The sequence below is a fragment of the Mytilus californianus genome, unplaced genomic scaffold, assembly GCF_021869535.1.
Source record: "Mytilus californianus isolate M0D057914Y unplaced genomic scaffold, xbMytCali1.0.p SCAF_15, whole genome shotgun sequence".
Classification (NCBI taxonomy): domain Eukaryota; kingdom Metazoa; phylum Mollusca; class Bivalvia; order Mytilida; family Mytilidae; genus Mytilus; species Mytilus californianus.
In genome coordinates, this window is record NW_026262637.1 from 3,647,073 (window position 1) to 3,904,916 (window position 257,844).

Here is a 257,844-nt window from a genome sequence, read left to right on the forward strand (position 1 = left end):
AAAGTTGATACCGATGGGATATAAGGATTTAAGCTGAGTACGATTCTATCTAATAAATTAATGACAATGTCATCCTTGTGGGCTTGATTGTCATTTCCTTAAAATAATGACTCGTCCAAGTCTCAAAGTCTTCAAAAATAAACTCCGATTTATGACAAGGCGTTTTACATTAGATTAATTTTACATTACGGACATTGGTTGCAATGGTAGTCTTAACTTGTTGTATTTAGTAATTCGGGGCCAGTTCAGATCCAGCAGTTGTCACCTTGAACAATGTTATATAATTTGGAATCACATGTTACCTATTTTTATAAACATTCATTATATGAAAATTCACGAATTCCGTTATTGCTTTATTTGAAACAATTACAAAAAGTGAAAACTGTATATTACGAACTGATTTAAGAATGAGCCACAAGAGACCAAATAACATAGATGTTAGCAACTATATGTTTCCGTATGGCCTTCAAAAGTGAGCAGAACCCCTACTGCATAGAAACTTACAAAATGCCCGAAAACGACAAAGTTAAAACAATTAAAACGAGAAACTAACGGCCTTATTTATGTACAAAACAATAACAATTATGAAAAAACGGCACCAAACGACAACCACTCAATTGCATTTTAATCTTTATGAACATGATTTTCTAAAGTTATTTAAATGTAGGAATATCGATTCTTTGTAAGTTTATAGAGGTTAATCATTCACTGTTCCGTTGACATTGCGCGGGAAACGTTACGATTTACTACGGGATAAGGACTGAATACATTATTGGCTATCTTTTATGCAAGTAATGTAGAACGGAAAAGATGATCATCTCTTTTATTTGTTTTTCATCAAATACTTCATTTACTATTCTGATATAACTATCGCAAACTTCAATATTATACACAATAACTGTCAATTAGTACAAATTCTAAATTATCCGATTTAAAATCTATAAATGCGTTGGAGGCAATTTGACCTGATAGAATCTCTGTTTGTTTATTGTGTTACAATATATTACATATAATAAATCGACATTCCCGCTCCAACGAATTATAACATGTTTAATTGATTTGCCATATGAAACATTTCAATACAATCATATTTGATAAATTATAATGGTGTTCCAGATAAAATTTTATGTCTTTCTCCGTGGTGTGGTTTAAAAATTGATAGGCTTGAAATCTGTTGATATGAGATGAGGTACAAAGACAAGGATATAAAAAATTATAAAATCTGTTCGTATTTTTCTATGGTCCAGATGTTGTCAATCTTTTTCCCACTTAACGGGTTTTGATAGTCACCTTGGTATCTTATCCCCATTTTAAAGAGTACTGATATCGTAAACCAGCCAAGGTGTAAACAGAACAGGGAAAAACATGATATCGTGTCTGGAAATAATATTCTCTCTGTGAACATTCTGGTCCGTATCCCCATTTTAAAGAGTACTGATGTCGTAACCAGCCAAGGTGTAAACAGAACAGGGAAAAAATGATATCGTGTCTGGAAATAATATTCTCTCTATGAACATTCTGTTCCGTATCCCCATTTTAAAGAGTACTGATATCGTAAACCAGCCAAGGTGTAAACAGAACAGGGAAAAAATTATATCGTGTCCGTGAATAATATTCTCTCTATGAACATTCTGTTCTGTATCCCCTTTTTAAAGAGTATTGATATCGTAAACCAGCCAAGGTGTAAACAGAACAGGGAAAAAATTATATCATGTCCGTGAATAATATTCTCTCTATGAACATTCTGTTCTGTATCCCCTTTTTAAAGAGTACTGATATCGTAAACCAGCCAAGGTGTAAACAGAACAGGGAAAAAATTATATCGTGTCCGTGAATAATATTCTGTCTATGAACATTCTGTTCTGTATCCCCTTTTTAAAGAGTACTGATATCGTAAACCAGCCAAGGTGTAAACAGAACAGGGAAAAACATGATATCGTGTCTGGAAATAATATTCTCTCTATGAACATTCTGTTCTGTATCCCCATTTTAAAGAGTACTGATATCGTAAATCAGCCAAGGTGTAAACAGAACAGGGAAAAAAATGATATCGTGTCTGGAAATAATATTCTCTCTATGAACATTCTGTTCCGTATCCCCTTTTTAAAGAGTACTGATATCGTAAACCAGCCAAAGTGTAAACAGAACAGGGAAAAAATTCTATCGTATCTGGAAATGATATTCTCTCTATGAACATTCTGTTCCGTATCCCCATTTTAAAGAGTACTGATATCGTAAACCAGCCAAGGTGTAAACAGAACAGGGAAAAAATGATATCGTGTCTGTGAATAATATTCTCTCTATGAACATTCTGTTCCGTATCCCCTTTTTAAAGAGTATTGATATCGTAAACCAGCCAAGGTGTAAACAGAACAGGGAAAAAATTCTATCGTGTCTGTGAATAATATTCTCTCTATGAACATTCTGTTCCGTATCCCCTTTTTAAAGAGTATTGATATCGTAAACCAGCCAAGGTGTAAACAGAACAGGGAAACAATTCTATAGTGTCTGTGAATAATATTCTCTCTATGAACATTCTGTTCCGTATCCCCTTTTTAAAGAGTATTGATATCGTAAACCAGCCAAGGTGTAAACAGAACAGGGAAAAAATTCTATCGTGTCTGTGAATAATATTCTCTCTATGAACATTCTGTTCCGTATCCCCTTTTTAAAGAGTATTGATATCGTAAACCAGCCAAGGTGTAAACAGAACAGGGAAAATATTTTATCGTGTCTGTGAATAATATTCTCTCTATGAACATTCTGGTCCGTATCCCCTTTTTAATGAGTATTGATATCGTAAACCAGCCAAGGTGTAATCAGAACAGGGAAAAAATTCTATCGTGTCTGTGAATAATATTCTCTCTATGAACATTCTGTTCCGGTACAAGCATTGGAGATCATTTGTCATCATTATACTGTACTCGTGATACACGCCATTATAGACCGTCTGATCCAATTAAGTTACTTTTTCACTGACACTATAGTAAAGTACATCGACTGGGAAGGGTTGCCCTGGGAATTGGACTATGTATGCTGTGTTAAGTGATCACAGAAAGCCCTATTATATAACGAAATACTGTATACTCTGTGGTACAGGCACGAAACCTCTAATAGTTCTCTGAATAAATTTTGAATATTCCGTGCATGGAAAACCTAATCTTCATTGTTTTTTTTCTCATACTTGTGTAATACATAACAAGGAAATCATCATGCTATAATAGACCATAAAACCTTACCTAGGACCAGAACAGTATAAGTACAAGGGAAAATTCTTGTTTCAAACTATTTATGTGCAACTTAACGGTAAACTGCATGTGCATAGGAACATTGTGTTAAACTATTCATTTCAATTTGCATGCAAGAGCAGAGTTGCTTTTTATTTTGTATGCTTAGACTATTGTGTAAGACATGTTCAGTGGTGCACATATAAAAAAATAATTCACAGCATTGTAGAACACAATATAAAAATAAGAAGATGTGGCATACATGTCAATGAGACAACTCTACACCAGAGACCAAATGACACAGAAGTTAACAACTATAATAGGTCAACGTACGGCCTTCAACAATGAGCAAAACCAATGCACGGTTATCTCTATGGCAGTTATGTGGTAATCAATACATATAGATGCAATTGTAATCTATGCAGGCAAAATAATTTTTCTGCAAAGTGCATAATATATATATACATAAACACAAATTTGGTAAAATAATCATTTGAACTACCATGTAAAACTACTCATTTGAACCTTTGTGGTAAACTATTCATTTGACAGAAATAAGAAGATGTGGTATGAGTGCCAATGAGACAACACTCCATCAAAGTTACAATGTGTAAAAAGTTAACAATATTATTATAGATCAAAGTACGGCTTTCAACACGGAGCCTTGGCTCACACCGAACAGCAAGCTATAAAGGGCCCCAAAATGACTAGACAAAAAAAGTGTAAAACAATTCAAACAAGAAAACCAACGGTCTAATCTATATAAAAAACGAGAAACGAGAAACACTTTTGAACCACATCAACAAACGACAACCACTGAACAACAGGTTCCTGACTTAGGACAGGTGCAAACAAATGCATTTGAACAATTTTTGGTAAACTATTCCTTTGACCCATTGTGGTAAATTATTAATTTGTAACTTTGTAGTAAACTTTTTATTTGAAACTTTGTGGTAAACTTTTCATTTCAACCATTGTGGTAAACTTTTTATTTCAACCATTGTGGTAAACTTTTCATTTCAACCATTGTGGTAAACTTTTTATTTCAACCATTATGGTGAATTTTTCAATTCAAACATTGTGGTAATCTATGCATCGAACCTTAGAGGTAACCGATTCATTTAAAAAAATCAGTAGATTTCTCTTTTTTTTCGTTTAACAGCTTATTATACGTGTAGATACACCATTATTTTTATACTTCATTTTACATAAGCACACTGTATTTGTTTACCTTCAACTTTATTGTATTTCTTTATTGATATTGTATGTTTCTCTGTAAACTTGTACTTTATTTTAGATAATAGAGTATCTATCTATCTATCTATCTATCTATCTATCTATCTATCTATCTATCTATCTATCTATCTATCTATCTATCTATCTATCTATCTATCTATCTATCTATCTATCTATCTATCTATCTATCTATCTATCTATCTATCTATCTATCTATCTATCTATCTATCTATCTATCTATCTATCTATCTATCTATCTATCTATCTATCTATCTATCTATCTATCTATCTATCTATCTATCTATCTATCTATCTATCTATCTATCTATCTTACTTACTTACTGTAGTATCATTGTGACAAACTATTCATGTAACCCTTAGTGGTACACTATTCTTTTAAATCATTGTAGGAAACTATTTAGTTGAACATTTGTGGTAATCTCTGTATTGGCATCTTTGTGGTAAACTGTGTATTGGAAACTTTGTGGTAATCTCTGTATTGGTACGTTTGTGGTAAACTGTGTATTGGAAACTTTGTGGTAAACTGTGTATTGAAGACTTTGTGGTAATCTCTGTATTGGAAACTTTGTGGTAATCTCTGTATTGGAAACTTTGTGGTAAACTACGGTAGATATTGGAACCTTTGTGGTAATCTCTGTATTGGAAACTTTGTGGTAGTCTCTGTATTGGAAACTTTGTGGTAATCTCTGTATTGGAAACATTGTGGTAAACTAGATATTGGAACCTTTGTGGTGATCTCTGTATTGGAAACTTTATGGTAATCTCTGTATTGGAAACTTTGTGGTAAACTAGATATTGAAACCTTTGTGGTAATCTCTGTATTGGAAACTTTGTGGTAATCTCTGTATTGGAAACTTTGTGGTAATCTCTGTATTGGAAACATTGTGGTAAACTAGATATTGGAACCTTTGTGGTAATCTCTGTATTGGAAACTTTGTGGTAAACTAGATATTGGAACCTTTGTGGTAAACTAGATATTGCAACCTTTGTGGTAAACTATGTACTGGAACCTTTGTGGTAATCTCTGTATTGCAACCTTTGTGGTAAACTATGTATTGCAACCTTTGTGGTAAACTATGTATTGCAACCTTTGTGGTAAACTATGTATTGCAACTTTGCTATAAAGTTTGCATTGGAGACTTACCTTTAAATACCTTTTTATTTGGAGAATTACCAGTGTTCTCCTCCTTATGTGGGTACATGAAGTATTTGTCATTTGACTTAATTCAAACAATAACAAATAAACAAATACAGGTACATATGAGAACTGTAATGTGTGTTTATCCATAATGGCTTTACATGAAGAATAGTCGAAGTGACAGATAAACCATTATTGCAAGAATTGTTGAAACATTTCAGACATATTACTTTCTATTAAGTGAAGAAGCACTTTAGATTGCTTAATATTTCCCCATCTCAACGATCATATTTCCATTAACTTTATAAATCATTAGGATTCAATGTTCTTAAAACTAAAACTAAAACGTAAATAATTATTTTTTACGTGTTAACAACATTTGGTACAAACATTTCACTTGCAGTAAAGTGTTAAATACAGATTCTATTCTAGTGCTAAGAGCAAAAAATATAGCATATCATATTCACCGACCGTGCAAGACCCGCATGGGTAGTCAAGGTCGTTAACAAAAAAACTCGTCGTAAAGCATATCGCTAAAATGTACGCATTTTGTTTCCACATTTGTCGCCCCCCAGTAAGAGGTGTCAGATCACCAATTCAAAATCCCAATCTATTCTACCAAATTATGCAATTTTCACAGCTTTCTTAATATTTTACCTTAATAGATATAAGAAGATGTGGTATGAGTGCCAATGAGACAACTCTCCATCCAAGTCAAAATTTATAAAAGTAAACCATTATTGGTCAATGTACGGTCTTCAACACGGAGCCTTGGCCCACACCGAACAGCAAGCTATAAAGGGCCCCAAAAATTACTAGTGTAAAACTATTCAAACGGGAAAACCAACGGTCTAATCTATATAAAAACGAGATACAAGAAACACTTATGAACCACATCAACAAACGACAACTACTGAACATCAGATTCCTGACTTAGGACAGGTGCAAACATTTGCTGCGGGTTTGAACGTTTTAATGGTACCAAACCTTCACCCTTAAGTTTAACTTCATGGAAACCTGGTATATCCTTTATTGTATTACATTTCTACATACTTATTTTCACAACCAATGTTTAAAGTCTTGTAGTGAACTACTACGGTTCGGAAGTCAAGTACTACTAAAAATAACCCCTGGTTTTCTGGAAATCTTAAATAAGTGTACTATAGACGGCATTAATCCTCAATGTTTAATGCAAACTCATGGACAATAAAATTGAGAATGGAAATGGGGAATGTGTCAAAGAGACAACAACCCGACCATAGAGCAGACAACAGCCGAAGGCCACCAATGGGTCTTCAATGCAGCGGGAAACTCCCGCACCCGGAGGCGTCCTTCAGCTGGTCCCTAAACAAATATGTATACTAGTTCAGTGATAATGGACGTCATACTAAACTCCAAATTATACACAAGAAACTAAAATTAAAAATGATACAAGACTAACAAAGGTCAGACGCTCCTGACTTGGCTCAAAATTGGTCTACATATATTTTTCTTTTACCAAAAATTTCATTCCTGCAAATTTGTTTGTTAGTTTAAGTAAACAGTGACATCAAAAGCACTATATTTGTCAGGGGAGGGCTACTTTTACATATGTTCTAAAGTGGTCGAATTGGTGGTCTGACACCTAAAATGGACTTTCAAATTCTAAACCGTTCATATATCATGTATTTAAAAATATTTATAACGAACAACCAGATGTATGATATGGATTTCCCGCTCAATTTATGATTGATTGATTGTTGGTTGCTTAACGTCCAGTGGCAAATATTTCATGCATGTTTGGTCAGGACGACTCAATTAATGGGATAAATATTTAATGATCTGTATTCATGTTACGTTTTTTATTTCACGAATATTAAAAATAATGATGTTTCACTTATGAAGACATCCAACAATTTTCTTTATATTAGGCAACCAGACTGCGATTTGTGTTTAGTTTTTTCCCGTCTTGCTGCATGTATTAATAGTGCGCATGTTAACGCTACAATCTGTGTCAGGTTATTTTTAGCGTCAGACTTTGTTCGTGGTCTAAAATGGTAGTTGAATTCTTGTTTGAGTGTCAATATCGGGTAAAATGCAAGACTTTTGCGATATGATGCCTATCGTTCATACAGTTCAAATTAGAAAAATGCAGCATTTTCAGATTTATGGTATCAAAACAATTCATGACACCAAATCGGTTTGCGTGCATTAAAAAAAACCAAAAGCAAAATAGATTACCAACCATCTGCCGTCAATAGTTTATTCGCTAAAAAACAGACAAAACACTTAAGCCAAAACTAAAGACAACAGCTTACATTGTTTCTGACTTGGATCAGGTACATTATCGAGTGATGGATTAAAAACACAAAGACAAAACTAAAGACCAGCACTTAACTTGTTCATGACTAAGTGGAGTTCGTTGGCGTTGTTAGTTTTTCTACGACTTATATGGGTTTTCTATGTAGTATTTTGTAGACTTTTGTCGATTTGTAATTTTTCGGGTGTTTTGTGTTTGCCATGGCGTTGTAAGTTTTTCTACGGCTTATATGAGTTTTCTATATAGTATTTTGTACATTTTTGTCCTTTTGTATTTTTTTTTCGGGTTTTTAGCCATGGCGTTGTAAGTTTTTCTACGACTTGTATTAGTTTTCTATGTAGTATTTTGCAGACGTTTGTCTATTCGTAATCTTTTGTTTTTTTTAGACATGGCGTTGTTAGTTTTTCTACGACCTATATGAGTTTTCTATGTTGTATTTTGTACATTTTTGTCCCTTTGGAATTTTTCGGGTTTTTAGTCATGGCGTTGTAAGTTTTTGTACGACTTATATGAGGTTTTGTACGACTTATATGAATTTTTGTACGACTTATATGAGTTGTTGTACCACTTATATGAGTTTTTGTACCACTTATATGAGTTTTTGTACGACTTATATGAGTTTTAGTACGACTTATATGAGTTTTTGTACGACTTATATGAGTTGTTGTACGACTTATATGAGTTTTTGTATCACTTATATGAGTTTTTGTACGACTTATATGAGTTTTTGTACGACTTATATGAGTTGTTGTTCGACTTATATGAGTTGTTGTACCACTTATATGAGTTTTTCTACGACTTATATGAGTTTTTGTACGACTTATATGAGTTTTTGTACCAATTATATGAGTTTTTGTACGACTTATATGAGTTTTCTACGTTCCTTGGTACCCTCCGCTTCTTTTTTATGTTTAAGAATTTATTTTATTGTACATACATGTCTTATCTATAGCTATGCATAGTTCATTTAGAATAAAGATATATAAGTAATCTAACAGAATGTGTTTCAAATCTGTTGTTCCACATATAACCCAAGCTCATACTTGAAAACAGAACTAACGAAGAAAAGTGTTTCGAAAATATAACTAAAAATCATCAATAGTCTATTCTAAATTAAGAAACAAAAAGTCGAGTGTCTTAATCGTTTATACAACTACAAACACACACACAAATCACCCGTATGAACATGATCAATAAATATCTTAAACGTTGTCAAACAAATTTATCTTTCTTAACATTGATTTTCATTTTACGCTTGATGTGTAAGACCTTTAAAAAATTTCAGTGAAACGTAAAATACTGTCTGATATCTTGAATGATTTTCAGCTTTATTGGGAAAGTTTTATTGGGAAATTGTTCGGAAATATCATAACGATTTTATAAGTTGTAGATTTAAATTATTCAACACTGTCCTAAATGTCAGTGAAATCTAAGTATAATCAGGTTTACAGTAAATTATTATATTCTATGTCACAACACTTCCTGATCTGTTGCTAGTAGAAACCAGAAAAAGTTCTTGCTAAATCCTGAGATAATTTAAATACTTCAGAAAATCTTGAGCCATCATTTGACAGTATTATAAGATTCTGTAGAAATAAATTGTTTAATTTCATCAAACACTTTTATGTAACAACTGAATTTACAAGCACTTCAATTTTATTAATGAAAAAGTACATTTGACGGTTTCAATTCAATCAATGGTATTTTAACAAATAGTTGTCATGAAAATCAACCGACATTAGATAATTGTGTTCCGCATCATCTATACCCGACAACTGAATGATTTGTTTTTCGTTGTTTTAATGTTAACATTCGATAAATTTAATTTGTGTACTGGCCTATATCGACGTTACTCCATTTCCAAAATCAACAAATGGGATTAAAATGTCTCGCATGACATATGATACAGAAAACTCAATTTTTAAACATTTTTTCTATTTTCTGGATATAATTCATTTACTGTTTGAATTCAAGTATCGTGAATGATTTTAATTCTGTTAATTGATATTTGCACATGAATAGATAAATTAGCTTAAAATAACATACACAATCTCCTTCGATTGGCTCTTACTTGTAGTAATAGTTATGTTATAGTTATGTTGTAGTAAATATATGAACCAGTAGAGATTTTAGAATGGTATGTGGTGCATTTCAGTTATTTTTGTTTTTTAAATTTCGAAATTTGCAAAATAAAAAGGTTCAGAAAAATTACCACGCCAACGATCATTATCATAAAATGATATGATGTTAGTTATATATGAATATATTATAAGAAAAAGATTTGAGATTCAAATCAGCTTTCCGGTTAAAGGTTTGGAGATATGTTAGTATTTAAAAAAAAATCCTTATCGAAATATTTTATGAACAAGATAGGACATTAAAGATTTGTAGTATACTAGCCATGTAATCAACATGTCTGTCAACACGGACTTTGTGAGTTCGAACCCCGCACATGGCAGGTCCGTTCGACTCCAATCTTAATGACTAGGATTGTCAGTTTTCTTACCGAAGGTTGTTTGTTCTATATGGGTACTCCAACTTCCTCCACCAATAAAAACTGACCGCCACGATATAGCCAATAGTGCTTAAAGTGGCGTTAAACACCAACAGTCAATCAATCAATAATCAACACATTATTACAGGCAGATATGGAAAACCAAAACCTGTGTGTAAAATAGGAAGAAACTATTTGTCTGTTTTAAGGTAAATTTGTGCGAATCTTCAAAACGCAATCGTTTTTGTATTAATGAGATAAAAATCATACGAACCGTAAAATGATTTATTGAATATGTTAACTCAGACTGTTTATTTTTGTAACTTCTAACAATTTTGTAAGCATTAAAATTCCCTGCCAAATTGTAAGCGGTGTTTATCAGTGTATTTATTCATTATGTTATTTTTGTTTCTGGGTTACGGCTGTATGGATAGCATTTAGTTTTTCATGAATGGAAAGTATCTTTGATTCTAAGTTGTCCATTTTGTCGTCTAAAATTCCTTGTCTTACTTTTACATTTTCGACTGACCTTGCCATTTCGGAGTGAGATTTATAAAGTTCCACTAGTGTCGTAGAAGAATCGACTAATCGTCTTTGTGCGGCTTTTATTTCCCGAATGTTGTATATCGCCTCTAGTAACTTTCTTTGGTAATTTAAACTATTGGATGAGTTTTGTTTGATTCGTCTATATTTATAAATGAACCATCCAGACCTCATTACATTCGCTGCTTCGTTTTTTAGACGTTTATCCAAATCGACATCAATAACAAAATCATGTACATATTTTTCGGACCTTGACAGTTCAAGTTTTCTTGCAAGAACCGCCACAACAAGTGCGGTAACTCCAGCTCCGAATATTCCTGTAGTTACTGCTATTCCTCTTCCGCAGTAGGTGCTTGGGACAATATCCCCGTATCCAACAGACAGGAATGTTATAGCTACTAGCCACATCGAATTTAGGTAGTTCGCGTGAACTGCTTCATCGGGAGAACTATCATACATCTCACATAAACGTAAACACCAACTAGCTACAAAGAACATACATACAATGATCAAAGTCAAAAGATAGGTTGGATGTACGGCCATGAAAGACTTAAATATAAACCTGAAATTAAAATGAATCCGATTTAAAGCTCCTAAACTTTGAGATGACGCATCTTGATAAAGACGACTATGTAACATCACTGTCCGACATACCAAGTATAAACGTAAAAACATTGGTAGAGACAAAACAACGTCTAGTGGTACGTCGTCTGTACGACTTATCTCCCCTTGAGAAACAGTACGTTCCCACCATATCGTAAAATCACCAGGTATTGGATGTATAATACATGTACAGAATTCTACAACGATTTTTACAACTCGTCTTGGACTCATTGCAATTTTCCAGTCATCGACGCTGTTATCTACGATGAAAAGTTTGATATCAAGTCTATGATAAATTCCGAGAAATATCAAAAGCGCAACTGTCGAGGCAGTTACCATCATTTTGATTAGATAAGATGGAAGTTCTCTCCTTGTAAATACTTCAGCATGCGTTAATTCAGTTTCTATAATCATTAAAAATATCCCAGCTATTGCAAAACCCAGAGCAGCATCATTTGCGCGTTTGCGACGATAATATAATTCTTTCCTCTTCGCAAGACGGCTACCCACCGTTTCAAATCGACCTGGAACTTTTGGAGTCACACTATCTGTAGACTCGTTTAATGTCTTATAATGAACGTGATTCCCGTTCATTCCAACGAGAGGAATTCCAGGATCTTCAACCACTGAACTCATAACACTCATCAAACAACTCCCAATAAATTTAATCAACTAACTCATCATAGTTCAACTGCTTTATCCTTGAAATAAAATGCAACGTTTGAATCTACTGTAGTTTTTACAGGTCTGTGTTCTGGTGAAATTTTCCCTTTAATATTCCATTATTCCATTATATTAAATCTTTATTCCGTGTTGTATACTACAGATGTTATAGCAGTGTGTCATTTCAAATATAATATCTTTTACGTATCTCATCAATTATTTCTTATCCTTCAAACAAAATATCAAATAGAAATTGTATCTGTATCCAACCAATAACACGTTACGAGCCTGTCCATTTCTTCTCTCACTACATTACTTCTGCGCATGTGTTTTCAATACAAAGGTTAATTCCTAAAAATTAGAGACAATTGTTTTCAAATATATACATAACTAACTAACGGATTCCTATCACTAGAGGGGAGTATATTGGCAACACTAAGATCAATACTTGACAATAAATGCTTGATAAAGTCTTGTATTCTCATTATATCCAATTGAACCGTTGATATTTATGATTTTATTGATATTTTTTTTTTCTCAAAGAATATAATTTATTGTCGTATCATCTTCATCTTTGATTGGCTTTTATAAAACTCCATTATTCTGTGTTAACAAACTCTAATGTAACGTAAAAACAATTAATACTTTCGTTCTACAAGAAATTCTGTTAAAATTTTATTGTGTCAGCACAGTGTAATTGGATTATGAAAGTAGATATTGATTTTGTGTTTTGTATTGAGATTAATAATTAACTGTTATCGTGGGTTTGATTGATATTTTCGAATGTTTGTAAACACTAGAATAATGCGTTTTAATGTCAAGTATAGAGAATATAAGCTTTTTTAATTCAGCATCATTATTTGCAGTTCAGTCAATATATTTTTTATAACATATCAGAAGCAAAATATTATAAAATAGAAAAGAAAGGATATAATATATCAATTATTGACCAGAAATCACTGTACGCACATGGAAAATTCAAAAACAAAGCAACAGCAGTTTAATTGCTGTTCTTCATCTTAAAGTCACATTGATCGAGACCGTCAACATGACTTAAATCCCCTCACCTCACTGCAAGCTTAAGACGTACGGCTCCTATAGCATCGGTTTGAGTGGAGTTATTCGCAAGATATTGATCACGCTGCATCTATGCATTATATATTGAAGACATTCCGCAATGTTTTCGCCTGGAACCACTTACATTCAATTTTGATTCGCTTCCTAAGTGAAAGGCGAAAAAGAACACACCTGCGAGGTAATTTACAAAACAATATGAATTATATCGGACAAGAAAGGGACATTTTACCAATAATGTCAAAAGTTGTCCGACAACTCACTGTAAAATACAGAAACAGTACAAAAATCTAGACAACCATGGGCTGTTAGATAATGGGTGAACTGTCGTATTAGTAGGACAACATACAGACACAGTACAAAAATCTAGACAACCACGGGCTGTTAGATAATGGGTGAACTGTCGTATTAGTAGGACAACAATAAACATAAACTTGCAAATAGCGAGAAAAAGGTAGTATATATAAGAGAAGTCATTTCAAAAATTGTAAAAATCTAAGAGCACGCTGGAAACTGTACACAGCACGAGAGACGAATTATCTATATATAACAGAAAAGAAATCGTGTGCATTCTACCGGAATCAAACTTTCAAATTGGCAAAACATTGTTTTCAAAAAAACATTTTGTAATTTTAATGCAAAAAAAAAGGAGATCTCTGGTCTCATAAAAGACGTATAAAGCTAAGTCTATTCGTTGCTTTATATAACTGATGTCAATCTTCTGAAATGTTTATACATTATGAGTTTTAATCCAATTCATGTCGTTGATTGCATGATGTAGGCTTTTATAAATCAACAGTCTAAAGATGTAATTTTCCATGACAAACTTTGACCGAACAATGCTATTAACAAATAAATGGCAGTACATGTCTTGGTCATGGTAGATTTGCTCTGGGAAATTCATATAGGAAAGCATTATTGGCCCAGACCAGAAATATTAAACATAAATGACTTGACCGGTCTTTAAAAAGAAGTCGTAATTCCTCCTTTGAAGCCATGACCAGCTTATACTTTTCTGTCTTATGCTTCCGAAAATGAACTGGTTCGGAAAAATGAATTTATAATGTATCGCTTTATGACGTTCCTTACAAGTAATGGTTGGAATTTTGCTATTGAGTCTAGGTTTGGGCAAATGGATGTCAGAATGATTCGCCCAAGGTAATTGCATACTATTTAAACTGCCGGATTATATAACTGTTCAGAAATTATGATTTTAGGTAAGAGTGTGATACTATTAAGTACCTTTATATAACATTTAACATGTATCACTGCCAAAATATAACATGTTACAGGTCACACTGACAAAATATAACATGTAACATGTATCACTGCCAAAATATAACATGTAACAGGTCACACTGGCAATATATAACATGTTACAGGTCACTATGGCAAAATATAACATGTAACAGATCACACTGCCAAAATATCACATGCAACAAGTCACACTGGCAAAATATAACATGTAACATGTATCACTGCCAAAATATCATATGTAACAGATCACACTGCCAAAATATAACATGTAACAGGTCACACTGGCAATATATAACATGTTACAGGTCACACTGCCAAAATATCACATGCAACAGGTCACAATGGCAAAATATAACATGTAACATGTATCACTGCCAAAATATAACAAGTAACAGGTCACACTGGCAAAATATATCATGTAACAGGTCACAATGGCAAAATATAACATGTTACTGATCATAACGGCAAAGTAAAACATGTAATATGTAACAGGTTACACTGACAAAGTATGACATGTAACATGTCTCACTGGCAAAATATAGCATGTTACAGGTCTGACTGACAAAATATTACATGTTCCAGGTCACACTGGCAAAATATAACATGTTACATGTCACACTGGCAAAGTATAACATGTAATAGGTTACTCTGGCAAAATATAACATGTTATAGATCACAACGACAAATTATAACATGTAACAGGTTATACTGGCAAAATATTACATGTTACAGGTCACACTGGAAAAATATAACATGTTACAGATCACAACGGCTAAGTATTACATTTAACCGGTCACACTGGCAAAATATAACATGTCTTAACGGGTCACACTGGCAAAATATATACTATACATACTATACAGAATTGCCGGAAAATATTAATTTCCACAAAATCAAGCTTTGAATGCTTACTTTGAGGTAAGGTTAGAGTGAGATAGTAATACTATAACGTACCATTACATAACATGTAACAGGTCACACTGGCAAAATATAATTTGTTACAGGTCACACTGACAAAATATAACATGTTACAGGTCACACTGACAAAATATAACATGTTACAGGTCACACTGGCAAAATATAACATGTTACAGGTCACACTTACAAAATATAACATGTAACAGGTCACACTGACATAATATAACATGTTACAAGTCACACTGACAAAATATAACATGCTACAGGTCACAGTGGGCACACTGTCAAAATATAACATGTTACAGGTCACACTTGCAAGTTATATAACATGTTACAGGTCACACTTGCAAAATATAACATGTTACAGGTCACAGTTGCAAAATATAACATGTTACAGGTCACACTTGCAAAATATAACATGTTACAGGTCACACTGATAAAACATAACATGTTACAGGTCACACTGGCAAAATATAACAAGTTACAGATCACACTGTTAAAATATAACATGTTACAGGTCACACTGTCAAAATATAACATGTTACAGGTCACACTTGCTTGCAAAATATAACATGTTACAGGTCACACTTGCAAAATATAACATGTTACAGGTTACACTGGTAAAATATAACATGTTACAGGTTACACTGGTAAAATATAACATGTTACAGGTCACACTGGCAAAATATAACATGTTACAGGTTACACTGGCAAAATATAACATGTTACAGGTCACACTTGCAAAATATAACATATGATAGGTCATAATGGCATAATGAAACAAATTCCAAGCCACACTGTCAAAATATAATATGTTTAAGGTCATAATGGCATAATTTGACATGTTTCAATGCACACTGTCAAAATATAACCTGTTACATATCAGACTTGCATAATATGACAATTTATATAGTATATAGTCTTCGTATTTCATGTTACATGTCACGCTGACAAAATATAACAAGTTACAGGTCATTCTGGAAAAATGTAACAATTTTCAGATGACAATAGCAAAATAACTAAAAGTACATAGTATAGCCTTCGAATTCATGTTACAGGTCACTGGCAAAATATAGCATTATATATAGTATAGAGATCTGTTTTTTTTTACATAAAAACGTTATGGATTGCTTTTTACAGTCATGGATAATTCATGAAGTCTCTTTATTTTTTTCATCTATTTATTTTGAACTTGAGCATACACTCTATGAATATCAATAGAATGTTTCACTATAATCTTTATACTTAGCTTCAGTGTTAAAAGATTTAAGCATAATGTTATTAGAATGTTAGATATATGTATGAATATTAATGGTAAATTAAAGTGATGTTAACATGTAGTCTCTATAGAACAATACGGTACTAAATTATTTTCTGAAAAGTCAATGAACTGTATTTTATAATTATGGCTATTACACTCGTGAGAATAGATATCAAATAGTAAAATCATTGACCTTGAAACTTTATTTTTCATGTTAATATTTGAAGAGGAAGTGATCTACATTTCTTATTAGCAAACTTACTTTTAATACAAACACCATTCACTTTCTTGGCATACTTATTAGGGTGTTTCCCAGGTCCGTCTTCCATCCATCCGAAATTCAAGAGTTGTTCGGATTTTTTCGCAGACATCAAAGGGGGTTTGAACACAAAAATTTTATGGAGACGGTTTTGCTGGTTTTTGAAAAACGCTGACGTCATACTTCGTTATATCTTCTAGTATGTGTAGTTCAATAATGAAACTCAGCCTCATACCATGATGTTCAACATAAAAGTTTAGAACTCTGTAACTAGCTGGAGGTTTTGTTTTCGTGCCACTTATCATTTCTGCCATTTCGTGTAATTCAGTATTGAAACTCAGTCTTTTATCATGATGTAAAACATGTACAACATAAAGGTTTAGAACTCTGTAACTAGCTGGAAGTTTTTTCGGTCATATTTGGCATATATCATCGCTGCTATTTTGGTGTTTGGCAATATCAATCTTTTCGACATGTTGATACAAATAAGTTAATTGAAAGGTCAACCTAATTATACTTACCGTACCATTCATATACAGTCATCAAACTGAGACCATCTCATTGTTAATATAATATTCCACCAGACGACTTTGATTAAAACGTCATTTCCACTTGCCAAAATTATCGATCTATATACCTCAAGTTGGAATTATAATGTCAAATTCTGACTTTTTTATTGTATGCTTGATATAAAGTAATTTACAAGAACAACGTTATCATATAGGTTTTTAAGTAGATCTCCATCCCAAATCTCAATAACAAATCGTATGACAATATCTTAACCAAACATCAAGGACAGGAACCAGACTAGCATGAAAGACTGTCTTGAAAGTGTTTTTTTTTCTTTTTTTTTAACCAACTTCAATTATTTTTTGCACTTATTGTTGTGAACAATATCCCTTAGCGCTACAACAATGACGCTAAGGTTCAGCCCTGTGTTGGTAATTGCTAATGAAACCAGGGTTCCTCCCTGTGTTGTTAATTGATAATGAAACCAGGGTTCCTCCCTGTGTTGTTAATTGCTAATGAAACCAGGTACCAGGGGATTTAATTATCAAAAATATCATACATTTATATTATGTATTAGTTGCATTTTACAAAGTATTTCTACGAGCACACATACATATACATATTTGGTGACACTTAAATGACCAAAAGAGAAAAGAAAAAACAAACACAAAAACCGGATTTTTTGTCCGTCATTCGTTTTGATAATAAATTGTTTATTGTAGTTCTAAATGTTTCATACATTGTCTTTTTAAACCTTACAGTGGTTACTGCGTTGACTCCAAATGTTTTTTCTTGTATCTACTTTACATTGGGGCCGAATCCTTGTGTTGATGATGATTCATTTTTAACTACTATTATATTTGATATTGATATGTGTCGAATGTAGAAATCTTGTGACTTTTTTCATAAATATGTTTAAGTTTAAGTAAGGAATTTTCCGTATCCGAATCTAGGTCTTCATCTTTTCTTAAGTAAATTTGGCGTATCCAAATCTAGGTCTTCATCTTTTCAACTTGTTAAGTTATAGAATTATTTATATTACTAAATAATTTAATTTTGGATGTAACACGTATTCTGATTGGCTGAAAGTTTTTGTCTATCAGCTCATAGACATAATTTTGTCATGTGACCGTGACGTTTTCATGATTTACTCCTTAAAAATTGAATTTAGAATTAAATTACAAGGAATGATACGCGGGTTAGTCAGTGTGCACTACATGTTTTATGTTATTTCTTCATAGACAGAAAAAAAATATTATAGTCATTCCTTAAATAAATAAAGTCGACCTTAGTTATAATTTGGCTATTCTGTTTAGGTCCTTTTTGGTCATTTAGCTTCTAATGTATTTACGCATCCCAGGCTGTCAAATGTTTTAAGTTTTGTGCGTTCCTGATGAAGGTAACTCCATTAAAGAGCGTCGGACGCATGAAACATATAAAGTGTTTATTTCGTTTAGTCTTTGTGAATCATTAGTTCGTCTTTCTTATTTCTCGAACATTTGACATTATATAAATAACACATAGCTGAGATGGTGATAGAGCAGATTGTTACCCCGAAAAAAACATTGTCAACTGAGGTGAAGCAAAGGTTGACAATGTCTTTTCGAGGGGTAACAATCTGCTCTATCACCCTCTCAGATATGTGTTATTTAATTTATTATACTGAATGTTCTGTTATTACTGTGAATTAAATTTCAAATTCAAAGTAATAAACTATGACGTCTTGTACATAACAACCATCCGTATTTAATAAAGCGCACACTTGATCAAGCGTCTCCGTGAAGGGTAATAGAGTATTTGCCATAGGATAGAGTAAATTAACACCCTCGTATAAGCCAATCAATATATTGCATTTTTACGTGAAGTATAATAATATGAGTTATTATACTTCATGTCAAAATGCCGGATTTTGATTGGTTAATACGAGGTAGATAATTTACATTATTACACTTCACGTAAAAATGCAATATTTTGATTGGCTTATACGAGGGTGTTAATTTACTCTATTCTATGGTAAATATTCTACTACCCTTCACGGAGACGCTTGATCAAGTGTGCGCTGTATTAAATGCGACTCTATCCTAGTATGGCAAATACTCTATTATCCTTCACGGAGACGCTTGATCAAGTGAGCGCTTTATTAAATACGGATGGTTGTTATTGTCAAGACGTCATAGTTTATTACTTTGAATTTGAAATTTAATCGACAGTAATAACAGAACATTCAGTATAATAAATTAAATAACACATATCTGAGAGGGTGATAGAGCAGATTGTTACCCCTCGAAAAGACATTATCAACCTTGGCTTCGCCTCAGTTGACAATATTTTCTCGGGGTAACAATCTGCTCTATCACCATCTCAGCTATGTGTTATTTTTATACTATCCCATGACAAAATACTCTATTACCCTTCATATAGACGCTTGATCAATTGTGCGCTTTTTTAAATACGGATAGTTGTTATGTACAAGACTTCATAGCTTATTACTTTGAATTTGAAATTTAATAGACACTTATGAAAGAACATCCAGTATAATAAATTAAAACAATAAATAGCTGAGAGGGGGATAGAGCAGATTGTTATCCCTCGAAAAGACATTGACATTGTCAAACTTGGCTTCGCCGAGTTGACAAGACGATGAAACCGGAACAAATGCATGCAATGCTTAACTAAACTACGATTTTCAATAATTAATATACATTTTGAATATCCTAATCTAAGTTTTCATCTTTTGTGACTTGGATGGAGAGTTGTCTAATTGGCACTCATATAACATCTTCTTATTTATATTAAGTACTTATCAAGTTATTGAATGATTAATGTGATAATTCTATATTGATAAATAAAATATATACCATAGTTTCAATCATAACATATATCTCTAGGTATCTTAAAAACGAAACTAAGTATACTAGTTTAAATCCTGCCGTGTGACCTTTCTCTAACGTTGTTATATTTCAGACAAATTCCATCAAACTACAACAATCCTCTCGCTTTTAAAGTGCCTAATAAAATTCTTTATAGATTACAGAAAATTGTGAAATTGAATAAAAACGCTTCTTAGCTAATACGCCATGATCGACGTTTGGTATAAGTGCTTATGAGACGTGTAATTTGGCTTTCTTTATTATAGAAGTCTTGTAAAGTCCATTACTTCAAGGCATGTTTCCGGAGTCAAGTTGTTTGCTTTTAACATCATTGGTTTATATACGTAGAGTTAATGTAAACTGTTGACGATGTTATTTTGACTTGTTTTTCTATTTGTAATCTAATGACCTTGATTCAACATATAAATACATTTGATGTGTATAAACTGAAAAATAAAACACTGATCAAGTCTTTTTACTTTTTAGGTTTTATATTTTATATTCTGTTTTAATACTACTGTTTTTCTAACAGGTTAGATAACATATTCTATAAAGTAACTTCAAAGTTATTTCTAGCGCTTTGGAATAACAGAGTTGACTTGTTTGGCTGTGCACACTTTCATTTACGTTCATACCTCATACCTGATAGATGTTATCACAAAAACACATTTTACACGCATGGAGGTCATATCATACCTTTATAGAAATAAAGAGATGTGGTATGATTGCCAATGTATCAACTATTCACCAAAGTTCAAATGAAGTGGGTGTAAGCAATTATATCAAGATTTAGCCTTCAACAATGACAAAAACCCATACCGTTTAGTCGGCTGTAAAAGGCATGAAAAATATGCAACAATTCAGTTGATAAAACTAACTGCCTTATTTATGACAAAGCAATTTACGAAAAACAAATATGACAGACATGAAACAACGACAACCACTGAACCTCAGACTCCTGACTTGGGACAGGCGCATAAAGAATGTGGCGTGGTTTAACATGTTTGATGGCGACAAACGCTTCCCCTAACATGTGACAGAGGTGTAACAATACAACATAAAAACTAACTATAAAAATCAGTTGAAAAGGGCTTAACTCATCAGATCGATACACATTTTGTTTAGTTTATAGGGTAGTCAGCCGGAGGTCATATCGTATCCTTGTTTTGTTTTGTTTTTTTGTTTTTTTTAGCTTATAGTGTAGCCAGCCACATATCCGCCCTCTCTTCTTTGTTCACGAATTTTCTCTGAAAACGACTCAACATCATTTTTTTCTATTTGCCATGACAACACGACGTGTACCATTTGTAGCGGAGGACCTGCTTACCCTTCTGACCTCACGCTTATTTTAAGCAGATTTCATGTTGATCAAACATTTTCTATGTCATTCTAAGCAAACTTAATAATAAATGTTTGTCTCTATTTTTGCCATTGTGTTGCAATTGTAGTGTAGTTTGTCTTTATTCGACTTTTAAAATAATTTTCATTGGTCAATGCTATCTATTTTGTCTCTGATTGATATATGTATATATAGACTCAACCACTGCATATGATAATATACTGTAAATATAAATGAGTTTGTATTTTTTTCCATGTTTTATTGAATATTATTGAGCGCATTGTCAAACCATTCGGAAAGCTTACGAAGGAAAAATGTCAAGAGATAAAATGCTACTTACAAGATAAATCAAAGTACTGAAGTACTGAACATCGGATGACCGCAAGTTCTGGTGGATGGTCACAAGCACTTGTCTCAGAAAAAAATCACATCTCTATACCTGAAAGATAGGTTAAGGAACATAGATATATTTTTTCTGAGACTAGTTCCTGTGTGGATGATGAATAAATGACAAGGAATTCAACCTCACCGTTATAACTATTATATTGTAGTGATATAATCATTTGTTATCAGTATAAAATAAAATTGAGAATGGAAATGGGGAATACTCTGGTTTGTAGTTATATATTATATTAATATTTGTATTACTAGTAGTTACAGTTATATATAATTTTTATCCATTTGTATATCATTCTATTCTACTATTCTAATGATAGTGCAGTGCAAGTGCATGGTAGACACTCTTCTGTAATTCGTTTTTCTAATAGATTGGATTTGAGTAGGCATTTATTTTACCGCGTTTGTTACAAAACGTTCTTGAGATATTCTTCCGCATGCGTTAACACAAATTTACGGTATTCTTGATTTGTTATTGATATATATATTTCTCACTACAAAAAATGTTCATATCATTTATCTATGTTCTTAAAAATTATTTTCATGAATATTTATTGATGAAATTAATATATAACAAGCGATAAGGAATGTTATATTGCACTCGATAATATCCGCATAATTGTACGAAATACGTTTGGTTATCAGTCAAAAAACGCAAGTCACGTGGGTATAAATGTCTGCGGCAACATAACACCGGAATGCCCTCACGGTCATCCGCTGTAAAAATCTAACAGCCAAAACGTAAATCAAAATCAATGTTGACTAAGACGGTCGATGCATTCACAAACTGAAAAGCCTCGACAAAAATGAGTCTAATTCTGATAAGCATCAACACAAACATTTCATATCTTTTTTCTTTAATTCGTGAGACCCCAGAATACCGTGTATGTGTTTTTGCTTTAATATATCACAGAGAAATCAACACAGTGTTTACATAAGTAACGTAAGTAGTTTCGGTAACGTAATATAAGGAAAAAAATTATAACGGACCAATCACATTCAAGTTTGCGAAATCATATAAGAATTAACAACCAACGACCTCCAAGTACAGAAGGTATTCAGCAAACAGTCTATGGTGACAATGATAGACATGCATTACCAATTAATATGTTACATATGGTATTGCAGCGGAGAAAGGTCGTTTTACAGTAAAGATTACGTACTGACAGGCAGAATAACATGGCACCATGCTTATACGTCTAAACAACAACAGGAAAAAAGATAATCAGATTTTTTATACCTGGGGAATACATCTGGGAAATTATATCTTCCAATCAACAAAATTTGTTATTAAATAAAATATAAAGAAAGACGTCCAAAAATTAATAAGTAAAAATACGAGTCGATTCCGGAGTATAATCAAAAGTTACCTAATTAGGAGATTTATCTGGGGAGATGTGTTTTATCTAGCGGAAGTGAAATAGCAGCAGTGTGTCTGTCGTCATATATATATACACACACACGTCTGTACACCATTAATGAAAAGAAATATTGAATTACAAAATGTGAATAATTCAGCGATTTACGCTTGATTATCTTTAATAAGACGCTGATTAAGTTTTTTGTAATTTTGTTTTCCTGATATAGTCTTTATTATTTCATCATGTACAAAAATGTATAGACATATACATATGCGTGCTATAAACAGTAAATATTATATATAACTCCAAATACTATATGGTTAAATATTTTACAGTGATGAAAACAGAAAGTATTGTGCATTCAAATGTTTTATTTCTCTATTTTCAGGCCTTTTTTTTTTTGGCAGTTTACAATTGTTTTAAGATGAGTTAATACAAGTTGACATGAACTTGATTCTGGTAAACCTAAAACTATCTCCAGTGTAAGCCATTTGTTGTAGACAGTGACCTGATATTTAGCTACTAATTGTACACTAGTTGGTTAATATTTAAACATTATTACTCTCAGAGTTATATAGCAAAACAAAAATTAATGTAGAAACATCATATATATATATACGCGTACATTTTTATATATTTAACAAGCATTCTCATATAGCATTTTGGTAGTGATGGCACAAGATGACCTAACACCCAACTACATGTATGGTATTTTGTATAATGATGATTTGCATAAAGTTGATAATTAGAAAATAATTGGAAGCAAAGTGGTTTAGTAATCTTTTTGTCCATGGGTGTTATTATATTTAACAAAGGTGAATGTATATGTATTTGAATTACCATTGAAAGACACTGAGGTTAAATGTTCTAATTAGGATATTCTACACTTCTGCTTTGATCCTTCGGGTTACATTAATTATTTCTCTAGACTGTTTGTCAGTCAGTCCTTATAATTTAATTCTAAATTCCATTTTCAAGAAGCAATCATGATAAAAACGTTGATGACGTCACGGTCACATGACAAAATAATGTCTATGAGCTGATAGACAAAAAAACTTTAAGCCAATCAGAAGACGTGTTACATCCAAAATTAAATTATATATATACATAACTACAAGTCTATTTTTCGGTATAGTACTTCCATAACTTATGGTAGACCAACTGACACTAAGCGTTATTTTGAACTTCAAAAGTTTGTCTCAAATAATTACTTATTTGTTTGGCATTAGCCGAACTATTTGGATTAAGTAAATGATATAACTGATTTGATATCAACATCTTTAATCAAATGTTTGAAATTCTAAACTTCTCTCGAAGATTTTTATATAGGAGACAATATAAAAGAAAGTGCACTTCATCTTCTACTTTGTTTATTAAAAATTTACAGAATCTTTCAGTTACTAATGAATTTCCTCGTTTCAAAAGCAAGTGAATGTGTATCTATTCTATTTTTTGAGAAAAGAAATCTCTCATTGTTTTGTATATCAAAGCTTAGGTAAGCTTTTTAGTCAAATGATGAGCAAATTTTACTATAAATTCTGAATTTACCTGTGTTATTAGATTTAATGTGCTCTAGTTGATTTAATATTTGCATTTATAAAATTTTTATTAGTGAATCCTAATACCTCAGTATAAGTTACTTGAAGTCAACCCAAATTAAGTACCTTTTTTCGGTTTATCTAATTATTGCAGCCACAAGAGCTTTTCTGCGAATACAATTTTCTATCTCCTGTTAATGAATGCAGATTTTAAATTAAGATCAAATTTTTGGTCGTTACCAACTTAAATGTCAATTAATCTAGCATTTTTATTTTAAACATTGATTTATATGATATAAAACTGCATAAAGGATAAAGTTCCAGTTCTGTACGTAAAGCTAGATTGGAAGGGGCTTACATGTACCATGGACACCAAGAATGTTTCTCATATTCATATTCTGAACCGTTTCAAGTGGAAGTTTTAGTGCAGAATCTAGATGTATAATAAAATCTGTCATCCAAATTTTAGATCCATAAGTCATTATAGGTGAAGTTAATGAGTTGAAAAGTCTCACCCATTTTTCCACTGCAATACAGTTAGAATATCGTAATTTTGTTTAACGGCCAAATATGCCTTGCGTGCTTTATCAGCAAAATTTGAAGCTGCTATATTTAGTTTACCCTTATTGTTTAAGACAATATCTAGGTATTTATATTCTGTAGCAGATTCTAATGGTTGTGGACCAAAATAAAAACAATTTCTGTCTATTACAGATCTACTTTTGCTTTTAGAGAAAATCATAATCTTAGTTTTCTTGGTGTTCACACTAAGACCCAAATTACTACAGAAGGACTGTAAGGCATTCACACAGTGCTGCAAGCCAGTAGGTGTCTCTGAAATTAAGACCAAATCATCTGCATAAATTTAAAGATGATTAAAATTTACTTCATTTAGATTAACTGGATCAGTTAAAATGGGGATTAAAATAGGAATCCAGGTCATCAACAAAAATATTAAATAAGGTTAAGGCTATCATCCCCCTGTTTGATCAATAAATTAGCCTGATATGATTCACTGATGGAACCATCTGTTTTACAACAATATAATGTATTACTAAACATATGTTTTATTAAGTCATAAAATTTGCCGCTTTTCCTCTTTTGAGCAATTTATGCAGTAATGCCTTCCATACAACACTGTTGAATGCCTTTTTGAAGTTCACCAAACAGATGCAATTTTTTTTTTTTTTTTTTTTTTACATTTATTCAAATATTTATTCATTAGAGTTTTAAGAATGGGGTCACTTGTTCTATATCCTTCTCGAAAACCATCCTGATAAATAATGATACAATACAATATCGTGTGACCAGATAATGAAATTTTACAAGCAATCCTACAAGTTAATAAAATTAAAAAAAGTATTGTGCATCAAAATTTACAAGTCTGCTTTAATTTGCACGAAAAATCAATGCATTCCTTAAAATGTGACATGTCTGTTCTCTGAAAGATATTTAAACCATGTATAATTTAGATGTGTCATATTATCCTGTTTCTCTGTAGACGTAACAACAATATACAACATTAGTTGCTGATTACTGAAGATTGTACGCATAGTAATTAAACACTTATTGGTGCCTCGGGGCATTAAACTGGCTTTTATTACGTAAGCCTGTATTCCATCCGTCAATATGTTTTAAGATACAACCGCATGTACCTTTGTTATATTATGTAGACAATTTAAGGATAGCTGCCAAATCAAAAGTCAGAGTATTGAAAACGTTCAATAACAAATATGAGACGTTGCATATATGTTAATGATGCAGTCACCAAATAAAATACAGTCAAACCAAAAATAATTGTAGAGTGATGCCATCACATAACAACAAAGACAAACCAAAACACATCTAAAGTGATGCAGTTACCCAACGACATAAACAAACAAAAAAACTTCAAGAGTAATACAGTCACCCATCGACACAGACACACAAATGGATATCTAGAATGATGCAGTCACCCAACGACACATACAAACAAACAGAAATCTAGAGAGATACAGTCACCCAACGACATAAACAAACAACAAGACTTCAAGAGTGATACAGTCACCCAACGACACAGAAACACAAATGGATATCTAGAATGATTCAGTCACCCAACGACACATACAAACAAACAGAAATCTAGAGAGATACAGTCACCCAACGACATAAACAAAAAACAAGACTTCAAGAGTGATACAGTCACCCAACGACACAGACACACAAATGGATATCTAGAATGATGCAGTCACCCAACGACACATACAAACAAACAGAAATCTAGAGAGATGCAGTCACCTAACGACATAAACAAACAAAAAGACTTCTAGAGTGATGCAGTCATCAAACGACACCGACAAAAAAAAGACTTCTAGAGTGATACAGGCATCCACTACACAGACAAAAAAAAAAAGACTTCTAGAGTGACGCAGTCCCCCAACGACACAATCAAACAAAATAACTTCTAGAGTGACGTAGTCATCCCACGACACAATCAAACAAAATTACTTCTAGAGTGACGTAGTCATCCCACGACACAATCAAACAAAATAACTTTTAGAGTGACGTAGTTATCCAACGACACAGACAAACCAAAAGACTTCTGGAGTAATATAATCCCCAATCGACACTGTATCACAGATACACAAAAAGACATCTAGAGTCACACAGTCACCCAACGACACAATCAAACAAAATGCTTCTAGAGTGATGCAGTCATCCAACGACACAGAGAAACCAAAAGACATATAGATCGATGCAGTCATCCAACGACTCAGATAAAAAAAGACATCTTGAATGATGAAGTCACCCAACGACAAAAACAAATCAAAAGACATTTAGAGGGATGCAGTCACCCAACGACACAAACAAACAAAAAGACTTCTAGAGTGATGCAGTCATCAAACGACACCGACAAAAAAAAAGACTTCTAGAGTGATGCAGTCATCAAACGACACCGACAAAAAAAAAGACTTCTAGAGTCACACAGTCACCCAACGACACAATCAAACAAAATGCTTCTAGAGTGATGCAGTCATCCAACGACACAGAGAAACCAAAAGACATATAGATCGATGCAGTCATCCAATGACACAGATAAAAAAGACATCTTGAATGATGAAGTCACCCAACGACAAAAACAAATCAAAAGACATTTAGAGGGATGCAGTCACCCAACGACACATACAAACAAAAAGCCTTCTAGAGTGATGCAGTCACCAATCGACACATACAAACAAACAGAAATGTAGAGAGATGCAGTCACCCAACGACATAGACAAACAAAAAGACTTCATGAGTGATGCAGTCTTCAAACTACACAGACAAGAAAAAAGACTTCTAGAGGGATGCAGGCACCCACTACACAGACAAAGAAAAAGACTTCTAGAGTGATGCAGTCACTCAACGACAGAATCAAACAAAATTCTTTTAGAGTCATGCAATCTCCCAACGACACAATCAGAAATTAATAACACTAAATTCAAGATAATACACAATAACAGAAACCGAGACAATACACTGCAAAAAAATCAGTCACACAGAAAACAAGACAATACAAAACAGCAGAATACAAGACAATACAATACAGCAGACAACAAGACAATACAATACTGTAAAAAAAAAGACAATACGATTCAGCAGGCACCCACTACACATCCAAAAAAAAGACGTCTAGGGTGATGCAGTCACCCAACGACACAGACAAACCAGGAGACATCTAGAGTGACATAGTCCCCCAACGACACAATCAAACAAACAGACATCTAGAGAGATGCAGTCACCCAACGACACAGACAAACAAACAGAAATCTAGAGTGATGCAGTCACCAATCGACACCTACAAACAAACAGACATCTAGAGAGATACAGTCACCCAACGACATAAACAAACAAAAAGTCTTCTAGAGCGATGCAGTCATCAAACGACACCATACCTGTCAACTGACCCGGATCCTGCGGGTGTGACCCGAGATTTTCACAATTCTGAGGGGTCATCCGGAACACCCGCCGGGTGACCAAATAATTCGGGAATTCGGAAAATAACCCGTTTTCACCCGGATTCCTAAGCCTTCAGACTGATTAGATATAAACTGATTTCTTTAAAATACCGGCAAATTCTTAATTGATCGTAATTCTTCCTGGACAAGAAGTTCAGCTAGCTTTGTAAACTCAGCTCAAGTGACCCATTTCAGTGCATGGCTTCACTTGACAGCTTTGGTGTCAAACACACTGTTAATTTACACCAATTACCTTAGCTTTAGGTCGTAAATAATTTGTGTATTTCAAAGTTGTTTTAAAAACAATTTGAGTTACTTCCCCTTTTTTGTCAATTCACAATATACTCCTTAAACTTATGTTTTTTTTGTAAAAAGATTAAATCTAAAATGAATTGAATGCAAAAACATATCAGAATAATACTTTTACTATTGTTCTACCTTAGAACAATTAAAAAATAAAAATTTTGAAAATTACTTTTTTCATCTATACCTCCTTTAATTGTTTAACTTTATTTTATTATACTCTAATATCAACCTCTGATATGTTATACAGTCACGTCTCAGTCATTACAACTGAACGGACGTGCTGGGTCAGCTCTCCTTTACCCGCTATCTTCGATGAGGGTTTACTGTTAGATGGATTAACGACTTACTACTTTCGATGACAGAAACCAATCCAACGCTGTACAGACTACGTTAGGCTATAATCCGCGTAGGGCTAATTCCCGCGTCAACATACACTCCAAAACCCACTATGGATGGGGGAGTGGTATGCCGAGTGACGTCCGAGGGCTGTATCCTAGGTGTTAGATGATGGACCACCATTTCACTGTCTCACGACTTTGGTCCTGATAATGCTTCCTGTCATCGTTAATACTACGTCCGAGACTCATCTACCAGTACTCCATCATCGAGGTTAGCGGGCTGCCAAGCTGACCAATCTGGCCCTGAAAGCAGCCGTTGTGAAGACATAACATCAAAATAGTCACCAAAAGAAAACCAAAACAACTCACAAAACCAAGATGGCGGCCTACCAAAATGGCGTCCTCCACCTGTTCCTGACCGATGGCACAAAATTATTTAAACGCTCACCAAACGCCTTCGGGCACCGAGCCGACCGTGCGAGGGATGTATATCCAGTCAAGGTCGTAAAACACTTCCAGTAGTAGATATGTTGTATTGTTTAAAAGCTGCACAAATGTATGCAAAGAATACACATATTGGCACATTGTATGTCATGGACTGAATATGAACAGGAATAAAGGCAATGTAACACAATCTATCAATGGTTTCCAAGTGCAATGAAATAATAAAATGTACAATTTTAAATTACTTAAACATGTGGACATGTTTTGGAAGCTTTGATATAAATTATACGAAAAATGTCCCCTAAATACTGAAATTCAGCTTGAAAAAGTTTGTACGCGTTATGACCTGAGATTTCATTCTTCTATGCAGGTCATCACCTGCATTTTTATTGTCATTGGTTGACAGGTATGAACGACACAGACAAAAAAAGACTTAAAGAGCGATGCAGTCACCCAACGACATAAACAAACAAACAGACATCAAGAGAGATACAGTCACCCAACGACATAAACAAACAAAAAGTCTTCTAGAGTGATGCAGGCCCACTACACAGGCAAAAAAAGACTACTAGAGTGATGCAGTCACCCAACGACTCAGACTAACCAAAAATATCTAGAGTGACGTAGTCCCCCAACGACACAATCAAACAAAAAGACTTCTAGAAAGATGCAGTCATCCAACGACACAGACAAACAAAAAGACATCTAGAGTGACGCTGTCACCCAACAACACAGACAAACCAAAACACTTCTAGAGTGACGCAGTCCCCACCCGATACAATCAAACAAAATTCTTCAAGAGTGATGCAGTCACCTAACGACGCAGAGAAACCAAAAGACATCTGGAGTAATGAAGTTACCCAACGGCACAGACAAACATAAAGCCTTCTAGAGTGACGCAGTCCCCGAAAGATTCAATCAAACAAAAAGACATCTAGAGTGACACAGTCACCCAACGACACAATCAAACAAAAAGACATCTAGAGAAATGAAGTCACCCAACGACACAGACAAATAAAAAGCATTCTAGAGTGATACAGTCATCAAACGACACAGACAACAAAAGACTTCAAGAGTGATGCAGTCACCCACTACACAGGTAAATAAAAAGCCTTCTAGAGTGACGTAGTCCCCCAACGACACAATCAAACAAAAAGACATCTAGAGTGACGCAGTCACCCAACGACACAATCAAACAAAATGATTCTAGAGTGATGCAGTCAACCAAAGACACAGAAAAACCAAAAGACATATAGATTGATGCAGTCACCAAACGACACAATCAAACAAAAAAACATATAGAGTGATTGAGTCACCCAACGACTCAAAAAAACAAAAAGACTTCTAGAGGAATACAGCCATCCAAAGCCACAGACAAACCAAAAATATCTAGAGTGACGCAGTCCCCCAACGACACAATCAAATAAAAAGACTTCTAGAAAGATACAATCACCCAACGACATAAACAAACAAAAAGTCTTCTAGAGTAATGCAGGCCCACTACACAGGCCAAAAAAGACTACTAGAGTGATGCAGTCACCTAACGACTCAGACTAACCAAAATTATCTAGAGTGACGCAGTCCCCCAACGACACAATCAAACAAAAATACTTCTAGAAAGATGCAGTCATCCAACGACACAGACAAACAAAAAGACATCTAGAGTGACGCTGTCACCCAACAACACAGACAAACCAAAACACTTCTAGAGTGACGCAGTCCCCAAACGATACAATCAAACAAAATTCTTTAAGAGTGATGCAGTCATCTAACGACACAGAGAAACCAAAAGACATATAGATCGATGCAGTCATCCAACAAAGCAGACAAAAAAGACATCTAGAGTAATGAAGTTACCCAACGGCACAGACAAACATAAAGCCCAATAGAGTGACGCAGTCCCCGAAAGACTCAATCAAACAAAAAGACATCTAGAGTGACACAGCCACCCAACGACACAATCAAACAAAAAGACATCTAGAGAAATGAAGTCACCCAACGACACAGACAAATAAAAAGCATTCTAGAGTGATACAGTCATCAAACGACACCGACAACAAAAGACTTCAAGAGTGATGTAGTCACCCACTACACAGGTAAATAAAAAGCCTTCTAGAGTGACGCAGTCCCCCAACGACACAATCAAACAAAAAGACATCTAGAGTGACGCAGTCACACAACGACACAATCAAACAAAATGATTCTAGAGTGATGCAGTCAACCAAAGAAACAGAAAAACCAAAAGACATATAGATTGATGCAGTCACCCAACGACACAATCAAACAAAAAGACATATAGAGTGATGGAGTCACTCAACGACTCAAAAAAAAAACAAAAAAGACTTCTAGAGGAATACAGCCATCCAAAGACACAGACAAATCAAAAGACATTTAGAGTGACGCTGACACCCAACGACACAATCAAACCAAAAGACTTCTAGAGTGATGCAGTCTCTTAACGACACTGACAAAGAAACAGTCTTCTAGAGTGATGAAGTCTCCCAACGACACAGACAAACATAAAGACTTCTAGAGTAATGCAATCACCCAAAAACACAGACAGACAAACCAAAGTACATTTACAGTGACGCAAAAAACAAGACAATACAATACAACAGACAACATGACACTACAATTCAACAGTTAAACACGACAATACAATACAATACATTAGAAAACAAGACAAAACACTACAGTAAAAAAAAGACAATACAATACAACAGAAAACAAGACAATGCAATGCAATAAAATAGAAAAAAAAATACAGATAGAAACCAAACAATACAATACAACAGAAAACAAGATAACACAGTTCAACAGAAAACAAGACAATGCAATATAGAAGAAAATAAGAAGATACAATAGAACAGAACAGAGTACATGACAAAACAATACAATAAAATAAAAAAAACAAAACAATGCAATACAAAACATGACAATAAAATAGAAAACAAAACAAACCAATATAATACAACAGAAACAAAACATACAATACAACCAAAAACAAGAAAACACAATACAACAAAAAACAAGACAATACAATTTAACAGAAAATAATACATATTACAATACAACAGAAAACAAGACAATACAATACAACAGAAAACATGACAATACAATACAACAGAAAACAATACAATACAATACAACAGAAAACAATACAATACAAACAACAAAAAACATGACAATACAATACAACAGAAACTGTTGCTGTAACCCAATAATACAGTAACCAAAATTAATTTAGAATGGTGGCATCATATGACGACAAAGTCAAACCAAAAGACATCTATCTTGAAGCAGTCACCTAACGACACAGACAAACAAAACGACTTCTAGAGTGATACAGTCACCCAACGACACAGATAAACCAAAAGATTTCTAGAGTGAAGCAGACACCCAACGGCACAGACAAACAAAAGGACATCTACAGTGATGCAGTCACTCAACGACACATTCAAACAAAATTCTTTTAGAGTCATGCAATCTCCCAACGACACAAACAGAAATCAATAACACTAAATTCAAGATAATACACAATAACAGAAACCGAGACAATGCATTGCAAAAAAATCAGTAACACAGAAAACAAGACAAAATAATACAGCAAAAAACAAGACAATACAATACAGTAAAAACAAGACAATACATTACAGCAGAAAACAAGACAATACAATACAGCAAAAAACAAGACAATACACTACAGCAGACAAAAAAAACCAATACAATACAGTAAAAAACAAGACAATACAATTTAACAGAAAACAAGACAATACAAAACAGCAGCTAACATGACAATACAATACAACAGAAAACAAGACAAAACAATACAGTAAAAAACAATACAATACAATACAACAGACAACATGACAATACAATACAACAGAAATCAAGACAAAACAAGACTTCAACAAACAAGAAAATACAATTCAACAAAAAACATGACAATACAATACAACAGAAATCAAGACAAAACAAGACTACAAAAAACAAGACAATACAATATAACAGAAGATAAGACAATACAATACAGCAGAAAATAAGACAATACAATACAACAGAAAACATGACAATGCAATGCAATAAAATTAAAAAAAAACCAAATACAATACAATACAATATAATGCAATAAGATAGAAACCAAACAATACAATACAATAGAAACAATACAATACGATACAACAGAAAACAAGATAACACAGTTCAACAGAAAACAAGACAATGCAATATAGAAGAAAATAAGAAGATACAATAGAACAGAACAGAGAATATGAAAAAATACAATAAAATAGAAAACAAAACAAACCAATATAATACATAAATATGAAACCGAGACAATGCATTGCAAAAAAATCAGTAACACAGAAAATACAGCAGACAACAAGATAATACAATACAGTAAAAAACAAGACAATACGATTCAACAGAAAACAAGACAATACAATACAACAGAAAACAAGACAAAACAATACAGCAGAAAACATGACAATACGATTCAACAGAAAACAAGACAAAACAATACAGTAAAAAACAAGACAATACGATACAACAGAAAACAAGACAAAACAATACAGTAAAAAACAAGACAATACGATACAACAGAAAACAAGACAAAACAATACAGTAAAAAACAAGACAATACGATACAACAGAAAACAAGACAAAACAATACAGTAAAAAAACAAGACAATACAATTCAACAGAAAACAATACAAAACAGCAGAAAACAGCAGAAAACATGACAATACGATTCAACAGAAAACAAGACAATACAATTCAACAGAAAACAATACAAAACAGCAGAAAACAGCAGAAAACATGACAATACGATTCAACAGAAAACAAGACAATACGATTCAACAGAAAACAAGACAATACGATTCAACAGAAAACAAGACAAAACAAAACAGCAGAAAACATGACAATACAATACAACAGAAAACAAGACAAAACAATACAATACAATACAATACAATACAATACAACATGACAATACAATACAACAGAAATCAAGACAAAACAAGACTACAACAAACAAGACAATACAATACAATACAATACAATACAACATACAACATGACAATACAATAAACAAGAAAACATGACAATACAATACAACAGAAATCAAGACAAAACAAGACTACAACAAACAAGACAATACAATTCAACAGAAAACAAGACAATACAATACAACAGAAATCAAGACAAAACAAGACTACAACAAACAAGACAATACAATTCAACAGAAAACAATACAATACAATACAGCAGAAAGCAAGACAATACAATACAACAGAAAACAAGAATTACAATGCAGCAGAAGACAAGATAATATAATGCAACAGAAAACATGACGATACAATACACAATACAATACAACAGAAAACAAGAAATACAATACAGCAGAAGACAATACAATTCAATACAACAGAAAATAATACCATACAAGACAACAGAAAACAAGACAATACAATGCAGCAGAAAACAAGAAATACAATACAGCAGAAGACAATACAATACAATACAACAGAAAACATGATAATAGAATACAAAACAGCAGAAAACAAAACAAAGCAGTACAATATAGAAGAAAATAAGACAATTCAATACAGCAGAAAATAAGACAATTCAGTACAACAGAAAACAAGATAATTCAATACAACAGAAAACAAAACAAAACAATAAAATACAGAAGAAAACAATACAATTCAATACAGTAGAAAACAAGACAATACAATATAATAGTAAGCAAGACAATACAATACAACAGAACACAACAGAACAAAACAGAACGCAATAGAAAACAAGAAAATGTAATACAACAGAAAACAAGACAAAACTATACTGCAGAAAACAATTACACAGAAAGTAAGACAATACAAGAGGGTGTCTTTTTTACTTTAATGTTTGACTTATTTATTGTTGGAAGTAATACAACAAAACAAGATAATACCAAAATCAACAACAAACAACATATATGATTTAGGAAGGTTCCTAGAGCTGGTAATGTATTCCTTTATATGGGGGTGTGGATGGGGGTTTACAGAATAGAGAATTATGGGCAAAAGATATACAGAATAGAGAAAAATGGGGAAAAAAATAGAGAATAATGCGGTGTTATATAAAGAATAGAGAATAATGGGCAAAAAGAATAAAGAATAGAGAAAAATAGCCTAAAAAAATAAGAATACAGAAATGAAGGACCCCCCATCCATACCCTCTTATATATGACACAGTAAAGAATTGACGAACCAAAAGATAAAGTGATAATCGTATTAAAACACCCGTTTTCAACAAAATGCATCTTTATAATTGCTGGAATAATTATTGGCTTGCTAAGACGTCATAAAATGCGTTAGAAGATTAATATTGGTTTATTGCAATATAACTGATTGTTGTTTGTTTTTTCGCGGAGACAGAAAACAACTTACGAATCTAATAAATGTTTAGTATAGAATGAAATCTATCTAGTAAAATCAAGCTTCAGTATGATTAAGAATCGTTTGCTTAGACGGATCGCGTGTCATGTTGTGCTTCTGTTATTGTTTCAAAGAGGACATTGACAGTAAGAACAATGCCATAGTAAAAAGAATATTATTGAATTTATAATCGCGTGAGGATACCACAGCAGCTATAGTTTCCTTACAGTATCAAGAGAGGGATCGTTACAATCAAATCATAGTCAACAATTAATGGACTGACGATTGTATACATATTTATATATAGAGCTGATGTAAGCATGTTCCTGGTATTGACCGTATTAATAAGGCTCTGCGGGCGGAAACTTAAATCCACGCATAGTCGTTTATAGACAGTAACAGTGCAATTTCGAGGGAAAAAAGGGTAACAAATTTTAAGTGTGGCAATGTGTATAACACATAGTATGTCCGATTGACATGTCAAATATTTGTCTATCAGTTTTGATACCATGACGATTAGTTGAATGTGAATGCTTATGATCGTTTGTACATACATGTGTTAAAAGGAAACCCGTGCTGGTGTAATTTCTTTCAAATATCTATTGAACACAATGTCGTATCTATTGAACACAATGTAGTATATATTTAACGCAATGTCGTATCTATTGAAAACAATGTCGTATCTATTTGTTTTATTGGTTTTTTAAGAATTAAGTGTTTCTGACAGATCTTTTATTATAGTCTTTTCAACATTTATTCACAACGTTTCAAACTGGGGACGATTTAACGCTTGTCATATTGTATAGACACCTATAATTTATAATTGTCGAAGATAATTTGTTTTTATTTGTCGCTGGGTTGCTCTCTCGTTTATGTATTACCCCCTTGTACTTCCTTATTCATTCGTGTCTGTGTATGACTCTGTATATAGTCAGTATACCAGTCTACAAGGAACTTGTACTTCCTTATTCATTCGTGGCTGTGTACGACTCTGTATATAGTCATTATACCAGTCTACAAGGAACAATATCGCGTGTATTAACTTGATCACTACTTATAGAAGATTTATAATGTCTTCAAAGATTAGAAAATCCATATTTCAAATGATAGCCAGTGTAAACCTATAATAATAGTGAATAATCACGTCGTAGGTTTAAATTAATGTCTTTTTTTATAAAATATGAAACTGAACTTCAGATGAACCTAGATTGATAAGAAAAAAGTCTAATGTTAAGTTTTACTCTGGAGAATGTAATCAATATGCAAAGGTCTGGAAAAGAAACAAGACAAAACAATAAAGTTCTTATATTAACGGAAATGAAATTCCTGTGTCTAACAAAGTCACTTTATAATGATAATTGTTTTCTCTGAGATGCTATTGAATTTGAATTGTATAATTGTACTGGCTCCTGGAACATTTGAAAAAAGATATCGTAGCTATAAACACTTTATAAAATAAAGTAGTTTGTATTTTAATTAAGAATAAATGAAAATTGCATACGTCTTTGGTCAAAGTTTTTAATTTAAACTACATATATAAAATATTGATTGATCGATGTTTGTTTTACACCGAAAAATGCTATAAAGTGGCACTTTACAAATTGTAGTCATCTTTGAAAAAGAAATAAACAAGATTGTAAAATTTAATTGAGATTGGTATTCGTTTAATGGTTTTAAGATTAGTGTTTGTGTGAAGCAATTGAGATTGGTGTTCGTATCAGGCAATGGAGAATGGTGTTCGTATCAGGCAATGGAGAATGGTGTTCGTATCAGGCAATGGAGAATGGTGTTCGTATCAGGCAATGGAGAATTGGTGTTCGTATCAGGCAATGGAGAATGGTGTTCGTATCAGGCTATGGAGAATGGTGTTCTTATCAGGCAATGGAGAATGGTGTTCGTATCAGGCTATGGAGAATGGTGCTCGTATCAGGCTATGGAGAATGGTGTTCGTATCAGGCTATGGAGAATGGTGTTCGTATCAGGCTATGGAGAATAGTGTTCGTATCAGGCAATGGAGAATGTGTTCGTATCAGGCAATGGAGAATGGTGATCGTATCAGGCTATGGAGAATGGTGTTCGTATCAGGCAATGGAGAATGGTGTTCGTATCAGGCAATGGAGAATTGGTGTTCGTATCAGGCAATGGAGAATGGTGTTCGTATCAGGCTATGGAGAATGGTGTTCTTATCAGGCAATGGAGAATGGTGTTCGTATCAGGCTATGGAGAATGGTGCTCGTATCAGGCAATGGAGAATGGTGTTCGTATCAGGCTATGGAGAATGGTGTTCGTATCAGGCAATGGAGAATGTGTTCGTATCAGGCAATGGAGAATGGTGATCGTATCAGGCTATGGAGAATGGTGTTCGTATCAGGCTATGGAGAATGGTGTTCGTATCAGGCAATGGAGAATGGTGTTCGTATCAGGCAATGGAGAATGGTGTTCGTATCAGGCAATGGAGAATGGTATTCGTATCAGGCAATGGAGAATGGTGTTCGTATCAAGCTATGGAGAATGGTGTTTTTATCAGGCAATGGAAAATGGTGTTCTTATCAGGCAATGGAGAATAGTGTTCGTATCAGGCTATGGAGAATGGTGTTCGTATCAGGCAATAGAGAATGGTGTTCGTATCAGGCAATGGAGAATGGTGTTCGTATCAGGCAATGGAGAATGGTGTTCGTATCAGGCAATGGAGAATGGTATTCGTATCAGGCAATGGAGAATGGTGTTCGTATCAGGCTATGGAGAATGGTGTTTTTATCAGGCAATGGAAAATGGTGTTCTTATCAGGCAATGGTGAATAGTGTTCGTATCAGGCTATGGAGAATGGTGTTCGTATCAGGCAATGAAGAATGGTGTTCGTATCAGGCAATGGAGAATGGTGTTCGTATCAGGCAATGGAGAATGGTGTTCGTATCAGGCAATGGAGAATGGTGTTCGTATCAGGAAATAGAAAATGGTGTTCGTATCAGGCAATGAAGAATGGTGTTCGTATCAGGCTATGGAGAATGGTGGTCTTATCAGGCAATGGAGAATAGTGTTCGTATCAGGCTATGGAGAATGGTGTTCGTATCAGGCAATGGAGAATGGTGTTCGTATCAGGCAATGAAGAATGGTGTTCGTATCAGGCAATGGAGAATGGTGTTCGTATCAGGCTATGGAGAATGGTGTTCGTATCAGGCTATGGAGAATGGTGTTCGTATCAGGCAATGGAGAATGTGTTCGTATCAGGCAATGGAGAATGGTGATCGTATCAGGCTATGGAGAATGGTGTTCGTATCAGGCAATGGAGAATGGTGTTCGTATCAGGCAATGGAGAATGGTGTTCGTATCAGGCAATGGAGAATGGTATTCGTATCAGGCTATGAAGAATGGTGTTCGTATCAGGCAATGGAGAATGGTGTTCGTGTCAGGCAATGGAGAATGGTGTTCGTATCAGGCAATGGAGAATGGTGTTCATATCAGGCAATGGAGAATGGTGTTCGTATCAGGCAATGAAGAATGGTGTTCGTATCAGACAATGGAGAATGGTATTCGTATCAGGCAATGGAGAATGGTGTTCGTATCAAGCTATGGAGAATGGTGTTTTTATCAGGCAATGGAAAATGGTGTTCTTATCAGGCAATGGAGAATGGTGTTCGTATCAGGCTATGGAGAATGGTGTTCGTATCAGGCAATAGAGAATGGTGTTCGTATCAGGCAATGGAGAATGGTGTTCGTATCAGGCAATGGAGAATGGTGTTCGTATCAGGCAATGGAGAATGGTATTCGTATCAGGCAATGGAGAATGGTGTTCGTATCAGGCAATGAAGAATGGTGTTCGTATCAGGCAATGGAGAATGGTGTTCGTATCAGGCAATGGAGAATGGTGTTCGTATCAGGCAATGGAGAATGGTGTTCGTATCAGGAAATAGAAAATGGTGTTCGTATCAGGCAATGAAGAATGGTGTTCGTATCAGGCTATGGAGAATGGTGGTCTTATCAGGCAATGGAGAATAGTGTTCGTATCAGGCTATGGAGAATGGTGTTCGTATCAGGCAATGGAGAATGGTGTTCGTATCAGGCAATGAAGAATGGTGTTCGTATCAGGCAATGGAGAATGGTGTTCGTATCAGGCTATGGAGAATGGTGTTCGTATCAGGCTATGGAGAATGGTGTTCGTATCAGGCAATGGAGAATGTGTTCGTATCAGGCAATGGAGAATGGTGATCGTATCAGGCTATGGAGAATGGTGTTCGTATCAGGCAATGGAGAATGGTGTTCGTATCAGGCAATGGAGAATGGTGTTCGTATCAGGCAATGGAGAATGGTATTCGTATCAGGCTATGAAGAATGGTGTTCGTATCAGGCAATGGAGAATGGTGTTCGTGTCAGGCAATGGAGAATGGTGTTCGTATCAGGCAATGGAGAATGGTGTTCATATCAGGCAATGGAGAATGGTGTTCGTATCAGGCAATGAAGAATGGTGTTCGTATCAGACAATGGAGAATTGTGTTCGTATCAGGCAATGGAGAATGGTGTTCGTATCAGGCAATGGAGAATAGTGTTCGTATCATATCAATATGATTGGTGTTCTAGCTTGTATTTGAGATTGGTATTCGTATTATGTTATTTAGATTGGTGATTGTACAATGCAATTGAGATCGGCGTTCTTACGTGCGATTGATAATGATGTTTGTATTATATCATTAATATTGGTGTTCGTATCATATGCTTGAGATTGGGGTTTGAATCATGTCATTGAGATTGGGGCTCGTATAATGCAATTAGATTGGTGTCTGTAACATGCGATTGAGATTGGTGTTCTTGTAACTGAGATTGGTGTTCTTGTAACTGAGATAGGTATTATTGTAATTGAGATTGGTGTTCTTGTAACTGAGATTGGTGTTCTTGTAACTCTGATAGGTGTTCTTGTAATTGAGATTGGGGTCCTAACATGCAATTGAGATCGGTTTTCGTATTATGTAATTGAGATTAGTGTAAGTATCATTTAATTGAGATTGGTGTCCGTATCCTGCGATTGAGATTGGTGTCCTAACATGCAATTGAGATCGGTTTTCGTATTATGTAGTTGAGATTGGTGTAGGTATCATTTAATTGAGATTAATGTTCGTATCATGTAATTGAGATTGTTTATCTAGAAATGAATCCAAATGGTTTAAACGTCTGTAAAAAATAAGTACAAATAAAATCAGTAGACGAAAGAATAGTGTTAAAGTTGTCTCCTCATTCATATCTAAATCATGTCTGGAACGGATAAAAACATTCTCGAGAGGAAATGTTATTAGAATACAAATGGAAAGAGCAGGGCTGGATCAAAATTGTAAATTGATTGATAGTTTTAAGTGTACAATACATGCATGCAAATCATGTCAAACTTGTCGTGGAGAAATTTGATGCAACCCGAAGACAGACCTATTGTGCAAGGTGTATCTTATTGTGTTGGCAAGAAACAAGAAGTATATGGCTTAGCCGCTGTATATGACTCAGCCGCTGTATATGGCTCAGCCGCTGTATATGCACATTGTTATCAATTCTTTTTTCTTCTTCAAAGTCTTCACAGCTTAAACTAGTTTAAAGTCGTATATAAGTCTTCTTTCACGTTAATCTCATTGTCCGGCATAATCTTCGACAAATTTTGTCAGAATTTTAAAGTTGTATTTAGATATATTTGAGTTAGATTCACTGCATTTAAATTCGGTCCTTTTGACTTACACATTTATAAAGGTTGTTGAAAATGTTAAAGTTTTCCGTTTTACTTAAACCAGTCGGATTTATAAGTAAACTTGAAGAACTGACAGATGCCATCAGGAGTTTTAAACTTCAAGCCATCAATGTTGAGATTCTGCTACTCTTTTCACAAAACAATTTACGATTAAAATTGATCGTTAGTTATACGGAAGTGTATGACTTACGAGTATTTTTACTTTAAGATTTTTTGTGAAAAGAGCCGTTGTAATACATGTTTGAAATTGAGACAGGTGCATGCTTAGACAGCTTTTAGATATGTAATTGTTCTTTATAGGGAGAGAGAAAATCCTTTGTCATGTTTATCCTGGTTGTCATTTCTTTTCCTTAGATGATACAATTTTAATTTAAGATCGAACGAATAAATCGTCCGTTCGTGACAACACTTTTAAGTGGTTCTGTGTATATGAGACCAAACGTGAATGGCGAATACAGAAAACATTCTTAAATATTCACTTAAAAATTTCAAAGAATTAGATCAGATTGCAATATAACTACCAAATACAGAAGACGTCTTAAGAAATATCTCTGTGATAAAGAAGAAAGAATAGAAACGTTATTAGTATTCTAAAACCTTTAATTCTACATGGCTATAATGTGAAGGAGGTATTATATATAGTTTGTTTGACAATTTTACAAAACGTTCTGCTAAATTTAGCAATGTATTAAAACAATTCTTCACAAACCTACAACTTTTACACAGAGATTCTAAAACAATGATTTTATCAAAGTGTGTGATTAACAATGTTGTCAGCCAGGCCAGAAAATAATTATCTCGATGTATAGATGAAAAACAAGATAATCAGTCACAGTCATCTAAGTCCTGTAATTTCAGGTGTAAATATTGTGTTCTGGAAAACCATAATTGTAGGTGTGAGTGCTTTACTGAGTAAATGACAAATCGAGTCTGTTGATGTGGTATCAATAAAACAGAGGTACTCAGAAGGGTAATTTTATGTTTATTTTCAATTATCTTATTATAAAGATGGTTCACCATGTTTAAAGTCTTATTTATAACGTAATTTTGCAAATTGACTGTTGAAAAGACATTGTAACACTTGCAATTAAGTTGTCTGTCACAATTCCGTAGGTAAAATTACATACTCACGTCCTTCAGAGGCCTAAAAGAAATTTGCTGTTATAATGATAGTCGGGAGAATCGCTCTTACATCATCGTACCACGTTAATTATTGGTCGTTTGGGTAATACAATAGAAATTAATTCTGAATCACAATGGAAAATTAGTAATTTAGGTGTCTTATTCTACCAATACAAATTCCCAAAACATTTGGATCAGAATGGTATCGTGTTGGATTGTTTTTATAAAAATCGATATTATAAAGTATCATGAGACCTGGTAAAATGTTAATATACAGACTATTTTATGATTATAATATAATATATATTTAATTTGTAGACTTTACTTCTACCGTTGAATAAGACACAACAACTGTGTATGTTTGTCGTGATTATATTTCCTGCGAAAATTTATACACCATTACCTTGTAAAGAAACTTGTATTGTCGAATTACTGTGACGTTATGAGCTAGTGTGTAGAGATGCCATTCTAATGCAATTATTTTGTATCAATGGCTCTGATTGGATGACGACAAGCGTAAAATTCTCTATCTCCCTGTCTGAAACTAAGGAAGCCGACATTTTGAATTCCGGAATATATTGACATGTAATTTCTCCAATAATAAGCAAATAAACTCACATTTGGACCTACAAATCTTCTTTTCGTCAAACTTTATTACATTTTGAAGCGGACAAGAAGCCAGAAAACGCCCGGTGTTTACGTTTGATGCCGGAAGCACACCTATGACGTCACCTAGTTTAGGCGCAAAAGAAGATAACATCATTTCGCGGAATTTTCGTTTAATGAAAATTTTACACTGAAATAATGACTAAAATTGAATGATTTGTTTATTTTGCATTAGAATAGAGATAACTGTATTGTATTTGACGCTTTGCGGACGTCCATCGGTAGTTTTACTGTCGCAAATACCCGTTTACCTGTCTCCGCTACGCGTCGCCAGGTAGACTAAATTTGCGACGGTAAAACTACCGATGGACGTCCGCAAAGCGTCAAATACAATACAGTTATCTCTAAATTGTTATAGTCACTGCAATGTTACAATACAAAAATAAGGAGATGTGGTATGATTGCCAACGAGACAACTATCCACCCATGGTCAAATGAAGTGGACGTATGCAGTTATAATCAACCGTCCGGTCTTCAACAATGAGAGAAACCCATACTGTATAGTCGGCTTCTGACTTGGGACCGTGAGGCACATAAAGAATGTAGCGGGGTTAAACATGTTTGTGAGCGCTCAACACTTCCTTAACCTAGGATAGTGGTGTAACAGCATAACATAAGAACAAACTATAGAAATCAGTTGTAAAGGGCTTAACTCATCAAATCGATACAAATAGAAAAACATCCAACAAACACAGAGACTTGACAGGTTATTTATACATCCTTAACAACAAACAAGACACTAAGTACAGATCTGAGAGTACTCGCAGTTACTGACAGCTAGTTCAAAGCCAATAACAACTAATAAAGGAAATCATGTATTAATCAGTACACATCCAACATCCAATGGATTCAGTGTAAAAACATCATTAACAGTCTGAGAAAAACATGACCTTGTGCAATGCCAAAATATGGGTATCGACAGACTGTAGTGCCGTGAAAGTGCATATTTGTATAACAATACTATTTAGTATGGTTTTGATTTACTGATAACCAAATCAATATTTATACCAATAAAAACAATATTCAAAGATCTAATTACAGTGTTGAATTGATAACCTTTTAGAATAATATAAATAAGAAGATGTGGTATGAGTGCCAATGAGACAACTATACATCCAAGTCACATTGTATAAAAAGTAAACAATTATAGGTCAAAGTACGGCCTTCAACACGGAGCCTTGGCTCACATCGAACAGCAAGCTATAAAGGACCCCAAAATGACTAGTGTAAAACAAGTCAAACAGGAAAACCAACGGTCTAATCTATATAAAAAACGAGAAACACTCATGAACCATACCAACAAACGACAATTATTTAAGGATTGATAAGTTTACCCGGATCGTTTATAAATTTCCTGGCTCGGTAAACAACATCACCGTAAAATTAAGGATGTGCTATTTCGTCTGAAATAAGTTTTTTTACAGGTACAGCCAAACTTGCAAACCAAATCTTTGAATCTATGGACGAATTTAGTAAAGGTTTTAAGTAATTTGTGGTAACGAAATCCCTGATTTAATAATTTACAAGAAATGCATAGATTACGCTCATTGAAATCCAAAACGTCAATAGAGACACGGGCATAGCGAACGAGTTGGGATATATAAACATCGTAAGACGGTGCCAAAGGAACATCACTGTCAAAAAAAGAAATTAACAATAGGGAAAGGAAAACCATCCCTTTGTCGTAAATTTTTGTGTAGAGTTTCTGGTGTAAAACTGAAATGTCTAAATCTAGGAAAGGACACTTATTGCTGTTAATATTTGATTTATTTAAGGTAAGTTCTTTGGGTACAATTCGGCAGTATATTTAGTAAATTATTGATTATTTGACGAAAAAATGTCATCAAGATAACGGTAAGTGTTGTTGCATTTATCTATTACTTTACTGATTTTGACCATAAACAGTGATTCATTACAGTACACGAACAAGTCTGCTATTAAAGGGGCACAATTGGTGCCCATAGAAATACCTATAACCTCTTGATACACTATATTGCCGAAACGTACATAAATGTCAAGGAGAAAATTTATGGCTTTAATCATCTCATCACACCTCCTGTATGTATATCTAGCATATTTACCTTTCTCATTTGAGAAAAAGGATTTATTTGAGAAACAGTAAATAAATTTGAAATCTGATTTATCAAACGACCATTTAATTGAATAGGAAAACTTTTGTTTGATAAGATTGTGTGGTAGTGTAGTATAAAGAGTGGAAAAGTCAAAACTATCTACCGCATCAAAAGACCATCAAAAGCACGTAATTTATCGAAAACTTCTAAAGAATTTCTTACACTCCAAAAATGGTTAATTCCACTATTTACATATGTTTTATTACAAAAATTAATGATAAGTTCTTTGATAGTACAAACATGTTAACATGGACAAATTTAAAGTGAAACTGTCAGTTTAACATGTTTTTGGTAAAATTCAATATTAGCAACAACAACATCCGAAAACATATTAGACTCATATAAACATATATGGATACGGCATCGTGCAATACTAAATCTTTTTAGGTTAAGGTGGATTACTCAAAATTAAGACAATAATTACAAAATATCAAGATTTTCTAATTAAAAAAAACCCAAAAAGTATCCTTACCACACGAGCTACTTGTGAATAAAGAAATTTTGAGCGGTAAACGTCAATGGCAAAGTAATCAACACAAAATAAGTTGACCTCAACAGAAATAACTCACCTCAACCCTATTTTACAAATTTCAAATCCAAATCATATTGCGATAATTTTATAATCTATTTCCAGTGACATCTAAATCGTCCACCCTCAATCCCTGTCGACTTATCTGTCATTATTTCAAGTTCGATGGGATAGATGCAGGGGCGGATCCAGCCATTTATTAAAAGGGGGTGGTTTTTTTTTAACCCAGGATTAAGGGGAGAGGGGGGTGTTCCAACTATATGTCCCAATTCAAATGCATTGATCGTAAAAAAAGGGGGTCCAACCCCCGGAACCCCCACCCCTGGATCCGCCACTGAGATGCGTTCAACATAGTCACCAAACTTTGTAATATTTAGTGAGGGGACATTATCTACTAGTATATAGCGGAACAGGAAGTTAAATGATATGACTAGCTTCTTTTCATTCTTTCTATGAAACTTCTGTATGAAGTCTGCCTTATATGAATAAAGGAACAAGTCGACACGAGATGAGAATAGAAAGGAGAATGGAAACTGGAAATGTGCCAAAGAGAAAACAACCTGACCAAAGAACAGAAAGCAGGCCAAGGCCACCATTGGGTTTTCAACGAAGCGAGAAAATCCCGCACCCGGAGGCGGGCTTCAGTTGGCCCCTGAACAATAACGTATACTAGTTCAGCGAAATGGACGCTACACTTAACTCGGCAACATATAAATAAACCAAAATTTAAAACAAACACACAAGACTAACAAAGACTAGAGGTTCCGGACTTGGGACAGGCGCAAAAATGCGGCGGGGTTAAACATGTTTTGTGAGATCCCAACCCTCTCCCTATACAGCTAGCCGAAGATCTAGAACAGACAAACATGCAGCAATACGCACAGTAAAACTCATTTTAACTGAAAAAGTCAGAGTCAGATGTTAGAATAGGTAACAGAAGAAACTGAGCAAAATGACAATGATAGACACAAATTAAGAAAGTACAATGTACTACTATGAGTTACTGGCATGTCAGCTCCAGATCTCAATTAAACTTATCGAAATATTACGTCTTCATCATATGAAAATCAACTACAATCCCTCCCGTTAGGGGTTAAGTATCATGCCATCATTAATCATAAAGTATACGAGAAGAACATAACTCGTATCATTCCAACAACTGGTTTTGGAATAAATATGTTTATTTCCGATGCAAAGACCCTATGAGTGAATCATTTAAATCCCTCCAAAAAATCATCTTTATGACTTGACAACAGTATCGTAACTATATCCCTTGTGAATACGTCTGTTTAAATATTTGGTTAGCTTTTGAGGTGAATGGCCACATTTTTGTGCTTAGTATAAAATAATACAAAGAAAAACAGCACAGTTTGTTGCCATATTAGTTGTTATTGACTTTGAACTAGCTCTCAGTAACTGTGAGTGCTCTTAGATCGTTACTTTGTGTCGTTTTGTCATTACATTAGTTATTTTTTACTTGAACTAGCTTTCAGTAACTGTGAGTACTCTTAGATCGTTACTTTGTGTCGTTTTTCTTTATATTACCGGTAGTTGTTATTGACTTTGAACTGGCTCTCAGTAACTGTGAATGCTCTTAGATCGTTACTTTGTGTCGTTTTGTCATTACATTAGTTATTTTTTACTTGAACTAGCTTTCAGTAACTGTGAGTACTCTTAGATCGTTACTTTGTGTCGTTTTTCTTTATATTACCGGTAGTTGTTATTGACTTTGAACTAGCTTTCAGTAACTGCGAGTTCTCTTAGATCGTTACTTTGTGTCGTTTTTCTTTATATTACCGGTAGTTGTTATTGACTTTGAACTGGCTCTCAGTAACTGTGAGTGCTCTTAGATCGTTACTTTGTGTCGTTTTGTCATTACATTAGTTATTTTTTACTTGAACTAGCTTTCAGTAACTGTGAGTACTCTTAGATCGTTACTTTGTGTCGTTTTTCTTTATATTACCGGTAGTTGTTATTGACTTTGAACTGGCTCTCAGTAACTGTGAGTGCTCTTAGATCGTTACTTTGTGTCGTTTTGTCATTACATTAGTTATTTTTTACTTGAACTAGCTTTCAGTAACTGTGAGTACTCTTAGATCGTTACTTTGTGTCGTTTTTCTTTATATTACCGGTAGTTTTTATTGACTTTGAACTGGCTCTCAGTAACTGTGAGTGCTCTTAGATCGTTACTTTGTGTCGTTTTGTCATTACATTAGTTATTTTTTACTTGAACTAGCTTTCAGTAACTGTGAGTACTCTTAGATCGTTACTTTGTGTCGTTTTTCTTTATATTACCGGTAGTTGTTATTGACTTTGAACTGGCTCTCAGTAACTGTGAGTGCTCTTAGATCGTTACTTTGTGTCGTTTTGTCATTACATTAGTTATTTTTTACTTGAACTAGCTTTCAGTAACTGTGAGTACTCTTAGATCGTTACTTTGTGTCGTTTTTCTTTATATTACCGGTAGTTGTTATTGACTTTGAACTAGCTTTCAGTAACTGCGAGTTCTCTTAGATCGTTACTTTGTGTCGTTTTTCTTTATATTACCGGTAGTTGTTATTGACTTTGAACTAGCTCTCAGTAACTGTGAGTACTCTTAGATCGTTATTTTGTGTCGTTTTGTCTTTATAGTAGCTGTTCTTTGTGCCGCGTTATGATTCAAGGTATTTCTAACTGATTTTTACAATGTGTTCTTATGTTGTGCTGTTACACCTCTATCCTAGATCAGAGGGAAGGTTGAGCGCTCACAAATTGGCATGTTTAAATCCGCCACTCTATATATGCTTGTCCCAAGTCGGGAGCGTGTTATTCAGTGGTAGTAGTTGGTTGCTGTCTGTCATATTTGTTTTTCGATTTTTCTTAGTTGCATCGCTTCAAATTTGCACTCTGCAGCAAGTATTTAAAGTTATCATGGCGAGACAGTTCACATCAAAATGGCAAAGTTGGACTTAGTTGGTCTTAATGAAACAAAACCAATACCGGGTCTGGACCTGCGTTGCTACATGCAAGTGATTGATGTCACATGTATACTGGAGCATAACTATCATTCACTTTCACCGAAGCCAAGAAATCTTTCGCGAAAATTTTCTTTGTACAATGAGTGTTGTAAAATTTCAAACTATCGGCAAAAAGGAAAAAGCTACACGACAGATTTAAAAATTGCTTACTCGCTACAACTCAACATTATCAAGCTGTATGCAGATAGATCAAATGTATAATCAGTCCCTTCAATAAGAGCCGAGAAAAACTTTGACGAAAATGTTCTTTGTACAAGAAGAGTTGTAAAATTTTAGATTATCGACAAACAGGAAGTAGATATATAGATACACAAAAGATGTAAACATTGCTAACTCGCTACAACTAAGCATTGTAAAGAAGCAGACTAAATATTAAATCATTCCCGTTCATAGAAGCCAAGAAAACTTCAATTTGACGAAAGATTTCTCTCGGACGGACGGAGTCAAGTGGTCACTAGACTAGCTTCCGCCTTCGGCGACGCAGGTAAAAATTTTGGACACCTGGTCTTACAGCCATAAAAATATTGAATACGATTATTGTACTCATACTCAGAATTCAACTAATCAAAATGCTGGATTTGGTGTTTTGTGTACTCCGAGTACCGAGTACAGTTTTTGGACGGTAAGGCCAGGTGCTCTATATTGGTAAATCATCTTGAAAATTCGCTAGTGTTGAATCAGGAACATATATATTGTTAGATATACTGTCCCCAGGTTGAATAAACTGCCTGTATTAATCTGATCATCTGCGAATGAGATGTCAATATTAATTCCGTGCTAAGTAACACCAGTAAGAGTATTTTGTTTAGATTAATGTTCTTAAACACGTGTATTATAGTTTGAGACGATGATAATGAAGTCCAGTTCGTGTTCTTAAACACGTGTATTATAGTTTGAGATGATGATAATGAAGTCCAGTTCGTGTACACAGTATTCTCTCCGTTAATTAAAATTATCAGATAAATCAAAATGATATAATATAGATGGTCTTTGGGGTCCAAGCTTTGCACGCTATCCTGATTAAGTTTTATAATGTAAATAAAACTGTGTTTACTTGAGGTTAATGATTCTGTTGAAATTGACATCTTTCTCATAAAGCATTCAAGTGAAATGTGTCTTTCTCTGTATATAAACTAAGCTATCATAAATACTATAATTATACATAGCTTAAATTAATTATTATTTTTCTAATTTGAAATATCTCACTATATAAAAAATTGAAAATAATCAAAGTCGATAAGTGCGTCTAAATAACGAATTACTTATTTTCACATCCACTAGCTTTTTAAATATTGTAGTTTTATGGAACGTTTGTTTTGTACTAAGATGCATCAATGTCTATGTGTGTTTTTGACCAAAAACCGATAAAAAATACATTTGCACGTCTAAAGATTTATATGGTCTCATTAAACAAATCCTTGTTGGTTATAAAAGCACTTATTAAAGAGCTTAATTTGTATATTAAAATGTACCAACTCTAAATAAAGCTTAGTGTATTGTATAAAATGGGGAAATTTGGGTCATCTTTTTCGATATGAACCATTTTTGATAACCCCACGCTAACCACAGAAAGAGGATACATAATATATAATCTAGCAGTATGTGTATAGTTCACAAATCTTAAATATTTCAATGACGGGGAATTTACCATGTAATCATATTATTCCATCTTCATCTTTATCACCTACAAAGACTGGAACTATCTGCCTCATTATATCGACATGACAAAGTCACTTGTGATGTTAGAGGGACCAACACCACTAACTACCAGTACCCATATCAATAGCATTAGTTTAGACCAATTTTTACTCATGTGTCTTTTGTCACAATGGTCAATATGTTGAATGTGGTAAGTATATATTTAAAAAGATCTCATTTCTTTCCAAACGAACTATACAGAGTTTTTTTATATGTACATTCATATAGAATTTATAAGGAGATTATTTCAAAGAAATCTTATATATATGTCACGAACTCGGTGTAGTGACTTATGGGTATCGTACCAGAGTTTACCCCTGTATATTGGAAGATGCACCGTTTCTTATATATCTATCTTTAACTTGTTAATTTGGCCTCTGTCATCCACTAGCAATGTGTTGGACGTATTGTTGTCTTTGCACAGTCCTTACGTGTCCAGCAACAACAAGTTCTAACCTTTGCACTATTACAACTTTGATGTATTCTACCTATGCACTGCTATCCTGTGCACTTTCTGGTCTGTTCCGCCTGTGCACTGCTTAACCAGTGCACTCTCTGGTTTATGCTTTACTTGTGCACTTGTTTACCTGTGCACCATAACCGCACAGTCGCCTATGCACCTATTACCCGGTGCGTATGTTTCACTTATAATTTCCTCCTGCAACCTTATTCAGGTACGCAGATAGATTCTTATTCAGAATCTATTTAATCTTTTATAAAGAAATAATTACCTTCTTGCTTCTTCTAGACGCCTTGACTATTCATTAAGCGACCCTTTTTCTGACAGCGCATCAGGTTTTATACTAAGTTTTGGACCATACCATTTACTTTGGACGATACCAAATATCTTATTCCTATGAGTGTTTGTAGAATACCTAACCCTTATTGCTAAAACGTTTGAATGACGGCCCTTATTTTTACAACTACCGATCGAAATATTTCCGGCTTTGCTAACCACAACCTGTTCGTTCCTGATTCTAAATGTTATAAATTTCCATAGCAATGTAAACAAAACAAAAAGTAGACAACCATTCAATTTTCAAACTAAACGAGTTCGTATAACAATGTTTCAGCTTGATAAAAGTAATAATAAGTTGAACCCTAGTAAAAAAAAAAACAGGTGAACTATATTCATCACATTAACCATGCCTCCAGGAAATGCGTCCCCGCATTTACCGAAATCAATTGAGCACAACCGGCCACTTATGGACCACTCAAAGAGCTTGTTGAGAGGGATCTTTAACGTGCACAAAGCGTGGTACTCCCTGAACATGGGACCTCGGATTTAACGTCCCCATCCGACGGACATACATATTAAAATATACAACAAAATAACATTTTTAGTAGTGATTCCCTCACTTTTGATTACAAATTAAACTGTCTTTCCATCAAGACCACTAAACACTTCTATAAGCGTCCATATAACTTTCTTTTTATATATTTATATACATGATAAGAATATATATACAACAATGAGATCCACATTTTCTTACAAAATCATGCAGCCATGCCGGCTGCTTGGTAATCCTGCGTGGACGCGCTGTGTAGTCTGACTCATCTCTTGAATCACTTTGATCAACAATGTTGTCCGCATTATCAGGCTCATCATTGGAAATTGCGGGCACCACACTTTCCGGCACAAAAGTATCATCTTGATTTTCGTTTTCATACATTTCTGTTTCTCCTCTCAGATTTAGTTGGCCCTTGCACAACCTCATTCTATCTACATGTATAACCTGTGATCGACCACGCCTACCACAATTAATGAGATAATTAACATCCGAGTATTCTTTCAGTACCCGAAAAGGACCACGCCAGTAGGATGTAAATTTAGGAGAATGACCAGCTTTTCGAATTGGAAAGAATACATACACCTGGTCGCCTTTCTTAAATTTGCTCCAGTTTAATTGTTTGTCATAATACTTTTTCTGACGCAACATTTCCTGTCCTACATGTTTTCTAACAAAGTGGTGAGCTTCTTCCATTCGTTCTTGAAGTTCCTACGCCCATTTGTTTTGTGGAATTTTCTTTAAATAAATAATCAGGTACCTCGTATATAAGATCCACAGGTGTAGCAACTTCGCGACCTAACATCATGCGATTAGGCGTACATCCTGTGGTCTCATGTTGAGCTGATCTATATGCCATCATAACGTAGGGCAGTAAGCAATCCCAATTTGAATAGTGTTCATCATCATAAGCAGTCAATATTTTTGCCAATGTGCCATTAAATCTCTCTACCATTCCGTCACACTGCGGATGATAGGGCTTGGTTATAGTCTTGCCTTTCTGTAATAACTGACACATTTCTTGAAATAATTCGCTCTCAAACTGCGCGCCTTGGTCAGAGTTAACTACAGTAGGCACGACGAAACGCGTTATAACCTCTGTTACTAATATATTGGCTCAGTTGACGCAAGCATGTTAGGCATTGGAAAGATTTCAGTCAATTTGCTGTAATAATCGCTTATGACTAGGATATACTTTTGTCCTCTCTCGGTTTCGGGTAGTTCTCCCAATATATCCATTGCAATCTTTTCCATTGGGTAACCCGATTTCTGCAGCTGCATAGGAGCCCTTTGTCGTTTATTTGGACCTTTTCTTTTAGCACAGATTTCACATCCGGCTATATATGCTACTACGTCCTGTCGTAAACCAGGCCAATAGAATATGATTCTAGATAGTGTTTTCTTGATGCCAAGGTGGCCTGACGTCTTGTTATCATGACACTGCTGAAGTATTCGACGTCTTTCTGTGAGGGGTACTATCACTCTACATTTGTTGCTGTCTTTGTGCAATTTGCAAAGTACTCCATCCTGAATCGTCAGGTCATCAAACTGCGACCATAAGCTTTTAAGAACAAAATTGTACTCGCCTAGGTTTTTGAGGTAAGGCTTGTGTACATCTTGTACCCACTGTCTTACAATTTGCAAATTTTTGTCATTGTCTTGAAGATGTTTGAGTGATATTTCTGTGTCGTCCTTCGTGTCTCCTTCACATTCATCGGGCTTTGATGACACTGTATGTACAAGTTGTTGTGCCTTCCAATCCGAGCTATATCCACACTGTCTACAATGTATCCTACTTAACGCATCTGCGTTTCGGTGCTGACTTCCAGGTCTGTGTTTTATTTTCATGTCATACGTACTCAACACCTCAAGCCATCTTGCTAATTGTCCCTCTGCGTTTTTGAAGTTTAACAACCATTGCAATGAGTTGTTGTCGGTTCGAACGATGAATGTTCGGCCATACAGAAAATGACGAAAACTTTTGATAAAGTGTACCACTGATAAAAGTTCTTTTCTGGTGACACAATATTTCCGTTCTGTTTTTGATAGGGTTCTGCTTCCACAAGCAATGACTCTCTCTTTACCATCAATTTCCTGTGATAGCACAGCTCCGATAGCGTTATTACTCGCGTCAGTATCTGGGATAAAGGGTCTAGATAGGTCTGGATGAGCGAGAATTGGTGCTTTAGTTCGCTTTCCTTTCAAGGCTTCGAAAGCTTCCTGACATTCTTCTGTCCATAAAACTTCCGTCCTTTTTCGGTTAGTTGATGGAGACATTTAGCGATTTTCGCAATATTTTCTATGTACCTCGGGTCATAACCACAAAGACCCAAGAATGAACGTAATTCGCTCGCATCAACTGGAATGGGCCAATCTTTCATGCTCTTTATCTTTTTTGGATCCGTGGCTACCCTTTCTGCGGTGACGACATGTCCAAGAAAGTTAACTTTCTTTGCAAATAGTGTGCACTTTTTGGGCTTAAGCTTTAGGCCAGCCCCTTCAGCCGATCAAAAACCGATCAAAGATTCTTGAGCATCTCCTCAAAAGACTTTCCAACTAAAATTATATCGTCCAGATAGACTAGACATATACTCCACTGTAGTCCCGCCAATACCCTTTCCATCAATCTTTCGAAGGTTGCTGGTGCGCAGGCCAGACCGAATGGCATCTGTCGAAATTGAAACAGTCCCCGTCGGGTGGCAAATGCAGTTTTTGGGCGATCTTTCTCTTCGATTTCCACCTGCCAGTATCCCGAACACAGGTCTAAAGAAGAGAACCATTTATTTCCGAACAGTTGCTCCAATGAGTCGTCGATGCGGGGTAATGGATATGCGTATTTTACTGTTAAATCGTTAACCTTGCGATAATCAACGCAAAAGCGTGTAGTACCATCCTTTTTCTTTACCAGTTCTATCCCAGATGACCATGGACCGTCGGCTGGCTCAATTACTCCGCGTTCCAGCATGTCATCGATATGCCTTTTGACTTTCTCTCGCATATAAATAGGTGTGTATTTATGTGTTTATGGTGTGGCGCACCAAGTTAGTTCTACCTAAGTCCCTGTCGGATGCTGCAAAAAAGATCTTTGTATTCATTAAGAAGATTTTCAACTCCTCGTTTTTGCTCCTGGCTAAGATTTCCGCTGCAGTTACTCAGTAATTTTTGTAACACAATTCTTAGGTCCTGATCCTTTTGTATAACAGTAATATTTTTGTCGTCGCTTATCACGTCCTTGACAGGGCTTATATTTCCTACAATTGTCCCAGCTCTAGTTATCCTCACTACATTTGATACATTCATAAAGCGCAGTGGTACGGTTTCTGAGGCTTTCACTAAAGTTCTTGCCATTAAGGCGCTGTCCTTTGCTATGAATTTGTCACAGGGTTCAATGATTCCTAAGCCTACTTCATTCTTTGTTGACGGATATTCGTTAATGAGACCTCGGACCAAAGCTTCTGTACCTGGCTGTATGCATGTATCTTCAACTACTGACACTCTATAACAACCAGGCTGTCCAGTGAAGTTCAGTGGTATCACCTGATTATAGCAAACCATATGTTCTTCTTGTAAATTAATCAGACATCTATTTTTCTTGAGAAAATCTAAACCAATTATACCCTCTATAGCAAGATCCGCTACTACTGCCTCTGATAAGAATACATTTTGATCAATCCAGATGTAAAAATTCTCCTTTTCCCGCAACGTTTAATTCAGTTCCGTTTGCTGACATAATAGGTTGAACCACTTGATTGAGCTTTGGCATCTCTTCCTTTCTCAAACTATTGAATAGTTTTTTTGATATAAGAGTGACAGTGGCTCCTGTGTCTACGAGAAAACTTGACTTTATATTTTCTATAACTACGTCTATATATGCCCCCGCTTCTTTCGTAGAGTTATTTTGGACATATCTTTCAATTTGATTTGTTTTCTCCGCTGTCTTCTTGTTTGAGAATGTACTGGCCTTGCAGGGCCATTCTTGTGGTTCCTGTATTGACCGTTGCCATTGCCGCCTTGCTTTCGTAGCCTACATTCTCGCTTAAAATGTCCATATTTACCACAGTTGTAACATTGCTGATTCCTTTCCCATTCCGAATCGACAGTGTTCCTTCGTCCACTCTTTTTGAATTCATTTAACTCCATTCGAAGTGATTCTAATTGCTTAGTAAACGAATCCATCATTTCTGTAAACTTATCGTCCTTAGATAATTATTGTGTACTAGTATCTGTATACGTGGCCCGCATCTGAGGTTTTACAAAATCTTGTCTTTTCTCTGCTTTGTAGAACGTCTCAAGTTCGACAGCTAAACAGATTGTTTGATTTTTATCCTCATCTCACTATCGTGCAATGCATCAAAGAAATACTCCTTTGATAATGTTTCTTTGACTTCAGTGGGTGCTAGTGGGTATGCTCTGTTTACTAGTCTCCGTAAAGATTGTCCTAATTCTGGCAAGGTTTCACTTGCGCGCTGACGTCTTTCCTTCAACTGAACTCTGTATAGTTTGTTCTGATTTGGAGGAGCAAAACGCTCTTCTTATGATTTCACTAAGGTCTCATAATCCATTTTCTTGTCAGTTGGTAAATCGCTGAATACACTCTGTGCGTGCCCTCGAAGGGAACTGAACCTCCGCTACTGGTACAGGGTGCGGCACTAGTTGTGTTGTATTGCACTTGATTAGAACGGATTCCCGGTCTTGCTCACTTATGTAAGGTCCAAACAATGTTGGAGCACCATCAGCTCGTTGAAGCTGTGTTTGGACTGTGCGCTCTGTGACATCGCCGAATTCCGTGCGCCTCGTCTGAACAATACCAGAATCCGTCAGGTTTCTAGGTTGCTCTATTGGGGTAGAGTGTTGTGGTGTCAAAAGCCAAGGGTTTTGAGTTTGTCTCAACTTCTCCCTACTTTGCTTAACCTCTTCCTCTACCGTACTTATATGCTGTTGTAAATCATCCATATTAATTCAATTATCAGTGCACTTACCAATATCCCACCGTTGCCACCAAAATTATGTCACGTACTCGGTGTAGTGACTTATGGGTATCGTACCAGAGTTTACCCCTGGATATTGGAAGATGCACCGTTTCTTATATATCTATCTTTAACTTATTAATTTGGCCTCTGTCATCCACTAGCAATGTATTGGACGTATTGTTGTCTTTGCATAGTCCTTATGTGTCTAGCAACAACCAGTGCTAACCTGTGCACTATTACAACTTTGATGTATTCTATCTATGCACTGCTATCCTGTGCACTTTCTGGTCTGTTCCGCCTGTGCACTGCTTAACCAGTGAACTCTCTGGTTTATGCTTTACTTGTGCACTTGTTTACCTGTGCACCATAACCGCACAGTCGCCTATATATGTTCCTATCACCCGGTGCGTATGTTTCACTTATAATATCCTCCTGCAACCTTATTCAGGTACGCAGATAGATTCTTATTCAGAATCTATTTAATCTTTTATAAATGAAATAATTACCTTCTTGCTTCTTCTAGACGTCTTGATTATTCATTAAGCAACCCTTTATTACTGGAAGTGTTTTACGACCATGACTGGATATACATCCCTCGCACGGTCGGTCTTTATCTGACAGCACATCGGGTTTTATACTAAGTTTTGGACCATACCATTTACTTTGGACGATACCAAATATCTTATTCCTATGAGTGTTTGTAGAATACCTAACCCTTATTGCTAAAACGTTTGAATGACGGCCCTTATTTTTACAACTACCGATCGGAATATTTCCGGCTTTGCTAACCACAACTTGTCCGTTCCTGATTCTAAATGTTATAAATTTCCATAGCAATGTAAACAAAACAAAATCAAAAGTAGACAACCATTCAATTTTCAAACTAAACGAGTTCGTATAACAATGTTTCAGCTTGATAAAAGTAATAGTAAGTTGAACCCTAGTAAAATAAAACAAGTGAACTATATTCATCACATATAACATGTATAAGCCACTGAATCTTATTTCATATAAATCGACATTTAGAGTAACGAATCATGGTATGATATGTCTATATAGTATAAGATATTACATACTGGGATGACTATCTGTGTGTTCAATACTTACCACTTGTAAAAATGTACTCAAAGGATGAGAGCCATTGTGGGCTATACATCAAAGAGACATCATACCAACAAATTATATAACCAAAAGAGATCTAAAGAGCAACAGTCTTCAACAAATTATGTACTTTGAATATTTTGCAATTTCATACTAACTCATAAATTCTTTTTATAATATATATCCTTGCAAAAATCATCACTGAACAAATATTTTCATCACACTTTTCATAGGAACTAATGAACAGAATCATATTTGGTAAGCAGCTTAACTTGAATGATTCAGCGCCCTCTATCGGTCAGTGTCTTTAATGTAGCGATCGATAGTGAGTCGGAATATAACGACTGGATTAGTCGGGTTATCGGCAGCTTAGCAGTGATGAGTTACAACCTGTCAGACACCTACTTTCTGAATTACAAGTAGAGGTGATAACTATGCTTAGCAGAACAGTGTGTGCAACTTCTGGTTTTTGATTTTTAAAATAAGACACATGGGATTCACTCTAATAAGACATTCTTAAATCGGTAAATACATTTTTGTGTACCTCACCAAAGAAATATAACCGATAGAGAAAGCTAACTGCCTAAAATCATTGACTCAGAAAAAGTGATATCTTTACCTAGATATTTTTAGTGTTGGTAGCTTTTACTGACTTTAAGTCTGATTTTATCAAGAACAAGCATTCTGAGAGTATTGCATAGCAATACATATAGTCCCCTACCGGTTAAAAATTCATTGTACTGGAACAAAATGCTAACTTGATCTATAACTTGTCATGGTGTAAACTATATAACAAATATAAAGTCAATATCTTCAAGCATGACGAAAAGAGGTGTGGAAAACTGATTATTTAAGTGAATTTCCTAAGTCCAAGGACCATAACTCTGCTTAAAAATCATCAGACCAGAACAAAAATTATAATTTGATCTGTAACTTGTCATGATAAAACAATACACCAAAAATCAAATCAATATCTTCAAGCATGAAGAAAAAAGTGCGGAAAACTGATTTGCCAGACTGACAGATGGACAGACAGACAGACAGACAAACAGACGGATGGAGTGCCAACCTAAAGTCCCCTTTGACTTCGTGGGTAGGGGACTAATAATATGATGTAAATATTGTACAGTCATATTGGTGGAAGAGAGATTTTATTCATATTGTTTGTGAATCCAAAACTACTCAGAAGAGGTGTGCCTACATTGGCTGAGAACTTATATTACAGATTACAGATTGAACAACTCAGATGCATTATAAGATTTTATTCATACAACAAAGACCACAGACTATTATATACTGTAAATTCAGAAATTATTGCGTGCATTTATTATTGCGATTTTGTCATTTTAGACTTAAATGCGATTTTAATTTTTACGATTTTGAGAAAAATCCTGTTTAGTTCATATAAAATATTTCAAAATGCGAGTTTAAATTATTGCGTTTACAACTCTGTCGCATTTGTCGCAATAATAATAACCTCGCAATAATTTCTGAATTTACAGTATATAAACATGTGTACTAACAATTATTATCATATGATGTTATACACAGATCCATACTAAACATTAATAAATACTGTCATAGCTTTAATATGGCTAGAAACAACAAATATGGAAATTTAACAGAACAGCAATATCAAATATTGAATATCAAAGATTCCACAAAACTTAAAGTTACCATGGTTTTTTTGCAAAAATATCTTCAAAACCTGAAAAGAATTTGGCTATTTAAGTACGATTATCTTGTGGTATTAGCTTTTGCACATCCTAGGAAGACTGTGACCATAGATTTGGCTTTTCTCCATCATCCCCACTGATTTGTTGTGACTGACTGCGTCAGAACTAATTAATCTTATATTTATGGTAACCAAACAGGTGATTTCTTTTCGCTTTTAAAAAAAAAATTTATTTCATGCCAAATAAGAGGGTACCGGTATTTACTTTATTCCAACAAGGAAGCAAAAAGTGACTACATGGAAGGCAAATAAACTCATGTGCTGTACCTTTTCCATGGCTTTAATTTTGTTTCAAATAGTGTATAATATTAAACCTTACAAATATCAATTGTTTGATGCTGGTATATCTAAATAAACAATATACTGTCAATATACGGATTATTTTTAAATATCTCAATATATGAACTAATAAACTTTATTAACATCACATTTATACCCAAGGGGTTGATGGCATTACCACAACTATTGGAAAATTGGCATAGTTTCAATAAAAATTGATTTAAAAAGGTAAATAACTTGTTTATTGCTTGTCTTCTACAAAAGCTTAATTTCAAAAATTTTCTTTCCATCTATTTCTTTAAGTTACCCATAAACAGCTGTTGAAATATTGCAACGTGACAAAAAAAAAATATTAAGCATACTTATTCACCAAATTTGAGTTTAGATATTAGAAGATTTGTGGTTAAAGTAATTACTATGTTCCAGTTCATAACCATCATGTCTGTTACATACCACAATCAATTATAAATAATAACAATTACATATCCAACACTGGCCCAGCAGATTGTCAATATAAACAAAATAAAGACATAGTCATAATTTATAAGACAATGACAACATTGTTAACAATTACCATATCAGCTGATTTTAACAAGAATTATATGACTTTTTACTTTGCATCATGGGACAAGCTCACAATTAATTATAATCAAATACAATAGGGAAACTAAAATTTTGCAAAGAAAAGGGAAGTCTATGAATAATTAATCTGTTTGAGAAATGTGTATTGTGTTTTGATGTTTGACAATTTAAAGTTAAATTATGTATAAATGTCATATGGTTCATGGTGTGAGAGCAATGAACAGTAATAAAAAGCCTATTGTTAGCAGATATTCCAACAGTGTATTCATTAGGAACAATGAAGCTATAAATATCAAATAAAACACTTGTGGAGAAAAATCATAAATATTTATAAGTTTTATTGCCCTGTGGGAGGAACTTATTAGAATGCATATGACAGTCAAATTAAATAATTATAACATCATTCAAAAATAATAGTGGAGAAGAAATAATATAAAATAAGGAGATACGGTTTGATTGCCAATGAGACAACTATCTACCAGACTTCAAATGATGTGGATGTCAGTAATTACAGGTCACTGCATGATTAGTTTGTAATTGTAAAAGTTATCTTTTTGTCTGAGGGACTTTTGTACACTTTATTTTAATGGCAATCATAGTTATTTCATAGTCTAATAAACTCATTTATGAAGTCGTAATGAAGAGAACTGATCTAATGCAAGGAAATAAAGCATGAAAGATTTTCACAGGCCTTAAAATGATATCTTCTAAGAAAAAGTGGTAAGGTAATTTGACCACATGCAGAAGTTAAGAGTGAACTAATTGGTACTGAACTACCAAATGTCATATGACATAATTTATCCAGTAAACTGACATAGCTACTGAACTACCAAATGTCATATGACATACTTTATCATGTAAACTGACATAGCTACTGAACTACCAAATGTCATATGACATACTTTATCATGTAAACTGACATAGCTAATGAACTATGAAATGACATATGACATACTTTATCATGTAAGCTGACATAACAACGACATAAAGTACTTGTGACTTTCAATCCAGTGTGTGTAGGCAGTTCAACAATGTAACATACTGAATATACATTACATAGACCTACATTAATATCACTTTTCAATTATAAATATTTCATTCAATTCCAGTTGTTTTCTCTTGAAAAAAAACCCCATATATAAACACATTTTTAAAATCATGCTTTTATGCTATAATAACAAATTAATTCCAGGTAGGTTCCTATTCCTATATTTTAGAGGATCAAATGAGACTAAAATAAAAAATATATATCACAGTCATATATAAATGTGTTTAGAACATGTGGTGTATGTCTGTCCCCCTTTCAAAAATCCTAAATCTGCCCCTGTTACAGTTAGTTATAGTGCAACTTTAAATCATTGTAATGGTCATGCTGTTACTTTCCCACGATTCATAAAACAACACAAATAAGTCATGTGACACAGTATTAAATTAATATGAATAAAAGAATAAAAAATTAACCACTTAAACAAAAATACAAGAACAAATTTAGTCTGAGCATTTTAGGAGCAGTAATTCTAAGTATTTATAAATAAATAATAACTCGCCACGAGGTAGCAAAATATCATCCTAAAATATCACCTTTGACCTTAAAGAAGTCACCATCAAATGGAAATAACATAAAAATAAAATTAATTAAAGTCTGAAGATAGTTAAATAAAATCCATTCACAGGTTTAATGAAAACATTGCTATGGTATGATTTCCAAATAGACAGCTATCCATCAAAGACACAAAACAAAGATATGAGCATCTAAAACGTTACAAAACAAAGAAACAAAGTAAAAGAAAAGTAATAAACACAGTATGGTTAACAGACTAGAATATTAAATATATATACATGTATAACATAACAAAATTAATCATGTTTAGAATATAAAAGTATTAAATAGTAGAATGAAATAAAAATAAATCATGTATATAAAAAATAAAAGTGATATAAATAATGACTAAAATGAAAATGGACAACCCTCAGAAACCTCCCATTAAATAATCTAAACCTCTGAATGGCACCTTTATAGCTTGACTAGCTTGCAATAGATTTAATAGGTGAACATTGTATTCAATGTGAAAATGTGTTTGTTGGCACTTCAAACATATTCAAACTATTAAGAAAACTAGATTTTAACTTGAACCTACAGGTATGACAAATGAATGTAGAAGAGAAATGAAGATCCAAATATCCACCATGAAATAGATGTTTCAACACAATTTAAAGTTTCTTAATCTTCTATAGAATTCTATTAAAATGTCCATGACAACATATGACAATGAAGGAATATTAACAGTTTAACATGGAATGTTAAAAGTACTGGTCATGGCTATATATATGTGTATAATATTACTGGCTTTTTTAAATATATAATATAACTGACTATATAAGAAAGCACATTGCTAGCACTGTGGCTGTAAAATTTGATTAATAGCATTTAAAATACATGGCACTTCTATACAACATAAATGGCTTTATGGTATCCATGGCAACAAGTAATGAACAATTTTAAATAAACCCAGATTTCTATAAACATGATATACTTTTGATATAAATAAAATATTTTAAATCTTTAATATATTTATTCTGTTTTTTTTGCGCAAATTGTTTAATATTTCTCGCTTTAATATGTTAAGAAATGTTATTTAAACATGAGCTAAGATTAAATCAGGAAAATATTATAAATTCAGCTGAGCTGAATTATTTTGAGATTTGACCATGGAGTGATTATTACAGAATTTTCTTCTTTTTGAACAACACTTAAATGATTTGGGGAAATAACTTATTTGACTATTAAGTAACTAATTTTAAGCCATGTATAAGTAAGTTGAAATAGATGAAAATTATCCCCCTTGATTAAAGAAAGTCACAGATTATAACCTTACACAAGTGGAACAATTATAGACCCGTTATTAGAAAGCAAAAGTTACAATAAAAATGGTAACATTCTACATAGACAAATTGTTTCTTCTTATGGTATGGATTTTATTAAAGATATATCATAACTGTCAACAATACATGATACAAAAAATAACAATAATATTGCACATGATTCCTGACTTCCAGAAGAAAGCCTTTCTAAAGTAAATATTGTTCTATTTACATGACAACAAAACATAGCATCTTAACATAGTGACCCAATACTTGTCACTTCAACAATTTCATCAGATCTGTACTCAGTAATTAATACACCAGATCCCGTTATTTCTATTTTATAGAGTGTGTACATGGCAAACATACCATCATTATACATCATAAGGTATTCAGTGAATCAAAAATTCTGTTTCAATGTTAAATTTGAAAATGAGACAATTTTATCATGATTTCAGAACTTTTTCGGAAAATCAGAAAATCGTTTTTTCACTTCCATGTTTACCTAATCCTTTTTTCCAAATACTATTTTCAAGAAGAATACATTAGCAAATATATTTGAAATGTCTAAAAACAAATATATGTGGCATAGAAATTTTCATCTTTTTTAATAGATTTTTCACATGTCCATGTGTATTTTGAACTATTAAATTATTAACATTATATTTTTATCATTTATAAAAACTAACTAACAATATCACTAGTAACAATATTCTTAACAATTCATCATTAATTTTTCCAATCTTGAACATCATAACATTTGTTCAGCAGATAAAAATATTTTTGACATTCCCTCTATTAAACAACAGTGTATATTCTAACAACAATGACACTTGTAAAACATACCTTTCTAAATTTTTGAATGATACATTTGAAGCAAAAATATATATCTTTTAACAATACTTATTTTATACCAATGATTATAATTTTCTTTACTTAAAATTTCACAACAAATATTTAAAAAAAACTCAAACATCTAAATTAAGTTGCTTTACAACCAATTTTAAAATGTAAATTGCTATGGTAAAATAACATTTAAAATATTATACATACAATTTTGACCTTGTACATATATATATAAAGTTGTTAAGCACATATCCCAGTTAAAACAGGTCCCATATTATGATTTATCTGTATATTTGTTGTTTGAGGACATTTTCTATCTTCTGATGTAACCACTTTATAATTCCAGAATCTTGACTAGATACCTCTACATGGTTCCCAGAGAAAACAGTTCCAGTATTGTCCTGAAAAAAAAGACAATTTTTACAAGGTTAAATAAATAAAAATAATGCACAGCATGAACAAATTCTTATTTTCACTTTTATTAAACATCTTGTCTTCTTTCCATGTAGGCGCTCTAAATATGACTTTAAAACGAAAAACATGGCCCAAAAAGTTTTACAACAAAGGATAAAATAACAATACTTGGTCAGCACCTCATAAGGAACATTCATGCCATGTTTGGTTTCATTTCATTCAGTGATTCTCAAGAAGAAGTTCAAAATGTAATAAAATGCTCCGCTGGGGCGCAGCTTGATACGACCGCAGAGGTCGAACCCTGAACAGTTGGGGCAAGTATGGACACAACATTCAAGCTTGATACAGCACAGAATTTGGATTGTAATTAAATATTTGACACAGCATAGGTTTCTGACACAGAATGAATGTGGTCTAAGAACTTAAAAATGTTTAATTTACCTATTCAAACCATATCATTATTATTTGCTTTTATATATAAATCAGAAATAACCAATTTAAAATGGAAAATTTTAAAGAAAAAAAAGGAATAAAAAAATCCCCCCCCCTCCCAATTTTTTGAACCCCCTTATGATTCATCACCCCCAAACTCAATCCCAGCCTTCCCTTTGTGGTATGGTACCTTGTAGTACAATCTCAGAGAGATCCATACACTTGAACACAAGTTATTGTCTGGAAACTAGAAAAATGCTTGTTTTTTGGCCCCTTTTTGGCCCCTTATTCCTAAACGTTTTGGGCAATTACCCCCAAACTCAATTCCAGCTTTCCCTTTGTGATATGGAACCTTGCAGTACAATTTCATAAAGATCCATACACTTACACACAAGTTATTGTCATGAAACTAGAAAAATGCTTGTTTTTTGCCCCTTTTTGGCCCCTAATTCCTAAAATTTGGAGGCAATTACCCCCAAAATCAATCCCAGCATTCCCTTTGTGATATGGAACCTTGTGGTACAATGTCAGAGAGATACATACACTTTCACACAAGTTATTGTCATGAAACTAGAAAAATGTGTATTTTTTACCCCTTTTCGGCCCCTTATTCATAAAATTTGGAGGCAATTACCCCCAAAATCAATCCCAGCATTCCCTTTGTGATATGGAACCTTGTGGTGCAATGTCAGAGAGATCCATACACTAACACACAAGTTATGTCTGGAAGTTACAAAAATGCTTATTTTTGGCCCCTAATTCCTTAACTGTTGGTACCATAACCCCCAAAATCAATCCCCACCTTCCTTTTGTGGTATTGAACCTTATGGTAAAATTTCATAGAGATCCATTCACTTAAACTAAAGTTAGAGTGCGAAAACTAATGTGTCTTCGGACGACGACGACGACAACAACAACGTCGTCATACCAATATACGACCGCAAAATTTTTTTGCGGTCGTATAAAAAGTTAACGACGACAACGGACTAAGACGACGGACGCCAAGTGATGAGAAAAGCTCACTTGGCCCTTCTGGCCAGGTGAGATAAAAAGACAGGAGGGATAAAAACCTTAAATATGTGTAATTATTACTTTACCTTTAATGTAATCACTATTTTCTTGTCTTCATCCAGTAAGGCAGGTACTCCAATTATACTCCTTAACTCAATCTCCCATTCCACATCATATCCACTGGAAAATCTATTTCTATCTAGGTACAGAATATGTCTGTTTAAATAGAAATAATAAATATTTACAACTCAATCTCTCATTTAATATCATATCCACCCAAAATATTGCAGTGAAATATATATTGGGGATTCTGGAATTGTACATTTGAAGAAAAAATTCAAAATATTTTAAAATTCGTGAAGAAATAAGTCGGTGGTACGGTTTCCAATGGAAACTGAAAGGAATGGACCCCAAGGAATTAAGGAATTCACTTCCTATTACAGTATGTGATCTCAGTTGGATATGGGCTCCAATTCTAATTTTAACTTTGAGTATTAAACACATATACTTTTTGTCATGATTATATTGGTAGTTAAAAACATTAAAATAACCTTTGTTAAAAGTTGAAATGATGATTTTGTGAGAAAATTATCTGACCGCTGAAAAGAGTTAAATTGTATAGAAAAAACTTTGGGTGGGTCTGAAAGTGACCATTATAGACAAGTGACCGCTGAATTGAGGTGACCTTTAATGCAGGTTTGACACATCGTATCCAAGGTGTTAGTCTGTTAAAAATCTGACCAAATGGTAAGAAATATGTTAACAGTAAGACTAGAAGAATAACACATTGTCTTTTCAGGAAGATACAAATTAATATATACTGATGATAATAGAAATCCTTCAAAACTTCAAACTGACACAAAATATCCCTTTCACAATGAAAGCTGTTTCTGTTTATCATAAGAATGAATTACATACTATGGACTTATCAGTTAATACTTTTTCACTTTTTGTAACTATTGGAGAAGACCTATTATGATTGATTGATTGATGTTTCCTTAACATCAACACATATATCTCTAACATATTCAGTACAAGATCAAATTTACTATTGTTGGGCATGCAGTGTCTTAATGAAAATAAGTATTAAAGTAGCCCCTGTTTTCACTGAGTAAAAACACTGACCTGTTAGTTATAACAACCAAATCTGCTCTGTCGTTATAACTCAGAGGAGCAAAATCTATAAATACATCAGTCTTAAAGTACATTCCTCCTTTCAATGTGTTAAGTAGATGACAGCCTCTGGCCATATACTGTGAAAATGGCTGTAAACCCTAAAATCATAAATGACAATTATTAATATTTAGCATAGTATATTTTGGTTGGAGGTCAAGTTGTATTCACTTATCAGATTATAACAAAATTATTAAACTTCCAACTGATTTTCTTATGGTTGACATTTTCTTACCCTTTATGGATTGACATATCTTAGCAGTCTCATTCTAACTTTACTTACCCTGTATGGATTGACATATCTTGGCAGTCTCATTCTGACTTTACTTACCCTGTATGGATTGACATATCTTGGCAGTCTCATTCTAATTTTTCTTATGATAGACTTTATTAACCCTTTATGGATTGACATATCTTAGCAGTCTCATTCTAACTTTTCTTATGATAGACTTTATTTACCCTTTATGGATTGACATATCTTGGCAGCCTTATTCTGACTTTACTTACCCTGTATGGATTGACATATCTTGGCAGCTTCATTCTGACTTTACTTACCCTGTATGGAATGACCTATCTTGGCAGCCTCATTCTGACTTTACCTACCCTGTATGGATTGACATATCTTGGCAGCCTCATTCTGACAATAAATCCACCATCCATTTCTGCTGTTCTATAATTTAAAATAGATTACATCAATGAAGTAACAATATAAAGTGCATCATTACCTCATAACCCCTTATACCCACAATCAAGTTCCTGATAGCTATGCTCATGACTTTGTTTTTAACAAAAGAACAGAATATTGACTTTTGACTGCAAATTACTGATGAAAGTGGTTATGAAGTTTTCATATAAACAATTATTCTTTAAAAGGAAATACAACAGAACAAAATGCAAAGTTTAACTCATCAATATGCAACTATAAACACCACAAATTAGTCTAAAATCGGTGAGTATCTCAAAGAGTTGACATATTTTGGAATGGGAGAAGGAAGAATTGAAAGACAAGGGCTAATCTATATGCACCTGCTACTTAGTGACATGGGCCAAAAAGTACTAAATTTTAATCTGACCTTCGAACTCCATCAAATGCCATGCTGACTAGATCCAGGACTCCTCCTATAGGCTGTGTTATCAAGCCTAATAATCCTTTACCAATTCCTTTAAAGAATCCTTCAACCCCATCCTCTGTAGCACCTATAAACAGACAAAAATATACAATCATATTTCTACATATAAAGTAAAATTCATGTAAATAAAGTTATAGATCAAATGAAACTATATACGATTCATTCATTTTCGTGGATCGAGGGAAATTTTTGTTTTCGTGAATATTTGATTTCATGGTTTGGCTAAAGTCTGCATATAATCCTATCAAAAATTTATGCTTCTTTGAACATTTAAATTCATGGTTCAAGCTTACCGACGAATTTCACGAAAATTGATATCCCACAAATATAATGAATCCACAGTATGTCTTGACTAACCAACTCATCATGAAAGAGTCTGAATACCCAGGTAAACTATGAAGACCGCTGACATATTCTCTGTGGCTTTATTTAGACATGCACAGTATGATAATCTTAAACCAGCTACAGTGAGGCTGATTGGTAAATCTTTGGTTTCTTCATCAAATTTTACATAGCATCTGGATATGTGTTTAGTCTTATTTGTATTGGACCCAGACTTATAGATTATTAATGTTTACATTTACCATGTCATGTTTGCCCTTAGTTTCTGACGATAATTTTCAATCTCAAGCAAGTAGCATTTAATGATATGAAAAATTATCACAATAAAAGATTAAGAGAAAAATAAACAAAATAGCCATAATATTTATTATCATTCCATATTATATATTTGAGAGTCCCATCCAAAGTTGAAATATGAAGTCTGGGTGCCTGTTCAGACTTACCATGTATGGGGTCCAGAACAATTCCTGTTAGTCCATATTTAATACCAGATAGGAATCCCTGTCCAGCAAGAGCTAAGCTGTGGGGTAAATCTCTTGGTGGCTGGTGTTGTCTTCTCTGTCTTTTCTGTAAGAAGATTTAAAACCAGTTATTTATTCATAAACTATGATACCATATTTTCAGTTTAAATAATAGTGTTATTGATCAATAGAAAATTAACGTCTTTATTTTCTGAATTTGTGTTTTCTCTATTTTGAACAATTACACCAAAAAGAAAGCTTCGTCACAATGTCACAACTTGTAATACTTATAAACAATGATTAATGCCTTAGAATCATAAAAAATTGTGAGAAAAGGAACTCTGTTTTATAAGACAATGTTCTTGGCTGACAGCATGTTACAGCAGAATTTGAGGCTTTCCTTTGAAGAAATCTGAAAGTTAATAAAATCTATACTGGAAAATATACATACTCTCTGGAATTCTTCATCAAATGACATGTATGCAAAGGCATTCCCTAGTGATCCAGTTACTCTGGCGACTGAATTTGATGTTCCTCCTATAAAAGATTAATAAGTACAAAGAAACTAGTAATATCACAACATTTTAAATTTTTCTTTCAAAGGAAATCAAACATTAATTTATTGAAAAATTCATTCACAAAATGCATTGCATCTATCTTTTTTTAAAAAGATGCCGTTATCAACTGCAAAAACAGTTGAAATACAAATACTATTATAACCAAATAGTCTTATTTCAATGCTATGGAATAAGGAAGTTTATACGAACCTACAATATGGCTGATGGCACTCTGGAATCCTCGAGCCATGTTTTCTGAAAAGTTTTCATCACCTCTCAACGTATCCTGTAAAATATTATACAGGATTTTCTTTTCAATTTACTATTTTTTTGTGACCTGGAGTTCTTTTATAACATAAATTATATCCTATGAATACTATACCGGTACTCGGATGAACAACATTGCCAAATTAAGAATTATTATATTAATGTGTAATTTTGAAATTTTTTTTGACATAAAAAAATTTACTACATATATTCTTCAACAGTTAAAACAATCTAATACCATTGTATTACCCCACATCTGTTTTCTTGAATAAATGTAGCCTGATCAACATATAGCAAAGAATCTAATTCAATCATTGCTAGGGGCCATTTTGAACATACAGTGAAATGAGAGATTTTCACCTGCGAAAGTATGTCTTTTTATATTGGTTTTGTTGAGTGTTTGTATCCTAAATTAATAAAATCAAAATCAAAACTTTATAACAATATAAAAATCAAAAGAGAACACATAAAGGATCTGTATAAGTAATACCAAAACTGAAGATCCCTACCTACATCTACAGAAATATAAACTTAGAAAACAAGAACTTTTATTACTTGTTTGTATTTCTTTCTTAGCATCACTAATTACTAAAATGAGCAGAAAATGAATTACCATAACAGGTTCATAAAACAGTTCACTGACACCTGTTGTCAGATCTTTAAACAGTCCGTATGGATTACCCAGGACATCTAAACCAAGTATGATAACATATAGCTGCATCATCAGCTGTTGTCTGTAATGAGCTACAGCCAATGACCACATCTGACCTCTAGTGATGTGTAATCCCTTCTGTTCAAAATGTACCATTCTGTCGAAAAACAGACAGAAATCAATAAAACAACACATATAACATACCATTCTGGGCTTTTTATAACCAACTATATGGTATGTGATTTTTTTATTTTTGTCGACAGGGTTCATTGCTCATGCTGTGTGAATGTGTCCTGTGCTTGCAGTGTATGCCCTTATATTTAACTGGTAAGGATTTTTTCCTTGTAAGAGAGTTGTCTTCATCTTTTATAATATTAATGTTCTATTTCTTTATATTTATGACCATGTATCATCCTTGCCCCCTAAGTGGTCCTTGGTGATGTCATTTGGTCCGTGGTGGAGAGTTGTCTCATTAACAATCATACCACATCTACTCATTTTATATTCTACTTTCATTTGTCGAAAATATTTCTTTTCTTCTGTGTGGTTAGATGTGGATATCCTTTTATGTTCTTATTCGGTATTTTATATAAAAACAATTTATACAAGATATTTTAAATTTAAGACAAACAAAAAAAGAAATAAATATATTTCTCATATTAAAGTCTTTACTTTGTTAATTCTCTGTTTTTCCTGTGTGATTAACAATGATCATATCTTGTCATTTCTATGGAAACCAATAATCATGCAGACAGGTATTTTGACAGTACAATACATAAAACTAGATGTATTCTAATCATTACATTGGAGACTCCCAGAGAGTTATTAATAATACTTCCCTTACATTTATTCAATGTTAATATCTCTTTTAAGGTTTAATCACTTACTTAAGTTCATTGTCTTTGATTTCAGTCAGTGTAGCTCCTACTGAATTCCGTAGAAACTCCTTTATATCTGAGGCTAAAGAAGGCTGGTCTTCTCCACAGGTATGAGGTGTTCCAGACAAGGAAAAACTCACATTCAACTAGAAATATATAAAACAGATAAGACAAGTAAAAAAAGAAACAGATCCTGAAACTCTTGATACAATTTGGGAATCTGTCAGTTCCATCTTTATCCACAATATAATATTTTGTTATTTTTACATAGATAAATATTTTTAACGAAGATTCACTGAATTACACTATATATTGCATTTAAAGTTATAGTATATTTAATGTTATTTTTAAGGTCTGTATTTACAACAAATTTCAATCTACAATCACTCCATTTTGATGATGCTTGAAATGTAAAATTACCTTGACTGGGGAAATCTTGAAAAATTCAAAAAATATACGATTTGGTAGACTGGAAGCCTGTAATGACAAAACAAAACATTTATAATTATAATGACAGTCTTTTATTGTTTATACAAATAATTTTTCTACAACAATTAAAACTCATATGAAACATAATCACACATTAGAAATACAGCAGTTCCATTTTGTACTTTAGCTGCATGGATAACAACTTAAATAAAATTTAATTATGGCATTTGTTTTACCATTCATATATCATGTATATGCTTGCTTAAATGATACATTGAAGCCTTTATTGACTTGAATCATGTTTATAATCTTAGACTGCTTAAATTAACATTTACCATAACATCAGCTATTTCATGGAGGGGTCTCTGAGCTAGCAACAGGTCTGATCGTAATCTTTCACTCTGAAATTATATCACAAATCAAGAAATATAAAAATATGAATTTATCTTTGAAATATAATAAACATATTTGCTTTTTTTCCACTGTGGAATTTTTTAGGAGCCAAGATTTATTGTAAGTAAAATAAAAGCTGGACTTTTTCTGATATTTTAAATACATTAATATTGTAATCCATTAATTAGCTTTTCAGATATTATAAGTTTTAAATTTGAAATCTCTTCAAGGACATGCATTTTTCCTAAAACTGCACACTAAATAAATACTTCAGTATCAATATACAATATAATGATAGAGCTCAAATCTGCTGTGTCCATAGATAAAAAAAAAATGTATTCATCACAAAAGCATATTGAAGAGAAACATTTATTTCCACTACATTGACAACAATCGAGAAGGCTGTTGAAAGTTTCCACGTCTTCAAGGGACATAACTCAGCATCATATTGTAAATCTAACTGTACTGATCTTACCATTTTTTTATATTTTAGACATGGGAGCCATGCTTTAAACTGGTTTGCTTGATGGAAAAAATAACTCATGAATAATTGACAGACCCTTCTAATGATAATTCTGATTAATCTGAACCAAATCAACTCATTAGTTTCAAAAATGAAGATTTAAAAAAAAAATGTTCAACTAAAAAAGCTAGCAGTAAAGCAGAGTTCATAGAACAATTTATTGCTAGTGCATAAGTTATAATATTATAAAAGAAGTTCATACTCTAATTGAATTTTTTTATTGGCCAGTTCAAAATATATACACACTTGAAATACTGTAAAGAATTGTTCTTCTTCTATCTGCCTAATGCTAAAATCTATAGAGGGATACTAGAAGAAATTAACTTATTCTATTTTGTATATTCAATATTGATTCATTGTTTAAATGAAATGCTACCATTACCAAGTCAGTGAATCCATTTCTGTCAGATTTTGTAAGGTGCTTTTAAGAAAATTGAAAATTGTGTTGATTTTGTGCTAATGTGAATTACGTAACAAGAAAAAATGCTTCAATTTGAAAAAAAAAGCAGCAGTTGGTATTCAAAAAAAGTATGAAAGAATGAATTAAGAATAAATATTCACAGGAAAAGATAGAAAAAATAATGATATGGAACAATTCAACTTGAAATTGAGACTGTTGCTTTCGTTACTGTTCTTCATCTTAAAGGTCACAGTATTTGTTTTATTATTATGCCAAGAAATCCTACTCTGAACATTGTTGAAGTTGACAGGTCTAGTTCACCTGTCAACAAACAAATCTGAATTTGACATGTATCGTCTGTGATAAATAACTAACATTTCATAAAACATACATCAAACCAGAGTTAATAAATTCACAAAAATCAACAGTACAAGAATTGTAGTTAATGTATCACAGCAGAATTGTGTAGCATATCTATAGAATTGTCTTACTCTAGTTAACATGTCCTGAAAATAATGTGTTAAACATCATCACTTCACAATATATGTATCTGTAACATTGATATGTTAAGCAAAAAACTATAAGACCTGAAGTCGTTTTAAAAAGTGAATAAAAAAAAGTTTGGTAACAATGTTAATTACATCATGTCAACTTGGTTTATCCTGCAATCAGCCAACTATTGTACAAATAACAGGTACACAAATAAATTTTTGCTTTATTTGTACTTGTACAAATAAAGTCTTCTGTTACCCCTCTTCCATGTTGAGCAAGCGGTAATTGGGATATTTCTTTTTGCTTACCAGTTCATTTTGGGGTCCTCTTCGCGGTCCGCGTTTAAACTATGTCGATTTCTTTGAAAAATTAGAGACAATGATTTAGATTTTAACAACTAAAGTTTCAAGTGTTGGGTGTAAATTTCAGGATAAAAACAATATATGTACATTGTCAGAAAATATAAAATTTATTTGTACTCGCTGCGAAACAGGAGAAAAGCTCGGCAAGCCTCGCTTTTTGTCCTGTTTCTAAAGCTCATACAAATAAATTTTATATTTTCCGACAATGTACATATATTGTATATATATATCACATGTTGTGGAAGTTTCTTATCTTGTCTTTATCCTAGAAGTTGACATAGACAATGGGGTTAACTTCTACATCATTTGGTCTTTGGTGGACAGTTGTCTCATTGGTTATTATACCACACCTTCTTATTTTTATATTTAGAACTAAAATACAACAGACAAGAGACAACTTCAGTTTTCCCACTGTGAACTTTCCAATCTAGAAAAAAAATCCAGAGGTGATACTGAACACTGATTCTTGACATCAACCATACGACTTTCTAAAGAGATGGCCTAATCATTGCCAATAGGAAATGTTGGTTTTGTCTCTTTTGCTAGTGGTATATGCAGGTGCTTTTGGAATGTTGTATAACAAAAAAAGTTCACAAGGAAGGGAAAATTGAAGTAATCTTTTTGGAAGGAAAGATTAATTCTCAACTGGTCCTCACAGTTAATTTCCAGATGTAGGTATAAACAATATTTTTTTTCTCACTTCAATGAGTATGAACCTCCTGCTTTATACAAAGACCAGATAAACTTAACTACAATCATCTGCGACCGTTAATCTAAGGAATAATTTTTGGTATGATTTGTTTGCCAGATAAAATCCTATATTATTTTACCTCTGACTTTTCTCTCTTAAACAATGAAGAGAAGACATCTTGTATAGATACAATGAAACCCCAGTCCAACTGTACATTTAATTCTTGCATAATTATCTGGAACTGTCTGCAAAAAAAGATCAATTGAAACAGCATTTGTTTATATTGATTTTATTAGATTTTATATAAAAGAATGATTTTTAATGATATATTTCATTACAGTCAAAATATGTTGTGGTATCATGGTTTATACAGGGACATGTTGCTTTCTTCTGAATACTGTAAACTCAGAATTAGCTGCATGCATTTATTAATGTGATTTTTTTTATATTAGATAAAAATGCGAGATTAACTATTGCGATTTCAGGAAAAAACTGCTAACAGATATATGTATTAGCTATCAAAATGCGAGTTCTTATTGTTGGGTTCCTCACCCAGTCGCATTATTCACTTTAATAAAAACTTCCCAATAATTTCTGAATTTACAGTAGTCTGTTCTGTTATGCTTAGGAAGGAATGTCAGAATTTGAAAAAAATGGAAGTTCAAATGCATATAGAAATACTTTTTGACCAGTATACCACCCATTCAGAAGGTAAGTGCATTAAACACACAGGGGTATAACAAGTTCATTGTATATAAAAACCACTCTATGGGGGGTTAAAAACTAATATACTATACCTAAAAGTATCAATATTGTTTTCAGGAACCCTTCTTCTGATCATGCCAAACTCTAGGAATGGTTTGGGTCCTTTCTTCTTAACTATATACATAGGTATTGGTGAGGAATACAAAGCTGTCTGGAAATAGGCATCTAACAGCTGATTGTCTACCTGTAAATTACAAATCTGATTAGTACAGTTATAAACATAGATATAGGTGAGGAATACAAAGCTGTCTGGAAATAGGCATCTAACAGCTGATTGTCAACCTGTAAATTACAAATCTGATTAGTACAGTTATATACATAGATATAGGTGAGGAATAAAGAGCTGTCTGGAAATAGGCATCTAACAGCTGATTGTCTACCTGTAAATTACAAAATCTGATTAGTACAGTTATATACATAGATATAGGTGAGGAATAAAGAGCTGTCTGGAAATAGGCATTTAACAGCTGATTGTCTACCTGTAAATTACAAATCTGATTAGAACAGTTATATACATAGATATAAGTGAGGAATACAGAGCTGTCTGGAAATAGGCATCTAACAGCTGATTGTCTACCTGTAAATTACAAATCTGATAAGTACAGTTATATACATTGATATAGGTGAGGAATAGAGTGCTGTCTGGAAATAGGCATCTAACAGCTGATTGTCTACCTGTAAATTATAAATCTGATTAGTACAGTTATATACATAGATATAGGGGAGGAATACAGTGCTGTCTGGAAATAGGCATATAACAGCTGATTGTCTACCTGTAAATTATAAATCTGATTAGTACAGTTATATACATAGATATAGGGGAGGAATACAGTGCTGTCCGGAAATAGGCATATAACAGCTGATCGTCTACCTGTAAATTACAAATCTAGTTAGTACAAAGTCTGATTTTTGGGATGAATATATATAACTGATCTTATACTTATAAACATAACATGTTGGAATATGTTTTGTATATCAGTATGTATCACTACTGATATCTCTGCTTTAGAGACTGATTGTAGACAACTTAATTTTTCTTAAAGACAATTATGGATGTATTTGTATACTTTGTGCCTTTGTGCACTAAAGTATAAATCTGGTATAGAGACTGATCTGATTATATTATACTTTAAATTGTTTGATTGTCGTCTTTTAGAATGACCTTGACTTTGAATGATTTAGCAGGTAAGAATTTAGTGAGGTTTCAAGTCTTTGTATACATAATTGTCTTATGTTTGGATTTACCTACACTTTTTAGTATTTTGTATCAAAATCAGAAGATGAGGTATGATTGCCAATGAGACAACTATCTGTCCATCAGAGTTCAAATGACATGGCAGTTAGCAAATATTGGTCACTGCTTTCATCAATGAATCAAAGCACCAAGGGCGCTATAGGCAGTTAATTAAAAAAAACCCAAGGCGAACATGGCAGAAGCTTAAGTCAAGATTAATATTGTAGAAGAATTGGTTTAATTTTTTATCTCAGCTATTTCAAGTTAAAAAAATGTCTGTACCTTAATGTTTCCGCTATCCAATCCTACCATTTTCAAAAGTTATTTCTAATTTATCTTAAATATGTTTCCTTTAAAATTAGCCTTAAATGAAAATTTTTATAGGCCCAGACATAACTCAAAAAATAATTAAAGTAAATTCAACCTAGACTTATTTCTTGCATCAATTAAATTCTATAATAAACAAATAATAATTGTAACAGGATACAGGATACTGTTACGCAGTATCCCAAACAAAGCTCCAATAATTCGTCGCCTGGCATTGGGCCAAGTCCAGTACAAATTGGTTTGGTCAAGTAAAGTGATTTGCATATGTGACGCCTAGGAGATTGAATCTGTATGTCATTCAAACATTCTTGAGTTGACGAACAGGAATATATATGGTTTAGGGGTGGGGAACTCGACCTTTTTCAAGTTCTCAAAAGGTGGGTATTGATCCCCAGGGGACTCTCCCTTTATTTCATTTGATTTGTTTTAATGTCCAATACAAGAATATATATGGTTTCCGGGTGGGGATATCAACCGTTTGCAAATTTTCAAAAAGAAGAGGGGTGGGGTGACCCCTATGGACTAATCCCCTATATTTTATTTTATTTGTTTTATTGTCCCATACAAGGATATATATGGTGTAGGGGTGGGGATCTCAACCGTTTACAAGTCCTCAAACAGGAGGGGATGGCGTGACCCCCAGGGTCTCCCCTATATTTAATTTGATTTGTTTTATTGTTCCGTACAAGAATATGTATGGTTTAGGGGTGGGGATTTCGACCGTTAACAAGTTCTCAAACAGGAGGGGGTGGGGTTGACCCCCGTGGACTCCCCCTATATTTCATTTTATTTGTTTTATTGTACCATACAAGAATATGTATGGTTTAGGGGTGGGGATCTCGACCATTAACGAGTTCACAAGCAGGAGGGGGTGGGGTTGACCCCCTGTGGACTCACCCTATATTTCATTTTATTTGTTTTATTGTACCATACAAGACTATGTATGGTTTAGGGGTGGGGATCTCAACCGTTAACAAGCTCTTAACAGAAGGGGGTGGGGTCGACCCCTAGGGACTCCCCCTATATTTCATTTGATTTGTTATATTGTCCCATGCAAGAATATATATATGGTTTAGGGGTGGGGATCTCGACCATTTACAAGTTCTCAAACAGAAGGGGTAGGGGTGACACTTGGGACTCCCCCAAATCATTTTCATTTGATGTGTTTTATTGTCCCATACAAGTATATATATGGTTTAGGGGTGGGGATCGCCGGGACTCACCCTATATTTTATTTGATTTGTTCTATTGTCCTGTTATTATTACTGAAGACCGTGTGTGTCTATCACTTACTGTTTTCAAGTAATAGTCATTTGAAAATTGAAAAAAAAAAACAAAATCCCATAGGGTTCTTTGGTAAACCCCTCCCTTATTTAGGCCCTCAAAATACCCCTAAATAGATCCCAATGCACAAACGAAAGATTGATAACTCCGCTAGATATGTTAGTCTTACATTTTATGAAACCCTAAGTAAATCTGACAAGCGGTCCTAGTTGTCTTCTAAGACGGTCCGAGTGGACTCGGTCCGACTTGTCTCGGGGACGAGTTGTCCACATTTCTTAAAACATCCCATCAACGTCGATTATCGGATCTTTTTCATTCATAAAAACAACAACAACTGCCAAGGTCAGTGATAAATGGGATAATATACATGTAATAAAAGAAAGGAATTTAAATGTGCATGCATTTAATTGAAATAAATAAAATAATCACAATCTGCTTAATCGAAAAGAACATCATTATTAACAAAACTTACTTTAAAACATCAGAATACTTGCCTTACGTTTCGTGTAAGTTAAAATTACCGCCAACGTAGACTACTACATATAACTTTATTTCCTCTATCATATAGAGATTTGGTGTACATGAACAATATTCCTGCGCATTTGGCCATTTGGGAAATGTAAACGACTTGTAATTAGAGATTTTCGGCGATGAAATATTTCACATTGTTCTTTGACATCTTAGCCAAAAGCACATGGGATGATAAACTACGTACGGATTTCTATTGAGCACTACTTCCTATGTGCAACTTCAAAAGTTTTGGGTAGTTCGACAATCATTTAAGGTTTTTCTGGTCATATTTTTTGTATTCCAGAATTGAAAGTATGAAAAAAGTGCCCAATTAGTTATTAATAACATATTAGCCAGCCAAATAATAACAATAGCACTTTGTACACCATTTAGTGGGAAGAACACAAATCTAGGGTGGTAGCATAAGGCAGCTTAACTGCCTAACAAAACTAGGTAAGAGGCCACATCAAGACAAAAGCATACACTATTAATGTGTGGTGTTAGTGTTTAGACATACCTGAACTTTGTGGACTTTAGCATGTATAAATGTCTGGTGTTCTGACTGACTGTAATGGAACAGCAGGCCAGGAGGACACACCCTTCTTAGCTCACCCATGTAGGGTTTCATCATCCTAAGTTTACCTACAGTACTGAAATCCACCTAAAATATTAAGTGAGAGACAGCTAGGTCATAATTTCAATCTAAATTAAATCAGTAAAATAGAAAATATACTTTCTTTGTTTAACATGATCTTGCTTCTAATAACCAAATGAATGGCTTGATAGATTGAAAATTTAAACATGCAATTCTACAATTGATAGTACACAGCATAAACCCAGCTCATCTCTGGCCAAGTTACAAGACTATCCAATCCTATTCTGTAACAAACCTCTATCCTATCCTCAAGATTGGCATGTTCCACTGCATGATTCCATTTATCCTCCAGCCAAGTGACCAGTGTGACGTCCTCCAACATTTTCCATTTGTTTTTCACCTCTATCTCCCACATGGAAGGCATACTACTGATACTGACATAAGCCACCTCCTCCTGGGCACGATTGATGATGGAGACACCTATACCACTCAGAGATAGCATGAAAACATAGTTAGCCTGTTCTCCTTCTGTCATCTATAAAAAACATAGATACTAGTAAAACATTAACAAATACAAGAATAATATAGACTGGTGACAACTGTAGTTCATGGGAAGATATCTCTTGAAAATAAATAAAACAAAAAATGTTTACTAAATATTATTTTAACCTAGGAAACAAAGAAATCTGAAAATTTGAATAAATCTCATCTTTACTGTAAACTACATGTTTTTCAAAGAAAAATATACACCACTAAATACAAAATATCTTTTGAGATTTATGATGGTCAGTTACCTTAATGTTGCTGTACTATGAAATAAAAGATTGTAAAGATGAAATGTTGTTGATTTATTTTAACAGCTTTATGAAATGTAAGTGAAAACTTTAACAAAGTCTTTTATATGTAGGTAATATAAACAGATTTTTTTTCTGAACAGTTTTGCATAGTACAAGAAGACTGATTCAGAAATATTTTTCATATATTGCAATAGGTTACCACTGTTTTCTAAAAAGTCTGGCAAGCCTGAAATATAGGTCATAAAGGATATGCTAATTGACAGAGAACTGTTGTAACTTACAATCTACATGTGCTGCTATATGTGTTGTCCTGACCTTTTGGTCATAAAACTTTACTCAGTACTTGGAGTACAAAATTTTTGCTCGAAACACTAAATGTAGTTTTTTGATGGGTTGATTTCTGAGTCTGAGTACAATAACCATACTTAAAAGTTTTATGACCATTCACCATGTACTACCTCAAGTTTCTTAGAAGAGACTCAATTTCTAATAACATTATGAAGTACAGATGAATCTAAACACACTGTGATATAAAACAAGAGACATTAAAGTTATAATGCTGTTTAAAACAGTACAATGGTAACTGACTCAAATACTTTAGTTATACTGTTTAATAGATATATGCGTTTATTGCAGACACATAATTAAGTTTAATGTTTCATTTTATAGTTATTACTGAAATACAGTGTAAATATGACATTTTGTATTCTTTAACTAGAACCAATAATTGTTTATCAGATTTCACCTTAACCCACATTTACTAGCTGTAAGCAAGTAAATTAATCTGAATCATAACGCAAAAGTTTATTTCAAAAGCTTCTTATTATCTTGATATTGCAGATGCTTATTCATATTATCTCTTATTAGTAAGAATTAATGAGAATCAGAACAGAACACACATTCTAGGAAAACATTATGGTTTAATATTAAAGATTAAATAAAGCTACATTGATTCTACTAATTCATTCTTGATTATTAAAGGGAATTTATTAACTATGTCAAATAACATCTATAATCATAGGTATTACAAGAACTAATCATGAAAAGTTAAACAATCCATCAATTACACAATAGAAAAAAACAAGAATGTGTCCATAGTACACAGATGCCCCACTCGCACTATCATTTTCTACATTCAGTGGACCCTGAAATTGGGGTCAAAACTTTAATTTGGCATTAAAATTAGAAAGATCATATCATAGGGAACATGTGTACTAAGTTTCAAGTTGATTGGACTTCAACTTCATCAAAACCTACCTTGACCAAAACTTTAATCTGAAGCGGCACAGACGGACAAACGAACAGACGCACAGACCGAAAAACATAATGCCCCTAGGTGGGGCATAAAATCATAAATGGTTCTGTGGAACCCTGTGTCTTGCTTGTTATTCCTGCTGTCAGTGTAAATGTGTGATGTTGACTGTTATAAACTAAATGCATTTATAAATGTATATTTATTAAACACAGGAAAAAATCAAACTTTTTTCTTCCAAGGCTATTTCTTGAAGAAGCTTCTGTGCAAGTTTCATAACATCCCATGATGTTTTGACAAAGTTATTGATGCCTAAAAAATTTAATACAAGGATTTTACCACATGTAAACTGCAAAAAAAGTCCATTTATCAGTAAAAACAAAATAAAATATTTTTTTGCATCAGACATTATTTTTAAATCATTAAATATTCTATGAAGTTTTGACAAAGTTATTGATGTCTAAAAAAAATTACAGACTGTATTCAAATGTTAACTAAAAAAACTAGGCCCTTTTATATATCAAATATAGAAAAAATTGAAATAAATATTTTCAAAAATTTACTTTCTTTTGATCACAAAAAATCTTCTAATATAAAAAAAAAAGATGTGGTATGATTGCCAATGAGACAACTCTCCACAAGAGACCAAAATGACACAGAAATTAACAACTATAGGTTACTGTACGGCCTTCAACAATGAGCAAAGCCCATACTGCACAGTCAGCTATCTTTCATGCAATTCCATGAAGTCTTGACAAAAGTTATTGATGTTTAAAAAAAACTTGACTATAGAGACTGAATCCAATTATTGATGCTGCTGTTGACAGAATATGCATTTGATATCATTGATATGGATCTCTAATTCTCGCTTCCACTACAAAATGTAACAGGCTCAACAATTAAGATAAATTAATATTAAGTTCATTAAACATACTGACAAGTTCAAAAAATTGGCAAACAGAAATTAAGTGTCAGAAAGACCCAAAAAGTGCCAACACGTTACAAATCATCACTGTGAAAGGTGTGAAAAAACATATGTTAAACCAGAGTGATGGATGGACAAAGTGAGTGTCATATACTCTCCATTAATGTGAGAGTAAAGAAGCATTGTATATTTTGTGTCAAATTGTGCATTTCAGAGTTTATATATCCAACTAAAGGACAAGTTCACTTAAGCCAACTATAGCCTTCAAATTCAACTTCATCATAAAATATCAAAATGACCATAATTTGGTTCTTAGATGGATCTATTTCAAAAGCCTTACTACTAGGTTAAACAAATCTCTTCATTAGAGTTCATTCTAGGCTTTTAAGTCAGCACATTTTGGATATATTGTCAAAAAAAGATGATTTTGTGCATTTGTTGGAACTTGAGGAAACCCTAGGCCTTGGTCGCAACCTAGGATCTAAAATGTTCTGTAGCCAAATGTTTTTAATGATGATATTGAATAGCTAGACACAAAAACTTTCTGGATCAGGGGTGGAGGACAAAGTAAATTATGTTAAAAATTGTTAAGAATTATTGAAAATGTATTTATTAGTTTGTAAATGAATCAGGCAGTTTGTTTTCTTGTTTTAATTGTTTTACATTTGTCATTCTGGCCTTTTAAAGCTCACTATGCAGTATAGGTTTTGCTCATTGTTGGAGACTGAACAGTGACCTATAGCTTCAAACTTCTACATTATTTGGTGGAGAGTTGTCTGATTGGCAATCATACTATGTTGAAGGCCTCACTGTGACTTTGAGATGAAGAACAGCAATAAAAGCACTGTTCCTTTGCTTTTTGTGTGATTTTTTTGCTGTGCATGTAATGATTTTGTGTCATGGATAGATACCCGATATCCTTTGTTTTTCTATTATATCTTCTTATTTTTTATCATATGCAATAAATATAAGTAAACTGAATCACTAATATCCTATTCAACTTATTTTTAGCTTAACTTGTAATCATATTCCATGACTGACAGCATATTCAATAAAAAAAACCCCAAAAATTCCATATTATATTTCATGCTGTATTTACTTTTTTGATTATAAGAACAGAACATTTACAGTACACTTAACCTAAACCAAAATTATTTGTTAATTATCATTGCTCTTTTTGCATTAGTTCACAATACTAAAATTTTACCATTCTTTTAAATAAGTTTACACCAATATAATATATTAGTTGCTGAAGTTTTGTTATATCATTTCTGATATTTTTAGTTACCAACAATAAATCTGTACCTATATATAATGTATATTACTATTAATTCCAAAACAAACACTACAATACAAAGCTAAGGGGGGTAATATTAGATGAGATATTAGACTGGTATTATACCTTTACTCCTGTACCCATGTCATGGTCCTTGGTCATACTACCAACATGGCTCTATATGGTGCAACATAAACAGAGTTAAATAAAGCAAAAACAACAAGCTGAAGCAAATCAAATTAAATCATAATAATATATATAATAGTTATTTCATGCAAATGATATAATATAATATTAATTACATGCAATGTGACAATTAGGCTTTGCCAAAGAGTTGTCATGGGAGTAAATTTTAGTGAAAATAAATGAAATTAGCAATAGTGATGGCCTTCTTTTACTTTAGGGGTCCCAACCCATATAGAGCTGTACTAAACTATCCTTTACCTTAACCCATACCTAAACCTAACACTAGCGCTAACCCTAAAACCTAACCTTAACATAGAACATCCCCCAACCTAACCATAACCATGAATGAACCATAAACCCTAAAGTATAGGGACCCCTAAAGTAAAAGAAGGCCATTGTGATTTAATACATACACTATATAACTAATCTAACATGCAGCAGTCTATAATTTTGTTTTAAACTAAGAGAATGTATAAAGCAAACATGCATACTTTTTCATTCAGGAAAATGGTTTCATTTTCAACCAAGATAAACAGAAACTTGTCAAAAACTAGAACTTTTAAATTTAAGACTGAATTCACCTTATTCAAATTTGCACTCTGCAGGTTATCTTATAATATTCTTTGTATGTTTTAATATAAAGTTTTAGTTCTTGAAAACATGTCTACCATAATGTGCTTTTTAAACAGGTATCTCATTTCTTACTCAACTCCTCTGTTGCTTTTACTTTCAAAACATAAATTTTGAAATAAAAAAAATAGACATGCAAAACATAATGAGTAAAATAAAAACAAAAAATATTTGAACATAAAAGTAACAATGTACCAGAATTTTTGTGAATGGAGACTGAACATCCTTTCTATTTTTCACAAGCTACAATAAATATACGAGTGTGCTAAGACAATGTTTAATCACTCATGCATGTTAAACAACAGAAAAGAAGCATAAATATATATGTAGTCTCATGCATCTGAATGGCAAGGCTTATGTCAAGGCCACTGGCAAGGCTGATGTCAAGGCCAATGGCAAGGCTGATGTCAAGGCCACTGGCAAGCCAAACTGATCTTTTTATTCTAAAAGACTATTCTATATCATCTATCTTCAAAGAAGCCAGATTAAATCCATGAAATTAATCTATATCATGGAATACACCTTCATTTATGAAATCAGTTCCTCCTTTATGTGCAGATAGAAATAGAAACTTGGCAACATTTCTCATGTAAAAGGCAGTGGAAGAGTTTAATCAATCTCAAACTTTTCCGACACAACTTCAGTTACTACTATTTAATACTTACTGAATAAAGTTTAGAACATCACTATAGACTAGACATTGGTTTATAAATATATATATATATTTAGGATGTGATGAAAGTGGACTACAATAAATAAAGGACACTAAAAAAGGCCCAGTACTTGATGGTAATAGAAAAATTTAATGCATTGGCAAATTAAAAAAAAAATCTTTCTTTTTCATGATTAAATTTCAAGGTTCAAATAAAGTTATAAAGAAAATAAAAAATATAAAATGATAATTACCAATCTAGCTGCCTCAGCTATTTGTTTATCACAAGTAAACAATACCACTCTCTGTTGACCATCTAGGAATGATACCCAGTATATTGTCATCTTGTACGATTTTGTCTTCATCTTGGCTTGGTGTTTGGGACTATCTACTGTATCTATTACATCACTATCATCTGAAAGAAATATGTCTAGTCTTACAGTTTATACAAATACTGTTGTCACTTCTGAATATCACACTTTGCATCACACAGCCATCATTTCACTTTGTGTTCAATCCAAAAGATAAGTTGAAATTGGTGAAAGATCATGAAGCCCTTTACGGTTGACAATTTTAACTCTGCCTAATAGAAATCATTAGAGGTGACATTAAAGAACCTTTGTGAGCGTGCTCACATACCCCACGCCCCCACATTGTCACTTGGCAAACATAATCTCACCAGATTCCTAAGTTAAAAGACTCATAACTCCTACAAAAGTCAACTAATAAAAATTTCTTGTGGATATGCACATCTACATATTATGTCCTTATTATCTTCATGAAATTCTGTTGTATGATTTCAGAGGAGTTGCGATGACAAACTGTTGCAGTAGTATATTTAGGCCAAATTTGTAAGTTCAAACGTGAATCAGTTCTAGAAAAAAAATGAATCATATTTTTCCTGTCAATATGCACATCTACATAGTATGTCCTTATTATTTACAAAGTGTCATGAAATTCTGTTCTGTGGTTTCAGAGGAGTTGTGATGACAAACTGTTGCAGTAGTATATTCAGGCAAACATTGTAAGTTCAAAGGGGCATAATTCCTAGAAAAAAAATTGAATCATAAATTCCTGTCGATAAGCACATCTACATAGTATGCCCTTATTATCTACAACGTTTCATGCAATTCTGTTGTGTGGTTTTAGAGGAGTTGCGATGACAAGAATAGGACTGACGGACTGACGGACGGACTGATAGACAGACTGACGGACGGGTCAAAACCATTATACCATACGTAACTTTTTTCCTTTGGGTATAATAAGGTCTTGAGAAGCTTATAATTCGGTGATGTATTTATACAGATGATGAATGTATAAAGGTGGTGACTCAGAGGTATGTTTCTTGTACAAAAAGAATTCATAATTTCTCAACTCAAATCACCCTGTTCATTTAGGCTCGTGTTAAAATTCCCTTTGCTGTAAGTCAGGTATGAAGCAAAAAAAATTTATCATAGCGATAATTCAAACCAAATTTATTTTCTTATTGATTTTGTGGAGTAAATATTTTTTAATAAAACATATGAAAAAGAAGGACCCTCCTTATTGGCAATATAGTCTGTCTCCATATGACCCAATTAACTAAGATAAGGTAGAATATGTTACAGAGTGTGGCCTGAAAATAAGGAAATATAACACATACCATCAGGACTACTATCTATCCTGTTAGACTGGTCTTTATATCTGTATGTATCTGCCACAGGGACTTGCTGAACAGTCAAGTTCTTACAATCATAACTATCCTACAAATTAAAAAAACTCCTCTTTATTGAACCCTCCATACATAAGTTTCTGCTGTCTGCAGTGTCATCTATTGTATATACTGTGGTTTTATAATTATTTGAGGGATACAAATTTTGTGGATTTTGGGGGTATAGTAAAACCACAAATTTAAATGTTCAACAAAGTACACATTGCACAATTTTTTTTCAAATTCTATGAAATATAGTATCCACGAAAAATAATTGATTCTACAGTAACTCTAATTGGTCTACATGGACATAAAGAAAGGATAGATACCTTGGTGATATCTAGCTCTAGGTCCTGTTTATTAGACCCTCCATACACGTTCCACATAAGTTTCCTGGTGCCAGCAGGTTCATCCCAAGTATACAGCACTGACTGATCAGCTCCTAAGACTGTCATCTGGTGTTGATTACTGTAATACATTATAACAATTTGTTGGTTACAATTACATGTCACAACATTTTGATGTTAATTTTTAGGCTTTGCTACTATTTTTTATGGCTGTGAGAATGTCAGTGATATTGATTCTCATGAGTTATTAAGTCTATTTCTCTTATCTTCTTATGATAAACAAATAGAAAATTCTGAGACTAGTTCATCTAGTCATTTGCACATACCTATTAGTATGACCCTTTTTTGTGTGTATTACAATGAAGACATCCTCACACAAGTTTTCCATCCTGACGGGTGAGTCACCAATGTCGTGATCAGTAAATGTAATAGAAACTTACCATTAATGTATTACAATGAAGACATCCTCACACAAGTTTTCTATGCTGACTGGTGAGTCACCAATGTCGTAATCAGTAAATGTAATAGAAACTTACCATTGATGTACTACAATGAAGACATCCTCACGCAAGTTTTCTATGCTGACTGGTGAGTCACCAATGTCGTAATCAGTAAATGTAATAGAAACTTACCATTGATGTATTACAATGAAGACATCCTCACACAAGTTTTCTATCCTGACGAACGAGTCATCAATGTCGTAATCAGTAAATGTAATAGAAACTTACCATTGATGTATTACAATGAAGACATCCTCACACAAGTTTTCCATCCTGATGGATGGGTTTGAGTCACCAATGTCGTAATCAGTAAATGTTATAGAAACTTACCATTGATGTATTACAATGAAGACATCCTCACACAAGTTTCTATCCTGATGGATGGGTTTGAGTCACCAATGTCGTAATCAGTAAATGTTATAGAAACTTACCATTGATGTATTACAATTAAGAAATCTTCACACAAGTTTTCTATCCTGATGGGTGAGTCACCAATGTCATAATCATTAAATGTAATAGAAACTTACCATTGATGTATTACAATGAAGACATCCTCACACAAGTTTCTATCCTGATGGGTGAGTCACCAATGTCGTAACCAGTAAATGTAATGGAAACTTACCATTGACGTATTACAATGAAGACATCCTCACACAAGTTTTCCATCTTGATGGGTGAGTCACCAATGTCGTAATCAGTAAATGTAATAGAAACTTACCATTGATGTATTACAATGAAGACATCCTGACACAAGTTTTCTATCCTGACGAATGAGTCATCAATGTCGTAATCAGTAAATGTAATAGAAACTTACCATTGATGTATTACAATGAAGACATCCTCACACAAGTTTTCCATCCTGATGGATGGGTTTGAGTCACCAATGTCGTAATCAGTAAATGTTATAGAAACTTACCACTGATGTATTACAATGAAGACATCCTCACACAAGTTTTCCATCCTGATGGATGGGTTTGAGTCACCAATGTCGTAATCAGTAAATGTTATAGAAACTTACCATTAATGTATTACAATTAAGAAATCTTCACAAAAGTTTTCTATCCTGACGGGTGAGTCACCAATGTCATAATCATTAAATGTAATAGAAACTTACCATTGACGTATTACAATGAAGACATCCTCACACAAGTTTCTATCCTGATGGGTGAGTCACCAATGTCGTAACCAGTAAATGTAATAGAAACTTACCATTGATGTATTACAATGAAGACATCCTCACACAAGTTTTCTATTCTGACTGGTGAGTCACCAATGTCGTAATCAGTAAATGTAATAGAAACTTACCATTGATGTATTACAATGAAGACATCCTCACACAAGTTTTCTATCCTGACTGGTGAGTCACCAATGTCATAATCAGTAAATGTAATAGACCTTGGAGATTCTATTCCTCCGGTGACATTAACACACATTGCTCTCTGAAGTTATAAACATTGTCATACAAGTGATTTATTCATTAAAAGGGACCTCTCCAAAAGTAAAAGATGCATTTGTTTTACATGTGAACAATCTATTTCCTCATTCTTGAGAAACATATTAGAGAATTTAAATGATTTACTTCACTTAAATGTCCCAACTCATGCCCTTTCTGCAATACAAGCCTTATCAGTTGTTTTTTACATATGTAGAAATCCTAGCTTCACCAACACAAATCTTATCTAATAGAAGATTTTATACATTTATTACCCGTACCTGAGAGAGATATGAAGATTTGTTCACCCAAGAACATTCATATTTCACGACGGCTTTGCAAGAGGAAATATGCTTTTTTCATGTGTGAACAAATCTTGATATCTCCCGACACCAAGGGAAATGAATGTTTTATTTCACTGCCTATGCTTTGTCTACTACCTGAACATAAAATACTAATTTACATACATTCTTTTTTCTTATCTGCTTGTTTTTATAACTAAACAGGACATAAACATTGATAAACAGTATGGATCAAAAGTTAATTATTTAGTCTTTTTGTTTTAATGTCTGAAATAAACTTGAACAAGATAATGACTTTACTATCGCCATTTAAAAAAAAACAACGTTCAAAACGTTATGTACATTAACCGTGTGTAATGTCGCACGATGAATCCCTATCTTCAGAGGGGAATATGATGCTCAGAGGGGAATATGAAGTTTTGTTCAATGACACGTGGGATAGTCTCAACCAATCAAATATTGATTAAGCTATCAATATTGCATACAATGGAATAATACATATAACATCATTCTTTGTCTTATTTTTTATTATATATCCAATCTTCCATTCTTAGTACAATTTTGATCAGAAGATAAAAGAGATGTTAGTATTTTGAAATGTTAACTAATGACCTTGGCCTTGTCCCTAAGTATAGTATTAAATACAGTGTTGATCTACAGCAACAAAGATGTTATTACTTTTACATGTGTTTCCCTTTTTTTTATCAGGAGTATAATATCACACACAGTGTTGAAAAAAGGTATAGATATTATTTACATATAAACTTATCCTGTTCGCCACCTTGAGTTCAGTATCGCACACAAGGTTGATAATATTACATCAATTATTTTTACATGAAAACTTATGCAGTATAGAATGACACACAGTTGATTAAGTACAATGAAAGCTGTTATTTTGAGGTAAACTTACCATATGGTTTATCCTGCAAATATTATTACACATAGTATTCATAAAAATGTACAAAAAAAGTTGATTTATAAAAAAATAAGTGCCATCCTCCATTCTAACTAGAGCTGCTCATATTCATGATCAGAATAACATTAACGTTACAGGTACTGTTAATATCATTCACAAGTTATAAATAATGCTATTATTTTTACATGTAAACGTACCCCATTTTCCATCCTGAGTACAGTATTACACACTGTGTTGATTGGAATGTAAGACGAGGATATATTACTATTGTCATATCGTACACATAACTTTCCATTGTCTGTACATGGCCAAAATGGACTACACTGCAAAACAAAGAAACAGATTGTGAATTACTTTTGCTTTTTTCAGGATCAGGTTATAAAAAAGTTTGGGCATCAAAATCAGGAAAATAACAACTGGCAAAAATATCCATGAATACAATTTACCAGTGGTTTGGTTTCAGTTATTTGATCAACTGAAATTTCACATTTTCCAAAAAAATGTTTAGCCGCTGTTTTAAAACACAGTCAGGATTAAATTCTTATTTAAATTAAGTTTAAAGTTTCAGAAAGAATACAGAAGTAGAACTTTGTGTATTACTAAAATCACTTTATTTAGCCATATTCAAACTATAGTTTATTCAAAAGCATAACTGAAATTTTATTTAAGGAAATCAATTCATGGAATCTTAAATGAAGGAGAGACAGTAGAAGACAGGGTTAACTACAATTTGAAATCCTAAGATGAAAGTATTCATTCACAGAAAGAAAGAACAGACGGTAATTTATTTTACATCACAATTAGACATGTAAGAATATATTGATTTCTGTCTCTATCATATTAACTGCAGTTTTCCTTTAATACTTTTTTATGACAGGCTTATAAAAATAAAATTTACCTGGTTTTTCTTGAGATCTAACCACAGATCTTTTTCCTCATTTTTCTCCATGTACCACAGGTGGTATGATGATTTATTTATCACCAAGAAGAATGGTGTAATTGTCACAATTCTGGACAGTTTTAAATGTGACCACTGACACTGTAGTAATAGCTGAATAAAATAAAGAAAACACATCCAGTCAAAAGTTTAAAGACTGACCACTGACAGGTAGAAAAAGTTATACGACACACTAATCTGTGTCCCATGTTCAAAGAATCATGAAATTGGAGTTATAACCCTAATAAGGTATACAATCTATAAAAGCATAATGAAAATGTGTTTGAAGTTTTAAGTTGATGTTGATGTGACCTTAAGCTTAAGCTACCTTAACCAGAAATGTAAACCTTTCAAATGTTCATATTTAATTAACAGTGAATTCGGGGTCAAAGCCTTATTATGCAGGGAAAGCATGGCATAAACAAATCAGGATGGTTTATTTATCACCAAAAGTGTGATTGTCACAAATGGGGATAGTTTTAAATTTGACGACTGACACTGTAGCAAAAGCTAAATTTTTTTCTGATATTACCAATCAAAGATTGCGGAAAAACACCTCGATCTACCGTAATTAAAACTTTTAAAATTAATCTAAAAGAAAAATTTCAAGTTGTAGTTGAATTTAGCACATTTATCAGTGGCTCTTTTCACAAAGAGTTGCTGGATATTAAGATATATTATATTTCTAGATTTGAAGCTTCTATCAATGTCACTTACCCTGTACTTGATCTTCCTTTCTTTGTCGTAACAGATAACAACACCAGAGTTACCTACAGTATCCATGGAGAAAGACTGGGACCATTTAGACTCGTAAACTTTTAATTTGGCCTGAAATATATACATTTGGCACATTGCTGAAATGGATATGAACCCCAGATAAACCTAATCCTAACACTGTTATGTTATTACATTAGATAACAGTAAACTGTCCATATATTATAAATAGTGTCATTTTTAACAATTTGACAATAGTTCATGCTTGTTATGCATTTTGTATGAAATGGATGTCTGTGACATTTAATTTTCCTTTTTGTAAATGTGGCATGTAACGTTTTTTAAATTTTCTACTGATAACTTCATTTGTTGGTATATATTGTGAATGTTTTGTATACTTAAAAGAATGTTTAACTATGTTGAAGGACCTGCACAATGACAAATGATCAAAATAAGAATTATTTAGCGTCTAAGAAAACCTATAAGATAGCTGTCGCTCTTGGTGCATAAAGGGTGCTAATTGGGTACATAGTGCAATTAGGGTACTGTGACGTTAGTTTAATTTAGGCCACAAAATTTTTGTGAACTATGGGTCTACAAATTAATATTACCTGCTGCAACTACTTCAAAGACTATACCTTACCTTTTTGCGTTTGTGCTTTTTAAATCTGAAGAGAATAGATGGAGCGACAGAAGAATCTGCTGAAGACTGGGTACAGTCATATACTGCATCTGAATTAGATCCCTGGAAAACATTTATAAATATAATTCATATTTTATACAAGAGTGCACACTTTGAAGGTTCTTACCAAATCATTAATTATAACTGAGTTATATGTGATGATCTTTGAGAGAAAACTTTAAATTGGTCACTGAACTTAAAAAATGATTGATTGATTGTTTGCTTAACGTCCAATAATATATATTTCATGCATATTTAGAACAAGAACAAATCAATAACTAATCTCAAAGGTCTGGTCTGTTTAGGGGGTTGACAGGTATAAAGGGTAGGACATTTTGACATGCGATAAACAAAAACCAATATGTTTTGTTTTTTTTTAATTTTTGTGTTTTTGATTGCACCTCTCAGCCCAGTCATTCTGACATTGTATAAGAATAGGACACCATACCCTGTTTGCACTATCCCATTCCCATGTTCTGTGGACCACAAAATCAAGTCAAACTAATTAATTGACATACATTTAAAAAAGTACATATCATAATGAACATGTGTACTTAGTCTTGTGTTGATGTGACAAAAACTTCATGTTAAACCACCATAACCAAAAACTTTAATCTGATAATGTACTGGTTTCACCCATCCAGTTCTGTGTTCAGTGTACCGTGAATTGGGGTAAAAACTGTAATTTGGGAAACAATTTAAAAAATCAGCTGCGCCATGAGCGCATGATACGCCCGTCGTCTTGTGTGTGAATTTTTATGCAATAAGCATAAATAGTTTCTGACATACGGCGTGACATGCGAAAACCCCCCCTTTTTTTTTTACAAAAAACTCAATATCTATAAAAAAAAATTTTGAATCAAAACCAAAAAGTATACAGATCTTTAGATTAATATAACTAAGAAGTGTGTAAAATTTTAAGCAATAATCATAAATTGTTTTTGAGATACGGCGCGACATGTGAAAACACCCCTTTTAAAAAAAAAAAAATCAATATCTCAAAAATAAAATTTTGAATCAAAACCAAAAAGTATACAGATCTTTAGATTAATATAACTAAGAAGTGTGTAAAATTTTAAGCAATAATCATAAATCATTTTTGAGATATGGCGCGACATGTGAAAAACCCCTCCCCCTTTTTTTACAAAATACTCAATAACTCAAAAATAAAATTTTGAATCATCACCAAAAAGTATACAGATCTTAAGGTTAATATAACTAAGCAGTGTGTAAAGTTTTAAGCAATAATCATAAACTGTTTTTGAGATACGGGGCGACATGTGAAAAACCCCTCCCCCTTTTTAACAAAATACTCAATAACTCAAAAATAAAATTTTGAATCATCACCAAAAAGTATACAGATCTTAAGATTAATATAACGAAGAAGTGTGTAAAGTTTTAAGCAATAATCATAAATTGTTTTTGAGATACGGCGCGACATGTGAAAAAAAACACACACCTGTTTTAGTTACTAAGTCCCGTAACTCAAAAAGTTTTAATCTTATTTTCACCAAAAAGTATACAGATCGTTTGACCATCATAAGAAACAACTATCTTAAGTTTTATGAAATTTGGATAAGTCATTCTCAAGTTACGGTGCGACATGTTTACGCCGGAGAGACAGACGGACAGACAGACGGACAGACGGACGGACAGACGGACAGACGGACAGACAGACGGACGGACGCCGGACATTTGTATAACATAATACGTCCCGTCAAAAATTTGACAGGCGTATAAAAATTGATATAATGAACATGCATACTAAGTCTTATGGTGGTGCGACAACTTTATGGTAATCTATCTTAACCAAAAACTTAAACCTGATATGGGACATGGTACGAACTGACAGATTATTGGATGGAGGCACAAAAAGAAAACATAATGTCTCTACAATCAAAAATGGAGCATAAAAAGACACAACATGAGAAAAAAATATATACTCTAATCACACCAGCTGTGTTTAACAGTTAAATGTGTAGTAATTCTATCATGTGATACTAACCCTGATCAGTATAGGAAGATCTGTTTTGTTTATTATCCAGTATGGACTATAGATGTATAAATCTAATGACATTTTGACACTGGCATTAACTATCAAGGCCAAATGTTTGTTCGCGTTCTCATCCATTCCATCATAAGATGTCATGGTTACGGCTTTGAACTCTTCTAAATTCTGAGAATCAACTAATTCAAATATTCCTGTCCAATCACAACCTAGGTAATCCTGAAGCTGTAAATACACAAACATATTATTTGTCTAGTTCTCATCATTATAGAATAAAGAATATGAATAGAGTAAACTCTTTAGAAGATTAAATATATTGATAGCTAAGAAATGAATACACAAATAAGGTTTTTTTTTCATTTAAAATGGGATATAAGTCTGTAGTTTATTTATAATACAAAAAATCACCAAACATGCACTTCCTCAATTCTATTATATTCATATCCAAGTAGTATGTGATGTTACACAGTGAAACCAAAGTTACCTGTAAGTGTAGTTTATAAGATTTACTGGTTTCTACTGTATACAATGGTGTTGATTCTCCATGTGTCAAACTGCTGAATTTTCCTGCTCCCTTTAAAACAAAAAACATCTTATAAATTGCATATTCATTACATTTTAAATTCAATAGTTACTGCAAAAAGTAGGTAAATGTCAAAACACATAATTAACAGAACTTGGTGAAGATTATTTTTTAGATGACTTTGAAGGCACATTGTTTTGGATCCCAACAGCAAACAATTATTATAGATCAATCCATTGTAAATTTTCTGAATTGACAAACATGCAGCTTTTAAATAGTGGTGCCTTCCATAATCCATACAAACCATAAGTAAATTTGAGCTTGCTTCCAGTATCTGCAAGCATTTGTTTATAAAAATAAGAAGATGTGGTATGATTGCTAATGAGACAAATCTCCACAAGAGACCAAATGACACAGAAAATAACAACTACGGCCTTCAATAATGAGTAAAACCCATTGTTTTGTATAATTTTGCTTTTAATAAGTTGTCTCATCATTCTGTAATAGCAATGTTATTGAATTAAAGTGCTTTTTATTGAAGGAACTGTTGTTCTCCCACTGCTTGAGATCATACCTGGATGTGATCAAAGTAATATCTGCATGTGATCAAGATAATACCTGGCTGTGATCAAGATAAAACCTGGATGTGATAAAGATAATATATGGATGTGATTGAGACAATATCTGGATGTGATCAAGACAATACCTAGCTGTGATTGAGACAATACCTGGATGTGATTAAGACAGTACCTGGCAGTGATTGAGACAATACATGGATGTGACTGGTTGTGATCAAGATGATTCCTGGATGTCATCAAGATAATACCTGGTTGTGATTGAGACAATACCTGGATGTGATCAAGATACAACCTGAATGTAATCAAGATAATATATGGATGTAATCAAGATAATATATGGATGTGATTGAGACAATACCTGGATGTGATCAAGATAAAACCTGGATGTAATCAAGATAATATATGGATGTGATTGAGAGAATATCTGGATGTGATCAAGATAAAACCTAGATGTGATCAAAATAATATCTGGATGTGATTGAGATAGTACATGTACATGATCAAAATAATATCTTGATGTGATCAAGATAAAACCTGGATGTGATCAAGATAATATCTGGATGTTATTGAGATAGTACCTGTACGTGATCAAAATAATATCTTGATGTGATCAAGATAAAACCTGGATGTGATCAAGATAATATCTGGATGTGATTGAGACAATACCTGGATGTGATCAAAATAATACCTGGATGTGATCAAGATAATATATGGATGTGATTGAGACAATACCTGGATGTAATCAAAATAATACCTGGATGTGATCAAGATAATATCTAGATATGATTGAGATAGTACCTGTAATTGAGACAATACATGGATGTGACTGGATGTGATCAAGATGATTCCCGATGACATCAAAATAATACCTGGCTGTGATTGAGACAATACCTGGATGTGATCAAGATGATAACTGGCTGTGATCAAAATAAAACCTGGCTGTGATTGAGACAAAACTTGGATGCGATCAAGACAATATCTGGCTGTGATCAGGAAAATACCTGGCTGTGACTGAGACAATTTCTTTTCTGCATAGTAGATGGCTATGTAGATGATGTATCAGGACTGGATTATAACTAACCTCTAATGAGAACTGTAGATCATATGGTAGATAGTTATGAATCAGGACTGGATTATAACTAACCTCTAATGAGAACTGTAGATCATATGGTAGATAGTTATGTATCAGGACTGGATTATAACTAACCTCTAATGAGAACTGTAGATCATATGGTAGATAGTTATGTATCAGGACTGGATTATAACTAACCTCTAATGAGAACTGTAGATCGTATGGTAGATAGTTATGAATGAGGACTGGAGGTTTTAATACTAAGGTGAAATATGGAACTCCCTTAGGTACTTCTTGTCTTGGTGTCAACTTTTTACCGTCTGCAAGATACACCTGTATAAATATACAATACAATGTTTTAACTAATGAATTATGAGTTAATTTGAACAAGAATACTTTTATGTGTCAAAAGGACACCATGTCCTGCTTTTACTATCACATTTCCTTGTTCTGTGAAATGAAAAATATTGGACAAAATTCTAATTTGGAATCACTGTTTTGAATATAATTCTAAAAGTTCCCATCATAATGAACATGTGTACAAGTTGCTGTGCCCACAACTTCATGGTAAACCAGAACTATTACCTGATATGAGATTGACAAATGGTTGTTGCACAGACCGGAAACATAATGCTCTATACCATCATTGTAGTTAGGATATAAAAATAATACAATAGAACTAAGCTTTAGTACATAGATGGCAATCTCTATGCAATCAGTAAATTTGAAATTCCTGTGATTTGTGAATTTTTTTTCAATAGTCTTTGTTTTTCAAAACATTATCATACAGGTAGGAAATGACAACCAGACCCAAAATGACAAGCACATGATTTCCTTTATTTTTTAAAACAAATGGATACTAAGTTGATATTAAGTTAGGCTGATTTCATTAGGTACAGGAAAATTGGAAAAAAAAAACACTTGCCCTGTCTTTATCTTTTCAGAATTAAACAATAAATTTTTAGAATATATTTAACAACAGATAGTCCTGAGAAACCTGAAAGTATTTCGAAATTCAAATCAATCAAGAACTTATCACAACATGATAATGACAACAATGAAGCATCAAATCAAAATGATGGCAACAATATCTAAATTTGGAACCTTTCCAGACCGGTTATGAACAGAAACCTGTCACAAGTAGACTATTTACCATAACACCATAATTTTGACAACAATTTATAACAAAAAAAATTGTAATGGTTGGCATCTATGAGCTCATTAAAAACAAGAGTTTTTTAGCCTCTACTTAGCCTACTCCACTCTCTTTACTGAATTAATGACCTTTAATAATTGTTCTACTCAGATTTACAATTGTATGACAAATTGTCTACAGCATGAAAATCTGACCTTTATATTGAAGACTTTGTCAGCCTCATTTCCACCTGTGCATGTGTAAGTTTTGGCCCTTTCTTTTGTTCTCTGTATATCCTTCCACCAAATACCATTATTATGGATTTGATAACCTCTGAAAACATTTAAATTCCTTTGAAAACTTTACATTATTAGAAGTTTCTAATATGCTTTATGCCATGGTTTTGGGGGGGAATCTTTTGAATGTGGTTAATATCTTTTTCCCCATCTTCCCTCATTTGCACAGCATTTTCATTCATTTAATGAAAACATCCAGCAAGTTGAATCCTTGAACACAATCATTTTATATTTCCTAAACAATTTCTTTACAACATATTATTAGTAGTTGAAAACAGGTTGCAGATCATCTGGTGTCAAAGCAATTAACAAGTTTGTAGGATAACAACAATTTGAAACTATAAAGTCTGGGTTTTCATGAAAACATCTCTGACACATAAACTTCTAAAAACATGAGTAGCAGTTCTTAATGATTATTATAGCAGGGATTCTTCTAGCATTTTGCAGGTTCCAGTAAAAACAGACATTTCAATAGAGAATTTATTCAAATCATGGGGTTTTCCAAAAATTGACTTCTTACTTCACTAATCATGATGTTGGTATACAAATATAGAAAATGACATTAAAAGACCATTCCCAAAAACACCCTTGTAAACCCCTGCATGACAATTTCAATGTTCATTGTTAAAGACCTCTAGCAATTATACAAGCTTAAGACAAAGGAGGGCATTATGAACAATGTTTTAATGATATAAATATATTACTGAGATATATTTAGAGGAAACCATGTCTCATATGCATGCAATCAAAATATCTATTTCCAAATATGATATGTTTTTCAATTGCAGTGTCTTTATGTACTAACCTAAGATCTGTAGGAGCAACAAACAGATCTGAGTTATAAGCCAGGAACAGTGGGATGACAAACTCCTGTCCTGGTTGTAGTGTCTGTAATTTGGAGTATTGACCTAATTCTATGTAGGTCACACTGATCCCATACTGCTTCAGATCTTCAGTTTTACAGTAAACATCAACTGCAAAGGTTAAACTGTTCTCCATCTGAAACAGACAATGTGATTTAAGAATACCAATTCTATCCAAAATTAAATAAAAAAGTATGTAGTGGGAATATGAGTGGATTAAGTAAGAAATTGTATTTTTGTGAATATTTGATTTCGTGATTTTGCCAAAGTCTGCACACAAGCCTTTAGAAAATTTGCAGTTTGTTGAACATTTACCCACAAAAATAAATATTCCACCAATAATAATGAATTCACAGCATATGTAACAGTAAATTAAAATTCTATGGATGGTAGGTCCAAGAAAGAACTGCCTCCTAATCCCCTATGTAGATAAAAGACGGCAACCTAAATCTTCAGTGTTTTGCAGACTAATTATTTGCAACAAAAAGAAACCGCTTTTCTGAACAAATTTCCTTCAATTTGACAAAGTTACACCAGTTCATAGTTGTATGTTCATATGATGCAAAATTACCAAAGAAATATGTTGGCTGTTGGAGGGTTTTGGAAAGTCAATTCCTATCCTCTTACATCCATTTTACTAGAATAACCCAAAACGTTTCCCTCAAAACATTAAAAGTTTTTAGTTTTTGGAAATAAATATATCGTGAAAGAAACAATTGTTGTATATTCTATGTAGTATGACATCCAAACAAACCCACCATAATGAATCTAGATGCTTACCTTAAATGGAGACATGATTTTGATTACTTTACTACCATGAACTACATCTATATGTAATAGGTACCAGTACTTCGTGGAATGCTGTGAATTATAAAATGTTCTTTTCTAAACTATACATGTATTACAAGACTTTAGTCCTTATAACATGCCTCTTATTTCTGACAACAAATTCCACCTAGTATAACATTAACAATCCTTAATTTATTACTAAATTAAATATATTATATCAGCCATTTCATCAAGACATCGTGGTGCATTTATCAATGTTCAAGTAATGTAAGAATATCATTTCTTCCTTTTACTACCTTCTTTTACAAATGAAAACTATGGAAATTACTTGTTCAAGTCTTTGCTTTTGTGTTGAATACATCATACAAACCTTGTCGGGAGTAAGGGGAAATAACTGTAGACAAGCTCTCTTGTGGAATATTGTCGACGATAAATCAAAACCAAATATTGCTTCTAAATTAATGTCAGTATGTGTTTTTCATAAACTACATTAAAACCAGTTTAATAAAAGTATTATAAACTTTGTTGGTATGGTAGGGTTTTACTTAATTTGGATTTGTTTAAAATACTTTCAAATGGTTAGTCTGCCAAAGCATGCTGGTTCTGAAATTTTTTATCATATGACAACATTTCTAGAATCACAACATCAAGTAATATCTGAAATAACACTACAGTATTTCTGAAATACTAACACATTCTTTGTCATGCATATATCTAGTATGTAATTATATCTATGTAATTATATCATATAACATCCAACAACATCCAGTTTACCTTTCTGTCAATTATTTCTTCAGGCTAAGAACAAAAATCGTCATCATTATAAAAGGGCACTTTGCATTTGTGCCGATTGCCAATTCCTTTGTCGCTAAAAAATCTACTATTTGCACCACACACAATATTTCATTTGAGCCAAAATAAAATATTTCATTTGTGCCAATAATAAAGGTAAATAGTATGAATTATAGTAATATATTTTTACAATTCAATTTTTGTTATTTACAAATTTTCCAATACAGGCCTAGTATTTGGGATACCATTGGTACTGACATCTTAATTCTCATTTATGTTACCTGGAAAATTGTACAAACTAAAATATAACCTAGTGATGCAAATGAAAATACTAAAATGATTTTTTTTTTTAAAAATTGGCATTAAATAAAAAGATCCCTAGAAATTGAGTGCATGTACATTTCACCCAGAAAGTAAATCTTAAAAGGTTATAAAGATCCATAGGGAAAAATTTGAATAAAATATATAGAGTACATTGGCTAGAGGTATAGGGGGAGGGTTGAGATCTCACAAAACATGTTTAACCCCGCCGCATTTTTGCGCCTGTCCCAAGTCAGGAGCCTCTGGCCTTTGTTAATCTTGTATGTTTTTTTAATTTTAGTTCATTTATATGTTTTGGAGTTTAGTGTGACGTCCATTTTCACTGAACTTGTACACAATTTTATTTCGGGGCCAGCTGAGGACCACCTCCAGGTGCAGGATTTTCTCGCTGCGTTGAAGACCCATTGGTGGCCTTCGGCTGTTGTCTGCTCTTTGGTCGAGCTGTTGTCTCTTTGACATATTCCCCATTTCCATTCTCAATTTTAGTAGTTTATATTTCAGTATCAAGTTATTGACTAAAGAAGACACTTATGAAAGACTAAATCTACTAAAACTAACATCTTTGTTACGTTATTTTCAATGTGAAGTAAAATCTTTTTAAGTTGACTGTCAAATCTATGCTTTTGTGTTGAGTACAACATACAAACCTTGTCTGGAGTAAGGGGAAATAACTGTAGACAAGCTCTTTTGTGGAATATTGTCGACGATAAATCAAAACCATCAACCTTCAGATATAAAAAGAAATCAGCTATTAGGACATAATAAAAATTTCATAAAACTTATAAGAATACTTACATTATATAAGAAAATGATCAAAGTAGCATTTTAGCTAGTCATCACTCCCTCCATTTGAAATCTTGATGTGTTATTCTTTCCCTCAACAAATCTTGACAAATAACTTTAAAGAAATATTGGACTGCCATTTTCTGTCTTTAAGCTGTTACTGTTTCACCTTCTACACATGTATTTAGTGGTGGTATATTTGACCATATTTGACCATTACTTTATATTGTAAATCTTGCTGTTTTACCCTCTATACATGTATTTAGTGGTGGTATATTTGACCATATTTGACCATTACTTTATATTGTAAATCTTGCTGTTTTACCCTCTATACATGTATTTAGTAGTGGTATATATGACCATATTTGACCATTACTTTATATTGTAAGTCTTGTTGTTTCACCTTCTACACATGTATTTAGTGGTGGTATATTTGACCATATTTGACCATTACTTTATATTGTAAATCTTGCTGTTTTACCCTCTATACATGTATTTAGTAGTGGTATATATGACCATATTTGACCATTACTTTATATTGTAAGTCTTGTTGTTTCACCTTCTACACATGTATTTAGTGGTGGCATATTTGACCATATTTGACCATTACTTTATATTGTATGTCTTGTTGTTTCACCTTCTACACATGTATTTAGTAGTGTTATATTTGACCATATTTGACCATTACTTTATATTGTAAGTCTTGCTGTTTTACCCTCTATACATGTATTTAGTAGTGGTATATTTGACCATATTTGACCATTACTTTATATTGTAAGTCTTGCTGTTTTACCCTCTATACATGTATTTAGTAGTGGTATATTTGACCATATTTGACCATTACTTTATATTGTAAGTCTTGCTGTTTTACCCTCTATACATGTATTTAGTGGTGGTATATTTGACCATATTTGACAATTACTTTATATTGTAAGTCTTGTTGTTTTACCCTCTATACATGTATTTAGTAGTGGTATATTTGACCATATTTGACCATTACTTTATATTGTAAGTCTTGTTGTTTTACCCTCTATACATGTATTTAGTAGTGGTATATTTGACCATATTTGACCATTACTTTATATTTTAAGTCTTGCTGTTTTACCCTCTATACATGTATTTAGTGGTGGTATATTTGACCATATTTGACCATTACTTTATATTGTAAGTCTTGCTGTTTTACTTTCTATACATGTATTTAGTTGTGGTATATTTGACCATATTTGACCATTACTTTATATTGTAAGTCTTGCTGTTTTACCCTCTATACATGTATTTAGTGGTGGTATATTTGACCATTACTTTATATTGTAAGTCTTGCTGTTTTACTTTCTATACATGTATTTAGTTGTGGTATATTTGACCATATTTGACCATTACTTTATATTTTAAGTCTTGCTGTTTTACCCTCTATACATGTATTTAGTGGTGGTATATTTGACCATATTTGACCATTACTTTATATTGTAAGTCTTGCTGTTTTACTTTCTATACATGTATTTAGTTGTGGTATATTTGACCATATTTGACCATTACTTTATATTGTAAGTCTTGCTGTTTTACCCTCTATACATGCATTTAGTGGTGGTTTATTTAACCATATTTGACCATTACTTTATATTGTAAGTCTTGCTGTTTTACCCTCTATACATGCATTTAGTGGTGGTTTATTAAACCATATTTGACCATTACTTTATATTGTAAGTCTTGCTGTTTTACCCTCTATACATGTATTTAGTAGTGGTATATTTGACCATTACTTTATATTGTAAGTCTTGTTGTTTTACCCTCTATACATGTATTTAGTAGTGGTATATTTGACCATATTTGACCATTACTTTATATTTTAAATCTTGCTGTTTTACCCTCTATACATGTATTTAGTAGTGGTTTATTTAACCATATTTGACCATTACTTTATATTGTAAGTCTTGCTGTTTTACCCTCTATACATGTATTTAGTGTTTGTATATTTGACCATATTTGACCATTACTTTATGTTGTAAGTCTTGCTGTTTTACTTTCTATACATGTATTTAGTGGTGGTATATTTGACCATTTTTGACCATTACTTTATATTGTAAGTCTTGCTGTTTTACCCTCTATACATGTATTTAGTGGTGGTATATTTGACCATTACTTTATGTTGTAAGTCTTGCTGTTTTACCCTCTATACATGTATTTAGTGGTGGTATATTTGACCATATTTGACCATTACTTTATTTTGTAAGTCTTGCTGTTTTACTTTCTATATATGTATTTAGTGGTGGTATATTTGACCATATTTGACCATTACTTTATATTGTAAGTCTTGCTGTTTTACCCTCTATACATGTATTTAGTAGTGGTATATTTGACCATATTTGACCATTACTTTATATTTTAAGTCTTGCTGTTTTACCCTCTATACATGTATTTAGTGGTGGTGTATTTGACCATATTTGACCATTACTTTATATTGTAAGTCTTGCTGTTTTACCCTCTATACATGCATTTAGTGGTGGTTTATTTAACCATATTTGACCATTACTTTATATTGTAAGTCTTGCTGTTTTACCCTCTATACATGTATTTAGTAGTGGTATATTTGACCATATTTGACCATTACTTTATATTGTAAGTCTTGCTGTTTTACCCTCTATACATGCATTTAGTGGTGGTTTATTTAACCATATTTGACCATTACTTTATATTGTAAGTCTTGCTGTTTTACCCTCTATACATGTATTTAGTAGTGGTAAATTTGACCATATTTGACCATTACTTTATATTGTAAGTCTTGCTGTTTTACCCTCTATACATGTATTTAGTAGTGGCATATTTGACCATTACTTTATATTGTAAGTCTTGCTGTTTTACCCTCTATACATGTATTTAGTAGTGGTATATTTGACCATATTTGACCATTACTTTATATTGTAAGTCTTGCTGTTTTACCCTCTATACATGTATTTAGTAGTGGTATATTTGACCATATTTGACCATTACTTTATATTGTAAGTCTTTCTGTTTTACCCTCTATATATGCATTTAGTGGTGGTTTATTTGACCATTACTATATTTTATTCTTGTTACTGCTAAACAACATTTTAAAAAATTCCAAAATGTTTTAGAATCCGACATAACCATTTCTAACCTGAACTTTCAGTCGGTTGATGTCCATCTTGTCACCTGAGAGGTAATCTGGATCATCATCAAATACAAATGCTCCCGATGATGTCACCATGTTACCGAAGGCTGCCAGAGTCTCCGTTACAAAATCATCTGATCGGGAGAACAAACCATCTACGTCATCACTGAAAAATACACATAAAAGTAATCTGACCTTACACTGAATATAAAAAACCAAGAATGTATACAGTCAAAATCATCTGGATAGGACAACAATCCACTCATCCCAAAAATACATATAGTACAAGAAAATACATATAGTATAATAAAATACATATAGTATAATAAAATACATATAGTATAATAAAATACATATAGTATAAGAAAATACATATAGTATAATAAAATACATATAGTATTAGAAAATACATATAGTACAAGAAAATACATATAGTATAATACAATAAAAAAAGGACAATTTTTTTGAATAGACTCTTTTTTGTCTACATTATATCAGAAAAAAAACATTGAAGTTAAATAAATTGTGTTGTGCACAATGAAAGTTTGTACTGAAGATAATATCTAATTGCAGGACTTATGGGTGAAGAATGCCTCCTTTTTCAGAGCAAATTTATAGCATTAATATACCATACCTTAAGAGAATCATTTCACATTTGAATCCCACTTTTTACATTTGTATATAAACCAGAACCTACCTGCACTCTTCTTTAATATCAGGTAGATCAATCCTCTCATCGTTTTCATCACGTAGAACTATTTTGACCTGGTTATCATCTTTTCCTTGCCTTAAAACCTGACATTTCTTTATATGATTTTCATGGACCTAAAAACAAATTTATAGATTATCACATAAAATATAAATATTTGTCTTTGACAGAATAAGGTTGAATGTACATATTAATTTCATCTATTTAATTGGTCAACAAGTCGAACAGCCATTAATTCTAACATCCAGGATTTTTTAGGGGTCAAGTTACTTTTGATGCAGTATGGCCATTAATAATTTAATAGCTATGGCAGTACAGTGGCCTACAATTGCTTACTACCACTTCATTCTTACTCTGGTGGATAGTTGTCTCATTGGCCACATACCACATCTCCTTATTTTATATGGGCTAGCTGGGGAACAGTTTGAGTTATTAATAAACTCATCATAGATACCAGGATTAAAATTGTGTATGCAAGATGCTTGTTTCATCTACAAGAGACTTGAAGCAAAGAAAGTTGAAAGGCAAAAAGAAAATACAAAGTTGAAGAGTATTGAAGATACAAAATTCCAAAAGGTTTTGCCAAATAGAGCTAAGATAATCTATTTTTGGGGTAGAAAATCCTTAGTATTAACCTCACACCTTCTTTAATCCACATAAGTAACTGCACTTTATCGATTCAATATATACATACCTTGATATCAGGATGAAGAACCACCGAGGTGTGTAAACCAAGCTGAAATGTAAATAGTATATTCCTTTTCATGAGTCTTGATACTTAACAGTAAAGTTTGGGATAGATTTACTTTAGCATAAAACAATTTTAATGTGAGGTAAAGGATAAGGGTTGATACAACTCTAACTATATCTGACATGGAACCCCTAAAGTTTAAAAGAGACACATCCAAAAAAATTAAATCCGCTTTTTTTAATGGGAAAAAAAACCAAAAAACTCATTAATTGTATTTATGTAAATCACTATGTTTTAAGGTCCACTCTATATTTTCTATGGAATATTTATACACATTTCAAAATATATTTGAGTAAAGTTAATGTTTTACTGGTCTATTTATGCTAGTACAATGTTGATAATGAAACAAATCTTAAATCTTTCACAGATGACAACGGATATGTTCCAATTGTCGTAACTACAATCCCGTCCCCTTTTCCCTAATGTGACCTACCAATTAGACTTATCACAGAGTTTGTACTAACATGAGCAACATGAAGGGTGCCACTTGTGGAGCAGGATCTGCTTACCCTTCCAGAGCATCTGAGATCACCCCCAATTTTTGATGGGGTTAGTGTTGCTCAGTCTTTGGTTTTCTATGTTGTGATTTGTGTACTACTGTTTGTCTGTTTGTCTTTTTCGTTTTTAGCCATGGCGTTGTCAGTTATACTCATTCTACTTATGAGTTTGAATGTCCCTTTGGTACCTTTCGCCTCTCTTTTAAACTGAAATCCAAGTGTACATTGTATAGAAGTTTTTAGCAAGAAAGAAAAAGGTTAGGATTAAGAGATTTGTTTTTATTTGAAGACTTTTAACAAACCTGATTACTGATTTCAAATGCAGGTCTAGATTTACTCTCACCCTCTACAGCCTCAGGTGTCATCATAGCCTATAAATAAACAATATCATACATATATATTATACAGTAACTTGGATTAATATGACAATACATATTTCTCTAGCTTTTATTATGGTATAACTCTTATATGACTTGCATATCTACCAGTGGTGTAGCTGCAGTGTAGCTTTGTAAATGTGCTTACAAATAATTTTAGAAAGAAAAAAATTTTCAATAAGAATTTTACTTTAATTGTTCAGATTCTGGGAGGCTGCCACCCCCCAGACCCTATGCTTACAGTTTATTTTCCAGTGGCTATGCCACTGTCTACAAATACTTGAATGTAATTGGTCCATTAGAATTTCCCCCCTTGGTTTACACTTTGATAGACCATGTTGCTAATTTCGTAACCAAAGTAAACACTATGTTGATTCCACTGTGACCTATTCATGGGATGCTGTGATTCCATGAAAATTGAAATTGAAAAATACCCTACAGAGCTACTATTGCTATTCTAACGCATAACAAAAAGAAATTATACATTAGAGCTTAGAAAATGTATTAAAATAAAAATAAAATAAATTTCCGCAAAATTTCATAAATGATCTTGGTGCATGGCAAAACATCATACAAACAGTGTCAGCAGACCTGCCAACTATCCTGATTCAGAGGTGTTGACCTGAATTTTGAAATTCTTTATTACATAAACTGAAGACCTAAAAACAGACATTCAAATGAGTTAAAAGGGTATTTAAGCACATATATACTCATTCAAACAATATAGTAGTAGATTAAGAACACTTATGACAATATAAGAAGAACATTAGGTCCTCTTGCGCTTAAAATCCCCCATGGCAATTTTGAAAAGTTTGCAGGTATGAGTGTGACTATTGAAAACTTTCAAGTTGGAGGTTATTCTGTTGCTTGTACGCTACAAAATATGATAATATCTCTTTAAAATGTAATTTGTGACGTTTGTGTTATTTCATTTTATATTTTATTGCATTGATTGAACATTTGTGGATTTCAGCAATAACTCCAATAAGGAGTCATCTGATGATTTCAGCCATGTTTGCTTATTTGTTAATTTTGTCTTTTTGATCATTTTTCATAATAAAAGTTTCTCTGTATCTATTATAGGTTTCAAAATAATAGACAATAATGAAAAAAAATTGATAAAAATTTGACATTTAAGGACTATACTTAAAGACTATTATCTGACAATATTTGATGTAAATGGACAGCAGGTAGATCTCAACATTTTCAGCATTTTTTCCCCTTTCAGATTTTCTCTATTCAGAGTGGTTTTCAAGATAATTTACAAATCTTGCATTTTACCCCTATGTTCTATTTTTAGCCATTTTGGTCATCTTCGTTTGTCAAGCAGGATCATCAGATACATTTTTCCAAACTGCATACCCCAATAATGATTGTGGCCAAGTTTGGTTAAATTTGGCCCAGTTGTTTCAGAGAAGATTTTTGTAAAAGTTAATGGATGAGGACGACGGATGCCAGGTATTGAGAAAAGTTCACGGCCAGGTGAGCTAAAAATTAGTCGTGATAAGCAATAATAATATCCCAAATTCTAATTTATTTTGTCATTCAAAATAAACTAAATAAGTCTGCGACTTAAACAGTAACATAGCATACATTTTACTGTTCACGTTAAATATATCAAGTACTAGATCACATTAATATATCAAGAGTTCTCTGTTTTCAGGTCTATTGACATTCAGGAACCTTGTTAAATACTAATGCTCTGTATAACTTACTTTTGTAACATCAGTGACAACATCTATGGCCTGAGGTGTGACATTCAGTAGCAGTTGGTTCTGAGATGCCATGATAATGTAATATGACTGACTTACTTTTGTTACATCAGTGAGCACATCTATAGCCTGTGGTGTGATATTCAGAAGTAGTTGGTCCTGAGATGCCATGATAATGTAATATGATTGAGGTCTAGGTTCTTCCTTTTCTCCTTCCTCTGTCATATCTGACTGGGGCCCAGCATCTAATTCATCATACATGCTCTGATCTGTATAAAGGACATAATTTTATTTAAATTACTCTTTAAAAAAAAGGTCAATGCAAAGAGTATCAAATGTGGAAGAAAATAAAATGGTTAGAATTTTTTTATAACTTTGAGAAGTGATTTTTCTTGAAAACTCATGAATTCCTTGGACCACAGAAAATTTAATAATTGAATCAAATATAAAGGAATATAAATTCTAACACTAAATCCTTTTATCAATTCTGACACCAAATCCTTGTATTAAAATCATAACACAACATGTTAGTTTCTTATACCAACTGAGGAGTCCAAAGTTTTATAGATCATCTTTATTAAACATTGTTCTTCCATAGAAAAAAAAAATCATATTAATCAGGATTTTGATGATAAATTTAACATAACATTATTTCTGTAAATTTATTCTGCTATTACGTAATAAAGCATGAACTCAATTTCTGCAGATTTCTCTCTGAGCAATTTATACAATTAAAATGTAAGTGTTTATCTATAAAATATTATTAATTTGTTACAGCTGATATATCTGATTGTGTACTTCATGCATAATAGTTATGGTTGCTAATTTGTTATGTGAACCATGAATTCTATAGTAGCTATTGTAAAAATAGCAGCATACTGATTAAATTGATTTTTGTTCTCCTTTGAAGGCCAAAAAATTTTTAAAGAATTTTTTCTTTAATGTTTTTCAAGATATATTCATGTATAAATTTTTAGTATAAATCATCCGCTCAGCAGTACATATTCAATTATCGGTAATAACGACCCCCATTCAAAAATCGTGGATTCTATAGCTGTATACTGGTCAAATAAATGGGTGTTCTCCTTTTGTTGTGATTTGATCGGGTAGTACAAACTATTTCTATTCTACCAACAGAAAGTAAACAAAGATGATATAAGTTCTATGACCCACTTAGCACACAATCAAACTACATTTCAGTGTTCTTTGTACACATTCAAGTATATTAGCTGTAATGAAAATGACATATAATATAATATCAAAACAGTAACAAAAGAACCATGCACACAACAGGGTCAAATAACTAAATCTACAAAGCAGTAAAAAAAAACACCATCCCCCAAACAAAAGTAGGTAATCATTATTTACTTGTCAGATTTTCAACTAATTACAGAAACATGCAATTCTAGTTATAATTTTGGTCTTCATTTCATATTTAAAATAAGGTAAATTAATCAAGATACCCAAGCACCAAGTGAGTTATACTATTGTACACAAAATGCATATAAAGATTTGGGTTATCACCAGACTTGCAGGTCTTAGATGTTAAGTTAACATATAATACTAGAAAGATATTCTATAAGCGTAAAGGGGGTATCCTCTGTAAGTATAGTCATAACTAATTATTAGTAAATAACAACTTGGGTTATTTTAGGGATGTGTCTTTCTATAGGTCTAGTTTTTCAATCAAATATTATAATTTAACTTAAAATGCCAATCTAGTTTGATAATTGTCTGTAAAGGTTGTAACAGATAATGAAAATCTGACAAGTAAAAAAAACATAAAAGTAACCTTGACAACATGGTGTACAACAGGTAAAAAGTCTTTGAAGTCCGCCTGCAATAAAAGGTAAGATAAAACTAAAAGCCAAAAAGTAAACAAAACAAAAAGTCTTTTAAAAGTATATTGTAAAATAATAACTCAATAGTACTGTGTGTACAGTAAAAAAGCTTTACTTAATCTATTTAACACTCAAGCTGCTGAGGATATCCTAATATCTTATTTCAATATTTTTTGGACCACGCCCTCCACATAACTTTTTTCTACAATCGACCTGAATTTCCAAGTAATTAAAAAAAGTAGGATAAGAAGTGAAAATTCAATGTTATGACGATACTGAAGTGCCAGTATAAACAAAACTTATCATCATGGACACACAAGGTTACAGATGTCACAGAGGCCAATTCAGCCTTTGAAATTGTGACACGTTTTTGCAATGTAACAATTTAGACACTTTTGAGTGAGGAAAATAATCTGAAATGTTTGGGGGAATGAAATTGGAAATGTTTGGGCGAGACAAAAACAAGCAAATTTGACATGTTTAAGCAAGGTGGACACGTTTGGGGAGATGGACATGTTTCAGAGTGTTACATATATATTCTCCATGATTGAAAAAAAAAAGGTTTACACATGCAGTTCCATAATCCAAAATTAAAATAAAATAATCTTACTTGGAAGAAATGAAAGAAGAAATGTTCGTCTAAGAAACTCCATTCTGGCTAAATCAAACAGAATCTCATAATACAATTCACTAAGTTATGTACAACATGAAAAACCCTATGAAATCAATATTTTGTTCATGACAAAGAGTTACCCATACACCAGATGTACCCACAACATTTAGTTGCCCACAACATGGAGCTACCCATAACATGGAGCTACCCACAACATGGAGCTACCCACAACATGGAGCTACCCACAACATGGAGCTACCCATAACACCACATGTACCCACAACACCAAGTTACCCATTGCTATATGTACAGGTCCTTTAGAGTTATAAAGACAGGTTTATCTAGAGAAGGATCACAACATTTAGATGCCCACAACACCAAGTTACCCATTGCTATATGTACAGGTCCTTTAGAGGTTATAAAGACAGGTTTATCTAGAGAAGGATCACAACATTCAGATGCCCACAACACCAAGTTACCCATTGCTATATGTACAGGTCCTTTAGAGGTTATAAAGACAGGTTTATCTAGAGAAGGATCACAACATTTAGATGCCCACAACACCAAGTTACCCATTGCTATATGTACAGGTCCTTTAGAGGTTATAAAGACAGGTTTATCTAGAGAAGGATCACAACATTTAGATGCCCACAACACCAAGTTACCCATTGCTATATGTACGGGTCCTTTAGAGGTTATAAAGACAGGTTTATCAAGAGAAGGATCAACCAAGTCCCCATTATCATCATTCTCACTTATATCAGCATCCTCGCTGCTATCACTGTCAGAAAATATCCCTCCCAGTTTGTTGGTTATACTTTGTATAAGTCCGTCGGGTTCTGTGTCAGACTCACCCTGAATACTCCCCTGATGACTTAGTGATTCTGTAATAAGTCACTCTTTTAAAACAGGTAAACCAAACATATTGCTTGAAGTTTAATTACTTTACATTTTGTGACTCGTAGCATATTCTTAACAAAATTAGTGAATTAAGATTATAACTATAAATTAATCTCCCATTTTTTGTCTACACAAATAGATCCATTTTTTGGATCCAGGCAGATAATCCAAAAAAAAAAAAAAGAAAAAAGTTACCTCCCATTTTTTATCTAGAGCATTACCTCCCTTTTTTTATCTAGGCAGATAACTCCCTTTTTAATATCTAGGATGATATTTCACTTTTTGTAGAAGCTTCCCATAGTAATCTTGGAAGATAAATCATCTGTTTTCAATGATTTTCAGTCAATTCTTTGCAAGCATACACGTTATAAGGTAAAAAATATTGTTATGCTGTTAATTATTTAGGCCTTTTCATTTACAAAATGAGACATTTTAGAACTATGTAAAGAAGGACCAAATTGAAGTAAATGCAAAATCTTTCTTATCTTAAGTATAAAATAATCAAATATATTTACTGCATTTACCAAAACTTTTATCACTAGCAATTCTTGACCTGGTCCTGGGAAACTTGTGTCTCATGACAGTTTTCTCTACAATAGAATCATCCGTCTCTGATTCTGATGAACTTGACCTTCGTTTACTCTCCTGTAACAGTTTCTGGACATTGTTTCGGTAAGTGTCCTCCAAACTGAATTCGTCCTGGACATAGTTAAATGTCATAGGATAGCTACGATTCCTTATTACCTAGAATATAAAATATACACAATAAAAGTCATTGGATAGCTACAATTCCTTATTACCTAGAATATAAAATATACACAATAAACGTCATTGGATAGCTACGATTCCTTATTACCTAGAATGTAAAATATACACAATGAACATCATGGGATAGCTACGATTCCTTATTACCTAGAATGTAAAATAAGCATTATAAGTTTCCCATTAATCTGCAAATAAGTAATTCCTTGAAGTTGTAAACCACCACAGAATAACTAAATATACTACTCTAGAGCATCTCATTATTGAAAAAAATAGCTTCTATATCATGGATTCCCTACACGGACCTACCTTCATCACACATTCCCACGGTCTATACTGTCCTTCTTTTTCAGATACTTTCTCTATCAAGAGTTCCCTAACCTGACCTACCTTCATCACACATTCCCACGGTCTATACTGTCCTTCTTTTTCAGATACTTTCTCTATCAAGGGTTCCCATACACTGAGTTTTTCATTAAAATATCTGGCTTCCATCTGAATATCACTTGTCATCTGGAACTGTAAACAAAACAAGTATGTGTCATCTAAATTGTTTGCTGCCTATAAATTATGAATACCCTTTTAATTCAAACAAACTCATAATAGTTCTTATATTTTGCAAATATCTCAATCTTTTAACCTTGAAATTTGACATCGGACTCTGAAAAATAATGTGTGAGTGAATGGGTTCATTCAAATTAGCTATTCTTTCATACTTTTCTTTATCTTATAAATTTATAGACATTGTATTACAAGAATAAGGGACTAAACTGATTCCATAATGTACTTTACTGCATGATGATCTTCATATTACAAGAAGCCTTCAGGAATTAAATGAAGTGCCTTCTCTTAGTGTTAAGAACTGTGCCTCTTACTTGAATGCCCCTGACCTATTAATTCTATATCTCATTTAACTACCATCAACTCTAGTATTCAAACATTCCCTTAAGACTTGACTTGAGAGTTTTGTCCCCTGTTTACTCTAATTGATTTAAGTATTCTCCCCTCCCGTTAACTCCACCCAACTTAAGGCTTATTTTCAGTTTTTATAGAAACTCTATGATGAGAGTAGTAGATCTGAATAATTGAGGTTATGCCCCCTCTTAATCCTCACCTGCTTTTGTAAGTCAGAAATTGTTGCATCAATAGACATCTTAAGGTGAAGTAAATCCACATCATAATCTAAGTTCCTCACTCTGAAGTAGGAATTCATCTTTTTGATTTTCAATGTGATGGATTCTGTCGGAGCTTCTGCAGGCACAAAGGGATCTATAGCACTTCCTTCCTCATCTAGAATTAGTAATTCACACAGCATTAAGATTGTTTGAAAATAGTGATGTGTTAATAATGCAGTTGACCTTTCACTTGCTATATAATAGATGTTTCCCCTTTTATCAAGATAAAATGTTACAATATGTTGTGACAAACAAACTACAGTCAACTCTCATTATCTGTACGTCAGCTAGACCAGAGAAATATTTCGAGATACCTGTAGTTCGACTCAAAAGAATACCAGAAGTTTGACAAAGGGACACAATTCTTTTTTAGCTTCGGAAGGCTAAAATAAATGTAGCTGTATGTAATGATTTTGATGGTATATGAAATTCTGAAAATAACAACTGTGAGATTATCCCAATTTACAATACTCAATTAAAATGTAAAATAGAAACTCATAATACAAAAGGAAGTGGAGATATTGATCAGCTGATGTTTGACATATTCTTTGTTGGATTTGACTGACTAGTCTGTGTTTGGGAAGGGACATATAAACAACAAATATTACTTATTCTTAGCTGATCCTTGTTTGACTAATTGGTCTTTGATTATGTGAGATATAGAAAGAAGGGATACAAAATTTAAATTCTGGCCCAGCATTTTTCAGCTGAGGATGGTTTAACTGGTCAGTCTGTATTTAATATGGGACATAGTAGGGGCATAAAACGTTTTTTTATTTTTTAAATCTTATAAAATCTTACCAATTCTGGCCCTCCATTTATCAGCTGACACAGCTTTGACTGACCACATATCTGTTTCTGGTACTGGTTCTATCGATGTGTCATTTTCCTAGTTATAAATCAATATATTGTCTTTTAATAATAATAATTCATCACTTAATATACTATTACTTATATAAATGGAATGACAACTAATATGATAAGTCAAAGAATATGAAATCAGAATCTAACAAGAATCCACATTTCTTATGTGTCTTGAATGTCTTACTGGAGCATTCTAAACTACTTAAAATTAATATACCCATATACTTTGATCAAAAAAGAGAAAAAATAGTGTATATGAGTTAAAAATCACATAAAACTACAGAATATAACCAATAAATCAAAGGCACAGTACTTTTATTGTTGGTATTCAGCTTCACCTCCAATAAAATCATTTTTTCATATTCTAGAATCCATTCTGATGTAAACTTTCATTAAAATTTCCTTCATTTCTGACTTATTTGGCATTGTAATCATTTCAGCCATTAGATTTGAATAGAAAAGAAATGGTGTATCATATTCAAGACATAAAATCAATACATGCATTTGACAAAGTCGAAAGTAGAGGAACAGCCTTTTATCACTGTTCTTCATATTAACTCTAAAGTGAGGATTTCAACTCAGCAGAAATCTTACACCTAACTGTAATTTAAAGACTGACCCATCAATGCTATAATCTGTATGTGTAATGTAGATCTCTAGTTGGATGTATTACCTTTTTTTTCTGGACCAGTCAGTAATTTAGTGACATCAGCCATGAGATGTAATACTGTAGGTGTTATATAGATCCCTAGTTGGGTGTATTACCTTTTTTCCTGGACCGGTCAGTAATTTAGTGACATCAGCCATGAGATGTAATACTGTAGGTGTTATATAGATCTCTAGTTGGATGTATAACCTTTTTTCCTGGACCGGTCAGCAATTTAGTAACATCAGCCATGAGATGTAATACTGTAGGTGTTATATAGATCTCTAGCTGGATGTATTACCTTTTTTTCTGGACCAGTCAGTAATTTAGTGACATCAGCCATGAGATGTTATACTGTAGGTGTTATATAGATCTTTAGTTGGATGTATTACCTTTTTTTCTGGACCAGTCAGTAATTTAGTGACATCAGCCATGAGATGTAATACTGTAGGTGTTATATAGATCTTTAGTTGGATGTATTACCTTTTTTTCTGGACCAGTCAGTAATTTAGTGACATCAGCCATGAGATGTTATACTGTAGGTGTTATATAGATCTTTAGTTGGATGTATTACCTTTTTTTCTGGACCAGTCAGTAATTTAGTGACATCAGCCATGAGATGTAATACTGTAGGTGTTATATAGATCTCTAGTTGGATGTATAACCTTTTTTCCTGGACCGGTCAGCAATTTAGTAACATCAGCCATGAGATGTAATACTGTAGGTGTTATATAGATCTCTAGTTGGATGTATAACCTTTTTTCCTGGACCGGTCAGCAATTTAGTGACATCAGCCATGAGATGTTATACTGTAGGTGTTATATAGATCTTTAGTTGGATGTATTACCTTTTTTTCTGGACCAGTCAGTAATTTAGTGACATCAGCCATGAGATGTAATACTGTAGGTGTTATATAGATCTCTAGTTGGATGTATTACCTTTTTTTCTGGACCGGTCAGTAATTTAGTGACATCAGCCATGAGATGTAAGACTGTAGGTGTAATATAAATGTCTAGTTGTGGTAGAGCTATACTGTAGTGTGTCTTGTTGTCATTTAGTGAAGAAATACGGGAAAAATCTAAATTACATGGTTTTATCACCTGAAAAACATAGTTACCAAATGACACACAGATACATATACAACATTCAGATAGCTCATTCGACATAGTTTTTCCTTCTGTTTCTTAATTTCATAGATAAATTTCAGATTTTTATCATGTGCTTTACTTTTCTGATCAAAACTGCTTTTCTTTTTAAAACAAAATTGCATAGATGCAAGCATACAATATCTTTGGTGTTTTCTATTTGATTGTCACTTGGATATCTTAAATTACGAGCTAGAGGTTACAACCTACAATACAAAACTATTATAGATTTCAATTTTCTTCTTTTTATGGTTATGAATGTGATATTCTAAATTCTGATAGCATAAAAACTGTAAACCAATTTATCTAGGTAATACCGGTACTTTATTTCGTATTTGGCCCTTTACATCCCAATTCACAGTGATTTTCCCATTTTAATTAGAGCTAATTTCCTTATGCTTGTAGATTAAAACTTTGGTTGGCTTGCTTGCTTTGTTGTATAAACATTTGCTCAAGCATTGTAATTAAGATTGACATCTGCAAACAATATGAATAGGTGGAGTCAAACCTGTATACATTATATTTAGATTTGATTGGACATTATCAAATAATCAAACTTAACTATATACAGGGTTAACTCCGCCTACTTATATTGTTGGCAGATGTCAATCTTAATTACAGTGCTTGATAAAAACATTTATAAAAACAAAGCAAGCAAGCCAACCAAAATCTGGTTATAAAAGCATTATGAAATTTTATTGGTGTATTCATATAAGAGAATACCCAATTTTTACATATTCATAGTCACATTATTTTTCTAACAGTAATCATTATCTTTAAAATAGTTATGTATATCTGTTTTCTTACTTACAGAATTTTCATACAATTCAGATCCATGGAGGGAGGTATACATTTTCATTGATTTTATTGATGCCTGTATCTTCTGTACACTAGAATCTGTGTACATCTCAAACTCTATATCAGTCTGAAATGTAAAACATCAGGGAATTATATTGTATAACCAGTTATCTATTTCATTTCCAGCCTGAAATGCAACACTTTTTAAAAACACCTAGGACTTTTTATTGCACTATTTTTTTGTTAATACGATTAATAATACATCTATTTCAACATGCATTACCTTGTTTGAATTATTTTACATTTTCCTGTCGGGGCCTTTTATAGCAGACTATACGGTATGGGTTTTTCTCATTGTTGAAGGCAGTAGGGTTGCCTATAATTGTTTACATCCACTTTATTTAACCGTCGGTGAATAGTTGCCTCAATAACAATCATAGCACACCTTCTTATTTTTAAATTAAGGCTAAAGTCATCTTAATAAAAGGTTACATCCTTCAGAAATGATAACCCTTTACCAGCACCTTATTTTTCCTCAAATATACCCTGTGAATTAACCTTCAGAGCTAGATATATAATAACCATATGCATTATACCAATGTCGTAATGATAAAATAAAACTTACATCTAAGACTAAAATTCTACTGGTATCTTTCTCTGGATCAGCAAATAGAACAATCTTTGGCTGTTTAACAATTCCCTTCACTTGTAAGACTGAGTTATTAGGACTGGAATCCAGTTGATCTGATACTAGACTGGTTCTTTGCCTAGATTGGTCTATTGGTGGCACATCAGATTGGAACGCTGATTGGTAGAATTCATTTAAAGCCAATAAATACGGAATGTTTAAGTTAATTGTCACTTTATCCATTCTTATGTCAGCTGAAAAACAAAATCAAAATCATTATTTATCTGTCAATTTGCACAATTTATGGCGTTAGAAACTTGAGACCTAGGGTATCCAATTTCAACATCTTCCAACTTAATTATGCCAGATATATAACATAAATATGAGTGAAATGTATTAATCTCATCCTTTACAAATAATTGTAAATCAAATTAACCCAACCTCCTAATAAAAGTAGTAGCCTATCACAATAAGTATCCAAGTGTTGAATAAATCTAAATAAATATAACTGGTTTGCCTAAATTCAGAAGTAGTTTTCAAAAACAATGGAAAACACAAAAGCACATTTTGAAAATTTTTCTATTTTCCAAATCTTCAACATTATGGTGTAATACCACCAAATCATAGTACGTCACATCCGGTTGCATACGAAAATAGGTCGAAAAAAAATATTCCCTTGAATTTGACAGTTGTAGGTAATTGATCCTACATTTCATTGCAGTAAAACATTTCTGGGTCATAAACATATATCTTGGGTATTTCAAAGCACCATTGTTTTTTTATTTGGGGATTCTATAGAATATTTTGGAAACTTGAGGTTAAATGGTTACTAAAGCTTGTATACAGGTTAAAAAAGGGGGAAAATTTGATTGGTTAACTTCCAGTGATGGTTATTTTCTTATATGCAATGAAATGTTATGTGAAATTTTTTCTATAGTACTGGACAGGATCAAACTTTACTCATGCCAAGTATTTCTTTATTTGAAACAAAGATAAATTCTGCACAATTTTTTGAAAAGTGCAAATTTAACAAAGACTAATAGGGGAAAATCAATGGTGGTATTACACCTAATATGGGAAGCTGTACATGCACCTTTGACCTTGTGAGTACTCTCATGTGTTAAAATTTCTTGCTATTTAAGTGAAATATTACTAATAATGAAATATTCTGAGTGGATTGTGTCTCCAAAACACATTTTATGAGAAAATTTCCTTGAAATAGGACTTTACCATGAATATTAGTTGACAGAATAAGCCATACTTAGAGTTTTGGGGAGCTTTTTCTCCTTTTTTCTTATATTCTGCTATACTAGAAAATTTTTCCTAAGAAATACTTTAATAAATATATAGTTTTAAGTAAATGAAATTATTTTCAAAGCAGTAACAACAAATTATTCACCAAAAGAGAAGCTTTTTATGTCCCTCTCTGGAACGCGGCGTAAATTTAAGTTTTACGTAAGGACTTATTGAAACCTCCTTGGAGACAGTAAACTTTTATACGGATAGTTCATTCAGCTTGAATACTTCAATTAATCATTTATTATAACATTTCTATCATAAATAAGTGAAAGTTACCCCAAAATTTTTATTTATTGGCCTATAAAGTAGAAATTTTGAGGAAATGAGAGGTATAAATGGACCAAAAGAGACCTTATAAGGAAGACAAAGAGGTCCATTGGTAGTATTTATCATCCTAAAGTCATCTTTTGTATCATATTCAACTGTTTGTAGGCAGATGAGATAAATATTTGATCATTTATTGGTCCACACTATATTCTATCATGATGCGGCTTGGTTTGGATTTTTCGAAGAAATTTAGCTCGAATCGCTGCAGATGTCGTCTTACATTATACTAGATTTTTCTCAAACTATTGAAATGATTATGACAAAACTTGACAGGAATGCTTGAAATAACCAGTATAACAAAGGAAAAAAGTCACATTCAGTTTATTTAACAAAAAAGTCTTCTTTAGGTGTAATACCACCAAATCATAGTACGTCACATCCGGTTGCATACGAAAATAGGTCGAAAAAAAATATTCCCTTGAATTTGACAGTTGTAGGTAATTGATCCTACATTTCATTGCAGTAAAACATTTCTGGGTCATAAACATATATCTTGGGTATTTCAAAGCACCATTATTTTTTTATTTGGGGTTTCTATAGAATATTTTGGAAACTTGAGGTTAAATGGTTACTAAAGCTTGTATACAGGTTAAAAAAGGGGGAAAATTTGATTGGTTAACTTCCAGTGATGGTTATTTTCTTATATGCAATGAAATGTTATGTGAAATTTTTTCTATAGTACTGGACAGGATCAAACTTTACTCATGCCAAGTATTTCTTTATTTGAAACAAAGATAAATTCTGCACAATTTTTTGAAAAGTGCAAATTTAACAAAGACTAATAGGGGAAAATCAATGGTGGTATTACACCTTATAGCATGATGTACTGATAATATTGAAAACAAGATATTTGGATGGAGATGTAAACATGTGACTGACCTGAGGAGATATATCAGGAGACTGATTTTTGTTGGGGGGGGGGGGGGGAGGAGGGAGGATTGGTCTCATATCAGGGTGAATTGTGATCAGTAATTTTGGTTTCACATCAGGAAGGAAATTATCAATAAAATTAAAATCAGTGAAGGGAAAAAGTTCACTTTTAGTATATGTACTCCAGCTATATTATAAGGAAAGAAAGGTCCACACTATCAAAAAAGGTCCAGAGCCAGAGGTTTGCAGTCCAGTAGTTGTCTTTGGTTGCTGTTTCTCATAATTGTTATTTTTATTTAATGTCATCAACTTAAATCAAAGGGAGGGGGTTAGCACTTACTATGCTATGAGTGGTAGGGATGAGCTGGTGAAAAAGGTGACTATTTCAAGCTTCATGATATAACATTGAGAAATCAGAGGTCATATATGAAAATGTTGCTGATTGAGTCACAAGTATCTGTTATCAGTAATAGATTTTCATCTGAATTTTTTTTACAGATAGCATAAACACCTTAGTCGTAAATGCATCAGAATTTTGTCAAATGTAATAATCTCTCTATAAAAAGAGGTAATCACGATAGCTTTAGGTATATTATTTGTTCAAAATATTAGGTCTAGAAATATTTTTGTTTATATTCAAAGTATATGAAAAAGGGTGGGGTACTGAATGTCTCAGCTGCTGTACCTTACCATAAAAGAATTGAATTGGCCCCCTAAGATCATATGTATAGAGATAGATATAACTGACCTTCCTGATGTCCACTTGACCTTGCTTTATACACAACAGATATCAAAGGTAGGTTTTCTTGTTGAGATACCTGATGGCAGTAAAATATCCTGAAATCAAATCAGCATACATAATTATTTGTTTCCGTAGAAAAATATTCTAACTAATTCAAACAATCAATTGCAAGATCAGTATTATAAGTAGCTATAGCAATTATCTAAAAATGTATTTCACAACCATTACAGGCAAGGGTCCGGAAACGGTCATATTTGCCAGTCATGTCCTAAGATGAAACTATTTGTCCGAAACGAGTAATTGGGATTTAGGACAAATTTTATTTTTTTACAGAAGTAATTTCGGTCATTTCATTGACTCAATGTTTGAAATCGGATTTCTTAATCGCCATTTTGCACTTGTGATCACTTGTTTTTGTTTATAATCCCTTTCCTGTAATAAAACTGCCACTACAGTAGTTTGATAATCCTGAGGGCCCTCCTAATATCTATATCAATGCCTCCGGGAAACATTGGCTAATGATCGCTAATCACTTTTTACCTGTGGTTTTAATTCACACCTGACAGTGATCACAAGCTCAGAATAATATCTTTAAAACATTAGTTCCCTGACAAGTGTTATCATTATTTATTTACTTTTCATCAAAGACAGTCATCAATTCTGATTTAAAAATAAAATCTAAATTTACGTAGAAAAAAGTATTTTTTCATGAGTAACACATGTGCTTTATTTACTATGTAATACGCATGCGTGAAATTGTCTTCAACAAATTTAATATTTAAATCGTAAAATGCAAATTGATTTCATGCTAAATTAAACGAGTGCAACTATTATCTGTTATATTCAAACACTTTTAAAGGTAATAAAATAAAAAAGCCATAAAAAGCCGGTGATTTCCTGTCAATTTGATAAACAAAACAAATCCGGAAATGAATCCGGAATTATTCGTACTTTAAAATATCGCAAACTTCCGGTTTTAACTTTTGTCAAATCGAAAGAAACGTAAGCAATGTCTGAGAAATTAACCATTTTGAGTCATTAAAATCATTTCAATTTTAGACTGTTGCCTTCCCTAAACTGTCCTTCATGCGATGAAACAGCAATACAAGTTCGTCATGTTCGTTGATGCTATGAATATAGTCAAGTTGATATCGACAACTTTTCAAACATCTCAAAATGACCGAAATTGTCTGGAAAAATTTCCGGATCCTTGATTACAGGTCATGATAAGATATGTCCATTCTGTACAATGGTTAAAACTGATAATACCTGATATAAAGTAAAAAAGAAATATTTTAAGTTTGAATCACTAATTTTCCTTTCATTAATTTGCTATTTTTTTTTCATAGAAAAGTTTTTTTTCTCTTATTCTTAGTTGATTTATACCTTTCCTGACTTGCTGATTATTTTTATTTAATCAATGTATGGCTTGTTTGATCTGTTCTTATTGGTCAAAACTAAATTATGACATCAAATTTTTTTGCTTTCCTCTGAATTTCTGTAGTGCAAAACAGTCTGGTAAATATATATAGATTGTACCACTACATCGAGTGTGATACGATATTTCTCAACTGGAGACCGTTAGATTTTAACTATCTAAAATGCTCAGCGACCTCACGATTTAAATTTGAAAATCTAACTGTCTCAAGTAGAGAAATATTGTATCATACTCAATGCAGCGGTAGAATCTATATTTATTTACCAGACTGTTTTGCACAATATTTTATAATACACTGATGATTTTTTTCTATAAATAGTTCACAAAAAATTCTGTTTTGGTCATTAGTTTTGCTGTCATGTATTGAAGTTATAATGCTGTATGCAATTACTTATATTCTACTTTATTTCATATGCAACTTTTAATGACCAAGTTACTGTCCATCTTTAGGTTATACATACCTTTTAACAACTGGGTTACTGTCAGACATAGTGTCATCAAGAGACAGATTGGGTACCCTTACATTACTGTCCATCTTTAGGTTATACATACCTTTTAACAACTGGGTTACTGTCAGACTTAGTGTCATCAAGAGACAGATTGGGTACCCTTACATTACTGTCCATCTTTAGGTTATACATACCTTTTAACAACGTGTTTACTGTCAGACTTAGTGTTATCTAGAGACAAATTTGGTACCCTTACATTACTGTCCATCTTTAGGTTATACATACCTTTTAACAACTGGATTACTGTCAGACTTAGTGTCATCTAGAGACAGAGAATGTAGTGTAATATTAACATCCATTGCTATGTCATCTTCAGGGAAAGTGTTAACTCGGATGTTTAATTCTCCTATCTTACATAAACTTAGTCTATTCCTGTGGTAAATCTGAAACACAGATTAAAGTGTCCAATGCCAATATTGTTTTTGATAAGCTTTTAATATCTTTTTGAAAGCATTGTTCATAAACAGTAATTTTTATTTAAGTTACAGATTTGTAAGTAAATATGAAAAAAGGAGATTGTGACAACAAATTCTCAAAATGGCAACAAAATAAAGATCTGACAAATGCAAACATGATAATTTGTTTTTTATGTTACTGGTAAATCCATGTTCTCTCCATTATTCTATAAATCATTTTTAGAATAGAACTCTTGTGATTATAACAGAGATTATGAATTTATAAACAGCAAATATTTTTTCAAAATGAACAGGAATGCATGCATTAACGTGCTAAGCATACCTCCACTCATAATTTCAAGTATAAAAAGAAACAGGAAGTAGGTATCCGACAGATCTGAAAAGTTCTCGCTGTCTTGCAAATTACAACTCATTACTGTCAAGCTGCTTATCAAATTTGAAGATATTCTTTTCAGTAGAACCCTGAGAAAAGCGTGAATGAAATATTTGTTGAGTGGACGGACAGCAGGACAAATTGACTGACTGAAGGATGGACAAGGTGAATGCAATGTAGCCCCCACTCCTTTAGCAGGTATATAAAATTGCTACATAACTGTTATCAGTATATCAACTAATGACAACAATTCCTGTAAATCATACCTCGAGTGGAGAGGCTTCAATATCAGTCTTTTCATCAAATAAACACAATGTTAGACCTTGTAGTGTAACTAAAGCATTGTAAGCCGTCTCTGTGTCTGTGGTGGGTGAGTCAACAACATCTACTCTGGCTAATGGACTGGAACCTACATCTGTAAAAAGATTTTTTTAATTACATTTCCAAAATATTGGCCCGAGAACACAGTTATTTCTTAGAGCATATCTTTAAGACAAAAATCGCAAATTAAAAAAATCACACCTGCTCTATCCAAAAAAGATTTTTACAGTGTAGTGTACTACTATTGGGACAAACTATAGAAAAATCTATCAGCTCTAACTCAAAATATGCATACATACTAATTTTTGACGTTTTCAAACTGGACTAAATCATTGCTATATCTAATCAAAGCGCGAAAGCGCTGTAAAGGCAGTTAATTACAGGTTGTGTGTATTTTTAGTCCAGTTATATCATTATCTTGCATAGTAGTGTACTTATCAGAGGTGGCTTTCAGTATTTAAGATTTAGAGTTCTCTAATGATATTGAACAAGTTATATGAATGTCATATTCTGAGCACTATATGAAGGTGATTGTTCTCACTTGTTTATGAACTAGTGCATTATGTCCAGTTTGTACCTTTTTTATCTATGTTTATAGTCAAATTAGTTATCAAAGGTACCAGGATTATAATTTAATACGCCAGACGCGCGTTTCGTCTACATAAGACTCATCAGTGACGCTCAGATCAAAATGGTTATAAAGCCAAACAAGTACAAAGTTGAAGAGCATTGAGGACCCAAAATTCCAAAAAGTTGTGCCAAATACGGCTAAGGTAATCTATTCCTTGGATAAGAAAATCCTTAGTTTTTCGAAAAATTCAAAGTTTTGTAACAGGAAGTTTATAAAAATGACCATATAATTGATATTCAAATACTGTTTAAAATAGTTAGGCATTTTCTTTTTAGTAATAAGTAAATGTTATCAACTGTATTTTATTCAACTCTGCAAATGTGGTTTGTTACTGTTAAGTATGGATGTTTCATTGGCAATCATAACACATCTCCTTATTTATATAATGATCTATATTCAATGACCTCAGGTACAAAAAAAATGTATGTAACTTAACTATGATGGGAAACCTTTGACTTCTTTCTTTTATATAAACTTTTGATTTGGTACCATAGAACTATGTAGAATAAATGTACATTGCAACATGTCAACTCTTTCAATGACAATACTTTTTTAAGAAACTATAACTCCAAGCAAAATTATATTTCCAAGTTTAAAGTAATTTATGAATGAAAAAAGGAGTTCTTAATTAAGAAATAAACTGATTCGCTGAGCGCAGCTGGATACACCTGCAGAGGTCCAACCCTGAACAGTTGGGGCAAAAATGGACACAATATTCAAGCTTGATACAGGTCTGAATTTGGATTGTAATTAAATATTTGACATATTATAGTTTCTGAATAAATGTAGTCAAAGAACTTGAAATCGGTTATATGAATCGAATTTATATTCAATTAAAGATTTCTTGCTGTTGTGCAATACACTGTGCTGTTGCGCAATACTTAATAAATCTGTTGCCAGACTATAAACAAATAAAGTTCAATTTCTTCTCAATGTCATATTTGAAATTTATGAAAATCTATAGGGAGATTACATCAATAGCTATAAATAATTCACCAAAGTTTCATGCGAACTGCTTAAAGCATTTTTGAGTTGTTGTCCAACAAGAGTGCACACGCTGAAATGTCTCGCTTTCTTTACTAATCACTGATATTATATTGATAGTCCTTGATATAAAGCTTTATTACAACTGTCACATAAACATTAACCAAGAAAACCAAATATTGACCAATGAACCATGAAAATGAGGTCAAGTTCAGATGAACCATGCCAGGCAGACATGTACAGCTAACAATTCTTCCATACAACAAATATAGTTGACCTATTGCTTATAGTTTAAGAAAAACAGACCAAAACACAAAAACTTAACACTGAGCAATGAACTGTGAAAATGAGGTCAAGGTCAAATAAAACCTGCGCGACTGACATATAGATCATAAAATATTTCCATACACCAAATATAGTCGACCTATTGCATATAGTATTAGAAAAAAAGACCAAAACTCAAAATCTTAACTTTGACCACTGAACCATGAAAATGAGGTCAAGGTCAAATGAGACCTGCCAGCTAGACATGTACACCTTACAATCATTCCATACACCAAATATAGTAGACCTATTGCATACAGTATAAGAAAACAGACCAAAACACAAAAACTTAACTATAACCACTGAACCATGAAAATGAGGTCAAGGTCAGATGACACCTGCCAGTTGGACATGTACGCCTTACAGTCCTTCCATACACCGAATATACTTGACCTATTGCTTATAGTATCTGAGATATGGACTTGACCACCAAAACTTAAAGTTGCAGGCTCGACAAAAACAGGAAAATCCCCCCTTTTTTAATGAATAAAACCCCATAACTCAGAAATGTAAAATCTAAAATTTATAAAATTCTAAAGGGAGCTTACGGATTGATAATTTAGTCTTAGATGCAAGATTTTTTTATCAGTTGTTAGTGGCTTTGAACTAGCTGTCAGTAACTTTGAGTACTCTCAGATCTGTACTTAGTGTCTTTTTGTTGTTTGGATGTACAACTACCCAACCACGTCCACTTGTATTTGTATTTATCCATCTGATGAGTTAAGCCTCTTTCAACTGATTTTTATAGTTCGTTCTTATATTGTACTGTTACACCACTGTCCCAGGTTAGGGGGAGGGTTGGGATCCCGCTAACATGTTTAACCCCGACACATTCTGTATGTACATGTATGTGGCGTGCCTGTCCCAAGTCAGGAGCCTGTAATTCAGTGGTTGTTGTTTGTTTATGTGTTGCATATTTGTTATATTCGTTCATTTTTTGTACATAAATTAGGCCGTTAGTTTTCTTGTTTAAATTGTTTTACATTGTCATTTCGGGGCCTTTTATAGCTGACTATGCGGTATGGGCTTTGTTCATTGTTGAAGGCCGTACTGTGACCTATAGCTGTTAATTTCTGTGTCATTTGGTCTCTTGTGGAGAGTTGTCTCATTGGCAATCATACCACATCTACTTTTTTATATTTACATCAACAGATATAAACAATTCACCAAAGTCAAGGTGAAACAACAAAACTTAGTGGTAAGATCTCTGAAATGTTTTACATGGTACAAGTTTTTCTCATTGTAGGAGATTGTACGGTGACAGTAACACCTGTAACTGCTTATACCCATTTCTTATGCACTTTAGTTCGATAAACTCACTGAATATCATACCACATCTCCTTATTTTTATATGCATTACAATTTACATGTGCATGTAATTATAAATATATATATATCAGAACAAAATTCATTGCGTCACTTTTATTTATGCATCCTTTGGCACAATACAAGTTCTAAAATTACACAACATAGTACAACTAAATGTTATTTCAGATGAAAGTTTTGTTTCAGTTCCATTCATAGGATTTATTAGAATTTTGTATGTTTTGCCAAGTCCAATAATTCGCTCTATGTGCACATGTTAATTGGAGACTTTTCTATCCCGTATAAGAGTATTGGAACTAATTCTGTTTCTTTTTTTGAAAAAAGTTAGCAAACAAATCTTGCACATTTAAACCTTTGTCTGCCATCACACTGTCACCTGGATCACATAATTGAACTATTCTACATCTTTCAACTATTTCATAGTCACTGGTAGAACCAACATATGCATTAGAGACATAGTTGACTAAACCACCAGGTGTCGAACATACAAATATTTTCAGTGTTTCTGTTTTTATATGATGAAAAGGTTGCCTGAGCTCTAGGAGCTTTAGGTTTTATCACGGGATATTCTGTGTTGTCAATAATAATCCAAGTCGTAGGAAACTTTATAATTAATTTGAAGTTGGATGGTGAAAAATACCTGACTAAACCACTAGATGGCCAAGTGTTAGCCTCACACCACTGTTTAGACATAAAAACAATCCATGTATACACAATATTCTTAACACTAGATTCAATCTAGAATCTAGAAAGTTCAAAGTTGGTTGTATAATGCCTCAATTTCATCAAAGTCATAAAAAACTGATTTTCAACTGACACCCTATCAATTTGAAAATATATGTATCTCAAACAATGTGCTGCTGGACCAAGTGTGGTCAAAACAAATAAAAATTTAGTATACAACCCTTAACCAGTATAAAAATGCATGGCTGTGTCACATGTCTTCATTTCAAAATTCTCTGCTGAAAACATAGGCATTGATGGTGTTTGCATAATTCCATCTGTGAAGCTCAACATTAGCTCGACAGTTGGTGGTGGACAGTCATAAATCCTTTCTGCAATATGAATGACTTCATCAGGAAAACCAACTTTACAATCAAAACTTTCCTCTAGATTTCTACTACAATATTCATCAAGTTTGGTTCTTATGTTTTCACAGGAAACTGCCCTGATTTTTCTTTTTGCGGATGATTCAGTCTCTTGCTTGGTCCAGGAAAATAGGCTGGGAATGTCAGTAGACTTAAGTCTCTGAATGGTGGGTTTGCGCCCTGAAAAAGGTTATAAAACATTAGTTTTTTGATAATTAAATGAACTTCCATTAGCAATGTATACTTTGTATTACCTGGCGAAATATTAACTAGATTTATTCATTACAATCTGGATAAAACTATGTTTGCCTGATTCAATGTATGTTATGTAAATCCAAAGGACAAACAATGAGAGACTTATGCAACAAACGTACATTGTTTGTACCTAAATAACTATAATATAGATGAGAGCATGTCATTGTTTTGTTCCTGTTAACATTGTCATTGATATTTTTCAAGAAAGTCTATGAGGCATAGCTTATGCATTCCTGTCATTACTACATTAGCATAATTACTGCTAAAATAATTCTCAGTATGATATACCTCTTGTAAGAAATCATTATAATTGTAGCAATCACCAAAAAATCTCAAACAGATCACATTGAATCGTAATCCAAAAAATTATGACGTCTTGAATTAACCACCCCCTTTTATTCTAAAACGATAATTGCGGTTGTAAACAGACTTTGGTTTATTCGCATGGCGATTACATATATAACTATATATTTCAAAAAGAAAATAGAGTTTTACCATGAATAGTTTCCTGCACGTAGTCTTTTCAGTAAAATGTGCCTTGCAAACAACAGCTGATTGAGATGGACTCCACGATTTCATCGTGTTCTCGTCCAATCTGCGTATGGGCCATGGCGTTGATCCAACTTTTCCTTCTTTTTAAGTCATTTGGAAATGCACGTCCTCCTCTTAAATGACATCCAGGTACACAACAACAACAAGTACTTGGCATCGTTAATTAAAAATGTAACTGAAATAGTTGCACAGTGCAGAAACCGGAAATTGAGGAACAGGATCGGCTACCACGGCGCCACCTATTCAGGAACGATAATTTGCTACTTTATATAACTGCGAAATAACAATAACGTTAGACGGGTTCACGTGCATAAACAGAAATGCGCTTTAAATTGTATAATATAATTCATGTTCAGTCGATCAACGACTGAAATGATTTATAAACATATAGATTGCAGATAACACTCGAAATTAACCCGAGCTCTTTCCACACGGAATTCAAATAATTCTAGTTTGTCAATCGGTTGACTGCTTATAATGCAAAATACAAATATATTTAAAGTTTTTAAAACTAACAAAACACAATGATCGTTTCTCTATTTCCCAATGTAAATGAAATGAAACAAAAAACATTTTATATCACAATAAGAAGAGGAGAGAATTCAACATTTCCGGATCTACTTGGAGCCTAACGACCCCCCACGTAGATAAGATGGATATCGCGGAAGGAAGGATTAACCTGTCAACTAGAAAGGCATTAAAGCACTGCCTTTAAAAATTCAAGCTCCAATTTTTTTTACCATGTAATTTCACCCCCTACTTACTATTTTAAGCATAAAATATAAAGAAATGAATTTGGAAGGTGTGTGAAAAAAATTTGCAAGTTATACACTGCCCACACTAGGGACTCTATTTGTAAGCAACAGAAATCAAAGGACAATAACTGTGTCCCCGGACCTACTTTATTACATTCCAATATATTTCTTACAACAGAACACTTGTCAATACATATCTTTTTCTTGCATTCATAACATTTTTAAACCTGCAAAACTAACTAAGATTGAACACAGACTTACCTTGAACAGACTGTGGAGCACCTTCCTTTAAATTTTTCCTGAGTACATCAAACATCAACTTGATATCTGATTGTTGAACATTGATCTATAAAAGACAATGTAGATACATGGTTAATATTGTTTGTATAAATATGTCAAAACTATATTTGAGGGAAGGTCATGAAGTAACTTTAAAGGATAAATTTTGGTAACTGAGTTTTTTTCAAGGCAGCAAATGTCTGAAAGTCAAGGAAAAGGGAACTGCCTTTTCTACATTAGTTTTCTTTTTCATTAAATATAAAGCATATTGAATTTTAGAAAAAGTCAATAAAATTTCCTTGAATAACACAACAAGCTTATTTAATGTCTAAAGTCCCAGTCCCTGTGCCGTTTCTTACAAGCCCTATCCCCTACAATAAGCTTCATTCTACCTCTTATCCTAACTTCCCCCAACTCTTAACCTTTTTCTAACCAAAACCTTTCCCTAACATATTTACCTGAACCAAAGTAAGGGGTACTATGTTCTAAGACTCCCTAAAGTAAAAGAATGACAACCTGTGTTACCTTAATGAGAGCTACATCTCCAGATATGTTATACATCAGCCTTGATCTAAATGGTGCAAGGGCCAATCCAAAAGTTGCTTCAAAGTTCACAGGTTCAACAATATGATACAACATGTGGAATTCATTCTCCTTTAATCTGCCACTATAAAATAAAGAGATAAAGGTTCATCTCTGAACAAAACAAGATTTTTCATCCTACAGCTAAAAACTAAAAAAAAGGTATTGATAATATCAACATCATGACACAACATATAAAATTCATATAAGAAATTAGAAATCACTCCTAATAAATTATTTTCAGGACTGAAATCACATTTTTAATACAGTTGGCTTCGTGGAACAAATTAATAGGCTTAAATATGACTGAATTTAAAACTCATCATGGAACATGAAACAGCTGTTTCATATCAATATCTAGACTTTTTAGAAATTAGCAAAATCAGTTTTTTTGGGGAACCTATAGACAATTTAAAAAAAAAATATTATTATCGAGCACTTTCAGCAAATATAAAGATATCAAGTTACTGTTCTGTTTTTCATGAGGTTTAAAAAATCTTTGTAAAAAATTGGTCTATCTTATATATATATATCTCCCTGGGTCTACCCCTTTAAATGCTTAACTACCAAATGTAATTATCTCCCCTGGGGTATCCCTACAAATGCTTTACTACCAAATGTAATTATCTCCCCTGGGGTATCCCTACAAATACTTTACTACCAAATGTAATTATCTCCCTTGGGGTATCCCTACAAATACTTTACTACCAAATGTAATTATCTCCCCTGGGGTACAAATACTTTACTACCAAATGTAATTATCTCCCCTGGGGTATCCCTACAAATGCCAAGTTAGAAGCTTAAATAAACCATATTGTTCTACCTTATGCTGACTGATTAGAAAGGAACTATCCTTAATATGACAGATCTCATGACCATTCTATTCAAACAAGCATTTTCATGCACAAAGACAAAAAGGACTGGTTCAAATTCAGAAACATAATATCGCTATACCCTGAAGTTTAAATGAACAATTTTTAAGAAATGTTCAATATATATAAAAATAAGGAGATCTGGTATAAATGCCAATGAGACAACTTTATACCAGAGGTCAAATGAAGTGGATGTAAGCAATTATAGGTCACCGTACGGCCTTCAACAATGAGAAAAACATTTAAAAAGGCATATTAGGAAGCTGCGGTCAATAAACAATACTGCTGCAAGTTTATTCTTTTAAATTCATCAAAGCAAACTGGAAATATAACAGGATAACAAAGGGTATTCCTTCACACTTCAAGCTGCATAGTTAGTTAGATATCAACGGTGGTTATGTAGTAAACATGGATTCAAACTATTATGATAGGGAGGTATCAACTGTGGTCTTACCTCACTTCTGACATTATCCTCTTTCCACTAAAATATTAGTACTTGTTTCAATCTAATTCTTTTGTAATGTGACAAGTACAAAGACTCACTGTTAATTCAGAAATTTTTATGTGCATTTATTTTTGAGATTGTATAACAATGGAGAGAAATGAAAGATTAATTATTAGGATTTCAGGAAATACTGCATATAAATGTTTTCAAAAGTTTTTATTTTTGTGAAACCAATCACATTGCAATTTTCCCCCAAGATTAACGCATTGTTAAAGTTTCTGAATTTCCAGTATAGTGCCCCCTAGTTCTTTTTTTAAAAGAAGTGATTCATAGCAGTGTAATTTTTGTATTGAAATTTCATCAAAAAAATGCTTTCAATTTTTTCCAAACAATTGTCTTTCTGAAAAAAACATCATTCTTCAAATTTTTTTTACTACAGTTTGAAAGAAAATTGATGCTGAGCCAACAACACCATCTGAATGACGTTATCAGAAGAATCTTAAATTAATTCCAATTATACTTTTGATCATTTTTTAATTCTGGTTTACCTGTAATAAGCTGGCTTCGTAACTCATGAATTTTTTTACTGCTAAAAACAATTAAACAAAACAAACAAAAAATAAACAGAAGAAGAAACTGTAAAATGGAATACAAATACATCCTGTTGACAAAAGTAAACTAATACAGTATTGTTACCTCTGACTGGACCTATGAAGATATTTCAAATTTCTCTATAATCACCATGAAGAAATATAAAAAAAAAACCTGGTATTTCTGATTAAGGTTATGCAGGCTTCCGTCAAAATTGAGTATGGTATAAAAATGACAAAAACCTTAACTTCCACATTTCAGCAAAACATGATTGTAATTATAGAGATCAATATATGGAGTATTAAATTCTCTAGTATTATAGAGATCAATATATAGAGTATTAAATTCTCTAGTATTATAGAGATCAATATATAGAGTATTGAATTCTCTAGTATTATAGAGATCAATATATAGAGTATTAAATTCTCTAGTATTATAGAGATCAATATATAGAGTATTGAATTCTCTAGTATTATAGAGATCAATATATAGAGTATTAAATTCTCTAGTATTATAGAGATCAATATATAGAGTATTGAATTCTCTAGTATTATAGAGATCAATATATAGAGTATTAAATTCTCTAGTATTATAGAGATCAATATATATAGTATTAAATTCTCTAGTATTATAGAGATAGTTTACTATTTCATACATACCGTCTAACTTCCATTTCTTTCAGGTGAGCTATAAAATAATTCCAATCTTGCTCTTGGCCATTAGACAACACCTCTTTTTTAAATGAATTGTCAATTTCAAACATTCTGAATTGAAACATGAAAATGTCTGGAGATTTGGAATGTTTAGGTATCACAATGGTAGGCCTATGCATAGAAACTCTAACTGCTATCCTCATGGCTGATGGGTGAATTTCTGTCACCTGTAAAATGCAGAAAATATCTGTACGTCGTTTTATGAAATGACAACAAAAACACACTTTTATTTGAATTCTCTGGGGCGATGGTTGCATGCAAACGAGGTGCATGAAGAGCTTAAATGGCCCTAAATTTTTTAAGTTTTTTTAATCAGGCAAAAATACTTAAAATTTCACATAGAAATAGTTGTGATATTACTATCATTACAATCCCTTATTTATGCAGTTTGTGTTGTAATGCCGGTATTGGTCCATATTTCAGAATTTACTTTTGCCACTCCTCCTTTTGACTACATTTTGGATCATAGGTTGCGGCTAAGACTTTCCTCTAGCTTTTTAAAATGCATAAAATCATCATATTTGAGCAATATATCCAAAATGTGCTGCTTTTGGAGCTTGAAATGAACTCTTATAAAGAAATTTATTTTACCTAGCGTTTAGTCTTTTGAAATAAATCCATTTAAAAACCAAATTATGGACTGTTTTTGAAATTTTAAGACAAAGTTAAAATTCAGGGCAATATTTGGCCAAAAGTGAACCTTGTCCTTTTAATAATGTCAGAGACACACAGACCAGTAGAATCCAGAGAAGAATGTGTTAAACTCTTTCTTTTATCAGCATTTACTGATATTAAATCCAAATAACCATGTCATATTAGTCCTCTCTATATGTCTACTTTAGATTACCTGTTTTGAGACCATGTCCCTATAGGCATGGGCAGCTTCAACAATCTCAGGAGTCTTAAATGGATCAAAGAAACCCTGAAAGGATATCATATAAAACTAAAGTAAACATTTTGTATTAAAGCTTTTTGGTAGACATACTTATGGCAAATTTTCTTTAAATACTACAATAAGCGTAATATTCCATTACTGATTTAGTAAGTCTACCTATTCTAATTTCCTAATAGAATTTGCTGACTTCAAGGTTTTCAATTGAAGATGTCTAATTCTCAACCTGACTCTGAAGTCAACCTACTGTAATTTTTCAGAAGAACTGGCCAATTTATACCAATCCTAAACACACTGAAGTCTACCTATCATAATTTCCCAGAAGAACTTGCTGACATAAGCCAATCCTCAACACATTGAAGTCTACCTACCGTAATTTCCCAGAAGAACTTGCTGACATAAGTCAATCCTCAACACACTGAAGTCTACCTACCGTAATTTCCCAGAAGAACTTGCTGACATAAGTCAATCCTCAACACCCTGAAGTCTACCTATCGTAATTTCCCAGAAGAACTTGCTGACATAAGCCAATCCTCAACACACTGAAGTCTACCTACCGTAATTTCCCAGAAGAACTTGCTGACATAAGCCAATCCTCAACACCCTGAAGTCTACCTATCGTAATTTCCCAGAAGAACTTGCTGACATAAGCCAATCCTCAACACACTGAAGTCTACCTACCGTAATTTCCCAGAAGAACTTGCTGACATAAGCCAATCCTCAACACACTGAAGTCTACCTACCGTAATTTCCCAGAAGAACTTGCTGACATAAGCCAATCATCAACACAATGAAGTCTACCTACCGTAATTTCCCAGAAGAATTTACTGATATAAGCCAGTTGTAGATGTCCAATTCTCAGTCTGACTCTGTAGTCTAATTTTTCACCTATATTATCGTCTTTTTTCACAATTTTGTCTTTATGACTAAACTTTTCAACCTGTAATGTAGAAAACAATGCTTTTATTACATTAACTATTTTTAAATAACAATATTGAGCAAGCTGCATAATTTTTTCCTTTGGATCTTTTATATACAAATCAGATGTGATGTGAATGCAAATGAGACAACTATCAATTCAGACCCAAGGACAAAGATATTACCATTTTAAATTACAGCTCACTGTACAACCTTCAACAATGAGCAAAAACCAATACTGTATAGTAAGATACAATTGCCCCAGTTTGACAAAATGTTAAAAAATATTTTTTTACAGCTGAAAGATTGTTATTAGAAGTTTTCAAAGTTTTCATCCAAACTAACCACAATTAAGATTGTTCCCTTGGTACATTGTGATATGTTCTCCTTATTTTTATCATAACTTCTCCTTAGAGACATCAATAAGCTTAATGATTGATGACATAGAAGAATAGGTTGCAACATAAATCTTTAATCTCTTATTATTTTCCTCTTCCTGCCTAGTAATATTACCTTAAGGTCAAAGAATGGGTCATCTTCTTTCTCTATTATCAAAATCTAAAATAAACAGAAAAATATCATATAAGCTTGCAAATTGTTGGAGTCCTTAGTCTTGCATCAACATCATATTTTAGTATTGTTAAGTTTTATTCAAAGTCTTTTTATAATTCATATATTCAATCAATTCCATTTTATCAATCATTAATATACACTCTGTAAGAAAGCATAATTGGTCAAATCATTTATGGTGACAAAACAACTGTTTTAATTCCATTACAGAGAAAAAGTACATTTCTAAGAATCTTGGACACATGGTAGTTTGATACAGAGAAAATTTGATCAGATCTTTAATATAAATGCTAGTTTAATTTACATACACTAAAACAGAGTGTACATTTGGTCTAATCTAAAATGGACTTCTTGATATAATTTTTTATACATTTGGATAGTGTATGATATAATTTTACATACATTTGAATAGAGTGTAATCAGTGTATGGCATAATTTTATGAGCATTTGGATAGAGTGTATGCTATAATCATACACACATTTGGATAGAGTGTATGCTATAATCATAAAATTGAGAATGGAAATGGGGAATGTGTCAAAGAGACAACAACCCGACCACAGAACAGACAACAGCAGAAGGCCACCAACAGGTCTTCAATGCAGCGAGAAATTCCCGCACCCGGAGGCGTCCTTCAGCTGGCCCCTAAACAAATATATATACTAGTTCAGTGATAATGAACGCCATACTAAACTCCAAATTGTACACAAGAAACTAATTTAAAAATAATACAAGACTAACAAAGGCTAGAGGCTCCTGACTTGGGACAGGCGCAAAAATGCGGCGGGGTTAAACATGTTTATGAGATCTCAACCCTCCCCCTATACCTCTAGCCAATGTAGAAAAGTAAACGCATAACAATACGCACATTAAAATTCAGTTCAAGAGAAGTCCGAGTCTGATGTCAGAAGATGTAACCAAAGAAAATAAACAAAATGACAATAATACATAAATTACAACAGACTACTAGCAGTTAACTGACATGCCAGCTCCAGACTTCAATTAAACTGATTGAAAGATTATGTCTTCATCATATGAATATCAGGCACAATCCTTCCCGTTAGGGGTTTAGTATCATACACATATTTGGATAGAGTGTATGCTATAATCATACACACAATTGGATAAAGCGTATGATATAATTTTACGTACATTTGGATAAATGGACTTCTTGATATAATTTTACATACATTTGGATAGAGTGTATACTTGGTCAGATCTTTAATGGACATCTCCTTCAGTCTACAGTTAAATACAATCTTCCTATGTTTCATGATCAGCTGACTTTCAAATCCTGTAACAGAATATATATATAGTACAGTAAGCATCAAGAAATAATAGAAAGAGACTAAATTATTACCAGGAACCATTAAATGCAACATATATATTCACATATAAGCCAATACGATATTTATAAGTATATGTTTTCTCATTACTTTTACTCTTTAAGAACATTGCATTAAAACTCTTCACTAATTTGACTTTTAAATAAATTCAGCTAATAATTATATGCTTAAATACTGTTAACCAGCTTATATCTGGCTTAGGCATTTTCAGCTGACTTCACAGCGATTTATTTTTCACAGTTTTCTTATTTTCTTGTTTTACTTAAATAAGTGAAGCTCCAAGTTGTACATATTCGAGACAATTTTTATTCTGGTAATTTCTATCCTTGAGAAAATAAATTCATGAAAATTAGATAATTTACAGTATATCACATTGATTCCTGTAACAGATATAAAAAAAAAATTGGAGCTAAAGGTAATGATACTCTATTAGTTTCTCAAACTCTTTCACACTAAGCTGGAAATAGCCATAATGCATATGTGAAATGGTTTACACAATAATAATATCAAACTCCAAACCATTTCTTAAATTAGATGATTAGTAGATGAAAGTGATGGACACCTACTGTTTGTATAGACAGACAAGGAAGTTTCAGAAATCCGCCTACTCCATAAGTAAGGTTATTACAAAACACCAATCTCGAATTGTTTTTATGAATGAGTTATATGGGTTGATCTGAGGATTCTCCATATAAATGACCTAACTGAACAATCCGTTCTTACTGTGATGTAATAACATAAGCGTTGTGACATAGGAAATGCATAGTAATATGCACAAATATGAAAGTCGTCTATATAAAACTTCCGACCTTTGAATTCCATCTGAGAGAAATGTTTATCTATATTATACAGCTGTGGAATGAAATATGGGTGTAAATATCGCTTTACCTTTGAAATCCATCTGAGAGAAATGTTTGTCTATATTACACAGCTGTGGAATGACATATCCTTGTGTAAATATCGCTTTACCTTTGAATTCCATCTGAGAATAAACTGCTTCGCTGAGCGCAGCTAGATACGCCCGCAGAGGTCCAACCCTGAACAGTTGGGGCAAAAATGGACACAATATTCAAGCTTGATTCATGTCTGAATTTGGATTGTAATTAAATATTTGAAATCTTATTGGTTTCTGAATAAATGTAGTCAAAGAACTTGAAATTGGTTATATGAATTGATGAATTTATATTCAATTAAAGATTTCTAGCTGTTGTGCAATACTTAGTAAATCTGTTGTCAGACTATAAACAAATAAAGTTCAATTAATTCTCAATCAATGTCATATTAGAAATTTATGAAAATAAAAAGGGAGCTTACATCAATAGATATAAACAATTCACCAAAGTTTCATGAGAATTGGTGACAGCCTTTTTGAGTTATTGTCCGAAAACTGGAAAATCACGCCTTTTTTTAATGAATAAAACCCCATAACTCAGAAATGTAAAAAGTAAAAGTTATGAAATTTTAAATGGAGCTTACATCAATACATACAAACAATTCACCAAAGTGTCATAAGAATTGCTGAAAGCATTTTTGAGTTTTTGTCCAAAAACTGGAAAATCCCCCCTCTTTTTATGAATAAAACCCTGTAACTCGGAAAAGTAAAATCTAAAATTTATAAAAATCGAAAGGGAGCTCATGTCAATAAATATAAACAATTCACCACAATTTCTTGCAAGTTGGTGAAAGCATTCTTGACTTATTGTCCGAAAACTGGAAAATCCCCCTTTTTTTAATGAATAAAACCCAATAACTCGGAAACGTAAAATCTTAATTTTATAAAAAACAAAAGGGAGCTCACATCAATAGATATAAACAATTCACCAAAGTTTTATGCAAATTGGTTGAAGCATTTTTGAGTTAATGTCCGACATGTTGACGACGGACAGACGGACGGACAGACGGACAAAGGTATACCATAATACGTCCCGTAAACGGGCGTATAAAAATGTTTGCCTATATTATACAGCTATGGGATGACATATTTGTGTGTAAATATCGCTTTACCTTTGAATTCCATCTGAGAAAAATGTTTGCCTATATTATACAGCTGTGGGATGACATATTTGTGTGTAAATATCGCTTTACCTTTGAATTCCATCTGAGAGAAATGTTTGTCTATATTACACAGCTGTAAACTGACATCTTTGATACATGTGACGAGGTGTAATTTAATGGTGGGTTTGTCACTAGAGTCCACTGAAAAACAGTAAAACACAATCAAAACCTCACATAGAGAAATAGCAGATCAAGATATTCAAATAGATTCTTTGTTAGAATTAAATAAACTCATTACTTTATGTAAATGTAACATTTTACAAGATTGAAACACTATCAAGTTTAATAGCATTGTATAAATAGTATTTGTGCTGTAGGATGGCTGTGTCCACAACTTTTATTCTTATCACCTCTCACAATAAATGCTTCCATTATTTAATAATTTTCATTTCAATGAGTTGCTTCAAAAGTGATTATCAAACAACAGAATTTAAATTAGTAAAAACAACTTTATTCTGACAAAATCAGGACACTCAAGCTCTATTTAATAATGTGAGGAAAAAAGAAAATTTTGTCTCCTTATGGTGTTATGGAATACATTTTTGTCAAGAAATGTCTTGTAGTTTCTGATAAGAAATGATGGATTCTACGTGCCTTGCACTCCAGCAAAAATAAAGGGGAGAAAATCATGAGCATACATATTCTTCTCTTATGAAAAAACACAATATAATCAGTCAATAAATCATGTGATTTAACAACTAATAAATAGCATTCATACCTTCATCTGCCATTCCTTTAAGCATACCCGTAACTTGGTTTGTGTAGTTAGACAATCTACTCTCTTGTCGATGTAGAGTTGGAGGAGCAGGACGATTTACATCAAGTATCCTCAGATTTGGACCACTGTTCACTTTTTCTTCAAGTTTTGCAAATCTGTTGAACACAGGATGACAAATAAAAACATGTAAGTAGCATAAATATCTTCCCAAGAAACTTGTATGAAATTGTGGTAGACGAAAAAAAGACAATCCTAACAGATGATCATGGTAGCATGCTTGCCTCTAGTGCGGGAGGTCTTGGTATCAATCTCTGTCAGGATCAAACCAAATACTTTAAAATTGCTTCTCTGCCAAGCACGTAATTCTAAGGAGTAAGAGCAAACACTGGTCTGCTTGGAGCCAGAACAATGTCTCATAATATTTTTTTACAGCACCATTACGTCAATAAACGGCATTTTATTGGACTAAACCATTGTTAAAAAAAATACTAAACATCTCTGAAATTGAGAGTAATAAAATATATCTGTGTACCTTTCTTGCATGCTGTCAGCAAATTTCTTGAGTGAACCCATGACGGTCTGATCAAATATAACTGACACATTATGGCATGTGAAGCTTGCTGCATTCTCTATGTAATTGTAAACTTTTCCAAAATCAGGGCACTTTGGTAACACCTACAAAATATATAATCAGCAAATAAATATAACAAATGCAATTTTTAAAAGTAAACACAGCATTCAATGATATTGTGTTTGATTAAAAAGAGGTATAGGGTAAACGTCAATGAGACAGCAACCAAATGACAAAAATACATAAAAGTTACTGGGTAAGTATTTAACAATAGACATTTATTTATACTAAACTTTCAAATAAACTGCTGACACAGAGATAAGGCTATATGTAATTTTGATGTAAATTTGATAGTAGATGTATAATGTAAATGTTGAAAATAAAATAGCAATACTTTAACATTTAAACTATGACAAAATGCTCCGCTGGGCGCAGCTTGATACGACCGCAGAGGTCGAACCCTGAACAGTTGGGGCAAGTATGGACACAACATTCAAGCTTGATACAGCACTGAATTTAGATTGTGATTAAATATTTGACACAGCACAGGTTTCTGACACAGAATGAATGTGGTCTAAGAACTTAAAATTTTTTTAATTACCTATTCAAACCATATCATTATTATTTGCTTTTATATATGTAACACTCCCAAACGTGTCCATCCCCCCAAACGTGTCCGATTCCCCCAAACGTGTCCATTCTCCCCAAACGTGTCCGTAATATTCAATATTGCCCAAACGTGTCCGATTTCATAACCCCCAAACGTGTCCGATAATTGTTATTCGCCAAAACGTGTCCACTATTAAACGCCAGAATGTCTCACGTCTTTCAGCGCTAATACATGTATGTCTTAAATTCTATGATGGGGGACACAGTTGATGAAGTGATCATTTATTATCATTAGTTTGTACAATGCCGGTTATTAATGATTAGCATAATTGTAAATTTAATCTGTAACATATGAATTAATTTTTGACTGAAATTGCTTATTGTCCAGTTGCAATTATTTCATGCTCATTTAGAGCGAACATACAAATAATTCTAGTACAGTTGAATTAGTCGTTTACAATGTAAATTATTTTGTACTAATAAACTCCGATGATACTATTTATATTAATCCGAATATTGCACGGCGGGCTTTCAGCAGAATTGACTTCCTTTTTTTCAACAGTTCTGATATTTTAAAAGCTCTTCAAATCATAAACTGGTTATCAGGTTTTTTAATAATTTTTATGTTTCGAGCAACACTAAAGACACACGAACTAAACATAACGTCCAGTGCCAAATATTTTATGCATTATTTGAACGACATCATGTTAACAATAAATACTGTAGATAGATTCTATTATCATTCCGGGAATTAAGGATTGAGCCTAAATTTTTACGGTAATTCGGGATTAACACTAGTTGGGATTTTAATCTAAAATATTTAAGAGCGAGTAAAGACCGATTTTTGTATGACTTCAGTAAGAAACTACTTCAATCTCCGTTATGTTATAGAGTCCGTTTTAAATAAAAGTTGCGGAAATTTAAAAAAAAATCAGTGTTGCCTTCCAAAATACAAATGATGGCACCATGAAAGAGTGAAATGCTACAAAGGTTTTAATGCGCAAACAATGGGACATTCTCCCTACATGAGGTATTTGATTTAATATCTACAATTTAACTGAGCATGGCTGCTTACATTTACATCCAACATAGCCCCAACTTTTACCCTGGTTATACTGCCGGTTTAAAAAGACCTTGAAAGTAATTTATTTCTATCTTTTTATGAAATAGTAAAATGAGTATACGTTAATGAAAAAGCAATAACCAAATAACCTACGTATTTATAATATGGACACGAATGATAGTTCCAGTAAAAGAAAAAAGAAAAAAAGCTTGATATGGACACGTTTAGGGGATTTGACACGTTTGGGCGTTTATACAATTGACACACTCTGGCGCCCTTTTACAACTATACATGTTTTGCAGTTCAGTGACGTCATGTGGACACGTTTGGGGGAATCGGACACGTTTGGGGGGAAGGACACGTTTCTGAGTGTTACATATATAAATCAGAAATAACCAATTTAAAATGGAAAATTTTAATGAAAAAAAAAGGAAAAAAAGAAAAAAAAATCCCCCCCCAAATTTTTTGAACCCCCTTATGATTCATCACCCCCAAACTCAATCCCAGCCTTCCCTTTGAGGTAAGGTACCTGCAGTACAATTTCAGAGAGATCCATACACTTGAACACAAGTTATTGTCTGGAAACTAGAAAAATGCTTGTTTTTTGGCCCCAAATTCCTACACGTTTAGAGCAATTACCCCCAAACTCAAACCCAGCTTTCCCTTTGTGATATGGAACCTTGTAGTACAATTTCATAAAGATCCATACACTTACACACAAGTTATTGTCCTGAAACTAGAAAAATGCTTGTTTTTTGCCCCTTTTTTGGCCCTTAATTCCTAAAATTTTGAAGCAATTACCCCCAAAATCAATCCCAGCCTTCCCTCTGTGGTAAGGTACCTTGCAGTACAATTTCAGAGAGATCCATACACTTGAACACGAGTTATTGTCTGGAAACTAGAAAAATGCTTGTTTTTTGGCCCCAAATTCCTAAACGTTTAGGGCAATTACCCCCAAACTCAAACCCAGCTTTCCCTTTGTAATATGGAACCTTGTAGTACAATTTCATAAAGATCCATACACTTACACACAAGTTATTGTCATGAAACTAGAAAAATGCTTATTTTTTGCCCCTTTTTTGGCCCCTAATTACTAAAATTCTGAAGCAATTACCCCCAAAATCAATCCCAGCCTTCCCTTTGTGGTATGGTACCTTGCAGTACAATTTCAGAGAGATCTATACACTTGAACACAAGTTATTATCTGGAAACTAGAAAAATACTTATTTTTGGCCCCTTATTGGCCCCTTATTCCTAAATGTTTTGGGCAATTACCCCCAAACTCAATTCCAGCTTTCCCTTTGTGATATGGAACCTTGTAGTACAATTTCAGAAAGATCCATACACTTACACACAAGTTATTGTCATGAAACTAGAAAAATGCTTGTTTTTTGCCCCTAATTCCTAATATTTTGAGGCAATTACCCCCAAAATCAATCCCAGCATTCCCTGTGTGATATGGAACCTTGTGGTACAATGTCAGAGAGATCCATACACTAACACACATGTATGTCTGGAAGTTGCAAAAACGCTTATTTTTGGCCCCTTTTTGTCCCCAAATTCCTTAACTGTTGGTACCATAACCCCCAAAATCAATCCCAACCTTTCCTTTTGTGGTATTGAATCTTATGGTAAAATTTCATAGAGATCCATTCACTTAAACTAAAGTTAAAGTGCGAAAACCAATGTGTCTTTTGACGACGACGACGACGATGACGACGCCAACGTCATACCAATATACCACCGCAAAAAATCGGTCATATAAAAAATGAATAAAGTCAATGAACCATGACTGAAGGTGCATGGCCGAATAACCTCTGTAAAAATGAGAAATGCCAATACGAATGTAACTGTTTACAAAATACCAACCAACTTATCATTGGTGATTCCCTTTAAACTGACCTAAGCAAAGGTGATTAGTTTTTTTTATCTGATTCTGTCCATAGTTAATATTACCTGTCTATATAACTAAAGGTGATTAGTTTTTTATCTGATTCTGTCCATAGTTAATATTACCTGTCTATATAACTAAAGGTGATTAGTTTTTTATCTGATTCTGTCCATAGTTAATATTACCTGTCTATAACTAAAGGTGATCAGTTTATTTATCAGATTCTGTCCATATTTAATATTACCTGTCTATAACTAAAGGTGATCAGTTTTTTATCGGATTCTGTTCTCAGTAATTCTAAGTAAGCACCTGAGGCTCCTACAAAGCAGATCACATGACAAAAAGCATTAATTAACAGAAATGTATTCCAATCCTAACTAAACAATGACTGAACATGCAAACAAACAGCAACAAGAGTGCACACGCTGAAATGTCTCGCCTTCTTTACTAATCATTTATATTATGTTGATAGTCCTAAATATAAAGCTTTATTACAACTGTCACATAAACTTAACACTAACCAAGTAAACTAAACATTGACCAATGAACCATGAAAATGAGGTCAAGGTCAGATGAATCATGCTAGGCAGGCATGTACAGCTAACAATTCTTCCATACAACAAATATAGTTGACCTATTGTTTATAGTTTAAGAAAAACAGACCAAAACACAAAAACTTAACACTAAGCAATGAATCTTGAAAATGAGGTCAAGGTCAAATAAAATCTGCCTGACTGACATATAGATCATAAAATATTTCCATACACCAAATATAGTTGAACTATTGCATATAGTATTAGAAAAAAAGACAAAAACTCAAAAACTTAACTTTTTTTTTTACCACTGATCCATGAAAATGAGGTCAAGGTCAGATGACACCTGCCAGCTAGACATGTACACCTTACAATCATTCCATACACCAAATATAGTAGACATATTGCATACAGTATAAGAAAAACAGACCAAAACACAAAAACTTAACACTGAGCAATGAACCTTTAAAATGAGGTCAAGGTCAAATAAAACCTGCGTGACTGACATATAGATCATAAAATATTTCCATACACCAAATATAGTTGAACTATTACATATAGTATTAGAAAAAACAGACCAAAACTCAAAACTTAACTTTGACCACTGAACCAAGAAAATGAGGTCACGGTCAGATGACACCTGCCAGCTAGACATGTACACCTTACAATCATTCCATACACCAAATATAGTAGACCTATTGCATACAGTATAAGAAAAACAGACGAAAACACAAAAACTTAACTTTAACCACTGAACCATGAAAATGAGGTCAAGGTCAGATGACACCTGCCAGTTGGACATGTACACCTTACAGTCCTTCCATACACCGAATATACTAGACCTATTGCTTTTAGTATCTGAGATATGGACTTGACCACCAAAACTTAACCTTGTTCACCGATCCATAAAATGAGGTTGAGGTCAAGTGAAAACTGTCTGACGGCATGAGGACCTTGCAAGGTACGCACATACCAAATATAGTTATCCTATTACTTATAATAAGAAAGAATTTAACATTACAAAAAATCTTAACTTTTTTTTCAAGTAGTCACTGAACCATGCAAATGAGGTCAAGGACATTGGACATGTGACTGACGGAAACCTCGTAACATGAGGCATCCATATACAAAGTATGAAGCATCCAGATCTTCCACCTTCTAAAATATAAAGCTTTTCAGAAGTTAGCTAACGCCGCCGCCGTAGCTGCCGCCGGATCACTATCCCTATGTCGAGCTTTCTGCGACAAAAGTCGCAGGCTCGACAAAAACAACACATTTAGTAAAGTATATATTAAATGGTAAACATTGCAAAACATGTGTAAACTGACAGTAACCTGTGTTTGTACTGATAGTTTAGTTTCGTCAAAATAAATAAACAATGACGGAATTAAAAAAAAATTTCTGAAAATAATTAAGATTTGTTCTTAAATTAAACAGTGAAGGACATATGGTATATAACATCCTCCTCTTAAAGAAATATCTTTTGAATGGAAAAGCATATTATTCCAGCTATTCTAATATCCATCACCGGGGATTGAAAGTTTATTTTGTGAGGGAACTATCATAATTATGAATAATTTTATTAGTATTTTACAAAAAGATATGCAGTATACACAAGCATAAATTCAAGTTTACTTAATTACATTTAAATATCTAAATAAATAAAAAAAATCATATATTTACTACTATTGCAATATACATGTATTTGTATATTACATATTCATGTATAAGTTCTAAATAAAAAAAACTTCGAAATCCAAATATTAGATGTGTATATATAATTTGTAAAATTTCTTATTTGTAATAGTACATGAAATAGCATTTTCACCAAACACTTTTTCAGTCAATAAAATTAGTGTAAAACTAGTAAGACAAGCATAATTATCATACACATATTTTCTTTCAACTGATCAATACGATTTAGGTGCTTTCAAATAAAGGAAGAATTTGTCCACGTTCCAAACATATGACTGAGTACAGTTTACCATAAACCTGAAATAAGTCTAATTCTGCATTATCATCATGTGGTATGGGCTATTAACAATAAAGGAAAATACATAATGCCAAAAACAACTTTTGGCATGACATATTTAATCTCATTTAAGCAAATTTTATTTGAACCCATCATTTTTTCTTAAATTGCTTTTGTTACACTGATCAGTTGCAAGAATATATGTCTACAGATAACAATTATTAATTGAACAATAGCATTTATATTGTATTATCATACAGGGGCATGAATAGTACTAGAGCATAATTAAAAGAAAAAGTTGGTTTATAAGTATTATTTCAAGCACTAAACTTATGAGTGAAAGTAGTTAGTTCGATACACTTTTAGTAATGATGTTCTGGACCATCTGTGTATATACATATATGATCCGATCATACACATATGGTCCAGCTAATTAATATGATGAACGCTGAAAAGGTGTCACACAAATTAAGAGTTTCAAAAATGAAATTTTGACTTGTTCAATCACATGGTAATCATTGCTACATAATTAATCTAATAAAGTGAATATTACTTACAAGTTAGAATTATACTAAAATAATTTTTACATGGCCATTATCGATTTGTCCTAACAAAACGCAATATGTCGAATTTGGAAAATTACTTCTAGAAATATCTAAATGAATTGTTAAACAATAAGTCAATTGCCTCCTTTGAATCCTCTTTCTTTTCTTTTTTAAAATTTATTTTGGTGTTTAAATTTGATTTTAGTACATCATAATTACTTGAATGTTTCTTATGAAATGTTTTTAGTTAATTTGTTCGTGTATTCTTTCTCCAATTCATACCATCTTACAATGACAGTACGATCCTATGAATATGAGCAAGAACACATCAAATATATGAAAATAAGCAGAGATAAGAAGAAATTTGTTTCTGAAATCATAATTTAAACACTAAGAAAACAGAAAAAAAGTTCCTGCAAAGGAAGTTATAATTGTTCGAAAAATTCCTATATGGTCCGGCTCGTTAATAACCAAACGAGTATAATACTCATATGGTCAGACCATACAAATAAACGCATATGGTCATGGTCCAAATACTCATATGGTCTGGAACAATTACAAGGTTATCATGCTATGAAAAAAGTAAAATATCAAAACTTCCAAACTCCAAGGAAAATTCAAAACAGAAAGTCCCTTATCACATGGCAAAATCAAAAGATCAAACACATCAAACGAATGAGTGGTTTCTTTCTCAAGAACCACTAACAATTTTGAAAGTTTCCCCACCATCGATGTAATGTACCCTCAGAAGTATGATAAGACCCATTTGTTGACCCTTGTTACTTACTGCAAAACTGGTAAAAATAGTCATGCCTTTCAAAATTATGTTAATTTTATTGATAAATGAGTAAGTTCATATAATCCAGACACTTTAGTACAGAAAGATCATTTGAGATGTCGCTATAATGCTATGAACATGTCGAATTGACATATCTGATCAAAAATGGCCATTTTAATCATAGTTTTGGATAAAATAGATATGAGCCAAGGTCATATTCAAAAAGATATTTCAACACATTAACATCTTCGAATAACACATTTTGTTGTGAAATCTCTTTTTGGGAAAAGCTTTGGCTCATACCTAAATATTAATGACAAGATCTCAAAATGGGGTTATTTTTTGCAGTTTTGCAATATATGCAAGAAGTTTGAATCCTGAATGCAAATATGTGAAACAAAATTCAAAAAAAAACACTGATATCTGCTAGATTAATGTCTTTTGGTAGATTTCTAATACTTTTTTTATTTTCAAAATCAAGGACCCAAAACAGTGGCTTTATCATACTTCTCCTCTAAAGTGTCTGTGACAAAGGTTAGATGTAACAAACCCAAAAATGTCCCAACAGTCTACTTACTAGTCTCCACAGAATCTTTCATTATAACAACTATTCCTAATTATATTATAATAAACAAGCATTATATGTTTGTACATTGATTATTTGTTTGATAGCTGACATTATTGTGTCATTAGTAATTTTTAGTAATTTAGTAATTTATAAAATATTACTTTCATTTTACTATTAAAGAATAAGATCACATCTAAGATTTACAAAAAAACTATAAAGATACTTGATATTTTTGAGTAGTTACAAACTTGATGGTGATTTCTTAAGTGTAATATTGGTCAACACAGATTTACCTTAAAATTCCCTCGATTTTTACCATGAACTAGACGCACAGAGAATTCTATTCTGCCCACCTGTAGTTTATGCACAACAATAAAGACTCAAACTAAATATCAAAAATGCAAGTTAAGATTCTAAAGAAGAAGAACGCAATGTTGAATACAATTTTAAACCAGGTAACCCAGTCAAAAGTTGTGTGAACTATTATAGGTATGTGATTATTCAAGTAGATTTTTAGTGTAATTTATTCGAACTCTGATGAATCTAAATATAAAACTGTCACCATTCAGGGAAAATAATGGATGATTAAGGACCTGTCTGATGTAGTTTGATTTACTCAGTTCAGAAAAGATAAATTTTAGTGTACTTTTCCATAAGGTCCTATGTAAATAATGGATTTGAAAAATGAATGCAAAGTTAGTTTATCAAAATTCAATTTGAAAAACAATTTTTCATATAACTAACAAGTTAAATGTTTTATCATTAAGTTCAAAATAATGAACAAGTCTAATTTAAAGAATAGTTTGTTTAACATTGTTTAACCAAATGAAATATTACTTAGAACCTTGCATTAACTTAAAAAAAAAGGTACATTAATTTTGTACATCTATACAAACATAGAAGTCAAGATACTAGAGTTTATCTAAATTTTAAATTCAATTTCTTATTTATATTTCCTATAATGGTAATAAGAACATACTTTGATGTAATTTGTCAGCCATCTTGAATGCACCAACACTAGCATACATAGCGTATCCACAGTCTACTGGTTTCCCATTCTTATCTAGGTACATTGTACTGGCCATGTCAACAATAACAGGATCCAATCTAAACATCAGGTATTCCTTTCTTTGTTTCTCTTGTTGTAATGATAACTGTATCACAAGTTCTACGATCTGTATACGAATATACATCCTCATTCTGTTGTTGTCTGATAGATAATCTTCAACAGACCGTACAGACAGAAACCTGAAAAATAAAGTCCGTCATAAATATACATCCTCATTCTGTTGTTGTCTGACAGATAATCCTCAACAGAGCGTACAGACAGAAACCTGAAAGATAAACAAATCATAAATATACAATCTATCTAGTTGTTGGGTGATAATCTGCACACCTTACACACAGAAACCTGAAAGGTAACGAATCTTAAATATTCCTTGTTGGGTAATGCATGTACTTTGTGACATCTGAATACAAATTGTCTTTTTCATTCAAGGGTTGCATGTTTAAGTGTCCTTTTTTTAAAACTTAGATCACTCTTTGGCATAGTATGTTATACAATGATAATGTCCTTCTGGTGTAATACCACCATTGATTTTCCCCTATGTGCAGAATTTATCTTTGTTTCAAATAAAGAAATACTTGGCATGAGTAAAGTTTTATCCAGTCCAGTACTATAGAAAAAAATTCACATAACATTTCATTGCATATAAGAAAATAACCATCACTGGAAGTTAACCAATCAAATTTCCCCCCTTTTTTAACCTGTGTATAAGCTTTAGTAACCATGTAATCTCAATTTTCCAAAATATTCTATAGAAACCCCAAATAAAAAAATAATGGTGCTTTGAAATACCCAAGATATATGTTTATGACCCATAAATGCTTTACTGCAATGAAATGTAGGATCAATTACCTACAACTGTCAAATTCAAGGGAATATTTTTTTTCGACCTATTTTCATATGCAACCGGATGTGACGTACTATGATTTGGTGGCATTACAGCTAAAGAATGTAAGAATATCATAACATACCTGTTCCATTTATCATACTCATCTTCAGAATCATCAGAGGCAGAGAAAAAATTCTCATCTGAAAGTACAAAATTATCTATTAATGTGATTGTCCTCCTTTTATAAGCTAATTTGTTTTGGATGTTCTAAAAACATAACATTCGAATCTATTCATAATCTATCAAGCAAATTTTATGTATAGTTTTAAGGTTTAAACATGCAAAGAATGTGTGACATATTCTAAACAAGGATCATGACATGGGATTTAACATCAGAGCGAACATGACTATTGCAGAAATTGGGCAATAACGAAACAAAAGGGTCTCATACAGTCAGCATATATTATACAGTTTTCTGCACATTGATATTGAAAAATTTCAGCAGTGGGCCATAATGTGAACTTTTTTGGCAGTGAGCACAATGAATGAGCTAAAAAGCTCCAAATTCTATTGAGCAGCTTATACTTTACTTTCTCTAATTCTTACTCAATTTATCCCTTTCCTGACCTGTTGATTATTTTTATTTAATCAATGTGTGGGTCGTTTGATCTCAGTTCATCATTGCTCATAATTTGATTATGGATCATATTTTCTTGCTTTCCTCTGAAATTCCCATTGTGATGTCATGAAAAAAGGCGACCATGCCTGATGGCGTCATGTAGAAAGAACACATCTTTTTGCAGGTCATGAAAAAAGGATAAAGATTGTCTGCATATCGTCTAAATATCATAAGAGAAACAGATTCCACCACAAAATCTCATGCAATACGATATTTATCCACTCTCGACAGTTATATCTTAAATGTTTAAAACGCTCGGAAAGCCTCACGTTTTAAATTTGAACATTTAACTGTCTCAAGTGGATAAATATCGTATCACACTCGATGCAGTGTTAGAATCTATATGTATCAATAAGAAAAAACCTGACAAGCTGTTTATCAAGCTGGTCTTTCCCCCCACCCTTGTTTACATTTTTACTATTGACAAAAGTAAGCTTGATAATGTCTCCTCACACATTGTGACGTCATTGATAACTTCTCAAACATTGTGACATGCTGGTAAGTTCTACTCATGTCTCAAAGCCTTGATACTAAAATTATGGAGCAGGGTGATATCAGCAAAGGGAAGGACAATAATATCATGTTATTACCTGCACCCCTGGGATAGAAAGGTCTATAAGCAGGGTGATATCAGCAAAGGGAAGGACAATAATATCATGTTATTACCAGCAACCCTGGGATAGTAAGGTTTACAAGTAGGGTGATATCAACAAAGGAAAGGACAATAATATCATGTTATTACCTGCACCCCTGGGATAGTAAGGTCTACAAGCAGGGTGATATCAACAAAGGGAAGGACTACAATATCATTTTATTACCAGCACCCCTGGGATAATAAGGTATACAAGCAGGGTGATATCAGCAAAGGGAAGGACAATAATATCAAGTTACTACCAGCACCCCTGGGATAGTAAGGTCTATAAGTAGGGTGATATCAGCAACTGGAAGGTCAATAATATCATGTTATTACCTGCACCTCTGGGATAGTAAGGTCTATCTGCTACAGAATCATCCTCTGGAATAGTAGCTTCTATCATAGTCCGACTCAGTATTGTTCTTCTTGTCCTTCTTAGTAATGTTATGTCTGGTTCTAACTGGATGTCTGTTGGATCCTAAATATAGAAATATACAGGTAAAATTGAGTATATCCTCAATAATGTGATGAATTCTAAATATAGAAACATACATGAATAAACAGCTGCGCCATGAGCGCATGATACGCCCGTCGCATTTTTTACGAATAAAGTTCAATAACTTCTCAATGTCATATCAGAAATTTGTGAAAAACTAAATGGAGGTTAACTTAATTGATATAAACCAGTCACCAAAGTTTAATGAAAACTGCTTAAAGCACTTTAAAGGTATTGTCCGAAAACTAGAAAATCGCCCCTTTTTTTATGAATAAAATCCCATAACTTGGAAGAGTAAAATCTAAAATTTATAAAAATTGAAAGGGAGCTTACATCAATAGATATAAACAATTCTCCAAAGTTTCATGAGAACTGCATTTTTGAGTTATTGTCCGAAAACTGGAAAATCCCCCTTTTTTTTAATGAATAAAACTTCATAACTCGGAAACATAAAATCTAAAATTTATAAAAATCAAAAGGGAGCTCATGTTAATAGATATAAACAATTGACCAAAGTTTCTTGCAAATTGGTGAAAGCATTTTTTAGTTATTGTTCGAAAACTGGAAAATCACCCCTTTTTTAATGAATAAAACCCCATAACTCATAAACGCAAAATCTAAATTTTATAAAAAACGAAAGGGAGCTCACATCAATAGATATGAACAATTCACCAAAGTTTTATGCAAATTGGTTGAAGCGTTTTTGAGTTAATGTCCGACACGTTGACGACAGACGAACGGACGGATGGACGGACAGACAGACGGACAACGGTATACCATAAGATGTCCCGTAAACGGGCGTATAAAAATTGAATCTGTCCTCAATAATGTGATGAATTCTAAATATAAAAATATACATGACTAACTGAATCTATCCTCAATAATGTGATCAATTCTAAATATAGAAATATACATGACTAACTGAATCTATCCTCAATAATGTGATCAATTTTAATTATAGAAATGATTGATTCTAAAGGACGGCTTTATCAACTTACCAGTTTAGGGGGAACAGTCCCTATAGAATCCATCTGATCTTCCAAAGCTATAATCCTTGGTTTAGGGAAGTGGAACACAAACATGTATAGTATCAACAACTGTTCATCTGTCACGGTCAACGTCAAGGAATGTAGCTTTATATCAAACTTATGGCTGGAAGACAATTATAATGTTATTATTAAGGAATGAGTGATTATGATCCTCTAGTTTTGTTATTGTGTAGACAGATACCATCCCACCCAATCAAAGTCAAGGAAGGGAGCTTTCAAATTTCAAGTTATTCTACTACTATTGTTTTTATCAGTTTAATTCTAGAAATCTTCAGTATCATCACTTTCTGTATAATAAATAAATAAGTTCAATCTTGTATCTAAGTTAAATAAGAGTATAACAAGAGTGATTTTTCAGTTCAAATGGCAAATGAAAAATGACAATAAATGAATTGATTTGAATTATTTATTAATTTTCATTTTTAAACTTTAAACTAACATATAAGCCAGTGTCTGGCTAAAATGTATTTCTTGTAGTTTTTTCAATGGCTTATATTTCAAGCTTTATGTCAGATAATTAGAAATTGCAAGCAACATTTCTAAGTTTGTATCAAATACACAGGCCCAAATTTATGTAAACATGGTCATTCACTGATTTACATTAAGAATTAGGTGTATTGTTATGTAAGGATATTACGCCTGGATTTCTGTTGACCAGGCATACTCATATAAATATTCCGCCTAATTTTACCCTTGGTTTCCGCCTGGTTTACTCTTGGACATGCATTCTCTAAATATTGCAATGACGCCAGGTTTAATTAAAGAACCATTGTGAGCACGCTCACATACCCCACATCCCCACATTGTCACTGGACAAACAAAATCTCACCAGATTCCTAAGTTCAAAGACTCATAACTCTACAAAAGTCAACTGATAAAAATTTTCTTGTGAATATTCACATGAACATATTATGTCCTTATTATCTACAAAGTTTCATGAAATTCTGTTGTGTGGTTTCAGAGGAGTTGCAATGACAAGACCAGGACTGATGGACGCAACTTTGTTGCCTGGGGTATAATAATGAATTCTACGTTAGATGTGATACTTGGACTGTGATCTATCCATTGTTAATGGTAGTATAGATACTTACTGTGGATGGTTATAATTATCAGACATACTGGTTTTGTAGAAGGCTATTTCTAACGAAGAGTTTGGTAAGATATGATACTTGGACTGTAATCTATCCATTGTTAATGGTAGTATATAAAACTTACTGTGGATGGTTATAATTATCTGACATACTGGTTTTGTAGAAGGCTATTTCTAACGAAGAGTTTGGTAAGATGTGATACTTGGACTGTGATCTATCCATTGTTAATGGTAGTATAGATACTTACTGTGGATGGTTATAATTATCTGACATACTGGTTTTGTAGAAGGCTATTTCTAACGAAGAGTTTGGTAAGATGTGATACTTGGACTGTGATCTATCCATTGTTAATGGTAGTATAGATACTTACTGTGGATGGTTATAATTATCAGACATACTGGTTTTGAAGAAGGCTATTTCTAACGAAGAGTTTGGTAAGATGTGATACTTGGACTGTGATCTATCCATTGTTAATGGTAGTATAGATACTTACTGTGGATGGTTATAATTATCAGACATACTGGTTTTGTAGAAGGCTATTTCTAACTAAGAGTTTGGTAAGATGTGATACTTGGACTGTGATCTATCCATTGTTAATGGTAGTATAGATACTTACTGTGGATGGTTATAATTATCAGACATACTGGTTTTGTAGAAGGCTATTTCTAACGAAGAGTTTGGTAAGATGTGATACTTGGACTGTGATCTATCCATTGTTAATGGTAGTATAGATACTTACTGTGGATGGTAATAATTATCAGACATACTGGTTTTGAAGAAGGCTATTTCTAACGAAGAGTTTGGTAAGATGTGATACTTGGACTGTGATCTATCCATTGTTAATGGTAGTATATAAAACTTACTGTGGATGGTTATAATTATCTGACATACTGATTTTGTAGAAGGCTATTTCTAACGAAGAGTTTGGTAAGATATGATACTTGGACTGTGATCTATCCATTGTTAATGGTAGTATAGATACTTACTGTGGATGGTTATAATCATCTGACATACTGGTTTTGTAGAAGGCTATTTCTAACGAAGAGTTTGGTAAGATGTGATACTTGGACTGTGATCTATCCATTGTTAATGGTAGTATAGATACTTACTGTGGATGGTTATAATCATCTGACATACTGGTTTTGTAGAAGGCTATTTCTAACGAAGAGTTTGGTAAGATGTGATACTTGGACTGTGATCTATCCATTGTTAATGGTCGTATAGATACTTACTGTGGATGGTTATAATTATCTGACATACTGGTTTTGTAGAAGGCTATTTCTAACGAAGAGTTTGGTAAGATGTGATACTTGGACTGTGATCTATCCATTGTTAATGGTAGTATAGATACTTACTGTGGATGGTTATAATTATCAGACATACTGGTTTTGTAGAAGGCTATTTCTAACGAAGAGTTTGGTAAGATGTGATACTTGGACTGTGATCTATCCATTGTTAATGGTAGTATAGATACTTACTGTGGATGGTTATAATTATCAGACATACTGGTTTTGTAGAAGGCTATTTCTAACGAAGAGTTTGGTAAGATGTGATACTTGGACTGTGATCTATCCATTGTTAATGGTAGTATAGATACTTACTGTGGATGGTTATAATTATCAGACATACTGGTTTTGTAGAAGGCTATTTCTAACGAAGAGTTTGGTAAGATGTGATACTTGGACTGTGATCTATCCATTGTTAATGGTAGCATAGATACTTACTGTGGATGGTTATAATTATCAGACATACTTGTTTTGTAGAAGGCTATTTCTAACGAAGAGTTTGGTAAGATGTGATACTTGGATTGTGATCTATCCATTGTTAATGGTAGTATAGATACTTACTGTGGATGGTTATAATTATCAGACATACTGGTTTTGTAGAAGGCTATTTCTAACGAAGAGTTTGGTAAGATGTGATACTTGGACTGTGATCTATCCATTGTTAATGGTAGTATAGATACTTACTGTGGATGGTTATAATTATCAGACATACTGGTTTTGTAGAAGGCTATTTCTAACGAAGAGTTTGGTAAGATGTGATACTTGGACTGTGATCTATCCATTGTTAATGGTAGTATAGATACTTACTGTGGATGGTTATAATTATCTGACATGCTGGTTTTGTAGAAGGCTATTTCTAACGAAGAGTTTGGTAAGATATGATACTTGGACTGTGATCTATCCATTGTTAATGGTAGTATATAAAACTTACTGTGGATGGTTATAATTATCAGACATACTGGTTTTGTAGAAGGCTATTTCTAACGAAGAGTTTGGTAAGATATGATACTTGGACTGTGATCTATCCATTGTTAATGGTAGTATAGATACTTACTGTGGATGGTTATAATTATCAGACATACTGGTTTTGTAGAAGGCTATTTCTAACGAAGAGTTTGGTAAGATGTGATACTTGGACTGTGATCTATCCATTGTTAATGGTAGTATAGTTACTTACTATGGATGGTTATAATTATCTGACATACTGGTTTTGTAGAAGGCTATTTCTAACAAAGAGTTTGGTAAGATGTGATACTTGGACTGTGATCTATCCATTGTTAATGGTAGTATAGATACTTACTGTGGATGGTTATAATTATCTGACATACTGGTTTTGTAGAAGGCTATTTCTAACGAAGAGTTTGGTAAGATATGATACTTGGACTGTGATCTATCCATTGTTAATGGTAGTATAGATACTTACTGTGGATGGTTATAATTATCAGACATACTGGTTTTGTAGAAGGCTATTTCTAACGAAGAGTTTGGTAAGATGTGATACTTGGACTGTGATCTATCCATTGTTAATGGTAGTATAGTTACTTACTATGGATGGTTATAATTATCTGACATACTGGTTTTGTAGAAGGCTATTTCTAACAAAGAGTTTGGTAAGATGTGATACTTGGACTGTGATCTATCCATTGTTAATGGTAGTATAGATACTTACTGTGGATGGTTATAATTATCAGACATACTGGTTTTGTAGAAGGCTATTTCTAACGAAGAGTTTGGTAAGATATGATACTTGGACTGTGATCTATCCATTGTTAATGGTAGTATAGATACTTACTGTGGATGGTTATAATTATCAGACATACTGGTTTTGTAGAAGGCTATTTCTAACGAAGAGTTTGGTAAGATATGATACTTGGACTGTGATCTATCCATTGTTAATGGTAGTATAGATACTTACTGTGGATGGTTATAATTATCTGACATACTGGTTTTGTAGAAGGCTATTTCTAACGAAGAGTTTGGTAAGATATGATACTTGGACTGTGATCTATCCATTGTTAATGGTAGTATAGATACTTACTGTGGATGGTTATAATTATATAATTATCTGACATACTGGTTTTGTAGATGGCTATTTCTAACGAAGAGTTTGGTAAGATGTGATACTTGGACTGTGATCTATCCATTGTTAATGGTAGTATAGATACTTACTGTGGATGGTTATAATTATATAATTATCTGACATACTGGTTTTGTAGAAGGCTATTTCTAACGAAGAGTTCGGTAAGATATGATACTTGGACTGTGATCTATCCATTGTTAATGGTAGTATAGATACTTACTGTGGATGGTTATAATTATCAGACATACTGGTTTTGTAGAAGGCTACTTCTAACGAAGAGTTTGGTAAGATGTGATACTTGGACTGTGATCTATCCATTGTTAATGGTAGTATAGATACTTACTGTGGATGGTTATAATTATCAGACATACTGGTTTTGTAAAAGGCTATATCTAAAGAAGAGTTTGGTAAGATGTGATACTTGGACTGTGATCTATCCATTGTTAATGGTAGTATATAAAACTTACTGTGGATGGTTAAAATTATCTGACATGCTGGTTTTGTAGAAGGCTATTTCTAACGAAGAGTTTGGTAAGATGTGATCCTTGGACTGTGATCTATCCATTGTTAATGGTAGTATAGATACTTACTGTGGATGGTTATAATTATCAAACATACTGGTTTTGTAGAAGGCTATTTCTAACGAAGAGTTTGGTAAGATATGATACTTGGACTGTGATCTATCCATTGTTAATGGTAGTATAGATACTTACTGTGGATGGTTATAATTATCTGACATACTGGTTTTGTAGAAGGCTATTTCTAACGAAGAGTTTGGTAAGATATGATACTTGGACTGTGATCTATCCATTGTTAATGGTAGTATAGATACTTACTGTGGATGGTTATAATTATCAGACATACTGGTTTTGTAGAAGGCTATTTCTAATGAAGAGTTTGGTAAGATGTGATACTTGGACTGTGATCTATCCATTGTTAATGGTAGTATAGATACTTACTGTGGATGGTTATAATTATCAGACATACTGGTTTTGTAGAAGGCTATTTCTAACGAAGAGTTTGGTAAGATATAATACTTGGACTGTGATCTATCCATTGTTAATGGTAGTATAGATACTTACTGTGGATGGTTATAATTATCAGACATACTGGTTTTGTAGAAGGCTATTTCTAACGAAGAGTTTGGTAAGATATGATACTTGGACTGTGATCTATCCATTGTTAATGGTAGTATATAAAACTTACTGTGGATGGTTATAATTATCAGACATACTGGTTTTGTAGAAGGCTATTTCTAACGAAGAGTTTGGTAAGATATGATACTTGGACTGTGATCTATCCATTGTTAATGGTAGTATAGATACTTACTGTGGATGGTTATAATTATCAGACATACTGGTTTTGTAGAAGGCTATTTCTAACGAAGAGTTTGGTAAGATATGATACTTGGACTGTGATCTATCCATTGTTAATGGTAGTATAGATACTTACTGTGGATGGTTATAATTATCTGACATACTGGTTTTGTAGAAGGCTATTTCTAACGAAGAGTTTGGTAAGATATGATACTTGGACTGTGATCTATCCATTGTTAATGGTAGTATAGATACTTACTGTGGATGGTTATAATTATCAGACATACTGGTTTTGTAGAAGGCTATTTCTAACGAAGAGTTTGGTAAGATATGATACTTGGACTGTGATCTATCCATTGTTAATGGTAGTATAGATACTTACTGTGGATGGTTATAATTATCTGACATACTGGTTTTGTAGAAGGCTATTTCTAACGAAGAGTTTGGTAAGATATGATACTTGGACTGTGATCTATCCATTGTTAATGGTAGTATAGATACTTACTGTGGATGGTTATAATTATCTGACATACTGGTTTTGTAGAAGGCTATTTCTAACGAAGAGTTTGGTAAGATATGATACTTGGACTGTGATCTATCCATTGTTAATGGTAGTATAGATACTTACTGTGGATGGTTATAATTATATAATTATCTGACATACTGGTTTTGTAGAAGGCTATTTCTAACGAAGAGTTTGGTAAGATGTGATACTTGGACTGTGATCTATCCATTGTTAATGGTAGTATAGATACTTACTGTGGATGGTTATAATTATATAATTATCTGACATACTGGTTTTGTAGAAGGCTATTTCTAACGAAGAGTTCGGTAAGATATGATACTTGGACTGTGATCTATCCATTGTTAATGGTAGTATAGATACTTACTGTGGATGGTTATAATTATCAGACATACTGGTTTTGTAGAAGGCTACTTCTAACGAAGAGTTTGGTAAGATGTGATACTTGGACTGTGATCTATCCATTGTTAATGGTAGTATAGATACTTACTGTGGATGGTTATAATTATCAGACATACTGGTTTTGTAGAAGGCTATTTCTAACGAAGAGTTTGGTAAGATGTGATACTTGGACTGTGATCTATCCATTGTTAATGGTAGTATAGATACTTACTGTGGATGGTTATAATTATCTGACATACTGGTTTTGTAGAAGGCTATTTCTAACGAAGAGTTTGGTAAGATGTGATACTTGGACTGTGATCTATCCATTGTTAATGGTAGTATAGATACTTACTGTGGATGGTTATAATTATCAGACATACTGGTTTTGTAGAAGGCTATTTCTAACGAAGAGTTTGGTAAGATGTGATACTTGGACTGTGATCTATCCATTGTTAATGGTAGTATAGATACTTACTGTGGATGGTTATAATTATCAGACATACTGGTTTTGTAGAAGGCTATTTCTAACGAAGAGTTTGGTAAGATATGATACTTGGACTGTGATCTATCCATTGTTAATGGTAGTATAGATACTTACTGTGGATGGTTATAATTATCAGACATACTGGTTTTGTAGAAGGCTATTTCTAACGAAGAGTTTGGTAAGATGTGATACTTGGACTGTGATCTATCCATTGTTAATGGTAGTATATAAAACTTACTGTGGATGGTTATAATTATCTGACATACTGGTTTTGTAGAAGGCTATTTCTAACGAAGAGTTTGGTAAGATATGATACTTGGACTGTGATCTATCCATTGTTAATGATAGTATAGATACTTACTGTGGATGGTTATAATTATCAGACATACTGGTTTTGTAGAAGGCTATTTCTAACGAAGAGTTTGGTAAGATGTGATACTTGGACTGTGATCTATCCATTGTTAATGATAGTATAGATACTTACTGTGGATGGTTATAATTATCAGACATACTGGTTTTGTAGAAGGCTATTTCTAACGAAGAGTTTGGTAAGATGTGATACTTGGACTGTGATCTATCCATTGTTAATGGTAGATGCCAATCCTCATCTGAAAATAAGATACATTGAGGTAAAATCAGATACACTGAGGTAAAATAAAATACATTGAGGTAAATAAGATACATTGAGGTAAAATAAGATACATTGAGGTAAAATTGTACTGTGGATAATGTAGTCTCAGGACCGAGAACCTTATCTAAGACAGGCGATTCCATTTACTGAAGTTTCAATGTGTGTCCTGATACTAGAACCAAGTTTATTTGGGTTCCATGTTCTTATAGGGTTTGAAATAAGAATCCAATACGCTATAGTAAATATATTAGTTGGAAATACTCATTTTGATCCGAAACTATCTTAAAATATAAAAATAATGAGATGTGGTATGATTGCCAATGAGACAAACACTATCCACCAGAGTTCAAATACAGTGGATTATACCTATTATAGGCCACCATACGGCCTTCGAAAATGAGAAAAAGCCATACTGTATAGTCAGCTATAAAGTTGGTTAAGAGAATATTTAGGAAAGCTTAGATAGTTATTCATGTTTCATACCCTGAAAGGTGTTTAATTCAAAACATTTAAGATAATTCCACTACAAACAGTTAGTATCTTTGAGCTGATGTTATTTGTGACTAGTACAATCAGTTAACATCAGTTTGATAACAATATTTACTCAGATAGATTATTGGACACAGGCAAATCCTAATTCAAGCAGAGTTTATGAACAGATAATATCTAAAAATAAACTTGGACTAGACATAAGGCATCAAAAGCAGTATAAATTCTTAAGGAAAGTAAAATACACATACTTGAATCAGCAACTAAGATTTCTACTTCTGTAATTGTCACTAAAAACTTGTCATATAACTTCTCATGGAGTTCCTCTGTTGATGGATTCTAGAAGTAAATACAACAGAAAATTAACATCTATTGATATCCATCATTCTCAGAATTGTACAATCATAAAAAGTCTGCAATTTGTACAACCATAAAAAGTCTGCAATTTGTACATTCATAAAAAGTCTGCAATTTGTACAATCATGAAAAGTCTACAATTTGTACAATCATAAAAAGTCTGTAATTTGTAAAATCACAAAAAATCTGCAATATTTATAATCATAAAAAGTCTTTAATTTGTACAATCATAAAAAGTCTGCAATTTGTACAATCTTAAAAAGTCTGCAATTTGTACAATCTTAAAAAGTCTGCAATTTGTACAATCCTAAATATTCTGCAATTTGTATAATCATACAAGAATTTTCAACTACTCTTAATTCAGAAATTTTTGCGTGCCTTTATTATTATTAAGATTTTTGTAGAATGGACATAAATGATTGAGTTAAGCCATTTTAATTCATATTTTATAGTGTTTCTTTCTATGTTGTGATGTTACACTATTGTTTCAGGTTGGGTGAAGGTTGGCACCTATTAAAACGTTTAAACCTGCTGCATTTGTTTGCACCTGTCCTAAGTCAGAAACCTGATGTTCAGTGGTTGTCGTTTGTTGATGTGGTTCATAAGTGTTTCTCGTTTTTTATATAGATTAGACCGTTGCTTTTCCTGTTTGAATGGTTTTGCACTAGTCGTTTTTGGGGCCCTTTATAGTTTGCTGTTCTGTGTTAGCCAAGGCTCCGTTTTGAAGGCCGTACTTTGACCTATAATGGTTTACTTTTACAAATTGTGACTTGGATGGAGAGTTGTCTCATTGGCACTCATACCACATCTTCTTATATCTAATAAATGCACAATTAGTTATTGTGATTTCAGGAGAATCTGCATAGTGATGTCTGTATCAGATATCAGAATGTCAGTTCTTATTATTGTGATACTTACCCAGTCCATTATTCACATTAATAAAAACCTCACAATAATTTCTGAATTTACAGTATCTTTACATCAAGTGTTTTCATAGTTTTTTCGTGATACTGATTGGTTTTTGAAGTTTGTTTTTTGGATGTCAACAAACTTGAAATAATGCCTACTTCAATAGTAACTACATTACCTCCAGTGATTTGGATTTGTCTTGTAAATCACTCCTTACAGTAAACGTTCCCAGATCTATTACCAATACATGACCTTCCCTGTAAAGGTAAATTGATAACACATGCAGACTGACCAAACAAAAATATAAATAAATTTCTTAAGCAGGTTTTGTTCCAATTGTCAAAATTAATGAATTTTTCGATAAATTACTGTAATTTTAACAACAAAAAACCAAACTGATCAATTTCAGTGTGAAGTACCATACCATTTTTATAAATAAAAATACTCTTCTCTAAATAACAGTAGGTATTTAATATTTTTATTTCATAAAAAGCTGTTCAATTTTGAAACAACTGTTTGTGAAACAAGTTATACAAATTTGGTTTGAGAAAATTGAAAAGAATTTGAAAGAAAGCTTACTTTATTGATACAACATTGTAAAATCCCCAAGAGTTAAAGCTCAATAAGGTCAATTTCTGTATAAAATTTAACAGAGACAGTTTTATAACTTTTCTTCACTCACAGGACTTCAAAATATTTACCTTTCACTATCACTTAGTGTTCCTGTTTGTGGAATGACAATATATGGTGATTTCATGTGAACAGATATATGGAATGTCTGAAATAAAAATAGTATTGGTATGAAATGTTTTTATACACAACAAAATGTCATAACATCATCAATATAAATATAAACTTTTTATGATTCCTAGTCCAAATAATCATGAATAGTTATAAGAAGATGTGGTATGAGTGCCAATGAGACAACTCTCCATCCAAGTCAACCATAAAAAAGTAAACCATTATAGGTCAAAGTTCGGTCTTCAACACGGAGCTTTGGCTCACACTGAACAGCAAGCTATAAAGGGCCCCAAAAATTACTAGTGTATAACCATTCATACGGGAAAACCAACGGTCTAATCTATATAAAAAACGAGAAACACTTATGAACCACATCAACAAACGACAACTACTGAACATCAGATTCCTGACTTAGGACTGAAGTCTTGAAAGGCTATTTCAATCTTTTGCAGTGGAGGGCATCACAGCAAAAAATTAAAATAGCCTTTCAAGACGTCATAATTATTTGGACTAATGGTTCCTGAAGACAGCAGGATATTGCAACCCACAATTAATTCGTCGTCCAGAGCTTTGTTTTATGATGCAAAAGGATGTATATATACAGAATTTGAAAACTGTTCCTACTTTTACAGTTGCAACTTATAGATCTTTATTTTATTCTATCAAGAAGCATGTCTCAACTAGTACTGAATTTGACAAACCATCTGAGCTATTACAGCCATGGAAACTTGCAGATTTTTGCTCTAAAGCACATAAAATCTGTACTTCACAAATATTTTGAAATTCAATCACTATTTTGAACTTTAATCACTGCATATATAATTCTTTGTTTGATTCTGTGAAGAAATGTATCTAATATAACATTGAGAATGGAAACAGGGAATGTGTCAAAAAGACAACAACACAACCAAAGAGCAAAAAACAGCCCAAGGCCACTAATGGGTCTTCAAGACAGAGAGAAAATCGCACACCTGGAGTAGGACTTCAGCTGGCCCCTAAACAACAATGTATACTAGTTCAGTGAAAATGGATGTCACACTAAACTCCAACTTATATAAACCAAAATTAAAAAAAGACCATACAAGAATAACAAAGGCCAGAGGTTCCTGACTTGGGACAGGTGCAAAAATTTGGCGGGGTTAAACATGTTTTGTGAGATCTCAACCCTCCCCTATACCTCTAGCCAATGTGGAATAAATAAACAAAGTAATCTGTATAGACAAACTTCTAAGTTAACCAGTGGCAAGTTGTGCACTATTGCTCAAAACAAATGTTCTGTAAATTCAGAAATTATTGTTGTAAGGTTTTCATTATTGCGGATAATGCGACGGGTGAGTATCCCAATAATAAAAACTCACATTCTGAAATCTGATGCATATATTTGTATGCAATTTTCCTATATTCAAAATAATAATTCTCACATTTAATCTGTCATGAGGAAATCACAGTAATAAATGCAGGTAACAATTTCTGAATTTACAGTATATGAATTGTTTTTTTTTTTACACATCTTCTAATTCTTGTATTGGTAACTTACAGATTTTTGATCTATTGCATAAAGTAGTGTATCTCTACTGTACTCCACAAATCCTCTCAATTTAGCCATAGCTATTTCATTCAGGTCAACCTCACTTTCCTTGTCTGGAGTTTGGAAAAATGATAAAACTTGTGTCACAGCATGCTGAAATAAAAAGGTCAATGAAATTCTATATATTCAAAACCAGTGAAAAATTGCAAAATCTACAAAAACAAACAGTGTCCATCCTTATAGTCTAACTGGACAATTTCTAGATCCTTGGTTTGCAGATAGATATTTTAATATTTGTTTAATGGTATTTGCATGAAATTGTTGTCATTAAAGAATTGCTGTTGCTATTGGTATAAATTTTGGTCTTTTATTATCTCAATATTAAAAGAGATTGTTGTATTATGTATATCTATGATCATTTCTATTTCAATGTATATCTACCCCAGACCTAGATGGTCAGATTTGGCATGTCCTTTTTTTCAAATTTAAGATTTTCATATTTGTTACTGAACATAGCTTCCAACTGTTTTGGTTCCTGCACCACTGATGAATATTATGTACCGGTAGTTGAAATGCATGCCTGGTCTTTTAAACTGTTAGCATGGTATCTTTGATAGATTTTTTTGAAACCATCTTCCCATTAATTTGAAACAAACCTCATCATAAAATATTTCTACAGGTCTAACATTCAGTATCAGGGCCTGGTCAGCTTTATATACATAAGGCAGTGGGTTTAAGTAATAGTCCAACATAAACATCTGTTTATCTGTAGCTAAAAATATACACACATGTATGGGTTAAAAATAAAATATGGTGTATCCTTCAGTATGATATCATAACTAACTTCTTTGACATATTCATAACAACAGTCTCAACATGAAAGTGTAACAGAACCATCATAGTATAGCAGGCATTTCAGCCAAACCTCACAAATGTACCAATGTCCCCATAGTAAGCAATGGCAAAGGTCTATGATTTGAACTTGAAAACCAAAGAAATAATTTGGATAACAAAAACAAAATATGCAGAGCACAACTGAATTATTTGGTGAAGATATGGAAAAAGTAAAAAGATCAGTTAAATTCATTCACTACCTTGCCAGACTCTGAGCTATTTTGAGATTGACTTATTGTATAGACACTTGTTTTTTGTTGAAGACCTTATTTTGACCAAACAATGTCATTTTGTTTTCTTGCTAGGTTGCTGCCTCGTCAAACCCCATACCTCCTTATTTTCAATAAATTTGCTAGGCTCTCAGACAACCTATCACTACGATTAAGATGTTGATGAACTTACTATAAAGTCCTCCATTAGAAGTCAGGATTGTGAAAGGTTTAAATCCAAGTGTAGCGCCCTCTATCTTGAATCCTTCTGTTTTACTCAGAATTCTGAAATTGGACAATATATAATTATAGATTTTAAACAATGATTAATCAATCTTAATCTAAATGTCAAAATACAACAAGAGTATGTGTCCATAGGACACCATGCCCCTATAGTAGAGGTCTATTGTTGATTACGTATACGTACCTTACACCTTTCCCTTCAGGTCTGTTCTCGTATGAAGTCAGCATCTCACAAAGTGAGGCCTTCAGGATATTTCTCCTGTTACTACTCAGTGTAACATCAAACTGTTTTATTTCTAACTGTATTTTGTAAGCTATGTACTACAAAATATAATGAAACGACAATTTTACTGAATAGATCAGATATGAAAGTGTATAAAAGATTTACTGGTCCAATTCAGTGTTCAAAATTTACTCGCATTTTTTTTTTAGAATTGTGTGTAGAATGGAGCATAAAAAAATTCAGATGCATTTTTTTTATGGTGTTTTCTTTTATGTTTACCCTTCACCATCTTTTATTCATATTATATATGAAGGCTGTACATGAATGCTCAAACTACTTTCAACTTTTAACTTTTAAATTATATTGTCCAATCAACTTTTAAATTTCTATGGGTGTTATATTCAACTTTCTAAGTGGCATAAACATTTCTTTAATTGTGGTATTGTTGATAAGCAAATTGCTTGTATCACATCGGTAGTAATCAAATACTTATATAAATAAAAAATTCTACTAGTTCTTTAGACCCCACCCCCCACCCCATGCCCTATCTACTTAAAATTACAAAACCTTCACAAATCTATCAATATTTACATCGTCAGGTAATTTCTGTTGGTCTGCCTCCTCTTTGTAACCAATCTTATCATACAATTCTTTCTTTTCCACTTCAGACAGTTCTCCCCATATTCCTGTTAATACAATTTCATATTAATTGTCAACATTTTGATTTTGCCAGTATCAGCTGGTGTTTTCTAACACAATCTGACTATAAATATACATTTAAAAATAATTAAAAAACATGAGAAGTACCCTTGACAAGTAAAGAATGTACTGGTTGATTTTTTTCTTTCTGGGAAAACATGATTTATCTACATGTATTATGATTAGTTGTAATTGACTTTGAGTAACTATGAGTCCTCTTAGATTGGTACTTTGTGTCTTTTCGTAACTTTTGGTGCTTTGTGTTGATCTAATGAGTCAATCCTTCTCCATCTGATTTTTACAGTTTGTTCTTATGTTGTGTCCAAACATGCTTAACACTGCCACATTCTGTATGTGTCTGTCCCAAGTCAGGAGCCTGTAATTCCGTGATTGTATGTGGTTACAGTCTGTCATATTTCTTTTTCATTTTTTGTATTATCATAAATCAAGCCTTGCAATAAGATAATAAGAATACTGTTAATTCAGAAATTTTTGTGATGTTTTTATTATTGCTACAAATTGCCATATGATTGGTTTCACAAAAACAAAAACTGTCATTTTAAATTTTGTTGGCACAATTTGAATGCATTATTTCCTGAAATCACAATAATTCTTTTCTATTGTCAACCAACGCAATAATAAATGGATGAAAATAATTCTGAGTTTACAGTATCTATCTCCTCCTTAGATTCCTGACTTCTTAATGATAGCTACCTGTTATTTTACTCCTCAATTCTCCACCTCTTTATATCTTATACTTACTTTGTCAAGTGGGGTTCCATTTCCTCCTAGCTAACGAGTGAGACTGCCTCTCCATGTCCATCTTATTTATCTCATCCTCTAGGCTCTACCCCTCTACCCCTTTACCTTATACCTACCATCATTATCAGGTACTTTCATCTCCTTTTACAACTCCTGCTTTTTGTTTTGCAATCTAATACCTTACAGTTCCCTACACCTTAAACCTACCATCCTTGTCAGGAGTTTCTTCAGACTCCTGACTTCACACCTTAAACCTACCTTCCATGTCAGGAGTTTCTATCTCCTCTTCAGACTCCTGACTTCACACCTTAAACCTACTGTCCTTGTCAGGAGTTTCTATCTCCTCTTCAGACTCCTGACTTCACACCTTAAACCTACCACCAATGTCAGGAGTTTCTATCTCCTCATTAGACTCCTGACTTCACACATTAAACCTACCGTCCTTGTCAGAAGTTTCTATCTCCTCTTCAGACTCCTGACTTCACACCTTAAACCTACCATCCTTGTCAGGAGTTTCTATCTCCTCTTCAGACTCCTGACTTCACACCTTAAACCTACCGTCCTTGTCAGGAGTTTCTATCTCCTCTTCAGACTCCTGACTTCACACCTTAAACCTACCATCCTTGTCAGAAGTTTCTATCTCCTCATCAGACTCCTGACTTCACACATTAAACCTACCGTCCTTGTCAGGAGTTTCTATCTCCTCTTCAGACTCCTGACTTCCTCCCCAAGGCCACCACCATGACCCTTCTGACTTCTCTTTTTTCTTTCTCTTTGCTCTTTCAGGTGCTCTCCTCTGGAACTGTAGCACAAATTTGTAAATATATGCTCACAATTAGGTGAAATAAATGTATGTAAAATACCAAAAAGAAAGTAGGGTAAAATTAGCAGTGCCAAGTCAGCAACTTTATCACTTGTTGTCTACATGTATAGATCTTAGTATTTTTGTCTATTAAGGAGTTTGATGTTGATGGTAAATCTCTGGAAGTCTGTGATTTAAAGGTTTCATAACAAGTGAGAAAAAAGATATTTTTCATTGAAATTAAATAACGATTGATTGATTGATTGATGATTGCTTTACACCCCATCAGTGTTAAATAATGAGAGTTGATGTCAAGCTATATTCAATTCTCACATGAAACCTGTCTTTCACATGGTAAAAATTCTATGTGTGTTAAATCCAAAATTCTGTGAAACATTGTTCTTTCTATGGCACCTAAAACATTATGACTTCAAAGGTTAGCTTCTGGCCCAAATGTAAATATCAAACCTTTCTATGTATAGGCTTTAGAAAAGGATAAATGTAGACAAAAAGAAGATTTTGATGTGAAAAATGTGACTATTTTGTTTATTTTTTGAAGAACAAACATATGGCCATGGAGGAAAAGTAGTTCCTCTTGACCGTTGCTAGTTATCATTGACATAACAAATATACAATTTTGTCTTACGTTGCAAAAAAGGCTAACCAAATTTAAAAAAAAAAAATTTCAGTGTGATATGAGAAATATTTCTTCATGTCAGAAATAGATAACAGGCCACAACCATAAGAGAAAGATTTATAATTATTTCTATCACATGCCTTGAACAATTTTGTGGTAATAACACAAAGAGGCATGTTTGAGTGGAATGGAGGCTAGGAAACTTCTGATTAGGATAAGTACCTCAACTTTAGCATCCTCTCTGGCTGTCATGATGTTATGTACATCCATCTCATATTCCAGGTCTTTACAACGTTTTGTAATATTCTCATCGTTAGGATTCTCCAGGTGTTGAAGGTACAGGTGTTTGTAATCTTTAAATTGTTGTCTTTAAAAAGAAATTTTGTCAGTATCATTCAAAAATGCTGACATGTAACAAAATTTGACCAAAACTGATTATTATTGATAAATTTGTGATCTGTAATTTAAGCAAAGCAAAATTAAGGCCATCAACTTTTATTTTGTCTCTGGAAAATAACTTAGTTATTTGTTTATTTCTTTTAACTTGTTTTATACATGCATCAATTAAAGGACTCATTGTACTATTGGAACAGATTTCTTTGGGCAGCTGAACTTTCTTAGTTAAATTCTCAGCATTTTGATAAATTTTTTAATATTTAATAATTTTATAATTTTAAAGCTATAAAATATTCTGATTAACTGAATAATTGGTGGTTACTTTAATGTCGTGTGAGAATAATCAAATGCATATTGGCATATTACCATACTATATTATATACCTATAAACAACAATTTTTGGCCAGGAGAAGGGTCTGATTCTTTCCTGTAGTACCGATTGGTAGGCATATTTCCACCATGATTTGGCATTGCTGACAGGACGTACATTTGGATTTGGACGGTATTTTCTGTATTTCATATTAACCCTTAGTCTATCCACTGCATCAAACCATTTCAGCATACTAATATACTATAATTATATTGAACAAATTAAATAGAAGATAATTGAGATAAAACTTGGAGACTTCTTATTTTTGCTGAAAGGTGTGAGAACTTCAAGTAACTATGAAGATGAAGTACAGCAATGAAGCTACCTGTACAATATGCTATGAAAGTAAGTTTACTGTACACCAACTTACTTTCACAGATACGTTTTTCCTGCTTAGCACTTTCTAGGCAACTGCACTGTCATTTTATTTTAAGATTTCTAAATTTGTTGATGAATTTATATACAGTGATATATGAGAAGATACAAGTATAACATAATTGGGACAAATTTATATTTATATTTTTTTTCAACTTTCAAAATATGGTTAATAATTCTAATTCGTTCGCATTAAATAAGTCTGTTTACAGCATCATAATGGTAACAAGATAACTATATAATTTTTCAAGTAATACAGCCTGCTTGAAAATTCAATTATAAAATATATCTGTTGTCATTTCATGTAATTGGTAATAAAACTTCCATACCTGTCTCCTGGACAAGTAACAATCAATACATTTACATGATTCAGGGGGAGAGAACTGGATGTAAAGTTTTGGCATCTGTAAATCATCTGTGTTGTTCATTATAATCTTTGCCTCAACTGATACTGGCTTTAAAACTAAAAAGAAAGAGGATGCTCTTTTCAAGAAAAATGAAAATAAGTTGATTCATTTAATATCTTTTTACACAAAATAATGGTTTTGGTATGAAATGAATGACCCCTTCATTTAATAAGATGGGGACTTGGGCCCCTTCTGGCATCACAGGCACATCAGTATGCCAGCCTGTATATCTTTATAGGCTATATTCCAAAAATCTTCTAAACACCTGTATGAATCATACACAAAAAAGGCCCAGGCAAAGTTGTTGTATAACTAAATGCCACAAGTAAACAAAGTCCACTAGTAAATGAATTTTGATCTGAACAGCTCTTCAAAGACTGAACAATATATCATTAAGTCATTGTCAGTCTTTTAGTGGATTTTAAGACTATAACACTGCATTTAATTCAGTACTGTTTAAACAATTCGCTTGCAGTCAAATCAGATCTGTTTAGTCTATGATAAGACTTTTTAGTAGTTGTTATTTATCTGTTCACATCAACATCATATTGAATTGTCTAAAAAGTTACTGAACAGTACTGAATTGACTGCCAAGTGAAATGAGAATATCTTTGAAGTATCTGATGCATCAACATTTCCAATCAAAACAATTGAACATTAAAGGCTTCTCTGAACTGGCAATAGGCAATGTTTAAAATTTAAACACACTTTCTGGACTTTGTTTTAATATAAAGCCTAATTTTAATTACAACTTTATTTTCAAAAATACAGGCTGTAATATAGTGGTTGTTGTTTGTTGCTGTATATCATATTTGTTTTAGTTTCTTGTTTTGTGCATAAATCAAGCTGTTGCTACTACATTTGTCATGTCAGTAAGGGCATTTTATAGCTTGCTATATATGCAGTATGGGATTTGCTCATTGTTGAAGGTGGTGAATCTCTGGTGGATAGTTGTCTCATTGGCAATCATACCACATCTTCTTATTTTAATATTCCAATAAAAATCATTATCACTAATATAAGTAATTTACATGTATGTAAAGAATAATCTCTAATCCCCTGTGTTGTACTTACTGTGCTCAAATTCTTCATCTCTTATCCTGTTTGTACTGACAGCCATCTTTAGTAAATCCTAAAGAATATGAAATAAACTATTCAGAAGGATAAATAGGATTTGAATTTACTGAGCATCTTATATTATTTTGACAAATAATCAAACTGATTAATGGATCAAACAATTATTGTTTGCTTAACATCAAGTGGAGAGTATGTCATACATATTCAGTATCTAACTTGTTTAGAATGTGATAAAAAAGAAGTTCTATTTCAGAAACAGATAAAACTTTACCATTTTCACAGCAAAAGCTTGTTTAGATGCATATGGTTACAAAAGGTTTAAAAACAATGTTTGTTGTTTGTTGATCAGCTTTCCTACTCTAAAAATATTTATTTTTAACAACTATCACTTTTTTTAAAATGCTCTTGTAACAATTAAATAAAATTGGATAAATTCATTAAAACATCATCATTTCTTTGCTGTAAATGTCATAAACTTTACTTTACTATGAACATTCTAGTTTGAATTGTTAGCTTAATCACAAAGTCAAGTGGAAAATCTTGGTCAAATACAAATATATAATTTTCATTTTTCATATTAATCATTGAAGTAAATATATTTGCAAGGTGTAAATGATCCTGTACCTTCCATTTTCCACTTTTGATCCTTTCTGGTTTTCCAACTAAGTCTAAATCCTTCACACAATGATTCCAGTATAGAGATAAATTTGTCAGTTTTCCAAGCTGAAATAAATGGTAAGTAATTATCAAGTAGGAAGCATACAGAGATCTTACATAACAGGAGATTGTTAAAGCTGTATGTTTACCTCTAAATGCATGTCTTTGTATTGTTAGAGTCTTGTCTCACAAATACTTTTATTCTTATGCAACAAATATTATTAATATTAAAAAGTCATTTTATACTGTGTTTTTATAGTTTCTTGTTTAGCTACAATATTTCTCTTTTACTCACTTCACTACTGATATTAAGTCTCTACAGGTATTTGACTAGGTTTCATCCTTCTTTTTTTTTTCCTCCTATTTCTTTTTTTCTTTTTGTAAATTTCTCATTTGTCATAGATTTATATACATATTTCATAGTCAACAGAAGTAGCAATTGGTGGATGTGGGTTGGTATACTACCAAAATCAGATACAAACAGTCAAAAGTACCATCTGGTTGACTATGGTTGGGGAGGAATGTAAGAACCTGAGTCAACCAATCACAAACAATCAAAATAGAAGTTTGTTCTTACCTTATGAAGAAGTGTAGCTTGACTGTCCAGTTCTGTTTCTTGCCAGTTTTTGTCTGTAGTATGAACTGTAAATTGGTTTAGTATTCCACCCATGGCAAAGGAATAGTCTCCGTGTGTAATAGAATCCTCGTACCTCACGTGAATGTTGCTGACGGTGATCTAAATAACGAGGAAATATCACTAGATGCTCAATATGCATACTCCTCATCAATATTCTCCATTGTACACAAAACTTCATGCTTACTTTTCTATAAAACCCCTTACAAACTTAATTTTATTTTTTTCACAACAGCTTTTTCTTGTTTTTACATGTACAATGTATTTTGATAAAATAGTTGGAAAAAGAAAGAGGTGTGTTGGATGTACATATTTCTCCAGTAGAAATATCAAGGTCTGAAAACCAAAAAAAATATACTGTGTAAACTCAATGATTGTCTTTGGCTTTTGGCGTCAATGGTTGGCTGTCTAATTGACTAATACTCCACATCATCATGTATTACCTTAAAAATGTGTAAAGGGTTCCATGGAAATCTGTTGCTACTTTCGGTATTAAAGTGTATTGTTGACTGATAAAAACTAGGTTCATTTATCAGTAAAAAACAGAAAATCTTTTTAAAAAATTAATTTCTTTCTACAGATGCTATTCATTTTCAAAATTTTGCTCTGTACATTGCCTTTGATCATTAATAAATGGAGAATGTGTCCATGGGCCACAGATGCCCCTGCTTGTAAATATGCATAAGTCAACTTCCACATACGAATGCAGAATTCACGTAGCTAAGACCGTTTTGTGATTATAAGCATAAGTTTCATAACATTTGGTTGAGGTAAACTAAAGTTAGAGAACGGAAACGACAGATTTAGCATTTTTTTTATTTATAAAGGGGCATAACTCAAGAACGGTAAAAGTGACGCCTTTAAATTTCAACTTGATCTGTGTTTTGTGGTAATAAGCATTGTATTTAAGTTTTATATAACATTTGGTTGAGGACAAACTAAAGTAAGAGAAACGGAAACGAAAGATTCAGCAATATTTATGTTTATAAAGGGGCAAAACTCATGAACGGTAAAAGTGACGCCACCCAATTTCGAACTTGATCTGTGTTTTGTGGTAAAAAGCATTGTGTATAAGTTTTATAACATTTACTTGAGGCAGACTAAAGTTAGAGAATGGAAACGAAAAATTCAGCAATTTTTATGTTTATAAAGGGGCATAACTTATGAACGGTAAAAGTGACGCCACCCAATTTCGACTTTGATCTGTGTTTTGTGGTAATAAGCATTATGTATAAGTTTTATAACATTTGGTTGAGGCAAACTAAAGTTAAAGAACAGAAACCAATTTTCAGAAAGGACAGATGGGACGGACGGACATGATGGACGACAAGGGTAACACTTAATCCCATCCGCTTTGGCAGGGGTATAAAAAAGCTTTTGTCCAAATTTTGTAAACTTTTATGAAGGTTTGACTGAACTTAAATGCTGAATGTAGGATCATTGAAGACCCATTGGTGGCCTTCGGCTGTTGTCTGCTCTATGGTCGGGTTGTTGTCTCTTTGACACATTCCCCATTTCCATTCTCAATTTTATCACTATAGCTTGCTACCATGACAAAATGTTGCAGGCTTGACTACAAATGGTTGAATCTTCCAACGAAGAAGTGTATTGCCTACCATCTCCGGATAATATAAGCAGAAACAGGTAAGTTCATTTTTTGATCCTGAAAAACTAAAAAAAATCACACGGGTAAAAAATAAAGGTACATGACCTCATGTTCTGAAGACAAATCTGTTTAAGGAGTTGGTTGAACTCTGTGAAGAAATTTTCAAGGGGTCACCGATTAGTGACCAAGAACAAGCAGATGACAATGACGATGAGTTTGAGTTCACATTTACTATTAAAGATACAGTGTAACAAGGTCATAACATGTATAATGTACTTATAACTGACTTAATTACCGTAATGTTATTGAGAACGTATTTCCAAATCTTCTCAAATAACCCTGGGTTCTTCTCTGCTTGGCTGGCTGTAAAATACAAACCAAATTAAGAATTGAGACACTAAAGGTCTTTTAAATGAAAACCAATATAATTATTTAAAAATAAGAAGTCTACTTGTTGAGTATTCACAAATCAATTTCTCATATTCTTCAACTTGGGAAGTGGAGTAATGGCATGGAGTAAAACATCCATTTAAGTAAGTAAATTCATTAACATTCAGAATTAAATAATCTATAAAATTCAAAGAAAACAAATATATCTAGCTTATATAGAAAATATTGTCTGACACTCTCACTTGTCTGAGTTTAGTTTTTACATTTGTGATGAGGTCCTCTCTGTAAAGTTATTACAAATCAACTTTCTGATAGGTTGTATCTGTAAATGTATTACTAACCAACTTTCTGATAGGCTGTCTCCTCAAATGACCGTAGTTTAGCTTGTTTGATTGCATGGCTGAGGTCCTCATCTTTCTTTTTGTCATAAGGTCTGTCTGCCACTGGTCCAGCTATGATATATAGTCCACTTAATTCTAAAGTGACCTCTGTGCTGGTCCCTAACAGGTTCGACCATGGTATGGCAATCTTTACATATTCTGAAATTAAAGTAACACTAAATACAATTTACAATTCCTGAGTGTCAAAAAAAGAGCATGAGAACTGGAAGTAAAACCGAGCATGGACAGGTTCTTGTAAGCTAAACATTGACACAATACCTGTATATACTTACCTTGAGTTGTTTTTTATGAATAAATTACACCAGTTGACCCAAGGTCAATCAGCGTAAACGACATCATCCAACAACAGGTCTTTCTGCGACATAAGATAACCATTGTGACATAGGAAATAACATGAATTTGAAAGTAGTCTATTTCAATCAAATTGCCATCCTTTTAACAATTTTTTGGATATTTCTCTATTTCAAACCATGCCATCCTTTTTCTTAACAATTTTGGTATTTCTCTCTATGTTATAAATCATACTATCCCATAGATATAGCAATTTTGGATATTCTTTATTTTAATCTTTTCCTAGATGACACTTTATAAATTGTTAGTTTTTTTTCATTTAAATACTGGTAAGTTATAAATATAAAACTGGGATGGGAAGATGAACTTATACTCATTATGGATATACTTTATCATCTAAAATACTACAAGGCATTAGTTAGATTCTGCTGTAGCAAACAAATAAGTTATCAGATATACATGTACTATGTAATATTTGTTTATTTTTTTTCAAGTGCATTTATTGTTTATGATAAATTATAGATAAAAATGCACATATACCAGCTGATACTTTTAATTACCACATGATGTCAACAAGCTGTTATTTGTGTCAGGCCTCTTATTTTAAAAATTTTTAGTTTAATATAGTTTTGGTATTGATTAACAATTAATCTTACTTATCTGCATGGTAAATTTTAAAAGTAGAAAACAAACTTCTAAATGAAATAAAAGGGTACCAATAAACTTCTAACTGAACATGTAATTACAATAATTGTTATTATTATATAATTATATTAAGCTCCCAGTCTCAGAATAAGAACAAATATGTCAGTGTATGAATCCAAGACAAAAGTCTAATAATTGTACCAGGTGCTAATATTTGCTAACATCTGTTACCTAACAGACCCATTAATATCTGAGTGTTCAGTTTCCGTTACTTTTAATTCATATTCACAAAGCCACCATTATTTAATGCACCTGTTAACATCTCCATTAAACTAAGATATATATATATCATGTATATCATAAATACTGTTTGTCATGAGAGATTTTAAATATTTTAACTTCTTTTAAAGTATATATTTTGGAAAGTATTGACATAAAATTCTGAATTTGCATACAATTGACAATTTTTCCAGTTTCCTGTTTTCAGATATTTCATGATAAATATCTTAGTTTTTGACTCAACATAGTAATTTCTGGTCATTCAATTTTGTCAGTTTCCTTTTAAGCTTCAAGTAGAGTTACCTTTTTCTGATTGTTTAGGGTTTCCTATTTTCAGAGAATTTATGATAAAATGTTAGATTTTGCCTAAAAACAGATTTCTGATCATGAAATTTTTGTCGGTGTCCTTACACAATCCTGTTTGTGATGTTTAAAATAGAATTACATTGTAACAAAGATATTGCTCCATTATCAACATATATATTTAAAGGAGTAGGTCCAGTAAGACCCCATTTTGGCCCGAAAATATAGCAGTTTTACAAAATTGTTAAAATGTAAACTTTTAGTTATTTATTGGAAAGAAGAATGCGTCTGCTACGTAAATATGGGCTGTTTTTTGAAAATACAATGCCCAAAGCATCGGGATATCGGGAACTAGCATCATTAATTCGTGCAAAGTTACTGAAATCTTCACAATTTTAACATTTTAGTTAAATTTTAGACGGTTTTCGTCTTAAATGAAAGTGGCCGCATTTGTGTTCATTCTTAATATTGAAATGTAAGTTGTATTTGATGATAATACATAACATATATAAAGGTTGAGGATGAACACGGATGCGGCCACTTTTATTTTTGACAAAAACCATCTGAAAAGTGACATTTTTTGGCATATTTGATAGATTTTTCATATTTAAGCTAGAATCGGAGCGTTTTTAATGACTTAATCAGTTAAAATCTTTCACATGAACTAATTGAATCAACTGAATAAGACACTTGAGTGTTTAAAAAGTGTCCAAAATCTTTCGTCAGATGAACCTGAAATTTGAGGCCAAAATCGGCCCTTACCGGACCTACTCCTTTCCCCGATTTCACTGATTTTTTTTTTTGGTCATTTTTATTAAAAATGTTGATAATTTAACCCAAAATTATCAATTTCCACTATTATGAACTTGGTAGACTTTTAAATTAACATCCAATATGATGACATACAAGAACAATCATGTATCTGTTGATATTTTAGTGATCTTTAATACTAATTTCCCAAGAAATCCTCTTTACCAATTAAAGATAAAAAAGATAAATTATGAATCATGTAAAAAAAAAATTTCATCACACTATGTTTTGAATATATTAGTTCTTTAATTACATTTTTAGGTATGGGACTCCCTTTCCCAATTACAAATCCAGGATCATTGCAGACTGCACTTGAGTTCTATCCTGATAACATTTATATATATAACATTACAGCATGTTACAGAGACAATTTAAAACATCACTATTGCATGGAACAAATTAAAAACAAATCTGCATTCTAATAAATTTGCATGGTATAAAACTGTAATAACTCGGGCATATTTAATATAACAGCTCAATCTGTTCCCACGTGAGACTACAATGAACACTGCAGTAATACAACTGCTTCTAATACCATGAATACAACATCAATATATATATACCAAAATGATTGGAAAATCTATAAATCTGTCATAGATTTATCAGATTACAGGAAGTTCTGGCTCCTAGTGATTTTATAACTTTTTTCATTACTTCAATGTACTTGTCAAATTACAATAATAAATATTCATATGCAAGGATTAACTTTTACCACTTTAGTTTTATTTTTAATGGCATTATTTTAAAATGATGTTTTTTTGTAAATTTATATAAAATATTTAATGTAAAGATTTTTTCTCAATTTAAAAAAAATAATAATTCTATTGTAATCAAATTTAAATATGATACCAAAAATAAAGTAAAATGATAACATTTAAATAGAATTACAATGAAGCTTCCTTTACCCTAGGAGAACATTTGCTTAGGGTAATACATTATATTAGAGAGCCTGGCACTCTGAAATCATAATTTTAAAAAGAGACATTTTACAATCAAATTAAAAAGGTTTTTAACTAAATTATAGGTAGAGTCTTAAAAAAAAATACATTTCAAGACTGCACAAAAGAATGAATTAAATTTGACCTGTTGTAAATTAAAAGGCATCATTTGTGTTTATTCAAATTCCCTGAACTACAAGTTAAGTTAAGTTGATATATCAAGAATTTACAAATTAAATTTGAGAGTCTAAGGTAATACTGAATAATCCAGAACCCACTGTTGGTAACATCAGACACCAAAAGGTTAATGTTCTTTGGACATGTTGGAGGATGCCGCTGTACCAAGTCAGGAATATGACAGTTGTTTTTCACTCATTATGTTGGTTGATTACATGTGATTTCATCAGTTTATATGGACTTCCCCTTTTTGAATATATATTAGAATTTCGGTATTTTTGCTATTTTCTTTTATAAAGTGTTAAATTAAATGGTGGAGTCAATGATAGTATTGATCTATTTATAGACTGGTTGAGAAAGTTTACTTGGCTTGGGAGATATAAATGACAATCAGACCATTTAATTCTTTTGGCCTGAAAAAGAGATTCTATGAATTTATCTGGCATCAAAATTAAATCATGGATGAGAATATGCATGGTATTTACTTTGTTTATTGGTATGGAGAAAAATAAAAATAATTTTATCTCACAAGCTTAAGGCATGGAATTAAGTGTGCATGCATATGCTCAATTAATGCATAGCCAAGGAAAAACAAGCCAGTTCCATAAGATTTCCCTTGCTAGTAAGTCTACTAAAGTAGAGAATTTACTTTACTACTTGGCCTAACCAGTTTGGTGTTATCAATGTTGTTTTCTCTTGATCTTCTACAATGATTACTAATACAAGGTTCAATATCCTTGTTCCTAGACAATGCTAGACAAGAATGTACATTTTGTGTTTCTGGCCTAACAAAGATTTGACTGTAGTAATGGCTAGGTTTAGGCTAGGTTTAGAATGTACATTTTGTGTTTCTTGCCTAACAAAGATTTGACTGTAGTAATGGCTATAGGTTTAGAATGTACATTTTGTGTTTCTGGCCTAACAAAGATTTGACTGTAGTAATGGCTAGGTTTAGGCTAGGTGTAGAATGTACATTTTGTGTTTCTGGCCTAACAAAGATTTGACTGTAGTAATGGCTAGGTTTAGAATGTACATTTTGTGTTTCTGGCCTAACAAAGATTTGACTGTAGTAATGGCTAGGTTTAGAATGTACATTTTGTGTTTCTGGCCTAACAAAGATTTGACTGTAGTAATGGCTAGGTTTAGAATGTACATTTTGTGTTTCTGGTCTAACAAAGACTTGACTGTAGTAATGGCTAGGTTTAGAATGTACATTTTGTGTTTCTGGCCTAACAAAGATTTGACTGTAGTAATGGCTAGGTTTAGAATGTACATTTTGTGTTTCTGGCCTAACAAAGATTTGACTGTTGTAATGGCTAGGTTTAGAATGTACATTTTGTGTTTCTGGCCTAACAAAGATTTGACTGTTGTATTGATTATATTATTTTTTATAACACTAATGAAATATCATGTCCTTGATTTTCTATCATTATAATTCAGGCTAATAGTTTTGTCAATAACAATTTTATAAATGAACTATTTGACATTACTTTTATGATTAACTTAGGGCAATTAAATGCTGAAGTCATCACTTTTTTGATGATTCAATCATTCAATGCAATGGTCTGTCCATACTTCTAATCATAAAGCTAATTCAATTGTCCTTTGTATGAATAAACGTGAATGTGAACAGTGTGGTGTATACAACATTAAAACAGCAACCCATCAAACAAAATGAAAAAATCAAAAGACATCTGGAGGTCAACTTACAGACCCAAAAATAGACATGTGTCAATACAATATATCAAGCTCTAAACTGAACATCAGTCTAGAAACAAAATTAATGTTTAAATTAACTTCTTCTCAGGAATATCAATAATTTTGACATCAAAATCAAATTTCCTAAATGACATAAACCATTGAGATAAAAGTAAAGACAACCACTTACAATGTTTCTGATTTGGAACAATTACATTAGGTAGCAAACAATTAGTTTTTATAGAGTCAATTATCTTGCTCATTTAACATTTAAGGAAAGAAATTAATTAAGTCTCAAATTAGAATACGTACCATATTAAAATACAGAGTTATAAAGTGATTTATTAAACAGGGAAATCATTGCTAAAACAAAGATCACTCTGACTGATAGAAAATACCTTTATATTTTAATCAATAAAAAGATGAATACTCAAGCTAATCCAAATGACAGATGTTAGCAAAGGTAACCTATACTGATTCATGCAGGTAATTATTTTGGTCTTAATTCATACTAAAGGTTTTTGTTTTCATGCTTCACCCATTTAAAGAATATCAATTAGATCTAGATCTATAGATAAGGTTCATTTTAGGAAAGCAATTCCTTTGAATCAGACTAACTGCCATTATATATCTATTTGTCATAATTTGTCATTTCTGAGACCATTGTTATTTATGATATATATACAATCAATTCCCAGGATACTGACAAAACCTTTCACCAGATGATCATGTCTGTAATGGTAAAAGAACAAGATAGGTTAATTGTGTTAAGCAAAAATAGATTAACAGAGAAATTTATCCTTTCTGGACATTTCTGCTCACCACATGTTGGAGTGTATTCGGGTATTTAGGATGGTGTTTTTGAGAATTACATATTTTTTCAAATCCTTAAAAACTAAAGACCACATGGACTGGCTACTTACCAACTTGTCCTGCCTTGACTTCTAGAGGGAATTCTTTACCTAGCTGTAAAAGAGAGGAAACAGATATCAAACGGATAGTCATATTCATTATAATAATCAAATAATAAATAAATAATTGTGATATGGTAATAAAACAAAGGTGATAAGTACTGCTAAAACCTTCATGTACTTAATTCTAATATATATAAGTACTTAATATTATGTTTTTTCATCATTTTCAGAAAAGAAATCATCATACCTTTAAGGGCAGACTTTTTCAAATTTTCAAAATCCAAGGAATAAGTCAGTAAATTCTTAAACAGACCAATATTGTCTCTTGACCTGCATTCTACATCACTTAAGGTGGAACATTGGTATATATTTCTTCATATAGAATTTCACATACTTTGCCAGAATCCAGATTTTTCCATGCTTTTTTCAAAAATATAATAAAAACTATGAGTCATTGTTATATTTTTCAGGCTACAAGTCGTGCAAAATTCCCCAAATTTGCATAGATTGTTCATTAAAAAACACTTTTTTTGTGAATAAACAGAAATCTATGAGATAGAATTTTGAAATAAAATATGAGAAGATAGGTTTTAAAATATGCTTTAAGAAAATAAAAAGAAAAAATGGTGTCACCGACCTTGTTTTCTTGCTACAAGTAAAAATTGAAAATTTCTCTTTCATTCCTTTATAAAAAATTTACTATTTGAGTTATTTCCCTTAAATGGTGAAGTTGAAAAATTGCATCGGACAATAAAAAATATTCAGTATTAGTTAAAAGAATTCAAATAATGCAATAAATCACTTATTTCTCTTTATCTAAACTAACAGACTTACACATTAATTGACAATATGACTAAAGTATTTGCAGATTAAGGCAAAGAACTAGACCTATTGTGAACTGCTATTCTATAATCCAAAATGGCAGTATATACAGTTAATCTACGTTAAAACCACCTTCACTGTCATAAAGACTGGAAAAGTGTAAGAGTTTTCAAAACACACAAAATGCTTGAATAAGGTGATTCCCTGGCAAAATTCTCAGACTTAACTGTTTTTATCTTTATAGCACTGAAACCAGGTATAACTTATTATCCCAAGAATTGTATATTGTGTTTATAAGGTCAACATCTTAAATCTGTGTGCAATCATTTATTGTGCAAAGTTTGAAAACTGTTGATGGAAACCTGGTTTAGTAAGGGATGACAAAAACTAAGTACCCTCCAAGTATTTCCAACGGAATGATAAACAGAATAATAGACAAAGTAGACTGGTTATTAGACCTTTTCTCATCTCTAGCAATGTAGGAACTACCCTACTGAAAATGTAAAGTGGGATTTCACTGAAAATACCAGTGGAGTTCCATCAGAGTTCCATTGGAATACCACTGTATTACCACTGGGAAATTTGGTCGGGATTTTCATTGGACATTCATTGTTTTCCATTGGGATATCAGTGGAATATCCAGTGGGATTCCGGTGAATACTCGAGTGGAATACAGTGGAAATTCCATTGGAATACCAGTGAAAACTTCGTTGGAATACCATTGTTTTCCCACTGGACATTTATTGTTTTCAACTGGGATACCAGTGGTAATTCCATTGGAAATTGTAACAATCAACCAAAGAAAACCAGTGATATTTCAATGGAAATTGACAATTCCACTGAAATGTTAGATATCATTTTGCATGCACTGCTTATTTTTGAATGAATTAAAAATAAAACTTGAAATAAGACAATAACCATTTTAATGCAAGTCAACAATTAAAGAAATTACAACAGTTTATACATTATCCACATTTAAGACCTTTTAAACGAAAAGATCAACCTCTTTAAAATATTAATGTTGATAAATTATCATTTTTTAGTCAAAGATGTATTTACTTAATTGTACATGTAAATAATTTTTCTGGTTAAATCATTCATAAGTCCGTGGTAACTTTTGGTCCTCTTGAAATCTTTCACAAATGGTTTTAATTTTCAATTTTACAAATTTGTTTATTGTGCATTAAACAAACAAAAATGTCCAGTTTACATGCATATGAAATACTTTGTCAGTTTTCTTCATCATCCATTGATATTATTCATGAATTAAGTCCAAAGTTTCTGCATTCCAATCCTGTTCCATTAAGTCTTCATTGATTAATCTGAAAGAAAAAAAATCATACATCATAACATGCATAGAATTTTGAATTAAAATAATATTACAATACCATGCTCCAGTCTGCAATTATTCAAAAATATATGTTACTGGCATATTTTTTGTTTGTTTGTTTAATTTATTCACAACATTTATACACTAAGAGCAATTTAGACACATGTATGTCTATTGTTGAAGACTATGTGTTCTCTAGATATCTTTGGCTATAGTTGTTGGGTTGCTGTCTCTTAGACTTATAACACACATCTCTTTTTATCAAAATAGACTTTTATAGTTCATGGATCAGGTGTCTATCAGAAGCCAAATAAAATAGTATGTGTGGTTCCAGTTACATTTAAGGTAGGTAGGTAAGGATTTTTTTTATTTTATGGCTTTTTTTTTACATTGAGTCTATGGGAGCAACATTCTGACTTAAACAGTGCTTACTAAAAAATGACAAAAAAATCTTTAGGATAGGCTATTGTTAAGAATAAAAATAAGGTAGGTAAGGTAATTGGAACCACACATACATGTATATTTTTATTTAGCCTCATATTATCTTTCCCTTTGTGTTGTGTTTGTTGTTGGTTTACTATCTGGTTGAAGCATACCAGACACCTCATTTTATTCACATAATAGCCATGATTAACCATTGTGCATGATGATCAGATCAATGTTTTTGGGATGTGTTTACAGCTTATAGATGTGAATGATTAATGTATTTTTATTTCAAGTGTGGGAAGGATGAAAAAATAATTCAATAAGTACCTTTCAATAATCTTATGCTCAAATTTCTTTTCTGCTGCTGGATCGTTTGTTTTCATCATGTTTTCATATTATTGAGTAGATATTGATCGATGCACAGTCATCATTTTTGCAGCTTTGTACCTTCACCATGATCAATCCCTTTTAATATATGGACAACCTAAAAAAAAATGTAAAAACATTTTATTAATTATTTTTAATTCTGGGTCATGACCTGTATGCATCATATATTACTGATATTTATCATACAATGTACATATATAATTAAGAAGCTTCTTTCATTAAGTATAAAGATTCTAAAACACAATATTAACCTTTAGGGATTTTTTGTGTTGCATGTCTATCCAAATCAGAACATGACAAAATTAAGTTGAATGTGCCGGACATTGTGTAGTAAACACCTCATTTTATTCACATGTATTTGAATATTGAATAATAAAATTATTATTACATTCCCACCTCCCCCTTTTCAGAACACCAAACGGTCATCCTCAAAGTGTGAACTAACGGAGCCCATGAATGAAACTAAAGGGGGTGTATATCTTTTTTTTAATTTTAATTAAAAATATTCATGATGTAAAAATCAAATGTAAAATCTCTTTAAAATTACCCTGTATCTGCTGTACGTCTGCCCTACATCAGCACATCGTCTCATCGTAAATTCTTGGTTCAACAGCTAATGCCATGCCTAAATGTTCTGCCTTTAATGTCTATTTCTTTATTTATCGAAGGTTGTTGAGTATTAATAATTATTAACATGATTAATGTAACCACAGCTGGACAGGATACATACTCGTACAATATTTTTAGTTTCAAATTTGAACACATTCCGTGTATTAATGATAACGACGATCTGATTGGCCGATCGGAAATCCCGGAAATTGAGTTATCCAATCAAATCAGCGGTTATATTTATAGTCTGGTAGAAAAAAATGGCAGCCTCCATGAATGTAAACATGTGTGTTGAAAAACAACATTATAGACTACAGTTTCACGAATTTTCTGCTCAAAATTATGCCAAAACACTGACATTTAGCGTACAATTGATTGGAGCGGATTATATGTGAAATGTTTCTATAGATTAACTTATATGACCCGAGTTCCAGTGCCGAGTTCAGAACATGAAAATGATGAAAAATTCAGGTATCGGGTCCGTTCGCGCCCAATACACGTTCGCACCCTACACGTTCGCACCCCACACGTTCGCCCCCTGGGTCCGTTCGCACCCTTTTTTATAGCAATACACTAACCAACACACGATTAAAAAGATATTCAACACAAAAAACGTCACTTTATTTTGCATGTTTTGAAACAATTAATGAAAAAAAAACTTATTTATAGCAATACAATAACCAAAACACGATTAAAAAATTATTCAACACAAAAATCGTTTTTAGAAAGTCACTTCATTTTAAAACAATTAACAAAAAAAATATTTATAGCAATATACTAACCAAAATACGATTGAAAAATTATTTAAGGCAAAATCAATAAAAAGGGTGCGAACGTGTAGGGTGCGAACGGACCCGGGGTGCGAACGTGAAAGGGGGCGAACGTGAATGGGCGCGAACGGACCCGGATTCAAAAATTCATCACACCGACAAAGTTAAGATATCGAAACAGTTTATAGAACAATGTGGAAAATGAAAGCCGTTCACTTTATTTTTCTCAAAAGAACAGTAGACCAGTAACAGTTAATGAACATGATGAAGTCAAAGGAGAAATAATTATATTATTGTATACATGTAGACTGTAGTGCAGGGCAGTTGCCAGTACGGTCACTTGAAGAAAAAAACGGAGTTATCCTAACAATTCGTACAGACTGAGGATAATTTCTGCAACAGATCTGTTTAAAAACAGCCCTTTTAAGAGCCATGCACATTTTTCAAAAAGAATCTTAATTGTTTTTGTTCGTTAAATCAAACAGAATCTTATTCTCAACCCAATTTGATATAAAATATTCATTTATTTATTTATATTATTGCACATTTAATTTTATTTCTTAATAGTTTAATTTTATGCGTTAAAATGTATCCTTTCAATGTGTCATACTCATAGGCTATATGGTGATGCATTATATTCACCCTACATCTGAGGAGCTACCATTTTATTTAAAGTAAAATGGTAGCTCCTCAGATGTAGAGTGAATATAATAATATTTTGTATATATGTAGGTTTATGAAATATTCATTACATCCCATATATTATCATGATTATAATATTTAATTTCTTATCAGGCCAGCAAATTATATGTTACAAATTAAATCCTTTATATAATAATCATGCACTTAATTATTTGAAGAATTTGAATTAGAAGTAAACATTGTTTTACATGGTATATATTCCTTTAAATTTCTAAGTCCAAAATTCCACTGGAATATTTGCATTAAATCAAAACTCCACTGAAATATAAACAATAATATTCCACTGGAAATTTATTGGAAAATCTTTGGAAGTTTCATTGGAAATTTCACTGATTTTCCATTGGAATTACAGTGTGAAAAATATTCCAGATGTTTTGGATGAAATTCTAATGGGATTCCATTGGAATATTTTTTTCCACTGAATACCAGTGTAATTTCACTGGAAATCCAGTGGAATCCCGTACTCATTTTCAGTAGGGTAATCAAATTCAAATACCAAATGGATTCAAAATTATACTTTTACAGATCTATCTATCATCTGAGAAAAGAATAGGATAGGATATTATGTAATGTTTATCGACAATTAAACTTTGGAATCATGCAAATATAGTTTTAATTTAATATTACTTCAATATGTAGAAAATATGTTCCATATTTTGGGCATGTTTTACATATATATCACATCCTGTTGTTATATTCACATATATATCTCAATCAGCTAATAAGTTAGTCCATTTGAAAAATATACCTATGTAACAAAAGAACTGTGTTGATTGCAAAAAGAAAAGATTTTTTTTTTTTCTGAGGAATCATCTTAATTTTTATCAATTAAATACTACTATACCTGTAAAGTCAGTAGTTCAACCTGAAAAAGACAACAATCATAAAATAAATTGATCAATATAACAAATTCAATTTTTCCAACTGATATATACAAAATATAAATGTAAACTCTGTATACTTTGGATTCAGGTATTTTTCGTTTATTTATATGACCGTACCAATTTTCGTGGATTCAGAAAAAATTGAATTTTCATGGATATTTGATTTTGTGGTTTTGCAAAAGTTTGCATACAAGCCTAAGGGAAATTTATACTTCTTCGAACATTGAAATATTTGAAATTCACCTATACTCATGAAATCCATGAAAATTGGTATCCCACTAAAAAGTAATATAAACGAATCCACAGTACTCTAACAAAATTTATAGATCCCTAATACAAAGAGTATAATCCCCCTTCACAACCAGTGAGGGATTCATTGATTCAGGAGTTGTTAATTGGAAGATGCTGCTTGACAAGTAGACCTGAACGGGCCAATATTACTGTACTTTAATACTAGGTATAGTCATAACCACATCATCAGATCACTGAATAGAAATTACAACGACAATTATCTTTGAAATCAAATATTTTTTCCAGTAATGCTTTACTGTCATTTCAACTTGTGCACTTCATTATCTGTTTCAATTAACCCAATTTAAGATTCAATTAAGACTGATTTTATAGTGCTACCTCTAACATCTACCATTAAATTAAAGATCCTTTGAGGTAAATGAAAAGCTTGATGACTTTGGATATTTATCAAAAATCATTATGATAAGCAACAGATCAAGCCAAAATTGATTCAAGTGGCAGATTAATTTCAGACCAATACAATATTAACAAATTCATCTACATTTGACCTGTTATTACTGACCAATAAACATATTTACACTTTTGGTATCTAGCTGAATTTTGTCTCCGAATGACCTTAGATCTGTCTCCGAATAACCTTCTGACGTCAAGCAACAATCACTTTTTAATTATGACATCAAATGTTTTTAAATTATGATGTCAGATTTTGCGGGAACTTGTGTGATTTTAAGTAATGGTGGACAAATTTGCATACAAATGTAAATACGTCTATTAAAGTTATCACTTTCAGCCTTAGAACATCTGTTGGGTTTCTGGACCTGAATTAACAACAGTCAAAGAAAACCATTTCTGAGTTTCTGTATAGGATTATCTGTGTGCCAATATGAAGTGGAATGTTGAAAGTCCAAGAATCAATAAGTCTTAATACCTTCAGTCAATAGATAGCTTTGTCACCAGGATTTATATCCATTGTCTGAGAAATGATCAGAACAGCATGATAACTCAATCTTTACAAAGACACTTTATGTACTGAAGTAATGAGAATATTTACAGAAAACCATATTAATATTTCATCTGATGTTCTGAAGGAGATTTCATGACAGACAATAAAAAACAGTAAAATGTAATTAAGTCTGCACAATCAAGTTATCTGTAATTTGTTTTCATATAGATCTTTAAAGTAAATAAGTTAGTCTGTTACAAATTATGTGACTTTTCATAATCTTATTAAATCTGTAAGACAATGTTCAACTAAGTAAGTCTTTAAGACAATGTTCAACTTAGTTCTTCTGTAAGGCCATTAGTCACCTTAGTGAGTCCATAAGGCCAACTCATCTTAGTGAGTCCTAAGACCAAGTCATCTAAGTGAGACAATAAGACCAAGTCATCTTAGTGAGTCCTTTAGACCAAGTCATCTTAGTGAGTCCATAAGGCCAACTCATCTTAGTGAGTGCATAAGACCAAGTCATCTTAGTGACTTCACAAGACCAAGTCATCTTAGTGAGTCCATAAGGCCAACTCATCTTAGCGAGTCCATAAGACCAAGTCATCTTAGTGAGACAATAAGGTCAACTCATCTTAGTGAGTCCATAAGACCAAGTCATCTTAGTGAGCCCGTGAGACCAAGTCATCTTAGTGAGACAATAATACCAAGTCATCTTAGTGAGTCCATAAGACTAAGTCATCTTAGTGAGACAATAAGACCAAGTCATCTTAGTGAGACAATAAGACCAAGTCATCTTAGTGAGATAATAAGACCAAGTCATCTTAGTGAGACAATAAGACCAAGTCATCTTAGTGAGTCCGTAAGACCAAGTCATCTTAGTGAGTCCATAAGGCCAACTCATTTTAGTGAGACAATAAGACCAAGTCATCTTAGTGAGTCCGTAAGACCAAGTCATCTAAGTGAGACAATAAGGCCAACTCATCTTAGTGAGTCCGTAAGACCAAGTCATCTTAGTGAGTCCATACGGCCAACTCATCTTAGTGAGTCCATAAGACCAAGTCATCTTAGTGACTTCACAAGACCAAGTCATCTTAGTGAGTCCGTAAGACCAAGTCATCTTAGTGAGTCCATAAGACCAAGTCATCTAAGTGAGTCCACAAGACCAACTCATCTTAGTGACTTCACAAGACCAAGTCATCTTAGTGACTTCACAAGACCAAGTCATCTTAGTGACTTCACAAGACCAAGTCATCTTAGTGACTTCACAAGACCAAGTCATCTTTGTGACTTGATAAGACCAAGTCATATTATTGAATCCATAAGACATAGTCATTTTAGTGACTTGATAATACCAAGTCATCTTTGGGACTTGATAAGACCAAGTCATCTTAGTGAGTCCATAAGACCGAGTCATCTTACTGAGACAATAAGGCCAAGTCATCTTCATGAGTCCATAAGACCGAGTTATCTTAACGAGTCCATAAAACCAGTCATCATGTAAATCCAAGTCATCTTAATGAGTCTGTAAGGTCAAGTCATTTTATGAGTCTGTAAGGTCAAGTCATCTTGATTAGTCTGTAGAGCCAAGTCATCTTAATGAATCTATAAGGCCTAGCCATCTTAATAAGTCTAAGAACTGTCAGTATATCTGTATGACAAAGTAATATTTCTAGTGTGTTCATGTACATCATATTAAGTCTTTTGTCCACACCATCTTATAATTAGTAAGACCTTAAGTCATCTAAGTCATTCACTTTATGCAAGTTATATAACATGTTCTTAGTAAGTCTATACATCTAGAAAATAAACATTATGTAAGCAAAATATCTGTCTTTACAATTTTTTTCAATAAGTCATTAGAACATTTCCGTATACCAGACTAAGTAATCTGTGTAAGTAAATAATTTAGCAAACCTAATACTGAGAACAATTTTGTTGTTAAATTTAACACTCCTATATCTAACAATACAATTAGAGTCCAACATGCAACTTGACAATATATCAAATGTAATTATTGACAGACTCTTCATTTCATTATATAATCACTACAATTATAGTTTTTTCCAAGATGGAATACTAGAGACTTCAAGTAACCTGAATTTGTCAACTTGTAATCCTCCAGAGAAATTTGTTATCAGTAACATGGTGTTACATTCAGGCCAAGTTTACTTTTATTTGATATAATGTTTAAAAGGAGATGATATTTTTCCTTGCAAAAAATAGTTCCAATATATCTATTATCATTTATTAATAAGCACTTTTTGACATATGACCCAATGGCTTAGGAAGAATTCAAAAAACATTTATAAGACTGAATTATAATAATTTTTCCTAAAGCTGTCAGAAATAACTTTGAAAAAGGCCATTATGACAAGTCAAATGATATATTTTAAACTTTAACAAGTACTGGTAACTTATCCCAGCATTGTTAAGTTACTTGTTACTTTTAAGTATGAAATAATCCATGGATAGTAATTGATAAAATATATTTGTTAATCTATAAACAAAAAAGACATTTGATAAATGAATGCTTTGGACTGATTTTATAAAAAAATATATATTTATTAAGTAATTTTCAAATAGGCTTTTGATAAAATTTAAATTTAACAGACTGGTTTAAAACAAAATGAATAAAAAATCTACTACTCGAAACGAGTTTATTAAAGTGCTTCAAATTCTTGAATCAAGTTTTCATGTAGTGTAATAGCATTTTGTTTTGTTTATCATTGTGTATGTATAAATATATCATGTAGATGTAGAAGGCCATGGGGTGGATTAACTGTTTTGTTATCTGTGTTACCTTCTGAAAATAAAGAATTTATTATTATCATATCCAGTAAAAATGACAAAATACATTTGTTATCAAGTTTTTATCACATTTTTTGTGCTAAGTGTTTTTACTTTTTACGAATGACCAGGACAGGAATCATGTATTTAGTAAAATTCAAGATGGTTATGGCATATTTGTATTGTTTCAGTTTTTAATATATGTTGACCTCTCATAATAATTTACAAGAAACACTATATCTAGGAACTAACTTAGATCATTTTAAATCAATACATCAGTACTAAATTATAAAACTCTGGCTTTTAAATCAAAATTTTATACAAGATTTTACTTTAAATGATACCGAAATAATCAATTGTATACCGCTGTCATTAATAATATCAACAATCATGATAATCATACAATTGAGTTTGTCAATAAACAATTAATATGATTAAAAATCAATGAAATACTACTGGGAAGATATATATAACAATTGAGTGTGATGTACAAGGATGAGGTCAAGGTTTTATACTCATATAAATAATTGAAATCCACACCCCTTTTCATGACCCCCCATTTAAAGGAAATACCTGTTTATCACCCACTCAATTAAAGAAAATACCAGTATATTGTCAAGATTTACCTGTCTACAGTAAATTATGCTATGAACATTCTCAGGTAGTGTTTCAAATGTAAATTTCATCAATAGTTTAGGAAGAGTTGCAATTACAAACCACATGGACATACAGATGGCTGGACAGAACGATTCCTAAATAGCCCCAAAATAATTTGTTTACCCGGGTATAATTCATTTTTATCAAAATTAATTACTGCAGGTTCCTCTGTAAGTCATGCCGACATTCCGTGCAAAAGGTTTTGCTTTTTGATAAAAAAGAAAACAAATCAAAGATGAAACACCTGCTCCTAGAACTGCTGGTACCTACGGTTATCCAAATTTGTTTTTTCTGCTCCATTCCAGAAATTTATTTAACATATATTAATTACCAATTATAATGATGTTCATTCCTTATAAAATTCTTTTCAAGAATAAAATTTAAAAAAAAAACATGCAAGGCGTGTTAAGACACATTCTTCATTTTACATCCTGGTACTACTGATGGCAGTTGATGCAGTTGTCTGTATATATATACAATGAAAAATGACGTTTATAAATGCTCAAGAGTACTTTATTATCAGGATAATTTGTAACATAAAATCAATTGTTTTCTACAGAGTCATAAAATCTTATATTCATCTGAAAAGAGTGAGTTTTGAAGTTAAGCTGAATTTATGAAGATTAAATGATAACAAAATTCTTTTAATGCACTTTGAATAATCACATATACTGGCTTCTGATTCATTTATCTGAAACAGTGATGATTTTCGATGTTTGATTTATTATCATGATATAGTTAACATTCTTATCTTCCCCAAAATATATAAATTTAAAATGTTTTATAATGTACAAAAAATATAAAGGGAATTACAAAAATATTTAACATCTACTGCAAACTTCACCAATTACGAACAGCCAACTTGTCAATAAAGAAAACACACAACAATTATCATATTTACTTTTTAGCCATACATGGTAAAGACACACAAAAAAATTACGCTGACCATCAAAAGTAATGCAACAATGGATATTATTTCACTAGACATCTCCCAAATAAAAAATGTCAAGATTGAACATTCTATTTTTCAAATAGGGTTAAAAAATAGCAGCAAGATTGAAGGAAAAGGGGTAGACAGGACTAAACACAAAACCAAGTATCCATGAAAATAACTTGGTTCAAAGTACAATGTATTTACCTTGGGTTTCCTTTCTGAATGTTTTAGAATAATAATAATTCTGTCATGTTATACTCTATACTCATTTTAGAATACCAGTAGGCATTATATTTGTGATTGCAAGCGCTCATTTTCATTTCATATGCTATACTCATTTTAGCATAGCAGAAGGCATTATATTTGTGAATGCAAGCACTCAATTTCATGTCATACGCTATACTCATTTTAGCATACTAGTAGGCATTATATTTGTCAATGCTAGCGTTCATGCCATACTCTATGCTCATTTTAGCATACCAGTAGGCGTTATATTTGTCAATGCTAGTGTTCATGCCATACTCTATGCTCATTTTAGCATACCAGTAGGCGTTATATTTGTCAATGCTAGTGCTCAGTTTCAAGAAGAAAGAAGAAGAAGAAATTGGGTGACTTAATTAGCAAAACATGCAAAAAGCATGTCTTAATTTGTATAATGTTTTTTTATTACAATCAACCTAAGTATAATACTTACAATAGCTTCTGGTCTAAGACTAACATCTTTTAATTCTACTTTTCCTACAAAAAATAAAAATGAAATATTAAGTACATCAAATCGTTTTTCAGTACTTTGACTTTTAGGAGACAAACAGGTGTCCAAGAAGATAGAACTATACCTTTAATATGAATAACAAGAGACAGAAACCCCAAAACATACCAAAACCAAACGTCATCTAAATGTAACAATTAGTCTTCAACAACAAAGAAGTGTCGATACAATATGTCAAGATAATAAAATGACCAGGGGTCTAGGTCAAATACATCTAACTTAAGGTAGATTCATGGTATACCGCCATCTTGGATTGTACAATCGCAGTACAAAATCGGTCTAGTTTTTTGCCCAAATCTGCAAATTTGGAGACAGATTTGCAATTTGATAGTTAGACTGTTTATTTATATAAAGAAAACTTTTTTTATGCACACAAATGTGTTTTTTCATGAACAATCTAACCAAATTTAAGCAATTTTCAACGATTCATAGCTTGCAAAATAGCACGGTGACCCATACTTTTTATTATATTTTTGAAAAAAGCATAGTAAAATCTTCATTTTGGCAAATTATAAGAAAATTCTGTCTCAAAAAATATATACTTATGATCTACCTTAAGACTATCTAAGATTTGCCATCAATTTTTTTTTCAAAATAATGAACAGTAAGACCATTATCTTGAAACAAGCATTCTGTGAGTATTGCATGGCAATACATAGTCCCCTACCAGTTAAAAATTCATTGTACTGGAACAAAATGCTAACTTGATCTATAACTTGTCATGGTGTAAACTATATAACAAATATCAAGTCAATATCTTCAAGCATGACGAAAAAAAGTGTGGAAAACTTATTATTTAAGTGAATTTCTAAGTCCAAGGACCATAGCTCTGCACAAAATCATCAGAAAGGAAATTCTAACTTGATCTGATACTTGTCATGATAAAACTATATACCAATTATCAAATCCATATCTTCAGGTGAAATTATCAAATCCATATCTTCAAGTGACGAAAAAAGTGCGGAAAACTAATTATTTGAGTGAAGTTTGTAATTCCAAGGTCCAAAACTCTGCACAAAATCATCAGACCGGAACAAAATTTGAACTTTGTCTGTAACTTGTCATGATAAAACTATATACCAATTATCAAATCAATATCTTCAAGCATGACGAACAAGTCAAACTGCGAGCTACTGCTCACTGATGATACCCCCGCCCAAATATTTGACGGTAAAAAGGAAGTTGTTGAGTGATGAATCTGAAAATGCATCACACGGTATAGCTGACTTATATAAACCCTGAAACCAAATTTCAGAAATCCTTATGATGTAGTTCCTGAGAAAAATGCAACGAAAAATATTCATGGGACGGACAGACGGACGGATGGACAGACAAAGGTAAAACAGTATACCCCCCCCTTTTTTAAAGCGGGGGTATAAAAAAAGTGCAGAAAACTGATATGCCGGACTGATGGATGGACAGACAGACAGACAGAGTGCAAACCTAAAGTCCCCTTCGATTTCGTCGGTAGGGGACTAATTATATACACATGATTCAAATTATACTGTCACCATGGTGATAAACAGATGTTGTATGACAAATTTTATGACCAATGGGCCTTTTTTTTACATTCTCTTCTTAACAAAACTATTCTTAACTTGAACAATTAATTCTTCCGATGAATCATGATTATGAACACAAAAGTTTATCCCACCTGAAGAGTCTATATAAGGTGTTGGTTATGCACTGGTGACTTGTCTACATCCTCGTCCTTCAGTCTTTGTTGGATTGCTGACTTAATAGCAATCATAATGTATCAATAGCGAAGTCTTTTAATTTTTGTAAGTACTGTTTGCATTTGTTAAAGGCCTACAAATAATGTTGTACTTATCTCATAAAATTATTATTTTGTCCATCATAAAATTATGTAAGTTATTATAATTATTTCTTATAGATCTATTATCAATAGATCATTTTCATGTTACCAACTTTTTGACTCAGGATTTTACAATTTTCAACAGGTTTCCTTTTCTGTGGAAGGACATGTTGGTTCTTGGTCGAGTAGGAGCAACTAAAAGAAGTAAAATCAAGCTTACTATCGCTGCAAACCTTCATTACAAACTTAATTTTTGCTACTTATAGATTGACATATATATATTTATACCTTGTAAAAGACTGTATTCTATTTTATCTTTGTCATAATCCAAATATTTTCCTAAATATGTTTTAATGATCTCATCCAGTTTGTTCTTGATCATGCTGAAGTTAAAGGTCTCTTGACCCAATATATTAAGTTGTCAACATGGGCACTGAAAAATAAAATAAATATATATGATTATTTATACATACAATGAATATAATTGGAAATTTCAGAATCTAACGAATAATAGGCAATTTCATTGTGTAAACCCCTTAAATTAACTTTAATTCGCATTTTGGTTCAATTTCAAATTTTTAGGACCCTTTAGTCTTACTGTTAACCATTTTGTTTTCTGTGTAATGTTAGATACAATGTAATAATCTAGCACTTGTTTTATTCTTTGTCAGGTTATGTTGTTGTAGTACATTTTTAGTCTGGGCCTTGGTTCTGTATAATTTCAATAACTATGTTGATGTAGTTAATTTTGTGTCATGTGAGACACAATGTTGTTGTTGTAGTCTAGTCATTATTATGGTCTGTGTCATGTTAGTTACAATGTTGATGCTGTAGTCTAGTCATTAGTTTAGTCTGTGTCATGTTACTTACAATGTTGTTGGTGTAGTCTAGTCATTAGTTTAGTCTGTGTCATGTTAGTTACAATGTTGTTGTTGTAGTCTAGTCATTAGTTTATTCTGTGTCATGTTAGTTGCAATGTTGTTGTTGTAGTCTAGTCATTAGTTTATTCTGTGTCATGTTAGTTACAGTTGTTGTTGTAGTCTAGTCATAATTTTAGTCTGTGTCATGTTAGTGACAATGTTGATGCTGAAGTCTAGTCATTAGTTAATTCTGTGTCATGTTAGTTACACTGTTGTTGTTGTAGTCTAGTCATAAGTTTAGTCTGTGTCATGTTAGTTACAATGTTATTGTTGTAGTCTAGTCATAAGTTTAGTCTGTTTCATGTTAGATACAATGTTAATGCTGTAGTCTAGTCATTAGTTTAGTCTGTGTAATGTTAGTTACAATGTTGATGCTGTAGTCTAGTCATTAGTTTTTTCGGTGTCATGTCAGTTACAATGTTGTTGTTGTAGTCTAGTCATAAGTTTAGTCTGTCTCATGTTAGTGACAATGTTGTTGTTGTAGTCTAGTTAATGGCTATTCTGTGTCATGTTAGATACAATGGTGTTGCTTTTGTCTAGTCATTTATTTATTCTTTGTCTAGTCATTCATTTATACTGTGTCATGTTATATGATTTCAAAGCAATGTTGATGTGTTAATCTGTTTCTTGATTTATTTTGTCATATCAGAAACATACTTGTTAACCTTAATACACCAGAATTCTTATTTATAAACAAACAGGAGTATTATACATGCATAACTATAGAAAGATTGCATCTCATTATTTATAAACAAACATTACATAAGTTATATGTTTGGAGTATTTGTTATCTATTTTTTATACAATTCACTGCAATGTTATCTTTTATAAACAAATTACTGCAATGTTATCTTTTATAAACAAATAACTGTATATTTGTTATTTATAAACATAAACTGTTGACACACAGATATGACTTGTACTTCTGGAGTTTTGATAGTAAAATTAAATTGTTGAAATAAAAATGGCAATATTTTAACATATGCAATGTAAACTTTGGAAAACACTAAATTTGTGTTAACAACATAAACTTGATTGACTGACAAAAAATCAATGTCAGATAAATATGATTACAAATAACTATTATACACAAAATTCTTAGGGAAAGTAAATTATGTACATTGATGCAAGCTTACACATGCATTGAAGGTTTTGATCATTATTTTCATAATGGTATTTCAGAGCATTTTTAAAGCATTTGTATGCAAATATCTGTGCAAATGTGATTTATTTTTATTCAATCAATAGATTGTCGCTAATTAACCTTACAGAACATGTCACTGATTGCTATGTTGTTAAAATGTATGACATATGTATGCTTAGCCAATTTAATTATTATGAAAAACACAGATCTTCATCAAATAGGCACATTCTGTAGTAGAGAATTGATAAGAAGTAGTGGATTCGTAAACGATAATCAACGAGCGACTTTAGTCGCAAGTTGATTATCGTTTCCGAATCCACTACTTCTTATCAATTCTCTAGCTTAACCCATTTCTAGTAAAACGACTGTCTGTTTTACGTTTTGACAATGAATCAACAATATTTCATAAAAAAAGTTTGGTATTTTGTCTTTTTTATTCTATAATAGCTGGAAATGAATATATCCACACGGTTCGCATCTATATTTAGACATTTGACAAGTTAACATAAGTTTAATATAACTTAAATGGGGTGTTAGCTCCCCTTTTTAATACCAGATTTTATTTTTGTATATACATATTTCATTTAATCTTTAATCATTACAAATTATTTAAATTAAATAGATTTTGGTATATTTAATTTATTCAAAAAGACATATATTGATATACAGAATTTATTCATCTTGTTTTGAAAAGTTAAAAAATTTTAATTACCAAAATTTAGAATCTTCAAAATTTATATATATAATATTTAGCAACGTGAATTGGTATAATGAAATCGTAACACCATTATGTCGTTCTTAGTCAATTAAATATTAATAGCGTATATGCCATAAATCTGCCATTTCATAATTCATATTGCTGTTTAAAGTATTAAAATTATGCGCTTACGATTTAAATTGAACAATTATATTTAAATTTTGTTTAAACTGTTTCCGTTTCATTTAAGTTAAGATTATTTTAGCGTTATTACATTTGGCATATATCGTTCACCGGTCAGTAAAATAGTTTTATCTGTGGTACGCATTCTGAATCCACATCAGAATTGCTCTTGCTACGGATGTACAATGAATAATTATGTTGATTTCATAAACTTACCATCAAGCTGTTCATAGCCGTGATAGTCTAGTCGTTGATAACGAATGTCATAACGGTGATATTAACAGTGCAAAGTTCGAACCTTGTACCCGGAATGAATTTTTTTCATTGTAATTTTTTTTTCTGGACCAAAATATTGTTTTAATCCTAGAACATGTAGAAGTATCATATATTTCATTTTCATATAATGGCGATGATTTTGTTTCTGTTTTTATTGTCAAAGAAGTAGTTTTAACCCATTTCTTAAAAAAAAATAACACCCAAAATAAAACAAATTGAATAAACATGAACAAACCAAGATATATATATATCATTAGATTACAAAAGCGAATTATCAATGAGACAGAAATACAGTTAAATGACATGTATTGACAAGTAAGCGCTTTAAGAGTACTATTTATATAATGATAGTTGTCAGCCATCGTGGTCTAGTGGTATCATGCATAGACTGAAGACTGTATTGATTACGAAGAAAATACGCGCGGGTTCGAATCCTACACATGCCACTCGTTTTTGAGAGGATAAAAGATCGTAAGTTAAAAGTTTAAAGTTATAATATAAGTTCTCTTAAGTTAATACTATGGTCAGTGGATTCTTGAAAAATAATCTACAGTCAGAACAATAGACTGACGTCAGAGAAATGGGTTAATATGATATGTAACACAAAAGACAGATTTTATAAACAAGGTTTATTCCACCTTCATTTAACACATCAATTCCATGTATACTCGATAATTAACAGTATAATGTATGAAACGTTTAAACAGTGAAAAATCTGCGAATATGCAGGGAAATTTATCAAAAAACATTGAAAATAAAACACATGCGAAAAAAAATGTGATGTATGGTATAAAACATTTCATAAATTTTTTTTTACATGTACAGGTTACAAACAAACTACAAGTGCAAATGTATATATTGTTGCAAATTAACCAACAATAAAATTTTTACACTCAAGTCATGCCTAACAAACAGTCATCTGTTTTTAAACAAGTATTTATTATATACTAAACAGCGTTCTCCCCACAAATTTCATATAGCATCCTGGTAAACAGGGAATTTTAAAATACCATCTTATTTCTACCATTACCATGATGATAAAAGGCCCTGGGGAGAATACTCAGTACTAGACACTGCTAAAAGATGTTATATATTTACTTGTATAATAAATTTGTCAGATTTAAATTTTCTTGTCAATGCTTGATTCCCCTTGCACTTCTTCAAAATTAAACGTATGTGTAATTTTCTTATAACACCTGGAATTCTCAATTTTTGGAAAGTCAAAACAATGCCTCAAACAAATTTTTCATGAAACACTAAAGCATGTTAAATAATTAACCTTTTATTATTTAGAGTTGAAACTATTATCTAAAAAAACTTTCAAAAAATATAACTCTATATATAGCTACTGCACATAGATGTTAAGTAACTGGGCTAGGCAATTTAAAATCCTGCCTTGAATATATAAATAGGCAGTTAAAAATAACAAATCTGAATAACTATGGGAGACAACTCTACCTCCAAAATAAGCAACATGTACCAGTATATATAATTAAATTTTACATCATGTCTTACCACTGACTGTATAAATAAGTTTCCAATCATTTATTGTGAAACAGTTTGATTTAAAACTTGTAATTGCCGATGCTCCCTAACTTAAGTCTGATCTAGCTCTTTATCTCCAGAGTTTAGACAAGGTGCATATATAAATTCATCAGACATTTAATACTGATATATAATGCCATTTATATCAAATACTTGTTACAGATAATCTGATTCAATACATATATCCTCATCTCATGGGTTTTTGTGCTATCAAGAATGCATTGTGACATCACAATTTCCATTTAAAAAGCATGCATAGTACGAATTCATATGACGTACGAAAAACATATGATCTGACCGTATTTGTATTCAAAATAAATTTTTCATAGCTGAACATTTGAAAATGCACATTATATTTGGAAAGTAATATGCAATTTTCTTGACTGCTGCTCAACTGCTTGTAGAAAAGATGGAAATTATAAAAGGCATGCAAATACACAGTTAAAAGTCTGACGAATTGCAAGTTGGATTACTTAATTAAATGGTTATTTACTTGGCCTGGGGTTACATGTTTAATTTGTCATTCCTATGCGAAAAAAAGAAGATTCAAAATTTACATTGACATGTTCATGATGTAGTGTTATATGTTTCTGAAGCTCCCAAATCTGGGGGTGAGGAGTTTTTTGTAATGGGTGTGGGTATAAGTAGCTGGAATAGGTCACTATTCCAAGTTTCATAATGTATAACAATTAAGGTTAAGAAACTGTTGTTAAATATCTCAAAAGCATCAATCTGAAATGTTTTGTATTTCTTAAAGATGCAAATTAATCAGTCATACTAAATTGCATCAGATATTTGACAAATTGTTGTTTTTACTCTCTATGAAATATATTTTTTCTTATTGCAAAATTTACAATTACATTTAGGAAATGGTTGCATTTGGACACAGCTTTTTGCATGAAACAATTGCACAAGGCAATATTTGGCCACAATGCATGTGTCATGTGTATGTTAAGAAAAACATTTTGTAGGTATGCGTAACCTGCCAACTTTTCAAAATCTCCACGGGGGATTTTAAGCGCAAGGGGACCTAATGCTCCTCTTATATTGTCATAAGTGTTTATAATCTACTACTATATTGTTTAAATCAGTATGTATGTGCTTAAATACCCTTTTTACTCATTTGAATGACTGTTTTGAGACGTTCAGTTCATAAAAGAATTTCAAAATTTAGGTCAACTCCTCTCATGGGGGATATTCCTCATAAATTGGGATAATTGGCAGGTCTGGTTATGACCATTAGGATTATCTGATACAATGCCATAATGATTAAATGTTTATTCAACATTTTAAGGGAAAAAATATGCACTGCAATCTGCATCATTCATGCATATATTGTTTTCCTCGTCTCAATTAATGTGCTGCAATATCCATTTGCAACTGCAGCAAATAATTAAAATTGTTATTTAGTGTGAATCTTAACAACTTAGAAATGTTTTTTTCTTTTTGCAAAATTTTGGCATCGTAGATGAATACAGCAACCCCTTCAACTGAGTCTGAGGTCTCTGTCCGTCTGGAAACCAAACAGACATTTATAATGATTTTATAGATTATGCAGAATGAGCCAAAACATATGGTGATTTTAAAATAATAACATTATACCCTTTTATACTGTTACCTGCATAAACCTAAACGTTGATAAGGTGCTTCTTTTCATAACACTCAAAACGAAACCACACTTATAATCATCTGCTAAATTTGGCAGTCACGTGATAAATCGGAAATCAAGTTACGCCACCTATTGATTTATTTGCTGCTAGTGTGCAAGGTAAAGTCAATTTTTTTATTGCTTTTATCTCATTATAAAACGGTGCACCGCATAAAATGCTTTGATTATAAGGCCATATTTACACTAAATTTTTGAAGTTTCAATTCTAACGATGAATCAATCGATTAAATAAGAGAAGTTTGCACATAACAGATTTTGGATGCAAAAATTAGGGGAGGCAACCGTGTAAACAAATGCACGTGTTTGATTGTTATCATGCATGTCAAATAATGTGTTATATGAAATGTTATCAAATATCAATCTTTACATTGTTTCGTATGCAACTGATTTTGTAAGGTTTTGTAAAGAACATTGAAATGCAAAGTGGGGTTTTTACAAATGGAAATTTTCCTGTTTAATTATAAAACTGGACTTCTGCCAGGTAAATCATAAGTCAGATAAAATACTTAATAGTACAATTGCTCTAAAATAGGCACATTTGTTTTGTTTACTTGTGGTATGTCACATGGAGATGACATAATACTGAAAAATGTTATGTAATTAATACATTCACTGTATATCTAAAAATTAACCCTTCTGCTTTTGATTATACATTGCATAATCTAATCATGTTTTTAGAATCTGTTAAAGACAGTAAATAGCCTAACAACAATATAAAAGCCAGATCTTTACTGGGGAACACATAAGGCAAATAAAACCTAAGTTTTCTTCGTAGAAATTTTAAAAAACTGCACACGTAAGCTATGTACACATTACTTGTCCATCCAGTCGTCGAATACTCTTCCCCTGTTTGGGAACTGTACATTAAGCACCAAATCACACATGTTGAGCAGGTTCATTGTAAAGCAGGCATATTTGTCTATAACGATTATAAAGACAGAACACTGGGTGCAGTTTCAAACATGATAAATTCTTTGCAATGGGAAAGTTTACATGATCGAAGAAAAAAGCTAGATAAACAATGTTATATAAAATTAATTGGGGGTTAGTAGAAGTTCCAAAGGACAATTTAACAAAATCTGATAGACGTACTAGCGGGCAACATAAATTTTGGCAAATTGGAACTAATAAAGGCTTCTATAAATATTCTTTTTATTCAAACACCATCTCTGACTGGAATATCCACTCTAACATTTCAAGGACCCACTCCAACTTATTAAACCACCAAAGCCACTGTACATAATGTATATATGTTATTTTACTTTATTGTTTATAGTACTGTAATTTTAATTAAGTCCATATGTACATAGCACACAAGTTCCTGGAAGTTTTACAGTCCTACCTAGGAGTCTACTCCCGTATTTGGAAGAAGAAGAATCCAAAAGTAAACATATCATTAGAAAAAATGTCAACAACAAAACACAAATTTTCGGAAACCTAGAAATAGTCACTACTTTAGCTAAGGAACTGTCAGTCAGAGCTCCGACATAAATATGTTAAACAAGTCAGAATTTTGTGACTTGTGGAAGTCAGAATATTTTGTGTCATGAGTTACCTCCCATCATTTTGAAACAAAAACTGACTTCTACAAATCAGATGAAACATTATGCATTTTTTTCCTCAAAACAAAAATTCAAAAGTTTTGACTTCTACAAGTCAGAAATGAACCTAAAATGTCAACCTTTTTTGGGCCATGCACCCATATTTAAAAGTTGAGCCATCCACTTGACAATGTTAAAAAATGTTTCCACAAACACTTTTTTATCAACAAAAAATATGAATAAGACCCTAAAAAAACGGAATTATATGAAATTAACCATTTTATGTTAGCATGGTTAGTATGTATTTGTGATAAATTGTAAAAAATATTCTGCATAAACAATGGATTTACTAGAAAACCAGCATGAAAAGATAGATTTTGGTATTGTTATGCATCATACAAATATTCACGGTAACTTACTGCAAAGGTTTGCTACAAATTTTAAAATACTGAAACTTCACAATCTACTGAACATTATCTGACCTGAATAAGTCAGGCATATTCTGACTTTATAAAGTCTAAAAATGCTATTACTCCTTTGTAAAAATGCATAATCTGACTTGCACAAGTCTTGACAATTCTGACTTGTTTATGTCAGAGCTCTGACTGAATGTAGTTCTTAGGTCTTTTTGATATTTTTTTGACAATTTGGGTCTGCAAATTGTAAAAAAATATCATAAGGACTTGTCAAAATATATCATAAGGACCTACAAATGTAAGAGCTACAGTTCCACGGCTATTACTACTGAAGAAATAATTCATGCAAACCATAGATTTGTTGGAAATTTTCACTTGGCCAGGGTTGTTTTATTCAAATTTTATCCGGAGCATAAGCAAGGGATGAAATTCATGACTATAACGGCCCAGGCCATGTGAAAATAATAACTAATCTATGAGTTACATGAATAATTTCGCCTCCGATAGAACAAATACACTATTTGAAAAAAGCACTGGCTACAATTACATGCCAAAAATAACAATAAGAAATAATTATTGTTACCTTTGAGAGTAATTGCAGAAATGTACTTCCAGACAGGGACCGGATTTCATACGGAAATTGCAGGTAACAATATTATTGTTTTTTATTGTTACCTGCAGTTATTGTTACCTGTTAAATTTTACAGAAAATTTGCAAATTACATCTTTTTGTGTGTAGCATCTTGATACTTTGTACTGTCTTTGTGTCAGTACATGCTGTTTTACATATTTGAACAAAGTTATTTGAACATGATGAATAGAAAATTTTCTATTGAACATATAGCAGTTATAAATTGAAAGCACATTTATACATGTACATATATTTAGAATTTATTTTGGTGTTCATTTTGGTGGCACTTGCTTCCTGCAGATTCAGTATGTAACCTTAGGTAGCATTTTGAGGCCAAGACATTTCAAATAATACTACTTCAGACACCTGTCACAAACTATAAATATATCCATATGTATGCACTTCTATACCGGATATCTTCTTTTTTACTAGAACTTCTTTTATAACTGCACAAAACTTGCATCTTACAACCGTTCAAGTTTATCATCAAAACCTTAATTAAAGGATATACATTTTTCACCGACCACAATTTGGACATCTTGCTTATTTGTATCTATACCTAAGAATATTGAGTTATTGTAACTAGCATGACACAGACTCTACTTTCATATTGTCTGTTTTTTAAAAGGAGAATTTTGGCTTTGAACAGGAAGGAGTTTTTAAAACTCTAATCCTATGACTTGTTGACTCCAGCCACTGTCCCACACAAGTATTACATATTTGTAAATAATGATTTTTTTTTCAGAATGAAAATCCTCCTAGCCCTACACAGACACTGTTATAAAGATATAATTCTACCAACACTGACAAGAAGTATTTTGAATAGAAATCAGAATACCAGGTTATCATACACACCTGGATGCTTGTATTCCACTGTAGGGAATAATAATAAGAAAAAATATATTCCACGTAGATCTGTACTGTATGTCCCTGGCAATGATGAGAGGAAAATCAACAAAGTTGTCTCCCTTGATGTTGATTGTGTTGTTTTAGACTGTGAAGATGGAGTAGCAGCCAACAGGAAGGTAGAATGCTAATTAAATTAGGAAGTCATGGTAACAATCACTGACCATTATTCATAAATAATTAAATGTAGAATACATTGAATTACTCAAAATATTTTAAAAAGATGAGAAGATGTAGTATGATTTCCAATTAATGAGACAACTCTCCACTAGAGCTGATCAAATTAAAAAAGTCCTCATTTATATTAACTATAGAAAAATGTAATTGTCAATTGATGATAAGCCAATAAGGTGTAAAGGTCAAAAGTGGAAAAGTCACAGTACAACCTTCAACAATAATAAGTACATGTAGCTAGTTCCAAAAGGTCATGAAGGTTGCTGACCAACGTCACAGTACAACCTTCAACAATAAAAAGTAACTAGTTCCAGAAGTTTGCTGATCAATGTTACAGTACAACCTTCAACAATAGTAAGTAGCTAGTTCTAGAAGGTTGTTGACCAATGTTACAGTACAACCTTCAACAATAGTAAGTAGCTAGTTCTAGGAGGTTGCTGACCAATGTTACAGTACAACCTTCAACAATAGTAAGTAGCTAGTTCTAGAAGGTTGTTGACCAATGTTACAGTACAACCTTCAACAATAGTAATTAGCTAGTTCTAAGAGGTTGCTGACCAATGTTACAGTACAACCTTCAACAATAGTAAGTAACTAGTTCCAGACGGTTGCTGACCAATGTTACAGTACAACCTTCAACAATAGTAAGTAGCTAGTTCTAGAAGATTGCTGACCAATGTTACAGTACAACCTTCAACAATAATAAGTAACTAGTTCCAGAAGGTTGCTGACCAATGTTACAGTACAACCTTCAACAATAGTAAGTAGCTAGTTCTAGAAGGTTGCTGACCAATGTTACAGTACAACCTTCAACAATAGTAAGTAGCTAGTTCTAGAAGGTTGTTGACCAATGTTACAGTACAACCTTCAACAATAATAAGTAGCTAGTTCCAGACGGTTGCTGACCAATGTTATAGTACAACCTTCAACAATAGTAAGTAACTAGTTCTAGAAGGTTGCTGACCAATGTTACAGTACAACCTTCAACAATAGTAAGTAGCTAGTTCTAGAAGGTTGCTGACCAATGTTACAGTACAACCTTCAACAATAGTAAGTAGCTAGTTCTAGAAGGTTGCTGACCAATGTTACAGTACAACCTTCAACAATAGTAAGTAGCTAGTTCTAGAAGGTTGCTGACCAATGTTACAGTACAACCTTCAACAATAGTAAGTAGCTAGTTCTAGAAGGTTGCCGACCAATGTTACAGTACAACCTTCAACAATAGTAAGTAACTAGTTCTAGAAGGTTGCCGACCAATGTTACAGTACAACCTTCAACAATAGTAAGTAGCTTGTTCCAGAAGGTTGCTGACCAATGTTACAGTACAACCTTCAACAATAATAAGTAGCTAGTTCTAGAAGGTTGCCGACCAATGTTACAGTACAACCTTCAACAATAGTAAGTAGCTAGTTCTAGAAGGTTGCCGACCAATGTTACAGTACAACCTTCAACAATAGTAAGTAGCTAGTTCTAGAAGGTTGCTGACCAATGTTACAGTACAACCTTCAACAATAGTAAGTAACTAGTTCTAAGGTTGTTGACCAATGTTACAGTACAACCTTCAACAATAGTAAGTAGCTAGTTCTAGAAGGTTGCTGACCAATGTTACAGTACAACCTTCAACAATAGTAAGTAACTAGTTCTAGAAGGTTGCTGACCAATGTTACAGTACAACCTTCAACAATAGTAAGTAGCTAGTTCTAGAAGGTTGCTGACCAATGTTACAGTACAACCTTCAACAATAGTAAGTAGCTAGTTCTAGAAGGTTGCTGACCAATGTTACAGTACAACCTTCAACAATAGTAAGTAGCTAGTTCTAGAAGGTTGCTGACCAATGTTACAGTACAACCTTCAACAATAGTAAGTAGCTAGTTCTAGAAGGTTGCTGACCAATGTTACAGTACAACCTTCAACAATAGTAAGTAGCTAGTTCTAGAAGGTTGCTGACCAATGTTACAGTACAACCTTCAACAATAGTAAGTAGCTAGTTCTAGAAGGTTGCTGACCAATGTTACAGTACAACCTTCAACAATAGTAAGTAGCTAGTTCTAGAAGGTTGCTGACCAATGTTACAGTACAACCTTCAACAATAGTAAGTAGCTAGTTCTAGAAGGTTGCTGACCAATGTTACAGTACAACCTTCAACAATAATAAGTAGCTAGTTCCAGACGGTTGCTGACCAATGTTACAGTACAACCTTCAACAATAGTAAGTAACTAGTTCTAGAAGGTTGCCGACCAATGTTACAGTACAACCTTCAACAATAGTAAGTAGCTTGTTCCAGAAGGTTGCCGACCAATGTTACAGTACAACCTTCAACAATAGTAAGTAGCTTGTTCCAGAAGGTTGCCGACCAATGTTACAGTACAACCTTCAACAATAATAAGTAGCTAGTTCTAGAAGGTTGCCGACCAATGTTACAGTACAACCTTCAACAATAGTAAGTAGCTAGTTCTAGAAGGTTGCTGACCAATGTTACAGTACAACCTTCAACAATAGTAAGTAGCTAGTTCTAGAAGGTTGCTGACCAATGTTACAGTACAACCTTCAACAATAGTAAGTAGCTAGTTCTAGAAGGTTGCCGACCAATGTTACAGTACAACCTTCAACAATAGTAAGTAGCTAGTTCTAGAAGGTTGCCGACCAATGTTACAGTACAACCTTCAACAATAGTAAGTAACTAGTTCTAAGGTTGTTGACCAATGTTACAGTACAACCTTCAACAATAGTAAGTAGCTAGTTCTAGAAGGTTGCTGACCAATGTTACAGTACAACCTTCAACAATAGTAAGTAGCTAGTTCTAGAAGGTTGCTGACCAATGTTACAGTACAACCTTCAACAATAGTAAGTAGCTAGTTCTAGAAGGTTGCTGACCAATGTTACAGTACAACCTTCAACAATAGTTAGTAGCTAGTTCTAGAAGGTTGCTGACCAATGTTACAGTACAACCTTCAACAATAGTAAGTAGCTAGTTCTAGAAGGTTGCTGACCAATGTTACAGTACAACCTTCAACAATAGTAAGTAGCTAGTTCTAGAAGGTTGCTGACCAATGTTACAGTACAACCTTCAACAATAGTAAGTAACTAGTTCTAGAAGGTTGCTGACCAATGTTACAGTACAACCATCAACAATAATAAGTAACTAGTTCTAGAAGGTTGCTGACCAATGTTACAGTACAACCTTCAACAATAGTAAGTAGCTAGTTCTAGAAGGTTGCTGACCAATGTTACAGTACAACCTTCAACAATAGTAAGTAGCTAGTTCCAGACGGTTGCTGACCAATGTTACAGTACAACCTTCAACAATAGTAAGTACTGTAAATTCAGAAATTATTGCGTGCATTTATTATTGCGATTTTGTCATTTTAGACAAAAATGCGATTTTAATTTTTGCGATATTGAGAAAAATCCTGTTAAATTCATATAAAAAATTTCAAAATGCGAGTTTAAATTATTGCGATTATAACCCTGTCGCATTTTTCGTAATAATACCAACATCGCAATAATTTCTGAATTTACAGTAGCTAGTTCTAGAAGGTTGCTGACCAATGTTACAGTACAACCTTCAACAATAGTAAGTAGCTAGTTCTAGAAGGTTGCTGACCAATGTTACAGTACAACCTTCAACAATAGTAAGTAGCTAGTTCTAGAAGGTTGCTGACCAATGTTACAGTACAACCTTCAACAATAGTAAGTAGCTTGTTCCAGAAGGTTGCTGACCAATGTTACAGTACAACCTTCAACAATAGTAAGTAACTAGTTCTAAGGTTGTTGACCAATGTTACAGTACAACCTTCAACAATAGTAAGTAGCTAGTTCTAGAAGGTTACTGACCAATGTTACAGTACAACCTTCAACAATAATAAGTAACTAGTTCTAGAAGGTGGCTGACCAATGTTACAGTACAACCTTCAACAATAGTAAGTAGCTAGTTCTAGAAGGTGGCTGACCAATGTTACAGTACAACCTTCAACAATAGTAAGTAGCTAGTTCCAGAAGGTTGCTGACCAATGTTACAGTACAACCATCAACAATAGTAAGTAGCTAGTTCCAGAAGGTTGCTGACCAATGTTACAGTACAACCATCAACAATAGTAAGTAGCTAGTTCTAGAAGGTTGCTGACCAACATCACAATACAACCTTCAACAATAGTAAGTAGCTAGTTCTAGAAGGTTACTGACCAATGTTATAGTACAACCTTCAACAGTAGTAAGTAGCTAGTTCTAGAAGGTTGCTGACCAATGTTACAGTACAACCTTCAACAGTAGTAAGTAGCTAGTTCTAGAAGGTTGGTGACCAATGTTACAGTACAACCTTCAACAGTAGTAAGTAGCTAGTTCTAGAAGGTTGCTGACCAGTGTTACAGTACAACCTTCAACAATAGTAAGTAGCTAGTTCTAGAAGGTTGCCGACCAATGTTACAGTACAACCTTCAACAATAGTAAGTAGCTAGTTCTAGAAGGTTGTTGACCAATGTTACAGTACAACCTTCAACAATAGTAAGTAGCTAGTTCTAGAAGGTTGCCGACCAATGTTACAGTACAACCATCAACAATAGTAAGAAGCTAGTTCTAGAAGGTTGCCGACCAATGTAACAGTACAACCTTCAACAATAGTAAGTAGCTAGTTCCAGACGGTTGCTGACCAATGTTACAGTACAACCTTCAACAATAGTAAGTAGCTAGTTCCAGACGGTTGCTGACCAATGTTACAGTACAACCTTCAACAATAGTAAGTAGCTAGTTCCAGACGGTTGCTGACCAATGTTACAGTACAACCTTCAACAATAGTAAGTAGCTAGTTCCAGACGGTTGCTGACCAATGTTACAGTACAACCTTTAACAATAGTAAGTAGCTAGTTCTAGACAGTTGCTGACCAATATTACAGTACAACCTTCAACAATAGTAAGTAGCTAGTTCTAGACAGTTGCTGACCAATGTTACAGTACAACCTTCAACAATAGTAAGTAGCTAGTTCTAGAAGGTTGCTGACCAATGTTACAGTACAACCTTCAACAATAGTAAGTAGCTAGTTCTAGAAGGTTGCTGACCAATGTTACAGTACAACCTTCAACAATAGTAAGTAGCTAGTTCTAGAAGGTTGCTGACCAATGTTACAGTACAACCTTCAACAATAGTAAGTAGCTAGTTCTAGAAGGTTGCTGACCAATGTTACAGTACAACCTTCAACAATAGTAAGTAACTAGTTCTAGAAGGTTGCTGACCAATGTTACAGTACAACCTTCAATAATAGTAAGTAACTAGTTCCAGAAGGTTGCTGACCAATGTTACAGTACAACCTTCAATAATAGTAAGTAGCTAGTTCCAGAAGGTTGTTGACCAATGTTACAGTACAACCTTCAATAATAGTAAGTAACTAGTTCCAGAAGGTTGCTGACCAATGTTACAGTACAACCTTCAATAATAGTAAGTAGCTAGTTCCAGAAGGTTGTTGACCAATGTTACAGTACAACCTTCAATAATAGTAAGTAACTAGTTCCAGAAGGTTGCTGACCAATGTTACAGTACAACCTTCAATAATAGTAAGTAACTAGTTCCAGAAGGTTGCTGACCAATGTTACAGTACAACCTTCAATAATAGTAAGTAACTAGTTCCAGAAGGTTGTTGACCAATGTTACAGTACAACCTTCAATAATAGTAAGTAGCTAGTTCTAGAAGGTTGCTGACCATTGTTACAGTACAACCTTCAACAATAGTTTGTAACTAGTTCCAGAAGGTTGCTGACCAATGTTACAGTACAACCTTCAACAATAATAAGTAACTAGTTCTAGAAGGTTGCTGACCAATGTTACAGTACAACCTTCAACAATAGTAAGTAGCTAGTTCTAGAAGGTTGCTGACCAATGTTACAGTACAACCTTCAACAATAATAAGTAGCTAGTTCCAGACGGTTGCTGACCAATGTTACAGTACAACCTTCAACAATAGTAAGAAGCTAGTTCCAGAAGGTTGCTGATAATAATCTAACATATTGATAAAAATCTTAAAAACTGACTGATACAAAGTTAATTAGACAGCAATCCAGCACCACAACATACCAAAATAAAACATCTAGGATGTCAACGACACATAGTCTTCAATCATAAATTAGTACCCAAATCAATGAAACCATGCATTGTCACCTGTCACATGCAAAATCATCTGCATGAATGAATTAAAAAGAGACTTTCAAGGATGATAGATCTGCTATCAACATGAAAAATGGGAAAAATAAGATTCATAAACAACCACACTTCTTGTCTTGATATCTCAATATGATTAATTGGGACAGGTTTATGTAGACATGTTTCATTTCAACAATTTAGAATTCTTCAGACTTGTAAATTGTCTGGGATCTAATGTGCATCTGTTGATTTCAGTCTGAAGCAAGGAATACTATTACCAATTGCCTGGGATCTAATGTGCATCTGTTAATTTCAGTCTAAAGCTCTGGATACTACATGTACTATTGCTAATTGTCTAGGATCTAATGTATATCTGTTTATTTCAGTCTGAAGCAAGGAATACTATTGCCAATTGTCTGATATCTAATAATGTACCACTGTTAATTTCAGTCTGAAGCAAGGAATACTATTGCCAATTGTCTGATATCTAATAATGTACAACTGTTAATTTCAGTCTGAAGCAAGGAATACTATTCATTTGCTATTGCCAATTGTCTGATATCTACAAATAAAAAGCTGTTAATTTCATTCTGAAGCAAGGAATACTATTGCCAATTGTCTGATATCTAATGTACAACTGTTAATTTCATTCTGAAGCTCAGGATACTATTGCCAATTGTCTAGGATCTAATGAACATCTGTTAATTTCAGTCTGAAGCTAGGAATACTATTGCCAATTGTCTAGAATCTAATGTACATATGTTAATTTCAGTCTGAAGCAACTAATATTAATGCCAATTGTCTGGGATCTAATGTGCGTCTGTTAATTTCAGTCTGAAGCAAGGAATACTATTGCCAATTGTCTAGGATCTAATGTACAACTGTTAATTTCAGTCTGAAGCAAGGAATACTATTGCCAATTGCCTGGGATCTAATGTGCATCTGTTAATTTCAGTCTAAAGCTCTGGATACTACATGTACTATTGCTAATTGTCTAGGATCTAATGTATATCTGTTTATTTCAGTCTGAAGCAAGGAATACTATTGCCAATTGTCTGATATCTAATAATGTACCACTGTTAATTTCAGTCTGAAGCAAGGAATACTATTGCCAATTGTCTGATATCTAATAATGTACAACTGTTAATTTCAGTCTGAAGCAAAGAATACTATTGCCAATTGACTGATATCTACAAATAAAAATCTGTTAATTTCATTCTGAAGCAAGGAATACTATTGCCAATTGTCTGATATCTAATGTACAACTGTTAATTTCATTCTGAAGCTCAGGATACTATTGCCAATTGTCTAGGATCTAATGAACATCTGTTAATTTCAGTCTGAAGCTAGGAATACTATTGCCAATTGTCTAGAATCTAATGTACATATGTTAATTTCAGTCTGAAGCAACTAATATTAATGCCAATTGTCTGGGATCTAATGTGCGTCTGTTAATTTCAGTCTGAAGCAAGGAATACTATTGCCAATTGTCTAGGATCTAATGTACAACTGTTAATTTCAGTCTGAAGCAAGGAATACTATAGCCAATTGCCTGGGATCTAATGTGCATCTGTTAATTTCAGTCTAAAGCTCTGGATACTACATGTACTATTGCTAATTGTCTAGGATCTAATGTATATCTGTTTATTTCAGTCTGAAGCAAGGAATACTATTGCCAATTGTCTGATATCTAATAATGTACCACTGTTAATTTCAGTCTGAAGCAAGGAATACTATTGCCAATTGTCTGATATCTAATAATGTACAACTGTTAATTTCAGTCTGAAGCAAAGAATACTATTGCCAATTGACTGATATCTACAAATAAAAATCTGTTAATTTCATTCTGAAGCAAGGAATACTATTGCCAATTGTCTGATATCTAATGTACAACTGTTAATTTCATTCTGAAGCTCAGGATACTATTGCCAATTGTCTAGGATCTAATGAACATCTGTTAATTTCAGTCTGAAGCTAGGAATACTATTGCCAATTGTCTAGGATCTAATGTACATACAGTACACACAGAGAGGATGTAATCTCATACTCCCTACACTGTGTAAAAACTTGGTGTCACACCAAGAAACTCCAGCAACTCTCTCCAAATCTTGGGAGGAAATTGGGAGAAACTTGGAGTAATTCCTCCCTAAAACTCCTTAATTGTTTATTACCTTGGTGTGGTTTCTCCCAACAACAGGATTTTTATTGCTATGATTACCTTTGAAGTGTGCCAGTAGTTGATGACTACAATAAACATTTCTTGTGTTTCCTGTCATTAAATGACAGTCACAAAAATGATGAAAAGTGTGAGATTTATTAAATTTAATCAGAGACATATTATAATCTGATTTTATTAAAGAATCCTGTACAACTTTATTCATTAAAATTATATTCAGCATTTGTTCTGACAGTGTTGGGTTTTCATACCTAAGAAACATACAAAAACAAACAAAACATCACCTGTAAGTGGAGTATTATTAATAGAAAATAAAGACATATATTTTAATTGAATTTATTCAATCGTTTTTTCTAAATTTAAATGATAAGAAATAAAGGAAGATTATATAAATATAATATATATATATGTAATTTATCTACATTATTTTATTTTATTCATTATTTTTTTTTGTATCATTACTATTATTTTTTAAACCATGTATATACTAATATCTATATGTTTAAACTGACTATCATTGACTATGAATACAACTTATTGTAAATATCAAGTTGCCATTCTTGATTATGAGATTATGAAAGAATGTAAATAATTTTCCAATCTAAAAATACATATTTGTATAAAAATTTTAAAAATCATTTCGTTAACCTTTTTTTATAGCTTTCAGAAATAAAACTAAATAGGAAATGATTGAAATAGGAAGAAGTGAGAGAATAGTTGACATGTAATTATGTCACTGTCAGACCATGCAGACGTGCTTTGTTGATTTTTATTACTCTTACCTGCAATCAACAGGTTATAAAACCCTCCCAGATGGGAGTAATTACTTGGTGTTTTTTGGGAGAGAAATCTGTGTTTCACAGTGTGACACTGTGTTACACCAGAATCAGTGTTGGGAGTATGAGATTACATCCTCTCTGTGTGTACTGTATGTTAATTTCAGTCTGGAGCAACTAATACTATTGCCAATTGTCTGGGATCTAATGTGCATCTGTTAATTTCAGTCTGAAGCAAGGAATACTAAAACCAATTGTCTAGGATCTAATGTACAACTGTTAATTTCAGTCTGAAGCAAGGAATACTATTGCCAATTGCCTGGGATCTAATGTACAACTGTTAATTTCAGTCTGAAGCAAGGAAATTATTGCCAATTGCCTGGGATCTAATGTGCATATGTTTAATTTCAGTCTGAAGCAAGGAGTACTATTGCCAATTGTCTGGGATCATTGGCAGGATGTAAGACAGACATTACTGTTAGGGTAAATCCAGTTAGTAGTGGATTGATGGAGGAAGATTTGAAAGTTGTGTTTAAATCTGAACATCCACCAAAAACCTTGATGTTACCAAAGGTTGACACACCTGAGGAAATAGATAGAGTTTGTATAATTAATGTTTTTATAATTTAGTTGGTTCAATCTTTATGATAAACATTAAATTTTCATATAACATGAATATTTTTGTGAATAAATTCCTGTATCTTATATATAGTATATATATATATATATATATATACCGCAAATTTACAGATCTAACATTGGTGGGTTGTTGTTTAGACGAATTATATATACAGAATGTATTTTCAGCCTTGTATCACCATCACTGCTGGTGATCCGATGGATAAAATCTGTTGTAGAGTCGTCACTGGTTCAGACGTACTTATATATATATAATATATATTTTTCCTTCGGGTTTATATGATCCGTTCATCCTATTTCGACTCTTTAAAATTCAAGAGTCAATCCCAAATTGAGGTAAATTATATGGCCTTCCAAATACCGTTTCGATCCCTTACATCACTGAAGAGACATCAATTGTCGAAAATCCAGATATGGTGTACAAAATTTTGCACCTCATGTTTGCGGTATACTATCTTTTCCACAAGTTTATTGTTTTCTGTTTGGTATTGAATTAATATTAAGATCCATTTCGTTAGATCTGGTGATCAATTTATTTGGCATTCGCCAATGGCAGTCAGCAGGGTTTAAGAACATCAGTTGTTCGACCTGTTAGTCAAATGCGTATTGTTAAAATAGACTTTTTCACTTTTTTTGGTCTTTTTGAAATTGTTGTTTGTGCTGTATTTAGACCCCTCTACCAAGAAATTTGTTTTACATGCACAGGTATAAAAATTGCGGTTTTTATCCAACGCAATCATAGGTTTGAACGTTGTTTTCAATTTAGACTTTTATATATATATATATATATATATATATATATATCCAATTTAAGAACATGATAAAAAAGCATCATACACAATGTAACTTAATTGTGTAAACCTGTAACACGAAACAGTCTGTTGAAATGAGTAATAAGACTATGTCAATGGGTATTGTATATATAAACATGATAAAACAGCTGTCAAATTTAAAGCTTCATTTTTCTGCTAAATTATTGGCTTTATCACATTTTAATTATCTTTACAGGAAATATCAAAGACTCACTGAATATTTTAAATTTTAATGTGGGATTTCATTTTCATTTCATCATTGTTCATGATTTTTTGTTAAATAGTTTATTAATTTTCATATTTTTGTGAAAAACATTGTTAGATCTTGGTCATCATGGTCATAGTACATGTAAAACATTGTTAGATCTTGGTCATAGTACATGTTAAACATTGTTAGATCTTGGTCATAGTACATGTTAAACATTGTTAGATCTTGGTCATAGTACATGTAAAACATTGTTAGATCTTGGTCATAGTACATGTAAAACATTGTTAGATCTTGGTCATAGTACATGTAAAACATTGTTAGATCTTGGTCATAGTACATGTAAAACATTGTTAGATCTTGGTCATAGTACATGTAAAACATTGTTAGATCTTGGTCATAGTACATGTAAAACATTGATAGATCTTGGTCATAGTCCATGTAAAACATTGTTAGATCTTGGTCATAGTACATGTAAAACATTGTTAGATCTTGGTCATAGTCCATGTAAAACATTGTTAGATCTTGGTCATAGTCCATGTAAAACATTGTTAGATCTTGGTCATAGTCCATGTAAAACATTGTTAGAACTTGGTCATAGTCCATGTAAAACATTGTTAGATCTTGGTCATAGTCCATGTAAAACATTGTTAGATCTTGGTCATAGTACATGTAAAACATTGTTAGATCTTGGTCATAGTACATGTAAAACATTATAATTAGATCATGTAGATTGTGGGGCTATAAATAAATTCATTTTTTGTGAAAATACACATGTAACTTTGATCATGGGGTTAAAAGTCACGTTTAGTGAAATCAATGTTAGATTGTTGGTTTATAAATTCATGTTTTGTGATTCATGGTTTGTGTTAACATGTGTTTAACAAAATTATTGTAAGATCATGAGGTTATAAATTCATGGTTTTATGCTTTAATAACACATCTAGACAAGATTGAAAGCATGAAGTTTTTTGGGGTACTAAATTGGTGCATTGGTTGGAGGCAACCACAAAATTTGGTACCCTTGAACAATTATGCTTTCATAGTATGTGAATGTGAATACTTAATTGAAATAGGAAAAAAGCAAAATAAATCACAAAAAGTTCAATATGAAGCTGTAAACATTTCTCATTGAACTTGAACATGCATGTATAATGTAAATAACTCGATAAATAACATGAAGTGATGTAAAATATGATAAATATGAAAAAGCGTCATATTCTGACTAACTTTTACTGATAATAAACATGTACAGATATATTTCTCTACTTTTTTTAAAGTTTACCAAAAGAATTAAGGAGATACTGTCAGAGAAACAGAAGGCAGAGAAGTTTAGTTTGATAACGATGGTAGAAAGTGCTGTCGGTCTAATGAACCTTAAGGATGTGATTCTCCAGGCTTCATCACTAGCCAGATCTGAGAAGCTGTATACCTTAGAAGGTGTTGTGTTTGGATCTGATGATTTCTGTGCTGATATTGGTATGGTTATAATTTTTGTGACCCCACGTCTCTTTTCTTCATCTATGACATGTATAAAGTACCCATGATGTAAGAAGTAATATTTTTGGTTGAAAATGGTTTAACTCTTTAAAATGTAATTTTGCTTGGTATTGATAGCATTTGAAGAATACACCTGTACGTAACGGTATCACTCTATATATAGTAGAAACATGTTTCTCTCCCCAAATTACCAATGGAGGTATCATATACACTTATTATTCAAAGTGAGCAGTGATAAACTCATTGTTTGAACAGGTAAACTTCTTGTATAAATAACCTGGTTGTTTTCTTCTTAATTTTCAGGTGTAGTATACGTAGTCCTGCCTTTCATAAAACATCACAGATCACAGAATGTCCATGTTCCAATTATTATCGATTTTATAAATTCTTGTGATTTAATAATTAGCCATGAACAAATTTTTCAAAAATTCAAAGATTGGAGGTTATTTGACATTTACCTGGTAAGGTCAGAGAGAATGTTACGTATTTTATGACTGCTTACAATATGTAACATTCTCTCTGACCTTACCAGGTAAATGTCAAATAACCTCCAAGCTTTGAATTTTTGAAAGATTTGTTCATGGCTAATTATTAAATCACAAGAATAAATACCAATCCCATAGACGATTTTCGAATTCATGCACCTTCCCATACATTTCCTATGTCACGATGCTTAGGTCTTTTTCAGAAAAAACAATATGGGGGTGGGGATTTGGATGGAATTTTTTTTATGGCCATCACCCACACATAATTGCATTTTACTATGCATAACCATGCAATTTGAACTTTCATGACCTGCCCCCACCCATACACAAATAATTCAAGTGCGTTCCAACCCCCTATATATTTTTTTCTGGAATAGCCCTAACATGATAACATCACAGTAAGAACTAAGCGTTAAATGACGTCATTTACACAGATTGACCTCAGGTCAACCGGTATAACATTAACTCACAAAACAACTGGAAATTGGTGTAATAGGTTAAAGGTTAGTACATGTACAATACACATAAAGATATTGTTAAGGATGTTCGCTACTCTGTTTCAAAATAACAAGCTTTTTAAAAGACTGTTATAAATTGATAGTATATAAATAAAGGAACTAAAAAAGCAGAAAAAAATGAAGGGTCCGTGTGCTTGTTTTCGAGATATTAGCAATTGAAAATTTGGCGGGAAATAACTCTCTCTAGACTTTTCATACATTTAACATTGGCACCCTTTTTCTTTAAAAAAATTATGAAAAAATAACAAGGATTTTATAGCATTTTCAAATATGGCTATTTAAACTATATGTAATAAAATTATGAAAAGAAAAATAGGTATTAGGGGGCAAAATTTTTATTGGAACTAACATGGATAAAACTAGAGGATTCCGAATATCTGACAAAAAGTCAAAAACAAGAGTAGCGAACATCCTTAAGTCAGACATGCAGTCCTTTAGAATGAAATTGGTTAAAGTATATTTTACCTTATATATATTCCAGTGTCTCTACAGCTAAGGCTTCATTCTGTTTCATACCAAAAAGGGGAAGTTATGTTTATATGGTATACAATACATAAGTTTTTACAGTCTTTATTAATTCAGACTGAAATAAACCACACTGAAAATACTTTTTCAGGTGCTACAAGAACTAATGATGCAAAAGAACTATTATACGCTCGTCAGAAGATAATCACATGTGCTAAGACATACAGACTACAGGCCATTGATCTTGTCTACATAGATTACAAAGGTAAATAGATTCTCTGTTTAGAAAGGCACCAGAGGCACACATTGGGATAATATACATGCTCTAATGGGCCCTTTAATTAGAAATAAAGAAGTTTGATTCAATTCGATTTGTACAATGGATTCAGGCTACCGTACATATACATGTACATTTGATATGATGGGAACTGACTTAAAGTGAAAGATAAATTTGTATTAGCTTTACAAGCCTTGGGAAGTTATTTGTTTTGAATTGTAAGTTTGTATTTGCTTAACTCCTGGAACTTGTTTTAAGTAAAATCTTGAAATTATACAACTAGCCTTTCTGGCCATGGCAATATATTTAAGCAAAATAATAGTTTTTATACAACTGCAAAAAAATTGTTGTCTGTAGACATTTGGTTTCTAGAAAGTAACTTGAGTATAAGTGAATGGATCTCTATGAAATTGTACTACAAGGTTCCATACCACAAAAGGAAGATTGGGATTGATTTTGGGGGTTATTGTCCAAACAGTTAAGGAATTAGGGGCCAAAAACGGGGCAAAAATCCAGCATTTTTCTTGTCTCAGGACAAAAGTGTGTATAAGTGTATGGATCTGTATGAAATTGTACCACAAGGTTCCATACCTCAAAAGGAAGGTTGGGATTGATTTTGGGGGTTATGGCCCAAACCATTTAGGAATTAGGGGCCAAAACACAAGGATTTTCTGGCTTCTGGAATTTATCTTGAGTATAAGTGTATGGATCTGTATTGAATTGTACCACAAGATTCCATACCAAAAAAAAGGTTGAGATTGATTTTGGGGGTAATGGCCCAAAATTTTTTGGAATTAAGGGCCGAAAACTATACTTTCTTAATGCTTGTTATAAATTAAATATTTCTTGACCAATTTCAACGGGGTTTAATTCAAAGTCTTGAATTTTTGGGTTTCTTTTAAATGCTGAATCTAACTGTGTATTTAGATTTTTTGATTTTTGGGTCCCATTTTTAAATTGTTCCTTATTGAGGTCCAAAGGGTCCAAAATTAAAGTTTGTTTGATTTCATCAAAATGAATTTTTTGGGTTCTTTGATATGCCGAATCTACCGATGTATTTAGATTTTTAATTTTGGACCCCTTTTCTAGCCATCGGAGCCATTTATACTTGAAGTGAATTCTAAAGTTTAAATTAGCTTATGAAACTATCTATTGAAACCTAATTGTATTGATAGGATTGATTAGCTAATCTTGTCATGGGAACTTATTTAAAGTTTAGAAGCCTTAAAAAAATCTAAAGCATCTTTTTTTGGATAACTCTCATACTTCTTAAAATGAGAATAAACCACACACAGTTTTATAGTCTTAGTTTAATAGTTCCGTGATTCCTATTTCAATAAATGTCTGAATATTGTTTATATTCACTTATCTCATTTCAAAAAGAATTTAGAAATGAATAAATAAAAAAAATAATACACCCATATCAACGATTAAAAACCAACCTCAATACTCAAAAAATGTTTGTGTTCGGACAAGCCAACAACAACCAATCCAAGATTAAGGTGTCTTCAGAATATTTGAAAGTCCACACTATGTATTGGTAACCTAAATTATACAAATGATTTCATCTCTTAAGTAAGTGTTCTACTAGGAATCATACCACATCTCCTTTTATAGAAGTTAGTCAGTGTCATCATTCATTTCATTTTTTATTTTCAACAATTATGCAACGGGGGGGGGGGGGGGAGAGGGGCACAAACAGGTAGCTTAATTCATTATCATGTTGAACAAATGTTGAATAAGACTAGAAATTTCAATCTTAATAAAGTTTTACCCATTGTTCATTTTTGAAAGGTCTGTCCTGACTACCTTTAGTATGCGTTTCAATATTTTTCCATTGGTAAGATATGCCATTTTGTGACTGATGGAATACATTGTAGTTCACTCTTCCTAATATTTTCCTTTAGTACAATTATTTTAGTTGTACTAACTCAATAAATGATCCATCTCCCCTTGTTTTCATTGCTTAACACATAACAACGATTTATTTCTAGAGAAGCATTAACTGTTAAAGCTGTAAATTTAGATTTAGCTGGGTTCCAACAGCAAGCAGAAGAGGGAGCAAGGATGGGATTTACAGGGAAGCAGGTGATTCATCCAGATCAGATTCCCGTCGTCAATGCTGCTTTCTCTCCTTCAAAGGAAAGAGTACAGTGGGCCACAGAAATGATCCAAGCTTTTGATGAACATCAAAAATCTGGACAGGTGAGGTTTTATTGGATGCCACTTTAACACTATCACAGTAGACTGGCCAATTTTCTTTAAGCTTTCACTGAAAATAGACCATTGCATCTGTTTTTCTTTTTTTTATCTCCATACAATAGATAAAGAAAAACTTCATATAACTGAATATAGGCATACGTTATACAACTGTTATATAAATTGAAGCGGTTTGTTCAATTGTTAAATTAGATATTGTGTGAATGAGAGTTTTGGTTTATTTTTGTAATCAGGTCAGATAATTATATGAATGCCTCATAAATATTTTCATTTTATAATTCATTCAACTGATAGCAATGATAATAAATATTTGAGAATTTATAGCTATGTCATATCCCTGCTGGAAGAATTGGTGCCCACATTGATAATGTGATCATGAATGGGCATAAATTGTCATTTTATAAAATTTATTTACCAGCCTAATGTCTATATGTAGGGAGGGTTTGTTGTTGATATATATGACTATTATTACTTTTTAAATCATTTCTAATATTTTAGGGAGCCTTTGTTTTTGATGGAAAGATGATTGATATGCCGCTAGTTTTACAGGCGAGAAATATTGTCAGCATGGCTCAAGCAGTATCAATCACATGAGTACAGGTTATGTGATACCAATCACATAAAGTACATATCATGTGATATCAATCACATTTGAAGAAAAGACAGATTTTATTCATATCACAAATTTCAAACTGCTAAACAGAATACTATTTACCATCCATACTTATGACACCTGTCAGTTTGTTAACTCGGTGAATGTTTTCTATCCAGTATTACTCTAGGGTAGACTTGTCACTATGTTTTTGCCATTTGACATTAAGAGCATGTTGGCATTTTACAAGTATAAAAAACTTTTTATTTTTGAAAAAGGAATCAATACATAAAAAAGAAAGGTTTCAAGAGAACCTCACACATCTTAAGATATACCTTCAATTTGAAATGATATGCAACAAATTGAAATGAATAATTCTTTATATAATATTTTAGAAATCCTTGTTGAATCAAGAAATTTTTGTTGCATTTTAAAGCTGGGGGATGTAAAATCATCAATATTATGAATGTCTTAGCATAGAAACAAACTAATAATTACTGTTATAGTGCTCATTATAAAATTAGGAATCTCACTGAAGCTCTCAGATATGAATCAGTTCCCACAATTTCCATAGTACCTTTATATAAATCCACATTTTTCTAAATGCATAATTTGTACATTGTAGACATCTTTAGATGGAATGGGCTGTTCTTAAAAGTCCTTTTTAAAGTGTTTTTTTTTTTTATTTTACTGTAAATTTACTGGTTTAGAGTTGTTGCCCTAGATTTTCCCAAAATAATATTGTAAAATTGGGTTTCCAGGTGATCAAGACAGTTTAGGGAATCTGTGGATTTTGACAGTTTTCTTTTAGTAATTCTTTGATTATAAAGACTGTAGGAAATGCTGAATATAATATAAACATTCAAAATAAAATTTATTGTTTAAACTTTCAGGCAATTTCTAAATATAACTTTGTATCTACTTGCAGTGTGTAGATATCATTCATTTGATACTGGTTCTAAAGTTTGCAAGTTTATTAGGGCTAATCCATTAAAATGTATGTGGGAGGGTAGGAAGGGAAGTTTAATTATTGAATGTGGGTCATGGGTCTTTTTTCAGTATGCGTCTATTACCATTATGCAAAATTATCTAAAAAATGGTTCTTGGTTGTAGGGATATTTTGAAAGTCCCTTCCTACCCTCTAACATACGTTTTAATGGAATAGCCCTTACCGAGTAAAAATGGATTGATTATCTTTAATCAAGAGATCAATTTCTATTTGATATAACAAGATGGTTGTTAAATTGTGTATTTGTTTTGAATGGTTGGGATGCTTTCTCATTGGTTCATACCCTCAAGCCCCTTTTCCCATATTTATGTACAAGAGTCTACACAAAACAATCAACTAGCTAATTTAAATATATATCTGATTCTCCAACAAAAATTCAGAGCAAACGAACAAAATTAACAAACGATGCAAAGATATTAAGACTTATATATAAATATTATTTATTATCTGTGTAATGGTAAATACCAAATAGTGAGATAATTATTTATTTACCGTGTAAATTAAAACCTTTTCATACTGCAACTGCTCTATTTGCACTGTCAAAATGTATTGTCCTTATAACTGTTGGCTTTATGTATATGTACATTCTACCGTGTTCCTAATATAAAAATAAGAAGATGTGGTATAATTGCCAATGAGACAACTCTCCACCAGAGACCAAATGACATAGAAATTAACAACTGTAGGTCACCGTATAAGCCTTGTACAAGATTTTATATTTTGAGACAATATATTGTTATAAGTAGTGCTTCAAAATAGTTTTCATAAAATTGTTAATTGTTGAGTTTGGGTAGTTTCAGTTTGTTTTGTAACATGTATATCTATTTATGTATATATGCTTATTAGATGCTTATTAGATGTATATCCTTGCTATAATAGTCATGTTTTCTGCAGGTTCACTTCGATCACTCCATTAATTTGAATTTTCCAAATTTCATGGCATTTTATTGTACTACTACCTGGATTGGGTAAATTTGATCAAAAGGGTAAAATGTTGAAGGAAAAACAAATTTTAATGTAATTTTTTTAGTATTTTACTGAGAAATTAAAATGTACTCAGTTATTTGTAATGGGGGAAAATAATTTAGACATCAATGAACATGATAAATAGCTTCTTTTTTTAACAAGACATCAATGAATAGCCAGTATTTATATCTCAGTCATCAAAATTTCCTTCAACATGTTTAATGTATTAAATGAACAGTGGACATAATCAAGAAATGCATCAGAAGAAAAAGGTTGATTATTTCATACTGACAGAAAATACAGAAGCATGAGTAGGAAAATCTCATGTACAAAAAATGTATGGAACTTATAATTTGGTACGCTAGAAATGCTACATAATACTCATCAGTGGCACATGAATCAAAACAGTAAGAAAGTCAAATCAAATACAAAGTTGAAAGTTGAAGAACATAAAAAACAGGGTTTAGTTTAATCCATTAGATTTTTTTGTTAAATTGAGATACCGTTTTCCAAAAAGCTTTTCATGAATGATAGAACTTACAATCTTGCCCGTGATCATCATTTAAATGTGTGCAATTTTGGAAGACGTCTAGGATTTTAACATTTTGGGCCATATGAATCCTAAACCCTTTGTAACATCACGAAAAAATGCAAACCTATTGAGGTTGTGCATCTTCCATAATGGAGTCGTTGAAAGCATTTTTTCTATATATGTTGTGATTTAAGATATATATGACCTGTAGAAGGGAACTTCACCAGTATGATATTTACTATTTAAACAGTCTGTAACCATAAATATAAGGGCTACTGTCTTTGAGTGAGAAATAAGAAATAAAAAGGTAAAAGATGAATCAGAATGCTTGAGGAAAAGTATCCCAATTTGTAATGGTCATTTATAAAGCTCTGCTAGTTACATATTATTAGATTTTTATATTTCAAACATCTGATCTATGAATATGTTAATAAAAATGTATATGTTTGTTTATATTGTTGTTCTTGTGTACATCTAAATCATTATTTACAAGTTTTGACCATTCACATTTAATGCAAATTTTTAACCATTCACATTCAGAATGTTCCAAAATAATTAGGAGATAACTGTATTGTATTTTAAGTTTGGTCTTTGTAATACGTAGATTTTACTGTTGCAAATGGATATACAGTTATCCCCGTTCTAATGCCACATACTAAAATAAATTCCATTTTAGTAAATATTTTGTCTTATAAATGCCATAAATGAAATAGTCAGCGAAACTGTTATAACATTGTCATAAAGCGGGAGGTTTGGCATGCCATGAAACCAGGTTCAACTTCAACCCATCACATTTTTTCTTAAAATGTTCTGTACCAAGTCAGGAATATGGCAGTTGTTATCAAATAGTTTGTTTCTATGTGTGTTGGTGTTTGTTTTTGTTGCACTTTGGTGTTCCTGTTGTTCCTTTGTTTTCCTCTTATAGTTGATGTGTTTCCCTCGGTTTTGGTTTGTAACCCGGATTTGTTTTCTCTCAATCGATTTATGACTTTTGAACACCGGTATTCTACTGTTGCCTTTATTTACATTGTCTTTGGCATCAAAACAATGTGACGTCATAGATACTAGTATACTCCCGATGTCAAACATAAAAACTAGACGTATTTTTACTTTTTGTATACTTCTAAATGGTTTAAATATTCACAAAAACAAGATTTTGAGGCACAATATTTGACTTTTTTGTTTATTTCTTGAGAAATTACATACCAAAAAAATTCGGAATTCAAAATTGTGGCTTTCCTTAGTTATGGACTGGTAGAACGTGGAATCTAACCCTTCAAAATATTTGTCAACGTTCAATGAAAATTATCGTTCTAAACGAATTGCATTAGAATGTGTTATATCTTACTCCAAAAGTATGTTTTACTAACTTAGTCAGGATATCTGGACAATGTGTTGGTCCTTGTTGTTTTTCTTTGTTTTTATATAAAAACGAGGAGATCTGGTATGATTGCTGATTAGACAACTATCCACCAGAGTTAAAATGAAGTGATAGTACGCAATACTAGGCCACTGTATGTCCTTCAACAATAAGAAAAACCCATACTATATAGTCGGCTATAAAAGGCCCTGACCTGAAAAATGTGAACCAATTCAAACCAGAAAATGATATCTGTTTTTAAGGTGGTACTGTAATATTTTTGGTAATTTGTGTTATTCTTTATATATATGATGCACTTTTCTACTTAACAAAACAAATTCGAATAGAGAAGCCATCATAAAAGCAGAAATCACCACGAAGGAACACGCCCTCTATGACCTTGTGGTAATGTTCTCGCCTAACATGTCAGAGGTTAATGGTTCAAGAGATTAGGCAATCAAACCAAAGTCTTTAGAATTGTTTCTTGATGTACTTTCACATTTCAGGGTCAGAGCAAAGAGTTGTTGCCTTGAAGTCAGATAATTCTGTCCGTAATGGATGATATATTTTACTGCAGAGTCCGACATTTGAGCTAGTATGTAAAAAAATACTTTCCAGTATAAAGAGAAATATGTATATGACATACACATTTTTTTCCTCCAGAATAGGTATTTGCGTCTGAAAACTTGGCACTCATTCCCATTCATCTATTGAAGAAGTACAGTCATGAGAATGGAACTTTTATTAAAGTCAACAATTGCATTGCTATTGCTACCAGTACTTCCGGGCTTCAAAAGAAAAACGAATTCCTAAATCAGTTTTTTTTTTGTATGAAATCCTAACAACTTGTGACACTTTCAGAACGAACAGCATTTAAGTTCTTGTCTGTGTTGGGGACTATTGCAGCATTCCTGGCATCTGCGTGTACATTTGCATAATTTCCAGCATCTGGTTATGCGATACAACTACAAGACACTGACCATTTGTCATCAGATGAAGGTTACTTCTTGGAAGACTGACCATGCCGTATATATAAATATGAATATATCAGAACCTATCTGGAAAGATCAATTGGGTTTCTTAATAACAAATATTTCGCTAGGTTACCAGGTGCGTAGCTATGTTTACGTTAAAACGCCCGGGCATGCACATGCATTTTGGAGATAAATATTTTTATCTTAATTAATCAACAGAACTGGTTAAAAGCACATGAGCCTGGTAATTATTTCTCTATTTTGATTTTTTTGCATTTTTGTCAATTGATTGTCTAACCCCATGTTTCCTTTTATACATATTTTACAGTAACTGGTTTGGATTTTTTTTCTCTAAAACCATTGACCATTATAGATTCCAAATCAACAATTTGTTGTATTAATTGCCGTGGCTTTTATTAAGGGACTTTCCGTTTTGAATTGTCCTTGGAGTTCGGTATTTTTGTTGTTTTACTTTTTGATACAGTAGTTGTCGGTGGTTCATGTCTGTCATAATCGTTTTCAGTAAATTGTTTTGTTCTAAATTAACCCCTTAGCTATTTCGCTTGAATTATTCACATTTGTCATGTCGGCGACTTTTGTAGCTGACTATACCATACATACGGTATGGGTTTTTTCTCATACGATGGCATATAGTTGTCATACATTATTTTTGTACTTAATTTTATATTTCAAACTGTCTAATTATGTTGATTTCTATAACAGTTTATTAACGTGTACATTTCGTATGCACCAGGCATATTTAATTTATTCAATATTAATGATCTCGAAATTCATAATGAATTTAAATGTCCGAAATATTTGATTACACCTGAAACAGTTTAGATTATAAATTTATATTTGTCAATACTTATGGTCAAGATTGAACTTAAATCTTACGGTTATTCAATATTTCTATTTGATCAATTATGTTTAATTCAATACACAAGCGTGTAAATAATTTCTCTTTGATAAACGGAATCAATCTGTTATCTAATTTCTGTTGACAAAATGACCGTTACTAACTTTGTTGTTAGCAACGATATTTTGTATTTAAAGAAAGATAAATTTTTATTAAAGGACTCCGTTTGGATATGCCAACGAGAGCACATGAACTGCGTTCGGATTTTCCATCGCAATCATATTTATTGTTTTTGGTTTAAAATAACTAATTTGTAACACTGATATTTTATATTTGGACTTTATTAAATGAATTTGGACTTGACCAATTTGTTTATATTTATTGTATTGAACTGCCGACTTGTGTGTGAAAAAAGAGCTAGTACCCCGCATTGTGAATCGTTCCCATATACGGGATCCCACTCAAAGCCATTCTGGCAAGTTTTATCTGGAAACGTATCAAAATACTTCCTCATATAGTTGCTCATTAATACTTCATTTAAACTCTGGTGGATAGCAATGAATAGATTAAACATGAAAAATTAAAAAAAAAAAACCAACAGACTCTTAAGCCCCCGTCACACTAGACCAAGACCATGGAGACTGCTACGATCTATAAAAGAATAAGATCGCGGTGAGATAGTGGTATGGTAGGCTTGAATATTCAATATTTCATAGTTTTCACTTTCATACCACGACCTTGCTATGATCCTGATAAGATACTGCTACGACTCCGCTACGATAGTAACACGTTCTAGTTACGACCTTGTCACGCTCTTGCTACGTCTAATAAGACCTTACCACGACTTACACGATCTCTGTACGCTTCTAACAAGACCGTCCCGATCGCATTACGATCTAAGTACGATTCTACTTGGATCGAACCACGACTCTACTACGTTGTCACTGCGCTCTAGAATATGGCTTCATCAAATAAGTTCTAAACCAAATGCGTTGTCATCCAAGATGATGTATGGCATGTTCAGGTCGTCATTAGGTAAGGGATCTGATAAATAAAGGCACCAGTAGTATACCGCTGTTCGAAACTCATAAATCGACAGAGACGAAAACAAATCCGGGTTACAAACCAAAACCGAGGGAAACGCATCAATTATAAGAGAACAACGACACAACAAAAACACAACATTAAAATGTAACACACACAGAAACGAGCTATAATATAACAATGGCCATTTTCCTGACTTGGTACAGGACATTTTAAGAAAAAAAATGGTGGGTTGAACCTGGTTTTGTGGCATGCCAAACCTGACTCTGGAAATCCAATAGTATTACCTTCCAAACACTCCTTTGATCCTGACACGTTGTAAATCTGGGTGTCCGACATGGAACCATATCCTCCTACATCTATCCTTAAAATGTGTAGTCTACATCCACAAATGCAAGGACCTATGAATGGTTTTACACTAGTAATTTTTTGGGGCCCTATATAGCTTGCTGTGCGGTGTGAGCCAATGCTCCGTGTTGAAGACCGTACTTTGACCTATAATGGTTTACTTTTATAAATTGTGACTTGGATGGAGAGTTGTCTCATTGGCACTCATACCACATATTCTTTTATCTATGAAACAAGGATCCACTTTAAGGCGGGCTTCTAATAGCAACATACTTTCCATCGAGCGCGCGACAAGCGTGTGGCACGTTACATCTTCTCTGAAATTCTTCGGCAATAGCTCGACATTCATTTGGTTCTGTTGGACAGGATATGACCAAACAATTGTGTGTCAAACCTCAGGAAGAAAAGTACTTATAGTATTGCGCTCGACTCTGAAATCGTACTGAAGGGTTGGATACCTATCACAAAAGCTAAGTGCCTTATGGTAATAGCAAATTTCAGACCGAGATTTAGTGCCTTTTCGAAACGGGTGTATATCTTCTGAATTCTAGGACTTAATCTGTTCAAAAGTTCATCAATCGTTTCTGGAGGCATCCTTTAAAAAATTAAGAATGACTGTTGATCCTCCATCCTTAATTCTTTCATAAGTCGGTCGCAATGCCAAAACTGGAGTATTCTTTCAACTAAAAGCCAAGGACGCACCCAACAAGACCTACGCTGTTTAGTTTGTCTTCTCCTTCTTCTTATAACTAAAAGTGTAGCCTGATCAGCCAAATCGATTCAGAGCAGCTGAATTAGAGATTGCAGAAGTAGGTTTGCTGAGGTTTTGCTCATGTGTGTCCATGGTTGATTTACAGGTAAAAGTTATTGCATCCGCTTTATTTTTCAACAGGATGAGGTCGTACAATTATCGTGGCTAGGACGTAGCAGTATCATACTAAGGGTGTACTAAGGACCGCAAGCGCGTAGTAGCAGCGTACCTTTGTCTTCCTCGTAGTAGTATCATCGTATCAATATCGTAGTAGAAGCGTAATAAAGACGTAGTGAAATCGGGATAGTCGTAGTGAAATCGTAGGAAGGTCGCAGCGAAATCTTTTTAATTGCTTCCCGATTGCACCACGATTTCCAATACGATGCTTCTACGCCAATCTCGATATTACTACGTCCTTACTACGACCTTCCTACGCTTTTACTACGACTAGTTTTGGCCACGACTGCACTTCGAATGTTTTGAGCATGTTCAAAGTTGGTTGTGGACCACTTTGATCATGAAGATCCGGGGGTTCACTTCAAAATGTCCTAGCTACGCCACTGATTGAATTGCTGTAGTAGTTTAAAGGTTAAACGATTGATCCCATCGACAATTAAGATTACTCAGAAAATTGTGATATGTAAAGGTTAGACAATACTTGGTCATGTTTTATGAAGATTTAAAGCCCAAGGCGTAGCCGAGGGCTTTAAATCTTCATAAAACATGACCAAGTATTGTCTGACCAATTTAGAACATATTCACACTTTCGAGTGACCTTACAAAATTATCCTTTCCCATTGTAATATTCAAAACTAAATAAGAATTAACTTTTTATAATGAAGTGAGTATATAACATAGGTAAGTAATGACCATTACAATGGATGGAATGAAATAGCACTGACATAGTTTGTGAGGACAAAAAGGATAAATTGTTCAAACATTTGAGTTTTTCTTCTGCTTCAGGTAAAAATTTAATACTTTTATACCTTAAATTTCTTGATTTTATTGAGCACACAATGTTATATCAATCCAATTTATGAAATTCGAATATTTTTTGATAATTATAAAACTTACTCTATAAATATTTGAAATACGACCATTCAACATCAGATGCTTACTTTTTATTAATGAATGTACATGTATTGTGGGTTTTTTTTTTCTCAAAAAAATCCTTTGCTTTATATATCAGCAGTCTGACATTGTTTTCTTGAAAAAAATAATCGACTCGAATGTCTGGTATAAAATTTGTATAAAAGATAATTTTACCTACATCTTTGCCCCATTTTATTTTTTGTTTGTTATATATATGTACCATTAATATAAAGATTTGCAATGTTCAAAATGTTTTTTAAAATTCTTTTCTCTTTCATCTTTAATCAGTAGGCTATTTTCCCAAGGAAAATGCCTCAGGGGATTGTACACTTCGTTAGTAAAGTTATTAAGAGTTCACTTTCATAATTAATCTACAATGAAAAGTCATTCATGTATAGCATTTTATAGTGCATGGAAAGCCATGTACTATGAAAATTAGAAGGGAAAAAACTGACTTTTCATTGGACGAGAAGGGGTGAGTATGTTCTAATTTTCCTTTCGCAACCATAGGTTGTCGCGGGGACCTAACGTCCAAACTATTGTACTTGTCTATTGTCAGTGACTTCGTTGGAGGCGAAAACACGTCGATTGTTTATAAAATGTAATGACTGAACAGCTGTCTTTGTATAACTCGTCTTAGCTATCATCTATACAAACTCCATTTCAGGCAGTCGACTCTTGGTTTTAACATGTTTAATAAATCTCCGGTAACCTATTTATATACACTACACTAACTTATTACATGTGTTATGAGGAAATTAATCAGTCGCATACTGTATGAGGTGAGTATGATATGTGTGATGCATTACTGTTTATTGACAAATCACTATTTAGAACCACAGTGGAGATTTGAGGTATTTACAAACATTTAACATGTCTAAAGCCGCGTCCACAAAACATGTCATAATCTGCATCTGTTTACATCAAGGATTTGTACAGTGAGATTATACAAATCTTTGTTTACATTTAATTTAGTGTAATGTACACCGGTTTCACATGAACTTAGTTTTTACCTGTACATCTGTTTAATTAACATTACTTGAATACAATTCATATCGTAAAAATTTCAAATATATATATATTTAAAAATTGTAAAGATTAACATTTCTTGTGGAAAATCAATCATTAAGTTTGGGTGAAGCACTTGAACATTTCTTCTCTTATTTCAGATACCATTAAACATGTTAAAAGATAAGCTGTGATGTATTAATATACTACTACTGTCATGGAAACACCATGCTCCGAGATGATCGGAGCATCTATTCAACAAACAGATTCGTACAAGAAATCTGTGTCTTTATATCAGGCATCATGGGATGATCTACGCCAATGTATCGCAAAAAACCATGTCGATCTCACACATCTTTCTGCTGTACTCGTTAAACTCGAAAATAAAACACATTTCGATAAGAAAAGACAAAACGAAGTAGAGGACATAGAAACATCAGTTACAGAAATAGTGCAAACCATACTTGATAAAATGGGTGTGTATGACAACACTTGTCGAGACCTCAGACTGATAAAGGCTGGTGGTTACTTCGATGGTACTAAAATTCGTATTCCTGATGAATTTGACTTTGTTGTTGACATAAGCTCATTATCTTCGTATTTTTCAACAAAGACCAAAGAGGAAGTACAGATTGATTGCTGGAAAGAGGACAGTTCCCGGGTGAACGTTCGAGTTGTTGGAACGCCAGATCCAACCGTCGCTATATTTTGTCCCGACGTTTGCATGAATGCTTCAAACAGACAAGAAAGTGCAAGTAAATGTGGTCCGACAGGAGTCATAATGAATAAGAAATTTTCAAAACTATTTACCTCGCTTTTTAAGAAGGTAGTTATTTCTTTCATTGAAGATGGAATGATAGTCACTCGATCTACAGGAACAATGAAAATAATGCCGGATTTAGTCAACATTTTGGCCAACACACTTGATGATTCGTTTTTGCCTTTTTATACTCTATGGATACCGAAGAGAGACACAGAGGCTGTAGGGATATCAATAGATATCACGCCCAGTTTTCGCCTAGACTCAGATTACTTAAATTTTAACAGAACATTCGTTAACGTTGATGCCCTGAAAAAAATTTCAGGAATTATTGGTAAGGATAATTGTTTTATGAGACTTGTGTTGCGAGATGATGATCATTGGAGGCTGTCATTGTCCCATGTAGAAACGGAAGTGATCAGAGAAGCAGACGATATACACAAAATGTGTTCAAGAATTCTCAAAATGTTAAAAGAGGGAAAACCCCTTGACGCTGACCAAGATCATATACCGAACGCATCTTACATGGAAAGCTCCGCGCGTTCTTTTAAATTTACCGAAATGTGTACCTCATACACTATAAAAACTGCTATTTTAAGGCATATCATATCATGTAACAGAAGCACGTGCGGTCTAGGCAACTGTTTTATTTCCATCCTATTAGAAGTCGAAGAAATGGTGAAATCTGGAGAATTTACTGGTCTTTTTATTGGCATAAATAAAAAGGAGAGTACATGTACGGGAAATTGGGAACTCGACACACTCTCTTATCTCAGCAGACTTAATACAATTTTTATTGATTTGATTGAAGGGAGAGAGCAGGATGAAACTTCGGCAGCTGAACAAGTCTGCCAAGAAAGAAAGAAATACATACACGATATCTGCACTTCAGATGACTTCAAGGATATTCAGGATTGGTATATTGGAGCTATTTGAACATGTTGAAATTACAAGATATGCAGCAATCATGTTATCATCAAATATTCAAAATGTAAAAATATATGGAGGAAACAACTTGAAAGGTTGACAATTTTAACCACAACTACATAATTATATGTAAAGGAGAAGATAGAATTAGTTCCAAAAATTCCTATAATATAACTACGGAGAAACATTATATTATACGATCTTTTTATCCTTCATGTCCACAAGCAAACAAAACCAATTTGTTATAACACATCATGTTACACAAATGTATAAATTTACATAAGCTTCGATTGCTGCTCGTCTTTCTGTGTATTTTGAGCCTTCGATAGTGATTACATCACAACAATTGGGGAACGTCTCCAACCTGCAGATGACACAGGTATCCAATACATTGAATAATAATAAAGTTGATGACAAACTTTTACACTGAAAATGATTACGTTTAAGTATAACATTTATACACTCTCATATTAAAAAGGACAAAAAGGAAATGTCTACAATCCTGTCAAAAGCATTTACCGTTAAACAACAATCTTCAAGCAAATATAACGAAGACAAGGATAGATCCTGGCTTGGGACAGCCACTATTTGCTGCGGTGTTAGACTAATTTGTGCGGTACCAACTCTCCTCTTAAATACAAATACTTGACGGCAACATATTATCATAAACAAAACAATACAAAACATGCAAAAAGTCTCCATAACTCGAAAAAGATCTATAATAAAACAAATTAAACAAATTAAAGACAAATGGACCCTAATGGTGTATATCAATTATTTGTTAATGTTGCATCGCAGTTAATAACATTGTAGAGAGAAGCAAACGCTTCTCCGATGTTTTAAGTTCAACAACCGAATTTAAACTATCAAAATTTGTGTTCATGAAGTAATGAGGTGATTTAACTAAAGTGTACATGGGCAACACAAAAAGGGACACAGCTTTGTGTGTTTAGGTGTTAGACCACCAATTAACCCACTCCAATTTAGAACGTATGTAAAATAGCCCTTACCTGACAAAAAATAGTGATTTTGATGTCGTTGTTAACTTAAACTAACCAACAAATTTGCAGAAATGAAACTTTTGTTGAAAGAGAAATATATGTAGACCATTTTGAGCCAAAATTTACTTGTCCATGACTTATAGTAAATAAAAATTGTTTCATGACCATAACTGCATTATTGATGAATTACTGGTCCATTACTGGAACCTGATGAAAAAAAGGTCACTATTCCTTGACTCTTCAATACTTTCGATTTTTTACTAAATTCATTGTAAAAATTGTAAAAAGTCTTTAAAGCAGTAGGACAAACAAGGAAAAATCAACCAAAATTAATCTTGATATTGAAAGTTTATGTTCCTGAAGTCAGAAATTAAATTTCAAGTATTTTCTATAAAAGTCATACATAACAGTCAGTTTAAATTGAGCTGTGAATTTTGCAATATAAGTCTCATTATGATGAGATATGGTTTTATTTACTTGAAGTTGGCCAAGGATTAAGAATAAAGCAAAACAAAAGAGCTGTGAATTTTGCAATATAAGTCTCATTATGATGAGATATGGTTTTATTTGCTTGAAGTTGGCCAAGGATTAAGAATAAAGCAAAACAAAAGACTTCTGATAAACTTTTTTTGTCTCTTTAGGTGTCAGACCACCAATTCACCCACTCCAATTTAGAACGTAGGTAAAAGTAGTCCTTACCTGACAAAAATAGTGCTTTTGTGTCATTGCTAACTTAAACTAACCAACAAATTTGCAGAAATGAATCTTTTGTTGAAAGAGAAATAAATGTAGGCCATTTATAGCCAAAATTTACTTGTCCATGAGTTTGCATTAAAATTTGAGGATTAATGCGCTCCATAGTATACCTATTTGAGATTTCCAGAAACCAGGGGTTATTTTTAGCAGTACTTGTCTTCTAAACGTTAGTATATCCTTAGAAGACTTTAAACATAGGTTGAAAATTGGCATGTAGAAAGATGATACATGTACAATTCAGGATATACCTGGTTTCTATGAAGTTAAACTAAAGGTAAAATATTTAGAAAGCTGTGAAATTTACAAAATTTGGTTGAATAGATAGGGATTTTGAATTGGTGGTCTGACACCTAAAGCCCCACTTTACGATAAACCGAAGTTTGTTTGAATCAACAAATAACTGTTTCTGTGGTTGTATTGGATTACAAAATACATAACATAAACCTCGATCGAACATGGAATTAGCGTTTGATTTTTTTGATACGAACACATTCATAACTGACCTCCGTCGCATCGGGACGTAGTTCGTAGCATGTTCCAAGTGCTCCACAAAACCTCCGTTTTTCATATGTGGCTGACTTCATACTGGAACTTTTAGGAAGAAGGACAAGACGTTAGCGTTATCCTTTAACTTCACTTTCCGCAATATAGATGATGTCCTCTCACTAAATTATTCAACGTTTGGTGACTATGTTGAGCATATCTATTTCATTGAACTTGATATAAAGGATACACCAAATACAGTTAAGTCTGCCTCATATCTTGACTTATATCTAGAAGTTGACAATGAGGGATGGTTGAAAACAAAAATTTATGACAAAAGAGGTGATTTCAGCTTCCCAATTGTGAACTTTCCATTTCTATGTAACAAAAAATCCAGCAGCGCCTGCATATGGAGTATATATCTCTCAGTATATACGATATTCCAGGGCTTGCATTTCCTATCATGATTTCCTTGACAGAGGTTTGCTGCTCACAAGTAAGCTATCAAACAAATAGTTCCAAGTTGTGAAGTTGAAATCATCCCTTCGTAAATTTTGCGGACACCATCACGAGTATGTAACACCACCAAATCATAGTACGTCATATTCGTCATAAACATATATCTTGGGTGTTTCTATAAGATATTTTGGAAACTTGAGGTTACATGGTTACTTAAGCTTGCAAACAGAAAAAAAGGGGGTGAAAATTTGATTGGTTAACTTCCAGTGATGGTTATTATCTTATATGCAATGATTTAATTTTTGGTGTTTTAACGCCACTTTCTTATATGCAATGAAATGTTATATGAAATTTTGTCTGTAGTACTGGACAGGATAAAACTTTCTCATGCCAAGTATTTCTATATTTTAAACAAAGATCAATTCTGCACAAATTTTTGAAAAGTGTAAATTTAACAAAGAAAAATTAGGGAAAACAAATGATGGTATTACTCCTTATACAAATGACGACGGATATGTTCCAATTGTCGTAACCACAATCCTGTCCTCTTTTCCCCGAAAGTGACCTACCGACTTCTCACCGGGTTTGTACTTACATGAGCAACACGATGGGTGCCACATGTAATGCAGGATCTTCTTACCCTTCCAAAGCACATCCCGGTTTTAAGTGGGATTCGTGTTGCTCAGTCTTTAGTTTTCTATGTTTTTTTTGTGTACAGTTGTATGACCTTTTGGTCTTTTTCTTATTTTGCCATGGCGTTGTCAGTTTATTTTCGACTTATGAGTTTGAATGTCCCTTTGGTACCTTTCGCCTCTCTTTAGCAGGTTTCCATTTCAATAACCTCCTTCTGAGCAGCAACCTTCTATCACTGAAATTATGATAAGATACGGAAGCTCTGAAAATTCGTATCAACTGGGAGTTATACTCCATATAAAGGATTTTCAACGAGAACTCGAATTCTTGAGTATCACTCGGTTGTACAGAGTATCGAATACCAAAATTTGAAGCGACTTATCGGTTTCTGTATAGAATATTGTCTTCTTCTTTTCGCAAACGTGAACATTTTTCGTCATGAACGACCCTCGGAGAGTTAAATAGTTACATCAACCTTTAATCATAGTGAAAATACGTTTCGTATGTGTGTGTGCTTCGTTGTCTTTTAAAACATCCACAATCTTCCATTTTGAAACTCTAAAGATGTCACGAGCTGGTGGTGGGCAACACATGAGAACAGCTTTCCAAGACCAAGACTTTTGGCTTGACGTGTTTTATCGATTCCCGACACTTGAGCAACGTCAGGGCGATCATTTTAGTCTGCTTGACGGTTAAGTACAAAGTTGGAAAACAGACTCTCCCCTGAAAGAATTCACAAGACATATCAAATCCGTCACAACTTGTGGTGATCCTCAGGGAACATTAAACGCATCAGTGATTTCTTATAATCACATCTTTGTAAATGTGTTTTCTTTGCGATTATTAATTGTGACTATTCAAGGGGTTCTTAACGTTATTGATCAGAATATTGATTATAATTCCTGTGGCTATCTAGAGGGTATAACGTCTATAATACAACAACCCACAAGCGTAAAATGCAAATAGTTGTGTTCCAATGTTGTAGATTTTGTTCTCGAGTATCGCTCGATAAAAGCAACCAGTCCTCGATTAGTAAGTTAACTACCAGTTAACACCCTTACTCTATATATACAGGCACTGCTTGAATGTTGCCACATAGAAAAAGAACGACACATTTATAATTCATACTATATGCAATCATATCTTTTGTCGAAAATCTCAACCGATCTTTATTGTGCAAATTTTAGATGTTAGTCAAGATATGATGCAGAATTAACAGACACCATATATGTGCGTTTCGGCAATACAGTTTATCGACAAGTTGAAGGTAGTTCTATGGGCACATATTATAATCCTTTAAAAACATAATTCCCGTATTGATATATTTACTCTTCAACATTCTGTATGTTCCTGTCACAAGTCAAAAGTCTGTTATTATGTAGATGTCGTTGGTTGCAGTCTGTCATATTTGTTTGTCAATTACATTTTTATTATAAATCAGGCCGTCGGTTTTCTCGTTTGAATTGTTTTACAAAAGGTCATGTCGGGGTCTATAGTTGCTCTCATCCACGTCGTTTAGTGTCTAATGGATAGTTCAGAGTTGAAAGATTTGAATTGACAAAGCATCAGTATGAACATTGAAAAACTAATACATTTTAATCTTTTAAAATACCCTACTAACTAACAGTTCTAACGAAACTGAATCGTACATGACATTTTTCCTAATTAGCATACTGCATTTACTACCTTAGAGCATATCAATACTGTTTGATTTCAGTGCTGCTTCATGTTGGACAACCATCAAGGTATCATAATCTTTTTCTTTCAATGCTTATTAAGTATATGTCTATAAAGCGAGCATAGTTGCATCGCTAGTACTTTTTGTGAAATTCCGGATGCCCAATTATAACCGCTTAACCTTAAAATACATTTGAAGTGTGTAAATAAATAAATAAATAATCCATTTCATTGTGAAAACTAAAATGTACTCATTGATCAAGACAACAGTGTTTTTAAAGCTGATCCTTTTGATGCATTTTTTAAGAATTCAGAGTTGGTAGGTGTTTCCTGTGCTTTTTTTGTTAATGCTACTAGTGGTACCTGTTCCTCAAGCGGATATTTCGTGCGAACAATTAAAAGTATGTTTACGATAATAGCGATCATGTGTACACTCTTATCTTTTCACTATTTAGATGAAATAATTTTAAGATAAAAATAATAATATTGAATACATCTGAATGCGACAGCTGCAGTTTTGAATTTTCTTTTTTTTGTCATACCGATGTGTGATATACGAAATAGATCGATGAAAGGTTCTTACGACATACAATGTGCTGATAAATATATTACAGTTCATGGAAAAATGAAAGAACTTTGAAATTTCAAAATGTGTCAATTGATTTGTAAGGAGTTTGAATAGACCGAAATACCTTTATGACACATTTTGCCAAATTTCATGTGAGATTAAGGTATGGTATATGCAGCTTTTGTAACACACACGCATGTATGGAATGCAAATGCTCTAAAATTGAAATCAATGAAGTTTTTCATCAACATGTGTCTCAAATCTTGCGAGATACTCATGGCTGATAAAAAACGTTGACGTTGAAAATGATAACTGTATTTAATATTTAGAACAATAACCATTAAAACAGGGGACTTGATCAAGCAGAGAACACTACTGATCAGGCAATTATAACACAAATATAAGCATATAATTGTTTTTTCGGTATCTTTATTCGATCTGTGTTGTGTCATTGTTCCATATGAACATTGGTATAGTGGGAATAAAGTACAATGAGAGATGCGTTCAGGCACAAATTCGAATTGTTCACCTAACGGAATTTGCCATGTTGATTGGTTGTAAATTTGATGTATGTGCAGTTTCATATTCGCGTTTAATTGTGGTCCTGTTTGTTCTATTAAGTTATCGTAGTAACCGCAGGAATTTACAAAAAAATAGAATTTTAGAAGCAAAAGTAATAAATAAAAATAAATAAATAAAATAAAAGCTGTTTTTTATTTACATGAAATATCCGTTTTTAAGTTATACTCATGCTGGTGGACTTTTAGTCCTCGAGGATATCAACAGCCTAGTAGCCAGTACTTCAGTGCTGGCACGAAAACATGGATATTGTTTGATTAGAATTTGCTGTTTATTTTGGAAATTATAATTTAAATTAAGAAATATATCTCCCTCATGCAAATTTCTGATTCCATATCTGAATTTGGCTATTCTTTAAGTCCTGTTTGGTTTGATCCACTCTTCAACATTTGTAGTATTTTTTGAATACTCCAATATTTTGGGTTCAAGCATCACTGAAGGGACATTAATTGTCGGAATGCGCATCTGGTGCATTAAAACTGGAACCGTTTATGCTATTACAGTACAATATAGAAGTTGTTTGCCATACTGTAACTTCCTAAAAATGGAAGTTATTACATTGGTTGCAATGAATTACATTGATTTCCCAGTGAAATAAAAACCGATAATTTCACCTGCGAAATAAACGTGGTTATTTCACTCCTCTGACGTCATACAACTATAGGCGTTGTCAAGACGTCGATAACGTCGGATCAAAACAAATTGTGAATGCGTAGAAAAAGATATAGTTCCTTACATTTTCTACTTTAATTTTATAAAAAAAAAGCCATTTGCCATTGTCATAAAAAGAATAACTAATCAAAGAATTCAAATATCGAAAAATATTCAACTCGTAACCGAACACCACTGTTATTTAACTCATGCGCTACGCGCATTCGTGAATTAATGTGTTGTTCGGGCACTCGTTGAATATTTTTCTCTATTTGAATTCTTCGATTAGTTATTCTATAATTATTGTACGGTATGACGTCACTGAGTGGAAGGTGAAGCACTAGTTTGCTCTTCCCCATTAACATATTTAAGATTTGTAGAACATATATTGTCATTGGCAAACACATGAAACCATGAAACAAACTATTATCCTTCTGAAATGTAGATATATTTTGGCTGACTTTTTTATTATCATTTTGTTACTATTCAGTATTTTTTCTTTCCATCATCTTGATTCAAAACAGGTTTGTTTCGGAAAATGTGGATGAACATTTCCACGTTTCGGGGATTGCATGTTGAAACATATGGTAGGATGATATTAATCATTTGATGCACTACTAATTTTGGGCTTTAATGCTCTTTAGCTTTGTACTTTATTTGGCCTTTTTATTTTTCTTAATCGAGCGTCGCTGTTGAGTCTTTTATAGACGAAACGCGCGTCTGTCGTACAATTTTTCAATCCTTGTATCTATGATGAGTTTATTTACTGAGCTCAAGGGAAAATAAGTCAGTCAACGCTTTTTTCAAAATATAATTGTCATTTAACTGAAAAAGTAAATTTTCAGTGTTAAATAGGACATCTTTACGGTCAAAATATAACACATAATTAGATATATAAGCAGAAACAAGTATTTTTTTTTTTATCATAAAACATCATTGTCTGGGAAGATTTTGATGAATTTACAGGCAAAGTTGACTCGTCCATCTTGGCCCCCTGAGTAAAGGGCAAAAATAGAGTTTTCCATAGGTGCTACTGATAATTTTAGGATATTAACACATAAGGAATAACAACAAGCCATTAGGTAAGAGTAACCTTTTGTGCAAAATTCGTATCCGCATGTTTGTTATGTTGATTAGGTAAAGGCGAATGAGTTTAAACGTAAATTGTACAAATTTCACAGTAAAATTATCGTTCGTGTGTATATAGGAATTGAATGCTTAATTTGTTTTATTGTGGTATAAAATAGTTTGCAGAAGCGCATTTTGTAAACGCTAGTCAGTGCTTCATAGAATAAACATGCGTATGATTAAAGTTTTACACCCCTCTAAAACATAAACAAAAACTTTGCTTGTAGATTCTGTGGATATGCAAACCTTTAGTATGTAAAATAATTGAACATTAAATAACATTACAATATAAAGATATTGTAATGTCCATCGACATGATACCATTGAAAAATCCTTATCATTTACCCTTACAATATAAAGATATTGAAATCTCCATCGACATGATAGCATTCAAAAATCCTCATATTATACAGCTACATTAAATTTTATATGACAATAGGAACAGAAGTGAAAAATCAAAATATGTCAACTTAGTCATTGTTGACATTCGGTAATAAAGAGTTCAATTTCTATTGTTTAATTCAAACTGAATATGCGGCTGTACAGGTATGGAAACTTGATCGAAACATTTCAACCGAAGTACAAATATCCTTGTTACAATAACGTAATAAGGCTAACATTGTGAGTAGACATGATTCAGGATAGTATGAATGTTTTTATCAAGCCTGATGCTATATACTAGAGGAGTATATAGAAAATGGAAAGCAACGCATGCTTAAATGTAACAGTGTTTACATTACACCTGAGAAATCTTTACAAGTTTTTTAAAATGTCACTGGTGTAACAGGAAAATTCTGAAAAAACCTACTGTAATTATCTATACAACGTGCGATTTACTGACCTAAATCAACCTTTAAACGTCGATTTTCTGTAACCCTGAAATAATTGCTTTTGCAAAAAACCTGTTCATAATGCATCCTTTGTTTGGTCTGATGCGTTTTCTTATAATCTATACGACCTGCGATTTATTAACCTACTGTGAAAGTACTTATGATCGTGAGCACAGATGAATCAGCTTATTCCCAAAAGCAATTATTTTATTAAAAATATTATGAATGTTGTTAGTAATGAAAGACGAACAAGTGAGTTAAAATTAACACCTTATTTTACAATGTTCCACAAATCATTATAAAACAACATACGATTAATATCACGAATATTCGTTTCCGAAGTCTTCAAATTCTTATAACTCGATTTTTTTTTTCTTCAGAAAAGTTAAATCCACGAATTTAAGAAACCACGAACATGTAACTTTTGCTGAAACCACGAAAATTAATACCCATGAATATAAGTACTTTCACAGTATTTAACTTTTAATCGTCAATTTTCTGTAGCCCTGTCCATACGTATACATTGGCAATGCACAATATATTGTTTTCTCTTATGTATTTGACGACTTTACACTTGGTCTCTGGTCGAAAATTTTCTCATTGGCATCATACAACATCGTCTAATTTTTATATTCTAACTACCATTCTGTAGGAATATTGCTTATGTTTTTACTAGTACTGTCAAACTTGACTGTGGTGTACTTTAAATTCCGAACACAGACTTCTTCCAAACAACCTGTAGGCATGTTTGCTAAATTTTCAATCTTTAAATTGATTTACCCATATAATTACCTTGATATCCCTTTTTTGCAGGCTAGAGGGGCATTAACAGGATATTGGAAACTGTGTGCGCTTTTACCAGGAAATGAACTGATAACTCGGACGGTTGGTTAGAATAGGTGATTATATACTACTAGACGGAGTTTCAAGATGTCTTTCAAACACACAAGAGAGAAAGGTCGTCGTGAATTAAATAATGGGACTTTTAATTAAGTTCAAACTTCTTAAGTCCATTTCTTGGATATATTTACAAATAATTGATTAAGAAAAAAAAAATACCGATATTGTTTTGATAATTTTCATTATCATTATAAGAACTTTGCAAAAACATTAAGTACATGTTTTTTATTCTGAGCAAAGACCGTTCCTGATAATTGTATTTAGAATCTTTCAAATACATTTTATTTTCTTCATATGACGGACGATGCTTGCATAGCAGGAAATGCTTACCTAGTCGATGTACCCGGTCACGTTCCTTTTGAGTTCATGCAATTCTCTCAGTTTTTGTTTTTTTAACTTTGATTTGTATCTTTTCAAAGGATTTATGAGATTTGAACATCGGTAAATTATTGTTGTCTCTAATTTATGTTTTTTTTGTGAAAACAAACTTTTTAACCCAAATGAAAATGCAAATTAGACCAGAAAAAATATTTTTGTTGGAAAAGAAGAGATACATATTTTAATTAATGAGACAAAGTCTGTACACGCCTTTATTTTGTTCGTTTAGGTTTTGTTTTATATACAGTTTCTTGCAAGCATGTCTGAATTTGTTGTCACAAAAAAAAATATATAACGGGATTGCATGCATTATTTATAAAATTTCCACGCTTCATAACACCTGTAATGATAGCAGTTCTTAGGGTTGAATTTGACACTCCAAATGCTGTACCAATCGAAAAAAGAATGAAACCACATAGCGAGAATCCAGTTGCCGCAATTAGACTTATTGTAACCTTGTAGTGCGTTTTTCTTTTTCTGAAGGAAACGCTGTTTTGAGGCTTATGAACTTTCGCCGCTGTTAGTTGAACGTTATTTTCTATTCTTGTTTTTTCTTCTTTAGATTGTTTATACATTAAATATAATATCTTTCCATAGCAATAAGAACAGTAAATGAAACACGATAACTAAAAAAAACCGACTACCCCTGAATACACTCCAGTGGTCAGTTTACTTCTGTACTTCTCTTGCGTTGTGCATTGCGTTCCATTTAGTCTTATATATTTGAAGTGAATCGTTTGAATCCCAACAAAGACAAAAATCGGACTTTGAATCACTAAAGAAGTTATAATCATTAGAAAACTAACTAAATTATGTTGGAAAAAAGTGGACTTCCCTTTTAACCAGCTAGTTACTTTACAGAGTTTACTAGGTACTGCTGACTTAGTTCTTAACAATATACCGCAGATATTTTTATATCTCTCGTGGCTTATAACCGTTAATACCAACAATGACGACATGCCTGTCGTGTGAGCAATATATCGAAACAGTTTACAAGCAGCATTTGATGATAAAGAAAAGGTCCAGAGAAAAGCGACCATCTCGAAAGGCAAAGCTACAGCACAAACTGTTAAGTCGACAGCAGACAGCCAGATAATTAATGTACGAACGTGGAACCGTTTTTTCATATAACTCACTCGCAAGTAAACCAGTATTGTGTGAACATTTCCAACTATTCCAATTAAAAACAAGATTATCAACATTGAAAATTCTGCCCACCGTCTGACAAATGCATTATATTCTAGATCTTCCAGGGTAGGTGATCTGTATGGCATTAATGTAGAAATGTTAAGTTGTGATGCACAGTTTGTCAATATTTTTGAGTAATTGTTCATTGTCATTTAGTACTGCAACGGTTGTAATTTTCTCCATTTCAATTACCAGATGATTTTATTCTGAAACACAAGAAAATGTTTTCACACTAGATAAAGGACGTACGCTAATTTCTAATTCATTTTATTTCAACTCTATCTAAAAAATGTACTGTATATGTACTTTTTTTCGCGGCGAATTTATTTTCACGAATTTCGCGGTAGGTATATAATCCCCCTAGATTTTATCAAGTTTTAACAGATGGTTATAAAATCTGTTATAACAGTACATTTGAATTGTTTGTTTTATAATTTCTTTTGGTTTTCATACTTTTTGTACCTTAAGGAAAGTTAAAAAAACTGTATAAATTGCTAAAATATAGGTTTTTGCGTTCATTATTGAATATGAGCAACAACCAAAAGTGGTTGTTTAACCGCTAGGTGAACTGTACAAAGATATTATTGTTAATCTTGTTTGGTACTATGTTTGTCGTATTGACTTGAACAGACACCTAAAAGTAAATTAAGGCAACAGTAGCTTACTGATGACAAAAATATCTCGAATCAATAAAGAAGACAAACCAAGGTTACAAACAAAAACTGAGTGAAACTCCAAAACGTGAGAAGCTGGATGCGTCGACAGAGTACTTTTCTTTCAAACGGATTCCAAACCTTTTGCTTAATTGCAAGTATAATTTGCATTAGGCGTATGCTTATTTTATTGAATCACTTTAATTCTTAGTAGAATTTTGGTAAAATAAATTATTTCAAAACAGTATCCATTATATTTATATAACAAACTGAAAATTTACTAAATAGGTAGAATATGAACAATTATTGTCACTAGAATATTTCAAAATTGACTTTTGACATAACATCTTTGCCGATGTTCAGCTTGTATGCTAGCCATACTACAAAACTGTACGATAATTTCTCCAACGAGCTTGCAATAAAATTTAAATATTACAAAATTCATCTAAGAATAAAAAATCATTCAGCAATGAACTCATTGTGTGTAGCTAAGCACGTGTACAAAGCTTGCAACTGATTAATCAGTAACTAATGCCAATTTCACTATAACGATGAAAACGGCGGTATAAAATGGAATTTTATGCGACTGTCATACAGGTTGGAGGTTAAGCTAGCTATAAAACCAGGTTTAATCCCCCATTTTCTACATAAAGAAATGCCTGTACCAAGTCAGGAATATGACAGTTGTTTTTCATTTGTTTGATGTGTTTGAACTTTTGATTTTGCCATTTGATAAGGGACTTTCCGATTTGAATTTTCATTGGAGTTCGGTATTTTTGTTATTTTACTTCTTTTACCTTAAGAACTCCAGATACCTGACCGTTAAACCATTTTCTTTTATCTTAATTTGCCAATATTAACAAATATCAATGTAACGATATTTTCCCAATGCATTAGTAACATTTTTGTTGTTGTAAATACTTGCTACATGATATTCCGTAATGGCACAAAAGAAATCCCTGATTGATCTAGCAATATATACCCGCCTTTAAGGAAGTTCGCTAAGCAGTTTCAAAATAACAAGCTTTTCATAACACTAGTATATATTGATAGGGGATTAATAAAGAAACAAAAAGAGCAAAAATAAAATATAGGTCCATGTGCTTGTTTTCGAGATATTAGCCATTGAAATTTTGGCGGGAAAATATTCTCTCTTGATTTTTCATAGCTTTATCATTGACAAGTTAAAAATCTCAAAAACTATTAAAAAATAATTAAGATTTTATAAGACTTTTACAGATGGCTTATAATTATGCATGTAAAAGATTTTAAAAAAGAAAAAATGGGGGTCAATGGGCAAAATTCTTTAAGGCATTCAAATAGATAAAACCAGAGGATTCCGAAAAATCTTACAAAAATTCCAAAACATGACAAGCGAACTTCCTTTAATACGAATAATAACAATTCTTAGAACTAAAGAGAAACAACATTTGGCAAATACACGAAGTTCGTTCGAAAAAAATATTTCCATGCAAAAACTTTGTATCCGGACACCGAGACACGGGGGTTGGGAGGGTAGGTGGTTTTATTAAAACATATCACGTCTTTATAAAGACAAGGATATTTGTAATGATTGCAAATGAGACAACTATCCACCAAATTTCATATGACATGGATGTAAGCAATTATAAATCACTCTACGGCCTTCAAAAATGAGAAAAAAAACCCATATCGCATAGTCTGCTATATAAGGTCTCAACATGAAAAGTCCTAAACAATTTAAACGGAAAAACCAGTTTTAACAATTTAATTTACAAAACACAAATATGACAAACATGAACCAACGACAGCCACTGAATTATAGGCTCCTGACTTGGGACAGGCACATTAAGAATGTGGCGGGGTTACAAATGTTCGTGAGCGCTGAATCTTTCTCCTGACCTAGTACATTGGTGTTAAACCACATCATAGAAACACACTGTGTAAATCAGTTGCAAATCACTGAACTCAATAGATCAGTACAAAGCATAAAAACAAAACAACGCTACCACAAAAACAATAGAGACAAAGCACCGATATACGAGTTCTAGCAGATACCGAAAGCTAGTTCAAAGCCAATTACAACTAATGAGTAAAAAGTTTTAGAAACAAAACTCCGCATGATTAAAAGCATTTCTGGATTCCGTTTTGTATGTATTTAACTTAAGTAGACAACTACCTTTTAAAATATTTACGCCGTTTTTTTGCACTGTCGATATAACTGTTATATTTGCCACTGGACATATAACAACAGTGAATGAATTCGATTATGTTACGCGTTTCTGTTGAAAATGGAATATAAACCCCGCCCAATATTTAACACAATCCTTATTCAAATGTTATCCATTCCCCTCCAATTTTATTCATTAGTACTATATTTAAATTATAACAACGAACAATCAAATAAAATACCGAATACGCCATTTTGACCATTTCAGTTTCTTGAACTATTTATTCTATTAAACCACAATATTATTGTAGAAACTATCCGAGTAATGTTTGTGTTTTTAATTTATATATAAAAATGCAACAAACGATTTTTGCTGTACAAAATCAAAATATTTCAAGGAAATGATATCTTAAACGGTAAAATTAAAATCAAATCTTTATGTGAAATATATTTTTCTCTTATTTTCATTATTGAATAATGTTAATGTGTTCTATATTACAATAGAATTCACTGACTCACACACACAGTTAACACATTTGATATTTTGTAGATGCACAGAAGAGGAATGGGACTCAATGGAAACTATTCGTGTTTACCCACTTGGATACTATCCGTGACAAAAATTCAGCCAAGATTTGCATCGGAAAACAAATTGTGGATTATATTGTTGAACTTTAGTGAATATGATACTATATTTACACGATGGAATTACGACTCGCAAATAAAAGCTGTTTGTTAATAATGAGATATTTAGTGCTCATTGTATTACTACGATCCCAATTTTAAAAAAATCCAGTATCAGTCGTTAAAGTAAGACTTCATCTTCATTCAATATCGCGTTACGTCCTTTAGAATTATTTCCATGGGTGATCACTTTTTAAGAAAGTGCCCATGGAAATATCCAAAGGGCAAAACGTCCGGATGAATGAAGACGAACAATACAAAATGATTCTCATTCCTAAAGTTTACATGGAGCGTATCTAAATTTACGGGCTATATAATCAACATCGCCGTAAAAAAAAGGATGCGATATAGTGTTTTTAATAAGAGTTTTACAGGTACAGCCAAATTTCCAAATCAAATCTTTTAATCAATGAAAGATACTTAGTAAAAGTTTTAATTAATTTGTGTTAACGAAATCCTGACTTAAAAATTTACCAGTTATACATAAATTACGTTCATCGAAATTTAAAACGTCACTACAGACACGGACATAGCGAACAAGTTGTGAAATATACACAGGCAATTTTTTCCAACGTGATTTTAACATGGGAATCACGTGATATTCACGTTGTCCACACCAACTGAGTAGAACGTGAAACGAGCAGAAACGTAATATTCACGTTATGAGCACAACGTGATATAAACATTCATCACACATGATATTCACGTTGTGTATAAAGCCACATGATATCAATGAGATAATACAACGTGATATTCACGTTAAATATAAAGTCGCGTGATATAAACGTGATAATACAACAAGCCATTTGTGTGAAGCAGCCACTTGAAAAAAAGAAATATTGTCCTTGTTACACTCATTGACATGACATTTTTTTTCTGGGTCATCTCTATTTGAAGATGTTTCTCTGGTGCTTTATGGTAAAAGTATTGTAAAAGTGAGTTAAACATCAATAAATTGTCTTTAGGTTATAGCTGATTATCAGCTACCCAATCTCTTTGGTCGAGGTGTTGTATCTTTGACACATATTCCCCGTTTCCATTCTCAATTTTATGAAACATTTCAAACCTTTCTGTAAATTTATTTCTTTGAATTTGTATCTTTTTATTGACTGTTATTTCAATTCTGCTTTATCCTCCTGGTAAAAGCATTAAACAGCATGAGATAAGCAACATAAGTATATGACAACGTAAACCTTGTGAGACGTCAATAGGGCAGCCGTAACCTACACGTTATGTTGGGTCAGTTTTGATGACCGCAAGTATTATTTTTCCACAGCATTTCAGTTAACAGAATGAACAGTTTAATTTGAACATTTATCAGTATATATATAATTGTAAATTTGTACTATATTAAATTGTTAATTGTTTAAAGTATTAGTCATTATTTTATAATTACAGACTCCTTCTAAACCAGCACTCGTCTATCCGTGACAGTTGCTGATAAAATTGATGTTAATAATTTAGAAAGAGGTTTCGTGGAGCACTTGGAAGACCCAGCAATATACCGTTGTTTGTAAGGACTTGTGTAGTTTAGGTATCCAATAACGTGATGGAAGATCCAGTTCTTCATCTTTGGTTGAAATTCCAAAAGAACATAGAACAGACGTATGATTATCAAGGGTTTCCTCTTTGGTAAGTGTCGTGGTGAATATGTTGTGTTTTTCCAAGTGAATTGTCAATACCTAATTCATTTATCAAACAGTTTATATAATGTGATTTACATACAGAAATGATGTTGTTTTGGACTTTATCTGCGGGTCCAACAACATATTTGTCATGGATGTAGAACAAGAGTTTTGCATCATTTGGGTCTTTAAAGATTGATTTAGCATGGGTATTCATAGACCAATTCAGTTTCTTAATTCTGATTTGTACCAACGACCTCACAGAAAACATTAGAAACAAGTTAATATCGTAAATATGGATTCCGCTTGGAACAAATAAATTGCATACACTAATAAAAATAATAATAAAGTGGGACAGCTCTTAAGTCAATTATTCATCAGTGTATCTCTTTCATTGGACAGCTGTTTTAAAAGTTTATGAATTATATTAAGAATGTCTGTTTCGTCGTTGTGTAAAAGCTAAATTAATTTGTTTTCATCAGAAAGTGCTAAAATTTTCATTATTCAAATCAAAGAAGCCCAATCATTTAATTTCACATTCAGATATATTGATGATGTTCTTTCCATTTACAATACAAACTTTTCTGCTTTGGTTCCATTAATATATCCTCCACAACTAGAAATTATAAAAACAACAGACACGGCTTCCTCTGCCTCATTTTTAGACTTGTACCTCGAATTTCACAATACCAGAATCTATGACAAGCGAGACGATTTTAATTTTGAAATTATAAATTTTTCCCACCTTAGCAGCAATATACCAACTTCACCTGCATATGGGATATACATTTCCAAATTCATTCGGTATTCAAGAGCTGCTATTCAGACTTTATAAAACGTCACCAGTGTCTGAACAGAAAGTCGATGAGCTAAGGTTAATTCAAAAAAACGTCTCGTCCTTTTCTAAAAATGTTCATTTGAAGATCTTGTTGATAAATATTCCGTATCAACTTCACAAATAATTCATGATGGTCTTGAAGTATAGATTCTAGCTACTGACGTTGTTTATCATCTTAATAACGTGTTAACGTTTCCCCCTTTTTTGTCCTTGTATATTTCACCAGTGTCTGAGCAGAAAGTCGATGAGCTAAGGTTAATTCAAAAAACGTCTCGTCCTTTTTCTAAAAACGTTCATTTGAAGATACCAAGACCTTCTTGATAAATATTCCGTATCAACTTCGCAAATAATTCATGATGGTCTTGAAGTATAGATTCTAGCTACTGACGTTGTTTATCATCTTAATAACGTGTTAAAGTTTCCCCCTTTTTTGTCCCTGTATATTTTGAACCGTTACTGTTCAGTCCATTATGATTAAATACTTATGACGTGGCTCGGTACTTATACATCCCACCATTGTGTTATTATGCTATGGTCAATTTTGAATTCTGTTGTTTCCTTTTTGATCATGTACTTGTCTATAAGCCATTTTATGTTTCTTTGTTGCAACAGTTATTTGTTTTTATAGTGATTAAGCTTATATTACAATGTTGACTACTGTACCTCAATTTTTGACGTTTTTACTTATTATGTCTGTTTGTTTTGTTCACACATTGTTGTCAATATAATTAATACGACTGTCATACAAGTGAGAGGTTTGGCTAGCTATAAAACCAGGTTTAATCCACCATTTTCTACATAAGGAACTGCCTGTTCCAAGTCATGAATATGAGGAAATGCCTGTACCAAGTCTGGAATATGAAAGTTGTTTTCCATTCGTTAGATGTGTTTGAGCTTTTGATTTTTCCATGTCATAAAGGACTTTCCGTTTAAATTTCCCTTGGTGTTCGGTATTTTTGTTATTTAACTTTTTATGATTTAATTGATCAAAATATGGTTTGCGTACTGTTGTTGAGCATGGGCATTGAATTAAAAAATGGATTTCATCTTCAACAGAATTTTTACATAAATTACATTTTCTTTCACTAATATCCAAGTTACAATATCTTCTCTTCTCAATGTTGCGGTTATGTGAGCTTACTCTAAATTTAGTTAACAACCTTCTTTCGTTTTCATTGCCACAACTTAAATATTTTTCCAATTTAAAAAATTCCAATCAAATCACTCGAAAAAGCACGAATCCAGTCGGACAATTTACCTTCTTTGAAGTTCCTGATTGGATATAGTCCCTGACGTGTCAGTAAAATTTACTTTCAAATATAATAAACGAGAGGCAAAAGATACCAAAGGGATATTCAAACTCATTAGTCGACAAACTGACATTGCCATGGCAAAAAATGAAAAACGATCAAAAGACAAAACAATATACAAAACACAACATAGAAAACTGAGCAACATGAACCCCACCAAAACCCGCGGGTGATCTCAGGTGCTACGGAGGGTAAGCAGATCCTTCACCACATGTGGCATCCGTCGTGTTGTTTATGTATGTACAAACCCGTTGATAAGTCTAATTCGTTAGATCACATTCAAGGAAAAGAGGACGAAATTATTGTTGCGACAATTAGAACATATCCGTCGTCATCTGTGAAACAGATATTCCATTACGGTCAACCAACTCGGAATGGCGTCCGTAAAATTTTCGAAGGGATGATAGAGAGTCTTATTTGTCTTAAGTTATTAGGAAATTTTAGATATAAAAAGTAACCCCTTTTTCTGCAAGACAAAAACTCACTACTAAGCCCCACCTCCAATTAGTAATCTATTTGGGGAGAAAAATGTCCTTGATACGATGATACGCACACCCCACATATCACCAAGACGAAATGATTTTACAAAATGCCTAAATTTAGAAAAGTATATATATATGTTGTTTGTGCTGTATTTAGACCCCTCTATCAAGAAATTTGTTTTGATTGCACACATCTTTTCCGCAAGTTTATTGTTTTCTGTTTGGTATTAAATTAACAATTATATTTGGCGATCGCCGTGGCAGTCAGCAGGGTTTAAGAACATCCGTTGTTCGACCTGCTTGTCAAATGCGTTTTGTAAACAAATACTTTTTCACTTTTTTGGTCTTTTTCCTGTTTATATATATATACAAGTCTAAATTGAAAACAACGTTCAAACCTATGATTGCGTTGGATAAAAACCGCAATTTTTATACGTGTGCATGCAAAACAAATTTCTTAGTAGAGGGGTCTAAATACATCACAAACAACATTTTTCAAAAGACCAAAAAAGTGGAAAAGTGTATTTTAACAAAACGCATTTGACTAACAGGTCGAACAACAAATGTTCTTAAACCCTGCTGACTGCCATTGGCGATTGCCAAATAAACGGATCACCAGATGTAACAAAATAGATCTTAATTATTAATTTATTACCAAACAGAAAACAATAAACTTGCGGAAAAGATGGTATACCGCAAACAAAAGGTGCAAAAGATTTTGTACACCATATCCGGATTTCGACAATTAATGTCTCTTCAGTGATGTTAGGAATCGAAACGGTATTTGGAAGGCCATATAATTTACCTCAATTTAGGATAGACTCTTGAATTTTGAAGAGTCGAAATAGGATGAACGGATCATATAAACCCGAAGGCAAATATAATACAATCCCAAACGAAAAAATATAAACAAGTCTAAATTGAAAACAACGTTCAAACCTATGATTGCGTTGGATAAAAACCGCAATGTTTATACGTGTGCATGCAAAACAAATTTCTTGGTAGAGAGGTCTAAATACAGCACAAACAACATTTTTCAAAAGACCAAAAAAGTGAAAAAGTGTATTTTAACAAAACGCATTTGACTAACAGGTCGAACAACAAATGTTCTTAAACCCTGCTGACTGCCATTGGCGATTGCCAAATAAACGGATCACCAGATGTAACAAAATAGATCTTAATTATTAATTTATTACCAAACAGAAAACAATAAACTTGCGGAAAAGATGGTATACCGCAAACAAAAGGTGCAAAAGATTTTGTACACCATATCCGGATTTCGACAATTAATGTCTCTTCAGTGATGTTAGGAATCGAAACGGTATTTGGAAGGCCATATAATTTACCTCAATTTAGGATAGACTCTTGAATTTTGAAGAGTCGAAATAGGATGAACGGATCATATAAACCCGAAGGCAAATATAATACAATCCCAAACGAAAAAATATAAACAAGTCTAAATTGAAAACAACGTTCAAACCTATGATTGCGTTGGATAAAAACCGCAATGTTTATACGTGTGCATGCAAAACAAATTTCTTGGTAGAGAGGTCTAAATACAGCACAAACAACATTTTTCAAAAGACCAAAAAAGTGAAAAAGTGTATTTTAACAAAACGCATTTGACTAACAGGTCGAACAACAAATGTTCTTAAACCCTGCTGACTGCCATTGGCGATTGCCAAATAAACGGATCACCAGATGTAACAAAATAGATCTTAATTATTAATTTATTACCAAACAGAAAACAATAAACTTGCGGAAAAGATGGTATACCGCAAACAAAAGGTGCAAAAGATTTTGTACACCATATCCGGATTTCGACAATTAATGTCTCTTCAGTGATGTTAGGAATCGAAACGGTATTTGGAAGGCCATATAATTTACCTCAATTTAGGATAGACTCTTGAATTTTAAAGAGTCGAAATAGGATGAACGGATCATATAAACCCGAAGGCAAATATAATACAATCCCAAACGAAAAAATATAAACAAGTCTAAATTGAAAACAACGTTCAAACCTATGATTGCGTTGGATAAAAACCGCAATGTTTATACGTGTGCATGCAAAACAAATTTCTTGGTAGAGAGGTCTAAATACAGCACAAACAACATTTTTCAAAAGACCAAAAAAGTGAAAAAGTGTATTTTAACAAAACGCATTTGACTAACAGGTCGAACAACAAATGTTCTTAAACCCTGCTGACTGCCATTGGCGATTGCCAAATAAACGGATCACAGTTGTAACAAAATGAATCTTAATTATTAATTTATTACCAAACAGAAAACATTAAACTTGCGGAAAAGATGGTATACCGCAAACAAAAGGTGCATTATATTAGGCATACTGAATGTAACGTATGTAAACGCCTAAAAAGTGTACACAACAACACCAATAACAAAAAAAGGAACTATAAATGTAATTATTTATAAATATTTCGGATAACAGATATCCTTCATCAGTAAATATGATTGTGATGTTGAATGAATCTTATATCAGTCTACTTAGATTAAACTGTAACAATCTTGAAATTTATACAATAAAAAAGTCAAACCGAACATCAGGTAAGACGCTTGCACACTTCTAAATATGTGTTAAACACGACATAGGTTATATGACTAATTACAACAGAGAGTTCAAATATATGCTTTAAATAAAAATAATAATGTGCGATATGAACTAGCACAATTCTAAAGCTTCAACGGTGACGATGTTACAAGAACGATTGCGTCAATAAGAATTCCAAATAAACAGCACTGAACGATCTAAATTTGTAAATATTTCAAATTTGACAACGGTAGAGTAGTTACAACAGAGTC

General features: G+C 32.6%; 4 protein-coding genes and 1 long non-coding RNA gene across 12 annotated transcripts; 2 read left to right on the forward strand and 3 right to left on the reverse strand.

The window, feature by feature from the left end:
- Positions 1 to 10,686: 10,686 nt before the first annotated feature.
- On the reverse strand, positions 10,687 to 12,845 carry LOC127725226 (small conductance calcium-activated potassium channel protein-like). The gene has a single exon (XM_052232086.1). The coding sequence runs from the start codon at positions 12,204 to 12,206 to the stop codon at positions 10,815 to 10,817; it is 1,392 nt and encodes a 463-aa protein (XP_052088046.1). The 5' UTR covers positions 12,207 to 12,845; the 3' UTR covers positions 10,687 to 10,814.
- A 47,137-nt stretch (positions 12,846 to 59,982) lies between these two features.
- Positions 59,983 to 204,003, reverse strand: LOC127725225 (intermembrane lipid transfer protein VPS13C-like). 8 transcript variants are annotated; one of them, XM_052232084.1, is made up of 88 exons: positions 203,912 to 204,003; positions 197,817 to 197,961; positions 195,638 to 195,681; positions 189,328 to 189,348; positions 183,447 to 183,489; positions 177,323 to 177,520; positions 176,887 to 176,954; positions 174,929 to 175,087; positions 174,319 to 174,417; positions 173,692 to 173,749; positions 172,540 to 172,673; positions 171,849 to 172,036; positions 171,292 to 171,436; positions 170,309 to 170,432; positions 168,761 to 168,855; positions 168,131 to 168,267; positions 167,897 to 167,988; positions 167,257 to 167,372; positions 166,610 to 166,753; positions 165,033 to 165,109; positions 164,510 to 164,588; positions 163,317 to 163,404; positions 162,430 to 162,553; positions 154,731 to 154,884; positions 153,573 to 153,714; positions 152,066 to 152,123; positions 151,008 to 151,276; positions 150,038 to 150,073; positions 145,877 to 145,950; positions 142,031 to 142,173; positions 141,499 to 141,653; positions 140,811 to 140,921; positions 138,570 to 138,673; positions 137,325 to 137,369; positions 136,699 to 136,833; positions 135,849 to 135,923; positions 134,948 to 135,168; positions 132,324 to 132,465; positions 131,781 to 131,865; positions 125,550 to 125,698; positions 124,720 to 124,877; positions 122,554 to 122,642; positions 119,307 to 119,563; positions 118,695 to 118,808; positions 117,677 to 117,838; positions 116,030 to 116,117; positions 115,168 to 115,343; positions 114,444 to 114,572; positions 113,816 to 114,035; positions 111,730 to 111,774; positions 110,037 to 110,206; positions 108,151 to 108,219; positions 107,295 to 107,336; positions 106,589 to 106,716; positions 105,898 to 106,057; positions 102,626 to 102,703; positions 100,857 to 100,937; positions 100,019 to 100,212; positions 99,133 to 99,250; positions 97,981 to 98,115; positions 96,094 to 96,183; positions 95,607 to 95,834; positions 93,563 to 93,664; positions 92,923 to 93,033; positions 92,167 to 92,319; positions 91,466 to 91,591; positions 89,924 to 90,057; positions 88,101 to 88,239; positions 87,724 to 87,823; positions 86,336 to 86,496; positions 84,740 to 84,790; positions 80,659 to 80,898; positions 80,286 to 80,429; positions 76,446 to 76,597; positions 75,788 to 75,893; positions 74,595 to 74,609; positions 73,123 to 73,188; positions 72,779 to 72,835; positions 72,368 to 72,504; positions 71,442 to 71,637; positions 70,772 to 70,847; positions 70,456 to 70,541; positions 69,987 to 70,110; positions 69,145 to 69,268; positions 68,675 to 68,741; positions 68,024 to 68,172; positions 66,985 to 67,114; positions 59,983 to 65,442 (listed from the first exon to the last, which is right to left on the reverse strand). In XM_052232084.1, exons 2-88 carry the CDS (start codon positions 197,908 to 197,910, stop codon positions 65,323 to 65,325), a joined length of 10,422 nt encoding a protein of 3,473 aa, XP_052088044.1. In that variant the 5' UTR covers positions 197,911 to 197,961; positions 203,912 to 204,003; the 3' UTR covers positions 59,983 to 65,322. The 8 variants fall into 8 exon arrangements, with proteins under 8 accessions (XP_052088044.1, XP_052088043.1, XP_052088042.1 ...); XM_052232083.1 differs by lacking the exon at positions 111,730 to 111,774 and adding an exon at positions 112,964 to 113,275; XM_052232082.1 differs by lacking the exon at positions 111,730 to 111,774 and adding an exon at positions 112,871 to 113,275.
- On the reverse strand, positions 185,166 to 187,475 carry LOC127725228 (uncharacterized). Its single transcript, XR_007992875.1, has 3 exons — positions 186,950 to 187,475; positions 186,343 to 186,499; positions 185,166 to 185,581 (listed from the first exon to the last, which is right to left on the reverse strand). It is a non-coding gene; the product is annotated as an uncharacterized LOC127725228 (long non-coding RNA).
- Position 204,004: 1 nt separating the features above from the next.
- Positions 204,005 to 227,382, forward strand: LOC127725227 (citramalyl-CoA lyase, mitochondrial-like). The gene is made up of 7 exons (XM_052232087.1): positions 204,005 to 204,061; positions 207,296 to 207,575; positions 217,121 to 217,309; positions 219,646 to 219,844; positions 221,485 to 221,598; positions 223,637 to 223,815; positions 224,329 to 227,382. Exons 2-7 carry the CDS (start codon positions 207,297 to 207,299, stop codon positions 224,422 to 224,424), a joined length of 1,056 nt encoding a protein of 351 aa, XP_052088047.1. The 5' UTR covers positions 204,005 to 204,061; position 207,296; the 3' UTR covers positions 224,425 to 227,382.
- Positions 227,383 to 234,067: 6,685 nt separating this feature from the next.
- LOC127725229 (uncharacterized) lies at positions 234,068 to 236,342 on the forward strand. The gene is made up of 2 exons (XM_052232088.1): positions 234,068 to 234,139; positions 234,527 to 236,342. The coding sequence occupies exon 2, from the start codon at positions 234,583 to 234,585 to the stop codon at positions 236,059 to 236,061; it is 1,479 nt and encodes a 492-aa protein (XP_052088048.1). The 5' UTR covers positions 234,068 to 234,139; positions 234,527 to 234,582; the 3' UTR covers positions 236,062 to 236,342.
- Positions 236,343 to 257,844: the final 21,502 nt, after the last annotated feature.

What these genes read in the sequence shown, in the direction of transcription:
- LOC127725226 (XM_052232086.1), bottom strand. Translation starts at nt 12,206, where the DNA reads ATGAGTGTTATGAGTTCAGTGGTTGAAGATCCTGGAATTCCTCTCGTT.
- LOC127725225 (XM_052232078.1), bottom strand. Translation starts at nt 197,910, where the DNA reads ATGATCAAGAACAAACTGGATGAGATCATTAAAACATATTTAGGAAAA. An exon ending in TTCATTGTAATACATCAATG is followed by an intron (nt 88,240 to 89,923) that starts GTAAGTTTCTAT and finishes AATGTATTACAG; the next exon opens with TAATCAACACCAGATGACAG. An exon ending in TTGGTTGTTATAACTAACAG is followed by an intron (nt 67,115 to 68,023) that starts GTCAGTGTTTTT and finishes CTATTTAAACAG; the next exon opens with ACATATTCTGTACCTAGATA.
- LOC127725227 (XM_052232087.1), top strand. Translation starts at nt 207,297, where the DNA reads ATGAAAATCCTCCTAGCCCTACACAGACACTGTTATAAAGATATAATT. An exon ending in GAGTAGCAGCCAACAGGAAG is followed by an intron (nt 207,576 to 217,120) that starts GTAGAATGCTAA and finishes GTTTAATTTCAG; the next exon opens with TCTGAAGCAAGGAGTACTAT. An exon ending in CACCTGAGGAAATAGATAGA is followed by an intron (nt 217,310 to 219,645) that starts GTTTGTATAATT and finishes CTTTTTTTAAAG; the next exon opens with TTTACCAAAAGAATTAAGGA.
- LOC127725229 (XM_052232088.1), top strand. Translation starts at nt 234,583, where the DNA reads ATGGAAACACCATGCTCCGAGATGATCGGAGCATCTATTCAACAAACA.